This window comes from Xenopus laevis, chromosome 6S, assembly GCF_017654675.1.
Source record: "Xenopus laevis strain J_2021 chromosome 6S, Xenopus_laevis_v10.1, whole genome shotgun sequence".
In the NCBI taxonomy this organism is placed as follows: domain Eukaryota; kingdom Metazoa; phylum Chordata; class Amphibia; order Anura; family Pipidae; genus Xenopus; species Xenopus laevis.
Window position 1 is genome coordinate 100,353,947 of NC_054382.1, and position 288,358 is coordinate 100,642,304.

A 288,358-nucleotide genomic window follows, 5' to 3' on the forward strand; every position below is an offset into this window, starting at 1 on the left:
AACACTTATGACTTGTTAAAAAGACTCCTAGTTATAATCTGTACATGCTTATTTAGGGGCAGACTACGGGTCGAATTTCGAAGTTAAAAAAACTTCGAAATTCGAGCCTCAAATTGAAATCCGAAGTCGAAAGATTTTTCACCGAATTTAGCGTTTAGCGTTTGAACGATTGACGATTTTAGCGTATGATCGAAGGATTTTTCTGCAGTGTACAAAGACTTAGGGACAGATTTATCAAGGGTCGAATTTCAAGGGGTTAAAACCCTCAAAATTCGACCATCGAATTGAAATCCTTCAAATATCGAGTTCGAAGGATTTAGCGCTAAAATAGCATTCGATTGATTAAATAAAAATCGTTTGATCGAAAGATTACATTTTTATCGATCGATCTAAGGATTTTTATTGGATGCCAAAAACTTTAAAAAAATGCACTGGAAGGTCGAACATCGAACATCGAAGTCGAATGATTTTTCACCAAATTTAGCGTTTGAACGATTCGAACGATTTTAGCGTATGATCGAAGGATTTTTCTTTGATGTACAAAGACTTAGGAAGGATTTTTCACAGAATTTAGCATTCGAATGATCGAAGGAAAATCCTTCGATCGAACGATTAAATCCTTCGAATGGAATGATTCAAACGATTTTAGCGTACGATCAAAGGATTTTTCTTTGATGTACAAAGACTTAGGGGCAGATTTATCAAGGGTCAAATTTCAAGGGGTTAAAACCCTCGAAATTCGACCATCGAATTTAAATCCTTAGAATATCGTGTTCGAAGGATTTAGTGCTAAAATAGCATTCGATTGAGCGAATATCGAAGTCGAAGGATTTTTCACAGAATTTAGCATTCGAATGATCGAAGGAAAATCCTTCAATCGAACGATTAAATCTTTCGAATCGAATGATTCGAACGATTTTAGCGTACGATCAAAGGATTTTTCTTTGATGTACAAAGACTTTGGGGCAGATTTATCAAGGGTCAGATTTCGAGGGGTTAAAACCCTCGAAATTCAACCATTGTATTGAAATCCTTCGAATATCGAGTTCGAAGGATTTAGCGCTAAAAAAGCATTCGATTGATTAAATAAAAATCGTTTGATCGAAAGATTACATTTTTATCGATCGATCTAAGGATTTTTATTGGATGCCAAAAACTTTAAAAAAATGCACTGGAAGGTCCCCATAGGCTAATATAGCAATTCGGTAGCATCAATTTGGCGAAGTATTGAAATCGAAGGATTTTTAAAGAGACAGTACTTCGACTATGGAATAGTCAAATATTCAAACGATTTTTACTTCGAATCGAAGTCTAAGTAAGTTCGAAGTCGTAGTATCCTATTCGATGGTCGAAGTATCCAAAAAATTACTAAGAAATTCGAACTTTTTGGACTTCGAAAATTCACTCGAGCTTAGTAAATCTGCCCCTTAGAAAATGGTTGTAGAAGGTCCCCATAGGCTAACATAGCACTTCGGCAGGTTTAATTTGGCGAAGTATTGAAATTTTCTTTTAAAGAGACAGTACTTCGATTATCGAATGGTCAAATATTCAAACGATTTTTACTTCAAATTCGAAGTCGTAGTATCCTATTCGATGGTCGAATCATTAAAAAAATTACTTAGAAATTCGAACTTTTTTAACTTTTTCACTCAAACCTTAGTAAGTCTGCCCCTTAGCGTCTGGGAAGGCTAGCTGGGGCCAAGAGTGACACAACTATAATCAGTGGACTGACTGAAACTGGAAGCTCTGTATTTTTATAGTAACTTTGCATTCTACTTTGCATTATTTGATTGGTACAAGTAGGCACAATGTCGTATTTATTCAGATTGTGCCTGGCAACACTAAATATTATCCAATATGAAATGAGGTAACACAGGTATGGGACCGGTTATCCAGAATACTCGGGTTTCCGGATAACAGATCTTTCCGTAACTTGGATCTTCATACCTTAAGTCTACTAGAAAATCATGTAAACATTAATAAATAAAAAAAAGCTGGTCTTGCTTCCAATAAGGATTAATTATATCTTAGTTGGGATCAAATACAGGGTACTGATTTATTATCACAGGGAAATCATCTTTAAAAATTTGGAGTATTTCATCATAATGGAGTCTATGGGAGAGATTTTGTAATACGGAGCTTTCTGGATAATGGGCTTCCAGATAACGGATCCCATACCTGTAGTAACAAAAATGAGAATAAAGTAATAAACATTAAATATTTTTAAACTTATTGTTTGGTATCTCCCAGATTATATGAATAATATTGTATATGGCCTATTGGCATATGCATTATGATGGAGTGCTTTAACTTGCTAAAATCTTACATTTCAAAAGACATTCTGGAGATTCTTAAACAATGAATATTCTTTACATACATCAATGTTTTACTATATTTATCAGACAACAAAAAGAAAAAAAAATGCCTAAACACCTTCACCAGGCTGTGATTTACTGCCCCTTAAATTTCTCTCAGCTGCAATGATTTAAATATCGGTAAAAACAAAGGAAAATGCACAATATATAACAATTAAAGATACACTTGATTAAATTACTGCACTTTAGGAAGCAGCAGTCCTTAAGGGTCAGAGCACACAGGCAGATTTGGGGAGATTAGTCGCCCTGCAACAAATCGCCTTTTCTTCGGGGCGACTAATCTCCCCGAACTGCCTCCCCTGCCTTCCCGCCAACTAAAATGTAAATCGCCGGCGGGATGGCACTCGGAGCGATTTGTTTTCCGAAGTCGCCGAAGTTGCCTGACGAGGAAACCGGGCAACTTCAGAAAACGAATCACTCCGAGTAGCACCTGCCGGGGATTTACATTTTAGCCGGCGGGAAGGCTCTACATCCATAGTTTACAAACTACATACAGTCTGAGAGTTTTTTACTTTTACTCTTACTTTCTTAACTCCTTTTTGCAGATTGTAGATGATCCATATGCTTGCTTTTAAAGTCAAAAGCATTTTGCAAACATACATTAATGAGAGGGGACACTATAAAATGAATACCCAATCATGCAATGAAACCAATCTTTTTCATTGTATCTTCATCTCAGTAAGAGGATTATATAGAAAAAAAATCACTTTGATGTATAATAGAATACACACTGCAGCCCAGATACTTAAGCGCCTCCTTTCTCTTCTTGCAAGATAACTTTTGTGTATATTTCTGTTGTGGATCGGCTGTTAGACGTCTCTCCTCCTTTTTATATTCCAACAGAATGGTGTGTTTAGCTTTCAGACACAAAACTTTGTTAGTCCAATTAATACTCAGGTATTGATTAGAATGTTCCCAACAGCAGACAATGGGGTACTAGGTCTTTCCACAAACAGCACACCAATTTTTATTTGGACATATCCCTGCTCCATCATTGTATTCTATTGTTTTACTTGAAACAATGCCCTAAACGACAGCATTGATACATTGTGTATATATGTGTTGCTAGTAAATCTATGATCCTCTTCTGGATTTTTGTCTCACAATCCACAGGATCACTATGGAGAGATTCTCAAGTGCTGTGATAAAGGGAAGCCCCACTTTAGACTGGTGAGATGACATCTGTCCCAACATAAAATATTATTCACATGATCTTTCAATAGAGTTTGGTCATCATTTCTGTAAATTTAAAATCAACTTTTCAAAAGAGCCAACAGATTATTTTATATTTATATTTAATTTTGAAATTTTATGTGGGGGCTAGACTTGTTTTAAGTTTCCCATGTGCCCTCAGTCATGTGACCTGTGCTCTAATAAACTTCAATCACTCTTTAACGTGGCATTGAAAGTTGGAATAATGTCACCCCCCCCCCGAAGTACAATGGGAAGGTAACAATAAAACAGATCCCTGACACCTGCATCACTAAAAATGTTCCAGCTAGTGGTAGATATGATAGTAGCACTCAGTTGTAAAAATCCAAGTTCAAATCACTACACCTCTAGTTACATTGAGTAGGAGAAACAATAGTTTATCTGAAAGCAGTTCCACTGTGAATTGCTGGCTCGGGATCAGGCACAATGACCTTAAGGGGCAGATTTATCAAGGGTCGAAGTAAATTTGAGGAAATTTTCGAAGTTAGAAATTAGAAATTCGAAGTAATTTTTTGGATAATTCGACCATCGAATTGGATACTACGACTTTGACTTCGAATCGAAGTAAAATAAATGAATATTCGACCATTCGATAATCGAAATACTCTCTCTTTAAAAATACGTTCAATTCAATACTTCTGCACGAAGTGCTATGTTAGCCTATGGGGACCTTCTAGAGCAGTTTTCTACGCTTTTTTAAAGTCGAAGAAAAAACGTTCGATCAATCGCTGACAGGGGTGATCCTGGCCCCTCTGTCACCTGAGCTGCTGCCCCCCTCCCCCGGAAATTCACTCTTAAAGTACCAGGAGCAGCATTTTTGCTGCCCCTGGTACCTAGTAGGGCGCTACCACCTGAGGCGACAGCCTCAACTCGCCTCATTGGCGAAGCACCCCTGATCGCTGAAATCCTCAAATTGAATGATTTTACTTTGACCGCAAATGACCAAATTCGATGCAAAAAAAACTTCGACTTCGATATTCGAAGTAATTCAATTCGATGGTCAAAGTATTTTCAACTTCGAAATTCGACCCTTGATAAATCTGCCCCTAAGTGTCTGTCTACACACCAATATTACAACTATAACAAATACAATTGGTTCAAGAATAACATAAATGGTTGAATTATTTGCAATGTGCACATTGTTATTTAGTAATAAATAGGCAAAGCCCAATTTGAGAGATTCGTATTTCTACAAGATATTATGAAAAAACGTAGAGGAGGCGCTGGGTTTCCTGTGTATATATCCAAAATATTTGTGAAATAAATCTAATGACATATGGCTGCAATTATTGGCCTATGTACAGTATAGTCTAAACAGAAGCTTTAACCTATCATTAAAAGTCTTGGCCTATTCATAGAGCATTGCCTTTTGTAGGCTTATGCCACATATAGTTTTACTGCCTGTGTATTTCTCCGCTCATGTGGCTGTTCAAGTCAATGACACGCACTTTGGGCAGTGACAAGTGTTTCTCCATTTGTGCTCTTGGGCCTATAGTTACACACCCTTCACAAAATGCACATTTTACAGAACACAGGGTCTTATTAACCAATGCAAAGCATAACATTTATGTTCTATATTTTATACTGAGCAACTAATATTACAAAATTAACGCAAATGTTTGGCTTATTCAGACTACAATGTGCAAACACAACAAAAGGTTTTCCAATCACTCCCTTGCAGTAGATTCATGAGGTTCGCTCATGAGTACTTCTGTCTATCTAAGTACCATTCCATCATCTTACCTTCTTTTCCCTGGAATCCCTAATACTGTACTGCGCATGCACAAAGTAGTAGTAGTCTAGTGCAGCAGCGAGGAATACCTAGAAAAACAGGGTAAAATGATGGTGATGTGATTAGGACCCAGGGTTTGGAAGAGGAGTTTCTGGCTTATGATTTTAAGGGATTCTCTGGGTTGGTGCTATTGATATCTGATATTAATAACAAAACAATATCCTCAAACTAAGATTGGTATTTGCCCTTAGACTGTGACTTCTGAGAATAGTATAGTAGAGATTTTGTATTTTCTCTACAGTAGGCGCTTAATATAAATTAATATTTCTAAATGTACTATTTATATACAACCATCATGTATTTTAAAGCGCTAGCTATTTACAATAATATAATATAACAATAATATTATAAGTATATATAGGTATATCCTGAAACCCATTATCCAGAAAGCTCTCCCATCTCTGTACAGGTATGGGACCTGTTATCCAGAATGCTCGGGGACCTGGGGGTTTCCGGATAATCGATCTTTCCATAATTTGGATCTTCATACCTTAAGTCTACTAGAAAATCATGTAAACATTAAATAAGCCCAATAGGCTGGTTTTGCTTCCATTAAGGATTAATTATATCTTAGTTTGGATCAAGTATAAGTGACTGTTTTATTATTACAGAGAAAAAGGAAATCATTTTTAAAAATTGGAATTATTTTATTATAATGGAGTCTATGGGAGACGGCCTTTCTGTAATTCAGAACTTTCTGGATAATGGGTTCCTGGATAACGGATCCCATACCTGTACTTATATAATTCATTTTACTTGATATAATTAAACCTTATTAGGGGAAGACAAATCCTATTGAGTTTAATTTACATTTAAATAATTTTTAGTAGACTTAGGGGCCGATTCACTAAGGGTCGAATATCGAGGGTTAATTAACCCTCGATATTCGACTAGGAATTAAAATTCTTCGACTTCGAATATCGAAGTCGCAGGATTTAGCGCAGATAGTTTGATCGAACGATAATTCCTTCGATCGAATGATTAAATCCTTCGAATCGAACGATTCGAAGGATTTTAATCCAACGATCGAAGGAATATCCTTTGATCAAAAAAAGTTAGCCAAGCCTATGGGGACCTTCCCCATAGGCTAACATTGACTTCGGTAGCTTTTAGATGGCGAACTAGGGGGTCGAAGTTTTTTTTAAAGAGACAGTACTTCGACTATCGAATGGTCGAATAGTCGAACGATTTTTACTACGAATCCTTCGATTCGAAGTCGTAGTAGCCCATTTGATGGTCGAAGTAGCCCAAAAAAAACTTCGAAATTCGAAGTTTTTTTACTTCGAATCCTTCACTCGAAGTTAGTGAATCAGCCCCTTAAGGTATGGATTCTAATTACAGAAGGACTCCTTGTCCAGAAACACTCAGGTCCCAAGTACTCAGATAACAGGTGCCATACTTGTACTTTTCTCCAGCAAGGGATACAGAAAAATATAGAATTGGAAGGCTTACAGAGAGTTTACAATCTAAATGGAGAGGGAAATCATAATCTAAATCTATCATCTATTTATCATGTTACATTTCCTGTTGAAAGATGCAATCCTGCCAATGATTTAGAATAGATGAATAGGCAAAAAGCACTTGAAAAACCACACTTTTTTCATCATGTCAGAAACAGCATGTACCCTCAAGGACACACGCAGTTCGTCAGTAGAAAAGACATTGATTCGAGCTGTCCCAGAAAATAGGCTTCTATCATTTTTGCTTCCGTGTTGAAACAAACACCTTGATATCTCTCAGTTATGTGCAAGTGACATTTCCCACTGCAGTTTTTAACCCCACCATTGTAACCATTCTTAATAGACCAAAAAAAAGAAAATAGAAAAAAGGGTGCACAACAAAGAAGAAGAGACGTGTTCTTCCTTAGATGAATGCTTCCCACATATGCTTTATAGATTTTTCTTCCCACTCTGATAGGAAGTCTGATCTTGCCTCGAGGCACATGTATACAAGTTGAACAAGTGGAATAGCAGTTTACACAAATGACTGACACTCAGTTCATATTCTGTAACATTTATTATAGATTTGGTACAACAAAGCAACACAATTCTCAGCATTTTTACTGAATCAATGAAGGGTAGGAAGGGGCACACAAGCCACAGTCTCAGCTGCAAATCTTTTATTTAACACAACATGTTTCGGGCCGCATGGATACTGTTTCAAGTGCATTTTTAGTCTGTCTGTGTGGATGCTATACAATTTGTCTTCCATAACCATGGCACTAAAGAAAAGAAGACTATTAGTATAATGATGCCAGTCAGTTGTCATGGATCTTTGCATATTCAGTAATATAACATCCCATATCAACCAATTTCTTTCCATTTCCCTCGCAGCAAGGATTCTTTCCTGCATAGGTACATATTAAGTTAGGTTGAAGAAATACAAACATCCATCAAGTTCAACCTTTTAACTCTATATATAATCTGCCTAACTGCTAGTTGAGTAGAAGAAGGCAAAAAAAAACATTTGCCTCAGAGGGGAAAAAATTCATTCCTGACTCCAAGATGGCAATTGAACTAGTCCCTGGATCAACTTGTACTATGAGCTATCTCCCATAACCCTGTATTCCTTCACTTGCTAAACACCATCCAACCCCTTCTTAAAGCTATCTAATGTATCAGCCTGTACAACTGATTCAGGGAGAGGATTCCACATCTTCACAGCTCTCACTGTAAAAAACCCCTTCCGAATATTTAGACGGAACCTCTTTTCTTCTAAACGGAATGGGTGACCTTGTGTCAGCTGGAAAGAACTACTGGTAAATAAAGTATTAGAGAGATTACTATATGATCCCCTTATATATTTATACATAGTTATATCACCCTTTAAGCGCCTCTTCTCCAGCGTGAACATCCCCAACCTGGCCAGTCTTTCCATACCTTTTACCAGCTTAGTTTTCTCTGCACTCTAATTCAATAATGTCCTGTTTGAGTGCTGGAGACAAAAACTGTACGGCATATTCTAGATGGGGACTAACTAGTGCTCTGTGCAGAGAAAGAATGACCCCCCGCTCATGAATCTATGCTCCTTTTAATACAGCTCAAGACTTTATTTGCCATTGGTGCTGCTGACTGGCATTGCTTGCTACAGCCAAGTTTATTATATACACTTATATACACATATATACTGAATAGATTGAGCTGGGCCAACAGTGCCACTATGAAGTAATTCCTGTATTGTATTCACTGAAGAAAAGAACTGATTTAGCAAATTTGCCTTTTCTGTATCTGTTACAACCATACTGGTATAATTATTTAAAGGAGCAACACTCGCAATGAGCATCTTTTAACTATTAATATACTTAAAAAACCTTTTGGGTTTAGTTTTAGCCTCTGCTGCAATGCAATCCTCATTTCCTATCTTTGCCTTCTGGATTGCAGTTTTACAACATTTATTATAATGTTTATGTTCATTAAATGCAGTTTCTGTCCCCACAGACTTGTAGTTTTTAAATGCCTTCCTTTTCTTTCTATTAAGGGCAGAGACCCACGCTGCTATTTCGGGAGATTAGTCGCCCAGCGACAAATTGCTTCTTCTTCGGGCGACTAATCTCCCCAAACTGCCTTCACACCGGCTAAAATCGCCGGTGGGGTGCACTCGGATTGCTTGGGCTTTCCGAAGACGCCCATAGTTTCTTCATGAGATAACCGCCCGCAACATCAGAAAACAAATCGTTCCAAGATCTCCCATTTTACCAGTCAGACTCCTTGCATTTGCAAACGTATATTTAAGACTGGTACCATCTTGCATATATGACATGTGGTTCAGCTTATCTGAAGCTCAGTCTCTCAAATTTTAACTCTTTAAAACTTCCATTTTTGTATAAAGCTTCTTAAAAGGATACTTTCCTTGAGATTAGAAGCAATCTGTCTCATTTCTATCTTAAAAGCTAGCTGGAATAACCACCGGGCTGGAGCTCAGCAGAAAACTGCACCGGCCCAGGGGTTATTCCAGTGAGCACCATGGATCAATCTTCTGGCTTCTTCTTTTTTCAAAGTTCCCAGGGCAGACACATGCGCAGTAGAACAAAATAGCTGTCTTTTTTTCAGGTAAGTAAATACAATCACTTGGGTACCTAACATTTGGCACCCCCAAGTGGGATACGACTTTCCTTCACCTTTAAAATGTTTTGCACAAGGCCAATTCATTATTTAAATAATTACATAGGAAATTTCTTTGGAAATGCAGATAATTTGAATGACATTGTTTTCATCCTTAAAGCAATAAAATCCAAATGCTGGGCGCTTTCCATTTTCCCTTGGTCAATATTTGAATAAACTCAAATGCTTTCTTTTATACATTTACAGCTATGCTGATTTTTATTGAATGCATTTTTTATTACTAAAAGCATATTTGGTAACAATTCATGTGACAAGTGAAATCAGCAGAATGAAATTGAATAAAGGCTACAAAGAAAAACGCACACAGCAACAGGGACAAAAACAAAACCCTGAACTACTCAGCCAAGGAAAGCAGCTATATCCATAGTGTACTGTAAGTGCAAAGCACCACTGGAATGGCTTAAACCAAGAACATGAATGTCAAAGCCCAGCTGGAATTAAGGTCAACCATGGTTATACCAAATATTGTTGGGGGGGGGGAGCATTGAAATACATATAAAACCATAATTACAATGGGTGGGAAACCCCACGGAGCATTTATAGATATGTAAGGCATTAAACTTATAAAGAAAAGGTACTTAGGATAAACACTATATCAACATCTCTGGCACAGAGAATTTATCTGCTACACTGCTGAGGATGTTTAAGATTCGCATATGTCTCCCTGTGCAGGGTTTAACATTTTACTTATGTCTCTCTTAGAGCATCACTTATGCTTCTCTGTAGGAGGGCATGTTTTGCTTGTGCTTCTATTTGATATGTCTGAGAAATATACTGTAGTCTGCATGCTTTATTAGTGTGCAGTGTTCTGCACGTCTTTCTCTGACAGATCTGTTTTCTTATGTTCGAAACCATTTTTATGTTCCTGACTGATATTCCCAGGAATACTATTGGAGCACTTTAATTAGCTGTGCACTATTCCAAGAGACAGGCCACTAAACAGGACTGCTCTGGAAACAAGCCATTTGTCCTGCCTTTTTTTTTAAAGAAGGTACTGTACATGGCTAATGGATACCCCATGCACTTCACCTGGGCATGAGATCTAGAATAACACAAAAAAACCTATTAGATTAGACTATCAGTGATCCTAAAATTCAACAATAACAATATCCTTCTGCCGTAAGTCTGACTATTGCTAATGTGTTGGATTGGGCATTGTATGCTGCACATTATGCCATGCACTGTACCAGCCTTTACCATGGACTAAATTACACAGGAGATTTTAATCAGATTTTGTGGGTTCGATTTTATCTGAAACACCACGCAACCGCACAAGATTTTGTTGGATCCTACAAAATCTGATCACCATAGAAATAATGTAAGTGGGATTAGTTATAGTCGCATGGTGTGGTTTGTGCATTGATCTATAGTTGTGTTCACAATAATAGCAGTGTGTTTAAAAATGTAAATAAGTTAAAAATCCTTATAATAGCTTATATTTCCATGCACGCAAATGCATTGGAAACACTGCACATTCTACACAAAAGAATGTGTTCAAATTTGTATTATTCCTTTACAGAAGGTGAAGTAAAGGGAATATTAGGCTGTTTCAAGATTTTGCTTTCCTTTCCATCACTGAACTAATATTTAGTTGTATAATCAGTGTTTCTAAGAACTGCTGCACATCTGTGTTACATGGAGTCCACCAACTTTTGCCACCTGTTACATTCCCCAAATCTTCTGCATTCCTTGGTTTTGCCTCAGAATCAGTATTTTTTATGTCACCCTGCAAGTTTTCTATTGCATGAAGAGATTGGGCTGGCCACTTTTGTTGGTCTGGAAACAAGATGCTGCTTGTTTACTGGTGTGTTTGGGGTCTGTGTTTTGTTCAGACGCGCATTTCAAGGATATTTCCTCTTTGGCATAAGGCAACATGACCTCTTCAACTATTTTGATGTATTGAAATTGATCAACAATCCCTAGTATGTGATTAATAGGCCCAACATCCCCATATCATGATGCTTGCACCACCATGCTTGACTGTCTTCCCAGTGTAATTCAGTGTTTGTGGGCTGTCTGACAAACTGTCTGTGGCCCCTAGACCCAAAAAGAAAACTCGTTTTCATCAGTCCACAAAATGTTGTGCTATTTCTCTTTAGGCCAGACAATGTGTTCTTTGGCAAATTGTAACCTCTTTAGCACGTAGTTTTTTCATCAATAATGGGACTTTGCTAGGTCTTCTTGCCGATCGCTTGGCTTCACAAAGGCGTCTTCTAATTGTAACTGTACGCACAAGTATCTTTAGACCTTCTTTGATCTTCCTGGAGCTGATCATTGGCTGAGTTTTGCCATTTTGGCTATTCCTCTATTCATTCGAATGGTAGTTTTTTCTGGTTTCTTTCAGGTTTTGATTGCCATTTTAAAGCATTTGAGATCATTTAATCTGAGCAGCCTATCCTTTTCTGCACTTCTTTACATGTTTCCCCTCTTCAATCAACTTTTTAATCAAAGTACGCTGTTCTTCTTAAAACTGACCCATTTTACTCAGATTTTCAGAGAGAAATGCACTATAACCAGCATGCACAACTTTTGCTTCTTCCTTCCTTAAATAAGCTGTAATGGACACCTTTCTTTTCACAGAATGAATGACCTCACTAACTGAACTCCACACTGCTTTTATTTGGAACAAGCCTCAATTAATGACTCAGTTACACATAATCAATCAGCAGCATGCATGTCATGACAGTTGCATCTGTTGGTTTCTATTACTCTACTACACTTACTAGTAATTTATTGGTCATGTAGAAATATAATTTCTACCAAAAACAATGTTTTATAAAGCTTTGATTAGATGGGAAGGAAAAGGATGCTGATGAGGCTCAGTGATCTAAAAGAACAGGTAAAGGAGGATGGTAAGTGACACAAACTTCGCTAATGTTTGTGAGAAGTTGATAAATGTTATGCAGAGTTTGCCGGACAGAGAAGTGACAGGTAGAGAAAGTCAGTGAAAATCCTGTTACCAGAGTTTAATGTAAGTGGAATTTACAGACCAATGATTTCCAGTTATAAATATATCTCAAGCAGCCATCCTGACAAAAGTCATGGGTGCTCAGATATCATATAGCAAATCATGGCTTCTCACAAATGTACCTTTTTTTTAGACCTCTCAGAATCATTCATGTTCATACTCAGTAAGAAAATTAAGTTGCCCTTTAAACAACATTTTTTTACCTTGTTTTTATTGTGTTTGTGTTATTTAGTTTTTGCTAGAAAACTGTGCTGTAACTTTAACACTACTGCTCAACCAAACTGGAAATACTTACAAGCAACCAGATATTTCATCATCTTCACTCCGAGTTCAGATTTTGTTTTATCTCGAAATCTAAAAAATGATGTTCCCATCATACCACTGTACAGTAAACTCTACAGTGAGTAAGTATGGCATGAATACACCTGCAAATGTCACTTCCACTGTGAATATCACAGTCAATTTAAATTATGTTAGTAATTTTGAGAAATAAAAAATGGTTCCTTCTAAAGAGGAAAATATTCTATTGGTAATGGAAAATAAATTGTTCTAAAATGATGTCTGGATATGGCAGTAAAAGCTCTGACCAAATAGAAGGATTATTAAGCTACAGCTGGTCATTACTTGGAAATTGAAACATCTGTTATGGGACTTCTAAAGTATCCCAAATGAGTACGAATATGCTTTATGTGATATTAGAGATTCTAACAACACTGTTTCACTGCCACATAGGGATAATTTCTAATTTTTTTACAAGGAAGAAAAGATTTTTGCTGATATACTGTATGGTTAAACAACTCTTGAAGAACTGTGTACAATCCCAAGGCCTCTAGTTCCCTTAGAACTAGAGTTAAAAATGGAAACCAACAAGCATCCGAATAAGGTGGCAGTGTCTCATGATAACATCTCACTTTGGAGTTTCAAAACATTGAAATTAAGAAAGTCATCTTTGTTTGGCCAAATTACCAGAAAATAGATCACATGATGATCCATAAGGCTCCATCAGAAGGAGACCTTATCCACAGCCCAAAAAATCCTTGGATTGGATTTTTCCAAGGCTAGAAATGTTACACATTTGTTCTACCAATTCTAAGTCACTGTGTCATAAATAAGAGAAAGCTAGAGCCCAAGATATCTGGTAAGGAATGTATTTCATTTTTCCATTAACAATAAATTACAGACAACACAGTCTTGATCACATCTTTTTAGAACACACTAAATTCAAGTTATTCTCCTTTCCACCCCATTCCCTGGTGTTGACACGGAGTTATAGTTTTACATTGACCAAGCAATGAACTGTTTTAATGGGGGGGGGGGATAAAACAAATACTTCACAAATGACAAGTTGATAACATTTATATGAAGGGCAGAAATGGTAGTCACTTGTGCAAAATGAACAAATTGCGATTTAACTTCTTGTGGTAACTGCAGGCGCTTGTTCTGACTGAAGCTGCTTTCCAAGATATTCCCTGAAAGACACAACAGGTATTATTAGAAGTATAGTTAGGAAAAGAATACCAGTCTGCAAAAACAAACAAAAAATAGCCCCCAGCATGATTTGACAAAGAACAAGTGCCTCACAGTAACACAAAAATGTAACATTATTTATAACTACTGGTTTGTAGTAATGTAGAAAATGCTTTACACCAATTTGGAAATTCCCCCAGAGAAGAACATTGCCTTAAATAAAACACAATGATTGTTCTGGAGGAATATCTGAATCAGTAGATTTTCAGCACTCTCTTTGCTATCTCCAGCTAAATGAACTCTAAAATCTTGAATCCCCATGTTAAAAAAATACTCGATGGAAGATTATTACTATAAATCTTCGAATGTATGCTTGACTAAACATACAGCATTTGCAGTGTCAGCATTTTGTTAAGACAGATACTGACTTTCATTCAAAAGTACCTACACCTAAGTATAGGAACAGAACAGCATCCTCTATACATACAGTTGTGATCAAAATAATAGCAGTGTGTTTAAAAAGGTGCATAAAGCGCAAAATCCTTATAATATCTTTTAATTCCATATTCACAAATGCATTGGGGACACTGCACATTTTATTCCTAATCAAAAGATGAAGAAACCCTGTGTATCTGTAGTATTATGTATATACAGTACATGTAACCATAATGCAGATTTTCCAAACTACATGTGTATGGTTGCAATTTTCCCTTTTAACCATTTATGATTCATAAGCAGGACAATGCTGCTGTTGCAAGGGCAGTAGTCACTACCAGTCAGATTGGCAATGATTAAGCAAACAACCCTCCCACCAAGAACATAAATAATATTACAGTTATTATGAATTTGTAGGTTTTGACATATATACCCTACTGTACAGCTTTTGGGAATATGTTGGCACTTTAAATATATGTTCATATTAATATAATCTTCCTACTGATTTTCAATTTCAACATTTCAGATGGAGAAAAGGGGGTTACATTTGACATAACCAAACTAGGATTGAATGTTTCCATATGTATACATTGTCCATCTCATTGTTCACTTGAAAAAGGATCCATGCAGATCCGAATAAAATTTATTTCAACAGAGTCTGCCTACTGTGTGCTCCATCCTACACTATTTTGAATGATTACATTGTCCATATCAGAGTACAGAATGTTCCATTTACTGTATTCTGTTCCTGTGACACTAGTATCCCCATTATTTTTCCTGTTTAAAGGGTACTGGTTGCATATTCAGTTCTCAAAGTTAAACCTATCTGTTCACCAAACAAAATGATGCCAATTGTTCAACTAGGTGCCAATCAGTGTTGTGTTTGGATCTCATTTTGGGGGTAAATGGTTAGATGTGGTTTCCTTTGGTGTAACAATGCAACGTCTCCTTTTAAGGAGGAAAATGTTGATTAGATCTATCACTCACTGATGCTCCTCTAGTTGGGTGACCTTTGGAAAGAGTGAGCACAAAGGACTCCTTTTATCCATAGATCATCTCCCCAGTTAAGCAAATGCTTGTCTTTAATCAAAAATCCATTCTGAAAACTGTCCTTTTGATTACTCTCTAGATAAGAAAATCAAATAACCACTTATCCCATGGGCACTGTATGGTTTACTAAACCAGTGATCCCCAACCAGTGGCTTGCAAGCAACATGTTGCTCTCCAACCCCTTGGAAGTTGCTCTCAGTGGCCTCAAAGCAGGTGCTTATTTATTGAATTCCTGTCTTGGAGGCAAGTTTTTGTTGAATAAAAAACATATGTACTGCCAAACATAGCCTCTGGTAGCCTGCCAGTTAAGATAGGGGCTGCCAAATAGCCAATAGCCCTTATTTGGCAGCCCAGTGGCAATTAATTATGCCCATCCCCAACTCTTTTTGCATTTGAATATGGATCTTTGGTAAAAAAGGGTTGGGGACCCCTGCTCTAAACAAATCGAACACTCACAGTTTGAAATTAACAATAAAGAGAAACTAGTGGGAGGGAGAAAAATAAATAGTAAAAAGTTAATTTAGAGAAAGCATTGACTGGCACGCAGACTCAATGGACTTGGACAATGGATTAAATTCAATCTCGTCAAAGATAACAGTAATTTATTGTATATGTAAAACATTACAATATTGTTCTACATTATTGTCATTGTCATTATTCTGCCTGATAACCACCTCATATGGCAATTCAGTGAATGTATCCATCATGGTAGAGCAAGGATGTTGTAATTTGGAATTAAATCAAAATGCCAAATTTGTGTTGCCAAATCTGTTCTACATATTTAGCTAAGACTCATCAGAGCAACTCAACAATATATTCTCCGCATTCATCCCTTTTCAATTCAAGTTATCTGTGATGCCACATGAAAAGAAGAAATTTGTAATAAGATCTAACAGATACATCAAGTGTGAAAGTCCTTGAAACCTGTTATCTAATAAGCTCCAATTATGGGAAGGCCATCTCCCATAGACTCCATTTTAATGAAATAATTACATTTTAATAAAATTATTTCCCTATTCTCTGTAATAATAAAACAGTACCTTTTAATCCCAACTAAGACTAAAGGTGGCCATAGATGCACCAATAATATCGCACAAAACAACGTTTTGTATGATTAATGTGTCTGCATTAATAATGAATGTTTAAAGCTGGCCATAGATGTTGAGATTTTTAAAAGATCAGATCCTCATCGTGAGACCACGATCTTCTCGGAAAGATCGTACGATCGTACAAGTTTACCATCAACTAAAAAGACCAATTTGCCAGGAAAACAAAGGGGAGCTGCCTGCTTGGCCCTGCAAACATAGATAGATTGCAATGGGGCCGACAAAGATTTTTTGACCTGGCCGATCAATTTCCTGACAGATGTCGGCCGAAAAACCGTAAGATGTACGATCGTTCGAATCCCACTAACCGCACGATAATTTCGAAGGATTGGTCGGACTTCCCTAAAATCGGTCGTTTAGCAAGAAGAATTGTCGCGTCTATGGGGAGCTTACGTTTGTAAAGAAGAAAGCAGGCACTACTATTTTTGATATTCCCTTTTCTTCACTTTCTGTAAAGGAATAACACAAATGTGATACAGTTTTCTTCATGTTTTGATTTGGAATAGAATGTGCAGTGTTCCCAATGAATTTGTGTGTATGGAAATAAAAGCTATTATAAGGATTTGGAGCTTTATTCACTTCACTGCTATTATTCTGAACACAACTGTATATATGTGTATATATATACCAAAGAGCTTAAGATTTGATATCATAACCCAAGAAGAGATTTAGTAGATGCTAAACTGAATTCTAAATATGAATGCTAGACTGAAATTCCTTTATAATCAAATGGAAAATGATTACAATATTTTTAAAAGCAGTATTTGAATGGCATTATGGGAAAATATACATTCTGGCTGCTGAGAGATAATAATGGAATAAACTTAAATGGAAAACATTATAATGAAAAAGAGAATGATCCTATCGCATCCTCCAAATGACAGTCTATTATGCAATTATCTCTGCTTCATATCAAGAAGCTTTTGTGACAGTTCCATCTTGGCAACTACAAGAGCACCCAACGGCATGTGATTGAAAGAAAAAATTACATCTAAAAACACATTAGGAGCCTTCTTTCTGATCAATGGAAATGTTCTGTACTTTACATATAGGAACTGAACATAGCAAAGCTTTTTTCAGCTTTGTAATAAATGAAATAGACTACTAACAAGCGGAAATGATGTTTATAAAGCAATGGGGACAGGTCCAATTTTCATACAACAGAGTAGAATTCATCAGTGCTTGCAAATCCCAAATTCAGCTTTGTCTGTATTGCTATTACAGCAATAGGGGGTGCAAAAGCATGTCTTATAGAATTAACTCTGTGACCTACAATGTGGCAAAATACCTAGCCAACATCCTAGCCCCTTTGGTTGGAAATACAGAGCATCACATCCAGAACTCCCAGGAATTTACAAACAAAATCCAAGGGTTGGTACTGGGCACAGAAGAAACCATGGTATCCTATGATGTTACGCCTCTTTTTACAGGCATTCCAATTGCAGAGGCAGTTAAAATAGTGAGAAAACGGTTGCTAAAAGACAACACCCTTGACAACAGAACAAAGCTTAACCCAGAGCAAGTATGTTCCTTACTGGACCTATGCCTAAGTACCACCTATTTCAAGTACAAGAATAAGTTCAACAGGCAGAAGTATGGCTGCACCATGGGATCACCAGTTTCTCCCATTGTGGCAAACCTGTACATGGAGGAAGAGGAAAGAATGGCCCTGGATAGTTTCAGAGGAATCACTCCCAGTCATTGGTTCTGATATGTGGATGACACCTGGGTTAAACTACACATACAAGAGGTACAGACTTTCCCTAAACACATCAACACAGTTGACCATGTAAAATCTGACCATGTGAAAGATGTGCAAGATAACACACTGGCTGTTTTGCTTGGTAAGAGTAAGGGTGGAAAGCTGGGAATAGAGGTCTATAGGAAACCAACCTACACAGACCAGAACCTGCTGTTTGACTCCCACCATCCATTAGATCACTGTAATAACTTACCCTGGTATTCAAGTGGGGGGAAAGCAGGGACGTTCTATGGCGCCGGCTCTCTAGTGCGCGCGCCGTGCGCCTCTTCCTTAATTATAGGCGCGCTGATTGACTTCCTGGTTTAACCCTTGCCTGCCTGACTACGTTTATTCTCTGCCTGCCCCGACCCGATCTGACTACTCTATTGCCTAACGCCTTGTACTACGACCTTCTGCCCAAAGACTCTCGCTAACTGTCGTGCCCCTCTGCCTATCCAAAACATCTGGACTTGCACCTCTCGTTTAAGTCCTGGTGGCATCCAAGTAGCTGAGGGCTCCTCTCGAGGCCAAAGGCGGTCACACTACAGGTGAAGCACGAGCCGAGACCAGGGTGCTTGGCATTTGTTCTGGTGTTGGGTGCCGACCGTGACAATCACAAACTGGGGGTTATCAGAACCTTACATCACAGAGTAGACAACATCCCCACCAGCACAGAGGAAGTTGAAAGAGTTGGAATATCTCAGAAGACATGTGGGTGTCCAGATTGGGCCTTTGTTAAAACCGGTAGAAAGAGAAGCCATAACACCATGACTACTGGTGAAGGTGTTAAACAGGACAGGAGTCATCCCATATGTAGGTGGGGTGTCGGAAAAACTTAGAAGGATTTTTAATAAACACTGCATTCCTGTCTGCTTTAAACCCAGCAACACACTGAGGCAACAACTAGTTCACACAAAAGACCCAACCCCAAAGTACAAAAAGGCTAACATTGTGTATGCAGTGCAGTGAGGTGTGTTCTGATTTGTATTTGGGAGAAACCGTTACACACGTCTGGCGCAGTATACACCATATATTATACAAAGAACAGTGACAATAGATTATTTTGTTACTAAAAAAAAAAACGAAGGAGCTACCCGGATGGTAAATTACCACAGTGGAGAACTATAACTCACACCGTAATACTCCCAAGTTTGAGAACTATAACTCACGCCAATTTTGCTCTACATAATTGTTGTTGCAAGACTGGGGGAATCATTCAATACAATCTAGGAGATTTGGAAAATTCCTATTACTGTGATTTTAAGTGACCACCTACCTGAATCATTTTGAAAAATGTATGTATTTATATTGTTATATGTTGGGATCCTGGCCGGCCAGGTTTTAAATGAACCTCTAATAGGGACAACACTCCTTTTTTTTCCCACCATTTTATTCAGTTTTCTGAATCAAGAAATGGCAGCATTAAAGGGCAAGTAAAGGCAAAAAATAAAATCCCATTTTTACTTTCTTTAATGAAAAAGAAACCTATCTCCAATATACTTTGTGTACCGTTTTTATAAGAAACCTGACTGTATGCAGTGAAATTCTCCCTTCATTTACTGCTGTGGATAGGAATTGTCAGATGTTCCCTAACTGCTGAGCAGGGAATCAATCATACTTATGAACAGCAGGGGGAGCCCCGCCTTACTTTCCAGTCATGCAGAACTCAAGCAGCTTTGTTTATGACGATCCCTAAGCAGCCCAGACCACACTGAGCATGTGCACAGTCTTAGTCTTGCAAAGATGTTTAACAAAGTCACAAGATGGTGACCCCCTGTAGCCAACTTTGAAAGCATAAATTATTTGTTTGATTAGGCTTGTGGGCAGTAAGTTCATGTTTATATTTAGTATACAAAATACAGCATTTCTAGCCTTATTCTATTTTAGACTTTACATGCCCTTTAAAAATAAAACAGCACTAAAACTCTAAATGACTACCGCAAACTTTTAAGAGCATGGGAACTAAAAGAAAAAAACTAAATTGTTATTAATTCTTAAATGGGATCCAAATATTGGTTTGCATGATCATAATAATATGGTGAGATATTTTAGCTATTACCGTTACATTTCACATGGGGTTTTTGTATAACATTCATAAATGCACACATTCAATTTTACTTTGATGTCTAAAATAGTGGCTATTAATTATAAACTATTGAAGAATATTTGGCATTGGAAGGCTGCTTCTTACCAGTTATGGACCATCAACTTCTGGACAGCCAGCAATGCGTTATAGCGGACCTGCTGGTCTTCATGGTGCATGTGGTTCATTACCAGCTGCTTCCCATCCAACTGTTCAATCACCCTGCAAGACAAGAAGATATATAGCTGGTGTCTTTGGTGCACTCAGAGTTAAACCCAAATATGGTATCTGTTTTAATGGAGTACAGTCATAATTGCAGAGTGCAAGTACACTGCCCTGAGCCTTCATTTGGAGGAAAGGATAAACCAAATGTAATAAGCAGGCACTCAATGAAGGCAGGCCTAAACCAGGCTTATGACATCAAACATTAAACAAAATGGAAGTCATAAGCGCAGCATGAAATTATGCTATTCTTTTTATTATAAGCATTATTGTATTTCATACAAGTCTAACATAACTTCCTGCTTTTCAGCTCTCTAACTCTGAGTTAGTCAGTGACTATAAGGGGGGCCACATGGGACATAACTGTTCAGTGAGTTTGCAATTGATCCTTAGCATTCAGCTCAGATTCAAAAGCAACAGTTATGACCCATGTGCCCCCCACCTCATGTCACTGATTGGTTATTGCCTGGTATCCAATCAGTGGAAACCAAGAGAGCTGCAAAGCAGGAAGTAGTGTTCTGTGTTAGACATCCAGTCACTCCAGCCTTTATATATTACATTTTTGGCTAACTAACTATATTAGAAAATGTTTTATTTTATTATATCTATTTACCCAGTTTTTATTTTTACACTTAACTGTTCTTTTAATAAACAAGTACTCCATATCTTTAAATGTGATAATACGCAATGACCATGCATATACATTATGTCCGCTTTAAGTTATTATCCAAATTTTTCTGATGCCAGTGAGGGTTGTTGTTGTTTTTTTTTTTCACAAAGTTATAATTTTCACAATTGTATGTGCAATATAATTGCATGCATAAGGCCATGCTTTTAATCTACTACACATGTCAAAAATGTATTTTCTAAGAACAAAATGTATTTGTAAATGATATTGCAGTAAAAATCACAAATACTAGGAAGGGGGCAAGTGGGACATTTACACAACGATCTGGGACTATGGGTTTGGTAGTTTGACTTTTTCATAACAAAATAAGTAGGGATGCACTGATTGCACTATTTTGGGAATTGGGCAAATCTCGAAACCTTAGTGAAAGGTTCAGCGAATACTGAACCGAATTTGTATATGTAAATTAGGGCAAGGAAGGATTAAAGAGAAACGCATTCTGCTTGCACAGTTACAAATGTTTTTTCTTCTTTTTGTGTGATGAAAAGTCACATGATTTTTAAGTATTTGGATTTGGTTCTGCTAAGAACATGGATTCGGCCAATCCTACTCAAAAAGCTGAATCCTGGATTCGGTGCATCCTAAATATATATATATATAAAAAAAAGTATACATGACTCAAATGCCTAATGGCAAACAAATATTGTATATAATCAAATACCTTTATAATGGATAAATTTTCACCCTAAAATTTAAAAGGTTTATAATTTTTCCTAACTGTAACAGTTTGTGCAATGGTGGGATCTAACAAGTTTGTCTGTACGCTGAGTTACATAGCGAAGAATTTCTTCGATTGTTCCCAAAAAGGTCAATAGAATACATCCCACATGCTATTAAATCATATTGACTGTAATGTGAATCAGTCAGATAATTCTCTGTAGTATGATTCAAAGCCATTTCCTAAGAAAAATCCATGCCAAGAAACACTCTCTCTCCTATGTCAGGAAGTAATGATAAAGGTAAGTGGCAACATCTCCAAATCCTATTGATTCTGTCAGTTGACCTTGTTTTGATGCAGAGTCTTTTCTTGAATATAGCAGTGGGACCACAATGCAGACAAATCACATATGTGACATTAACCTACATGGAAGTATTCTACTAAATGTGGCTGGAAGCTCAATGATCATATATTGTACATGGTATGGCTGCCATTCTATAATTCTTCTGTGATAGTCCCTAACAATCAAAAACAGAGGGGCATTGGCTCCTTCTTACTTCCTCATCTGCCAGCATTCATATACCGAAAATTATACAACACTATAGGCACATATAAAGCTAATCTAAAAATGATAAGGGCAAGCAAATTAACCATGATATTGGATCACAATTAAGCTTTTCCACTGTCTCCCGTTGATTCTTAATAAAGGTAATAAAACTCTCAATTGGATGCACCCTCTTCCCACCCCATGCCTCCCCAAGTTATACAGATGCTTGCATAAATAAATAAGCAATGCAGAAAAGACAAAAATATGAACCAAACAGACATGGAACCCGAGTAGCATGAACAGACCCCCTACTGCAGAACATTCATACATTCACATTCAAAAGTTGTCTTCTCTGAAAAGAGAGAGATCACAAAGAGCATTTGTTTATGGGGAAAAAAAGTCTCATATTGAAACAGTTCCTAGAAGCTCTCATTTCTATGAATGGAATGTTTCTGAAAAAATTCTTAGAAAGCTCTCAGTGACTGATTCTATTAGTTCTCCCTTTCAATGCATTTAAACAGATGATTCAGAAGCTGTCTGCAATCAAATATTACAGCAAACATGCGGAAAGATCTTTAAAAAGGAAAAGAGCAAGTGCTCTTCTAGTCTATTTCAAAACATATTTGTAATAAAAGACAGTTCAAAATCTTTAATCATGGAGACCGGCGATCCTGCTTGAGCAATGTTCAGCCTCTATAAACAAGGGATGCACCGAATCCAGTATTCGGTTCGGGGGTCGGCCAGGATTCTGCCTTTTTCAGCAGGATTCGGCCCGAATCCTTCTGCCCGGCCAACCCGAATCCAAATTTGCATATGCAAATTAGGGATGGGGAGGGAAATTGCGACACTTTTTGTCACAAAACAAGGAAGTAAAAAATGTTTTCCCCTTCAGCCAAATAATTTTGCGAAGGATTTGGGGGTTGGGCCGAATCCAAAATAGTGGATTTGGTGCATCCCAACTATAAGCTCACTCCTGTACACTCACTCCCCTATCAAATAATGTATTCGAGCAGGCGATTGTCTAAAAATGTGCAACAATATCAAGAGTACTGAATACTCTGCAGAATTATCACTGCTGAAATCTCCGTAAACACCAAAAATGGTCCCATATTGGGCAGCCTACATAGCCAGTGTAAGCACAGACTGAAAGCGTAGTGACAGTATGGAATCTATTATCTGCAAACTTGTTATCAAGAATGCTCAAAAATAAGGGACAGACTTTAAAGAATTTTGAATAATGTCATCTTTCTATGTAATAATAAAACAGTACCTTGTACTTGATGTTAAGCTAGCATAAAGCCATTTTGATATCAAAATAATCCTATTGTATTTTTTTAATATTGAAATGTTTTTAGTAGCCTTAGGGCATAGTACTCTGAATTATGGAAATATTTCTTATCTGGATCACCTCATGTGCCAAACACTCTGAATAATACCCTATCTGTAATTGCTTCCACATAAATGTAATCCTTTTTATAATGTAAATTATAATGTCACTACAAATTAAAGCTCCTAGCAGCATTAATAGAGAGGAGATATAAAATAGTAATGGTTCTAATTTGTATTGGTTTGTTATTTTTGAAGGATGTGTGTAAACAACTGATCTCATTGTATTAGTGGGAAAGTTTAATAAATAATAAATACTATTGCGGTAAACAAGCTTCCAAACATTCCTTATTTTCCTGTTTTGAACAAAACCAGCAGAGGAGGCATGGAGGTTTAGGGGCTGATTCACTAAATTCGAGTGAAGGATTCGAAGTAAAAAAACTTCGAATTTCGAAAGGTTTTTTTGGGCTACTTCGACCATCGAATGGGCTACTTCGACCTTCGACTACGAATCGAAGGATTCGAACTAAAAATCGTTCGACTATTCAACCATTCGATAGTCGAAGTACCGTCTCTTTAAAAAAAACTTCAACCCCCTAGTTCGGCAGATAAAAGCTACCGAAGTCAATGTTAGCCTATGGGGAAGGTCCCCATAGGCTTGCCTAAGTTTTTTTGATCGAAGGATATTTCTTCGATCGTTGGATTAAAATCCTTCGAATCGTTCGATTCGAAGGATTTAATCGTTCGATTCGAAGGATTTAATCCTTCGATCGAAGGAATAATCCTTCGATCGAAGGAATAATCCTTCGATCGTTCGATCGAATTTTCTGTGCTAAATCCTTCGACTTCGATATTCGAAGTCGAAGGATTTCAATTCCTAGTCGAATATCGAGGGTTAATTAACCCTCGATATTCGACCCATAGTGAATCAGCCCCTTAATTTGAATTGGTTTGGTACGTCTGCTTGGGACCATACTAGAGTTAAAAAGACAAACAATACAGTGCTTAACTACAAGTAACCATAGCAATACTAAGAAGTGATCTTAAGATCAAAAGATTTTGAGAAGTTGTTTATGCAAATGAAAAAAGAATGGGCGGAAGAGTGTTCCAGGTAAAGCATTTTAGGCAAGAGAGTAGAAATGTGAATCACTACTAAATACCAATCATTCAGAGAGCTTATACCATTATAATAATTAGAAAATAATCTTGATCGCCATTAAAATAAATATTCAACTTCAATAAAATCATACTATCAAAAATCATACATTTTTATTTTGCCCACTCCCACACCTTGTGTCTCATTCCCTTCCCCCTTTAGATTGTAAGCTCTTCAGCACAGGGCCTTCCTCGCCTTTTGTACCGGTACTGGTTGTTATGTATGGAACTCCGTATGTTATATGTATGTAATTCATGTGATTTCTTTGTATAAGCACATTCATCTTACAGTGCTACACCATATGTTGGCTCTAAAAATACTTGTTAATAATAGTAATAATAATAATCGTAACAAGTAAAGCATTAACAAGGTCTTTGTTCTGAACAGTTAAGAGTACTTGCCTCTTCCCTCTGGGGTAATGGCGTACATATTCCCCTACATCATGAGAAGCTACAGCCAGGACTTGAGGGTCATCGGAGACTTCCAGAAGTTTGGTTAGAATTCTGAAATGTAAGACAAAACATTAGTTAAAATGTGCAAACAGTGAATAGAAAGATGAATTTCCCTGAACCCTTTACCTATGTTCGAAAAGGGAAAACAAGTTAAAACCATAAAACTGTACATTCTAGAATAAGAAACTTTATGTTTCAAGAGAGACAAAAACCACTGGGAGGACTCCCTCGGTTTTCCAGAACCACATGTCTCCCCACTCATATCCTAAGAGAGTTGCACAGCGGGGTCAAATAGCACCATCACTGTGATGAATCTTCTATAAGGGATCACAGACACTGAAACTGGTCTGGACTTGGTTTCAACAGAGCATGACCTGTGCCTATGATACCTCAGTGACAACAACATGCAGCTCACCAACCTGCTGCGTTAAAAATCTTGCAAGCCAAGCCACAGTCACCTTCTGTTTGTGTGTGCCCACCATACTAATGAGGAGATGCAACTTAGCATCTGAGCCAGGAAAACCTTCTCAGAAACTTGGGAGAAATAAAGGAAATGGAAAATATAAATCAACAATTGTGTCTTAATAATGTGTAGATTCTGGGGCAGCAAAAGGGTTGCTGCATTGTAAGGTATTGTTTGCAAGGAGTTTATAAGTTCTCTCAATGTCTGTGTGCGTTTCCTCCCGCGCTGCAAAAACACAGGCAGATTAATTAGATCCTGATAAAACGGACCCCGTTATGCGTGTATGTGATAGGGACCTTAGACTGTAAAAACTCCACTGGGGCAGGGACTGATGTGAATGATGTACAATCTTTGTATAGCACTGCAGAATATGTTGGTGCTATATAAATAAAACATAACAATGACGACTTGTAATCTCAAAAAAAGAGTGATGTGGATAAGCCTTGAAGATATCAATGAATGAACACCAACAGAACGAAGGAGTCTTTCATTAAGTGTCTGTTCAGTTCCAAAAGGTCATCCATAAGACTTTTTTGTGCACAGATGGATCTATCTTCAGAGCCCAAGATGCAGGTTTGTAAACTGAGACTTATTTATTTCAATGGGACACTGGAAATCACACTGGAATCCGTGCACTTTATACAGATTGCCTCAATTACATAGTTCAACACCATCTTCCCTTTAACAATGTTTAAACATTGAAATAAATCAGTTTCTTTAATCTCTGCTAACCCATGTGATAACTCTCCAACGATTGATTGAGGGTTCTATTATCAAAAAGAGCCTTTCTCTGTTTTATCACACATTTAATTTTCTTCTTTTAATGGAGTCTTCTTTGCCAACGCAGTTGAATTCTTGTGATTTAACTCTTCAGCAAGAAGTGAAGAGTAAGGACTTGTAATCAACATTAAGGGGCCGATTCACTAACTTCGAGTGAAGGATTCGAAGTAAATTCGATAGTCGAAGTACTGTCTCTTTGAAAAAAACGTTGACCCCCTAGTTCGGCATCTAAAAGCTACCAAAGTCAATGTTAGCCTATGGGGAAGGTCCCCATAGGCTTGGCTAACTTTTTTTGATCGAAGGATATTCCTTCGATCGTTGGATTTAAATCCTTCGAATCGTTCGATTCACAGGATTTAATCGTTCGATCGAAGGAATAATCCTTCGATCGAACTATCTGCGCTACATCTTTCGACTTCGATATTCGAAGTCGAAGGATTTCAATTCCTAGTCGAATATCGAGGGTTAATTAACCCTCGATATTCGACCCATAGTGAATCGGCCCCTTAATCTCTGCAGAGACAATAGTTGTGAAGATGCTCTGCACGGATACAGAAGGGAACTGTCAAGTTCTGTGCAATACTTAGGGGAAGGTACAACAACAATTTACCAACATAAAATATAATAAAAAAAACCTGATCAACTATAAGAAAGGCACACCACAAGCATCATTATTCCCAACCTAACCAATTACATATTCCGAATTAATTTTAATAGATGTACATAATGCGGTATTGGAGCGCACAAAATAAAACCAATTCAGGCTGACAATTTCATCTGCTGTATTTCAATTCTATTCACACAGCTTAGCTACCCATTAATCTCACAGAGGAACATTTGTGAATATTCTAATAATGCACAACAGGTTCCTTGGTTCTAAAGGCAAAGCACAGGCAGCAAATGAAGATAACTAGGAATTATTAAATCTAGAAAAACTTTCAAAGTACAGAGTTTACAGCATCATCTAATTTAAGAGAGGAGAAATGATGGGGAAAAAGATTTTATAAGATTAAGGCAAACTTTTCTTTTGTAAAAGATCTTTTTGTTTTTTTAGTCACTGCAGATATCTGTTCACATTTGTACAAAAAGAAAAATCTTATTTCATTAGCATTTAGACCTTTTCCTCATACAAGGACAATAATTCAAATAATGACTATAGTTGCTATTGCTACGCTAGATGAACTACTCTGTTAATCATAATGACTCACGGTCCTTGTTGTATTTTGCATTGTTTTCTCACTTTTCTTGTCATAAGCCTCTTTTTTTGACTAACAATCGAATTGTGATTTTTTTTTTCCATGAATCTCAAAATTTGTGGTTTTCCTATATTTCTTAAAAGCTCTAAAAATTTGAGATTTATTAGGGGTAAAAACCACTAAAACCTCTAATGCAAAAATTTGTAAAAGTTGTCGAGGTCCTATAGAAGTCAGTGGGAGCTGTGCTGATAGGACCACTTTTAATTAATTAGGACTTTTTCAGATTTTTTTCTCGCTAGGAATTGTCAAAAAAACGACATTTTTTAGAGGTTTTTGAAGTATTTGTATTTTTTGCAGTATCATTCAGCGCTTTTTTCATCTCAGTTTTTATATGCAGATCTTTTAATAAAATTAATGACATTTGTGGTTTTTGAGTTTAGTTTAGAATTTAGTCGTGGTTTCAAAAACCTCTAAAACCACTAAAATCCGACCTTCAATAAATAAGTTGGGGGCATAACACACAGACCTTTCTTCAGATTGTGCTCATCAAAAGTGAGAATTTCCACCAACTGCTTCCCACGTTACATGTTGCAAAATAGTGGAGGACTATATTTTTAAGGGATTTTGCCGTGATTTTTATCACTAAATTACATTGTGTACATTTCAATAATTAGGCAGATTTACTAAGCTCGAGCCAATGGTTAGAATTTCAAAAAGTTTGAATTTCTAAGTAAATTTTTGGGCACTTCTGACCATCTAATAGGCTATATTCGACCATTCGACTTCGATTCGAACTAAAAATCGTTCGACTATTCAACCATTCCATAATCGAAGTACTGTCTCTTTAAAAAAGACCGACTTCATACTTCGCCAAATTAAAGCTACCGAAGTGCAATGTTAGCCTATGGGGACCTTCCAGAGCACTTTTCTAAGTTTTTTTATGGTAGAATAGAAAACCTTCGAACGATCGCTAAAAATCGTTCGATCGAACGATTTTTATTCAACAGCAGGATTGCCGAATTTGTTGAAAAAACTTCAAATTCATATTCATATTCCAGTCTCTTATTCAAATCATTGCATGGTTTTCCCTAATTTGACATCTTTTTGTGGTGTTATATTGCATAATGGATTCCCCTGATTTTGCACCATTTTTTTCTGCTCTCGTGAAAAAAACGTAAAATTGGGTTCTGTGCAGTACTGTAAGAAATGTATAAAAGTCTTTATATTTATACTACAGTCAAATGAAAAAGTTTGGGAACCCCTCTCAGCCTGCACAATAATTTACTCTACGTTCAACAAAAAAGATAACAGTGGTATGTCTTTCATTTCCCAGGAACTGGGGTGTTTTCTGAACAAATATTTTTAGTGAAGCAGTATTCAGTTGTAAATCAAATGTGAAAAACTGGCTGTGCAAAAATTTTGCAAATTTGAATGCATGTAACTGCTCAATACTGATTACTGGCAACACCAAATTGGTTGGATTGGCTCGTTAAGCCTTAAACTTCATAGGCAGGTGTGTCCAATCATGAGAAAAGGTATTCAAGGTGGCCAATTGCAAGTTGTGCTTCTGTTTGACTTTCCTCTGAAGAGTGACAGCATGGGATCCTCAAAGTAACTCAAAGTAACTCTCAAAAGATCTCAAAACAAAGATTGTTCAGTATCATGGTTTAGGGAAAGCTATAAAAAGCTATCTCAGAGGTTTAAACTGTCAGTTTCAGCTGTAAGGAATGTAATCAGGAAATGGAAGGCCACAGGCACAGTTGCTGTAAAACCCAGGTCTGGCAGGCCAAGAAAAATACAGGAGCGGCATATGCGGAGGATTGTGAGAATGGTTACAGACAACCCAAAGATCACCTCCAAAGACCAGCAAGAACATCTTGCTGCAGGTGGTCTATCTGTACATCGTTCTATAATTCAGTGCAATTTGCACAAAGAACATCTGTATGGCAGGGTGATGAGAAAGAAGCCTTGTTGTATTCAAAGGCTCATTTAGACTAGCCACAGTCATATTGGAATGCTTCGGACTGATGAGACAAAAATTTAGTTATTTGGTCATAACAAAAAGTGCTTTGCATGGCAGAAAAATAACACTGCATTCCAAGAAAAACACCTGCTACCTACTGTCAAATTTGGTGGAGGTCCCATCATGCTGTGGGGCTGTGTGGCTAGTTAAGGCACTGGGGCCCTTGTTAATGTTGAGGGTCGGATGAATTCAACCCAATATCAACAAATTCTTCAGGATAATGTTAAAGCATCAGTCACAAAGTTGAAGTTACGCATGGGTTGGATATTCCAACAAGACAAATCTACAAAGGCATTTATGCAGAGGGAGAAGTACAATATTCTGGAATGGCCGTCCCAGTCCCCCGAATTGAATATCATTGAAAATATATGGGATGATTTGAAGCAGGCTGTCCATGCTCGACAGTCATCAAATTCAACTGAACTGGAGAGATTTTGTATAGACGAATGGTCAAAAATACCTCCATCCAGAATCCTGACACTCATCAAAGGCTATAGGAGGCGTCTAGAGGCTGTTACATTTGCAAAAAGAAGGCTCAACTAAGTATTGATGTAATATCTCTGTTGGGGTGCCCAAATTTATGCACCGGTCTAATTTTGTTATGATGCATATTGCATATTTTCTGTTAATCCAATAAACTTTATGTCACTGCTGAAATACTACTGTTTCCATAAGGCATGTTATATATTAAAATGAAGTTGCTACTTTGAAAGCTCAGCCAATGATAAACAAAACTCCCAAGAATTTAGAAGGGTACCCACATATGACGGTTTACGTAACAGATTTATGAAGTGAAGTTTTCCCTTTAAGAAGCCAATAAACGGTGAAAAAGTATACAGCGTTTTAAAAAGCAAATCCATTTGAAAAATGTGAGCATACTTTAGAAGTTCATAGTTCTTCTCATTTAACCGAGCTGCATTTTCCCTCCAAAATTTCTCCGATTTGTGAACTGGGCTCCATTCCAGTCTACCGGATTTCAACTCAGAGCTGTATTCGTCAAATGAACTGCAAATGTAAAAAATCAAAATAGACTGTATGTGAGATCAGATAGGTGCAGAGAGGGTATTTTATATCTACTGCATTACACGTTCACACAACACACAGACACCAACTAGCCTGTCTCTAGGGTTTTTTCTTTGAGAGTGGAAGAAAATAACAAGAAGTCCTGCTAATCTGAAAACATTTCAAATAATTCAAATGTTTTCAAAATCCTTTCCTTTATCTTTGTAATAAAACATATCTTGTAAAGTATGGTAACTAAGCTGCATGAATTAATATAGGTGGCAAAAAAATCATACTGGGTTAATTACTGAAAGATCCCTTATCTGGAAACCCCATGTCCAAAGCATTGGACCGTTTTGTTGATCAACAGCAACAGATACATTAGCAAGCCAAACTCATTCCTTACTGTTTAAGTAAATTCAAAGAGCAAAAGACTAAATTAACTATAATTCCTCTGCTACTCAAGTTCGCCATTTCAGCATGTGCTGAAGCTGGAGATCTCTAGTAAAGAGCATATGTGTGCAATGAATACAAAGAGGCTATTTAATAAAGTACTATAAAGTCTCAAATGAAAGCAACAGATCAATTCATTCCCACTGCAAACAACCACATGACTATTTATAGATTTTATTCAATAAGCACTTAAAAGAATCTGCTAGGTAAGTTCAGGCAACATTCAGTATATTCTGCTGGATATTTCCATTAGTTGTCTACATTAAAAAAAAAATATCCAGCAGCCCTTTGCACTAGAATTTCAAGTTGTAAAACAAGTATATAGATAGAATAGGTTAACCTTTAGCTGGTAATCATCAGACCCCCAAACAGAGTTTATGGTCTCACTTCAGCATGATTAAATTCTATGGGGTTAATTTAGTAAACGGCAAAAAATCGCCAGAGACGGATGATGTAAGTAACTGAAGATTGAGGAAGATCTATGTACTCCATTGTACTTTGCCTGGTCTGAGCTGGCGAAGGCAAGTCTGGCGAAAGAGGCAACGTTCCGTAAAATCTGCATTGAATTTGCGGAGTAACGTCCATTCATTCGTCTGGCGAAAATTCGCCTGGCGATAGAGTGCGGATGAGCGATAGCGTCTGTCTCTTTCGCTAGCGAAGTTACGCCCGGCCCATTAGTAAATCGGCAAAGTGTCTAAAAATGGTTAGCGTTGAATCGTTGCCAGCATTAGTCACTTCGCCCTTTAGTAAATTTACCCCCATGGGTTCCCCACAGATTAGTAGAAAAGAAACCAATAGCACACAGGACTGGTGAAAACTTCCAATTATTTTATTGTGCAAGCGGAGTGCAATGCAACGTTTCGGGGAACAATACCCCTTTGTCAAGCATACGAAAGTGTGCAAAAAATGCATTTAAATACACAGGTGAGTGTGTTCGATTAACATATCGAATTGTGATTGGTGTACACCATAGATGTTAAATAGCAAAAGTCACCTCCTTAATTTAAAGGGTAAATGAACCATATATCCGATTCAAATTCAATGTGTTTAAAACATGGAAAGTTAAATTTTTACCACAAACATTAAAATACATTGTGTATAAAACGTAAGAATTGAGCAATAATTAATACAAGTGTAATGGTGTGAGATAAAAACGCACCTACAAAAATATCAACAGAGGATAAATCGGTGGAAACAACAAACAAACAGCTGTAACATGATTACTAGCTTACCCTACCACATGTGTGCAGGGCAGGACACTGATTGGTCATATAAGGTAAGTTCATTCCCACCCCAAGTAATCATCTGTGAAGAAAAACATTAAAAGAACAATCTTTATTCAAAAGTATCACAAATCAGATGTTAATCTCTATAAAAAACAAGACATGTTAAAATCCTCATTCAACCCTTTGGGAAAACGCGTTTGCAAGAGCCAAATCCAATAAGCTTCACGTTGGAGCAAAGTCCTTTTTATATCCTGTCCCTGTCTCCTGTTCACCTTCTCAATAATCTGCCATCTCACCTGTGACACCTGGTGACCCTGTGTAAAGAAATGTTTAGCTAGGAGTGTTTCCTTCCGTATTGACCCTTTATCTTTTTCTTTTCCTTCTTTACTCAACTCGCCTTTGTAATTGCGTATCACTGATTTGTGCTCATTTAGTCGTGTTTTAATTGGTCTCGAAGTCTGTCCTACATAGGCTTTGCCACACGGACACTTGATACAGTATATCACATTAGCGATCTTGGTGGATTCATATTTACAGGAGGTATTACCTAGGTTGAAGCCGTGTCTGTCTGACACCAGCGAATTTTTGAACAGGTTGGGCACCACACCAATACCTGGTGATTCGTTTCTTTTATGTTCACTGGATGTGAAGGACCTATACACCTCGATTCCCCATGATGAGGGAATCGAGTGTGTACGGGAATATTTGTCTCAAGGATCATTACCTACCCACACAATTAATTTTGTATGTACACTGTTGGAAAATGTGCTAACCAATAATTATTTTGAATTCAAAGGGGAATATTTTTTACAGACGCAAGGCTGCGCAATGGGGGCCAATATGGCTCCCGCGTACGCCAACATATTTATGGACCACTTTGAAAAAACATACATATTTTCCCATACTGAGTTTTCATACCACATACACTCTTTCATGAGGTTTGTGGATGATACGTTTTTTTTGTGGACTAGTGACATCCAGAATTTAACCAAATTTGTGGACTATCTGAACGGTACACATAGGTCCATTAAATTTACCTTTGAAGCACATGCCAGTGAACTTCATTTTTTGGATGTGAATATCCAATTACAAGGAGGTAGGTTCGTGACATCTCTTTTCACCAAACCCACTGACAGGAATAACTTGGTACGCCCCACCAGCCACCACCCTCCGGGGGTGTTTAAGGGTCTTCCTAAAAGCCAGTTTTTGAGGGTTAGACGAATCACCTCGGCGGACGAGTTATATGATAGAGAAGCTGGGAAGGTGGTTAAGAAATTTGCAGAGAAAGGCTATAATGAAAGGGACCTCCTCAGAATTAAAGATGAAGTGGCAGAAATTCCTCGGATAGAAACCCTAAAGAAAAAGCAAAAAGCTAATGCGAATAACACACGGATCCCTTTTGTTTCTACTTTCGATGCTAATTCAGCAGTTTGTAAGAAAATCATTTTAAAATACTGGAGTATATTACAAGCAGATCATAAATATGGGCATCTTTTTTCTCTTCCGCCTGTTTTTTCGTATCGTAGAGGTAGAAACATTGGGGATCTGATTAAGTCACAACCTAATCGCAACATGGATTTGCATTTAACCACCCAGGTTAAGGGTACTTTTCCCTGTAGACAGTGTGGCCACTGCAATGGGATCATTGCAGGTGAAGTAATAATGCATCCTCTTTTAGGCACTAGACACCAGCTTAACAGCTTCTCAACGTGTGACAGCCACAATGTGATATACTGTATCAAGTGTCCGTGTGGCAAAGCCTATGTAGGACAGACTTCGAGACCAATTAAAACACGACTAAATGAGCACAAATCAGTGATACGCAATTACAAAGGCGAGTTGAGTAAAGAAGGAAAAGAAAAAGATAAAGGGTCAATACGGAAGGAAACACTCCTAGCTAAACATTTCTTTACACAGGGTCACCAGGTGTCACAGGTGAGATGGCAGATTATTGAGAAGGTGAACAGGAGACAGGGACAGGATATAAAAAGGACTTTGCTCCAACGTGAAGCTTATTGGATTTGGCTCTTGCAAACGCGTTTTCCCAAAGGGTTGAATGAGGATTTTAACATGTCTTGTTTTTTATAGAGATTAACATCTGATTTGTGATACTTTTGAATAAAGATTGTTCTTTTAATGTTTTTCTTCACAGATGATTACTTGGGTGGGAATGAACTTACCTTATATGACCAATCAGTGTCCTGCCCTGCACACATGTGGTAGGGTAAGCTAGTAATCATGTTACAGCTGTTTGTTTGTTGTTTCCACCGATTTATCCTCTGTTGATATTTTTGTAGGTGCGTTTTTATCTCACACCATTACACTTGTATTAATTATTGCTCAATTCTTACGTTTTATACACAATGTATTTTAATGTTTGTGGTAAAAATTTAACTTTCCATGTTTTAAACACATTGAATTTGAATCGGATATATGGTTCATTTACCCTTTAAATTAAGGAGGTGACTTTTGCTATTTAACATCTATGGTGTACACCAATCACAATTCGATATGTTAATCGAACACACTCACCTGTGTATTTAAATGCATTTTTTGCACACTTTCGTATGCTTGACAAAGGGGTATTGTTCCCCGAAACGTTGCATTGCACTCCGCTTGCACAATAAAATAATTGGAAGTTTTCACCAGTCCTGTGTGCTATTGGTTTCTTTTCTACTAAGAAGATTGTGAGGTTGCCGAGCCTCTACCTTTGTGCACCAGGCATCTCTGTTGGAATCGAAGGGTGTGCGCAGTCCTGCATTGTTGTATCCAGTCAATATTCCCCACAGATTGCCATAAAGTATATAGTGCAATCCTATACAAATAAAGAGAAAGCTAGGAAACTTTGCTCTGGGAAACTGTGGTGAGCTCCCCTAAATATCAGACATGAAGAATCCTCAAAACACCCTTCACAATAATGGTTATCTTTCCTAAATCTTCTTCACAAGTACAATACATGCTGCCCAATTTAAAACAAAAGGCCTGCATAAAGAAGATTGGAATCACAAATGATAAACAGAGATCTGAAAAAAACCAACCTCAAATCCTGAACACTTTCACCAAGCTTTTCCAAAAGGAATTTAATATCATCAACAATGTCCTCATCATCATACTTCTGCTGCTCCAAGTTCTCCAGCTGTTTGAGTACTTTGCATTGGATCATGGCGAGAGCATACTCCTGGCGGGTTTCTCTTTCTGTAGATTTCTCTAACAGATTCTGCAGATATATTAATGGAACATTCCATTCACAAATTTTGTGGAGCTCAGATATTTTGAAAGTGAAAGTTGTATTTAGTTAAAGGCACAATACTTCAGACAATGGCATGCAGGACAATTTCAGGTACTGCTGCCACCATGGTTTCTCCTTGCTAAAAATGCATGGTCAAAACACCTAAAAGGACTCTCTGAAATTGCTTCCAATAAAAAATGGCATCAGAGAGGATTGTCACACAATCCTCTCACAAAAATGTACATATGCCTGCAGTCGAATAGTATGTCGTAAGCATATGGAGACACAAGCTAGATTTAGCACATCTTTTCTGCACATTTTAATGTAAAAAAAATTAAGGTATTAAGATACTTTTTATTCATACAGGTATGGGATCCATTATCTGGAAACCCGTTATCTAGAAATAGCTGAAGTATGGAAAGAACATCTCCATTTTAATTCAATTATTAGCATTTTGTAAAACAATTTCCTATTTCTCTGTAATAAATAAACAGTACCTTGTACTTGAACCCACCTAAAATATAATGACTTGTTATTCAGGGCCAAAAAAACCTTCTGGGTTTAATTAATGTTATAATATTTTTTTAGTAGACTTAAGGTATGGAGATTCAAATAAAGGAAAGATCCGTTATCTGGAAAACCCAAGGTCCCGAGCGTTTTGGATAACAGATCCCATATCTGTATATGATTCCTACATTAGCTCTATGCCTATAGGACATGTGGTATTGAGCACGGTCCTTCTCTTAGGAAATGCTCTGTCAATGGCAGAAGCTGGGCATTGTTCAGTTCCCAAGTGCCATAAGCAGAGCAATTCCTAAGTAAAGTCGTTATAGAAAATCAAGGTAGTTTTGACCCCTGGTTCTGACAAACATTTTGTTTCCTACAACCCCAAGCATGCAATGTTTTGTATGTGCCATATTCCTCTTTGCCTTATCAAACCTGTAAAAAATGCAAATAAATCATTTGCTTAAAGCTACAGCATCTAACATACGTAGCTAGCAGGAAGCCGATTATGTTCTTTGATCCAAGATATCAGCTGACTGAAATCTTAGATCTTTGTCTACAAAATTAAGTTTACAAATATTGAGATAAAAAGACCAATTAACTTGTTCCCTCAGAATAATAAGATTCATTATTATATCATATTCTTATCTTTGGCAGCTTCCCTATCCCACAGTCTGTTGGATGCCCAAAGCATTTTACTTTGTGTACTTAGAACATGTTTTAGCAATAGTTTCTTGTGGTCTTAAATTTGAACTAGGCTTTCACCTTGCCAGTAATGGAGGTTGTAGGAAAACATAAAAATGTGTTTACAGTACTCAATGAGTGGCCTAGAGAGTGCTACTTTGTTCACATTATAAATGGAGGCTTTCATGCTGCATTTCTCATTCACTCATAAATCTATTGTTAGCACATCTTGCAACGTTTGTGAAATAGCCTTGGTATGAATTTTATGCCAGCATAATGAAAAAAAAATTTTTTTTCACTGTTTCAAGGTAAGAAAATGATAGCAGTTGAATCAGTCTTTGTACTCTTTAGAATCATGCCACCATGTGGAAGGGTTGACATAATGCTTTAAAGTACAAAAAAGTCAGGAAGCTTGGCACGGCTTGTCCCAAAGTTTAGGAAGATATCTTGGAAAACAGAAAAGTGTACCTCCCATTCTACTGGAAAAATACACTGGCTGGCCACTATTTTGGTTTTGGCCTTGTCATGACAAGCTGAAATTTAAAATTTCTGATGATGATCATAACCTCCGTATTTGGTTAAAATGTTTGGCTTGTTCAAATAAGCCACAACAACTGAATTTACACAGATCAGTCTCACATGTTCCCATTAAGCAAATCCTTGAATCTCAAGAGGGCGAGTCAAACTCTCACATACAAAAATGTATATGGAAAAAAGCATCTTGGAAATCCAAAAAACCACACGACATGTTTACATCTATCTGAAGACTAACCACAGCAGAAGGAACAAAATACTCTTTCACTAACCATCACCTGAATGGAATTCTTGATGCAACTGATAGGTATCATGTCTAGAGACTATTGACTTATATCCCACCAAGACAACGCTTAACATGACTTATGACTGTCACAGAACAGCATCTATGCTGTATCATGTGAGACCTAAGACCCCAAATTGAATCTAATGAAGGAATGCTCCCTGCTCCACTGATCTTGTCTATAAGTCATCCAGTTGTTCAGAAATCTCCCCACCCTGGCAATCCTTTTGTGACTAAGCTGCTCTATGTCGAAGAAAATATAGTATTGGCAATATACTTCTAAGAGGACTTTTAAGGGGAAAAACTAGCTATAGGTCTAACAATGACACAGTTTTTATGCCAGGCACTGCATGGCTGAATGTTCACTTCATACTTAATACAGCTGAAGTTAATTGTTAACTCACCTTGAAAGCAGCAAGAATGATCCTTGTAACTTTTTCCTTCACAGATTCTTGGAGAATATCAGACAACACCGGTACAATATTATAACGACGCAGATATTCACACATTTGTGGACTGAACGCTAAAAGCCACAGGCAAAAAATCATTTGGTACTGAAGTTGGAATCCACATTTGTTACTTAGTACTGCCATTATGCTGAAATGAAGTAAGAATGAAAATGTGCCAATTACTATTATAGAATGTAAGGAGAAAATATTGTTAAATATATTTGCTAAGGCTAGATCTTCAATCATGAATGATCCCTATTAAGGCTAACACCCACTACAAAGAAGTCTTCTGGAAGGGAAATATATTCTACCCAATCTGCAAAACAGCAATCACCATACTCCCTGGATCAACTGCCTACTTTTAGTTCTAATTCTGAAAAAGTATCCAGCCACGTCTGTAATCTATCTGCCTGCATTTTACCTTACATGGCTCACATGTATCTAAAAACTCTTCAAAGATCATATACCGTATATCCTCGTGTATAAGCCGAGTTTTTCAGCACCCAAAATGTGCTGAAAAAATTGACCTCGGCTTATACGCGGGTAAGTATACGCGAGGGGCTCCTGCCTAATGTGACACTTCCCTCCCCGGGGCTCGACGTGTCCGCGCTGCCTGCAGGGGGCTCCCTCTGTCCGTAGCACCCGCCCAGCACCGGGAGGGGACAGGATCCGGAAAGAGCAGGCGCAAAGGGCGGAAGAACTGGCTGTGAGCCGGGGGTCTGTGTTGGGCTAATAAGGAATTAGCGAACCCCGGGCACAAGCGGCTCCTCTAACCGGAACTGACCGCCAGTCCCTCCAACCTGTGGGGAATCCGCTCCCCGGGAGTCTTCCCTCTACCCGACCTTCCTCCCTCGGACACATGGACTCTCCCTTTATCCACAGTCCGCTCCTTCCCCCGCCCGATCAGCCCATTCCTCCCCCGGGGGAGCCGCTCGTGCTGCGGATGATCGAGTGTGGCATTGGGCGGAAGGAGCGATGAATCATCAGCCGATCCAGCCAGGGAATTCGCCTCGTTATTTGCTCACACCGAGTCCCTTGTGTCTAATCCGGGGACGAGTCTTTCCTTCCCCAGTGACCCAGCCTCCTCCTCCCGTCTACTCCCCTGGAAGTCCACAGCTCGAGCAGCAGCCGGACACCCCTCGCGTTTCCCCGCAATTTCATTATTGTGTGGTGAGTGTATATAGTGTATGATGGTGTGGGTAGAGAGTTTGTGTGTGTATATAGTATATGTGTGGGGAGTTTGTGTGTATAGTATGTGTGTGTGATTATTTTGTGGGAAGAGTGTGTGTGTAAAGTATATGTGTGTCTGTGTGTATAATTGCTAGTGGAAAGTATATTTTGTCTCAGCTGAAAAATATCTGTAATATAAATCCACTGGGGGGGGGACAAATTTTCAGTGATTTAGTTTGCGCTGTAGTGATTGTAGCATAAAGGGTCTTAGTTGTGTCTAGGCTTATACGCGAGTCAATAAGTTTTCCCAGTTTTTGTAGGTAAAATTAGGTACCTCGGCTTATACACGGGTCGGCTTATACACGAGTATATACGGTACTTCAGGGTCATTTATGTATTATAAGAATTGATCAAACTCCCTTAATTTTCTAAAAAATCTGAACAAACAAAAAGCATGTGTGAGAAAATCCAAAAAAAAAAAAAATCAAAATTGTGCAACTTTTTCAAATTGTCACTTGAAAAGAACAGCTTTATAAAATTGTCGCACAAAAATCAGTGTCAAAATCTCGAAAACCCATGAAAATCATGAAGGCAAGAAACATCTTCCAATTGTAAAAGAGATATCTGCCACTGACTTCTACATGACTTTGGCAGGTTTTAGCTGGAGTATTTTCGGATTTTTAGCGCATAATAAATTTAGGAGCAGAATACGTTTTTTTTCCCCTCTAAGAACTTAACCAGAACAATTGGAGGCTTAAAGGAACAGTTCAGTGTAAAAATAAAAACTGGGTAAATAGATAGGCTGTGCAAAATAAAAAATGTTTCTAATATAGTTAGTTAGGCAAAAATGTAATGTATAAAGGCTGGAGTGACTGGATGCCTAACATAATAGCCAGAACACTACTTCCTGTTTTGCAGCTCTCTTGGTTCCCACTGATTGGTTACCAGGCATTAACCAATCAGAGACTTGAGGGGGGACCACATGGGTCATAACTGTTTGCTTTTGAATCTGAGGTGACATTACATTTTTGGCTAACTAGCTATATTAGAATTTTATTTATTTTGCACATCCTATATATTTAACCCGTTTTTTATTTTTACACTGAACTGCTCAGTTTGCTCCTCTCTACTTCTCCCCCTCCATTTTCCCCCTCCCTCCTCCCCTCCCTGCATAATCTGAGCCCAGAGCTATGAGTGAGTAGGGAAGTGAGATCACAGCAAGCTAAAATGGCAGCTGCCATCCTAAACAAACAGAGACAGTGTCTAGAGCTGTTTACTTAGGTATGGAAAAGCATTCTAACAAATAAAAATGGTGTTCTAGCTTGCACTGTTGTGGCTAATCTATTGGCAATAAACTGCCTTGGTAGCTTTCCTTCTCCTTTAAAATACTCATTTCAATAACCTTGATATTGTTTTGGTAATGCCCCACACAAATGTGCCTAAAACCAGGGCTATAGCATAAATCATTCCACTCATTAGATGCCTTACCAATTAACACCATCTGCTTCCACCCATGCAAAACGGTACTCATTAACCCTCAACATCAGCTGAAGGCATCCAGCAACACACTGTACATACTGGGAACTCTGCAAATGAAAAAAGAATCCATAAGGTATACGTCAGGGACATTTCAACATATAGCAGCACTTGATGCAGCAAGATGGATGCCAAGGGCTATATGGAGAAGAGAGATATAGCACAAAACACAATATTATCATAATAGAGCTAGCATACAACCATGATCTAACTGAGCCCAGACAATATATAGTGTAATATAGAATGCACACATGTGAGTATTTTTAACATAATGTTGCAACTAGGCAACAGGGAACTTCTCAACCATTGAGCGTATAATTATATTTCCTGTGAGTATCCACCTATAGGGCGGACAGTTCACAGACATATACACAGTGCTGTAGATTGACAGTCCTGCAGTTACATTTTCTCAGACCTCATGATGAGATGCCACATGCCAATTTCTGGTTTTGAACCCAAAACAACAAGTATAAACAGGATATAAGAATGTTATTTTCATGTTTGGTGTCATCCAGAAATGATACATTTTAGGATAATATTCACCTTGATGGTATATAACTATGACTAGTACCTTATTAACTGTAAAGAAGAGAATCTGTTGCAGTAATCAAGATGGGAACCCCTGGTTTAGAGGACACACCTGCTGCTTAGTGCAGCTCTCTCTTGACTGAAGAACTCAAAAGCACTGAACTAGTCAGAACATAAATGGCCTCAAAGCAAACAGTTAATTTCCCAGTTATGACTCAGTATCATGCAGCTGTACTGCCCAATAAAAGTTTTCCATTTCTGCTTACATCACTTGGCGACACTGTTCCCGTTTCCACTGCACTGACGCCTCCACGTAATTTCTGTTGTAGGAAAGAAACATTAATGTATAGTTAGCAATAAGAAGTTATATCAAGACTAAACAGTTGACTTGTTGCCATGCAGTGCTGTCCTGCCACACAGCAAAATATGAGTTTACTTGTTCAGTTCTCTTATGAGGGTCTGTGCCTATGGGAAAGAGATCAGAGCTCAATGCAGAAAAATGGGCATAGACTTTTCTTTTCTCGCATGTAGCATTGGCCTCCCTTCAGCTAAAGGACAAGGAAAGGCTAATTCAATGGGGGATGTCAAAATGTTAGGCAACCCATCCCACCCAGAATCGGTGCTCCTTTTGAGAATAAACTCACCATTCATTGTATCTTTCTAAATAAGCACCACACAGCCATCTTATTTCTAATTCCCATTGACCCTATCCGTAGGCTTGGAAGCCTACTCAATATCGGAAAATGTTATTATACTACATATATGTAAGTAAATACATTTTTTTTCCAGGAAAGGAGAACTGGCCCAGGGGAAAGAAAGTTAGCAATTTTATTCACTAGGGGGCACCTAACATTTTGGTACACCCACTGAATTGGCCTTTCCTTTTCTCATGTGTAGCCATGCAATGAACTGTAAAGAAACTCCGCTAGGTACGTACCCTTATACGATATGTATAAATGGCAGCATGCTTCATCACACAGCACTTTATACAATGACATTTTAAGTTACATTTAATCATATATAGCAAGAAACATACAGGTCCTGCTTGAACAAGCTGATATTTCAAGTTATTTTAAATCAACCAAAACTGCTTTTTCATATTGAAAGAAAAAGAAATTCTAAGCAACATAGTCTAGAGAGCGCATCAGAATTATTATGGATCATGGATACTGCTCTGTGTTAAGTGAAAAAAGCAGGATAAAGATACAGATATAGGACCTGTTATTTGGAATGATAAAGACCTGGGATTTTCTCGATAAGGGATATTTCCATAATTTGTATCTCCATACCTTAAATCTACTAAATTTGAACATTAATTAAACACAATAGGACTGTTCTGCCTCCTATAAGGATTAATTATATTTCAGCTGGGATTAAGTACAAGGTACTGTTTTATGACTACATAGTTTAATTGAATTATTTGATTACAATGGAGTCTATGGGAGATGGCATTCCTGTAATTTGGAACTTTCTGGATAATGGGTTTCTGTGTTACAGATCCCATACCTGTATTATGTTATTCAGCATTTTCCTTCAATAAAGTATAATATGTATAGTGACATCGTAGAAACAGATATCTGGCTCATGAACATTTGCTATGCTAACCAGAGACATGGGAAAAAAACTGGACAGAACTACCCTAAACAATGGCTATGCCAGAGCCCTCCTTGGCACAGAACATTGACAGAGTACATTTAATAAATAGTATCAAACCACCTGGGAGCTCAGCTGAGTTTTAATCCAGTTGAAGTAGTAGTTCAAATCACTGCCTTCCATCAGTTCTCTTCCCCAGGCAGCCAATTTAGCAATTATACGTGCAGCCTGAAACAGAAAAAGACATATATATACATTTAATTTTTTTTAATTCACAAAAGCAGCAATAAAGTATTTAGGGAAAAACTTCCTCATGAATAAATCTTTGACTTATCTATCTAGTGCAGAGGTTTTGTTTAGAAGCAAATAGATTTTTATGAATGCTGATTTTTTTATATATTTTTTTTTTAAGACCTCAAGTGAACCTCTAAAAAATAAAGGAAATAGCTCCCATTTAAAATATTATTTATTAGACAAAGGGATAGTCAGTTAACTCAACTCGGGTACATTTCATGATGTTTTTTTTTCAGTTTCAATCCTACTATAAGGGCAGGACTCCACGGACGATTCCGGGGCGATTCGACACGATGCGCAAAAAACGCAGGCGTCATGTTGGATGCGACGGAAATAAGGTAAGTAATGCAATTCTCGGATTGTGTAGCAGCGTTGATGTGACACGACTATCAGATGCAGACGGTTTTTGACTATCTGATTTTTTCGTGCATTTTGGAATGATAAATAAGGGTAAATAGTATATTCTAGTTTGGTCTGATTTTTTTTATTTAATAAATGATATTTTGATAAATAACCAACCAAGTATACCATTAGTCTTAAATCCTGATAAGCCACCAAGGAAAGAGGGAAAGATCCACAAAAGTGCATGAAAAGATTCCCCAGTATAATCTCTATTATTATTAGTATTATTCATAAGCCGCATACTAAAATATTACTATTTTCTTACCATGTGGACAGTGAAAAGATCCTGACGGTTTAGCATGGGTAAGAAATAGGACCAAGCTGTGTTTTTCCCACGCCGAGCATAGTCAAAAAATATACTCACACGCTGGTGATTCTCCTGAAAGTTTAATAAAAATATATATTATTTTAGAACTCTTTATCTTTAGCGGGTCTGCTCGATCAAGCAAGGTTTTCACAAGGGAGGAGGCCACTCCCTCAAATGTTTATTTTTTGTATTATTTGCATCTAAATAATCAACAAATTTACCATTAATATAGATAAAAAATGCCATGCCTTTACAAACCTATCTATCAAGCACAGAAAGCTTAATGCAGGTGTTAGACTAAGAGCTCCCTGCATTGGCCCCCCTCACACCAAAACACCAAACGCCCTGCTATCCCTTAATGATGCTGCAAATGCAGAACTGCCCAGCAAGGTTGGCAAGGGCCATGTTTGGTCACTTGTCTTCCAGATTTTTTCTCACCTATGTGAGATGCCGAGAATGAAAGTGTTGATCACTCCCTGTTTTTAAACAACACCTACTTCAAACCACACCCATGTTACCACAAGAACTTTCAAGATCATGACCACATTAATGGTGGTAGCACACCAAAAAACCCAATGGTTGGTGCTCACTGCAGGGATATCACTCAACACTCATATGCATATGTGAAAATTTAAATCATATTAAAATATACTCTTAAATCCATATGCTTCCTCCTCCTGCCCTGTGGATAACACTGTATGTATGTAAAATGTATATATGTAGAATGTATAGTATGTATAAGCATTCGTTTCTAAACTACTCTGGAATGTAATTCGAAATCTATCGTGTTGGATGATCTGTGACTTCTATATACATATACATGTATATACATAACAATGCTATGCACACATGGCAATTATGCCAACATTAACGTCTCCCAAGGTCAAATCATTATGACATGTCATCACCCAAAGGCTAGGGCCAGACGGAGACAAAGAGGATTCTGCTAGTGGTCAGGGGCTGAAATCGGCCTGCAGATTTCAGCAGGCTGATTCTGGCCCTGTTTGGCCTTGGCCTGAATAGGGAAAATGTATCGTCCTTGCTATGACTAAAGAGACAATAATGCACAACGAAAAAATGTCAGTGTAAGTAAACATTAGTTCTGTTCTTATATCTATTTATTCTCATTTGGAAAGGTATGACAATTGTAGAATAGCTGATACTGATGCAGCAGTCACTGCTATTTATTGATACAGCTGTCACATTACACAGAAAATCAATTGCTCTAATAAAAGTATCTTACTATAAAACATAATGAAAGAGGATAACATACCTGAAGCATATCATCCACCATGGTTAAAATATATTGCACTGTTTGCTCCTTGGAAACATGGGTCATCAAATTTATGAAGGTTTTAGCACACTAAAATGTAAATTAATATATCAGCAAAACAAAAGAGGTTAAGGTAAAAGTAAAAGCAGTTCACTTGTAAATAGATTTGTATTAAAAAACTGTCATAACGTAATACTTATAGCATACATCAAAAGGTGAAGCTCAAAAAATCAAAACTGCTCACAACATGGCATCTTTAAACACCAGCACTGACAGACAAAGCTAAAACATGGGTAGACTAAAAGAAAAACAAATAAAATACAGTGCTCGGGAGCTGGGGATTCCAGATAAAGGACCTTTCTGTAATTTCTATTTCCATGCTAAAAATCAGTTAAGCATTAAATATACCCAATAAGCTAGTTTTGCATACAATAAGGATTAATATCGTAATGGAATCAAGTACAATGCACAGTTTTATTATTACAGAGAAAAAGGAAACCATTTATATACATTTGAATTATATGTTTAAAATGCACTATATGAAAGATAACTTTCTGTAACATCCCATAGCTTTCTAGATAACATGTTTCTAGATAACGGATTCCTTACTTCTAGAGCAGTGGTCCCCTCGTGAGCAACATGTTGCTCTCTGACACCTTGGATGTTGCTCCCCATGGCCCGAAAGCAGGTGCTTATTTTTGTATTCCAGGCTTGGAGGCAAGTTTTGGTTGCCTAAAAAACAGCTGTACTGCCAAACCGAACCTCCTGTAGGCTGCCAATCTTCATATAGGTTACCAAATGGCCAATCACAACCCTTATTTGGTACCTTCAGGAACATTTTTCATGCTTGTGTTGCTCCCCAAATCCTTTTACATCCTTTTACTCCTTTTACATCACTGGTAAAAAAGGTTGGGACCCCTGTTCTAGAGTAAGACTTCAATTTGTCTGCAATTTGGCTACTTATCCATGCTTTTTTAAGAGCTCTCATCACTCCCCATATGTGCTCCTGGTGTGCACACTATTTATGAAAGCCACAGACACAGCTGCTACATCACCTCCTTCAGAATCCCTTGAAAAACAGCCTGAAACAGAGCCCTTTCCTTGCTTTTTGCTAAAGTTTGATTTTGACCCTAGACCTGATTAAAGGACTTGCAATTGCTTGTCGCCTGCTCTGACCTTTGGCATAATCATGGCTCTGCTTTTCACAGCATGCCACCTGCATCAACCTTTGGCCTGATTACTGACCGCTTATCCAACTGCAGCCTTCCCGGACCACTGGTCAGTTATATAGATTTGCTTTTCAGTCTGTTATCTTTATTTATCATTTTTATTAAACTATTTGTTTGCTCCATAATGCTATTATATGTTGTCATAAAGCACACAAAATGTTTACACCAGGTTAAAAAGAACATAGGTTCCAATCTAAAAGTCCTACACTTGTGGTATACCCTTATCCTTGAAGGGTCATTTCGCACTGAAGTTAATTCTAGGTGAAACCTTTAAAGAGGATGTATTTCTTTTTATTTGACCATAAATTACCCTAGGACAGAAACTGACTCAAATGATTAATATTTGTCTGTTACACAGACAAAAGATGAAAATGCTAACAGCGCTATTGCCTGGGACAATCCAAACAATACAGAGGCTCCACTACATATTCAAAAATGAAAACATAAAAAAAAAAAAAATAATAATCTGTGTGCACAACAAACCATACCATGAATATAATTATATTATGACAGTTAAAAAACATGATATAAAAGATCAGATTAGAATAATAGTATACAGATATATACTTTGTTTTAGAAAGTACTATATGTCCAGGCTCCTGAAACAATGTCAGCTCACATAAAGCTGACTGAAAGTCCTATAAGAGACCGGACTCTTGTTATACTGTTTTAAAAATAAAAACTTTAAAATCATGGACTTTTTATCATGGATATGTTTTGGAAAATTGCTTGGAATTATATTTTCTTTCATCATGGAAACAAATGTTACCTGATTTCCCTCATTGGTTAGAATGATTTGCTTATCCTCAGGGAGAGATTTTTCAAACCGCTGAATAAATTCACAGTCTTCACCAGAAATCATCTGTCCCCTATTAAAAAATAATAAAGAAATGGGAGGTCCCAGTTCACCCACATTCTAATACAGCAGCATACTTTGCATGGCAAACAATGTCAAAAAATCCCTGCCATGTTCTCAAGGAGTCTTACAGGATCAGATTTGTAACCATATTCAAGGCAGACAGCTGTGTCTAAGCCTCCGCCTAAAAGGAAAGTGCATTTCAATAGGGGGGAGCTAATTGGAACAACCAGTAATATAATTCCTTTTTATAAATGGCCAACGTAAAAAATGTACCAGCCTGTGGTACTTTACCTTTGAATATCACATCAACAACCAAAATCTTTAATGCTTTCCTAGGAGTCCCTTATAGCTGCCTAAGAACTATAGTAACATTTCCAATTTTACTAAAATTTGCATTCGTATATTTCCTGTTTTACTACACTAAACATGTGCATGTCTTTGACGGCCACAAGGGATCTCTGGGAAACAGCAAAATTAGCAAAATGGCACCCAAAGATAGACCACCCTGGGTTGGGGTATATTTTACAGAAGAGGAAGGCTGACGCAGAATGAAACATAGTGCAGTTTTTTATTGAATGTGTTTATTTAGCAATACAATTACAATAAGCTTTTACAAGGCAGAATACTTATAATCAATACTGGGCCTGTACCTTGAAATCTAAGGGATGATCCCAAACTGTCAAATACAGGGAAGCTAAGGTAGTTAGAGTACTGGTTATAATCAGCAGGCCCGGACTGGCAATCTGTGGGTTCTGGCAAATGCCAGAGGGGCTGATATAAGGTGCCATAGAAAGTCAGTATTTAGTGGGCTGTCGGGGGCTGTTTGGGCCTCTGTGTACCTGAAATGCCAGGGCCTATTTTAATTCTCAGTCCGGACCTAATAATCAGCATTGCAGAATGAATGTTAAAGGAGAAGGAAAGGCAACACATAAATAGCTTTCTATCATAAGTCTGGTGGATTTACAACTTACTGAACATTTTGTAAGTTGTCTCCCTGGTGTCATTTAGAAGCAAGACCGATCTGCGAAGACTGCAGCGTGTGACTCCGGTGACGTCACACATTATGCAGGCATCTGCCTCCCTGCTGCCCGAGGCAGCCTTGAGGCGTGTTGGGCACAATTACAGTCTAATGCGCATCCCTATGATGATGACACGCATGCAAATATGGCTATGCACGCGTCATCATTGGCCCCTATGAACACGACCCCAGCCAATCAGAATAGAAGCATCTCTGTGCTAAGGAGACGCACTGGGGACAGCAAACAGGCAGCATCTAGCGCTTGCGGTGCTTAGCGAGGGGACAAGACTTTATAGATAAATACTTACTTTAGCAGCGCTACTCTTTTTTGCGCGCACGTGATGCTCGTGCTGCCAGTAATGAGCTGCTTAATAATGTGCACTATGTCATTAGTGACACGCTCCTGGGGGTCAAGGTTTTTTTCCCACGCATGTGCAAGAGGCAGAGTAAGCATCAGTTACATTACAATGGCGGCTGTGTGACTGCAGATGCGAGCAGAACAGGAACACAGATATTATGCGATAGGCTAGGCATTGGTGAGTTAGAACTATATCGATTTAGGAGAACTTGAGTACATTAGAGGGAGATAGGTTATGATTTTTGCCTTTCCTTCTCCTTTAATACTTTTTAAAATGTTTTTTTATAACTTTAAATGAGCTAAGTGGGAACCCAAGAACATGCTGAACCACAAAATAGAGCCTGAACCCAACAATTAGAACTTAGAACTACATTATATTGCCAACAAGCTGTAAATGAATCACCTTAGGGTTGCATCCAGCTAGAGCACTGAAACTTACAGCACTGTATTTTTTCTACAGTATCTCCTTTTTAGGACAGATTGAAAGAGCTTGTTTTCTTCAAGCGCGGCAAAAAAACTATTTGCAACAAAACCCCTGGAGCTAATCCAAATTACAGTAACAGCATTTGTTTTAAGGTGGCCATATACGGCCCGATAAAAACTGGCGACAGACCGAGTCGGCAGCTTATTGGCCAGTGTATCGGGCTTCCCCAATCGAGATCTGGCCAAAAGTCGGCCAGATCTCGACCGGATGGGACTAGAAATCCCGTCGGATCGCGGCCGCATCTGTTCGTTGATGCGTTCCCGCGATCCGACCACCCATTACTATTCGTTAGGATCCGATCATTGGGGCCCTATCGGGGAAAGATCCGCTCATTTGGCGACATCGCCAAACGAGCGGATCTCTCCGTGTATGGCCACATTTACACAGAAAAAGAAAAACTATTGCAGGATGGCAACTACTGTCTGAACAAAGTTGACCAATTGTACTCTCTTTCCTTATCATACAGTTTTACCTGACAGGCAATCGAATATAAAAAATGAAAATTTCAGATAAGGTTAAGTAGATGATCCTCTAGAACGAAAGGTTCTATATGGGACCAGGTAAGATCTTACATGCAGTCTTTGTGTTCTTTTGACATGCATCCATGCTTAGTAACTGAACTGAAAGAGAACTTGGATTCTGTTTTTTCAACTTGGAATAATGAAATTGCATGGGGATTTCATTTCCAGCAATAAATGTACACATCATTTCAATACATTTAAACAATAGTGGAACTGGGATGTCATTTTGACTATCTGCACTTTATTTAGTTTTCATGATTATTTCAATGTGATACTTGGCTCTACAAAAGAAGCAGAAAAGCCACACACTTATCTTATCAAAACTAAGCACAAAATTATGATAAGGCAGTGTCAATGAGATATCTGTGTGACTGCATGCAAGCAGGGACTCTAATGCTTGGGGTTCCAACATAACTGCCCCCAGTATATATGGCTTATATATGGATCTGCTTTAAACACATAATCTGGCAATTCCAAAATATCCAAAAAGTAGTCCTTGAAAGTTTGTGAACTTACAATATAAATATGACGTAAAACCTTTTTTGGAACTAGATAATGAGCACCCAATTAAATAAATGAATCAAAAACATTATACTTGTTCATTTATTCATTGAGGAAAATGATCCAAAGCTACATATTTGTGTGTGTCAAAAGTATGTGAACCACTAGGATTCTTCGTTCATTTGAAGGGGAATTTGATTATTTAAAGAACAGAAATCTATCTTAAAGGATATGTAAACCCTATATAATCCTACCATGCATATAAGTTGGGCACTTCTCCCCCACCCCAACCACCTCATTTGTACTCCATATATCCCCTCTGTTTGAGTCATCACATTTTCATGAAACAAATAGCAGTCTTCATCCAGCGGCCATTTTCCCTGTGACACATCATCAGTGACATTTACATCTGCCAACAACACGTGTGCTGTAGCCTTACTATTAACCTTTGAACAACCAGAGTGGTGGGTATTTAAATAATTTAAAGAGGTTGTTAACGGATTCAAATTTTTGTGGGGGGGGGTTTATAGGTCCTTAATAACACAGTTTTTGTGGAAGTATGTCATGACACAAACAAAGGAGATAAAACACTTATTAATGCTGATGCATATTGATGTTTATTGATTCCACCAGGCTGAAAAGAGTTACGAAACTAAGAAAACTCCTCTAGTCCACTGTCAGGCAGATCATGTACAAATGGAGGTACATGTATGAGACCTGTTATCCAGAATGCTCGGGACCTGGGTTTTTTTTCAGATAACGGATCTTTCTGTAATTTGGGTCTTCATACCTTATGTCTACTATAAATTCATTTAAACATTAAATAAACCAAATAGTCTGGTTTTGCTTTCAATAAGGATTAATTATATCTTAGTTGGGATCAAGTACAAGCTACTGTTTTACAGAGAAAAGGAAAATAATTTTATGGGAGACAGCCATTCAGTAATTCGGAGCTTTCTGGATATCGGGTTTCCTGATAAGGGATCCTATACCTGTAGTTGAAAACCATTTTTAACCACCTCAGAAGTGGTTGACCAGCAAGATGTGGTAAAAAGATTTTAAAGAACTCCATGTTAATTTCTAAGGAGCTAAAGCCCTCCCTTGTATTAGCAAATGTCAATGTTCTTGGGTCCACCATCAGCAGAACAATGAACAATAATGGATTACATAACAATGAAAAATAATGGATTGCATAGAAGAATTGCAAGGAGAAAGACTCTACTATCCAGAAAGAGCAGTATTTATCTGTTTGCCTACTTTGCATGCATGTGGATAAGTCAGAAGATAACTTTTTTACTTGAATGAAAAGCATTATGTTTGGCAAAAAGCAAACAACTACATTCAAGCATAAGGACCTTTTGCCATCTGTGAAACATGGTGGTGGCAGTACATTCATTGCCACTGGACTAGGACAACTTGGCAATATTGATGGACCTATGAATGCTGGCAGGAATATGTCAAACTATCTGTGTATTGAAACTGAAGAGAAAGTGGGTCATGCAGCAAGACAACAATCCTAAACACTCAAGTTGATCTACCAAAGAATAGCTTAAGTAGAAGAGAGTTAACGTTTTAGAATACCCTAGCCATGACCCTCATCCCAGAGAAATGTTGTGGAAAGAGCAGTGTGTGCAAGGAAGCCCACTATTATCACTGGGTTGAAGCTGGTAAAAATGTCTGCTAAACAGTTACTGGAAATGTTTTGTTGCAGTTTTAGGGAGGTTTGTGGAAATATATGAAGAAAAATCCCCCCTCCCCCCGATACATCTAGGGCAGTGATCCCCAACCAGTAGCTCGTGAGCAACATGTTGCTCTCCAACCCCTTGGATGTTGCTCCCAGTGGCCTCAAAGCAGGTGCTTATTTTCGAATTCCTGGCTTGGAGGCAAGCTTTGGTTGTATAAAAACAAGATGTACTGTCAAACAGAGCCTCAGTGTAGGTCAGTGATCCCCAACCAGTAGCTCGTGAGCAACATGTTGCTCTCCAACCCCTTGGATGTTGCTCCTGGTGGCCTCAAAGCAGGTGTTTATTTTTTTATTTCTAGGCTTGGAGGCAAGCTTTGGTTGCATAAAAGCCAGGTGTACTGCCAAACAGAGCCTCAATGTAGGGTGATAATCCACATAGGGGCTGCCAAATGGCCAATCACAGCACTTATTTGGCACCCCAAGAACATTTTTCTCGCTTGTGTTGCTCCCCAACTCCTTTTACTTCTGAATGTTGCTCACTGGTTCAAAAGGTTGGGGATCCCTGGTGTAGGTTGACAATCCTCAAAGGGGGTACTAAATGGCCAATCACAGCACTTTTGGCACCCCTGGAAAATTTTTCACATATATATATATATATATATATATATATATATATATATATATATATATATATATATATATATATATATATATATCGAATGATGAAAGATAGTCACACTCACAGGTCTTACATTGTAGAAAGTGTGATTTACTAGACGCCACAATTTTTTGTGCCGTATAATGAATCACACTTTCCATAATGCAAGACCTGTGAGTGTGACTATCTTTCATCATTCGGTATTATTTGCCGTTTATGGACAGCACCCAGGCACCAGGGAGTACCCTTTAGTTGGCTATGATAGCAAACACACCAAATATATCTGATACTCACTGGAGATATGATTGCCAGTTTACTTTATTTGCCCAAACCTCTGCAGCTTTTGCTGCAATTATATTTGTTGGAACAGCAGCATCAACAGCACCTCGAATATCCATTTTAATTTTCACTAAAAAAAAAAAAAAAAAGAGAGAGAGAGAGAACAACATTAATAATGTATTGATAATGTATTGTACTATTGTTTAGTTAAATATTCTCTTACTTGCTACTTTTCATTTGAACGCAGAAAACGAATTATGGACTTGTTTACGTTTATGAAACTCCACACATATAAACTAAACCTGACCGGTTTGCATGTAATTTGGCAAAAAACATGTAAGCAAAAAATTGAACCTGATCAGTCTTAGAATATTTGATCTGGGCTCTTTGAGGTATTGAATATTAAGGATTTGAATCAGCCATGCAATCTATCCGTTATACCAAGGATCAAACATTTGGATCTACCTTATTTGGCTCACTAGCATGATAAAAAAAACAAGAAAAAGTCCTCGCATTCCACAATCTTGACAAATGATCAGATCAACTGTATACGTGAATGGCCATTTTAAGCTTAAAGACGTTAATCTGCAGACAGAGTCCCAAATTTAAAGAGACGTTGTCCGCAACCTGGTCAATGCTTTCCATGGAAAAACGCTACTTGAGTTGCTGATGAGTAGCTTCCACAGAGCAGCATTTTTCCCTTTTTTCTAAAAATATTCATAGTACCTCTAGGTGGCAGATAGTGAACTGTACATGGGTGGCAAATGGGTGGGACAAGAGCATGCAGATACACATTCTGCAACTGTATATAAATCAACGTGTGCAATGTACAGTGGGAGCCGTGTACTTACCACCAGTACAAGGCAAGTATTTAGTATAGGACTTAAGAGCTGTGCTTTCAGCCTGACCCACAAAGCATGTTAAAATGGCAAGTAAGCATAAGCAATCTTTGCACAAAGAGAAATTGAGCTACAAAGTTTCCATTTTTATTTTTTTGTACAAGGTTAACTGGATAGAAACTCAATAGACATTACATGCAAATTTCACATTTTTATTTGCATTAAAGGACAAAAAACCTCCACCTCTATGGGTCACTATGGTCAACTTGTGATTGGGACGATACATGATCAGTAGAGGTATACTGTGCAATTTTACTTTACTATACATTTGTGAGTAGCGCTTAGCTTTTTCCAACAAGGAACACCAGCATGGAATAGAAACTTAAAGGGATCCTGTCATCAGTTAATAGTGCTACTCCAGAAGAATTCTGCACTGATATCCATTTCTCAAAAGAGCAAACAGATTTTTTTTATATTCAATTTTGAGATCTGACATGGGGCTAGACATTTTGTCAATTTCCCAGCTGCCCCTGGTCATGTGAATTGTGCCTGCACTTTAGGAGAGAAATGCTTTCTGGCAGGCTGCTGTTTTTCCTTCTCAATGTAACTGAATGTGTCTCAGGGGGACATGGGTTTTTACTATTGAGTGCTGTTCTTAGATCTACCAGGCAGCTGTTATCTTGTGTTAGGGAGCTGCTATCTGGTTACCTTCCCATTGTTCTTTTGTTTAGCTGCTCGGGGGGAGGGAGGGGGGTGATATCACTCCAACTTGCAATGCAGCATGTAAAGAGTGATTGAAGTTTATCAGAGCACAAGTCACATGACTTGGGGCAGCTGGGAAATTGACAATATGTCTAGCCCCATGTCAGACTTCAAAATCGAATATAAAAAAATCTGTTTGCTCTTTTGAGAAATGGATTTCAGTGCAGAGCAGCACTATTAACTGATTAATTTTGAAAAAAAAATTTTTTCCCATGACAGTATCCCTTTAACGATTTATTTTGATGGCTAGCTAACATTCTAGTTAACATTCTGGCACCCATCAGTGAAATAGTGATTACATAGCCACAAAACTAGCTACGCTAAGCAAATTGGAAGAATGCGCAAACAGATCACCAAAGTTTGACTTTCACTCTGCTGTGTCCTTCATTTCTGGTGCCATGGTCTGAATTTGATGGCAAAACACGAACTTTGTTTTTCCATAAACACACTCTGAAAGGTGCGGCCAGATTTATCAACACTGTACCGAGTTCTCACTAGTATTTAGCCTTACCTTCAGCAGGTAATAAGCAGAACTCGCTGGTTAACGTCAGGAAGACAAGCAGTAGAAGTAAATCTGTGTATTCTGTAATAGAATAAAGAACATAATTCAGATACTGGACTATGTATCCTATATTGTGCATAAAGATAAGCATGATTGGTTTGGTGCAAAGTCTTTGTTTAACATTTCGGCATCAGTATTTTATAAAGATACTAAATGTGTATAGATCTACTGACTAAAAAGCACTAAAAGTCTATAATTAAAATATGATTTGAGCATTTAAATAGGGAAAAAAACAGGTTTGTATCTGCTCAGCACACGTTGGGGTGCATTTATGAAAGCACAGGATGCAAGTGCTAAAGCACTACGACGTGCAATATCACACCCATTAGTTCTTAATGCATAACTATTTTCTGCGTAATAACCTACAGGGTTCAAAGCAGTGTACTGCACTCTATTTTAGAGCACAAGACCTACACTTACTAGTGCTCTGCACAGGGCAGGTTACAAAAACAAAGAGCCCTGTCAATTTAAATGACAGCCATTAAAAAGGTGGTTCACCTTTCAATGAACTTTTAGTATGCTATAAAAAAGCCTGTTCTTAGCAACTTTTCTATTGGTCTTCATTTTTTTTTATTTTATATAGTCTTTCCAGAAAGTGGTCACTTAGATACTTATATTTCTATTTAGCCCCTGGCCTAGTCTTCTTCAAGTCCTTTATTCACACCACTGCCTGATTGCTAAGGTAAACTGTACCCTAGCAACCAGATATCTGATAAAACTTCAAACTGGAAATCTGCCGAACAGAAAGCTAAATAATTCAAATAACATACAAAATGAAGACCCGTTGCAAACTGACTCAGAGTATCATGCTCTACATCATACCAAAACTTGATTTAAAGTTGAACTACAACTTTAAGTTCAAAGGGCATTAAATACATGACACACTTAAAATCTACAAAGTGTTACAGAAAAAATACAATACTATCTGTATTTCAATACTGAACACTACTGAAGTACGCTCCTAAACACAAGAGTGTCCTGATATTAATGATGTTGCATTTACTTAGAGTAAGGTTATCCTGTTAGGTTTTACACTGCCTTATTAAATTAGGCTATAAAGGCACAAAAAGCACTTCTAAAGACACTGGTTTAAAGGACATGTAAAGTCTCAAATAGAATAAGGCTAGAAATGCTGTATTTTGTATACTAGATATAAACATGAACTTACTGCACCACAAGCCTAATCAAACAAATAATTTATGCTTTCAAAGTTGGCTACAGGGGGTCACCATCTTGTGACTTTGTTAAACATCTTTGCAAGACTAAGACTGTGCACATGCTCAGTGTGGTCTGAGCTGCTTAGGGATCATCATAAACAAAGCTGCTTGAGTTCTGCATGGCTGGGAAGTTAGGCGGGGCTCCCCCTGCTGTTCATAAGTATGATTGTTTCCCTGCTCAGCAGTTAAGGACCATCTGACAATTCCTATCCACAGCAGTAAATGAAGGGAGAATTTCACTGCATAAGTCAGGTTTCTTATAAAAACAGTACACATTTTTTAATTAATGTATATTGGAAATAGGTTTCTTTTTCGTTAAAGAAAATAAAAATGGGATTTTATTCATTTGCCTTTACATGCCCTTTAAATACTAAAGATTAAATTATATAACTGAATATTAAGATTAAATAATGGGAAGTACGTCGATGGGTGACGTAATGAAGCATTTTTTGAACAAGGCTAATGGGATCAGATCTGCTGGTAGACATGGACTCACTTTTAGGCACTGTTGCCCTCCCTGAAGAAAGTCATTAGATTTGCAGTTTAGCAACACCTTAAAGGGCACAGTTGGTAGTGCCTTTATAGCTCTAATATTCAAATTCAGCATAATGTAATTTAAGAATGTGACCCCATTTTTTAAGCATTATTTAAAATATATATATATATATATATATATATATATATATATATATATATATATATATATATATATATATATATATATATAGCCAAAAAGAGATGCACTCCAAGGACTTTTATAGTGTAAAAAATCTATTTTTTATTTCCACGTTTCGGCGCCGCAACTCGGGCTGCCCCTTGGAGTGCGGTCTGTTTTTGGCATTTTGGATGTGATTATTTTGACCAGCACCCAGGCAGCTGATGCGGTGGTTGTGAGTGCACCAGTATATGTGTGTGTATATATATATATATATATATGCCCCTACATTTTCTGCAGTGCTGTGGAACACATGGGTGTATCCAGCAAACCTACAGATGACATAAAAATACTGAGCAATACACAGGAGATACAGAGGGTCCTGCTCAACAGAGCTTACTATCTAACAGTGATAAGTGATCATTACAGTCCCTGCAATGTCCTGTTTCCAGCTTTAATATGGATTACTGTTGCTTTGTTATCTGGTCATAACCAAAATGACATTATAGCAAGCGAAAGCCTTTAGTTTATTGCTGCATGGAATGAAAGTGCAAATATCTAGTGACAATTAGTCAATAAATAAACTTGTACCAAAGGACAGGCCGCAACTTTACTCCCAAATGCAACGGGGGACAATAATAAAGGACTCACCCGCGTTTCCGGAGCCCGGTTTCAAGGCCTGCCCCGCTCAACCGGAGCTCCCGACACTCCCGTATGTGACCTCTCTAAGCTGCTGCTGGACAGCGGACTGGGTAAAAGCGGAGTCATGTGATGGCAGTGTGATCATGTGACTTACAAACCCGGAACAAGCTGGCTTGGAACTTGTGACAGCGAACGTCACTTCATCTCGCGTGAGGACTGGGAAAAGGAGTATTACACAATCCTTTCACTTCTGCCTTCTGCCTGGATCCTGTCGCACAGAGGAAGTTGAGTTATTGGTAGTATTTAGGACCTTACCTGAACAAAATACATTTTTGTTTCATGCTGATAAATAGTTTTTTTATTTGTATTTATACCTGATGCCTTTATTTACTCCTTTAGTCTAGAATCTTGACTTTGTATTGGTTGCTCTATTCACATCAAGGCAACTTCACCTTAAAGGGCATGTAGATGCAATAAAATAAAATCCTTTTTTTACTTTCTTTAATGAAAAAGAAACCTATCTCCAATATACTTCAATTAAAAAAATGTGTACCGTTTTTATAAAAAACCTGACTGTATGCAGTGAAATTCTCCCTTCATTTACTGCTGTGGATAGGAATTGTCAGACGGTCCCTAACTGCTGAGCAGGGAAACAATCATACTTATGAACAGCAGGGGGAGCCCCCGCCTTACTTCCCAGCCATGCAGAACTCAAGCAGCTTTGTTTGTTTCCCTGTAGAGCAGTCGGAGACTCTAGAGATTTCTACAAAAATGATTTCATTGTCTGCAGAAATTATTTCATTGTCTGCAGGCCACAAAAATGATTTCACTCTGCAGAAATTATTTCACTGTCTGCAGGCTACAAAAATTATTGTCTGCATGCTGCACATTTTCTCTGGCTGCAGTGCAGTACAGCAAAAATTACTTCACAGACAGAGACTGTTTCAGGCGCAGGCTGGCTGTGCCTCTAGAGCTGTTTCTGGGCCGGCCGGGTTCCCCCCTGCACCCTGCTCTGCCCGGTGCCCACTGGCACTAACTGCTGCAGCCTGCAGGACCCTCGACCTGGGTATTGCGACCCCCACTCTGGCTGGCCCCGTGGCCCGTTCTTGTGCCTTGTTTTCTAGCTAGGCTAACTGCCTGGGACTGAGACAAATTCCAGCACAGTGCAGCCAGTAATAGGCAGCAGCTTCTTGGTAAAAAAAAAAAAAAAGGCAAGACTCAGAGGAGTGACGATGGTGGTGACAGTGACTGCGTGTCTGCTCTGCCTGCGTCTGACCGAGTGTGCGCGAGAGTGCGCCGCGCTCAACCCACTTAAGTAGCAGCGGGTTTTCGTCGTCGCACACCAATGTCGTCAATGGTGAGCACCTGCCCTTCCACATTCATATAGTCAGCCCAGCGAGTCTACAGATTTGTTGCACTTGCACACTGTGACGCAGAGAGATGCTGTGAGCCTGTGACGCTGCCGCACATCTTCATCATGGCATCAGTATCTTGTCTCCCAGAGTCCCAGTCAGCAAGCCTGGAGGGGGGGCCCCGGACCCCGGTGAATTTTTTTTAAACAAAATTGAAAGAAAAAAATATTAAAAACCCATGGGCCCCTACCACTAATGGGCTAGTAGGCTATAGCCTAGGGTAGCCTAAGCATTAATCCGCCCCTGGCAGTTTCAATCATTACTACATAATGTATTAAACATCAGCTTTAAGGTAACCTGCCCCTTTAAGTCCACATACGCATCTCTAGTAGGGTTGCCACCTTCCCGGTTTTGACTTGGACAGCCCGGTTTTTTGAAGGGCTGCCTGGGTCAAACCTGCCTGCCCGGTTTTACAAATTAGGAAAACCAGGCAGGATTTCCTATGATTGACTCGGCGACCGTCCAATCGTCGGTCGCTGCATCATAGCCCTGTCCCTGACATCCTGGCCCTGCCCCTTGTCCAGATTGCACTGGGTGAAAAGGTGGCAACCCTAATTTCTAGTTCCCCAGTTGTTACCACAGTCAAGCAGTGTGTTGTTTTATAATCTATTAAAATATGAAGTTATGAATATGAAGTTATGGTCAGTGACATTAATAACCCTGGGTCCTGAGCATTCTGTATAACAGGTTCCATACCAGTACCAATGTCAAAGCTGCTTGACCTGTCAGTAAGTAGTGAGGTGGAGTTGCTGCAGTTATAATGAGCTCCATCAGTTCCAGACCAGTAACACATTTCATAAACATCCTTGTCTCACCTATAATGAGAGAAAACAGTGTACTTCTGCTACATATTTTGTAAATAGTAGAACAATAAACTAAAGAATGTCCAGAAAGATGGCAGCCTGCAAAACCAATACAAACACATATTTGGTTTGTTTGCTAATTTGTTTAGAATGTATACAGTTTTTTATTATCTGTAAATATGAATATGCTGTACATTGGCATATACATATAGTAAATCTTTCCCTTGCACATTTTTTGCCTACAGCCACTGTTTTGTGAGGTTATGTTTGTTTGCTACTACTGATGTTGACAAAGTCTCACCCATGCAGATGTAATCCAGCATGCACGTATAGTAAATTAGATTATATGAGCACCTGTAGCAGCAGCACTGGACTAGCTACTGATGTAATAGGAAGTAATATGGTGAATATGGACATGCCCACATAGGAGAGCACATGTTAAGAGAAACGCTGTAATAAAACTAAGTTCTGCTCAGTCTTGTGTTTGGCTCTGGTAACTTGGCCCGCAGTCCCATTTTTCTTTGATCTCCTGCACTGACATCAGAAAAATATACAACGTTTCTGAAACCTAATTAAAAGAAGAGTCTTTTTGGCATAGAGCCCAAAACACTAAAAACCTGCTCATTTGTAACTATTTTTTACTCAAAGAAGCTTTATTGAACAATCGCATATGATAACAGAGAAAATAGACTGTCAAGGTCGCAGACACAAATTGTTTGCTCAAAAGTACGCACACCCCAATACATTTCAAAGTAACAATGTAATCCAGTACCACTCCGGAATACGCTTAACATAACAGCATAGATCAGCCTAAACATCAGGTTCATTGCCCTCCCAACCCAGACCAGTCCAATGCCGCCAAAGAACTATATATTTCAATAGTTGACCCCTTTTGTCCAGAATGGTGCGTTCCAGTTTGGCTAAACCATCCATAGCTTTTATCCATTCTAAGTGTGTCGGGGGTAAAGGGTCTTTCCAATGCAGTGTGATAAGCCTCCTGGCCTGGAACAAGGCTTTCGTAACAAAGTGCAGAGTACTAGTGTCCAAAGAATCCCCCAAGTCAATGGAAAGTAGACAATTCCGTGCATCACCCCTACCCCAGCCAGGTATTTTAGTTGACAACCAAGTAGTTATACTGACCCAGTACGGCTGGACTTTAGGGCAGTCCCACAGCGTGTGTAGTAACGTAGCAACATTCACTTTACACCTTATGCAGTTGGGAGTCGGGGATAGGTTCATGACAAACAAACGATGTACAGTATAATATGCTCTATGTATTAAATACAATTGCAATAACGAATGCTTATACGAGTGTGCCACTATCTTGGGGGTTGTCAGCACCCACTCCCATTGATCATCATGTATGGTACCCAGGTCAGCCTCCCTAGCATCCCTCGCCTTGAGGTCTGTGTCAACATATACTGGTTTGCTTAGCTGTTTATATAATGTAGATATTCTCTTTTTATGATTAGTGTCCAAGAGTGCATCGACTATTGGGGAATTTGCAACCACAATACCCTTGTCCTGAAACTGCCTAGTCAAAAATACATTTAGCCTATGGTGAGTCAGCCATTGTGTGCTAGGGAGATCCCTTTCCTCCATCAAGCGTGGCATAGGTATAACTTGGTCATCAGCCCAAATGTCTTCTAGGGTATTTATATTAAGTTCCAGCCAAATTCTAGGGGGGCTTACCAAGGCAAGTGCAGGGAATACCGCATTATGCCATATAGGGGTCTGCGGGAGGTAGGCCACATGATTCACCATCCTATGTGCCAAATTCAGCATGGTACCCTGAAGCTCCAGTAGTGGTGAACGGGCCTTCCGTGGCTTCCTAATCAGTACCATGGGCCAGACTGTAGTAGGGTGCTGCAATACCGTTGACCATAGGTGATGAAGCGGGGGAGATAGGTCCTGGTGTATCATAGGTAAGATATGTGTAAGTTGGGAGGCTACATAATAGATATACAAGTCTGGCAGTGCCATACCCCCGCAATCCCTGGGCCGCATTAGGGTAGTTAGTCGCAGCCTGGGCCTAGAGGTTCCCCAAATAAACGTACCGCAGAGGCTGTGTACTCTCTTAAACACTTTTTTGGGAAGAAGGACCGGAGCGTGCCACAATACATACAACCATTTCGCAAAATGAACATTTTAATAAGTTGAATTCTCCCCGCAGGACCTATCGGGAGGGACTCCCATTGCCTAAGTTTAAGTTGGGTCCATTGGACCAGAGGGTCCACGTTAAGCTCAATAAACTGCGACATGGGTAGTGCAACCTGAATGCCCAGATATGTAATCGAGTCAGCAACTTCCAAAGGGCAGTCAGTAAGGTTCTCACCCTCCCCTTGCTTATCCACCAGGAGCAGCACTGACTTGGTGGTATTGGTCTTAAGGCCAATTTGTAACTATTTAAGATAAGCAGGTCTCTTGGGAGAACTGAGACTCACAGCTTAAAGGGAAATTCACTTTCAGTAGCAAAACTGTTATAATACATAAGACATTGCACTATAATTGACAGAAATATGTGCAAATTTTCATAACCTGCCTAATTTTGTAAAATGGACATGTAATTAAGAGGTGTGGTCATAAAGTGGGTGTGGTCAAAAATGTGTCAAACGCCACAACTTTTTGTCCTTCTTTCCATTTTTTAAACATTGGGAGGTATAGTTTTCCTTTAGCCATAAAGCATGACAGAAATGTTGCATTCCGAGAGCAAATAAACTTAAATACTTTGTTATATAACTCAATCAAACAAAACAATGTAAACACAAATCATTTCTCCTCTTATATATATGTAAACATGACACTTTGGGACAAATTTACTAAAGAGTGAAGCGGGTTATTAAGTGAAAATTCAGCAAAATGACAATTCGCAGATACATCAGCAATCAACTAAACGGTGAAGAAGAAAATTCCGTAGAGAAAAAGCTCAGCGCAAGAGAGGTTTTGCACTGTCTCGCCAGACGAATATACTTGGCATCATTATCAGCAATCACACTGCTCTGTTCACCCAAATTGATGAAAATGAAAAAAGACTTTGGGCAGCACTCCATAGTTTCCTTAAAAAGCCTTTATTCTCATTAGCAGGGCAAAATTCACAGCAAAGTTTCGAGCCCATCACTGCTGTTTATCAAACTTTACTTTCCCCTTTCTTCTGGAACCAAGAATGCTAAAACTGACACTCTTTCCCCCTTATATTTAGCCCAGAAGCTTTCTTCTGTTGCATACAGCCTTTGCAGCCATTTCTTCTCCTGACTTTGCGAACCCCTTTGGTTCTGTGAGGGGTAGAAGGGGGAGGGTTACTAATAAAATTCCTCCTGACCTGCTGAACTTGCTGTTTAGCCTCTCTCTCTCCTGGAAACTGTGTTGAATTTAGGGTGATAGAAGCTGAACTATAACTATCAAATATAGGTGCCATTGATTCTTAACCATCAGTAGGATTACACCAGCAAAGGTATTTCCTTGAGTACAAAGGTGAGGCACTATTATATGGGTGATATAAAGCAGTTAAGCAAGTACAGAATATCAAGCACCGTTACGCATAAGAGACATAGCTTGCAAGAGGTATTGTCAACAGCAGAGAGACACCTTTACTGAAATGGACCCTCTCCAGTAGAGGCCACTTTGTGATTCGAAATTGCATGAAACTCTTTCCAGTTGATAGGCCCTACACTTGGGACGGTTATCCTACCTCCACACTATTTCTCCTCGGTGGAGCTAGCTGGCTTATCTAACTAGTAACTACTGTGAGTGTGCTAAAACCATGTAATTTATATGTAAAATCATGTAATCTTCCGGAGTTGCTTTAGATTATACAATTAGTATGTTTTACCTGCAGTAATGTACAGTAATGCCATTACAGAGGTGTTTAGATGCTTTGTCACCCAACGGAGAGGAGATTTTCTATGGGCAGTAAAGCTCCCTTTGTGTTGTCACCCCAAGTAGTGTTTTGTTATTCATTTTAAATAGCATTGATATATAGAACATTTTAGACAATAAAAATGTATTTAACTTCACACACAGTTCTGAATTATTCAAAAGAGAAGGAATATTGTTCAACCTGTTGTTTTTTTTTGGTGGATTCTACCCCCAAGAGCTAAAATGATGAAATTACTGGCAGTGATGACTGTTTGATACCAATGAAATCCTGCTGATTAGTCTAAAGTTAAAAGGCATAGCAGCCTATTTCTGAGACCCCATCTGCAGCTTATAGCTGAAAGTACCTGATGATAAATATTTTCCGAAGTTGCATCTGCTGTTTCTGTTTATTTTTCTTTTCATGTACAGAATGTCAGAATTTGAATCAAAATACATTTCCTGGGACGACAACAGACCTTTCTACTGCTTATTTTTATGTCCCTTTATTGCTTTTGGTGTGTTTTTCTTTTCTTAATGGCTCTGCTTTTTTGTAGAGATACACCTGAGTTTATCAAACAGATTTTATTCAACATTTTTTACCCAGCTGTGCACTTCAAACATGATGGGAAATGTATAGCATTTTTTGAATAAGTACATTTTCACGAATATTCCTTAGTTATTAATAAGATTGTTGAAATACATGGTCTAGTATAGCTTTACTGAAGATTTACAGGCACAGTTACAAGTACAGGCACAGAAAGTAATTTCCCACCAGCCAAATCTGAGAGGCTGAGAGATCACCTCTCAACGATCTTGCCATTTCGGCATCTATTTAAAGTGACTGCACATGTGTTGTAGAGATGCAATAACGTCATGAGGCATATGCACCTTGATGCCCGGAGGTAATTGGACCTGCGTAGAGGATCGCATAATGGCTCCAGGTTTCTCAGGAAGGGATATGTGAAAACCAAATGAGGGGCATGGATGTCAGAAGCAGGTTCCCAAGAGTTCGCTCCTGGAGGAAAACCTTTTAAGATAATAAGATTTTTCCGATGACCCCTAACAATCCTAGAGTCCAAAATGGCTTGAACCTCAAACTCTTCAGAGCCAAAAATTACTATAGATTTAGGAGGAGAAGGAACCCAACCTGGAAAGGTGTTGGGGAACACAGGTTTTTACTGGATGTATCTTGAGACTTAGAGGAAGCTTGAGCTGGAAAATAACAGGATTGATCTTCCTAACAATAGGAAATGGACTCCAAAACCTTTGGTCAAATTTGATGTGCCAAGTGGTAAACCGTACTGAATTGCCAACAGCAAAATGTGGGTCTTTGCTACATCTACATCAGCCTGAGCTGAGCTTGCTGAACGATCTGCTGAAATAACTTAAAATTACATTTTGGAAAGGAAAGTATATCAGTGACTGCATATACATGAATCTCTCTAGGAAAATCTGGTAGAGTGGTATGATGAAAACCGCAACTGGAGAAAAAAGGACTTTGCTTGGTAGTAGAATGAAACAAATTGTTGTAAGAAAAATTCTGCTAAAGGTAAAATTGTGCTCCAATTATATTGCAAATGAGTAGAAAAAATCTTAAATATTGTTCTAAACTCTGATTAATTCTCTCTGTTTGGCCATTAGTCTGGGTATGAATAACATTTAACAAAGTCAACATTTAATCCATGACAAAGAGACTTCTAGAACTTAGAGGTATATTGTGTTCCTCGGTCAGAACTTATTTCCCTAGACAAACCATGAAGATGGAAAATCTCTTTGATGAAAGTGTCAGCAGAAGCAGAAGGAACATATGGTGTTAAATCCAAAGGATACAAATAAGTCCACAATAAAATCCATGGACATTGATTCATTGGAAGTGGTCTCAACAGGATGACTATTAAAGTCTTTATTCCTAGCACACACTATAGTGAAGTGCTCAACTTCTGTGTCTTATCCCTTCGGACCAGGTGCTTAGCAGTCAATTACCCACTCTGCCATGGGTTGAAGTCATACAGTATATAGCATCCATAAGACCGCAGCACACTGACAATACGAATCCGTTTTGCTTTGTGTGTTTATTAGCTCATTTTTAGTAGACAAAAAAGGTTGCCCCTTTTTTGTCTACTTAAAATGAGCTAAAAAAAACATAAAGCAAAACGGAATCGTATTGTCAGTGTGCTGTGGTCTTATGGATGCTATTCATTCATAGCACAGACCTCACATGACTTCACGAAGGATGCACAATCCTGAGAAAGTTTGGGCCAAAAGTTTTAGAGATCCCAGAAAGACTGGCCAGAACATAATAATAACTTTCAAAAACGGAATACAGATGGACTCTGGAACAAAGATCCTGTCTTGATAAAGAAGCCCATCTTAGGAAATTGTATCTTTAAGTTGGGTATATCTGGAAGCATTTTTAACCTTTGTTAATAGTCCAGAATGAGAAGAATTGTTCCATCCGGTTCCACATATTTTCAGACAGGCCCGGACTGGCAATCTGTGGGTTCTGGCAAATGCCACAGGGGCTGCTGTATGGTTCCATAGAAAGTTACCATATAGTGGGCTGGTAGGGGGATGTTTGGGCCTCTGTGTACTTGGAATGGCAGAACCTATTTTGACTCCCAGTCCAGGCCTGTTTTCAGATTGCTCAAACATACGAGAAAGAGGCCTGAAGGTTACGTGAAAATTAAATCTGGAAATGAATAAAGGCCAACTTGCTTGCCTGGAACCAGGCCTTTTAGCAGATATTTAGAAATATTCCAGTTCTTTATGATCAGAACACAAGCTCCTTCCAGAAAATGACACCATTCGTCAAAAGCACATTTGATTGCTAAGAGTTCTCGGCCACCCATGTCATCATTTCTTTCAGAAGAGGAAAATTTCTTGGAGAAAAAGGCCACTGGATGAAGAAGAGCACGAGAACCAATTCTCGGAGAAAGAATTGCTCCAATGGCAATTTTGAATCCTCCTCAACAATAAATGGAAGAGAGGCAACTGGATGAATTAAATAGGATATGAAGTTAATTGTCTTTTAAGATCTTTAAATGCAGTCTGAGCCTCATAAGACCAAGAAAATTTATTTAAAGGGATACTGTCATGGGAAAAAATTATTTTTCAAAATGAACCAGTTAATAGTGCTGCTCCAGCAGAATTCTGCACTGAAATCCATTTCTCATAAGAGCAAACAGATTTTTTTATATTCAATTTTGAAATCTGATATGGGGCTAGACATTTTGACAATTTCCCAGCTGCCCCAAGTCATGTGACTTGTGCTCTGATAAACTTCAATCACTCTTTACTGCTGTACTGCAAGTTGGAGTGATATCACCCCCCTCCCTCCCCCCCAGCAGCCAAACAAAAGAACAAAGGGAAGGTAACCAGATAGCAGCTCCCAACACAAGATAACAGCTGCCTGGTAGATCTAAGAACAATACTCAATAGTAAAAACCCATGTCTCACTGAGACACATTCAGTTACATTGAGATGGAAAAACAGCAGCCGTAGGAACTGTCATAAAAAGCAACAAAAATTGTAAAATATAGAACAGGAGTGTGTAAAATCAGGGTTTGACTGTATATATACAATATGCCTTCTAAAACTAACTACAGATCTTGAGATCACAGCCTTGCATCCTATGCCTGTATAAGAAGTCGTCAAAGCTGCTCTGAAAAGCATAAACGAATCTGCCATGGCAACTATATTAGTGTGATGTAATGCGCTATTCTCTTTGTAAGCTGTGTTAACATTTTGTTAAAATATGCTACACTTGATTTATTGTTCACATATTATGAAAAAGCTGTTCTGGGTGAATTGCAAGTGTCTTCTGTTTTACCTGTTTACATTAGACTGCCCATCTAATGCACTTTTCATTTTTCTGTTTCAGTCTGGCAGCACAATGCATTGAAATAGCTTAAAGAAGCAACCTGAAATGTGTTTTGTGTTAAATAAAAGTTTATCAGGTAAATGGAAATGCAGCATATTTGTTTAACTATAGTGCTGCGAAGGTTTTAAAACACAATTACTAGCACAATTAGTATGCACACGCCTGGGTTTTAGACCAACATCTATTTCTGATTTTCTCAGATTTGCTTTTCATCTGGTATGGTGCCTATGGATTGGAGAAAAGCTGATGTCCTTCCAATATTTAAAAAGGGATTACGATCTCAGCCTGGCAATTATAGGCCTGTAAATTTGACATCTGTGTTGGGAAAATTATTTGAAGGCTTGTTAAGGGATCAGATTCAAATTTTTGTCCTAGTGAATGGTATTATGAGCAGCAATCAGCATGGCTTTATGAAGGATAGGTCATATTAGACAAATTGGATTTCTTTTTATGATGAGGTAATTATAGGAGAAGGAAACCCCCTGGGCGCAAAACCCCTCCCCCCTCCTCTGTGTTGCCCCTCCTCCCCACTGGCCTACCTGTCCCCCCGGGCAAATGCCCCTAAATTTTTACTCACCCCTCTGCGCAGGTCCTGTCCAGGGAGTTCACAGGCGCCATCTTCTCCCACGCGGTCTTCTTCCTGCTTTGACCGGCGTCTTCTGGCGCATGTGCAGTAGGAGCATTTTCAGGTACGGATGTACTGCGCATGCGCCGAATGTCACAAAGTGACAGGGGTGAGTAAAAAGTTAGGGGCTTTTGCCCGGGGGGACAGGTAGGCCAGGGGGGAGGAGGGAGGGGGTGCAACACAGGGGAGGGGGAGGGGTTTTGCGCACAGGGGGTTTCCTTCTCCTTTAAGAGGCTGGACAGAGGGGGAGCAGTAGGCATGATCTATTTTAATTTTACCCAAGGGTTTGATATAGTGCCCCACAGGCGACTGCTTTCTAAACTAAGGTCTATTGAGCTTAAAGGAACAGTAACACCAACAAAATTAAAGTGTTTTAAAGGAATGGCAATATAATTTACTGTTGCCCTGCAATGGTAAGATGTGTGTGTTTGCTTCAGAAAGACTACTATAGTTTATATAAACAAGTTGCTGTGTAGCCATGGGGGCAGCCATTTAAGTAATGATACACAGTTTATAACAGATAAGTTCTGAAGAATCCCATTGTATACTTCAGAATTTATCTGTTATCTGGTGTGTACCCTGTGCCTTTTCTCCCATTTAAGCTTTGAATGGTTGCCCCCATGGCTACACAGCAGCTTGTTTATATAAACTATTGTAGAGTTTCCGAAGCAAATACACCAGTTTTACTAGTACAGGGAAACACTATTTAATTGTCGTTCTTTTAAAACCCTACATTTTTTGGTGTTACTGTTCCTTTAATTAAGTAATTTGCACATGGATAGGAAACTGGCTACAGGATTGGGTACAGAGGGTGGTTGTTAATGGTACCTTCTCAACTTGGAGTAAGGTTCTTAGTGGGGTCCCTCGTGACTCTGTATTGGCTCCACTTTTATTTAACTTGTTCATTAATGTCTTAGGGGACACAACATGGAAGGTGTAAGACTCGCATTATACTATACTACATTATGAATTATACATATCCTGTGTGGGGAGTACGAGCAGATTAAACCGGCCTCGGAACTTAAGCAAGGGGTCCGGGGCAGCAGGCACCCGGACCAAAAGTTTTTAAGGGTGACACAGGCTTTAACACCCCTTTCAATATTAGAGTCGGACCACATTGATTGATTTAACAATTTTGAAACCCTGGAGTAGCGCTGGATGTATGCAGCTGGTGGTTTGGCAGTTATATATAAATAATTACTAAGAAACTAGCGCTCGGGACATATTTGCAAATACTAATAGGTGGTGTGTGTTACGGATTTTATGAATAATACAATGTCAGAAACATATAGTGATCGAGTGGCGGGAATGGTGAAAAAGAGCCGAAGTTAGACCTCAGACGCTACTGTTTGTAAATTGAATGTTATAATAAAGATTGTTACTTTTTATGCTTAATCTGCAAGTGTGCAATTCTTCAAGGAGACCCCGAAGTGCGATGTTACAATGTGTACAACATTTCTAGCCTACTCCTTTAGTTAAGGTTTAGTTCTCCTTTAAGATGCTGGCACTGCAGTGAGGTACATTTACTGCCAGTAAATGTAGCAGCACTATTGTGCCAGTTATACTGCAGTAGTGAAGTCTGTCACGTGACACTGAAAATTTGTATGATCGGTTATGTCAGAGAGGCCCCAATGTTACACCTGCGAAGTATGATTTGGTCTAATAAATCACAGTAGCCAGGCAGCAGTTTACTGGTATAGTTTGAATAAATTAATTAAGATGTTTATGGTAAAGGCAAAGTAAAAATATTCCTGATTCCTAATTATATATTATTATGATTTAAACTGGGGTTTGGGAGATGCGTATTTAGTTTTTAAGTTACTGCATTTTTCAAGTCAAATATTTGTATGAATCCTATCCATATGTGGGGGAGGGCACTGTCCCTCTGCTAACTATAAAAGCATATTTTTAAATTTATGTTTCAGTACATTTATTAGTAGATTTTAGACATGGGGCCCCTAACTAGGAGAACCCGAGCATTCTAGATAATAAATCTGATAAAAGAAAACAAAACTTTTTTCTCAATAATGTGCATACTACAAATGCTGCTGTATGCCCAAAAATAAATAGTGGAAATGAAATAATTTAAAAAACAATTATTTCATATTGTATAGAGGCGAAAATAACTAACTCCCATTTCATGCAGCCTGTTAATGATTTCTACCCACAGCCCAATCCTCAGCTAATTCAGTTAAAATGTTATTTTGCAAAAGACTGAGAAGATTAAATTGGGGACTCAGCCATCTGCTTACCGGAAAGCCGTTAAAGATAACACTGCTTTACTTTATTGAGATACCTGTAGGAAAGGAATATTTGAAGTAGAAAATAACACAGAAATTCTATGTCTTATGAATTAATTTCCTTGGTTACATTCTCATTTATTTGCCCCTAAGACTATTCAGCCATGCTAGACCAGAGCATTCAATGTGATAGCTTAATCTGTAAGCCGGAACACTTTACTAATGCTCACAGGGTAAGTAAGGCACAGGAAGATAATCCCTTATACCTTCATTATGTCTGTAAACACGGAAACAAAAGAACTGGCAACATGTGAACATCCCTCCTGGCAATAATTAATTAACAGAAGGAGAACCTGTTACAGTGGTCCTTGATGTCTAAACTGTATTTTAACATCCTGGCCAAAGGAAAAGAGGACAAACGATCTGGATTTTACTGAAGTAAGGCCTTGTGCCTTCCAAGCTATATAGCACCAATGTGGAGGCAGCTGCTGCTTCCCCTTCGAACACGGAGATATGCTGATAGCTTCCATTTGGAAAAAACTCAGAAATATGGATACAAAGGAGAAAGAAAGGGGATCCTCCTGTTTTTTAAGGTAAAAATCATGTTGCCATTTTTCTTCTTTATGATATTTTTATACTTTAAAGCAACACCCAGAACTGGGAAATTGCTATGTGATAATGGTAAGAATATAATATAATATTATCTTTGTCGGTGATAAAGTTTTGTCTAGTCACTCCCTATTTTGATAGGAAATGTTAATTATTTATTCCATGTATTTATTTGCTTTACATTTAGGTCTGTTTAGTCTTTCTAACTGCAATATATAGTTCTGAAATATGCTATCAATTTAATGTACATTAATGATTTGATTAATCCACTCTCTTTCTGTATGCCAAATGTGTGTATTTTGTTCAGAACTGTGTACAAGTATGGGACCCGTCATCCAGAATGCTCGGGACCTGGGGTTTTCGGATCTTTCTGTAATTTGGATCTCCATACCTTATGTCCACTAGAAAATCATGTAAATATTAAATAGACCCAGTAGGCTGGTTTTGTTTCAAATAAGGATTCATTATATCATTATATATGCCGCCAGGTCTTAATATGAGAGGAGCAAGGCAAAGAGTTCTGTACAAGCAAAGAGGCATGTTGGTAATGCAAGTTTTAGGACAGAAGGCAACCCCATCTTCTCAAGGAGTAGGCAATATAGCGTGGTCAGACAGGTCGGTCAGTACACTGTGTTTAAGTTGCAAAAGTGCACCAAAAATTTATTAAGCCCACATCATACAATTAGGCAACGTTTCGGGCCCACCTGGCCCTTTATCAAGCTTGATAAAGGGCCAGGTGGGCCCGAAACATTGCCTAATTGTATGATGTGGGCTTAATAAATTTTTGGTGCACTTTTGCAACTTAAACACAGTGTGCTTCTGGTTCCTTTCTACATGCTATTATGACCCAGTAACAGGAGTGGGTCCTCCAGTTCAGCACCTGACACTACAAGAAGTGTGTATCAGTAAGGTGAGCGCTCCACGTTTACAGGTCGGTCAGTACAGGCAGAGATCAAGCAAGGTCAGACAGGCAAAGGTCGGTACTGGTGAGGTTCAAGTAATGTCAGGCAGGCGGAGGTCGGTACAGGCACCGTTCAAGAATAGTCAGGCAGGCAAGGGTCACTATTGCAGAGTTCAAGAATAGTCAGGCAGGCAGGGATCAAAAACCAGGGAAATCACAGACAAATCGCACCCAAGAACTAATCAGATTAGACCTAACAACGGGCAATGATTTTGGGCTCAGCCCCTTTAAATATATGAATTTTCATGCCAAAGACGTGATGAATTTATGCATAGTTAGTTACATAGTTAAATCGGGTTGAAAAAAGACCATCAAGTTCAACTCCTCCAAATGAAACCCCGCATCTATACACACACCCCTCCATACCTTAACATGAATTATATATATCCATATCTACACTAACTATAGAGTTTAGTATCACAATAGCCTTTGATATTATGTCTGTCCAAAAAATCATCCAAGCCATTCTTAAAGGCATTAACTGAATCAGCCATCACAACATCACCCGGCAGTGCATTCCACAACCTCACTGTCCTGACTGTGAAGAACCCCCTACGTTGCTTCAAATGAAAGTTCATACTTTTAGTCTAAAGGGGTGGCCTCTGGTACGGTGATCCACTTTATGGGTAAAAAGGTCCCCTGCTATTTGTCTATAATATCCTCTAATGTACTTGTAAAGTGTAATCATGTCCACTCGCAAGCGCCTTTTTTCCAGAGAAAACAACCCCAACCTTGACAGTCTACCCTCATAATTTAAGTCTTCCACACCTCTAACCAGTTTAGTTGCACGTCTCTGCACTCTCTCCAGCTCATTTATATTCCTCTTTAGCACTAGAGCCCAAAACTGCACTGCATACTCCAGATGAAGCCTCACCAGGGACCAGATGGGGTGGGTGCCATCCCCAGGAAATTAGAGTCATTGTCCCTTAATATACCATTTAGTAGCTCTAACTATTAACAGAGATAAAACAGAAGTCTCTTTCCCACAGATGTTCCAGTCCCCAATTTTTATGTTACATTTGCTGACCAATTGTTGTCCTGTAAAGTCAGTCAAGCATTGTACTACTTACCATGACAGCTCGGCCATTGGATGCTCTGTCTCAATATTAAACAAGACTCAAAATGCAGAATATAAAGACTACTCATAAATATTATGTATTTCTTTTTATTAGTTCACATTAAAATAAACTTTTTCTGTTCTATACATATAAAATCTATAACTCCCTAATCTATACTTTCTGGATGCTGGTCCACTGATCCCATTAGCCAGACAATCAACTGTATAGTAATTAAAACAAAACAGTTAAATAAAACATAATAATAAGACTGCCGATTGTCAACATCATGCTTAACATACATTGCAAAGCATTAAGTAGAGTTTTCAGCATGCTTGAAGGCACCTTTTCTGTAGTGAGGCTGTAGAACTGGGTTTTGTAGTAGTTCATTATGAGGGCCATAAATGTGTTTGTTTATTGTTAAAGAAACTCTATAAGGCCATAACTTGGGGCTTCTGGTAACTGTACTTGTCTGTCTATTAGAATGCTATATTTTGGCAGAACACGATGGCACTGTATCTCTTTATTTTACATGAAAAGAAAACCAGACATTGATATTTTCTTACATTTAACCCAATTTACAAAAATGCCTGAAATGTGTCAGGATTTCGTTTTCTGGAATCTCACACGTGGCTTATCTGACTGGCTCAGAGATTAGAGTTTGACAGGAGTTTTGTTATGGCACTGTACAATTAATCGTCAATCTGTACTGTTCAGATAAGCTTTTGACAAATTATCCTCGTTAGAATGAAAAATACCAACCAATATAAACAAGAAATTGTCCTTTGGCTAGAGTACGATATTGGTACTGAAATAAATCAATAAACTGCAAACCAATGTGTGTTTGTATTTTGATTTTTGACTTGCTGATTTTACACATTCTTTTCAGCTGGGAACATTTCTGGATAATTGCTTTAAAGATAATCTAAGTAATATTAATGGCATGTGCCACGGCCTTCTAGTGGCCTCTTTTGTCACACACCAGTCCTAAGTATTGACAAACGACAGAGCATCATGTCTGCTTGGGTTAAACAAAACAACAACTTTTATAAAGTTATTATATATTATAATATATTTTAACCATTTGAAAGTCATACAATTATACTCCCAGTCCCAGCTTGAATGCACAATCTGTTTGTAAGTAGAGGTGTATTTATAGCTTGTGTTGCTTTAGGCCAATATTAATGATGGTGCCACCATCCTTCATAAAAATGGCTTACATTTTTTAGAATCTCATTCTAGCCCTATGGATAAACTTTCAGACCCCATGATTGTGCAGAGAGTGGTGGCCATGGGAAGAGGAGACCCGAACCATTTGAGGTGTCATCTGGATATCTTCTATTCTGAGCTTGGCTTTTCAATAGCGACCCCAGACCACCCTAACTCACTTACCTGCTCAATGGAGTATATAATTAAGCTTTTTATGATTGCACACCCCTATCTGTTGAATCCTAAGCTGCTGCCTCTTCTAGGCCCGGACTGGCAATCTGTAGGTTCTGGCAAATGCCAGAGGGGCTGCAATAAGATGCCGTAGAAAGTCCAATATTTAGTGGGCTGGTGGGGAGCTGATTGGGCCTCTCTGTACTCGGAATGTCAGGGCCTATTTTGACTCCCAGTCCAGACCTGCCCTCTTTTGCCGACCACTAGTTCTAGTCCTGAATATTTGCTGTCTTTCCAATACTAAGTGCATGAGTACACTGGTGCTAGTAGGGCAGTGAATATGCAGGAGACAGCTTATGTTATGGAATGAGGCAAATTTTTGTTCAGAGGGTGCCAGCAGAGGCACGTTATACCACTATTCCCTAAGTTAATGAAACAATAACAAAATACTATAGTATGTTAAAACTACTGTATTACAGCTATATATTTTTTTTATTACTGAGCACTAACTAAGCAACCACCATACACTGTTATAACAACTGCTCCCCTAACACCAAATAAATTCCAAGGAACTCTAAGAATGAACCATTGATCCTAAAACTCACAGATTACGGGAACAAAACTGCACCTAGAGGACTAGAAGTCAAGTCCAGGTGAGGCACTCACTGTCCTAGGCTTCAGGACCATCTCTAATTTGGAAACTAGATATCAAGGGCTACATTTTGTATATTTTGTTCAGAGACTGAATTCTTAGAAGAATATTTTGCCCTGCTCTGCCTGTGTGTGACATACTCTGTCTGTGTGTGTCCTGCTCAGCCTGTGTGTAACATACTGCTCTGCTCTGCCTTTGTGTATGTGCTGTGCTCTGTCTGTGTGTGCCCTGATCTGCCTGCGTGTGCTGTGTGCCATACTCTGCCTGCATGTGCCCTACTCTGCCTGTGTGTGCCCTGCTCTGCCTGTGTGTCTCATGCTCTGCCTGTGTGTGCCATTCGCTGCCTGTGTGTGCCCTGCTCTGCCTGTATGTGCCCTGCCTGTGTGTGCCATGCTCTACTTGTGTGTGCCATGCTATGCCTGTGTATGCCATGCTCTGCCTGTGTGTGCCCTGCTCTGCCTGTGGAACATAAGCCTGGTATTTGTTCTGGGGGTTTGTTAGCATTTTTAAAATAAATTATTGTGAGGGGGCCCTAAGGTGTTTAATCATGTGCTGGGGGTGCTGTGTTATCCAAGGGGAAGAGAAGGTATATGGATTGAAGGGTATGTCTTAATATGATTAATGTGGACATGATCTTGTGGTAACATGGGTGTGGTTTAATGTGGGTGTGGTTTAAAAACAGGGAGTAGTCAACACTGGCTTCCATTATCAGCCCTCCACTATGTAGGCCAGAAAAAAAATCAGCCCTCGGTACCACAGAAGTTGGACAGCACTGCTCTATGAAGTAGTTTTTGCTGATAATTTGCAGCACTTTTTTTTTTTTTACTAGGCTCATTGTTTCCTGTATATGTATATGATAGTAATAATACCTTAGTATTAATAGTAAAAAGACACAGACAGTCGCATCTGTATGCCTTCTCTAAAAGTTTATTATTTTTAATTACACCCAAATGCAAACATATGTACAGTGTCCAGTAGGGATAAATTAGCTTTCTCAGCAAAATTTACAGCCTTTTTATTTCTATGCAGAGGAATTATAGCATGGTGGATGTATATGCTATTGCAGAGCTAAAAATTCCTTAAAGGGTTTGTTCAACTTTTAATGTGATGTAGAGATAATTTGCAACTGCTTTTTATTTTTTATTATTTGTGGTTTTTTAAAGGTTCTAAATAGAGAGATACTTAATAAAAAGTCTCAATAACAATACATCTATAGTCTTACAGAGCATTGTTTTTGTAGAGGGTGTCAGTGATCCCCATTTAAATGCTGAAAAGTGTCGGAAGGAGAAGGCAAATAATTCACTATAAAAAAGAAAATGGAAATGGAGAGAAAAGGAGAAAAGGAAATGTAGGCCATTTGAAAATTTGCTTAGAATTATCCATTTTATAACATACTAAAATTTAGCTTAAAGACGAACCACCTCTTTAACTGCAGTGCAATTTCACCTCCCCATTAAATTAAATACATCTTGTGGTTTTGCAAACTTTTACATGAAGGGAAATGTCTAAGTATGCTCAACTAATGTCAACTTTTCATTGCACTCCCACTGAATTGTGGGTATAACAGGGCTCACTTACATAAGTGGAAAAAATAAAGGTTTAACAATGCCTCTGCAAACATAGGTCATTTGTCAAAGACTGTATAAGTAAGTGATTTAAAGCGTTATTTTTGGTAGCTGGGCAGAGTATTAAGGGGTAAATATATTTGCATATTTGCTCTTATGATCTTTATTTAAGATTTCATGATGTTAGCAGTTTTTGCACTGCTAATAGCAAGAATGTACAAAAATCAGAGACATGTTTTAAAGAAATTGGCAACATGGGAGTGTAGGGTTTAATATGCCCCCATGGCTTTAAATTCTCTTGCATTTCCTGATCTCCCTAGTTGCTGGGCAGATGCCCATGTAGCTAGATGTAATTTGCATAGTTATATTATTGGCCAGGAGGCGCTGTGACCACATCCTGTAACACTTTGGGATAGTGGGTGAAAAGGGGTGGATCTTCCTCTTTGGATGCTGATCCAGCTGGGTGTGCCCAGGGGAGCCTGGGGTACAGCAAGGCCCAGAAAAGCCATGTGCTCTAGAGGAACCAGTACCTCTAGAGAGATAAGTTGGGGAGCAGGGACCCCGAGAATGAGGCTAGTGAGTGGCAGGAATATAATTGTTATAGACTCTCTAGGAGAGTAAGACAGCGAGGGAAGATAGAAAGAGCAGGTTTCAAGGAGGTGTAGCAGGGAGTAGCCTCTGTACTGATGTAAGTAACCTGTGGATCATTTGTCTCTGACAAATAAAAGTTTATTCTGTTTGACTGCCTTCTGAAGCCCATTTCTTTAATGGTTAAAGCACAGTAGCCTGTGGGAGTTGTAGTTGCACTACACCACACCTTCATTTCTTTCACTTTGCAAAGGCCCTGCCTTAAGTGTTAGAGTCTAGTGTAACACATGCTCTAGTATACTAGCTGGTGATTAACCCCATTGGTGTAAATAGCCCAAGTTAGCGTTACAGGAGCCTAGTGGATAGGAGGTCCTCTAACAATGTAGGGGTGTGTAGCAGTGAAATATGCATGTGATTTTGCCTTCACAATTTTTATTGGTAACCCCAAAGCAGAAACAAGGTGCCAAGGAAAAAACACCCATAGAGGGGAATGTAATATTGGTCGCTAGCTCAAAAATCATTCACAATTCATCCACAATGTGAATAAATATTAAAATGGTGCCTCCGCGAACACTTTGCCCCTTACACGACAGTAAAATAGTGATTGAGAATTGTATCGTTTGTGAACATTCGCAGACAAAATAATTAACGAAGCAGAGCAGGTGTTAAAGGTTTGCAATGTTCAATTAAGATTTGCAAATGCAATAAAAACTTAATGAAGAATATTATATTGCGACATTCGAATTTTTATTCAAAAAATGTTGCTCTTTGTGAATTTTATTACATTTTCCACATAGACTCTAATGTAGTTTGCTACCAAAATGACACGCAACAAGACAAAACCGTTTCGTACATTTTTCACCGTTTCACAAATTGATTCTAGCTTGCTGTGCTCTTCCATGTCACTAAGACCTTTAGTCTAGACAACTGGGTATATAAGAAGACTAAGTTCAGACAGATTACACTTTGTTCCATTCTGTTCTACTAGTAGGAAAGACAGCAAATTTGGATCACACGTGGATTTGTCTCAGCAAAGAGCAGTCTTTTAAGCCAATTTATCACAACTTACCATGCAGCTCAAATAAAGGTAGTGTAGACATAGAGCAGACAGAAATACAAAAAGATGTGGCCCCGTCCTATGCGAATATATTTATGAATAGATTTGAGGAACAGTATGTATACACCAACAAATGGTTTCGAAAGCATTGCACTTTGTGGTTCCGTTTTATAGATGATGTATTCGCTTTATGGATGGGGCCATATTGGACCCTTGATAATTTTGTGAGTGATATTAACTCGGCACTACAATGCATTAAGTTCACAACTCATGTAAGTCAAGAATATGTTTCCTTCCTTGACACCAAGATAATGAACTCGGGGGTTCCTTGTTTGTGGATTTGTATGTCAAGCCCACAGACAGGGACACCCTCCTCCATTTCGACTCCTTCCATCCGGCACAGGTGAAAAAGTCACTGCCAAAATCTCAATTCAGCAGAGTAAAACGAATTGTTACTGACTAAAGAGTGCTGGATGGTAGGTTAGACGAAATGGAGGAGAAATTCAGAGAGAGAGGGTACCCGAATAGACTTTTGGAAAGGCAGTGGAGGGAAATTGACAAAACTGAAAGGGAAAATATGATACAAGGTCGGAATAACAGACAGATGGATCGTATTCCCTTTGTCTCGAGATACAATATCCTGAGTCATCAGATTGCTGACATTATAAGAAAGCATTGGGTAGTTTTGAGAGACGATATTCCAGGGGTTGGTTGTTTCCAACAACCTCCAGTAATAAAACTATAGGATCCATGCTAGTAAAATCGGATTTGGGAAGTGTAAAGAAAACACAGAGTGTGCTGTACCCAGTAAAACATGACACTTTTCCCTGTCTGGGTGGAACTATTGCTAGAACTGCCAGAAAGGCAGTGTAATACACCATCCGCAAAAAGGAATCCCAATTAAAATACAGGGATACTACACTTGTGCCACTTCTTAGTCTGTATATGTAATTAATTGTCCCTGCAGACTACTTTATGTAGGTAAGACAAGCCGCACTGTAAGAGAGCGAATCAGGGAACCCAAATCAGAACTAAAAAAATGGAGCAAGCTGTGGCGGCACATTTTGCAGAAATGTGCCATGGGGTACAACAACTCAAATACCAAATTGTGGATCATGTTCCCAAAATACGAAGAGGGGTGATCGCATAAAAATATTATTAAAAAAGGAGGCTCAATGGATAAGGAAACTCAAGACCCTTGTACCCTATGAGTTAAATAGGGAATACGATCTTCAGGCAATTTTTCGTAACTGATTGTTTTTAATGTGCTTTTAAATATTTATGTCTTGCACATATCTAACTGCTCTTGAAGGGATTATGGAAAGGATTTGAAACAGGATGTAAAACAACAAGATATTCTGTGACATTGTGCATGAATGCATTATCTGTAAGATTGTAATGTTTTTTTGTTTTTATTAGTGAGAAGTATTGTAACAAAGTTATAAGTAAAGATAAGGCCAGTAGATGGCGTATTGCCTTCTCTGTATTAAAAGGAAGTAACTTTGTAGCAGCTGGTAAACTTGAGAAAAGGCCACAGGGCCTGAAACGTCGCGGTACCCGGATCGTTGCCAAATGTGCATAATAAAGGCTTTTTAGTCTCAAACATAAACCGGTGCTGTGCTTCAAGTCTTCTATAGCATATGAATGGATGGTGGCTATTAACCGCACCTGCACTGGGCCCTTTGAACGAAAAGGTGAAAACGGAGGTCACTGGAACAAGTTTACAAAAAATACAAAAAGATGCCATGCTAAAAATACAGATAATAACATTTATTATATTAAGCTATTATCACAATTAATAAAGCCTCATTGACTAAATAGCTGACTGGCTGTACAGTGTAAGTGAGTAGGTAATTAACATAGGTAAATACCTTTGCATCAAAGTATTTAAATTAGGTACTGGTTGGTGCTGGGATTTGAAAATAATTATTAGGGATGCACCAAATCCTGGATTCGGTTTCGGTATTCGGCCTTTTTAAGCAGGATTCCGATTCGGCCGAATCCTTCTGCCAGTCCGAACCAAATCTGAATCTTAATTTGCATATGCAAATTAGGGGCGGGGAGGGAAATCTCATGACTTTTTGTCACAAAACAAGGAAGTAAAATTTTCCCCCTTCCCACCCCTAATTTGCATATGCAAATTAGGTTTCAGATTTGGTTCGGTATTCGGCCGAATCTTTTGCAAAGGATTCGGGGGTTCCACCGAATCCAAAATAGTGGATTCGGTGCATCCCTAATAATGGACTCTTGTGCCAATAACTAGATAAAAAGAAAAGAACAGTAGTGATGGACGAATTTGCGCCGCTTCAATTCACCGAAAAATTTGAGAATTTCCTGCAACATTTGCGAAACGGCGAAAAATTTGTGAAACTGCACCGGCGTCTCTTTTTTGACGCCGGGGTCCGTTTTTTACGCCGGCGTCTGTTTTTAACGCTGGCGTACATTTTTTTTTACGCAGGCAAATTTTCGCAAGCAAATTTTCATGGTAATTAATTTTCCATTACTACATCCAACCTAGCTTTCTTTAAGTATAATTTTGTCTACACGCCCAGTCATGGTCTATGAAAGACAATTAATACATTGTACAGAATGTAATGTTCTGTGGTACTTGTCTTAGCTGATATATTTAGCATTTCAGTTTTGTTAAGAGTTAAAAAGCTGCCTTTGCAGAATAGCCAAGGTGTGTCTTTTCAAGTTTACACACACACAGTTAACAAGATACAGTTACAGATTTCTGGGTGAGCATTCTGGCAAGTAGGATTTAGAAATAAAGCTGTACTACTGTTAAAACGTGTTACACTTAGGTGTTTACCCATTTTCATGTGTCTAACACACTTTAGCAATTATGTTTAGGATTAGAGATAGTGTTTTTGTTCCATGATCTTCTACAGCTTCTTTGTTACAACGCAGAGAAGCAATCAGTTGGGAGTCTGTATACTGGTTAACCCAGGGTACACCCATAAGGGTGGTGGCACGCATAGCGTTTTGGGGAGATTAGTCGTCCAGCAACAAATCTCCTCTTCTTTGGGTGACTAATCTCCCTGAAATGCCTTCCTGCTGGCTAGAATGTGAATCATCTGCGGGATGGCACTCGGATCGCTTTGGTTTTCCGAAGTTGCCCGTAGTTGCCTCACGAGGAAACAAGGAGGGGACAGTAGTGCAGGAACAATGCTGGGGGTCATGGACTAGGAACCAGATGGGGGTCTCAGGAACAGGAATTTAATTACATGATGATCTATACATGGACCTAATAAGGTTGGCAGAGTAAAGATCAGACAGAAAGAATACAAGTGATGTACAAGGAGAACTAGTCAGGCCCTGCCCTAAAATCCTCCAATGGTCCCAGAAATACAAACACTAAAGTTCGAGTCCTGACACTATACTCTGTGTCTTTGCCTAATGATCTTCCCAAATTCAGCACTTTGATTTCTGCATGCCCAACAAACTTCTCTGATCCCTAGAATAATCATGTTTCATGCAATCAAAATATAGTCTATGCCCATGCAGCTATTTTGGAGCAGCAAAGCAGCATATTTTACTATATCATCGCTAATGATTGAAACTAATTTCTTCTACTTAAATGTAGTAACTAGTGCTGGGCGAATTTTCCCACAATATTCGCAAAATGGCGAAAAATTTGCAAAACACATTGAAGTCAATGGGCGTCAAAATTATTTTGACGCGCGTCAATTTCGACGCGCCTATTTTGTCCAAATGCATTAAAATCAATGGGGGACAAATAATTTTGACGCACAACCATTTTTATGCACGCCACTATTCTGCCACGCGCCCAAATCTTTTTGATGTGGATGATATTTCTAAACAGTTGAGTGCATTTATTCGCTGGTGGCAAAATGCGGGAATTTTGCGCCTGGTGAATTTATTCGCCATCACTAGTAGTAGCCTCTTTTGTGTCTTTAAGGAATTTCCCCATATATTTTACCAACGAATGGAAAACATCTATATGCGGTAAATACGTGAGTTTTGATTCACTGAGGGCAAGCTTCCACCTATCTACACCTGTGTATTTCTTTCCCATAAAAGTCCGACTTTTAGGAGTGTTTTGTTTCACAGCTGAAAGACCATAGGTTGATCATCCCTTAATGAAAGCATTCTAAATCCACTGGTTGTGTTAAATGACAACATACCCTAAAACAGAGCAAATCAATAATTGATTTATGCAGGTATCTTGACAAACGACATTGTCAGCGAGCAGTCCCTTATTGGAAATCTATCAAAAATTATTTTTGAGCAAGCATGTTATTTAATGATTGTGTTTGTAAAATGGAAAGTCAGATTTGTGTTTGTAAAATGGAAAGTCAGATACTGCGCTATTTTATTGATCTGGGAAAATTGTCAGTAGACTTGGATAGGGTCACTGCTCATTAGTGAACTGAAAGATTTAATTATATCCCCTTTAATATGTTACATAAAGTCATATTTGCTTTAGTAGCCACTGAATGTCATTGCCTAGAGTTACACAGTTTGTTAACCCATAAAAATAGGGGTTTTTTTTAATCTATTAATGCTCTGCAGAATCCTGCACTGAAATCCATTTTTCAAAAGATTTATGTTTAATTTTGAAATCTGACATGGGGCTAGACATGTCAGTTTCCCAGGTTCCCTCATGTCATGTGACTTGTGCTCTGATAAACTTCAATAACTCTTTACTGCTGTGCTGCAAGTTGGAGTGCTATCACACCCGCCCCAACAGCCCATCAGCAGCCTATCAACAGAACAATGAGGGTAACAAGATAGCAATTCCCTGATGTCTGCATTGCTAAAAATGACAGATATGGTAGATTTGAGAATAGAATTCAGTAGTAGAAATCGAAGTGGCTAACCCAAGCTACGACTCCTCCAGTTACACAGAGTAGGAGAAACAATAGGCTATCTGAAAGTAGTTCTATTGCAAATTACTGGCACTTTCTGAAAGCACATGACCAGGCACAATGACCTGAGATGGAAGATAGCTCATAGAACATGTTGATCCACTGACTGGTCCATCTTGGAGTTGTTTACCCCTCTGAGGCAAATTGGAGAGGCTTCAAATGGATTGTTTTGCCTTCCTTTGGATCAACTGGCAGTTCGGCAGGTTATATATAGGTGGACATGTGTCTTTTTTTAACCTAACTTACTATGTTAGACATCATTCGGCAAACTAGGAATAACCAGGATCTGCAAGGCATTGGGGGCCATTTACTTAAAGGAGAAACTAACCCCTAAAAATGAACATGGCCAAAAATACCATATTTTATATACCGAGCATATTACTCCAGCCTAAAGTTTCAGCTTCTCAACAGCAGCAGTAATCCAAACTTGTCACATGGGGGGTCACCATCCTGGAATGACACTCACATGTGGGCTTTGAGCAACTGTTGAGAAGCTAAGCTTAGGGGTCGTCACAAATGATCAAGCAGAAAATGAGGTTGGTCTGTAATATAATGCTACAGGGACGATTATTAAATTCTAATGCTAGTAATTATCTGTATTAATTACTAATCAGCCTTATATTGTGACATTTCTATTCTGTGTGTACTGTAGATTGTGAGTGGGTCCCTAAGCTCAGTAAGTGACAGCAGCACAGAGCATGTGCAGTGAATCAGCAGAAAAGAAGATGGGGAGCTACTGGGGCATCTTTGGAGACACAGATCTTTACTGCTAAAGGGCTGTGGTTGCCTTGGGCTGGTACAGAAGCCCAAAACATAATGTACAACATTTCTAGCTACTTCTTTAGTTAAGCTTTAGTTCTCCTTTAAAGCTTGACAGTGCTACACAATGCTACTTGGGGATCTAGCACTTATAACCATGGTAACGGTAAATGAGCCATTACATGTTTTCTTAGACTCTGTTCTGTGAAAATTATAAACAAACACCTTTATTATCGTATTTCGATTTGTGGGCATATCATATTTAGGCTTAGGTGGAAGAGCAAATACTGTAGCACAATAAAACAATTAAGAAAGTGAAACATTTGCTAAAGCATCTGCTTGGCTTATGTAACATATAATATGTAGGCTCTGAGCTTGAGCTCAAGTAGGGAAATTAACATGCACAAGGCTTTCTCCCTTAGCATAAATAAATCACACCTCTTTCCACTGTTTGGTGCAATTAGGTATACAGATATAGAATACACTGATAGGGGAAAACATCACATTAGCACGTCAAGTTACGTCTTGCAATGTTTACTGAAAGGCAGGGGAGTGACGCAAGACACTGTGTTTTCTTCCATAACTAGTGATAATTTGTACAGAGTAAATTGGCTGTGTAATGGCAACAACATATGTACATCCACACTCAGCACCAGGAGGCAGAATAGCTGATTCCTACTAATGACTACATTTTATAAAGCAGCCCAATCTGTCGGAGGAAATTTTCTTTTTTTCTTTTTTTTGTAAATTTTCCAGAGATTGCTGAAGGGTGTTAAAATGCATTCGGCTGCTTTATGAAATGTATCTGATTTTGTCAATAATTCCTTTAAAAATTTTTTGGCAGTGTGCAATCCTTCCTATTACCAAATCTTGGCTTGAATGAAGTATAAAACTGTGTTCTGTATGTATGTACTTCAAAAATGAAATCAATACTGTCAGCATGTTCTAGCTGCTTACTGGTAGGAGTTACTGCATTTAATAGCTGTCATTATAGGAGATGTAAAAGTCAAGTTCAACCCCTCCAAATGAAACCCAGAGCACATAACTACACAGGCCCACTGAAACGATATATACCAATATCTATATTAATTGTGGATTTTAGTGTCTCTGTAGCCTTGGATATTTTTCTTGTCCAAGAAATCATCTAAATCTAAAGGGGTATCCTCTGGTCCAATGATCCATTTTATGGAAAAACTGATCTCCCATTAGCAGTCTATAATGCCCTCTAATGTACCGATAAAGTGTAATCATGTCCCCTCACAAGAATCTTTGGAGTATATTTATCAAAGAGTGAAGTTAGAGATAACCACAGTCCGATAGAGTGAAATACCACCTCTCTCCATTCATTTCTATGGGTTTTTTAAAGGCGAATTTATTAAATAGTGAACTTTCACTTTTACCCTTAAATACTCGTTTAAAAATTCCATAGAAATGAATGGAGAGAGGCGGTATTACACTCTAGCGGACTGTGGTTATCTCTAACTTCACTCTTTGATAAATAAACTTTTTTTTCCAGAGAAAACAACCCAAACCTCGACATTATATACTCATTATTTGTCTTCCATCCCCTTAAAGGAGCAGGAAACCCTTTTGGCGCAAAAACCCTCCCCCCCCCTCCTCCTACCCGGCCTACCTCCCCCCCCCAGGCAAATGCCCCTAAGTTGCTACTTACCCCTCGGCGCAGGTACTCTCCCGTGGAGTTCGCAGGCGCCATCTTCTCTCATGCGGTCTTCTTCCTGCATTTACCCGAGGGGGGGATGGTAGGCCGGAGGGAGGGGGGAGGGGTTTTGCGCCAAAAGGGTTTCCTTCTCCTTTAACCAGTTTAGTTGCACTTCTCTGCACTCTCTCCAGCTCATTTATATCCCCTTTAAGTACTGGAACCCAAGGGCTGGACTTCACAAGCGTTTTTCATCGGATAGGCGATCGGTGACAAAATGCTGGCGACAAGTCGGACGGAGTCGCAGGCGTCAAGATATAATTGAATTAAAATGAAAAGTCTAAGGTAAAAAATATACGGTCACACTGTCGGATGAAGACACTACTTTCTGCGTTCACATCCGACAGTCGTGTCCCGTCGGATGTAATGTCGTTTTTAACTGCAACTTTTCATTCAGTCCATTTATATCTTGACGTCTGCTGCTCCGTCACCTGCGTTTTGTCGCTGGCTGCTGATCGGATGAAAAAAGCTTGTCCAGCCCCAAAACTGCGCTGCGGTGAACAACCCCTTTAATACTTCGCTTTAACCTGTGACATTTCTGCCACAAGGCAAGTTGAGAAACAGACACTTTACTAGGTATAAATTAGGCTCTGGCAGCGCAGAGAATGCAGCTGTGGCCCTTTTGACTCCTGAAAAACAGGCTTGTGGCATGCTCACCCGTTGACGTCCTTCTCATGAAACCAGCTCTGGGAACGTTTTGTCTTTTATTTTATTATTTCTTTTTGTTGCACATTAGTAAACAGATGCACAAATACCCATGGTACCTTAAACTGGTTAAAAGTAGCCCAACACTATTCATCTAAAAAAAACTAAACAGTACAAAGAGGAAAAATACCAATGGGATGAGCACATTACCCCTGTATACCTGCAGTCTGTGCAATCATTCAGAGTTGTCTGCACAACAGGCCTTTCTAATTAACCACTTGTCTGCTTGAAACAAGTAAGAACTTTAGTGGTTCCAAGATTTGAATAAAAAATGTTTATATCTACCTTTGGAATGGAACCAGAGGCATTTGTGTATGTTACACTGCTCAAACCTGCAAGATCATTTACACTTATTTAAAATACAAACATTGATTTTTCACAGCCTTCCAAATTCATTGATGTACGTCATTATTTTTGCCAATAATATGGTCTAAAGCTGAACTGTGCAGTGTCAATGATTAAAATCTTTTATGCTTTGTCTTCTAATTAAATGTGATAGGTGGGCTGACACTGACACCTGCCTGACACCATCAGTACTACAGCTCAGTGAGGCTGGCTCCGCTTGCTAAAATATATCTGTCTAGTTTATATCTAAAGCATTTATCTGAGGGTGTCTCAAATTAATGGTGATGAATTAATGAGGACTATGAAAATGACAGTAACACATGAACACTACTAATGTTAACACAGAATGGCAGCACCCAAGTGGTTCTGTAGCTGACTTAGCCCCTTGACTAATTCCTATGCTGATATAGGTATAGGATCTATTATCCAGAATGCTTGGGACCAGGGTTTTTTTTTCCTGTAATACGGATTACCCTATTGGAAGTCTACTAAAATCTTTAAACCATTGCATAAACCCCAAAAAATTAGTATTACCACAAATAGGGATCCATGCATCATAGTTACCATCAAGGACAAGGTACTGTTTTATTATTACAGATAAAAAGGAATTAATTTAAAAAAAAATAGACTTGAATACTTGAAATGGGTTCTGTGGGAGATGACCTTCACATCATTCTGAGCTTTCTGGATAACGGGTTTCTGGATAAGGGGTGCAGTAATACTTTCTCTATCATAGTACTTTTGGCACTTTGAATATATTTCATAGATGGTTCTTAAATCATCTGTTATCCTCCATTGCCAGAGTTGACATCTGTCTAGTTTTGAACATAATGGATTGTTTTTGCATAGACTGCCCGATTCAAATCTGGTTGCCTGGTTTTCACAAGTCTGATATCCAGACAAGCCTTTGCACTGAGTGAGGCAGCAAACAGCTGACTGTCATATGACAGCCCCACCCCCTGATATCACAAGCCTGCCCTAAATGCCACAAGTCCACCCCTGGAGTCATCAGCTCCACCCCTGATGTCACTAGCCCCCATCCAGGTTCTCAACAACAAACAGGTGGCAATCCCATCCAATGTTTTCTGCAACCCCTGTATACATTCTTTCCACCCCTTCTCTTTGAGAAGATCTTATTCTACCGGCTGAGCTATTGGCATCAGCCCCCTATATAGTCATTTCTGTTATAAATGCCATTCTGGGCAGATCACATTACCAATGTCCAACTTTAACACTGACTATGATGCCATTAACTGGTGCCTGTAGTCGCCCACGCAGCACTGACATAATACCCAACACTTCATTTCTGTTACTGTTTTTATTCAGAAACAACAGAAAATAAAGCAGTACTCTAAGACACAGGCAAGGAAAGGTGTATTTTATAGAAAGCAGACTGACATGATAGAACTGAATGTTCCTCTCTAATATGTAAAATGTGTAGGTGGTGACAGAGTTCATAATAGAAGAAATAATTGTGTTTTCCGCTGCAGTTCTTTTTGCTGCTTCTCTGTCCCAGTACCGATATACAGACCAAGAAGGGAGATGGGAAATACATACTGTAAAGACACCATCATTTCTAAAATAATAAGCCATAAACTCTGCATGTTTTCTTATATCCCTCCACCAGCTGAGTCAGAGAGAGAGAGAGAGAGAGTGTTGGGATAATGTAGCCAACTGCTCTTGTATTGTATTTGTGCTCACCCAAAAATATGAGTCACTTATGAGTGCAGTTCACAGGGCAAAATGCAATTTTTGGACACAAATTGCCATGCTTTTTACCCACTATGCAATATTTTCCCCCAAACTCCAGTTTAATTGCAGCCACACAGGGAGTTGCGCCCACATGCAATTGTGCCCAATGCATCAAAACAAGTGCAACTTGTGGCTAACATTTTCAGAGTAGGGATTACATTACTTCTGGCACGTGATGTTAAAACCGTATTGGTGCAGAACAAGTCTGTTGTGAATATGACACAACCTGCCGTGAGAACCCTGAAATTACCACCATGTTCAGTTTGGCAGGAGCTCCAGGCTTCCACAGCATCAGTAGACTCCCTTGCATACGATTCAGCAAAAAAAAAGACACAGCCCAACTATATGGAAGTACCTTTAATGAATGGTCAATGCATGCAACATTTGCGGCAATTTTAGCAATTCCTCCTGCACATTAGCACACTGATTCCATTATATCCTGCCTGGTTGTGCCCATGAGCATTCAGACTTGCATTTTATTCCGTTTGGATTTCATTGCTTTTTTTTTTATAGACGCAACATGCTGCATTTTCTTGCGTCTGCTGGGCGTTCAGAAATCGATAGAATAGAGGGTTGAACTCAGAATGTAGTCACCCGTTTGGGAGAATATAAGTAATACTTCTTCTAAATACTCTTCTAAAAATCCCATAGGAATGAATAGAAAGTGGGTGAGTTTTTATGCGGTGAGGTCTAATGTCACATTTTGAAAAATCTGCACCGTAATGAATCCTCGGTCACTAATACATTTTAGATGCCATTTTCTGTTAATACAATTAGGGATGCACCGAATCCACTATTCTAGATGCGGCCGAACCCCCAAATCCTTTGCGAAAGATTCGGCGCAACTTTTTTGGTTGGGAAGGGGAAAACATTTTTTACTTCCTTGTTTTGTGACAAAAAGTCACGTGATTTCACTCCCCACCCCTAATTTGAATATGCAAATTAGGATTCGGATCGGGCGGGCAGAAGGATTCGATTGAATCTGAATCCTGCTGAAAAAAGACGGATCCTGGATTCGGTGCATCCCTAAATACAATGCCTTATAGGATAGGAGTGCACCAGGCTCTTCTCAATATTTTTTTGCAGGGGGGCCTGGCACACTCTAGTTACGCCACTGTTTTTGACTATGTTGTGATCATACCTCATTACACCCCCAGCCCTGTCTCTCGCTCAACCCTGCCTACATTATTTACATTTTCACCAATTTTCTACTGGAATGTAATGAGCTCTGTACATTCATATTTAATGATAATGTCCAAGAGAAACAATTAGAAAAATGCCCTAACTAGAAGCTAGCTAGGGGGTTGGAGGGTCTTGCATGTCCTGGCTTAATTTCACTAGGGAAGAACCCAGTAACACTATATATATATATCAGTATATATGGAATCTTCTAAGCATCATAAGGGCTCTTACTGACGAGCGGTTGTAGCTGCGCTCCCCTGCGTTCCGTTTTTCTGCATTCAGCCGCAGGGGAGCGCAGGAATAGACACATTACATTTTTTCCAATGGGGCTGTACTCACACGGTGTAGGCGCCGATTGAAGGAAAAATGCAGCATGTTGCGTCAAAAAAAAATGCATCTAATCCTGTGCTCACCTGCGGCTGAACACAGAAAAACGGAACGCAGGGGAGCGCAGCTACAATCGCTCGTCAGTAAAAGCCCTAAGAGTGCCCATATATTATAAAATACTTATTAGCAGCTCTACAGCTTAATGATAGGTTAAAAGAGTCATTGCAGGGTAGTCTGAAGGTTCTTTAACAATCAGATAATAAAAGAAGAGGGACCCTATACTATATATCTGATCAATGGTCAATTATGTATCAATAACAACTGATAGTTTACCATAGAAAATTCTGCCAAAGGCTCAGGATACTGACATAGCAGTAAGGCAGGGCTGACTAACTAAAGACAAGCTGCATGTTGCCCAGCAACTGTTTTTTATGGCCCACAGTCATCATTTTAATAAGGCTCCCTTTTTGAACATGTCAATATGAAGGCTAATAAGGCAGCTGCATTTAAGAAAAGGAAAAGCACTGCAGTAAGTTACCTTACCAGGCAGTGCCACTACTGAAAAACAGAGGACAGTATACTAGTGCAATCCCAGGGCAAGAGTTTGCTCCATGTGTATTTATATAACATGCACTATTGATGGTAAATACAGTATACCTTCTCTTTTACTCTGTGTGGTAGAAACATGATTCATGAAAAACATGAATGATGCACCCAACCTTGTGCTGGACAATACATTGGGTCCCTTTCACATATATAACTGCAGATGAACAGAGAAAAAACCTACGTTGGGGGTCATTTATAAACACTGGGCAAATTTGCACCTGGGCAGTAACCTATAGCAATCAATCAGTTAATTGGTTTCAGTCTTTAACCTGCTGCTGGCTGAAATGGCTAATTAATCGAGTTGCACTCGCACACCCTGGCCTTCAAATTAGGATAGTCCCTGGTGCACAGCAATGGTGGAATCGGCGTCCCACCTTGTAATGACGGATCAGAAGAAAATTCAGAAGAATCAGGTAATTTTCTTCTGAAATGGCTAATTACTAATTGATTGCTATGGGTTACTGCCCAGGTGCAAACTTGCCCAGTGTTTATAAAGGAGACCTGATGTTGTGTGCACTCTATAAGTAATGTCATTATACTGTACTGGAAAACTGGAATCCAGTAATAAATTTTGTAGAATTCTGGGTTTTATATTTTGTATGTATTCCCCTAATGGACCAAGAGATCACATGCAGAAAAAGATTTGACTTATTGTAAAAAAAAAAAGTGGAAATGTGATGCACTTTAATTGATGCAGTCTGCCTACTGTATTTCTAATCGTGTGTCCATCAAATGCCATTTAGTGAGGTCACTTTGATACCTGTTAAGCATTAGACATCCTAAACCAAAAAGACCTTCAGAAAATGTGGAACATAATAATACAGTAAAGGGATACATTGCAATGGAATGTTATAGTGGTGCACACAGGGAAAGCAAAAGGTTAAAGGTATGACCTGTCATTGGCTTGCAGATCCATTAGTGGGAAGGCACAAGCAGAAAACAACACTTCAACAGTCAATACAAGGTATCAGGTTTATGCTTTAGTGAGGCTGCAAACCCTTTACAAATTTAACACTTTTAGTCCATGTTATCTCTTGTGCCAAAGGCAATGAATAGGATCAGTCTGAGTGCATCAAGTGCACAATAAACATTGCTTTTCTATTAGGTACACACAAAGTGTGTCTCTTTCTTCGTCTACATTGATGTCATTAAGTCTATGTTAAATGATCAATTTTTTGTAAATAAATCATGTTGTATCATAAAAACAGCAAACATAATAAAAAAAAACAACAATTGTATCTTTGATTATTTTTCTAGTGGGTATCTGGTAGCATGCTATTTGTAGGAAACGGTGTTATATACTGTATATATACTGTGGATATACTGTATTTCCAAAAGGACCATCATCAATCACTATTGGCTAGGTTGGGGTGTTTTCTTGACGTGCCCGTAAAGTTCTAGCTGTATTCCTGTCATAGGTCAGTGGGTTTCCCCAATAGCTTGTATGGGGCCCAAATAGCCAGAAATGTAGGGGTTCTGTTTGTATATATTAAATAGTGCTTTCAAAATGCATATTTGCGGCAAGTTTTTTATGGACCTCCACTATTGAGGGTATGATGGCTGATCCATTTAGACGCTATTAATATGCGTGCTACCGTTAATATATGGTTCACTAATTTCTGGGAAGAGTTCGAGATTTCCTCCATATGTTTTCCAAGTAAGTAAGTTAATGGGCTTTTTACTAAGTCCTTACATGTGGACACTGATTTTCTATGCTGTTAGGATAATGGCACACGTATTAAAGACTGGCTTAATGCCAACAAACTTATTCACATCCATTTCAATATTTGGCAGTGTTTCAGGCTTTAACTTGGGTGACAAAATGCCCATCTGAGACATTAGTAACAAATTCCTTAACCTCAGCCCTACTAAGTATGCTCCATGAGGTTTGCTAAAGCCAATCATTACAACTGATACATTAACCAGTGTGATGCAATAACCATCATGGTTCCACTGTTGATAATTTCCAGGGCATGCTGAGTATTGTGTCAGTATCAAGCTGCATTTTGATTGGTCACATTAGCCATTAAACATGTTCTCTCTCTCTCTCTCTCTCTCTCTCTCACTCTCTCACTCACTGAGGAAGTCACTAGGCACACACTGCCCTTTCACAACCTATGCAAATATTATGCAAGCAAGCAACAAAGTAATTACATTTTACAATTTTTAATTTTGTTTATTAGAATGTGTTTAGAGTTGTGATAGAATGAAAGCATGCAACATTTTAAAGCTACAACCCCGGACGTAGGCTTGGTGTGGTGGTGGTATGGTCACTAACATGACTGCAGTGCTCACATTTCTATTAGTTTTGTATATAGGGGTCTTCATGACCTCCCACAGCCAAGCAATACTGATAGTATCCCAACTCAGACCCTCCTAGTGTCCATTGATCAATGCTCTGGTAGGATGCAGTACTGTTTCGTATTTCTATTGAAGACTATCAGAACATACATCCCACAGCTCAACGTGACAGGGGGACACGCAGCTCTACACTGGGGTATAACACTAAGCAGTTGGGAAACAGGAAGTGAAAGTTTAAACAAAATAACACTGATTGCTTTGGTTTTAGAAATACTTTCATTTATTCATTTTCACATTTTGTGATAATTTAAATAAAACCACAAAAAAATTGTGGTCGCACTTGTTACCAATTTTTTTGTAATTGCATTTTTTTCCTACATTTTGCCACATAAATTATTAGAATGTGCTATAACATATAAAATAATTTGTTACAGTTACAGTTTTCAATTTGACAGCCATTGGCTACTGGAGGATTCTGGAATTTTTAGTTTAATAACAGCCAGAGGCAGACTGATACTGATTGGATACCACTGATATACAGGCTCATTTATTAACACACGGGCAAACTTAGCACCTGGGCGAATCAGCTGCTAGAACAACAAAAGCAGGGATTTCATGGTTTGCAATAAATATATATATATATATATATATAGACAAATACAAGATTCCTCTGCACTCAACCCATTATCAATATATTTAAGACAGAGACATTTTGTGCATACTGCTACTGAAAAATGCCTTACCCTTTAAACAAAACAGGGATTGTTTGTCCATATATTGCAATATATTTAAGCTGGCCAACTACGTCAAAGTCATCCCATATCTGGCCAGTCCTATGCTCAATTTTCATTTGATTCATTAAGAATTCTATGGTTTCATTATACATTTTATAAAAGGGACGAATACGTTTTACCTGCAACTTACTAGCTGCTTTCAAAGTAAAACTCCCAAACTTGGCTGCCCTTTTATTAGACACCAGTGGGATCACCTGACTATAGTTGGAGGGGGTGGGAGCTACAACATAGAGCTGGTCACTGCTCTTGTAGAACTATAACAAACAAGGGAAAGTTGTGCTCACCACTAGTTTTTAAAATCATTAGGCGGGGGTGCAATGAGGGTGTGACCACAAAATACATATAGACAAATACAAGATTCCTCTGCACTCAACCCATTATCAATATATTTAAGACAGAGACATTTTGTGCATACTGCTACTGAAAAATGCCTTACCCTTTAAACAAAACAGGGATTGTTTGTCCATATATTGCCAGCTTAAATATATTGCAATATATGGACAAACAATCCCTTGTATTTGTCTATATGTATTTTGTGTTCACACCCTTATTGCACCCCCGCCTAATGATTTTAAAAACTAGTGGTGAGCACAACTTTCCCTTGTTTATATATATATATATATATATATAGGTGATGTAAGGATCAGCACACTCATTTGTAGAAAAGCAAAGTGTATTTTATTTCAACACAGCATTGTGTCCAACGTTTCGGTTCCTCCTGGGAACCTTTATCAAGGATCCTTGATAAAGGTTCCCAGGAGGAACCGAAACGTTGGACACAATGCTGTGTTGAAATAAAATACACTTTGCTTTTCTACAAATGAGTGTGCTGATCCTTACATCACCTGTATCATTAATTTGATCCTGCACCTCAAACTCATACAAGTATCGAGTGCTGATACCCACAGGACGCATATATATATATATATATATATATATATATATATATATATATATATATATATATATATATAGTTCGATAAAGAAACAGCACTCGCCATAAATGCTCAATATGTTGTATTAAATAGTAAAACAATTACATCACCATATATGTGCACATACATAGAAGCGACGTTTCGAGCCGGAAAGGCTCTTTCTCAAGCCATGTGAAACAATGGTGTAAAAGTGCATACAAAGTCCATAGCGTCCTTTATAGTCCAGCAGGGGAAGTGACATAGTGCATTCTTGTTCATACTCTCTATAGGCATTTATGGCGAGTGCTGTTTCTTTATCGAACTATATATTTTATGGAGGACTGACCGGAGACCTCATGGGACGTGCACCGCAAAGATACTGCAAAGCGTGAGTGCTGTTACTAGCATTTGTATTATATATATATATATATATATACAAACTAGCCAGCAAAAGGGCAACTTGCATATCCATGCATAGGCTGTAAAGGTCAGTGGTTTGGTGGTATTTTGTTGAGGCAAAGAAAAAAAAAAGAGGATGTGCTGATATACCCCATGAAACTATGGTAGTAAGTTGAATATAAAAAAACATATGGAGGCTGGAAGCATTTTAAAGGCAGGGGGTGATGACTGCATGCCATTTTCATTATAAAGACATTCTCAGGCCAAGCCCTAGTGTCAGCACAAATGAACCTTTGTTATGTTGTTATCATGGGCTGGGAAGCACTTGCCAAACATTGGTTGCCCTGTCCATGGTGCTGAACATGAAGTTACTGGTAGAGCACAACCAGCTCTGGGTTCTCTGCAATCACTATTATCTCCCTCTGGCTTATTTATTAACATAAATGCAAATGAGAACAAGCGCAGTAAACCATAATAACCAACAAGCCATTAACTTTTATCACTCTACAGGCAGCTCAACGTATAGATGCTAATGAATCCCTGCTGTAGGTTACTGGACATACTGTATTTAGTGCGGCGGTTGCCAATTGAAATATCTGTGAACTGATAGATACCAAGGCTGTCAATTTTTGAACTTGTTCATTCTCCGTCATTAACTGCACTTCCCAGCATCCTCAGCCAGATTTCTCCCATTATCAATAAATAGTTATGTGATATATTTCTGAACCATTATAAAACTCTATTCAAATTATTGGATCCCTTATCTGAAAAGGAGATGTGCCAACCATAGACAAATACTTATTTTGATTTAATGATTTAAAGGTCATTTTTTTTGCTGCAGGAAATATTGCAGCTCCACTTGATTTGGTACTTTACCTCTGGATGGACCCTTTTTTCCACTGTTTGGTGCTCTCATATCCACACTTGGGTATAATGGCCATAAGGAAGCATGTTGGGCCCCAATATCCCCACAACCAGTCATTACAATAAGCTTCAGCTACATAGACCCCGGCCCTCCCCCAGGGATGGAGGGAATCCTGAGGGGAAGTTACCTATGTTTGCTCCAAAAGTGTTCACCTGGTTTTCCTGCAGATAAACATAGTCCCAGGTAGGTTGGGCCACCATCTTTCTAAACCGTTTTTTGGTTTTCCAATGCCTCGAGCAAAGAAGAGTCTCCCCTTTCTGTGCTCACCATGACCCACCTTGCCCAACGCTCTTAAACTTTTCCAGATGCGTAAAACAAATTATTAGTATTTTTATTATAATGAAACAGTTATTGACAACCTCAGCAAGTCAAACTCCATTGCTCCTACAAAGGCCTTGGATTAAATTTTACATTTACATATCCTTATATTTAAAATGTCAAATACTTCATTGGATTTCCATCCATCTACTAAAAGAGTGGGTGATATTTCTTACCTGGGATAACATTTTTGTAAAGCAAATATTTGTTTTATTGTCGAGAGGATCAAATGGGCATAAAAACTTTAGCCGCTTTTACTGGGCAGTTGGCCGCATCTTTTGCTTTCAGGTTACCCATGATGCCATAACACTTTCCCTGTTTGTTCAGTTTTGGAATTTCTGGTTATACAAAGAATTACATTATCTGACACCTTAACATATGAAAGTTGTAAGTTTGAAGTAGATTGCCGTTTACATTTGGATATTTTAAATGCTGCTGTTGGTTCTCTGAATATTATGTCTGCAACAGGGTAGGAGGTCCCTGGTAAGGAAAACTTGTATAATTAAAGTGATAATGCGTTCAAATTTCATTTGAAGCAACATAGGTGATATTTCACAGTCAGGACAGTGAGGTTGTGGAATGCACTGCTGGGTGATGTTGTGATGGCTGATTCTGTTATGGCTTGGATGATTTTTTGGACAGACATAATATCAAAGGCTATTGTGATACCAGACTCTATAGTTAGTATAGATATTGGTATATATAATTTATGTGAAAGTAGGGAGGGGTGTGTGTATGGATCCTGGATTTTTATTTGGAGGGATTGAACTTGATGGACTTTGTCTTTTTTCAACCCAATTTAACTATGTAACTATGTGTTGATGCTGCTGATTATTAATAGCCTGCATTACACTAACATTATCAGACTAAAACGAGATGTTTTTCATCGAATTGCCCTAAGGTGCTGTAGCTACAAGAAACTGAAAAAGGTTTATTGGAATTCAATCCTTTGTTAGACCTTTACCCATTAATAGGAGCAGATGTGAGTACACCATTTATGTTGTAAAGCCATAGTTACCTGTTGCATCTGTGAACAACTGCATTTCTTGACTTGGCCCTGTCCTTCCAGATAGTTGTGCCATTAACGGTTGACAAAAACATTATTTTATCACCATACCTTTAGGTTCTTCCTTTATTTTCTTGGCAATTTCTGGTCCAGCTGTGTTTTTTGTTATTTCCTGCAGTGGCTCGTTCTTGCCTGCGGTAAATGCTCATCCCATGTAGATTATTCTAGAGGCAAAGTCTCAGTAGAAACAGGGAGGCACATTTATCAATATTCAAATTTTGAATTCATGTGAGTTTTTTTAACTCACACAAATTCGATTTTACTCGAAATTCAAATATTCGATTATTTATTATAAAAATCGAATATCTTAAACGCAGATGAATTATACTGGGTCGAAAACTCGAATCTAATGCGATCAAACTCGATTCAAGTTGTTTCTACGAATAAAACCTGAATGTCAGGAAGGATGCAAACATCTCCAAATTGCTCTCCCATTGACTTATATAGCAATTCAGCAGGTTTTAGGTGGCGAATAGTTTCATTCGAAATTCCTCAAGAGTCAGAGTATGATAAATCTTGAAAATCAAATTAGAATTTTTTAAAAAAACTTGAATCCAGTTTGGATAACTCCCTAGTTGAATTCGAGAGTTTTGACCATAAAAAAATTTGAATTTGAATTTCAATTTGACCCTTACTAAATCTGCCCCTGCTTGTTTAATAATTTTCCATTAGCATTTTAATAAACTTCTTCTGCATTGTCTGGCCTGGGTGCTAATGTACAGTAACTACACAGTTTTTTTCATGTCCGTCATCAGCATACATTGTAGAATAGGCCATCTATTTTTACAACCAATAAAATAAAAGCTATGTGTGTGTAGCGGCAACAAACTAAACTAAATTAACAAACTAAATTAAGATTCTACTACTGTTTTTGCCATGAATTACCCTGTGCTTGTTTGTTCAAATCTTCCAAATCTACATTAAGGGGCCGATTCACTAACTTCGAGTGAAGGATTCGAAGTAAAAAAACTTCGAATTTCGAAGTGTTTTTTGGGCTACTTCGACCATCGAATGGGCTACTACGACCTTCGACTACGACTTTGAATCGAACTATTCGAACTAAAAATCGTTCGACCATTCGATAGTCGTAGTACTGTCTCTTTAAGAAAAAACTTCGACCCCCTAGTTCGCCATCTAAAAGCTACCGAACTCAATGTTAGCCTATGGGGAAGGTCCCCATAGGCTTTCCTAAGTTTTTTTGATCGAAGGATATTCCTTCAATCGTTGGATTAAAATCCTTCGAATTGTTCGATTCGAAGGATTTTATCGTTCGATCGAAGGAATAATCCTTCGATCCTTCGATCGCACTATTTGCGCTAAAATCCTTCGACTTAATTAATTAACCCTCGATATTCGACCCTTTGTGAATCGGCCCGTTAATGTCTAAAAAGACAATGAACATTATTCTTCGTTGAGAGCATCATTATTTTTATTTCCCTATAGATATGGCAGGTGTTGAATCATTCTAAATGTACCCTGTTTTTTCTTTTGATCAAACCCAAAGGGGAACAAACTGGTATGACTTGGGGGGGAGGGGGTCTGATAAGAACCCTTACATACTACCAGCTTCTTTATTTCATTTTTCCTTAAGGATTGCATAATTTCATATACTCTAACACTGTCACAAAAAGATATATTTTTCATGGTGTAACAGTGTTGGCCACAATATCAATATCGACGCCTTGAGATGATGCTGGAAAGCTGTATAGTGCTGCATGTTCAAATTCTACCATCTGTAAGGAAAGAGAGGGGTGGGAGGGAATAAACACTTCCAAGACCCAGTGACATTACCAGGTTGACTATGGACCAGTACCCACTGAAAAATGAAGTTTTCTTCCAAGGTAACATGGTGGAGACCAAATGTCTAAGGGGCATTGGCATGTAGTGGAATGTGAGCTCCCTGGTTACTTGTACTGCCAGTTTGTTCCTTACTCATTTTTGCTGGCTGATTTGGCATTTTTTATGAATTAATTTTTGGTCAATTTTGACTGCTCTTTTGCTGCCGTTGCCCTTCTGGTTCTCTGCTTCACTCTTCCCTGATTAGCCTGTTGAACACTGAGCCTGGATGCAGTGGTGGAAGGTAATTATCCATCTCCAGAGCTGCATGCCATGTTTTCAGATATTTACACTGCCTATTTCATCTCTACCACTTATTGCTGATGGAGAAGAAGAAAGCACCCCCTTTTATAACCCCGGGTTTCCTATTTCCTGCGTGGTTGTCCATGCAAAGTGCTCTGCTTTCTGTACTTTACAGACAGGGGCCGCAGCATTTCCCGCCAGCACCTACAAATTGCCCCGGCATGGGGATTAGAAACGGAACGGCCCCATACTGATGATCAGGACCATTGGAAGGGGTTTGTTCTGCAGATTAAACTGGGCAGTGAAGGGTTGTGCCTGTGGGAGGGGGACCTGCTGTGTGCACTGTACATTCAGCTGAGCAGGAAAGGATTGTGCCTGCAATACTGTCTGGGGAAGCGCTGGAGGGGAAGGAGAGGATTTTTTTTTCTTACCCTTCCTTGTTAATTGCTTCGGTGATCCTTTCTCCAGCTCCCTGATTCTTAAAGGCCACACTACCTTCTTCCTTCTGCTGAGTGTCAGTCTAATTCTCTGCTGCACAGCCATTTCTTTTCTCTGGTCCTGGAACAAACAAATTCAGGTTAGTAATGATAAAAAAAATCACAGTGCTTTTCTTTTATCAGCATTAGGACCCTTCACCCTCCCCATTTTTTCACCCTGCCTCGGCTCTATTGTTCTTCTCTCGTCCCTGCACCTTCCCCCCCACCCTTCCCAACCCCCCCTCCCTCATTTGCTGACTTGCCAAACAAAAGACCAGTAAATTTCTAGGCTCGTCCTATTTTATACCCTAATCTCCCATGTTCTGTTGAAATTAGAAGCATATTTCTCCTTTCATCATCTCATTGCTTTGGAATTAGGGCTAAGCCAAAACGTTGCTCCTGAATGATCTGCAACCTGTGGCTTTCTAGGTGAACTACAACTCTCAGCATCCTGAGATCCCCTTCCAATGTGACTGGGAGTTGTAGTTCAGCATTAGCTGGAGAGCCAGAGGCTGCAGATGACTCTGGATGAGAGAGAGGCAGACACACAATGCTAGCCATCCCACTGTACACAGACTCCTGTGCGCTGCCTTAATGTCAAGGGATTCCATGTGAAAGGAAGGCAGTTGCTGTATCTCCCAGAGAGAACTGCCTATTTAATCGGTCTCTGTGGCATTCACGGTTCACTTGTCCTTTACTTCCAGCATAATCACTAACAGCCCCGCTGCTCTTGGCACCGTCCAAACTGCTTCAGAACAACAAGCTGCAGCCCCAACTTCCCACACTTATCAGGGACTCGTAAAGGGGTGCAACTGTTTTGGGGATTTTTTTTTTTTTTTTTTTACCTAAGAAGTCAGAGTCGATAGAGCGGAATAATAATCAGAATAATAGGAGGAAGCACAGGCGCATGTGCATGGAGGATGATGAGCAGCCGGCCTTGGGTGAGCAGCCCAGCTTCAACGGATGTGATCAGGGCAAAGATTTGCAGCTGCCTCCCGGCATTGATGGTGAAACTGTAAGTAGTGAAAGGGACTGGGCTGATTCCAGGACACCAGTGCTCTGCTGCTTCTGCCTGTTATGTCTTCTCTGCATTTGCCACTTAAAAGCTGACACTTAGTGAGGATGGGTTCCATTTTTTTTTATAAGATTTCTGCTCAGATACAGGATTTTTTCACTTTTAGAGCATGGTCCTATGAGCAAGACATTGGGCTTTATCTTGTTCTGTATATTAAGATGGGTACTTGCCCCATCACCTTTACTAGCGGGTACCAGTATATACACACTGCTAGCAGCTGCATTCCTGCATAGATCACAAGCAATTCATGTTTTCCATCTGAATAACCTGCTGGGCTACAACATGCCCATTAATGTGCAATGTTTGTAAGATGCCTATTTACTGCCCAGTGCTTGTGTGGCAGAGGCCTGTGTATAGCATTCTCGGTGAGGACACAGTGTCTGTATAGTAGCATTCTATAAGTGCTCATTTACACAGTGTATAGTATTATCCTTCATCTCTTTTATAGTGCTGATGTATTTTACAGTTCATTACCCAGTAGAGCTTACGATCTAAGGTCCCTAATACATACACACTAAAGTCACTTTTAGGAACCAATTAAGCTGCATATGGGAAAGAGGACATGCAAATTCTTGCTGGCATCAAACCTAGGAGCTTCATACTTCAGCATCGCTATCCACTGCACCACCAGGTTGGCCATATTAGTAGGCAGCCTGTAGGCTTCCCAATTACTACACATCTTACTACATGTTCATATGCTAGGCAGAAGTCTGTAGGATGCCTGTATGGCTTTATGATACTGGTCATTCTATTGAAAGCTCATTTACTTGATAGTGCTTCAAAAGAGTCTGTAGGATCTCCATTCACTATATATTTACTGCAGGATACACATTTACTATATATCTACTGCAGGATACACATTTACTATATATATATACAGTATCTACTGCAGGATGCACATTTACTATATATCTACTGCAGGATGCACATTTACTATATATATCTACTGCAGGATGCACATTTACTATATATCTACTGCAGGATGCACATTTACTATATATCTACTGCAGGATACACATTTACTATATATCTACTGCAGGATACACATTTACTATATATATATATATATACAGTATCTACTGCAGGATGCACATTTACTATATATCTACTGCAGGATACACATTTACTATATATCTACTGCAGGATGCACATTTACTATATATCTACTGCAGGATACACATTTACTATATATCTACTGCAGGATACACATTTACTATATATATCTACTGCAGGATGCACATTTACTATATATCTACTGCAGGATGCACATTTACTATATATCTACTGCAGGATACACATTTACTATATATCTACTGCAGGATACACATTTACTATATATATCTACTGCAGGATGCACATTTACTATATATCTACTGCACGGTGTACATTTTGGGGCCGATTCATCAAGGGTCGAATATCGAGGGTTAATTAACCCTCGATATTCGACTAGGAACTAAAATCGACTAGGAACTAAAATTTAGCGCAAATCCTACGATCGAACGGTCGAAGGATTATTCGTTCGATCGAACGATTAAATCCTTCGAATTGAACGATTCGAAGGATTTTAATCCAACGATCGAAGGAATATCCTTCGATCAAAAAAACTCAGGCAAGCCTATGGGGACCTTCCCCATAGGCTAACATTGAGTTCGGTAGCTTTTAGCTGCCGAACTAGGGGGTCGTAGTTTTTCTTAAAGAGACAGTACTTCGACTATCGAATGGTCGAGTAGTCGAACGATTTTTAGTTTGAATCGTTCGATTCGTAGTCGAAGTCGTAGTCGAAGGTCGAAGTAGCCCATTCGATGGTCGAAGTAGCCCAAAAAACACTTCGAAATTCGAAGTTTTTTTAATTCGAATCCTTCACTCGAGCTTTGTAAATGTGCCCCTTACTATATATATACTGCACGGTGCACATTTACTATATATCTACTGCACGGTGCACATTTACTATATATCTACTGCAAGAAGCACATTTAGGGGCCGATTCATCAAGGGTCGAATATCGAGGGTTAATTAACCCTCGATATTCGACTAGGAATTGAAATCCTTCGACTTCGAATATCGAAGTCGAAGGATTTAGCGCAAATGCTACGATCGAACGATTAAATCCTTCGAATCGAACGATTCGAAGGATTTTAATCCAACGATCGAAGGAATATCCTTCGATCAAAAAAACTTAGGCAAGCCTATGGGGACCTTCCCCATAGGCTAACATTGACTTCGGTAGCTTTTATCTGCCGAACTAGGGGGTCGAAGTTTTTTTTAAAGAGACAGTACTTCGACTATCGAATGGTCGAATAGTCGAACGATTTTTAGTTCGAATCCTTCGATAGTCGTAGTCGAAGGTCGAAGTAGCCCATTCGATGGTCGAAGTAGCCAAAAAAACACTTCGAAATTCAAAGTTTTTTTACTTCGAATCCTTCACTCGAGCTTGATGAATCGGCCCCTTACTATATATCTACTGCAGGATGCACATTTAGGTGCACATTTACTATATATCTACTGCACGGTGCACATGTACTATATATCTACTGCAGGATACACATTTACTATATATCTACTGCACATTTACTATATATCTACTGCACGGTGCACATTTACTATATATCTACTGCAGGACGCACATTTACCATATATCTACTGCACGGTGCACATGTACTATATATCTACTGCAGGATACACATTTACTATATATCTACTGCACATTTACTATATATCTACTGCACGGTGCACATTTACTATATATCTACTGCACGATGCACATTTACTATATATCTACTGCATGGTGCACATTTACTATATATCTACTGCACGGTGCACATTTACTATATATCTACTGAACGGTGCACATTTACTATATATCTACTGCATGGTGCACATTTACTATATATCTACTGCACGGTGCACATTTACTATATATCTACTGAACGGTGCACATTTACTATATATCTACTGCACGGTGCACATTTACTATATATCTACTGAACGGTGCACATTTACTATATATCTACTGCAGGATGCACATTTACTTTATAGTATCTGTACATTAGAGGCAATCCTTGCTCAGTAACTATACAGTGTGGGTAAATTAGAGGCCATTCTACAGGATGCTTTGTTTCTATATAGTATCTGCATGTTGAAACTCATTCTACTGGATGCCCATTTACTATATAGTGTCTGTATGTTAGAGGTCATTCTATATGTAACTATGTACTGGATTTAATTTTCTAAACTGCTAGGATGCTTATTTACTGTATAGGGTTTGTATGTCAGAGGCAATTCTTGCTCATTTACTATATAGTGTGGGTATGTTAAAGGCCATTCTATAGGATGGTTAAGTGATTCTATTGGATGCCCATTTACTATATAGTGTTTGTTAGAGGCAATTATATGGTATGCTCATTTAATATAGTGTCTATATATGAAATCTCATACTATAGGATGCCCCTTTACTATATAGTATCTGTATATTAAAGCTCATTATATAGAATGTTTTTTTTTACAATACAGTAGAATTCAGATTTGAACCTGGGATCAGGGCCGCCATCAGGGGGGCCTGACCACTACTGTTTTGTTTTTTTTAACTTGTAGGGGGGCCCTGACCACCAATGGCTTTTTATAACTTGTGGGGGTAACCTGGCCACCAATGTTTCTTTTTTATCTTGGGGGGGGGCTTTTTTTTACCAAGAGACTAAACTAAATGTACATTAGAAATACAGACATATTCTAAAACTTAGAGTCTACTTTGAAGTGGTGACTGGTTTAAAGGAGAACTAAAGCCTAACTAAAGAAGTAGACTAGAATGTGTTGGGATTCTGTACCAGCCCAAGGCAACCACAGCCATTTAGCAGTAAAGATCTGTGTCTCCAAAGATGCCCCAGTAGCTCCCCATCTTCTTTTCTGCTGATTCACTGCACATACTCTGTGCTGCTGTCACTTACTGAGCTTAGGGACCCACTCACAATATACAGTACACATAGAATAGAAATGCCACAATATACGACTGATTAGTTATTAATACAGATAATTACTACATGGCAGCACAGAAACCAGTGCATCTAACATCAGAATTTAATAATCAGCCCTGTAGCATCAGCTTATATTACAGACAAACCTCATTTTCTGCTTGAGGATTTGCGACGACCCCTAAGCTTAGCTTCTCAACAGCTGCTCAGAGCCCACTGAGCATGTGAGTGTCACAGACACTTTCCAAGATGGTGACCCCCTGTGACAAGTTAGAAGTCCTGGATCATTGCTGCTATTTAGAAGCTGAAACTTTAGGCTGGTGCAATAAATTCAGTATATTGAATACAGCATTTTTAGCTACATTCATTTTTAGGATTTAGTTCTCCTTTAACAATACTTTAGCCAAAGTTATTACAACTGTATTAGGGCTGTTGCCTGTGGCCTTTTTACTGTGGTGTGGGCGGAATCTGGGGTGGGTCTTGGGGCTGGGCTAGGTGGGGCCAGGGGCCCCAAACATTTTGTTGTACAGGGCCCTATGGTTTCTGATGGTGGCCCTGACCTGGCAACCAATCAGATGTTTGCTTTCATTATTCTACCTGCCACTGGCAGAAAAAAAGTTATCCGCTTATTGGTTGCTGTAGGTTACTGCCCAGGTGCAAATTTGTCAATTGTTTATAAATGAGCCCCAGTGTATGTATGTTAGAGGCCATTCCATAGAATGCTTATTTAATATAGAGTGTCTGTGTATTAGATGTTTTTCTGTTGGATGTTTATTTACTGTAAATGCCAGCAAAGGGTACAGAGCAGAGTCTGCACCGATTGTTAGGGGTGCACGTTCTGTGCATTGACCCTAAGGGGTACAAATTTGCTTAGTTCTGTTGCCCTTGTTCCCAAAGGAAAAGAAAAGAGGCCTGATACAGCAATGGTACATTATGTTTTTTTCTCTGCTGATTAAAAATGGCTGAAAAACATATTGTGTGCACTTATATGGGGGTGCCATTTTTGTCAGTTACTGCACACACAGGGCAATATCGACATTTGCTTTGTGGGCGGAGAAAACGCAAGGGTCTGTGCCTGGGCAGCATCTTTTTGGGGCCCTCGGGAGCCTTTACGATTGAAAAACATTTTTAAAGAAAAATTTAAAAAATCTGCCACAGGAGACTTGGCATACCTCCCAACATTTGAAAAAGGGAAAGAGGGACAAAAAGATCTGTTGTTCGTAGCATGGTGGAAAATTATTTTGACCACACCCCCTAATTTCCATGTCAATTTCACAAAATCTGGCAGGTAATGAAAGTTTGAACACATTTCTGGGAGTTTTAGGGCCATGTTTTATGTGTTATAACAGTTTTGCTAATGAAGGTGAAATTGCCCTTTAAGCTGTCTCAGTTCTTCCAAGAGACTTGCTTATCTTACATTGCACCTTTGCTTATCTTAAACGGTTACAAATATATTTCAGTACAGGTGCTAAGTATTCTGGGCTAGTGATGTGCGGGCCGGCCCGATACCAGCGGGATCTTTAAGTCAGTCGGGTTCGGGCCGACCTCACACCCCCCTTTGCGGGTGGCTGGCGGATCCTGGTCAAGCTATTGCTCCGGCTCACCCCGCCCGCCACACTCAACTGCTGGCTTGCGGCTTTATAGCCGTGTTCCTGCTCGCCCTGCCCCTTTTGTGATATCATTGGCGGGGCAGGTCGGCACAGGTCTATAAAGGGAAGTCGCCTCGGGTGGGTGTGGGTGGAGGGAGGGCAGGTTCGGGTCGGGAAATACCTGACCCACACATCGCTATTCTGGGCTTTCTGCCAAAAGCCACTTTTTTAATTAAGTTTCAGAAACTTTGTATCTTTTTCTAGTGTCAGTGCAGGAGATCAAAGAGAAACTCTGGAATTTTTTGTAAAAATCTAGGACTGCAGTCTGAGCTGTCAAAATCGGGACTGGCCTGCAGAAAATGGGACCGTTGGGAGGCAGGGACTTAGTGCTCAAATCTGGAGGCAGACTGGGGGGTGAATTGCAGTGAAATGCGGAAGTGATGTTTTGTGGATGTGATGTCATGTACACCAATGCTTTGTGAGGGTTCTGTTAGGTCTGTGCCTAATGTGACACTGGACATAGATACAGCCCTGACTTTCCTTTCCTTTCTGGCAGACGTCGGTGCTTTCTATTGTTCATGTACTATCTCACAATTAGAGACTCTTGCACTGTGCAACAGTAATAGCTATGACTAAAGGACATTCAGACCAGGGGAACTGCTATTATTCCAACATTCCACTAGTTTGTAGCACAGACGTTATTCCTTTATGAATATGATGATTAGAAATGAGCACATTTGCAGCAGTTGCTTCAGATAAAAGTTTGGAAAATATGCGAAATTTAGTTGAAATACATTATAGTGGATAGGAAGGGGAAATGACATTGCAGTTAAAGAAATACTAACATCAAAAAATAACTTTTTTTATTATCTATCATAATATTGTCTTTGAATGCTATTTATAATTTTGCCATAAAAGTATTTGCCTGATGCTTTTACATGACTTTTCTTCCCCCCCATATTCCTCTATGAGGGGGCTGCCATATTTATTCAGCTGTAGTCTGTTATCATTAGAAAATCTAACTGACAGGTTAAGGGCAGAGACACACGCTCAGATTCGGGGAGATTAGTCGCCCAGCGACAAATCTCCTCTTGTTCGAGGCAGCTAATCTCCCCAAACTGCCTTCCGCCGGCTAGAATTTAAATGGCCGGCAGGATGACAATTAATGCGCTTTATTTTCCAAAGTCGCCAGAAGTTGCTTTTCACGAGGAAACTTCGGGTGACTTCGAAAATGAAGCACTCCAAGTGCTAGAATTTACATTCTAGCGGGAGGCAGTTTGGGGAGAACAACTAAATTTCCCTGAAACTGAGCGTGTGTCTCTGCCCTAAGAAGGGTGATTTGTAACATGGACTATGATGGACGCTTTGAACACAATTGGACACAATGAACACAACTGATGGTTATGAATGATTTTTAATTCACTTGCAAAAAAATTTTTTTGTGAACAATTCACCTTGCACAGGTTTAGCAATGTTTAACATGATAGCCCTTTTCACAATGTCACAGGAAGGGGAGTGGCTGTTGTTTCCACACCTCCTCCTCCCTCTTTAAATATGTTTGTGGGACTGTAACACTAGGCTTGATAAAGGGCTCAGGAGGCCCGAAACTTTGCCTGTTTTTAAATGACACAATAAATTACACATTTTCTTCAAATCGACAGTGTGCTGCTGATATCTGTCTTAATTGGATTGTTTGACCCCGGAAGGAAGCAGGCGTGGGTCCTTCAGCTTAGCACCTGATACCACAAAAGGTATTTAATCAGGGTTTTAAGCTCTCTGCCTTGGATACTGCATATGACACCCTGCTTGGATGAGCTTCCCCTGTTTTTCACTATTATCAAAGCTTTCAAATGTCACTTTTGAGTCCGATATCACAGGACATCTCTACCTTTGCCTATACAGAGGCAGATGCATTACTTATTATTGGGACTGAACAAGGGAACAGTGCCTTCCTAACAATGCCATCTTGAAAAAGAAAAGGAAAGATTGGTGGGATTGGAGCTGCACTCGATCACACTAGTGGAATACTACAGAAATAAACGTATTCCCCGTGGACTAAGGGTTAAACTAAGACCCACAATCTTTGCTGATGACACTGCGTTCACAAAACGCTATGAACAAATTATTAACAAATGTTCCTTTGATATATTCTTATTGAATTTTTGCAATCTAAAACTGCTGAAGTGAGAACAAGTATCAAAGATATTGAGCACAAACAAAAAGACTCTCTGAGGCCAGAGGCATTGAAAGAGTTAATCACGTAGACTGATGACATCATCGCTAAGCACCGCAGAGCAATTGAGGATCGTAAGCGGTCAAAGTTTCAGCGAGATACAGAAGACTATTGCTCCGGCAACATCTATCAGTGGAGTAGCACCAGCAAGGTGTATACGGAACGGAGCTCAAGGAGATATGCGGATGGTCTGACTGGGGACACACAGCGACGGACACAATCCGGAAGAACAACCACATCTCGTCAAACCTCGCGGGACTATGAGGAGGAGCAGGAGAGACGCCGGTATCGCCCACGCGTTGATTTCGCAGAGGATAGCCCAGCAGAGAACACGGCTTCAACGTCCTCCTCATCGTCTTCTTTTTTAGATATAAGAACTTCAAGCCCCGCAAAATCAGGAGAGGCATCAAGGGTCAAAGCAAAAGGGGACTCACATCACAACAAGAGCACCCGTTACTCTACCACTCAAGGGGAGCGGAGACAATTGCCACAGAGATCAGCACGGCCGGAGACACAGACAACATTAGTATATAATATTTCTAACTCTATTCTTTCTGCACAACAAATGTCTGTTTTACAAAGAGGTCTGTCATTTTGCCCCACTTTCTTATGTGATACTTTTGACCTGGATATAGATTTACAAAGGTTTTTTCGTAATTTAAGATTAAAAAGTTACTTTTCAAAAATGCCGGTTACAGTAAAACCAGGTTCACATAGTAATATGGGGCATGGTCACTCCCAATTATCACTTAAACCAACAGACTTACGTAATAAGAGTACTTATATTCCCCCAGCAACTGACAATGTAGTTGAGGCGTACGTTAAGCTTGTAGGCTATTGAGAAACTTAAGCGTACAGCTTTACGGAACCCTATGTTGGGACATGAATCAAATCTGAATTACAATGAAAGAGCATGCTTAACTGATCTGGTGCAGAATAAAAGTATTGTCATTAAAGCCAGCCAATAAGGGAGGGGCACTGGTGGTCCTGGACAAACAATACTATACTGATAAGATTTTTTCCCAATTATCACAGATTGATGTATACAAAAAGGTAAATGCAAACCCTTTAACTTCGATTCAGCAATGTAGAATGACTAGAGTGTTTAAAGCCTTTGATGATGACATTATTGATGAGATTATTTGATCAAAAGTGATCCAGTTACCCCTGTGCTATACACTCTACCCAAGATATATAAGAATTTAGAGAAGCCCCCGGGACGCCCTATTGTGGCGGGTGCTTGAGTCCACTTGCCATCTATCTTGATGCTCTGTTATAGCCTCTGGTGACACATACTAAATCTTATGTAAAAGACACAACATATCTTCTCAACATACTTAATAGTATTACTCTTCCTAAACATGAAGTTCTTTTAGTGAGATGTAGCCAGCCTACATACATCTATTTCACATGAGTCTGGTCTTAATTCTGTCTGTTACTATTTGAATACGACAGACTACACTGTGCCACAAAAAACCTTCCTGTTAGACTTGTTGGAGATTGTACTTCATCAGAATTACTTCCTATTCGAGGATTTTTACTATATGCAACAAAGGGGGACTGCAATGGGCAGTAATGTCGCTCCAACTTATGCAAATTTATATATGGCTCACCTGGAGGAAACTGTAATATATACAAACCCATTGTACCAACAACATTGTAAGTTATACTTACGCTACATAGATGATCTGTTGATCATTTGGGATGGTACAATTGAAAGTTTAGATGAGTTCCATAATTTTCTCAATAATATTGAGCCTACACTAAAATTTACCTGTGTGTCTGTCAGAGTAACCCTTAATGTCAGACTAAAGCTGGCCATACACGGAGAGATCCGCTCGTTTGGCGATGTCACCAAATGAGCGGATCTCTCCCAGGTATGCCCACCTTGAGGTGGGCAATATCGAGCTGATCCGATTGTGGGCCCTAGGGCCCAACAATCGGATCCTAATGAATGGGAACGGGCAGTCAGATCGCGGGACTGCATCAACGAACAGATACGGCCGCAATCCAAAGGGATTTTTAGTCCCATCTGATCGAGATCTGGCCGACTTTCGGCCAGATCTCGATCGGGGAAGCCCCTCGGGGGGCCCCATACACGGGCCAATAAGCTGCTGACTCGGCCTGTCGGCAGCTTTTATCGGCCCGTGTATGGCCACCTTAACTCGCAAAGGCCACAAATTGGATACAAACCTGTTTAGAAAAGAAACAGATAGGAATAATCTCTTGCACTACAGCAGTTTCCACCCGGAACCTCTAAAAAGCCTCACTAACCCTAACACAATTTACAAGATTGAAGTGTATTGTAAATAACGAGGTGGATTACCAACTGTGTGTGGGTGAAATGACAGAGAGATTCCAACAGAGAGGGTATTCAGAGGAAGTACTTAAAACCAATTTGGATAAAGCACAGAGAAAAAGTAGGGGTGAGTTACTTGCTCCAGCCAAAAAGGATGATAACAAGAAGAGGGAGAGGTTGGCCTTTGTAACCAGTTACACTACTGCTGGCAGAAAAGTAGGCAACATCATTCTCAAACACTGGCATATACGTATTACAGTCATGCCATCCAGACGTGGTGGCCTTTCAAGAGGTACCTCTATTGTCATACAAAAGAGGCAAAAGTCTGAAGGATCAGTTGGTGAAGGCAGATATTGGAAGCAGAAAAGGCCCAAAACAAAGATTTCTACAAAATCCTAAATTGGAACTTTTCCTTGCTTAAATTGTACACAATGTAACTCAGCCATAAAGGGCAACTGTTTTTTCCACCCACATTCAGGTAGAAAATATATGATCAAAAATGGCTACACTTCTGAATCTACAATTGTAATTTACTTACTCAAATGTCCGTGTGGTTTAGTATATGTGGGGGAGACTACACAAAAGATCCGTGATCGTATATCTAAGCACAAATCAACAATCCGTAGGGGTTTAACGGCATTGCCTCTCATTTCCACACAGCAAGACACTCCATAAGCCAACTTAAGTTTCAGGTAATCAATTCAGTGGAGGAGCCAAGGAGGGGTGGAAACAGACTATTAATAGTGATGGGCGAATTTGCGGCGTTTCGCTTCGCCGGAAAATTCGCGAAATTCGCGAAACGGCGAAAAATTCGCGAAATCGCGCCGGCGTCTCGTTTTTGACGCGAATTTTCGCGGGCGTTTCGCGAATTTATTCGCTGGCGGCAAATCGCGCAAATTCGCCGCGAATTTGCGCCTGGCGAATAAATTCGCCCATCACTAACTATTAATGCTTAAGAAACTTGAGATGATGTGGATCCATAGATTGGACACTATTTGACCCAGAGGCCTCAACAGAGAATACACACCTGCAATGTTCTTTTTTAGGTAGATGATTGACTCCTGTGTATATTTTGTATATTGAATATAAGAGTGTGATTATATACCACAAAACCTTAATTTTTTCTTCTAATTTTTTTCATTTCTTTTTCCCCCTTTTTTCTCTAAGGTCACTAGTATCAAACACCCTGAGTGCCGACATCATTTCCAGCATATCACTCTATGTCTCAGGAAAGAACTGAGAGGTATGCGGAATGAGTCATGTGAGTGCCTCAGGTAACATATATTATAGATTTTTTGAAATATATTGCAAATAAGTTACAAAATAGGTCAAGTAATACCGTTTTCAAAATGGGTTGCGGTTAACTTAAAAAAGTGTTGATTAATATCGAATATGTGACCTGTTGCATGAAGTAATGACTTTTCTTTTGGAGTAAAAAATTTTCTTGCAATTGGTCTTCGTTTTTAATTTTTTAGACTTTTTCAATTTGATCAATTTTTCACTTTTTCACTCATTTTAATAGGTGATTTGTAACATGGACTATGATGGACACTTTGAACACAATTGGACACAATGAACACAACTGATGGTTATGAACGATTTTTAATTCACTTGCAAAAACATTTTTTTGTGAACAATTCACCTTGCACAGGTCTAGCAATGGTTAACATGATAGCCCTTTTCACAATGTCGCAGGAAGGGGAGTGGCTGTTGTTTCCACACCTCCTCCTCCCTCTTTAAATATGTTTGGGACTGTAACACTAGGCTTGATAAAGGGCTCAGGAGGCCCGAAACGTTGCCCGTTTTTGAATGACACAATAAATGACATGTTTTCTTCAAATCGACAGTGTGCTGCTGATATCTGTCTTAATTCTATCTGCCCTAAGAAGGGACAGCCAGGTTGGCAAAACAGTCAGGTTTAGGAACTTCAAGTGACAATTAGCAGATCTATCAACGAAAAATGATCAACATGACCTATAGGTAGCTTTTAATGTAGATTAATATTTTGAAAAGAATTTTTTTAGTGTCAGTATCACTTTAAGGCAATTTTCGTTCTGCAATAGTACATTGCCCTACATTAGATAATCTCCTTTCCATTTTACTACAGCTGTTATTCATAGAAAAAACACTCCCATGTTATCAGTTTCTTCCAAACATGGCACCTGGACAGCTCCTTAGATAGACAGGGCTTTGATCCTATTGGTTAATGTTGTTGGCAAGGCACAGACAATAACAATTTCTGTGATATTTTCCCAGAGTAACTGGCTGCATTTTATTTTTTGGCAATACAGACTGTATTCTAGCGCAGATGCATGGTGGCAAAACCTTGAATTTTACTGCAAAACCGTATCAGGCAAAAGGTTTGCTCTTCCCTTATACTGATTTATTTGAGAGTTGCTCAACTTAACGTCACCAGAGAATGAGGCTCTCCAAATAGACACCTGGTAGGTCAGATGTAGACCTGCGAGTGCGATCTCTATCATTTCCATAACATTCATCTTCACTGAGGACTGCACCCAGGCATACGTGACTCAATTATCGTGAGTGCCGGTTTTCCCTACTACTGTGTATATATATATATATATATATATATATATATATATATATATATATATATATATATATATATATATATATATATAATTTATATATATATATTTATATATATTTATATATATATATATATAAATCAAAGGAGAGGATAAGCACTCACAGGTCTAAAAAAATCAATCAATTAATAATTCATTTATTAAGGAACTATGGAGTAACGTTTTGGCACCCCTAGGGCCTTTCTTAAAGTTTGTAGTTTGACAGCAGTAATTAAAGATGCGTACATCCCCAATATAAATTGCCAGTGCTAAAAGGTATGTAACAATCCATGTCAGGTATCATGATTTCCTTTTACTGAAACTGGAATAATTTAGCTGTAAACTAGTACTTAGAGTATCAGTATATGAGCAGGAGTGATAACAGCTCGAGGCTCAGTTTCTACAGTTTTGACAGACCATCTTGTGGAAATTGCATTTGTTGGTGCATCTTGTCAGTTGCAATTCCAGTCCTTTGGGCACTCAACTTGAACCAAGCAAACCCATCGCTAATCATTGAGATACTCTAAACCAGTGATCCCCAACCAGTAGCTCATAAGCAACATGTTGCTCTCCAACCCCTTGGATGTTGCTCCCAGTGGCCTCGAAGCAGGTGCTTATTTTTGAATTTCAGGTTTGTAGGCAAGTTTTGGTTGTTTAAAAACCATATGTACTGCCAAACAGATCCTATATGTAGGTTGACTATCCCAAACTTCTTTAATTCTGAATATTGCTCACAGGTTCAAAAGGCTGGGGATCCCTGCTCTAAAGGGTGAGCGAGAGATAAGTGAAAATATGATGCAGACAAATGACACTTGCTAATTGATCCTTGATACTGTGGTGTGTGTGCTACTGTAGAGCTGCCTGCTGTTGAGAAATATGGCAATATTTCCAAAGGGCCAGACGTGAGTCAGGATGAGCTAGACTGTCTAGTGAGTCAGTCGTTTCTACTGCACAAGTTCAACTGCTTTATATCCACCACATTCTCAGTGCAAAACCTAGAAATGTGAGTCAGACCTGAACTTTAGGAAGTTACAGCACAGAATATGAATGCATTAGTCATTAGCAAGTGTAGTACTTTGTGACTCAGAATTTAATGGTACAATTCTGTACTGAGAGGGTTTGCAGCAAAAGCAGCACAAATCACTTTCTTTCTTTGTTTTCATTCATAATGAATGTTGTGGGAGAACTCCCAAGGTGGAGTTATATCTATAGTAAGGAATAAGGTGACTGGTACCTTCCCTTTCACGCAAGAGGCATTTCACAAGCAGTTTATATAAGGGGTTCCTCCTAGCTAGATGTATCTTACTTTACCCTGAAAGAATGATGCGTATGTGGGTGTAGCTGGTTTTCTAAGAACTGAAAGGCATTTGGAGTGAGGAAGTGCTCTAGGTGGTTTGAGAGTTTGGCAAACACACGTTAATCAGTAGCACTGCATAGGAACAAAGTATGCCCAGATTCAAGCATTTGAAGAAAACGTCTCTACAAGCCTTGGTTCATACTACTGATTTGTATTCAGTGTTGGAGGATGAATCTTCAGTAGCATCAATGGTAAGGAGATAATGTCTCTGGAACTGCCTAGACATTGTTTGTAAGGTGGAAACTAAGTTTTGAGTGATTAACATTAGCTTCAAACTATCAATAATGATGTTTTGAGTTGGTTGTTATATAGTTATGTCATAATTGATGCCATGGCCAGCAGGGGTGTAAATACAGAGGAAGCAAACCCGGCGGCTGCAGGGGGGCCCAGGAGTTATAGGCCCTAATTAATGAGCAATTTCAACATATAATATTAATTTGCTGTGAGGCTCAATAACATCTAGTTACACCACTGATGGCCAGGTTTTCTGCACTAAATTTCATTCACAGTTGCAGTTTTCATGTCCTGCTCGGTCTAGAATTGCTAGTTTGTTTGTGCTGGCTGGACTGGAAATGGATCACTTCTATTGCCTTAATAGTTCTTAATAATAATCATAATTAATAGTTCTCATACTCCTACAGTATATTTAAAGGAGAAGGAACAGCATAATTACTCATGATGCAAATTTGTTATGCACCCTAGTGATTATAATCACTTACCTGCGACCCTGGGGGCTGGTGCTCCAGTTTGCAGAAAAGTGCAGCAACCTATGGTAGGGTGCGCATGTGCAGTTCAGCAAAAAGTTGTCTTCTTGCTTCTAAGTTCGGGTTTCTCTTTATTGAGCATGTGCACATCAAACACTATGAAACAGAAGAAGATGGTGCTCCTACAGTAGAACCCTGGCCAGTTTTCAATAGGAGCACAAGCCAGTGGTCTCAAGTAAATGATTATAATTACTGGAGGGGTGTCTAACAAATTGGCACCCCTTGGTAATTATGTCTTTGCTTCTCCTTTAACTGGTTTCATGAAAAGAGAAAATGATTGAGCCACCATGTCTAGGATGAAAGGGAAGCAAGTAGGCAGCTGTGTGAGCCACTATAATGAGAGTATAGCAAGAATCAACAGTATGCCTACTGTGCACCTTGAACTCTTATTATTTCCTTCTAAATTTCCTTCTAGGAATTTATAAAGAATGCTGGTATGTCCTCAAGCTCCATAGGATCAATACTTTGCTTTGTTCAGTGGGTTCTGTTGGATCCACCAGCCACTTAGGAACAGTCTCGGTTACCCAGTGCCTTGTGATTTTAAGAGCTTAAAATCTGTCAACTTCTAGATAAATTGTATGCATATTTATCCAAACAACATTGTTTCTATAAATATTAATTCATACTGAGAGTCGATAACTTGATGGAATCCTGTTAAGGACCATCTTCGATAACTTCTTCTTTCCTTAGTGGATTATCCCTGCATAGATTCTGAAGTGTTCCATCCAAACACCCAGCTGTTGTGTTCTTTACACAAATACATCCTGAACTGTGGTTAGGCTGTTAAATATTCCAGAGTCAGTTTTTTTGCCACACCTGAGGCTCATAGATGAAAACCACCACCATAGTATTGACTTTTTCGGCACAGTCCCTACCCTACTCCTGTGGGTGGACGACCTGACTTACCCGTGTGGGTATTGTTTTTGCATTTTTAAAGTCTGAGAAAGAGATTCTAGAATTGTGGCTTGTGAAGATTAGATACAAGATATGTGATAGGCTTGCAGTAGAGGGTTTTGGGGCTCCATTTAGGCCACCTCATTCTAGACTTTTTGGTTATTATATTGTGTGATTTTTTTATTGATGCAGTTCTGAAAAATCTAAATTCCCAATAGTTTGCAAAAATAGTGTACATCTCTCCGATAGAGCTTTTCTTATGGTGAAGTATATTTGCTATATTTGCAAATTGATTAGGGTGAACAGACCACATTAATCAGAGGATTGGGCATTACACTGGTTGGGGAGTACTCGTGTGGTTGGACAGTATTTGGCTTGTTGAACTGTCAGTGTTCTACACTACACTGGGTAAAGCTGATGCATGATTAATATTGACCCTTATAAAGTTTACACTCAACCTTTCCTGTATTTGTTAAACACTCCTTCAATCTGTAGACTGGGGGCCACTGAGCCTCTAAAAAGGTGCTATAAGTTTTCTAAGTCACAGCATTACACTCTGACTTAGTGTTGACTTCACAATAGTTGCATAGCCTTTAGTAAAAGAAATAACACAAAGGAATTTTTTTTTGGAATGCAATCACAATGTACTTGCCCTTTTATTCATTCACGCTAATCAAGTCAAGCCTGCGTCACCAATAACTGCCAATTCTACCCATTATACTTTTCAGTTAGGTAACTATAGTGGTATCAGACCTTATGACTGCTGTGGAGCTCAGGAGATAGAGGGGCCCAGTGGGGAATTGACATAACTAGTCTCATGTAAAATGTTGTATTCCAAAGGTTTCCAATGCTTTAAACTCTCTCATTTAGCCCTAGGCTAGTGCATTTGGGTTAGTATAGTACCACATGTGCTCCACTTGCATCCAGTCATGCACTGCGCTGGCCTGGGTGGAGACACATGGAGCAGATTTGGTGTGATGTGCATTCTCTTGCTGAAATCGAATCTGTGTCTACTCCCAGGTCAACACAATGGCTATCTGTGCAGAGAGAAGCACAAATGGATGCAAGTTAATAGCCTGGTTAAACGCAGGCCAAGAAACAGTCACATCTGGCACTACCCTTAGGGTTAATGATAGGGTTAACAAGGGAAAGAACTAGCTTTCCATTCCCCAACTCAAGCCGGTAGCACTTTCTTCTTATTGATCCTTTTTATGCCAAAAACAAAATACTGAAACATCCACTAAGTGCACGGCACCTGTCCCTAAGGAGAATACGTTACACTTACAGCATATATTGATGGGGGTGGCCATTCATTTGATTGATGATCAATATGCAGGGCCGCCATCAGGGGGGGACAGGGGGGACAAGTGTCCCAGGCCGGGCATGAAGGGGGGCCCGGAAGTGCTGCAGTTTAGAAAGAGCCAGGGCCAGCGCCGAAGATCTGCAGCCAGCCGAACAGCTGAAAATGCGAAAGTGCCGAACAGCCGAACTCCTGAAGCAGCGAAAAGACCCGAAGCCACGAAAATAGCCGGAATTGAATTCCTGAAGCGGCGAAAAGACCCAAAGCCACTAAAGGAGGCGAACTTGAAGTCCTGAAGCCATGAGTTCAATTCTACTGAACACCAATGTTCTTTTAATATTCTATAGGCCCCTGCCACCAATGTTTTTTTTTTTTTAAATGTTTTTTGGGGCCCCAATTTTTTTAACTTGTAAGGGGGTCCCTGGCACCAATGTTTTTTTAAAAAAAAATTTGGGGGGGCACCAATTTTTTTTTAACTTGTAAGGGGGCCCTGGCACCAATGTTTTTTTTTAAACTTATAAGGGGGCCCTGACCATCAATAGCTTTTTATAACTTGTGTGTGGGGGGGGGTTACTTTTTTAGCGCTGATATCTGTGTGGTCTTTTAACTGTGATGGAACAAAGAGACTTGTGGCAATTCAGAAAAGTACAGAGCAGGGTGCAAATGTGCCAAATATATGCAACTAGTGATGTGCGGGCCGGCCCCATAACCGCGGGACCGACGGGTTTACCCGTGGGTAGGGTGGGTTCGGGCCAACCTAGCACTCCTCTTCGTGGGTGGCTCTTCTGCTCTCCCCGCCCACCACGTTGCAGTGCCAACTTCCGGGTTCTTCTTTTATAGACGCTGCACCTGCTCACCCTGCCCCTTTTGTGACGTCATTGACGGGACGGGTCGGGCACGGGTCTATGAAAGGAACCCAGAAGTCGGGCGTGGGTGGGTGCTTACTGAGGGAGGGCAGGTTAGGGCCAGGTCATCATTATATGCAACACTGTGCTACCCATTGTAAATCAACCCTTAAAATTGCCAGACGTACATGTGTAATATTGGCTTTGATATTGATTCGATTGTGATTGCCAAGTGCAGACTACAGAAATAAGGAGAGAGATGGATGCACAAGAAGAAATAAGAGAGAGAGATTATGGATAAGGCTGTATCTGAACTACAATACAGAGTTCATCTCTCTCTATTCACTTGTGGTGACTGCAGTGAAAGTATTGAGGAAATCTAATTTATGTTTTGTAAGGTCAATGCATATAGTTTTTCATCCTGCCTTTTGATAACAAATAACAATTATATCTATTTGGCCACGTATTTTAATTGGGATATTTAACATTTTGCAGACAGAGCGCCGGGAATGACTAGAGATGAGATCAGCCATCAGTAACTGATTCTCCCAGGCATTACCAGTAATGTTATCAAATGATATCAGTGACTATGAAGATTTTCATTCATCCAGGTCATGGTATATCTAGCATAGGTAAATCTAAAAACAACTGGACGGATGAGTAGTGAAACGTCTTCATTGATTACTCAGCAAGTCCAGTTGTTTTTAGATTTAACTATACTAGATAAATGATATCAGTGTATTACATAAATGTTTGGCCTCATACACACCCAGACTCTCATAGACCTTGGAAAGTTGGAATTCAGATCAGACTCATTTGCATGAATTCAACTGTCTCCTCTTCTGAATAGCACACAAGTGTGTCTATAGATACAAAGGAATCTTGGAACTCTCAACAACTTAATTCCAGAGTTCTCACTCTGGCCTGCAACAGGCACAGTAGACTTGCATCTAAATAATCCCATGTGGCAAAGTGCAATACTTGGAAGCAAATCACCATACTTTAACAGATTATGGCTTTAAATTTGGTCACGGCTGGCTAGGGAAACTCTAGAATTACCACCAGATCCAGACGGCTGGTAATTCCCAATTTCTGCTGAACCAATGACTATAGTTACAGAGCTCATCAGATCAAGCCAAAGGGGCACATTGGCATTCATTGCAAGTTGCTTTGCAGTTACGCTTGTGTTCATAAATGAGCCCTAAGGAAAGGTAATATAAATAATTAGTCCACAGCTCACTGGGAAACAAAAGGCCTACAGTTTTTGTTTTGATTCACAGAGAGCCCTATGTTTCAAATCAATATTTAATAGTCTGTAGAGGGAACAGACTGTTGGGTATTTGTCTGACTTGTTTCTTGACTTTTGATTCCCAAAATCCTAAATATCAGCTCTCATGGGGTTATTTATTATTTATTTATAAGTCCGATTTTTTCTGGTTGGACTTTTAAAGAAGAAAAACACCTGTTTTTTCATTGGAAAAAAAAAAAACTTGAATGGTGTTAAAAGTCTGAATAAAAAAGTACTCCAACCTGACTATGTCTTCATATAGAAGTCAATTGCAAATGTCCCATTGATATCCTGATCTGTGCTGGATTTCGTTCAATAATTCGAAGATTTTGTGGTTTTCATCAAATCTGAAAAAGTCACAGTTTTCGTTGTAAAATCCGAAAAAAAGTTGCAGTTTTTGGAGACAAATGTGAAAAATTTGTACGATTTAGATTTTATTCGCGATTTTATTGAGTTTTTTTCCCCGCACAAGAATTTGCGGATTTGGTCTGAGTATTTTTCAGAAAATAGTGGATTTTGATAAATAACCCCCTTAATGTGTGAGATTGAGCTCTCCTAATGAGACAGAAGAGAAAGGGGGTAAATGGGGAGTAAAGATAGCATGTAAATATAGATAATTACAGTCCCGCATTGCATTCATATATTTTACATCTAGGTTAGCTTATAGTGATGGGCGAATTTATTCGCCGCCAGCGAATAAATTCGTGAAATGCCCGTGAAAATTTGCCCGAAATTCGTTTTGCGAAATGCGCTAATTTTTCGGCGAAGCGAAACGGCGCAAATTCGCCCATCACTATTAGCTTACAATAACCATACAAAACCGATGGAAAGGAACTTTTAGAGCTGAACTTGTTGGATCAGCCCTTATGTAATATCTAGTAGTGGTAATTGTTAAACTGGTTATACTTTTTCAACATTACGCAGCAATTCCAGATGCTTAACACATTATCCTTTTTTTTCTCTAATAATAAATCAGTAGATTGTACTTGATTACGATATAATTAATCCTTATTGAAAGCAGAACCTGCCTATTGGGATTATTTGGGGGCGGATTCACTAACTTCGATCTGCGGGGCCGATTCACTAACTTCACTAACTTCGATACTGCGATTGAACGATCCAAGGAATAATCGTTCGATCGATAAGTTTTTTTGGTCGAAGGATAATCCTTCGATCGTTGGATTAAAATCGATTCGAAGGATTTTAATCCAACGATCGAAGGATTATCCTTCGACCAAAAAAAAGTTAGCCAAGCCTATGGGGACCCTCCCCATAGGCTAACATTGGGTTCGGTAGCTTTTAGGTGGCGAACTAGGGGGTCGAAGTTTTTTATTAAAGAGACAGTACTTCGACTATCGAATGGTCGAATAGTCGAACGATTTTTAGTTCGAATCATACGATTCGAAGTCGAAGTCGTTGTCGAAGGTCGAAGTAGCCCATTCGATGGTCAAAGTAGCCAAAAAAACACTTCGAAATTCGAAGTTTTTTTACTTCAAATCCTTCAATCGAAGTTAATGAATTGGCCTCTTAATCTACTTTTCAATGGGACTACTAATTCTCAAAAACATATGAAAAATGCAAAAAACCTGAATTGAACTAATTGTTTAAATTTTGCCTAGCACAACTTCCATTGACATCTACACGAACTCGCAAGATTTTGAATTGTAATTTTTTTGCAATAATAAATATTGAACACTTGATTATTGGAAACTATAATTTGAATTCCTGAGTTTGAAAATTTGGAGTATTGTTTTTTTTTGTTTCAAACATTTTTATTGTTTTACAAAGTTTGTTGTTGTAAAACAATAAAAGCTGAACTTGAGTTGGTGCAGACATAAAGGGGGTTATTTACTAAACTCTGAATGCAAAATTCATGAAAAATTCTTTTTTTTTTTTTAAATAAAATCCCAACCCCAAGGATGGAAAAGTCCGGATCTAAAAATCCGGCATCTCAGACCTGTCGAGGTTGCATATAAGTCAATGGGAGAAATCCCAATGATTTTGTTATGTGTGCTGGGTCTCGTGCAATACCCAGAAGTTTTCTGAGTTTCCAGGCAAAAAACTTAAGAGATCTGAGTTTTCGAGTGAAAAATCTGAAAAAATCGTGAACATCGGATGACAAAATCCCAAAAAATCGTGAAAATCTGATTTTTTTTTCCCGCTTAGCAAATTTTTGGGAAAAAGTAATAATAAATAAGCGTAAAAAACCAGAGCGGATTTGATCGAAGTTTGTAGCAGAAAATATTGAGATAAATTTGGACATTGATAAATAACCCCCAAAGTATATTGTTTACAGTTCTTCAGATAACAAGATATCTTTGGTTACATAGTCTCATACAAGTTACGGGTGTCATTGAGCATAGATTGTCATAGTAATTTTACACCTTTACACATGCTCATACATATTGCAATTTTGAGTAAATATACAGGCAGCACCGCCATCAGAAATCGCAGGGCCCCATACGACAACATTTCCTGGGCCCCCTGGGCTGCACCCACCGCAAGCCCCACCTACAGGTCCGCCCTCCCCACCCCACAGGTCTGCACCACATAGTAAAAAAACAAAAAAAATATTGGTGGCTAGGGTTCCCACATGTTAATAAAAAATAAAAAGATATTGGTGGTCAGGGCCCCCCATAGAAAAACATTTGTGGCCAAGGCCCCCCCCATTAAAAAATATTGGTGGCTAGGACCCCACATGAGAAAAAAAAATTGGTGGCCAGGGCCTCCCCCCTCCACATTATGAGAAAATTGGTGGCCAGGGCCCCTTAAACGTCCATGATATCCCAAAGTCAGCAGCTCGATGGGGGGCCTGGCTAATCAAGTAAGTGTGGTGTGGCCAGGCCCCCATTACCTTCGGGCCCCCTACAACTCTCCCCCCTGTCCCCCCCTGATGGCTGCCCTGGATACAGGATACCATGGTCATGCAGAGGTGTATATTTTGTAAGTTCTATTGTATGGGGGGCACTAACCTTGACGTGTTATGGTTTGGGGGTTCTCTAGCCAAGGGTTCCATATCCGATCATAATTATCTGGGCATCCCCTGTTTCTATAAGTGATTTCCCTATGTGGGAGTGCTTGGTTCACTAGGGTGATCAGCCATTCAGCATTGGGTACTGTGGTGACAGCCACTTACTGGTCATGTGTTTCCTTGCACAATAAAGTAGTTCTGCCACTGCTGTTCGAAAATATGTGTTGGGGTACAGGTCCTCTATAATTGCCAATAGGCAGACTTTGCGGTCCAGAAGGACTGGAGATCCCATGACATTGTGTATAAACTTAATCACTTGTTCCCAGTATCTGGCAATCGCTGGGCAGGCACATATTAGGTGGAAAAAATTAGGGCATTCAGAATAACATTTAGGGCATTGTGGGTTTGTGTTTCTGCGAAAGTGCCTAAGGGCCAGAGGAGTAAGAAAGTCTCTATGTAAGACATAGGTATGTATAGTACGTTCACGTACATGTAGGGGCCTCCAAGACTTCTTCCCACTCTTCTTGGTCTAATTGGCCCACATTGTCCTGCCATGCTTTTTTGAAGTGCTCAGAATGTGTGTTAGAAGCAGGTGTTAATAGAATACTGTATAATTTAGATATCAAACCCTTAGAGTATCCAGTTTAGAAACAGCGAATATACACGCTAGTTTCCAGGGTGGGGTACCCATGAGGGTATTGTGTGGCTAGAGCATGACAGAGTTGTAGGTATGTGAGTAAGTAGTGATTGGGGAGGCTATATTCTAGTTTTAGTTGTTCAAATGACTTAATTTTACTGTTGTCTAGTACTTGTCCTAGGCACCATATGCCTTTCTCTTTCCAGAGCATCGTATCCTGTATTGTACAGCATTCAGGTAGTGAATTGTTGTCCCATAATGGTGGGAGTATTGTTTATGTTTGTAGATCAAACTATGACAGAATGACACAAATCAGATTGCAGCCTTTGCATTACTTGGGCTGCTAATTCACAAGATACATAATAGAGTAACTACAAAGTTTATGTTAGTGCAAGATGTAAAGTCTCCTTATTAATTTAGCAGCCACATATATAATATTATTATTATTGTTGTTGTTGTCTAATAATAACAACAACAATAGTAATAATAATAATAATGACTATTAGCATGTATCTAGCATTGTGTTGGGAAGGTGCGTGTATTTCATGTTCAAGCCAGACCTTGGCAGCAGAACAGAAAAAAAACAAAGTTCGCTGGGGAATTGCTAACAACATGATAGGAACTAGGAAGTCTCAGAGGTGCAATTTTCCAATCAGGTTCTCATCTTTTGCATTTAATAAATAGCAATGAAGAAGCTGTGCTAACCATATGCAGAGGGTCATTATAACAGCAGCACCTGGTGCGTGTAGGAGACCAAAAAGTCTTGTACTCGAGGCATTTGTTATCATTTCTCCATCTACTTTAACTGTTGCTCTGCACAATCAAATCAAAAGTATAAAATATACTCATAATTAAAATAAAATATTCTACCATGTCTGCTTTAAGCACTGCTAATAAGGGATGTCTATCCTGAATGCCACTGCTCTGGATCTACAGTCCCAATAATGTGCTCCCTGTTGTCTCTGAAATTCAAAGTACATTTCTAATATTAATGTTTGGCATCCTCAGCAAACTCATGGATGCATGTCTAGCACAGATGGGTAACTCTAACAGCAACACCATATATTACACTGATATCAACTAACCCCATGTCATGTCAGGGAGATGATCCATAATTAAATATTCCTCTCCAAAATCTCTACATTTCTAGAGTTCATCTAAAGGTTTAAACTGCTAATTCTGCCTCTTCAGACAGAGTCGGCAGCCTAACTGCCCAGTATGGGGCCTTTCTATGGGCCTGTCTGACCTAAATCTTGCCACAATAGCTTCCAGATATTGGCAGATTTAAATGTCCTGTTGAGGAGAGGGCCACGTTTGGTGATGTGGTCCTTGCCCTGATGTCCCGCATTCAAGTCATTGTGATTCCATCCCTTGGCCCAAGGGCCAAACAATTGAATCAGCCCACTATTGCCCAGTGCAATCTTTGAGACTCATATGGCGACCTTGTCAAAAGAGCAGTTTTACCATTTTTGGCCATCTTAAAGGGGAACTAAAGTCTTAAATAGAATAATGCTAGAAATGCTGTATTTTGTATACTAAATATAAATATGAACTTACTGCACCAGAACCCTAATTAAACAAATGATTTATGCTTCCAAAGTAGGCCGCAGGGGGTCATCATCTTGTAACTTTGTTAAACGTCTCTGCAAGACCAAGACTACGCACATGCTCAGTGTGGCCTGGGCTTCAGTTGGGAGGTTAAGCTTAGGGATCATTATAAATTCTCAAAACAGCACAAGTCAAATAATATCTGCCATAGAAACCGATACAGCAAGACTATCAGAATATGCAGACTGCACTGGGTCTGTGGATACTAATCTCTACACAGTCACTGGCTGCTTTATAGGGAAACAAACAAAGCTTTTTGAGTTCTGGGAAGTAAAGATGAAAGTATGATTGTTTCCCTGCAGAGCAGTTAGGGACCATGTGAAGTTTCCTATCTGCAGCTGTCAGAGCAAGTAAAACAAAGGGGGAATTTCACTGCATACAGTTTCTTATAAAAAGGGTACACATTTTTTAATTAAAGTATATTGGAGATAGATTTCTTCTTCATTAAAGAAAGTAAAAATGGGATTTTACTTGTTTGCCTTTACATCCCCTTTAACGCTTTAGGACCTCTGCTGAATTTGTTTCATTGAGTGCCCCTATCTGTGCATTTATTGTAAAGCTGCTAATACCAGGGTACAGCACTAGATACCTCGCAGTTCTGTAAATATATCATAAAATCTTCATTATTTACTGCTTTCAAAATATAAGAAAAAACATTTTGCATATCAGCTGAGCTGGGCTGAGCTGAGCTGGACAAAGAGGTATTTTAAGAACTTAGACTAAGGTGCTGGAAGCTCACCCAAGGCAGCTGTCTGTAATACCTACAGTACATCTAATTGTTGTGAGAGTGAGCCCTGGATTACAGGTTCTTTGGTGGGTTCTTCAGGGCCCTTTACATACTGAATATCACTACAAGATGCCAAGCTGCTAATTATTTGCTTGTCCTCTGCTTAATCCAAAGGGCCCTGTAACCTGGGAGAATCACCTTTACCCGGAGCTCTTGGCTATGCTGTGTACAACTCTTCTCATGTAGTAATTGCTACATAATTTCTCATGACACTATGTTTTTTTCATTGTTCTCACGCAGATGTTTGTTTCCTTTGCAGCCCATGGGATCAGAGCGGATGGAGATGCGCAAGCGGCAGATGTCGGTGCATCAGGAGGCAGTGAGTGGCACGCAAGCGCAGCAAGGTGTCGGGAATAGGGGGTCTAATGCCTGTTGCTTCTGTTGGTGCTGCTGTTGCAGCTGTTCATGGTAAGACAGTCCTACGTTATTAGTTCTACTGCTTCAGTTTTTGTTTTTGCAGTAAATCAAGTGTTAGTTATGTGTGTGTCTGTGCTTGTGTCCCATAAAGTGCTATGGAAAGAGACACACACAGTGTTCAAGGAATGGTTAACTTTCTCCTCAACGGAATACTTTTTACAAATCTTTATTATTTAGTGCTGTATAGGAAAAAGTCTCCTCCATATTTGTCAGTGCACATACATCATGCACCAGCACAACTCTCTATGTATAGTAGGTTATAACCTGCATATTAAGGATGTACATTAGATGGCTTTACTATATTGATTAGCATGAAGGGGTATCAAAGCTGTTCTGTGGCCAGAATACCAGCCCCTCTGGAGCATCACAGTATTTGATAGAAAGGAGCATTTAGTAACTTAGCCACAGAGTTTAAAGGGGTGCAAGTCTTTGCCTCCAATAATAAATAACATAATACTATCACCTCCCTTTTAGACCAATGATTAAGCCAGCAGTATGCTGATTTGTCGGATCATATAGTTTGGATGTCTGCATGTGTTACCAATGGGCCAGTCACAATGAGCCATCTTACCAAATTATGTTTAATCTTAGGGCTCAATTACAAAATAAAAAGCTAAATGCTTAGTGGAAAATAGGGCTTATTAATAACATAGGTGATAAGTTGTTTGGTTGTTAGTAGCAACAAATCAGAACTTTGCTTTAATTTCCTAAACACAGAGATTGCACCTGCTTGAACTATAAATGCAACCCCTAAGACATTAGTTCAACCATAGTGGTTTCTTTTATAGTCTAAAACAGTAAAAATTTAATTTGATCTTTAGCTCTGTCTGCTCCCAATCCATCAGCATCTTCCATGCTGTGTCCCCTCACCCCATGCCATGAAAATCTTCTTTCTATCCACCTACCAGATCTTTCTACACTCCACTCCATCAGCACCTCTCCTCTGTGCCTCTCCTAGTCCATCAGTATCACCCCTTGCCTTGCTATGTCCCTGGATCCTCCCTATTGTATGTCCTTCCACACTCCCAGTTCAACCAAATAGGCAAAATTATTCTTTGATTAGCACAGATAGTTGTGTATTCTCTAAATATCTAAAGTAATGTACAGTTGGTTAGGGAAAACATATTTGGATAAGGTTTAACATATTAGCCAAAATCTGCCCCCACTATTTCTTTTCCATCTTAATTTGTTACATAACTGTGGGTTAGACTCCATTCTTTCTGGTCCTATCCTACCTACACTTATTATATTAATATAAGCAGCACTAATAACCTGCTTGATTGCACACTAGGAAGATACATGGAAACATAATCTGAACAGCTGTATTTAATCCCAGGAAGCTTTTCAATAATGCAAGAGACTGGGGTCTATATAAAGCCAGTAGGCCACCAACTGGGTCCTGTCCATCTTCCTTGGCTGCAGATGCATAAACAGTGAAAGAGATTCTCGGTGAATGACAAGCTCAACCGATTCTATAAAAGAACCAATAATTTTAACTGCCTAGATCCCAGGGAATGGAACATTCCCATTTTTTCTGATCAGGCGCTAAATAGTGAATGCAAATTGACAAGACATGAAGGTAAGGATTGGCAGATTCTGGTGTCCCACTTCATTGCCAATCAGCTTCTTGGGCATAATAAAGTATGAGGATGATCTTTTAATAACTTTCATGGCTTTCATTTTGTGGTTTTCGAGAAAGTGAGTTTTATCATGGTTTCAAAAACCCCAAATACCACTAAAATCTGACCTTTAATAAATGGGCCTCATGAAAGCCTATTTAGCAACATTCTCATTTTAGTGGTTTTAGAGGTATTGGAAACCACCACTAAACTCACTTTCTCTAAAACCATGAATGTTTTAAAAGATCCAAAATGAAAACACACAAGACTTGTCGCAGTATAACTACGGCTTTTTAGTAGCGCCAAAAACACCGGAAAACCTCTAAAACCATGAATCAAGAATCAAAGTTATAAAAGGGATGTCTGCCATTGACTTCTACAAGATTTGGACAGGTTTTATCTGGAGCATTTTTGGATTTGAAATTGTGGTGTAAAAGATCAAAGAAAAGTCATGCCTTTTTTCCTTGACTTTTTTCTGATTTTTGGTGTCAAAAATAAGTTAAAAAAGTCGGCCTCTTAGAGTTCACAGTGGTTGGTGTAATTGTGGATCTGGGTAGATCAGAAGCTTGGTCCAAACATTCCAATTTGATATGGGAATATCCATTGCATTTATTAGAATTAATACACATGCAATGGAGAAGATATTTATCTTAGCTAACATATCCATTTTGTTAAAATAAACATTAAATGTATTGGACTCTTGGTAGGGTACCACAATTGCATAGTCTCCATCAAACAAGCTCATCTCTGCTGCATATACTCTATATAAGGCCTGGAAAGTTGGACCATTTGTCTCATCTATGGAATTATTTTAAAGGTGCCTGCGATAGTGACAGGTCTGCCTGAACTACAGTTTCCTTCACTGTCCTTACAATGTTATTGAATGCACTCGGTTGGTTAAATAAGTCTGAGCTCAGACAACTAAGAATTAAGAAAGACGTGGATAAAGTCTGCCCTTGTCCAATTACCCATAACAATCAGTTATCAGTTTGCTTTTATTGGTCAAGTGCAATTGGAATAATGTACGTCACTAGAAGTATAAACATTCATCATATAAATCACATACACCAATTGAGAAGCTTAATGATTATTAGAGTGCAATTCTGGCTGCCAAGCTGCAACAGGTTGAGTAACCTTGATACTAAAAGGCTTTGATTACTTTGTAATTTTCTCTTCTAATATCGGCAACTCTATTCTCATTATAATATATAGGGCCTAAAATAAATATGTAATAGCACAGTCAAGGGGGTTATATATTAGTAGGTACAAACATTCTCCAGTCCAACAACCCCTATCTGCCAATCATCAGGTGGCATTTACTAGTATGAAGCTGAAAAACAAACATCCAAATGCTTATTGTTGTATTTAAAAGTGGTATATACCAGCCTTGAATACACATGCAATTCTCAACCTAAACCATAGACTAAGGGATTCCCAGAGTGTTAATGAGTGTCCAAAATGCAGTTTTAGTCTTCAAATATCTTGGGAAATCGTCTATGAAGGTTTCATTCATCCGGGTCATGATATGACAGAATCTGGTGGAGATAAGTCTAAAGCAACTGGACTCTCTAAGGATTCTAGAAGACATTTCAGAAAGTCCAGTTGCTTTAGACATATCTCCACTAGATGCTGTATGTTTTAAATATGAAAACATTAAAAACAGGTGCTGGCACTGGAGGGTAAATATGATGTGATTGGTGGTGCCGAAACATGGCTGAATGAGTCGCATGACTGGGCAGTTAATATAAGTGGCTATACTTTGTTTCGGAAGCAATAGAAAAGGAGGAGGGGTATGTCTGTTTGTTAGGCAGGATTTAAAAGCTTATATAAAGAAGGAGATTATGTTAGCAAATGAGGGGGCAGAAGTCTTATGGGTGGAGTTCTTCACTGATTGCAAAGAGTCAAAATTAATTGTAGGCGTATGCTATAGACCCCCCTCATGTAGGTGGAGAGGAGGAGGCTGCGCTCCTGTTGAAAACAGAAAAGGCTGCAAGTTTGAGGAAAGTAATAATAATGGGGGATTTTAATTACCCAGATATTGACTGGAGCAACATTACTTCCAGGACAGTTAATGAGAACAAGTTTATAAACATGTTGCATGACAATTTTATGACACAGGTGGTTGAGGAGCCAACCAGACAAAATGCTATTCTGGATCTAGTGATCTAGAATGTATAGCAAATGTGCAAGTAATTGAACCCTGGGTAATATTGACCATAATGGGATCCCATTTAATGTCTGGTGCAAAAAACAAATATATACTAGGACAACAAAACCCAATCATTTTAGAAAAGCAAACTTAAGCTCCTTGAGGGCTGTCCTGCAGAGTATGGATTGGGGTATTGTGTTTTCTGCAAAAAACACAGAACAGCCATGTTTGGCATTTAAAATGATATTAAATCATTACTGCTTTCAATTTATTTCCATAAGAAGCAAATGTAGAAGCACCAAGAAACACCTAATGTGGCTTAATATAGGGGTAAAAAAGGTAATCTGAATAAAGAGAAAGACATTTAAAAACTACAAGTCTGTGGTGACAGAATCTGTATTTTTTTATAACATGTTTTTATTTAGTTTTATATCACATAATAAAGTATGTTTCCATTATGCAGTTTCGTACAGAATAATAATAATGAATATAGGTTCTTAACAGTTTTTCAACAATATATAGTAACAGTATAAGAACTTCAGCTGAAAATTTAGTATATGCCCCTATGCAGAATTTAATGGATATATAGCAACAATCTATTTCCGGGGGATGTGAATTCCAGTCTTCCTTGTTCTTGTTGCAATGTTTCTAAGTATTGGGATGACTCCATTACAAGTGTGTGTTCTCTTAGGGTTTCTTCATCATACCATGTTGTTTGTCTAAAGGTGTAAATCATCAGGTTTCTAATGTGTTGTGGTAGTGATGTTAGACAGAAGCTGTATTTAACTTATATAAACACTATAATAAATGTTGTAAAACAGCAATTTGTAAAGCAAAACTAGGAAATAAGGAATGCATTTCGACAGAGGCTATGTCTAACCCTAAAACATATTTTCAGTATATTAATAGTAAAAAGATTCAGGTTGAGAGTGTTGCCTCTTTAAATAATGGTACCAGTATGGCAGTAGCAGATACAGAAAATGCAAATGTGCTTAATCAGTTCTTTTTTTCAGTGTTTACAACAGTGGAGTCAGAGTTCCCAGATCCAAGTCATAACTGCACTATTGGCTCAGCTCTAATCAGTGGCTGACTCAGGATATGGTTCATAAAGCTTTAGTAAAAATGAATGTGAACACAGAACAAGGCACCAGGGCCAGGGGGAGCAGTAGATGTGATCTACAGTAGAACCCCCATTTTACATTTTTCAGGGGACCTGAAAAAAATGGTGTAAAATCCAGGAAAATGTAAAATGAGGGAAACGTATTACGCATAATATATAGGTGGGACCATATAACAACAGTGGAAAACTTAAAATTAGTGGATGTAAAATTTAGGTTTCACTGTATTTGGATTTTGCCAAAGTATTTGATACAGTGCCCCACAAACGACTGCTTTCTAAACTAAGGGATGTTGGGCTTAAGGAAGTTGTTTGCACATGGATAGGAAACTGGCTACAGAATAGGGTACAGAGGGGGGTTGTTAATGGTACATTCTCTACTTGGAGTAAGGTTCTTATTTTGGGTCCTTTAGGGCTTGGCATTGGGTCCACTTTTATTAACTTGCTCATTAATGACTTAGGGGAGGATATTGTAAGTAATGTATCAGTGTTTGCAGATGACACAAATCTATCCAGCCCAATTAATTCCATCCAGGATGTGGCATCCTTGTAACAGGATCTTGATAAACTGGCAATCTGGGCAGCTAAGTGGCAGATGAGATTCAATGTTGATAAAAATGTCATGCACCTGAGATGTAAAAATATGCAAGCCACGGATACCCTAAATGGGACTGCACTAGGCAAATCCATAATGGAAAAGGACCTTCAGTACTTGTAGATAATAAACTTGGCTGTTACAAGCAATGACAGTCGGCAGCATCAAGGGCAAATAAGGTCTTGAGCTGTATTAAAAGGGGCATCGATTTATCGGAGGAGGGGGTCAATCTTCCACTGTACAGAGTGCTGGTAAGGCCCCATCTGGATTATGCCACACAATTTTGGTCTCCAGCACTCAAACGAGACATTACTGAATTAGAGAGATGACAGAGAAGGACAACTAAGCTGGTAAAAGGTATGGGAAATCTCAGCTATGAGGAAAGACTGGGGTTGTTTACTCTGGAGAAGAGGCGCTTAAGGGGTGATATTATAACTATGTATAAATATATAAGGGGTTGGATGGCTTTTTAGCAAGTGAGGGAATACAGGATTATGGAAGATAGCTTATGGTGCAAGTTGATCCACGGACTAGTCCGATCATCTTGTCATCTTGGAGTCAGGAATTTTTCCCCCTCTGAGGCAAATTGGAGAGGCTTTATATGGGGTTTTTGCCTTCCTCTGGATCAACTGGCAGTTAGGCAGGTTATATACAGACTTAAGGTTGAACTTGATGGATGTGTCTCCTTTTTCAACCTAACTTACTATGTTACTATGTATAAGGAATGAGCAGTGATGGAAGCTATAGGAGTGCTATATATAATAGGCAGTGCTAGATAGACATAGTTCCGCTTAAAGTTATAATTAGTGACTTTGTTGGTATCTTACAGTCTTACAGTCCGGAATCAAGATGATGAAAGAACAAGAAGGTCTTCTAATGAAATCAGAGGTCACGGCATACCAAAATGGGAGGACAGGTAAGCATCACACAAATTATGTATTTCATAAAGTCATACATGCCACGACCCAAACAATGATTGTCTATTGTTTCTCCTTTATCCATTAGTCCATCCCCTACACTAGAAGATGTGTACTCCTGGGGGCAGTCATTTGACACACTGATGACAACGCCGGCTGGAAGAAACGCTTTCCGGGAATTCCTACGTACAGAATTCAGTGAGGAGAACATGCTCTTCTGGATGGCGTGTGAAGAACTTAAAAAGGAAGCCAATAAAAATGTAGTAGAAGAAAAGGCCAGGCTAATATACGAGGACTACATCTCAATTCTGTCTCCCAAAGAGGTAATCTGGTCCCAGCAAAGTGAATGTTACGTTCCACAGCAGAAAATCTATATGTGATAATGGTGTTGTTACTGGTTTGCTTACAGGGGTTGTTCACCTTTAAATTATCTTTCAGTATGACATTGACACTTGGGGGCAGATTTATCAAGGGTCGAATTTCGAAGTGGAAAATACTTCGAAATTCGACCATCGAATAGAATCCTCCGATGTTCGAATTCAAAGTCGGAGGATTTTATTCATGGTACGTTCGTATTCCGATTGTAGTACGATCGTACTTGGAATCGTACGATTCGAAGGATTTTATTGTACGATTTTCCTTTGAATATAAAGAACTTAGAAAATTAAAAACGATTTTTACTTCGAATCGAAGTTAAAGTAAATTCAAAGTCGTAGTATCCTATTCGATGGTCGAAGTATTCAAAAAATTACTTTGAATTTTGAATTTTTTAACTTCGAAAATTCCCTCGAATTCACTTTGAACCTTGATAAATCTGCCCCTTAGACAATTTGCAGTTGGTTTTTATTTTTTTATATTTCTCAGCAGCCCTCCAGTTGGGAATTTCAGCAGCTATCTGGTTGCTAGGAATGCGTTTACCTTAGCAGTGGTTTGAATGAAAGACTGGAATATGAATAGGAGAGGGCCTGAATAGAAAGATTAGTCATAAAAGTAACAATAATAATCCTAAAATTGCTTATAAAACAACAGTGTTTTGGCTGCCAGTGAAATTTGAAAGCTGGAAAGATATAGAAGAGGAATGCAAATCATTCAAAAACTATAAAAAAATGAATAAATGAAAACCAAAGTGACTAGGGATAGGGCATTCAATAGCATACTAAAAGTTTACTTAAAGGTGAACCCACCTTTAAAGGCAAGGCAGAATCGAAAGAAGGAGAAGATAGTGCAAAAGGGTCTCAAAAACAGATATCTGTGATGCACAGTTTGGGGGCAAATTCACTAACGGGTGAATTTTCGCCAACGAAGGTACTGCCAAACTTCGCAAGGCGCAAATTCGCTTACCACTACACTAAATAAACAAAAATGCAAAGTTGCATCTCGGCTGCCAAATGCTGGCAAAGTTTCACTAGTGTTAATTCGTCAGTGCGAGCATTTTATAGTGAACTTTCGCTAGCGTTCAATTCTGTACACTTACGCTTAGGTCAATTTGAATAGGGCAGTTACATAAAGGTCATATAGACGTCTTTATTAGAGATGTTGCTGCAAAAGTTTGAAGTGGCCAATTATTATTACAAATGTCCAAGGAAGCAAAATAAAGACAAAAGAGATCCTCTAATGTCCTAGACATGAGCCCACCCTAAAACAAATATGGCATGCCCCTCAAATGGTTAAAAAAAGTTAACACAAAAATCTTTAACAGTTACGACTTTTAAAGACAATCCCACTTTAAAATATGAAAAAACGCCAGCATTTTTTCTTTTATGAATTCCGGCATACAGGATATGATGTCACTGACATAAGATTGAGGAGGATGAAGCCTTATCTTATCAGTTCGGCAGGTCTAAGCTGGCGAAGGAAACTCTGCCGAAAGGGGAAAATTTGCACTTTTGTGAATTTGCGGAGTAACGATCATTCACCTGAGCAAAATTTCATCCGGCGGTAGGGCACAAAACTATGCTAGCGATGGTCTCTTTCGCTAGCGAATTGTCCTCTACGCCTGTTAGTAAATTGGCAATGTCCCTGTGGATGAGATTTCTGCTTATTTTGGCTAAGTGGGAAGTTATACCTGTACGGAAAGTATTTTAGGACATCCTCAGGGGAATTCGCTCTCCTGCATGCAATCTCCTAAGGTAGAGGAATACAGCATCACCTGCTTTTTCTCTCACCCACCCTGAAAGGCTGCAGTCGCACCTCCGTCCTGGGTCCTCCCTACTCAGCCTTCAGCCGTCAGCTCTTCCTCCTCAGTCCTCCCTCTTCAGGCATCAGCCTTCAGCCCTCCCTCCTGGGTACTCGGTACAAACACTGTCCGTCCTCAACCCTCCCTCCTCAGCCATCAGCCTGGCTTAGGAGCTGAGGTCTGAGAAGGGAGGGCTGAGGACGGAGAGCGTTTGTAGTGAGGGCTGAGGAGGGAGGGCTGAGGAATGAGTCACGAGGGGGAAGATTGCTACAGGATATGTGGGCAGCACGGAGGTGTGACTGCAACCTCTTCGGATCAGCGAGTAAAATAAGAAGCGAGTCTGCATACTTCTTCGTTAGGAGATCGCACACAGGAGCATGTGTTCTCCTGATGATGTCATAAAATGCGTTCCGTACACCTGGTGCAATTGTGTCTGATGTATCGAGTCTGCACTTGTAATTAACCCTTCCAAATACACAATTTCCCACAAGACTGAAAGATGATTGCAAAGAATTGTGTGAAATTGAGTATTGGCCATAAGTAGGGTTGCCACCTGGCCGGTAAAAATTATGATTGATCCCAATGTTATCAATAGGGAAAAAAGATAAATATATAGGAAGGCCGGTATTTTTTTCCAGAAAAGGTGGCAACCCTAGCCATAAGAGAGCTGACTACTGCTAAATTGCTACAGTGGCAAAAATAGTCAGAACCAGCAGTTTTAGGGCAGAGACACACGGTCAGATTCGGGGAGATTAGTCGGCTGGGGACAAAGCTCCTCTTCTTCAGGGCGACTAATCTCCCCAAACTGCCTTCCCGCCGGGTTGAATGAAATCAGAACGCTTCATTTTCCTAAGTCGCCTGAAGTTTCCTCGTGAGGCAAATTCGGGAGACTTCAGAAAATGAAGCAATCTGAGTGTGAGATTAGTCACCCCGAAAAAGAGGAGATTTGTCACCGGGCGAATAATCTCCCCGAATCTGACCGCGTGTCTCTGCCCTAAGGAACAGTAAGGAACAAATACTGCTTCCAGCAACAATCACATGTACAAATAACTGTCTGAAAATGTGTAATTAATGTAAAAAATGTATTTCGACTTTAAGTTTACAACTCCTTTAAATCATAAAAGAAAAAAATGTTTAGTTTCTATGTATCTTTGATTTCTTTTGTTTGTACACCACCTAAGCCTGTAATGTGAGATCCCATCAGTCATAACATAATCACATCTACTCACCTATGAGCCCAACCTCTCATCTGTATAAGGAATAATGGTAGAAGCAAATTACATTTTCATGACATCATACTGAGCATTTTGGAAGGTAACAATATAAAGAAAGAATGCATGGAAAGTCATTTAGGTGACACAGCAAGCCACATGCCCCTGGGGGCCTTTCTTGTAGCCCAGTCAGTGGGAAAATAATTATTGTGAAACGGTTTGACCTTTTGAGGCCTCTATTATATACTGCAACAATTAATGGTGGTTGGAGATTTTAAAGTGCAGTGAAACTGCCAGTCAATTGAGAAGGTAACCTTTAATATCTTATCTAATAGTAAGTGTAAACAATGAAGTGTTCTTATTAGAGCGCAGCATGCACTTGGGGCTGTTAGGGGGGGACCAGTCGGCATTCTCTTTACTCGGTTTAACAATGAACGCACCATAAACTGTCATAAATGTGTCTGAACTTTATTGGATCCTTCATAAATGTGTTTCTTTTCTTTGCTGTAAACTCTCATGAGGCTGATTTGTTAATGTTCATATTTGTTCACAATTTGAACTCTTTAGCGCAAAAAATGTACATGAAGAGTACAAGATTTTGCATTATGGGGGTGATTTTTTTTTTTTTTTTTTTTTTTTTTTTTAGAAAATAGGACTTTTAAAAAAATCACCAATTTTTTGGAATTTATTAAACCCTGAGAGCTAAAAAGCCCGAATATAAAAACACGGCATCTCAAACCTGTCGAGGTTGCATAAAAGTCAATGGGAACAGTCCAATTGATTTTTGGTTGTGTCGGTTGTTTCGGGCAATTTCACAATGTTTTCAGAGCTTTCGGGTGAAAACTCTTGAAAATCTGAGCTTTTCCCGCAAAGCAAATTTTAGGGAAAATGTAATAATAAATAAGTGTTAAAAATCCGAGCGGGTTAGATCGGAGTTTGTAGCAGCCGATATTGAGATAAATTCGGACCTTGATAAATAACCCCCTAAGTGTAACAAAACTCTAAAGTAAAAGAATTCCACGTAAAAGCTGTTGAGGTCATGACGAAGTGAATGGGCGTTGCCCTTAGCAAATTTGACAATATTAAGTTACTTCAAGGTTCTATAAATTAAAAAAACACAACATTTTGTATGTAAACGCAGAAAAATCTGGCGTAAACAAGAATTTCTAGGTTTTTCTATTCTTATTCAGATTTGTTTTGCATTTTTATTTGTTCACGCTTTTAATAAGTAGTCATTTGTACTTTTTTTTAAAAGTGGGTTTAGTAGTGGTTGAAACAAAACCTCTAAAACTACACAGATTTGAATTTTGATGAATAGGCAACTCATGTGTCAATGGATGTAACGCCAAAAGATAAAAATTGTACCTAAAGAAAGAAAATAGAATTCTTTGCAACTTTCTAATATACAATAATGAAACATGGCTTGCTGGCAGCTTGGCAAGGAAAAGTCTAAGGGTAGGACTACACGGACGTTTTCAGCGCGACACGACTGTCGCAGCATCTCTAAACAAAATACAAAGTCCACAATCTAAGCAATTGTTTAGGAAAGTCAGCATACAGGCAGCATGGACTGGCCAAGGTCAATAACAAGTTAACAGGATCAGATACAAGAATTGCGGAAGAGCTACAGGCAGCAAGGTTGGTCCTAACAAACTGGCAAAGTTCATTGGTGACAGTGGTGCTTTAAAGAGAGTCCCCCCTCTCTGCTCCCCTCCGAACAGGTGTTCACACAAGTAAATGCCCCAAAGCTGGTATTTACCCCTGCAGAGTCAGCGCAGCGGAGCTCAACGATTCGGGAACCTTCAGTAAGTAAGCAGAGTATCAGCACATGCGCAGTTGTAGCAATATTCCGTTCCCGAACAACTGTGCATGCGCCAAGGAAATTGCTGAAGGGACCCGAAGATTACCGAAGCACCGGAAAGTGGCGTCCGTGAGCTCCGTTGACTCTGCAATGAGGGGTAATTACCAGCTTAGGAGCATTAACTTGTGTTTACACCTGTGAGGGGGGAAACAGGGAAGGGGGACTATGGAGGGTAGGGGCTTTTATTAGCAAGGGGGTTTAGTTCTCCTTTAAAGGCTATTTGTGCCACTAAAGAGCAACTACTGTCACCTCTAGAGTTCCTTGGTGTCTTGTAGGCATGTGCTGAGTCTTGGTGAGTCAAGCTAGTGTCATCAATCCACACTGGCTCAGTGTCTTCTTCACTAAGTTCCAGATCAGTGCAACCACTACAGGGCAAGAACAAGTGACAGGTGTTAATACTTAGTGCTGCTCAGCAGCAGCAGTGGGCACGAACACCTATTGAAAATAATTGTGTTGCATTCTGCATTGGCAAATGTGTCAGCTCATGTTTGAACCTGCCTCTTAAAGGACATGTAAAGTCTAAAATAGAATAAGGCTAGAAATGCTGTATTTTGTATACTAAATATAAACATGAACTGACTGCACCACAAGCCTAATCAAACAAATAATTTATGCTTTCAAAGTTGGCTACAGGGGGTCACCATCTTGTAACTTTGTTAAACATCTTTGCAAGACTAAGACTGTGCACATGCTCAGTGTGGTCTGGGCTGCTTAGGGATCGTCATAAACAAAGCTGCTTGAGTTCTGCATGGCTGGGAAGTAAGGTGGGGGCTCCCCCTGCTGTTCATAAGTATGATTGTTTCCCTGCTCAGCAGCTGGAGACCGTCTGACAATTCCTATCCACAGCATTAAATGAAGAGAGAATTTCACTGCATACAGTCAGGTTTCTTATAAAAACCGTACACATTTTTTAATTAAAGTATATTGGAGATAGATTTCTTTTTCATTAAAGAAAGTAAAAATTTAATTTTATTTGACTGCATTTACATGCCCTTTAAGTATACAATTTGGTGAATGTTTTTATTTTGAGACAGTATCACTGATTGTCCATGTCTTGCAGGTTAGCTTGGACTCCAGAGTAAGGGAAGTCATTAACAGGAACATGCTGGAACCTTCCCAACGCACTTTCGACGATGCCCAGCTTCAGATCTATACCTTAATGCACAGAGACTCTTATCCACGATTTATGAACTCTGCTGTCTACAAGAACCTCCACCAGTCCTTATCGGAGAGCCTGGCCGAGTCTTAGTCTTGTTCTATGTGTTTTATTTGATTTTTTTTTTACATAACTGTTGTTTTTATTTATTTAAGATACAGGAGAAATGTGGTACTGCCCTTGGCAGGGATGTTCAACCTACTACCCTACGTCTCATGTGGAACTGCAGCCCCGGCTCTGTAGCCAAAGGACACTGGGTGGTGTTGTCATTGTTAGTCATCCCTGGTTAATAGATATCGAGGCTACGCCTGAAATTTATACTCAATCATATTTTAATATGGACAATACACCTTTAATTCTATGGAGTGCTCTTCATTGCTATGCTTGAATTTGGCAGCTAGCGATCAACTGTCATTGTTTTGTTTTTTTTCCCCATAACAAGTTGGAGAAATGTTTTAACTAATATTAACGGAGTAGTTGTATTTTTACAACAGTAATTAGCTTGTACTCAAAGGCAAGATTTATTCTGGTGGAAGTGCCTTGATGTCTTCTGATGATTTCCTACGGCACGCGTTTCACTCACGTCCACGGGAAAATATTCTTAGAAACCAGTTCTAGGGATGGTACTTCCACTTGTCTTAACTAGAGTACAGAGTATTTATAAATATATATATATTTATGTACAATAAAATAGCAATGGGCGTACAGCCCTGCTGCTGATCAAACTCACATTTACAGAAGCCAATGGTCTGGGAAAAAAAATATCTATGAAAATAATGCATTTTTTGCTTGTAAACCAGTCACAGAAATTATTTTAATATGAAAATTCTCATAAAAAGGATTTTTATGTTGTGTATGTTTCTAAAAGTTAGATTTAAATAATTACTTTTTTTATTTCTGTTCTTTTGCAAAGGGAGAAATAAAAAAAAATATATTCTTTAGCAGAAGAAAATATACTGAAAAAACTGTAATAAAGCACAAGAGTTTGAACTTAGTAGTCATTTTTTTTAGTGCCTATATATTGTTATTTATTATGCCAAATAGGGAGCATTTTCTTTCATGGATTTATCAGACTATCAGCACCAAGAAAAGAAAATTATTTTTGTTTATTATATAATACTGAAATAAGAAACTAAATACAATTAAATATTCTGCATCGTTTCTGAAAGAATCAAGTTTATCTTCACTATCCCTCTCTCAGTATCTATTTCTCTTCATTCTCTCTTCATGCAATGAATGATATTCATTGACAGTTAGATCCAATATATCTAAAGGTGGCCATAGACGCAAAGATTCTATAGTACGAATCGAGGATTCGTACGATTTTCGGACCGTGTGTGGAAAGTCCCGACATTTTTAGTCCGGCGGAGATCGTCGTTTGGTCGATAGGACAGGTTTGATTTTGTCCCGACCGATCCCACCGGAGCCCATTGTGCTCTCATCGTAATCTGATCGTTCTGCCATACAGCCGAACGTTCAGATTACTCCTGATATAGCCATGCCCGTTAGTGGCATATCGGGGAAAGATTGGCTCGTTTGGCGATGTCGCCAAACGAGCGGATCTTTTCGTCAATGGCCACCTTTATAGGGAGGGCTTCATTACTAGCAGATGAATTAGAGCTCACTAAAATAACTGATTCCAGTACTTACAAAATCTAACAAAATAACTGCCTTTTGCACAAATTCTGCATGTAGAGAGACAGGATTTCTGGTGATTTTAATAGAGTGAGCTCTAATACATCTTCTAGGGAAAAGGAGCCCCTATAACATATATTGGATCATTCATCTGACACCCAACTCCTGAATGAAGACAGAATGAAGAGAAACAGATGCTGAGAGAGGAATAGAAGAGAAACGTGATTATTTCAGAAATGATACATAATTTTTAATTGATTATATTTAGAAAACGTCTTATTTCGGTATGCTGAAGCTTATATTACATTTTAAGGTTTGTGATAGTTCCCCTTTAAGGTCACAAATACTGTAGCTGTTTCCCATTTAGTTGCCACCTGTCCAGTTTTCACCCAGACAGCCTGGTTTTCGGAAAGGCTATCCAGGTGAAAACTGCCTGTTTCCAGTTCTAGGATTTCCAAGTAGGTAATCTGGACAGGACTTCAATGACAAAGTGAATGACGTGGTGATCAGCCATTCATTGATGGCCACATCATAGAACCATCCTCTGATTGCCCCGACATGACGCACCACCTAACGTCACCCACTACGCCCCCTGCGGGGGGTTCCCTGCTTGGCCCGGGTAAACATTCGTTTCTTGGCCCGTGTATAAAGAGAGGCCGATAAACAGACAAACCGCTGGCCTCCACTTGCTTGTGCTTTTTTTTGCTTAAAGGAACAATAACACCAAAAAATAAAAACTTTAAAAATACTTAAAATATAATGTACTGTTTCCCTGCACTGGTACAATTGTATTTGCTTTAGAAACACTACTATAGTTTATATAAACAAGCTGCTGTGGAGCCATGAAGGCACAGGATACACAGTAGATAATAGATAAGCTCTGTAATATAATACAATGTTATTCTACAGAATGCATCCGTTATCTGCTGTAACCTGTGATTTGAACGGCTGCTAAATTAATATTCCTGTCCATTGAAGATTATTCTCTGCTGCTTCCAAATTACCTTCCCCTAAACTCCTGCACGGACGTGGCCCCGCTACCTTTAGTCAATCTTCTCATCTTATTTTTCCCTACAAATAACCCTTTTTACCAAGCAACTCACAAAGTATCCATATTTTTCAGGCTACCAAAAAGTTCTAGCTTCTTCCCAGTTTCCTTTGATACTCCGCTCTGTTTCAAAATACAAGCAGACAAATCTGCTCTTGCTGGGGATCAATCTTCCCTTCACAACCCAATAACTGGTTTAGATTTAACTGTAGATAGCTGCTCCTGCTATTGTAAAAGGATACTCCATTAAAGAGGATAGAGACCCATCCTAAGCAATATTTTAGTCGTTAAGCACCACCCAATTATTCTAGTTGAATCAAACATTTCCAATCTCTCAAATGCACAATGAAACAAATCAAACAAATTACTTGCCATACACACCAACATTCTCAACCCTTCTTACTCCTCACAGTCCTCCCTAGGTGCAAACTGTTTAATGGCCACAATCCTCATATTCATAGTACTGAACATGTGCAAAAAATGGCTAATTCTAAGCAATCTAATTATTTTTAATTGAATTATTTGCCTTCTTATTTGAGATAGGGGTCACTGACCCCATATAAAACAAATGCTCTGTAAGGATACAAATGTATTGCTACTTTTTATTACTCATCTTTCTGTTCAACCCCTCCTCTATTCATATACCAGTTTCTTATTCTAATCAGTGCATGGTAGCTAGTAGTGATCTGTGGGTTGATAAAAAAAAAATCGACCCGCACCTGACCCTAATCCAAGCCCTCCCAACCCAAACTAGCGCAGCAGAAGAAGCTGCTCAACCTAAGCCCACAACCCTGCAATCTTCCTCGAAAGTCGGTCCAAACCTGCCTGAACCGTGGGTTTAGGCTGGCCCACACATCACTAGTAGCTACAGTGACTGGGACCCTTGCAACCAGACTGAGACCATAAAGGTGGCCATACACAGAGATATCTCCTAGATATTCCCACCTTGAGGTGGGCAATATCGGGCTGATCCGATCGTGGGCCACCTGCCGCGGTCTGTCGGCAGCTTTTATCGGCCCGTGTATGGCCACCTTAACTAAGTAACTCAAAAACTACAACTAACAAAACATGAAAACCTACGGCAAATTGTCTTAGAATCTCACTCTGTACATCATACTAAGTTAATTTAAAGGTGAACAATCCCTTTACAGGATGAGAGGTAGGGTTGCCACCTTTCCTGGAAAGAAAAAAAAAACTGGCCTTTCTGTATTTTAATTTATAATTTCCCATTAATAACATTGGCATCATAAATCACTTTTACCAGCCAAGCCAGTAAAATATCTGCCAGGTGAAAACCCTTATGGGATGGAAATAAAGGGGAAGTTTGGCATAAATATATAATTGCTCTCCTAGATATCCCTAGAAGATTCATCTAAAAGCCATTTGGATTATGTTAGGAAGGCCAAGTGCCTATGTGTTGTCGTAAATATGGACCTACACCAGGAAGAGTATTGTTTTGATGTGTGTAACCTTGTATTGGGGTTTGTGGGGACACTGCACACAAAACAAGATTCCGGTACATTATGGCAGGAACGATGCTGGAACTGTACAGTCATCAGAAATCCCCAGTGTAACAGGCTAAACGTCAAGAGCAGAACTAAATACATTAGGGAAGGGTTATACCTGCTCATTTATCTAATTGTTCAGTAGCATCGAAACAGAATGTTTTCCATCGTCTGAGACAAGTCCAGTTTCACGCAAACATTTTTAGCAGCTGGTTAGGGACGCGCCAAATCATTCATGTTTAGATGCAGCCAAATACTGAACCAAATCCAAACCTTAATTTGTATATTTTGATTTGAGCAAAACGCACAAAAATACATCAGGAACTGGCAGAACCAGAACCCTGCAAAAACTGCCCGATCCTGAAGATCGAACATCCATAGCTTCAGATTTGCTCATATCTAATTTGGGTTGAGATACCTTGGAACTGAATTTTGTTATGACCCATTTAGGAAGAGTTTTAGGACATGGAATGGAATGTGATCATACCACTAATATATATTTTGTAGATTTCACAGTACAGTAGGCACATAATGCTGGTGAACTATCCCAACCCCTCGCCAAGTGTTTATCAAATGCAGCAGTGACGGCAACATGTAGCTAAAAAAAAATTTTTCCTGCCCACCAGGAGCGACCATTAGAAACAACTGAAGTACATTACAAGCCATGCTCATGAATAGGATTACGGTCAACAAAATCCAAATGGTTTGTGTTGCCTTAAAACAATGTATTATTGCTTCAAGTTTGTGAGAAAGTGTGTTTCATGTTTGCATGAGGGAATCTATTTCTTGGCACCGGCGAGTATTTCTGTTTGTTTCTGCCACACAACAGCAGTCTTATGTTGGGGATTCTAGATATACTCTCAGGCTCGGTGCCAGTGTTCCACAAGAGAACCCAGGATTAAACACACCCTTTATCCGTATAAAAGTAAATAAAGCTCAAAATCCTTAGAATAGCTTTTATTTCCATACACACACACAAATACATTGGGAACACTGCACATTCTATTCCAAATCGAAACATGAAAAAAAAAATGTATTTCATTTGTGTTGTTCCTTTACAGAAAGTGACGAAAAGGGAATATTGGGCTGTTTCAAAAAATAGTGTCTGCATTTGTCTTTACAAACTCAAACATTCACTGTATAAACTGAAAGATGTTTCAAGATCTTGCTTTCCTTTGAATCACTGGGACCCGTTATCCGGAAACCTGTTATCCAGAAAGTTCAAATAACAGAAAGCCAATCTCCCGTAGAGACCATTTTATTCAAATGTTTAAAAATGATTACTTTATTCTCTGTAATAATAAAACAGTAGCTTGTATTTGATCCAAGCTAAGATATAATTAATCCTTATTGGAAGCAGAACCCGACTATTGAGTCTTTGTAACGTTTCTATAATTTGGATCGCAAGTCTATTCGAAAATAATGTAAAGATCCATTATCTGGAAAACCCCAGGTCCTCGGCATTCTGGATAACCGATCCCATACCTTTAATATTTAGTTGTATATCAGTGTTTCTGAGAACTGCTGCACATCTGTGTTGTATGGAGTCCACCAACTTCTGGCACCTGTTACACTCCACAATTCTTCTGCATTTCTTGGTTTTGCCTCAGAAACAGCATTTTTGATGTCACCCCACAAGTTTTCTATTGGATTAAGGTCCAGGGATTGGTCTGGCCACTCCATAATGTCAATCTTGTTGGTCTGGAACCAAGATGTTGCTCATTTACTGCTGTGTTTGGGGTCGTTGTCTTGTTGAAACTCCATTTTAAGGGCATTTCCTCTTCAGCATAAGGCAACATGACCTCTTCAAGTATTTTGATGTATTGAAACTGATCCATGATCCCGGGTATGAGATAAATAAGCCCAACACCATAGTATGAGAAACATCTCCATATCATGATGCTTGTGCCACCATACTTCACTGTCTTCACACTGTACTGTGGCTTGAATTCAGTGTTTCAGTCTGAAAAACTGTTTGTGGCCCCTAGAGCCAAAAAGAACAATCGTGCCTTCATTAGTCCACAAAATGTTTCTCTTTTGGCCAGTCAATGTGTTCTTTGGCAAACTTACCTCTTATCAGGTCTCTTCGACAAAGGGTCTTCTAATTGTAACAGTATCACAGGTAACTTTAGACCTTCTTCCTGGAGCTGATCATTGCCCGACTCTTTTCCATTTTGGTTATTCTTCTATCAATTTAAAATGATGTTTTTCGGTATTCTTCCATGTCTTTCAGGTTTTGGTTACCATTTTAAAGGTTGTTCACCTTTAAATTAACTTTTAGTATGATGTAGAGGGTGATATTCTGAGACAATTTGCTATTGGTTTGATTTTTTTTTTTATTATTTGTGGTTTTTGAGTAATTTAGCTTTTTCTTCAGCAGCTCTTCAATTTGCATCTTTACCAATCTGGTAACTAGGGTCCAAATTACCCTAGCAACCATGCATTGATTTGAATAAGAGACTGGGATATGAGTAGGAGAGGCCTGAATAGAACGATCAGTGATAAAGTAACAATAAAAATACATTTGTAGCCTTACAGCGCATTACAGAGGGATTCAGCGATGCCCATTTGAAAGACTCAGAAGAAAAAGGCAAATAACTATATAACAATGAAAAACAGTTGAAAAGTTTCTTAGAATTGGCCGTTCTATTATATTATAAAAGTTACCTTAAAGGAGAAGGAAAGCTACCAAAGCAGTTTATTGCCTAAAAAGTTCACAATGAGTTAGGCCATCTTCCACTTTAATCAAATAATACAGATTTATGAAAATGATTTCCTTTTACTATGTAATATTAAAACAGTATCTTGTACTTGACTGGACTAAAACCCCGGCTCCTGAGCATTCTGGAGAACAGGTCACATACCTCTATATTAAAACTCATGCAGTCAGGACAGGATAGAATTAATCCTTATGGGAGGCAATATTATCCTATTGTGTGCATCTAAAGTTTAAATTATTTTTTAGTAAACTTAGAGAGATACTGAATCAGTTAATAGTGCTGCTCCAGCAGAATTCTGCACTGAAATACATTTCTCAAAAGAGCAAACAGATTTTTTTATATTCAACTTTAAAATCGGACATGGGGCTAGACATATTGTCAATTTCCCAGCTGCCCCAGGTCATGTGACTTGTGCTCTGATAAACTTCAATCACTCTTTACTGCAAGTTGGAGTGATATCACCCCCCTCCCTTTTCCCCCCAGCAGCCTAACAAAAGAACAATGGGGAGGTAACCAGATAGCAGCTCCCTAACACAAGATAACAGCTGCCTGGTAGATTTAAGAACAACACTCAATGTTAAAAACCCATGTCCCACTGAGACACATTCAGTTACATTGAGAAGGAAAAACAGCAGCCTGCCAGAAAGCATTTCTCTCCTAAAGTGCAGGCACAAGTCACATGACTTGGGGCAGCTGGGAAATTGACAATATGTCTAGCCCCATGTCAGATTTCAAAATTGAATATAAAAAAAATCTGTTTGCTCTTTTGAGAAATGGATTTCAGTGCAGAATTCTGCTGGAGTAGCGCTATTAACTGATGCGTTTTGAAATATAACAGGATCCCTTTAAGGGCTCTAGCACACAGCCAGATTTAGTCACCTGCCAACTAATAGCCTCTTCTTCGGGGCGACAATCTCCCCGAACTGCCTTCCACTGCTAAAATGAAAAATCGCCTGTGCCAATGAACTTGCGTCGCTTCGATTTCCGAAGTTGCCCGAAGTTTCCTGGGCGACTTCGGAAATCGAATCGGCGTGTGTTGATTGCTGCAGGTGATTTTTCATTTTAGCAGGCGGAAGGCAGTTTGGGGAGATTGTCGCCCCGAAGAAAAGGCGATTAGTCGGCAGGCGACTAAATCTCCCCAAATCTGCCCATGTGCTAGAGCTCTAAGAGATCTTTCTATAATTTGGATCTCCATAACTTATCTGGAAAACCCCGGGTTGCAAGCATTCTGGATAATAGGTTCTATACCTGTATATTACCAATCTTATTGGCTTACATATCTGTTTTGATAATAAGTGGGGTTTAAGAGTTCTGCCTACTGAAGAGCACACCTATGCCGATTTTGAAGCCATTTATTCCTCTAGTGTACATAGAATAGAAATCCTTGGCTTTTCAGCAACATACAAACAAACTAAAATAAAGTCATCAAAAGTCATTTACTTATAGACAAGATTACAGAGTACAGGAATGAACATAAACATATGGTTTGGACACCGTACAGTAAAATGACATTTAATTTTAGGGTGCATTTATAGGTTTAGAACATTTTTCTATATAACCTGGATTGCGCACGCCAATTAATCATGGAACTAGCCAATGCGAAGGGGAAAAAAACGCCAATGTATGTTCTACTAGCAGCCGTGATACACAGGGATCTAGTGCACACAGTGCCTAGAAGAGACATTTCAACTAAACCTTAGAGATGTCAGATTTAACATCTGGCATAAAACAGCATATTAGTGAGAATCTACTTCCAATGTTTCAGGATAACACTTTATTTATTAAATGCCTGTTAAACCCCGGGTGAGTTAACACAGCAATTTGGTAAGCGCAGCCCACCATTACATCAAATGGACACACACACACACATCGGGCAGCATTGTCAGGGCACAGTAATGCCACAAACTACATCAAGCACTAAACTCAGCTTTCCATTTGCTGTTGAAGACAATCATGGCAGCGAAAGAAAAACCTGACAGTTAGCAATGAATGTTTTCTGAAACACAGGGGGGGAAAAAAGGGGTAACCAACACTACTTAGAACCAAGTATAAAAATAATCTTACAATTGTACTCCCCAAAGAGATGTGAGCTACATGAAATAACATCATAGGGCTTAAAATTCACAGGAAAAGCGCAGCAGAAAATGTGCAATTTGCCTGGAAATTGGACCGCAGAGTATTTATTCAGCAGACTCGCTCATTATAACTGTGAGCAGGCACTGGCGTATTAATTAGGGATGCACCGAATCCACTATTTTGGATTTAGCCAAACCCCCGAATCCTTCACGAAAGAAAGATTCATCTGAATACCGAACCAAATCCTAATTTGCATATGCAAATTAGGGGTGGGAAGGGGAAAACATTTTTACTTCCTTGTTTTGTGACAAAAAGTCACATGATTTCCCTCCCCACCCCTAATTTGCATATGCAAATTAGGATTTGGATTCGGTTCGGCCAGAAAGAAGGATTCGGCCGAATCTGAATCCTGCTGAAAAAGGCCAAATCCTGGATTCGGTGCATCACTAGTATTATTGCCATTTTATCATGAACACAAAGTATTTATAACCGCTACAGAGGAGCTTGCCATTATCAGGAGCAGTTCTACTGAAACGCCAACACCAAAAGAGCAAGGGAACAAATGGCACAACTGTATCAATAAAATTTTAATGCTGCCTTAGTTATAAAAACATGTTTTTTTTCTTTTTCTTGTTTTAACATGCACCATAAAAATTGGTGCATACTCTCCCTGCTGTGAAAGAAACAGTTTCATAAAGTGATTGAACTTAAAAACCCAGCGAGTCCTATGGATGAATCCGGATCGGGAACTTCTCTGCAGAAATCTACAAGATTTGTTTAAATTACAAAATGGTCTCTTCCTCACTTTTTTTTTCCTCTGGATGTAGTGGTATCTTTTCCCATTAGCAAAACTGGAAGAGAAGAAGAATAAGAAGTAACATGCAGGAAATCTATTAATAATCTATGCATTGAAGAGTTAAATGAGAACTAAACCCTAAAAATTATTATGCTTAAAAATGTCATATTTTATATACTAAACGTATTGCACCAGCCTAAAGTGTCTGCTTCATAACAGCAGCAATGATCCAGGACTTCAATCTCGTCACAGGGGGTGACCATCTTGGAAAGTGTCTGTGACACTCACACATGCTCAGTGGGCTCTGAGCAGCTGTTGAGAAGCTAAGCTTAGGGGTCGTTCTAAATTATCAAGCAGAAAATTAGGTTTGTATGTAGCTGATGCTACAAGGTGGATTATTAAATTCTGATGTTAGATGCACTGGTTTCTGTGCTGCCATGTAGTAATTATCTGTATTAATTACTAATCAGCCTTATATTGTGACATTTCTATTATATGTGCACTGTATATTGCATGTCAGTCCCTAAGCTCAGTAAGTGACAGCAGCACAGAGCATGTGCAGTGAATCAGCAGAAAAGAAGATGGAGAGCTACTGGGGCATCTTTGGAGACACAGATCTTTACTGCTCAAGGGCTGTGGTTGCCTTGGGCTGGTACAGAAGCCTAAAACATAATGTATAACATTTCTAGCTACTTCTTTAGTTAAGTCTTAGTTCTCCTTTAACAACAGGGAGGCAAACTGCCACATCTCTGCGTGTAGCATTACACATATGGGAATAAATGTCCAGTTGATCCGACAGCACCAAACGTTCTGACACAGATAAGACTCTCCCCGGGGGCAAGCCTTACCTGGTTTTGTGTATTCCATGTGACAATTATTTGCAGCGCACTGAATATTGTTGCACGCTACAAAATAGTCTTACAATTTTAGCAAAGAAAGGCACAGACAAGTCTCTACATGTGTCTCCAAAATTTATGATGTGTTTAGCTACACTGGCAAATTAGAGTCGAGCTCCACTAACTGCTATGTTGAAAGCATTTTCACACAAAGCACAAATAAATGCTTATTTGTATATGAACAGTTGGGAAGTTATTGAATTAAAACAAATTGGCAATGTGTAAATAAGGATATACACAAAGTCTTAGCCGGTTTGATAAATGTTTTACAAAATAAACCTGAGTATGAAGAGATTATTCTTATGACAGTACAAATAACTAAAGAAATAACCATATATTCATCAGAAAGGACATGGATATAACTAGGGGAAAGATTTAAAGTTAAACCAGTATAAAACATAGCAAATAAGAACAAGAGAGCTTACCTTCCATCTGTTTCCACACTCGTTACAAAAGACAAATGTTGTCATTGGTTCATCAGCACTTCGGGTCTGAACCTATAACATCAAGTAGACAATAAAAATCCTCAATGATCAGTAATCAACCTTCAGCTGTAGTTACTACAAAACTGGAAACTCAAACTTTTAACCAAAGGCCTATATAACATAGTAAGTTGGGTTGAAAAAAAAGACACATGCATGAAGTTCAAACTTTTAACTCTATATATAACCTGCCTAACTGCCAGTTGATCCAGAGGAAGGAAAAAACCCATCTGAAGCCTCTCCAATTTGCCTCAGAGGGGGAAAAATTCCTTCCTGACTACAAAATGGCAATTGGACTAGTCCCTGGATCAACTTGTACTATGAGCTATCTCCCATAACCCTGTATTCCCTCACTTGTTAAAAAGCTATCCAACCGATTCTTAAATTTATCTAATGTATCAGCCTGTACCCAGAAGAGTAACTAGAGGGGGGCGGGCCCTGGTGCAGGACGCGCAGCCGGGCCCCCGCCCTCCTCCGTACACCCGGAAACTGTCCGGGATATGCGCAGCGGAGCGCGGACTGCCGGGGGGCCCTGAGGGGGTGCGGGCCCTGGCCCGCTCGCACCCCCTGCTCCCCCGGTAGTTCCGCCACTGCCTGTACCACTGATTCAGGTAGAGAATTCCACATCTTTACGGCTCTCAGTATAAAAAAACCCTTCCGAATATTCCTGTGAAACATAATAACCAATACTTAATTAAAGGCTGATCACAGAATAATAGTTGGATATAGTATTCTAAAACACGGATGGGCAGACTGGGGGCCCCAGGTTCTTCTTGACCAAATCTCAAGTCTATCTTGAGAGCAACTTGCTTTAAGTGGGATGCAGGTAGATGTAGTGAACATCATGTAGAGGGCTAAAAATTGCCCTGTCCTCGCTTACAACAAGCCTGTACAGCTAGAGGACAATACATCAGAGGTGGCCCTCCAATGGGTTCTGATATTTCCTGGAGATTATTATTTTTTTTTTGTTAATTATACAATTAATTCATTTGAATATACTCTGGCCTGCCAATGTGTGGTGCATTAGATCGACTCAGTCAATGTGAAAACCCTGCTGTAGAGCAACAACATAAACACAGAAAAATTGATTTTAGATGGATATTGAAACTTGAAAGTGGTTCATATCTACTGGCTGACTTACCTGAGTATAGGTGCAGTTCTTCTTTTTGCATTTCCCACAAGAGAACAGGTCAGTTTCTGTGCCTCCTGTCTTGGCCATCTGATGCTCTCGGATAGCCTCTTTGGTCAGGTTTTTCCGCATCTCTTTCAGTTCATCGCTAGCCATTTCCTACAAAACCAAAGAAGACAAATAATAGTAAACATGCAGCTTTTTTTAAAAAAAAAAAAAAAAAAAAAAAACACTTTTAGCCAATGCAGTGGATCTTGAGGTTATCTTTTGTATGTGTAAAGCTGACTGTTTTAAGGAAACCTTTAAAATAAGTGAATGTAAAAACTGATGAGCGCTATTCTAAGCACTTTAGTAATTTACATTCATTTTTTTTTAATTCAGGATATTAAATGATACATGCACTGTTAAATGGGTTGTTCACCATCCAAACACTTTTTCAGTTCAGTTGTTTTCAGGTTATTCGCCAAAAACAAGAACTTTCTTCAAATGCTTTCCATCTTTTACGGTTTTCCCAAAATTGAAGTTTAATGTTCCTTTGTCTCAGTGATCCAGGAGCATCTGAACTGTTAAATTTGCTACATTTAGTTGATACAATTAGTGGATACATTTCTCAGCAGTAACTGAGGAGTATTAGCAACTATTGTATCAATTCTAACAGCTGACTTTAATGGAACTCTGTGATTCTGTTCAGCAGGGACAAGGATAACAAGAGTCAGCATCCCCCCCCCCGTGAAAAAAAGTGTTTTAAGGTTAACAACCCCTTTGATATAAATGAATCCCGTTACAACAGCTCCACCTGCTGGTCAGTACAGTTCTACAGTCAGTGCTGGTAGAACATCAGAGCAGCCTCTTTCTATTTTCTGACAACTTCCTTGACTACTTGTTGGTCAGAAAGGCTGTACACTTACCAGGAGGTGGAGTTATTGTAACAAAATTCATTCATATTAAGAGAGCATGTATCCCTTAAAGGGGTTGTTTGTCTTCCAACACTTTTTTCAGTTCAGTTGGTTTCAGATTGTTCACCAGAATTAAAGACTTTTTCCAATTACTTTCTATTTTCTATGTGTGACAGTTTTTCTAATACTGAAGTGTAAAGTGTATTTTCATACCTTCTAAAGCAGCTCTGGAGGGAGGGGGTCGTCAACCCTGTAAACCAGGGGTGTCCAAACTACGGCCCGCGGGCCAAATGCGGCCCGTGATCCAATTTTAATTGGCCCGCAGAAGAGGAGCCGAAGTCACAGCAGCACGTCGCAGTGATTTTTTTAAACATTCTGTCACTCCCCCTCCCTCCCAGAAACCAGGCATGAAAAAAAGCTACAATGCTAAAAAAAAACCCGTTCTATCCTCTGGCTCAACTCCCCCTTCGATAGTTTTACAACTACGGTCTCCGTTACATACCAGCTCTCCTTCTGCAGCTGCCGGCTCCACCCTCCCTGCCAGAAACTAAAGGTGGACAGTAGGGCAGTAGGGCACTAACATACCATAATGGCTTCACATTTAATTTTGCCTGGATCCAGCAGCTTCATGAATATATACTTAATGGTTCGAATGAAACAATGTCAGGCTGATTGGTCGGCCCCCACACATTTTCATCTCACCAAATCTGGCCCTCGTTGTAAAAAATTTGGACACCCCTGCTGTAAACTGTTCTAAATTGATACATTTAGTTGATACATTTCTTATCTTTGTCCCTGCTGAGCAGAATCCCTAGGTTTCATTAAAGGCAGTTGTTAGAATTGATACAATGGTTATTACGGTAATACTTCAGTGATGCTGCTGAGAAATGTATCAATTATATGTTGCAAAATTGTAACAATTCAGAATCTGCGCCTGAATTACTGAGCTGCCAGTCTGAAACAACAGAGACACGAACATTAAACTTTAAAGGAAAACTATATCCCCAAAATGAACACTTAAGCAAAATATCATATTAAGCGGCATATTAAAGAATCTTACCAAACTGGAATATATATTTAAGTAAATATTACCCGTTTACATCTCTTGCCTTGAACCACCATTTTGTGATGGTCTGTGTGCTGCCTCAGAGATCACCTGACCAGAAATACTACAACTCTAACTGTAACAGGAAGAAGTGTGGAAGCAAAAGACACAACTCTGTCTGTTAATTGGCTCATGTGACCTAACATGTATAGTTTGTTTGGCATGTTTGTGTGCACAGTGAATTGTACGATCCCAGGGGGCTGTCCTTATTTTTTTAAAATGACATTTACGATTACCCAATGGCACATACTACTAGAAAAGTATATTATTATGAAAATGGTTTATTTACATGAAACAGGGCTTTACATGTGAACTGTTTTATGCAATATCTTTTTAGAGAGACCTACATTGTTTGGGGGGTATATTTTCAGATTTTGGAAAAATGGTAACAAATAAAAAATAGAAAGCAATTGGTAAAAGTCTTTATTTCTGGTGAAATCAACTGGAAAAAGTGTTGGAAGGTGAACAATCCCTTTAAAGGGATTATGTCATGATTTTTTATGGTGTAGTTTTTATTTCTTAATTACACTGCAAATAATTCACTCTCATGTAAAATTTAATTCCTAATCCAACAAGTGTATTTTTTTTTAGTTCTAATATTGGTGTGAAGGCAGCAATCTCAGGTCATTTTGCCTGGTCATGTGCTTTCAGAAAGAGCCAGCACTTCAGGATAGAACTGTTTTCTGGCAGGCTGTTTCTCCTACTCAATGTAACAATGTGTTGCAGTGGGACTTAGATTTTTACTATTGAGTGCTGCTCTTATATTTACCAGGGAGCGGTTATCTGGTTTCCTTCCCACTGTTCTGCTGATGGCGGGGAGGTGATATCACTACGACTTACAGTGCAGCAGTAAAGAGTGACTAAAGTTTATCAGAATACAAGTCACATTACTGGGGGCACCTGGGAAACTTGCAATATGTCTAGCCCCATGTCGGATTTCAAAATTAAGTTAAAAAAAAAAAAGTTTGCTCTTTTGAAAAACGGTGCATTTCAGTGCAGAAGTCTGCTGGAGCAGCACTATTAATTTTCCCATTACAGTATCCCTTTAATATCTCAGAATTAAAAAAAATGTAAATTGCAAAAGTTATATTGTAAAAATTTCTTAGAATGGCACCCATATCAATTTTACATTCATTTATTTTAAAAGGTTACTTATCCTTTGATGGACAGGTGCTTAACATTCAGAATTATGTGCAGCTCTCCCTATCGAGTGAATGGAGGCGTGTGGTAGATAATCAGTCTGAACACGGGGTTATGCTGTTATAGAGTAGCCTGGGACAGAGACAGACAGACAAATAAATGTGGCCTCTTTACAAAAGTTAAGCCTCTAGCTGGCTACAGGATGGGAGTAGAAAACCTATTTGCTGACCTAGATTTTCTTGCCAATTTTTATTGAATGGATGATATAGCAATGTTTTTGTTAGGAACTAAACAGGGCCTGCAAAAATATTGCACCTCAATGGGGAACTTGAATCTAAAGATTAATCACTCTGCAATAGAATTAAAGAACAGCAAGAAGGTAAAAATGCAGGAAGCCACTATCCCCACATACAAACCAACAGAGAATAACATGTAGAGACCCAAAGAACCCAGCTGCACGTTTACCAGTCCCTCATTATTGTAGTCCCTTATTATTGCTTTTTACATCATGGGAACATTTGTATCTAATCCCTGCTGGAAACAAAGCTCAAGGGACAACGCTGCTCAGTGTTCTACCACACAGGGACCAAAGTGGCCAGATTTCTTTATTAAAGGAACAGTTCAGTGTAAAAATAAAAACTGGGTAAATAGATAAGCTGTGCAAAATAAAAAAATGTTTCTAATATAGTTAGCCAAAAATGTAATGTATAAAGGCTGGTGTGACTGGATGTGTAACATAACAGAACACTACTTGCTGCTTTTCAGCTCTCTAACTCTGAGTTAGTCAGCAACTTTAAGGGGGACCAACGGGGACATAACTGTTCAGTGAGTTTGCAATTGATCCTTACATGCAGCACAGATTTAAAAGCAACAGTAATGACCCATGTGCCCCCCTCAAGTCTCTTAATTGGTTACTGCCTGGTAACCAATCAATGGAAACCAAGAGAGCTGAAAAGCAGGAAGTCGTGTTTTGGCTATTATGTTAGACATTCAGTCACTTCAGCCTTTACACATTACATTTTTGACTATCTATATTAGAAACATTATTTATTTAGTAAATCCTATTTACCAAGTTTTTATTTTTACACTGAACAATTCCTTTAACAAAAGGATTACAGTGTGCAGCATGTGTTTTCTTCTTTCTGCAGCTTCACTCATAGATCTGACGAATCGCAATACGTACCTCGGCCGTCATCCTTGCAAAAAAGTCAGGAGCAATGTTGCCACAAAGGACATTTCTTCTCAGGTTGGGATTTTTTGCATCCTTGAGGTTTGCAATTCTGCTCCGGATTCTGTTTTTGTATTTTGCTTCTGTGTTTTTGAATTCTTGGAAAACTGGTGCAAGGGATGTAAGGAATATCGCTGCATAGGTCTACATAGCAGCCAAGTGATGAAATTCATGGATCATTATGTCAAGTCCCTGTTGGCTTCTAGTTAGACGGATTGTGGTAAAACAGGAGGTTATTGGTCAAGCTGTGGACAGCCTTAGAATATAGCAGCTACTGCTAGGCTAAAAGTACAAGGTATACACTGGAAGCCAGTAAAGGGTTAAAATGAGGAGTATATTCAGGGGCAGATCTTTCTAGGGTCGAATTGAAAATTGGAATTTGAGTTTTTTATGGTCAAACTGTCAAATTCTACTAGGAAGATATTCAAATTCGATTCAAGTTTTTCAAAAACAAATTCGAATTTCAAAATGTATCATACACTGGCCCTTTAAGAACTCGAATTGGACTATTCGCCACCTAAAACCTGCCGAATTGTTGTTTACGTCAATGGGAGACATCCAGGGATCAATTTGGAGTTCTTTGCAGCCTTCCTGACATTCAAGTTTATTTTAGAGAAGAAACTCGAATCGAGTTTTCGGGTCGATTTTATTTGATTTTTGAAAAATTAGATTTTTATAATAAATTTCATTAAAAAAAAAAAACACATGAATTCGAAATTCGACCCTTGATAAATGTGCCTCTATCAATGTGAACCTTGTATGTAAAATCAATATTATAGGCAACACACTGTACTAGGAATAGCAGGCATAGCTCTTATAGCAGCTTATGACATAGCCTTTCAAAACCCTTCCTGTAATAAAATAAGGTAGTGCTGTGAAGTACAATGGCTGTAATTTGAATTGAAAATGAAATAAAGGATATCATCCTCGATCTGAGCACCAAGTTCATCAACATTAGCACCAATGGCAATGTGGTCATCTGAAAATACAAACGGCAAAGGTTAATCAAGCATGGGGCAAATTCTGCTTTATAGTGCAGGGGAATTAGAGCACAAGTGCTGTACTGCATGGTTCATAAAGTCAGTCAGAATAATGAAGCACAAATCCACCACACAGAACAGCACAGACGGGATACCGTCATGGGAAAACGTTTTTTTCAAAATGCATCAGTTAATAGTGTTGCTCCATCAGAATTCTGCACTGAAATCTGTTTCTCAAAAGAGCAAACAGATTTTTTTATAGTTAATTTTGAAATCTGACATAGGGCTAGACATATTGTCAGTTTCCCAGCTGCCCCCAGTCATCTGACCTGTCACTCTTTACTGCCCCCCTCCCCAGCAGCCTAACAACAGAACAATGGGAAGGTACAGATGGCAGCTCCCTAACAAAAGATAGCAGCTGTCTGGTAGATCTAAGAACAGCACTCAATAGTAAAATCCAGGTCCCACTGTGACACATTCACAGTTATATTGAGTAGGAGAAACAACAGCCTGCTAGAAAGCAGTTCCATCCTAAAGTGCTGGATCATTCTGAAAGCACACTTGCTGGTTCAGGGATGAAATGTTATATTGTAGAGTGATTTGCAGTGTAAATGGTGTAGTTCTGAGTGGGTCCCTAAGCTCAGTACATGACAGCACAGAGCATGTGCAGTGAATTAGCAGAAATTAAAATGGGGAGCTACTGGGGTATCTTTGGAGGCACCGATCTTTGCTGATAAAAGGCTGTGGTTGCCTTGGGCTGGTACAGAAGTCCAAAAAATAATGTACAACAATTCTAGCTACTTCTTTAGCTAAGCTTTAGTTCTCCTTTAAGAATAAATAATTAAATATGACAAAAACAAACTTTAATATTGGAAGTACACAACTCACATCACAAAATTCATGATCATTTTTGTTGTGCCTAAACTCACCTCCTGTTTTTAGTGCTGCAGCCAGTAGCTCTCGACATTTAATTCTTACTGAATCTGAAGTAATGGGTGCTTTGGGAAAAGAAGTAATGAAACCATCGGAAGGAGCAGGAAATTCATCCTTCTGGGCAGCAAAATTTGTGCTGGAACTGCTGGAAATTAAACAATGTCAATTCCCATAGTATTCTAGAACATGGATTTGGAACAGGACATAAGATATCTAGAACAGAGAAGAACAGCAGATTACCAAGGTTCGTGTGGGAAAACTGGACAAACAAATAGCATATTGGTCAATGCTGCATATGGACGGGAGAAGGAAAAGAAACAATTTTACTAAAAAAGCTGGAAGCCCATTTCTTGTTTTTCAAGAGTCAGATAATGTGAACACTGGCTATCCCAAAGGATTTCTCAAGATATCCCCAGCAGTTACATTTTCCAAGCTTGATTCATAAACTTTAATTCCATTAAAGGGATACTGTCGTGGGAAAAATTTTTTTTTACAAAATGTATCAGTTAATAGTGCTACTACAGCAGAATCCTGCATTGAAATCAGTTTTTCAAAATAAGAAATGGATTTTTTTATATCTAATTTTAAAATTTGCTATGGGGCTAGACATTTTGACATTTCCCAGCTGCCCTCAGGTCATGTGACTTGTGCTCTGATAAACTTCAGTCACACTTTACTGCTGCACTGCAAGTTGGAGTGATGTCATTACCCCTCCCTCCTACAAGCTGCTGTAATGTAAATAGAGCCTTGTCTGCTGAGCCTGTCAATTGAACAATAGGCAGGAATCAAGATAAGCTCCCACTGACACCACTTCAGAAGGACTGAAATAAGATAGTCCTGTGATCACTGCCCCCACTTACGTTTCAAAAATAAATATATATATATACACACACACACACACACTTCATTTTGGGCACTGGAAAAAATATTTTATATAGATAGTTTATTTATATTTGTTTACACAAAAATGAAACACAGGAGTACACTCCCAGGACTGATGACAGGGAATAGAAAAAAGGATAAAATAAGGACATTGACTTGAAAATCAGGAAAACTTAAGAGGAAGTCTAGGAAGGGTTAAAATAGCTCAGGAGAAAGGAGGCAGTAAGTAGTTAATGAAAAAAGAAGTATTGCAGGTAGGAAAGGAGCGCAGTGTGTGTGAGGTGGATAGCAGAGGGAACTCACAGCTCCTTTACCTCATCTAGTAACCAGTAAAACTAACTAGGAAGGCAGCAAGGAGAGAAAGTTCCCCTCCAAAGGAAAGCAGAGAACAAACTTACAGAATGGCAGGAGCTTTGATAGTGTCTGTGGGAGGAGGGGCTGTTAGTGCAGCTGTAGAGCAGGACGTAGGAAAGTGAAAGTAATTGGTTCCCTGCAACCATGTGACCTCTCTCCTCCAGACATCACAGGCATGGGCAGAGAGGGGAGGGGGAGTGTACAGCTGGATTCTCATGTCGTAGTGCGACTTGGCTTTTCATTACAGAGTGGCTGCCTCCAAGCACACAGGTAATGCTGTGCCTGCTGTTAGAGCAGCACAGGATGAATGTGTAATGAGCAGAAATGGAAGCCCCCATGACAAAATACAAACTAAAATAACTTATGCATGGATTTGTGGATTAACATTTTATTTGCCAGACAGTGTTTATGGATGTGTGTTTTTTATAAAAATGCAAAAAAAAAAAAAAAGTTTAAAATGACGACAGATTCCCTTTAAGATGACCAAAAACAATAGAAGGGGACATTGCAACTGGCATGACTGACAAAGTGAAGAAAATGTCATCAATTCATAAAACCTCCCACACTTGCACTGTGTTAAATGCAATTCTGGTTCTTTTTCTGCAACTTTGTTAATTGGCTCCCTAACATCTTGTTGCTTCAACTAAAAGTGCTCCTGCCACATAATCCTATAGAGAAATCTGCACTTTAAAAGACCCATTTATCAAAGGTCCAATTTCGAATTCACGTGATTTTTTTTTACTCTAACAAATTGGAATATACTCGAAATACGATTGGGAGGTTATTTCAGATAAAAAAAATCTAATATCTATAACTCGAAAGAATATTACTGACCCAAAAACTCAAATCGAATTAGACTAAACTCAAAGAATTTTTTCTCCGAAAAAAACTTGAATGTCAGGAAGGCTATTAACATCTTCAAATGGGTCATGGACCTCTCCCATCAACTTATACATGAACTTTAAGGTGACAACCTATCGAATTTGAATTATTCAGAGGGTAAAGGCTGGATAAATCTCAAAATTCTAATAGAGTTTGGATTATTCCCAAGGCGAATTAGTGAGTTTTGAACAAAAATACAATTCAAAATCCGAATTTCCTTTAATACGATATCTTTCCTTACTGCTAACTTCAAATTCATGTCAAATGGAATTGAACAGAATCTCATCATAAGAGCTCTGACACCTTTCCTGAAGAATTCAGCTGACTGAAAGGACATATGACATATGAGCACCGGAAAAGGTAAGATGGAAAAGCGGTGCTACTTTTTTTTTATATCGGGGTCAGTGGATTTTATTTTTTTATCTAAAATGACCATAAACCTGGGGAATAAAATTTAGCAAATTAAATTATTCAGGGCTTGGGGGGGGGGGTAAGATATTGGTACCCCCTATTGAATAAGGCTTTTGTTGTTCTAGAACAGTTAAGGCTGAGGAATTATCCACAGACAAACACTTGTAAAAACAAACAATAAAATATTTGAATATGATATTATACTTCTCTTCTTTGGGTTCTGGGCTATTTTGTGCAGGAGCTGGTTGATCTTTTTTCTTTTCCTCCATGTCAGCAGATGGTCCATCTGAAGACAGAAGTAAATTAATAATTTAGAAATGAGTTGGGAGAGATGATACACTAAACAGCTTGCCTGAGCCAACTAGGTGGTTAAAATGTTGTCGTGGATAGAGTTGTAGTAACCAGTTCTTATTACAACTCGATGTTCCTTGTTATCCACTACTTGGATCAGCTACCGGCAAGCTATCACTAAGGCAGATTCAAACATGAGGCTAACTAGTCCCAAAAAAGTGGAGGTAGGTGGTCTCAGTGGAGTTACCAGCAAGCTTGCAATGAGGTTGGATAACTTGGAAAAGCATGGTGCATACCACCAGCCCATCAATCTCTTACTAACCCTTAGTAATTTGGGTCCACACTAGTTAAGATACGACTACGGGGAGAATCATACGGAATCAGCCAGGATGAATATCCGAGACTAGAAAGGGATAGATGGGCTGGTTAAATCTTTTTGATCTGGGAATCCACCAGGTAATTTGCAGCAAAGTACCTAGGTGAATTTTACAGAATCTATACCAGGAAGTAGCAGTGGCTGAGTGGCCTAGGAAAGGTTGGGAAAGCCTGGAGTTTTCCCTGCAGTTTGCAACAATCAAATAAAGAAGGCATAACAGTAAGGGGGAAGATAAAAAATAAAAAGGGCAGGAGTTGGGCAAAACAGAATACTTGGGCGGAAAGCTATAGAAAAGAGCAAATCAAAAAGGGGCAAGTAGAGAAGGGGGATAGGTAAGGTTATAGGGAAGAGTAGAGTTATGTTACAAAGGGAACACAGCAAAAACAAAAACCTTCATTTTCTGCATAAACAGGCTCCACAGATTAAAAAGAAACCAGATAACTCTGATAAACCATTTTCCAAGGCTCACCCAGTCATGCAACCCCCATTGTGGGGAGATGGATTCCGAGACTTGAAGTCCTTTTGCTTTCCATAGTGGGTGGTGTGCAGAAATGCAGAGGACTTAAGTAGAATGCCACACAGAGGATTCTGGACTGCGGGCAGTACCTCTCTAGACCAATACCTAGATTATCATAATTCTATCCTGACTCAGACTAAGGAGCTGGGGAACTGGTACCTGGCAGCCTATCAATCTGTGTATCCAAGTATGTCTGTGTAAAAAAAATAATAATACACCCAACGGAATGTCAAAAAGGGGGCATATTTTCCCATTTAAATTGGAAAATAAATTTTATTCCACGACCTGGATGCTTTACCAAACTTTGCTTGGGTGTAGATAGTGTCAAGAAGTGACATTTATTTGTTTTCAGGCTGATATAACACACTACGTATACCCAAAGGTTAACTCAACTTGTGTATTCACTATGACAAGCACATTTACTTTACAAACCAAAAAAGTCTTCACAGTAAAAGAAATTAAATCAGAGTAGTGTCAATCTAAGTTATATTACAACACTTCTTCTGCAAGCAGATTAAAAACTTTACATGTGAAAACTTCCCAGTTTGGCTATACAAGTGGGACAAAAATTTCTCTTACTCTAGTTGTACTTCAGATTGCTTATTCAATGTTGAAAAACAATAATTAGACTCCGGTTTATTTGGAATATCTTTCATTCCTACTGCAGGCTGGGAATGTCGAGGAGGTGCACATGATTCATAAAAATAGAAACTTTACATGCATACATAAAAGCATTTTTTCCCACTTAGCATTTAAAAAACATAACAATAAGTACATACACTCCCCTATTTCCCTAGACCATTACATATTCTTTTACCTAACAGTTTTTTCCAGGACTTGATGAGAGCCTTGGCTAGTGAAGTCACGTCTTCTTCCCCACTTTGCTTACGGATGGCATTCACAGACATTCCAATTCGGGTGGACTGAATAGAAAACCAGAAATGTTAATACAGGTGCAGATGTATCATTGGTATTTACTAGAGGTTTCTCAGAAACAAACTGGACCATTACTAAACTGTAAGAATGGGAAAAGAAAGTGAAACTGTTAAATCAACTCATGAAACAGCCTCTGTTATTGCTCTGCCTGTCCACAACATACAAAGCAGCTGATTGCAATGCACTAGAAATAAATCCTTGCTTCTTCATATTCACACCAGCATATTTTAAATATCTGTGCAAACCCTTACTATTTGCATTACATCCATGCCATACATTGATGCATGATCCAGCCTAAATTTAAAAAAAAAAAATCATAAGCCTGCAAAGCCTCACAAATCTGGATTCCTATCAACCTGGTATTTTATTTTGACTGATCTATCACATATAAATATGCAGGTATGAAATCTATTATTCAGAATGCTCGGGACCTGGGGCTTTCCAGATAATGGATCTTTCCGTTATTTAAATGTTCATACTTTGTCTACTAGAAAATAGGGATGCACCAAATCCAGGATTCGGTTCAGGATTAGGGCAGGATTTGTCTTTTTTTTAGCAGAATTCTGATTCGGCTGAATCCTTCTGGACAGCCGAACTGAACCCAAATTTGCATATGCAAATTAGGGTAGGGAGGGAAACCGCGTGACTTTTTGTCACAAAACAAGGAAGTAAAAAATTTTCCCCTTCCCACCCCTAATTTGCATAAGCAAATTAGGATTCTGATTCAGTTTGGTATTTGGCTGAATCTTAAAATCCAAAATAGTGGATTCGGTGCATCCCTACTAGAAAATCATGTAAACATTAAATAAACCCAATAGATTTGTTTTGCATCAAACACAAGGTACTGTTTTATTATTACAGAGAAAAAGGAAATTATTTTAAAAATTTGGGTTATTTAGATACAATGGAGTCTATGGTAGACTGCCTTTTGGATAATGGATTTCCAGCTAACAGATCCCATACCTATACTAGTGTGCCTCTGAATAGAACTCACAATGTTATATAAAAAGTCATTACAATGAACAAAAATGGCAACCAGACAGAAATAAATACAAGGTAGTATTATAATAGAAATACAAAGACCACTGAAAAGTTTCTTAGATTCGGCATGTAAGAAAGGGATTATATGCCCTAAGGGCAAACCTATAGTTTATCACTAAACAGCTGAATTTACAATTTGTAACCTGAAAAAATACCCCAAACAACTTCTTCTTCAATTTAAGTATAAGGTTTGCCACAAACTTAACCTAGAAGAACTGATTTTGTAGAGTATTCTTGAACTGTTAGTTACAGGCAGATTCTTTGCTTTGATTTGTACTAGTTATTTATATTGTTTCTCAAAAGCACCTGTTTTTACAAAGAAAACACTTGACTCCCAAATGCAGCCCTGTTGTCATACAAAGAAGCAGCTGTTGTAGGCATCAGAAGAAAAATCAACATCAGTGTGCGATCCTTCCTCATGTGTAACAGGTGCCAATCTACTACACTGTCGAGACCTTCCTTGCATTTTGCGGGAAAAGAAGAAAATCTAATGAAATATTCTCCTGTCACTGGAGTGAGACATTACAACAGCTCTGTTTTTGGAAGTGCGAAAGGTATGGGACCTGTTATCCAGAATGCTCAGGACCTGGGGCTTTCCGGATAACGGTTCTTTCTGTAGTTTGAATCTTCATACCTTAAAGGGATACTGTCACGGGAAAACTTGTTTTTTTCAAAACGCATAAGTTAATAGTGCTACTCCAGCAGACTTCTGAACTGAAATCCAATTTGGCTTTCCTTTTACTATTGAGTGTTGTTCTACCAGGCAGCTGTTATCTTGTGTAAGATGTTATCTGGTTACCTTCCCATTGTTCTGTTGTTAGGCTGCTGGGGGGAAAGGGAAGGGGGTTGATATCGGTCCAACTTGCAGTATAGCAGTAAAGAGTGACTGAAGAAGTTTATCGGAGCACAAGTCACATGACTGGGGCAGCTGGGAAACAAAAAAAACCTGTTTGCTCTTTTGAAAAATGGATTTCAGTGCAGAATTTTGCTGGAGTAGCACTATTAACTGATGCTTTTTGAAAAAAAAATTTTTTCCCACGACAGTATCCCTTTAAGTCTACTAGAAAATCATGTAAACATTAAATAAACCCAATTGGCTGGTTTTGCTTCCAATATGGATTAATTATATCTTAGTTGGATCAAGTACAAGGCACTGTTTTATTAATACAGAGAGAAATCATTTAAAAAATTTCGATTATTTGCACAAAAAGTGGGAGAAGGACGGGTTTCCAGATAAAGAATCCCATACCTGTACTTATTTGAAGCTAATCCAGATCTGGGTGCAACTGTACATGCTCCCTGTGCTTGTTAAAGAATAGTCAGCTTCACACCATGGAGTATATTTATCAAAAAGTGAAGTTAGATATCACCACAGTCCACTAGAGTGAAATATCGCCCACTCCATTAAAGGCGTATTTATCAAAGGGTGAACTTTCAACCTTTGATAAATACGCCTCTAAAAATCCCAACAACAAATAGGTTTATTTGTGTACCTGAAGCAGCTCCAATGTCATCGGAAGGTTTTTAAGTTCTTTCAATAAATCCAGAGCTCCTACCTGCAAAAAAGAGCAGAATCCATAATGAGTGACAATTATTAAGGACAGGATTGTCTATGATATGCAAAGGAGTTTCCATATACACAAACTATTAACGTTTCACTTGCATAAACCAATGCACCATATAGTAATTTAGTTTTCTGAAAAACTCTTGTCCTACTATATTCAACTGAAATGTAACGAACGGCTCCACTCTATATTGTGGTTTTCTGTTCTACTTGCAACTGCAAGAACATCCTAGAGTAAGAACGAAGCTGCAGGGTACCGGTTATTCCCAAAAAACAAGAGTTCTGGGGATGGAATGTTTGTAAAAGTGAGCTTCTCATTCTTGAACTGAAGGATCTCGCTCCAACATCTTTATATTACCGGCCAGAACACATAGAACAGGGAGCTTATATCAACCCTTTATTTAGGACATTGATCGGAGACACGGAACGTATATTTTTGCTTCTTTAATAGGGAAGAATACGCCTAACAATACCTTTACTAAAAAAAATAACATAATAATAGAACAAAAAGCTGTTCCGCCAAGAAGCAGCTCATTATACAGAGGTCTTATTCATTTGCCCTGACTTGCTTCATCAGTTTCTGTTCCCCAAAAGTGAAACACTGAAGTGACGGTGGTTTCATTATGTTCAGTGCAAGGAATAAAACAAAATATTCATGAGGATGAAGAGAGCAGGTTTTCAGGCCCTAAGTTCCTACATTTCCATTGTATGGGGGCGTGTGCTTCGGAGGCCATTGGTTTTTAAAGCTACAGGGGAATATTATCTAGTGGGAAAAGAAAGACTTGCACGAAAGGACGCTGGGAATTGTAGTTCCCGGTCACACTTGCAGCCCGAGTATTAGCAGTTACACACACACGCGAGATGGGTGCATAACAATGGTGACACCCCTTTCCAGCTTCCACGCACCGTGTTTTTCTTCTGCACCATCCGATCCATCTTCTTGGCGATACGAATGATCTCATCCCCGGTCGAACTCATATTTCCGATGACTCGCGGTACCGATAATGCCCACACTCAGCCTCAGTCAGTGAAGCAAAAAAAATAGGCGGAGGAACCGCGCTAACACCGCCCCAACCCTAATAATTTCCCGCTTGCCGCTCAGCACAGCACCATCTAAAAGCTTTTGCCAGAACCGGAAGCTGAGTGAGAACAGACGGAAGTAGTGTTGTGTCTACTGTCGCTACACCTCTGGCGTGACTTCCAGACCGGAAGTGACGCTTCGACACGCATATGGCGTCCAACACAGTTACAGAAGCTCTGTTCAAGCCACATCATTTTATCTGAATAGAATTGCCTATGATATAAAAGCCTGCATTCATTTGTGTATTTGAATATGTGTCAGGGGGTGCATGACTGTACCGTGAAAGAGGAAGGCAAAGCGTGTGTTTTGAAGAGGTTTCCAAATACTAATACTGTAATTAGAAACGTGAGCTGATTGAGCAGCAGCACTTTCACCTCCAACCATTAGGTGGCGCTACATTGCTCATATGACACTATGAAAAACCCCCTTGCACTATGTTAAATATATACGGACATCACCAAAAATAACCCTTTTAATTATCTATCATAACATTGTACTTGAATGCTAGTTGTAATTTTGCCATAAAAGAATTTGCCGGACGCTTTTACATTACCTTTCTTACCCCCATGTTCCTCTATGAGAGGGCTGCCATATTTGTGCAGCAGGAGTCCGTTAGCATTAGAAACTCTTAACGGACAGGTTAAAGGAGAAGGAAACCTTGTTGAAAAAAAAAAAAACTGTACCCCCCACCCCACGTAAGGTTGCCACCTGGCTAGTATTTTATTTATAAATATATAGGAAGGCAGGTATTTTTTTCCAGAAAAGGTGGTAACCTTAGCTAACCCCACGTAGAACCCCCCCCCCCCCCGGGGAAATGCCCCATACTTTATATTCTGGCAGCGTGGTATCTGGATTTTTTTATTTTTGGATCGTTCAGTGCTCTTTTTGGTTTGTACTCTTTATAATCAGAACTTTAAATATATTCAATGTCATAGTTTTAGAGTTTGTGAATTTAATTGTTGTTTCAAAAACCTCTAAAATCTGACCTATAATAAATAAGCCTCCGAGTTATCTAATTTGCCATGTACTGTACATCAGAGGTCAGCTCCAGTGCTTGAGGTGGGATGATGACGTGAGCCTAAGATATGCAATTTCAGAAATAAAAAAAAAAAAAATAGTACTGAATGAAAAAGTATGGTTACGCTGCTAGCAAGCACTTGTCTGATTGAAGGTGTAGTAAGGATGCACTGAATCCCAGACTTTGCATCGGAATTGGCCAAAACCAGATGTGCATCGGCTATTTTCCCACACGCAGCAGCACTGAGGGTTAGGATTCGATTCTGTATGTGGCTGAATGCATTAATTGGGGAAAATACAAAACGGGTAGTTTTGGTGCAGCACCCCTATAGTTTTCAATGATGAATTTAGAGCTTTACATTTCCCCAATGATCACTGCTAGACATTTAAGACAAAATACAACCTTTTTAATGATAACATTGCTTTATAAAATCAAGTGTTTTGTATAGTAGTATAATACACAAAAGCCATGAATATCCTGTAAATTATATCCTTATAAACGGTGAGTTCTGATGTCATCAGTTATAAACGGTGAGTTCTGATGTCATTTCTGTCACGACTCACCGAAACTTGTGTATTATAATAAATAAAGTACCCCCAGTTGTAAAATATGAGGATATTAGAAGTTACCTCGGAGTTTCCTGACCTGTATAAAAACACTCGGCCTTCGGCCTCGTGTTTTTATATGGTCATGAAACTCCTCGGTAACTTATAATATCCTTATATTTTACAAAAGGGGGTACTTTATTCACTATATATATTACAGTATGATGTATGACTTTTTTTCATACATATATAACTTCCCAAGATGCCCTACTTTGCACAGAACACATTTACTACAGGTATGGGATCCATTATCTGGAAACCCATTATCCATAAAAGCTCTGAATTACGTAAAGGCCATCTCCCATAGACTCCATTTTATCAAAAAGAATCCAGATTTTTAAAAATGATTACCTTTTTCTCTGTAATAATAAAACAGTACCTTGTACTTGATCCAAACTAATATACAATTAATCCTTATTGGAAGCAGAACCAGTCTATTGGGTTTATTTAATGTTGACATGATTTGCTAGTAGACGTAAGATATGAATATCCAAATTGCAGAAAGATCCATTATCCAGAAAGCCCCAGGTCCCGACCATTCTGGATAATAAATCCCATACCTGTACAACAAAGTTGCATGCAAACAGTGAAATATTTTCTCAGTAACAGCACTACTTGACAAACCGGTTTATTGTGTTGGCTCTAGCAGTAAGGGTGACAGGTTTACACTGTTTACTATGAAAATAGAAGGTACTGTTAGCAAGCACTGAACAACATCGGAATACATGTCCTTTAACAAACATAAATGAAAGGATTAACATTTTACTGTAACCAAATCAATGGCTAGATTACATAAACCTTATCCGGTCTGGATCATGAGTCAACCAGTGCTACCCATGAGGCACCTGGAAAGGCCATCTAAGCATGTTGTCAATCATCTCAAGGATGCCACAAATGACATCAGGATACTCTAATATTAGCACAAATGGAAAATGAACCATAATCACCAAAGATGTTTCAACCATTGGTTAAAACAAGATCATATTTAAGAACATTCAGACAAGAACATTAACACGGATGTCACTACTTCAGAGCTGACTGAGCCACTACAGGAGTTTTAAATATGCTCCTATGGCTTTGCTCCCATTACCATACTCGACAAAAAATATTTTCGCTTCCTCATCCCCAGACCATCTGGAGCCTCAATGGGGCGGATCAGCCCTGAAACGATCCCTTTCTTGACATATTTGCATCGAAGGCCCAAAACTGAAGCACATAAGTATCTTCCAAGAAAGCATGCTATATCTCATATTAGAATTTCTGTAGCAAAGACACTTCATTATAGAAAAAAACATTTTAAAGACTAATTATTTTTGACATTTATGAAGCCCTTTCAGTTTTTATAATGTTACTAGCACTTTGAATTTAAAGTGTGGCGATGAGATGTAGTGCTTTTTAAGCAACAATGCTCAACAGTGTATTATGTTACTTCTTACATTAAAAAGCCATTCCACAAGCATTTTTTCATTTGGATTTGTGTAATGGAAACAAGAATATACAAATTTGTAATGCGTTATTTTCCCTAGTTTCTATGATGTTGTTAGTGGCTCGGTTTATATTTTAAAATTACATAAGCTGTTTTAGAGTGGTACAGCCTTCCTTATCCCATTCTATAGACCTTTCAAGAAAGCAGCAAAGGAATATGGCTTTGTGGATAAGGGAAAGGGGAGTGTGACCACCTGAGTTATACTGTATATTCACAATTGCTCATAGCCTGACCAAATGGATACCATTAAGCTAAGCAATATATTTGTCTGACTTGAACACAATTCTGCAGAAAAGTATAGTGGTCCTTTGAGGAAAATCTAAAGCTTAAAAAAAGTAAAAAATGCTACAGATTATGCTTTGGGTTTTACTAGCCCATAGTGACCCTTTAGACATGTGCCTCTGGTGTTCATATCAATTTTTGATATGTAAATGTTCAAATGCCTAGGTGCAGGATATATAATAACGTTGGAATAAACATCACTTAGATAGACCTAGAGTGCGGTTTGTTTGTTATTTTTGTTTATATATATATATACACACACACACACACACACACACACATACATACAAGAGGTCCTCTGCACTCATTAGCAATATATTTCAGACATTGAGACATTTTGTGCATACCCTTTAAAACAAAGCAGGGATTGTTTGTCCATATATTGCAATATATTTAAACTGGCCAACTACATTAGTTATCCCATATCTGGCCAGTCCTAAACTCAGAGTGTATCTGATTCATTAAGAATTCTATTGCTTCATTCTACATTTTACACAGGGACTAAGTTTTATCTGCAACTTACTTGCTGCTTTCAAAGTAAAACTCCCAAACTTGGCTGCCCTTTTATTAGACACCAGTGGGATCACCTGACTATAGCTGGGAAGGGTGGGAGCTACAACATTGAGGTGGCCACCGCTCCTGTATAAAATAACAAACAAGGAAAACAATTTGGGGCAGGCCTAGCTGCTCAGTATTTTTGATAACATGGTTAGTGACACAGACTAGGGACATATGAGAATGAAAGACTATTCCCCTCTTATATCTTTGACAAATAAACAAGCAGCTCAAAATCGGTTACATGCAAATTAGACTAAGTTGCATTAGCAAGAATTGAAAAGCCAACTGAAACACTCTCATTAGACTGGTCACACAATTTATTTCAATTGAGTATGTAAATGCTTTCTTGCAATCACAATTCCTTGCATTATGTTTTGCCATGCTGTACTTCTCATTCAACAAAGCCTCATCGTCTTGTGTTTAATGGTGCCTTAGGTACTATAGATTCATGGCCTGCCCCGAAAAGACCTCCCCCCCCCCCGGGGGAATGCCCCTAACTTCTTACTTACCCCTCGGTGCAGATTCAGGGATCGCAGTTCACTGCAGTCATCTTCCGGGTCTTCGGTATTCTGTGACCGAGACCGGCGCATGTGCAGTTGCTGCAATTTCCCAGTTTGCGACAACTGTGCATGAGCCGAAATGGACGGAAATCGCCAAACGCCGGAAGAAGACACAAAGACCCGGAAGATGGCTGCCTTGAACTGCAATCCCTGAATCTGCACCAATAAGTAAAAAGTTAGAGGCATTTCTCTAAGGAGGGCAGCTAGGCTGGTTAACGGTTGAATTCTCCTTTAACAGATCTGGGCAGGAGGACAAAGCAAAGGTTGTACTGCATTTGTATTTTTTATAGTACCTCAATACTTTTGTTTTGGTAGTTGTGTACATCCTCATTTAGTTTCAGTTAATAGCAAGTGTTTTTTTTCTTTCCTGTTTTATTGCTTTGTGAAAAGGAATTTCAAAGCTTTCATACATGGTACTTTAAAAATACTTCCCCTTTATAGATTTAAACATTTAACATTGCTGTTTGGAGACTGACCGTTCCAGACATTCTTATATTCACACAAATCATATTCCCGTAGCATTTTGGCATGTCTATTGTGAACTCTAGTTGGGAAACTAGGGGCCCTCCAGATATCAATACCTGGAGGGCTGCCAATTGCCCTTTAATAATCTACACACAGCAAACAATAGAAAGAAGTTAGCGTGACCAACCAAAATTTTTTTTTTTAACAAGTTGTAATATCCCTCAGTGCTACACTGGGTGATTTTGGCTCAAGGCTCTTAAAGTAAGGTTAATTAGCCCTTACTTTTTTTAGGAAGCTTACAGCAAACAGTTTGCTAGATTTGTAATTTTTATTCTGCAGTATATTCTGCAACTATGAATCCTCTATCCAATGGGGTCTGCAGTTTCTTTGTACAAAGTTTTTATTTTCAGTTATCGACAAGGTTCCTTTTATATTAGTAACCGTTGCTGGTATCAGGTTCTACGACGATTCAAGATGTCAATTAACCAGAGGTAATTGTTTGTCAATAAACTGCTTCATGTCTGTCATCTCCTGTTGCAATTAAAGAACAAAAACAGGCATTACATTAAAAAAAAAAAGAAAAAAAAAAAGACATACATAAAATTTAAAGGAAATTTCCAGGATTTCTCAGCTGCTTTATACACTGTAATTTTGATTTTGGCATTTTTAGCTTTATAAGTTATACATTGTTACTCGTTATTCTCCATTAACACTTAGGGGGTTATTTATCAAAGTCCAATTTTATCTAAAAATTTCTGCTTAAAACTCCGATCAAATCTACTTGCGTTTTTTACACTTATTTATTATTACATTTTCCTGAAAATTTGCTTTGCGGTAAAAAAATCAGATTTCCAAGATTTTTTTGGATTTTTCACCCGCAAACTCAGATTTCTTATGCTTTTTTGCCCGAAAACTTCGGGTTATTGCACGAAACCCAGCACACATCAAAAAATCATTGGGACTTCTCCCTAGGGATGCACCGAATCCACTATTTTGGATTCGGCCGAACCCCCGAATCCTTCTCGAAAGATTCGGCCAAATACCGAACCGATAACATTTTTTACTTCCTTGTTTTGTGACAAAAAGTCAAGTGATTTCCCTCCCCACCCTAATTTGCATATGCAAATTAGGATTCAGATTCAGTTTGGCTGGGCAGAAGGATTCAGCCGAACTGAATCCTGCTGAAAAAGGCCGAATCCTGAACCGAATCCTGGATTCAGTGCATCCTTACTTTCCCCATTGACTTATATTAAACCTCCACAGGTCTGGGATGACGGATTTTCTAATTCAGACTTTTCCATCCTCTGGGTTTAATAAATTCAGAAAAAAATTTTTTAAACGTTTATATAAAAAAAATCAAAAAAAAAATCACAAATTTTCTGGATTTTTGCATTCGGAGTTTAGTAACCCCCTTATAGTTGTAGATCAGAAAACATGCAGTCTAAATTAACTGGCATGAAAAGTGTTTAAAACACAAAAAGCACACAGAAGGGCTGGCTCATTTACAAACATAGGTGCAGTTGCCACTAATAAGTAATTAGCTATAAGCTTTCAAGATTGAATCACAGCAAACCTTGTATATGTTGCTACTGGTTACTGCACTTGAGCAATTTAGCAACTATACTTGTAAATCAGCCCCAAAACTGCACTATGGTATTTTTATAGAGACAGTTGCCAACACAGTTGACACAGTTTTATGGGAAGCTGCTATGGACAGGTCCATTTATACCCCTATTCAGATGACCATAAAACCATTGAGGCTTGTTGTAACATGGCTAAAAAATGTTAGGTTGGGAAAATTTATTAGTAAAGCATTGTTGAAAGTTTTGTAGCATCAGTTGTTTTAGTTACGGCTGATCCAGTACCCAACCAGTCACTTGTGTTTATTATGTTGACAGCAACTGACTAGTAAAGGTTAACAGCTCTAATGTTGCTATGAGTTAAAGAACCAGGTCAAAATTTGCTATTGTTACTTTCATAAAAGTTAAAAGGGCTGCAAACCTTAAATCCTTCTGGAGCATATCCCCCTCATCATGATCAGTATACCCAGCTAAATGATGGCAGCTTCAATAGTACTACAACGATCTGAACAATATTATTGGACACTCACCTGGTTACATGAGCTATGCATTAGTCCTGAATATGTCTTGAAATTGACATTTGCTGGGCTTATTATAGTCTTTAATTTCTCAGAGGTTAAAGTGCCGAACATTAGCGGAACCAGGGGATCACTTTCTCCATGACATTGAAGAACAGCTACATCTTTGTTGGCACTATTAGCAGCAGCCTAGATAGAACAGAACGGTTTAAAAAAGCCCGAACCAGTTTATTTGCAACATTTTAATAAATGCATTTGATTGTCCCTTTTAACAGATGATTTTCATTAATAATTAAAAGGGGTCTGGAAGAAACTACCTCTTACCAGTGTCGGACTGGGACACCAGGGGCCCACCAAAAACCCTTAGACCAGGGGCCCACCCAAACACCTTTAGACCAGGGGCCCACTCTAAGTATTATTTTCTTCCTTTCCTTAGTCAACCTCTATTCTCCTATTCTCTTTTCTTCCCATACTATAACATATTATTCCATCTATTTAGCCTCTTTATTCTCATAGAAATAGGGAATGGACATGAAATATGCCAAATGTTTAGAAGCAGGAGGGCTCACTGACACCTTGGCCCACCGGGAGTTTTCCTGGTATCCCCGTGGGCCAGTCCGACACTGGGTAACAACCAAGAATTACAGACACATTTCCATCAAACATTTATACAGTGTAGAGCACTGATTCCTAACCAGTGGTTCACAACATGTTGCTCACCAGCACCTTGGATGTTGCTCCCAATTGTCTCAAAGCAGGTGCTTATTTTTGAATTCCTGGCTTGGAGGCATCTTTGGTTGCATAAAACCAGATGTACTGGCAAACAGAGCCTCTTGTAGGCTGCCAACCCAAATAGGGGCTACCAAATAGCCAATCACAGTCCTTATTTGGCACCCCCATGAACAATTTTTATGCTGTGGTGCTCCCCAACTGTTTTTAAAATTGAATATGGCTCATGGGTGTTGAGTAACCAATTCCTCTATAGATTCCTCTATAGAGAATGGACATTGCTGGGGTTGGATAGGCGTTAAAGGCTTGTCACTATAACAATACATTAGAACCCAGATTTTACATTTTTCCGGAATTTACATCTTTTATTAATATTCATCTGATTTTTATATATATAACATAAAAAGAATAACTTATGTTACATATTATTTTTATAATGGGCACCATGAAAATGTGCTAAATCTGCAAATATGTTTTTTTAAGCAGAAAACCAAAAAACAGAACTAATAAGATGAGAACCCATACCGGAGGAAAGGAAGATCTCAGTGGAAGCCAACAGCTTAATGCCACGACACCCGCTAATTTCTGTTGTGTAGTCAGGGCAGTGTACAATGATAAGGCTCCGCCCTACAAAGATAAAATTAATTGCCAGGGTCAATGCATCAATGAAGTTTGTCACACTATAAATTCACTGTTCTTGCCAGTGTGAAAATGTCCTACAGGAACTTCTAAATAATATCATGAGCTCTTAAAATGATGCACAGTTTCTGTAAGCTGCAGGCTAAATAAACAAAATGCAGCATACGTAATGAAGAGTGAAAGACAGCTATAGTCCTCCGTAGGAAACTGCACATTATTAATTTCAGTGGGATATTGCAGGGCATATTTACGAATGAAGTTAACCATTTAATATGTATGTGAAAAATCAATGGAAGACTGTGGAATTTCCCCAGAATATACTAGTGATTAACTACACAATACTGCGTTCTTGTCTGCACATAAACAACTTTAAGGGGCATATTTATAAAACATTTTACTTCATTTTATTACATCCCCTTCAATAAAGATGTTTTCTCAAGAGCATTTAGTTCAGATACATTACCTGAGAAAAGCCTCCCAAGATGATTCTGTTGGAAGGAATTCCATTCTTTACTTCTTGGTCTATTAATGCCTTCACTGAAAAAAAAAAATACTTTTTGTTAGACACTAAAAATCCTTTGAGGTGGCTCATAGGTAAAAAAAAAAAAAAGGTTGGGGACCCCTGCTCTAGATGGTACATTTTAAACAAATATTGTAGCTGAATAGAAATCCAAAAAGGGCTCATAATTCCTCAAGCAGATGTTGGATTTGGTGTATCCCTAGTTCTATACAGAAAGTATCATCTATATGAAGTTGTGTCTGTAACCAGTCTCTCCTTTCAACAGAAATGGAGCTTCATTCAGTTTAGTTTGGCTCAGGTCTACAACGCGCCCCCCCCCCCAAAAAAAATTTCTGGTAGTTTACAGAAAAAGTTTGCAAAGTGTTGACAAAGGTCTATTGATTGAATTCCCTGCCATTAATTTGTCTCACTTGCTCACTGCAACAATGAATTGTTTGATTGGGACATCTTGTACTTGGAAGAATGTTGTAAGGGAGCTTGAACTGATCTTTTAATTGCACGAATGATGAGAGATTATCTGCACAAAGATCTTTTAAATGCTTCATTCCACATATAGCACATAGCTCCAGGTCTGGAATAGTACTGAACTGGAAAATTGGTTTAGAACACTGAACTTAGAGAGAGAGTTTAGCAAGGACTGGGGGTAGTTTATATTGGATTTGCCGTTGCTAGAGAAATAAGAACCAAAAGTTCCTCCACAACCCAAGCCTCAAGAATTATGGAGGGGATGCCTGGTGATTGGTTCCTTTACGAATGAGTTGAAACATGTATACAATAGTATCCAAGTAATAAATATCAGCAGTGGAGCTGTCATATGCTTCAGTTTTTATGTTTGGCTATGAGATTATGAAACCCAAGATAATTTACAAAAATTCAAGTCAGTAAAACAAAAAAATGTAAAAGGAAAACCTAATGATGTGTTGTGAAATATAATACAATATCTTTGTGAAGATTCTCATTCATCCAGGTCATGGTATATCTATAGAAAAAAGTCAAATCAATTGGACTGGACTGTTTTTTTCCTTTAAGACTTTTCACCAGTCATCCAACTGGCCTTTTTTTCCTCTGTCACACATCTAACCAGTACATGCAAGTTAAATAAAGTCAGTTGTTTTCTTTGCACAGAGCTGTACTGTGTACCAGTGCATATAATTAAAGGATAACAAGCTCAACAAAGAATTAGACTAGATATGCTACTCATTATATCTAGAGCTTCTTTACCACCCTTCTGTACCATCTTCTTTTCTGCTGATTCAAAGCACATGCTCTGGTCTGCTGTAAGTTGCCTGAGCTGAGAGACCATCTCATAATATATAAAATATATACAGATTTCACAATTTTAGATTCACAGTAACAGACAGCACAGAAACCAGTAGGTTGTGAATCAGATGATTATTCTCAACAACCCCATTAGCTTAGCTTCTCAAAAGCAGCCCAGAGAATAATGAGCACAAGCAGTGTCACTTACAATCAAAGGATGGTCTAAAGCTGGCCATAGATGTTGAGATTTTTAAAAGATCAGATCCTGATCGTGAGACCACGATCTTCTCAGAACGATCGTACGATCGTACTAATTTACCATCAACTAAAAAGACCAATTTGCCAGGAAAACAAATGCTTGGCCCTGCAAACATAGATAGATTGCACTGGGACCGACAAAGATTTTTTGACCTGGCCGATCAATTTCCTGACAGATGTCGGCCGAAAAATCGTAAGATGTACGATCGCTCAAATCCCACTAACCGCACAATAATTTCGAACGATTGGTCGGGCTTCCCTAAAATCGGTCGTTCGGCAAGAAGAATCGTCGCGTCCATGGGGAGCTTAACACAATCAGGGGATGGGAAGCTTTTATGTAAAACTCTGAAGACGGGGATCATTACTATTATAGGACTGCTGAACCTTTGGGCTGGTACAGGGAGTTCCACATAAATATAGCATTTCTAGGCAAATTCTTTTTTAAGTTATGCTTTAAGACAAAGAAATAGTTCTTCCAAAAGTAATTTGCAAACAATCTCAAAGGAATTTTTTATAGGCCAAACATAAAAATGTTTGCATTTGTAACATGAAAAATGTCATTTTTAATTCAATATAAACAATATTGTAATGCTTTAAAAACTTAAAAAGGAGAATACCATTTTCTGCAGCTTGCTTGATGCCGACCTCATCCTCTTGAGCATCCGGAGACAAACCAATAATATCAAACCTAAAGATGATAAAGAACTACAGTATTAATAAAAAGGACACTTTAGCATTTTACTAATAATGTTCCTTAATGCAGATGGCAAGTCTCTCAATTGAAGCCTTCTCCTTTGCAATGTAGTTCTACTTTCCAGCTCCTAATGAGTCATAAAGTTTACACCACACTGTTTCTAGACAACAGTATGTTTCCTAGGCCCTGTGGACAACTTTAATTTTTAATCACAAGCCAATTAAATGTTAATTAGGAGATATTCAAAAAAAACTATATTGAATTCTCCTCTTCTCTTCAGCGTACACCAGTACAAAAAGAGAAGTAATATTCATGAAAGAATAAGCGATACCACCCAAATAATGTAGGTCTCTAAAAAAATATATTGCATAAAACAGCTCATATTTAAAACCCAGCTTCATGTAAATAAACCATTTTATAAGAAATATACTTTTTTAGTAGCATGTGCCATTGGGTAATCATAAATAGAAAACTGCCATTTTAAAAAATAAGAGCCGCCCCCTGGGATCTTATGATTCACGGGTGCATAAAAAGAAACCATACATGTTAGGTCAGATGAGACAATTAACAGACAAAATTCTGTCTTTTGCTTCCACACTTCTTCCGGTTACAGTTAGGGGCACATTTACTTAGGGTCGAATATCGAGGGTTAATTAACCCTCGATATTCGACTGTCGAAGTTAAATCCTTCGACTTCGAATATCGAAGTTGAAGGATTTACCGCAATTCGTTCGATCGAATGATTCGAAGAATTTTAATCCATCGATCGAACGATTTTCCTTTGACCAGAAATTTGTTAGAAAGCCTATGGGGACCTTCCCCATAGGATAACATTGATGTTCGGTAGGTTTTACTTGGCGAAGAAGGGGCTCGAAGATTTTTTTAAAGAGATAGTACTTCGACTATCGAATGGTCGAATAGTCAAACGATGTTTAATTCGAATTCCTAGTCAAAGTAGCCAATTCGATGGTTGAAGTAGCCAAAGAAAACGTTCAAAATTCAAAGTATTTTTTCTTCTATTCGTTCACTCGAGCTAAGTAAATGTGCCCCTTAGAGTTGTAGTATTTCTGGTCAGGTGATCTCTGAGGCAGCACGAAATGGTGGTTCAAGGGCAATATTTACTTAAATATATAGTAAATACCAGGTTGGTAAGACTATTTAATATCTCACTTAATTTGATATAAACTATCTGTTGCTTAAAGGAGAATTCAACCCCCTAGGCTCAAAAATCCCTCCCCTGCGTAGGCCCCCCTCCCTCTCACCAGGCAAATGCCCCTAACTTGTTACTTACCCCTCCTTCTAGGTCCTCTCCAGTGGAGTTTGCGGCAGCCATCTTCTCCCGAGCCCTCTTCTTCCTTTAGTTATTGGCATTTGGTGACGCATGCGCAGTTGGAGGCATTTGCCGGTACGGAGCTACTGCGCATGCGACCGAAAGTCGCAACGTTTCCGACTTTTTTTGGAAATTTTTTGACTTTCGGCACATACCTCCTACTGCCCATGCGCCACCAAATGCCGATGACTACAGGAAGAAAAGCGCTTGGGAGAAGGTGGCTGCCATGAACTCTGGAGAGGACCTAGAAGGAGGGGTAACAAGTTAAGGGCATTTGCCCAGGGGGGGGGCCTATGCAGGGATGGGGGGGGGATTTTGCTCCTAGGGGGTTGAATTCTCCTTTAAGCAACAGATAGTTTATATCAAATTAATATATGTAAGTAGTAATTCAAGTAGTAAGCTGCAACTAAATGGAGATCTACGGAGCCTGACACCAGTGGGGTGGTCAGTGTGTCTTGTAACGGAAATTGATGCCCTGAAGTTTTCTATGTGTACAATGTGTTAGGTGCAAAAAAACTAAAAATCTGAGTCTGTAAAAATGCCATACAGAAAGCATTTGCGCCATGCCACTTTTAAGGGAACCTAAAATGCCTATACCTTAGTATTTATTCATTGTGATTGAGGCCTAAGTGCATTGGTTCAGGAAAACTGGTGCTACATGTTTTTTCTTTTACTCCAGCTGAATAGAAACCACACAAACAGATGTCATGGGTAAGCCATTTACAGAAGAACACCATTTTCTGATGCTGGAATTCTAGGAAAATTTATTGACTGTGTGTGTAATGGTGAATTGCACCATTTATTTTGCGCTTAGCCTGCAGTAAATAAACAAGACCTTCAGTGTTTCATACAGTGAATACTTGCTCTGTCTGTCTGTAGATGAATTTCATTAGCAAAATTGAATTATTTGTATCAGCCAACGCTGATTAGAACATGCTCACGTGAGAATCTCCAGTTGGCTTTGTTGTGTGCAGATAGCGGGAAATTATTTTATCAAATGTAAATATGCAATAAGATAAATTACACTGTCATTGTCAGGGGGCCTATCGGCTCCCAGCGGGGGTAGTAAGGACTAAGGAATAAGCACCAGGGGTCAAAGTCCAAGTTTATAGTACAGGCTAGGGTTCAAGAATGAGGCGAAGTCAAATACAGGGAGAAGTTCACAAGGCAGACAGAAAGTATCGAAAACACGGTTCAGGCAGGGTCAAGTCCAGGAATCAGTAATTTAGCAAATAACAGAGCACCCAGGAATGTTAGAAAACAGAAGCTATCATCGGGCCTTGAACCCGTGACCTGGAAGGGTTTTTATCTTTGAATTTTGCACCAAGCATGTGACGTCATCTCGCCGGCATCAGCCCACGTGGGTCATGGGCGCCGCCATCTTGGACGTGGCGCCGAAGAGGAGCGGAGCGACATCGGGCTTAGTCTTAGTGACAGTCATAGGCTCTGAAGGGTGTACATGGAGTAGGTGTATGCATCTGTACTACTTCAAGTGGATATGGACATGAGAGTGCTTCAGCACAAAATATTATATTCTCTTCTGCAATTCAAATATTGTATCCATATTTTTTGTGTGTCCATTTGTGAAGAGTGTGTATATTAACTCGAAATTTGAAGAAAAAAAAAACCGACCAAACAAAATTTATTAAAAAATTTGATTGTTTTTTAAATTCGGGTAACTAGCATCGAACTGCAAACTCAAATCATATTTGAATTGTTTTAAAAAAAAAAATTTTTTATTGAAAAGTCCACCAAACTACTCCAAATTCATCGTAGGAGGTCCCCCATAGCCTAAAACACTAATTTGGCAGGTTTTAAATAGCGAAATAGTCAAATTCCAATTCTTAAAAGGACAGTATATGATAAATTTAAAAATTCGAATTTCAAATTTTTTTTTAAATTTAAATCAAATTTGGAATATTCCCTAGTCGAATTACACTAAAATAAACTTGGAACTCTAATTTAAAAATTCGAATTTTCAATTCAACCCTTAATAAATCTGCCCCTAAGTGTGTGCTTCATCATCATGCATGTCAGAGAAGCTAAACAGTTCCCCGATCTCCATTTTCTCTATGGCTTCCTAGATCCACCTAAGTACTGCTTACTTATCTGCCCTTTCAGCAACACTCTAAAGGCCACTCTGTTCAGTTTGACAACTTCCTTCAATAATGAGATCTACTAATTTAGCTTAAACATTTTTATATCCTGTATAAACTCAGGTTCTATTGCCACAAGAGAGATTAGCATTACATATTTTCCCCCAAACAATCTCAATTGAACAGATTTAATCTATTCTGTCCATGCTAACTTCCCACCAGATTCAAAGGTCCCTTCATGGAATACGGGGATGATCTGGCCAGCCCATATTCACCTAAAGATACCAACCCAGGCCTGGCTCTTACTGATATATAGGTGTGGGACCTGTTATCCAGAATGCTCTGGACCTGCGGTTTTTCAGATAAAGGACCTTTCCATAATTTGGATCTTCGTACCTTAAAAGGAGAAGGAAAGCTACCGAAGCAGTTTATTGCCAACAGATTATCTACATTAGTGCAAGCTATAAGAATATATTTATTCTGCATAATGCTTTACCACAGCTGAGTAAACAGCTCTAGAAACTCTCTGTTTGTTTAGGATAGCAGCTGCCATATTAGCTTGGCGTGACATCACTTCCTGCCCGAGTTTCTACCAGCTCACTCATAGCTCTGGGCTCAGATTATGGCAGGGAGGGGAGGGAGAGAGGAGCAAACTGAGCATGCTCAAGCCCAAGCACTGGAGGTTTAAGATGAAAACAGGAAGTCTGATATAGAAGCCTATGTGTGCACAATAGAATGAAAGAAATGCTGTGTTTCTTTTGACAGAAGACTCAGATCAGCATTACTTTGAGGATTTACTGGTGTATTTGTATAGACCTTTCTGACAAAGCTTACTTACTTTCTACTTACTAACAAGAAAGATACTTAAAAAAAATAAATGAATTAAATACAACAGTAAAGCCTTTGCCATAAAATTCTTCATACACTGACATAAAAGGTAAAAGGGGGTATTTACTAAAATACTATTTCACTATAATAAAAAAAAAAAAAAAAAAAATTTGACCAAACTCCCCAACCCAAATCCTAATAATTTACCAATAAATCTGATAGAAAAAGTCAGTGCAGGAAAGCGTTGTGACAAAATTGTGCATTAAATGGAATGGTCTGGCTTTTTTGAGTTGCCCCCAAAAAACTTGACTTTTTCAAGCCCAAAACCCTTAAAGATCATGAAAGCAAGAAACATCTTCAAATTGTTAAAGGGACATCTGCCATTGATTTTTTTCCCTCTAAAACAAAAAAAATCATGGTTTAATAAATTGGCTCCGGAAAGGTTTATGGAAAGGTAGTCTCCCATAGACTCCATTTGATCCAAATAATCTAAATTTTAAATAATGATTTTTTTTCCTCTGTAATAATAAAACAGTAACTTGTACCTGATCCCAACTAATTGATCCCTATTGGAAGCAAAACCAGCCTATTGGATTTAAAAAATGTTTACATGATTTTCTAGGCAGACTTAAAGTGGTTGTTCACCTTCAAGTTAACTTTTAGTATGATGCAGACAGAGAGTGATATTCTGAGACAATTTGCAATTGGTTTTAATTTTTTATTATTTGTGGTATTTGAGTTATTTAGCTTTTTAATCAGCAGATCTCCAGTAATGGTTGCTAGGGTCCAAATTAACTTCGCAAACATGCGCTGACTTGAATAAGAGACTGGAATATGAATAGGAGAGGCCTGAATAGCAAGAGAAATAATAAAAAGTAGCAAAAACAATACATTTGTAGCCTTACAGAGAATTTGTGGTTTAGATGGGGTCAGTGACCCCTCATTGAAAGTTGGAAAGAGTCAGAAGAAGGCAAATTATTCATAAAAAAATAAAACCAATTTAAAAGTTGTTTATAATTGTCCATTCTAGAACATACTAAACATTAACTTTAAGGTGAACCACCCTTTAAGGTACGAAGATCCAAATTACTAAAAGATCCTTTATTCAGAACACCATAAAAAAAAAAAAACACAGGCTTGAGAATTCTGGATAGCAGGTCCCATACCTGTACCAGCAAAGTAAACTTCTAATGATTAGTGACCCTTGACAATATACAAGGATGAAATACGTTTTAACAGCATACAGGAGTACTCACCAGGAAGGCATAGCCATATTCATGTTCAATGAAACTGGCATTATGGGTCTGAAATTACAATAATAGAGGTGAATATACTGACTGGTAAATACCACAAGATAATGTAGCATTATTAAAAGACAAAAAATATTATAACAGATTTAAAGGCAAGTCTTTCCTTGCTGTATGCATTAGAGCAGATACTAGTAATTACTGTATACTAGTGGTACAGCTGGCCATACAAGTACCAAATAAAATTGGTGCATGTATGGTGCCCTAACAATCCTGGTCTCAATACTAGAGTCAGGCAGGTTTGTAATTCTCATAAATCAATGGACCTTATCTGCCAATGTTTATTACAGTGGCAAATGAGGAAGTAAAATGGAGCTGCAGCTCCTAATTAGTAAGGGCAAGCTCTATAGTTTTTTTTAAAAAAAAAAATTTAAGCTAAATATAGCAAATAGGGAAACTGAAGTGACTCCATCTTTGGTTTATGAAGAAGATAATAAGAGTCGAATGCATAAAAAATTGCCCTGCTTCAATGGACTTTGTTTTACAAAACAGTCACAACAAATAATAGAAAAAACAGATTTTTTTTAAATTAAACTACAGACAAAAATAATAGAAAAAAATGTTTTTTTTTAAATTAAACTACAGATAAAAAGTGCAAGCCATATTTACGGGCTGCGGTTTTTTCACTTCCTCATCTGCACAAAAATAAGCAAAAAGTAAGTTCACTATAAGTCCTATTCAATAAACTCATTTTGAACAAGGTATACTGCAATCACCATCCTCTTAATACCATGTAAATTCTAACACAATCTTAATAGTGCTGCATAATTAGTTTTTTCCAAAAAGGAAATACAAATGGTCACATAAGTACTAAAGAAATACATTTGTATCCTTTACTTAAAGTAGAAGGAAAGTATTCTTCCACTTGGGGGTGCAAAATGTTAAGCACCCCCAAGTGATTGTATTTACTTACCTGAAACCCCAGGCCAGTGCTCCTAAGCAGAAAACTGTACCAGCCTGGGGTTATTCCAGCGAGCACCACGGAGTGATCCTCTTCCATCTTCCTCTTTCTTCAAATTTCCCGGGGCATGCGCAGTAGAACGAAATAGCCCACTTTTTAGTTAAAGTTTTGCTTTTCACTCTATAGCGAATGCGCAGCCGCAAGAAGAAAGAAGTAGAGGAAAGAGGATCACTTTTTGGTGCTCCCTGGAAGAACCCCTGGCCGGTGCAGTTTTCAGCTGATAGGAGCACTGGCCCTGGGTTTCAGGAAAGTCAATACATTTGGCACCCCCAAGTGGAAGACTTTCCTTCTCCTTTAAAGGAGAAGGAAAGCTCCAAGACAGTTTATTGCCAACAGATTAGCCACAATAGTGCAAGCTAGAATGCTATATTTATTCTGCAGAATGCTTTACCATACCTGAGTAAACAGCTCTAGACACTGTCTCTGTTTAGGATAGAAGCTGCAATATAACCTTGGTGTGAGATCAGTTCCTGCCCGAGTCTCTCCCTACTCACTTACAGCTCTGAGCTCAGATTACAGCAGGGATGGGAGGAGGGAGGGGGAGAGGAGCAAACTGAGCATGCTCAAGCCCTGTCCTGGAGGTTTCAGCTGAAAACAGGAAGTCTGATACAGAAGCCCATGTGTACACAATAGAAGGAAAGAAATGTGGTGTTTCTTTTGACAGAGGACTCAGAGCAGCATTACTCTGAGGGGTTACTGGTGTATTTATATAGACCTTTCTGATAAAGCTTACTTAATTGTAGCCTTTCCTTCTCCTTTAACATTGTATTCTATTTTCAGGAAGAAGTAAATGCTTTTTATTTTGACAGTAGTAATCCCATAACAGGCCTTCAGTATAGGCAGAAAAACAAAACAAACTTACGCATGTGGACAGATGTACTTCACATGTGGACTCTTGATACTTGCCATTGCTTCAGCCCAGCCATGCCTGTTTGGTATTAAAGAACATTTATAACATTATAATACACACAGACTTCACATCAAACGTTTTTTAACAAGGGCATTGTTCATTTGGTACACAAATTGGCATCTGCTGCACATTTCACAGTATTCATTTCAAAGGGTAAGGATGTGCAAATGTATGCCATGGGCTTTAAAGTCAACTTATTCTTATTCTGTTATTGTTTGACTAGATTCAGCTCTAAGATGTGGGTGGTTGACAGAACCATTATCATTAGGTTAGTTGAAAACTCCATCAGACTGGTCAGAAAGTTGAATTTGTTTAACTTAGCCCATCAGAAGTGAGGTGAAACTACATAAAGGGCAAAAAAGATTTGGTAAAGGGATACTAATTGATGATTGCTCCCGCACATCTGTCTGTGCAGATAAATCCAAATCCTCTTGGTGCTCAGTGATAGAGGTAACCGGCAACCTCAAATCAGATACTGAAAAAAGGCACACTGGCACACAAGGTGTGACTGCAGGTGAAAACCTTGCAAAATATTTATTACCGGAAGTGCAACGTTTTGGGGCAAGCCCCTTTGTCAAGCATAATGGATCTGTTTAAGATGGTACATTTATAGGTGCATCAATCAATTAATTCACAAGTGCATACAATTAGTGAAACTGAGCCTTTTTAAAAAAAAAAAAATCATTAGTAACTGTGAAAAAATAACGAAAAAATTATAAAAAAACCAATATGCATAAGTCTTTGATTAGTTTCCCAAATAATAAAGTTCATAGTCCAGAGGGAAAAGATATAAGTGCAATGCTTCAAATGTAGCAAACAATTCAAACAACGTTGCAGTACCTATAAACCAAACATGGACATAAAAATGGTTACAATGTGTAACTTAATAGTCTTACCCTGTCCCTGAAGGAAAAAATAGAAGAATACATGTCCCTGCATCAGGAACTATGTACAAAATCCTGATGCAGGGACAGGTATTCTTCTATTTTTTCCTTCAGAGACAGGGTAAGACTATATAGTTACACATTGTAACCATTTTTATGTCCATGTTTGTTTTATAGGTACTGCAACATTGTTTGAATTGTTTGCTACATTTGAAGCATTGCACTTATATCTTTTCCCTCTGGACTATGAACTTTATTATTTGGGAAACTAATCAAAGACTGCAGGCACAAGTCACATGACCTTGGGCAGCTGGGAAATTGACAAAATGTCTAGCCCCATGTGAGATTTCAAAATTGAATATAAAAAAATCTGTTTGCTCTTTTGAGAAATGGATTTCAGTGCAGAACTCTGCTGGAGTAGCACTATTAACTGATGCGTTTTGAAAAAAAACATGTTTTCTGTTGACAGAATCCCTTTAAAAATAACTTTTATTATGTTATAGTATGGCTAATTCTAATAAACTTTTACATTTTTTGTCATTATAGTTTTAAAATTATTTGCCTGACCCCATCTTGTTATTGCTCCTTTATATTCCTCATCTTTCTATTCAGGCCTATCCTATTCTTATTCCAGTCTCTTATTCCAATCAGTGCATGGTTGCTAGGGCAATTTAGACCATAGCAACCAGATGGCTGAGTCCGCAAACTGGAGCTGCTGAATAAAAAGCTAAATAATGCAAAAACAACAAATGATAAAAAAATGAAAACCAAATGCAAATGGTTACGGAATATACATCATACTAACAGTTAATATAAAGGTGAACAATCCCTTTAAAGTAAAATTGCACTCCAGCTTATGCATAATGCTACTGGGCTATTGCTACAGTACCAGCCTAGGGGTAAAGGAATCTCCTTACAGCAGTAACATATGCCTCCAAAAGTTGCAGATCCCCCCTGGAGCCCCTTTTCTCCATTTGATGTCAGTGTCAATCAGCCCCACTCCTAATTCTGTAACATTAGCTTTAGCAGTACTCCGTATTTGTCCACTCTGTATAACAACACTGCCAATGCTGTATTTACATATTGTTTTATATTAAAAGCAGAGAACACCAAAAGTTGATTCTGGTAACAAATCAAGTGTGAAGCATACATACCCTGTATCTCCAAGTCCATGTAGGAATATAACCTAAATATAAATGAAACAAAATCTGAGTTAATGGAAATGTTATAGACAGAAACGTCACTATTAAATAATGTGATTCAACAATCATGTTTATCGAACAGGCAAGTGAGAGCTGGTTTCATTGTTAGGTAATTATATGACAAAATACAAGGGTATGGGTACAAGTTTTGGGGTGCAAAGAGGCACAAAATTGCACCCCAGGCCCAAAACTGCATCTGTTTTTTGCATTTTGAGTATTGCCCCATTATTTGTAAATGAAGCCAATTTCTCCAATACCCATTGGACACATATAAACAATACCCAATGCTCATGTATCAGAAATATTTTATTAAATTCAGTTATGCTCACACAATCTAGCATGTATTCCGACAGGGAAAAAATGGATCAGTAACAGCTATTCCTGTATTTATTAAACAGCATAAGCTAGTTATTGGAAAAATGCAGTTTCATGTTCACATTTGGATATACAAGACTGATATGCATTTGGTTCAAATAAACCTTTTTGGGAAGATTTCTATAGTCAAAGAATTATGGATTCAGTGCTTCCCTAAGATTCCGTTACCGGGACTCTGCTGCTGTATAAGCTGAATATTTCATGAGAGGGTTATGTTCGAAATGCTCTGCATGCCAATGACCCTTTTACACATGGATGAAAGCACTCCTATGGTACGATGATGCCCACAAGTAGGCTTATTAGTTAAAAGAAATGGTTACGTTAGAAATTCTGGCAAATTAGCAGTCTCAAAGGAATCTCCAACAACTGCGTCATGCACACACACATCTTGTTCTATTTTGGGCATCTGGCATGTACCAGGGTTCATGCTGTGGTTTCCTGCAGTTATACCATAAAAATATCATAAGCCTTGGGCTTGTTAGTTATTTAACAACCAATCAATGCACTGCAGCACAAACAGTCCACTTAATATCTGTGTTTATGCCACGATAAATTAGGCCAGCAGGTATTATCGCATATTTATAAAGCACCAACATATTCCGTAGTGCTGTACAACAGAAGAGTGTATATGTATACATCAACGTATTAATTACATTCAAATACTGACAAATACAGGAGGTAGAGAGGCCCTACTCAATAAAGCTGTATGCACTGAATAATGAAGGGATGATCAAAATAGAGGCTATAATACAATATGATGCTGGAGATCAATAACTGTGCAGGACAGACAATGTTATTTCGACAATATAAAACTCAGCTCTAAGAATTCATACATCAAGCTTTTTTAGCCCACTGGATGTTTTATGCACTTTTACTGACTGAATGTGGAATTGTAGCCAGAGAGCTCTCCTACACACCAATAAACCCATCTATGACACAAAAACTATTATGGTTGCACTTCCTCTGGAGCTGACACTTCAATTTTACAGAACGCATGGGAGTGGGTTTTTTTTTTTTGTTGCTGTATGCATTGAATTCAACAAGGATATTACAGAAAAGCCATTCAGTTGATTGTTGAACATAACTGCCACACCTTTAACCCTGTCTCTTGTATAACTATTGCACTATTGAAGACAAGAGATTCTAACAAATAAGGTCACACTGGAACATTTTTTTTTTTTTTTTAGAACAAGCCATTTGCAATGGATGCCCACTTATTTCCATTAATGGATATTCTCATCTGCTTTCATATACAACTTTAGCCTAACCTAAGTAATATTTACTGCTCAGCTACTCTCTAAAGTAGGGTTTAAACGTACCAATAAAATTGTAGGAAATGTTTTATACAATGTTCTGCACTGGTCCTTTCCAACTGTTTACCAAGCATATTGGTCATAATATAATTGGCCAGGTACTAAAATGTCATCTGCCATTAAAGAAGTGAAGAGGAGCCACAGCCCCATACACACGTCAATAAGCTGTGGCACGTGTATGGCCATCTTAACTGGTCTTTAGTCTTAGGCCCCCAGCCACCACAAAAAAATAAATAATGAATAATAAATGAAAACACAGAAGAATGCTTCATCCACCAGCTGTTTAAATAGCTGTTTACATTTCTGTAGTATCCTAAAAAACACAGATTTAGTCATTTTTCATGCTATTAAATATTACATTTGAGTTTCAGTAAAAAAAGGTTTACACTATAAAGTGCTAGAAAATAAGATAATTTGCCTACTGCAAACCAGATTTCCTGCCACTGGGTGGCCCAGTTGGGACAACCTGACCATTTTGCCTTTGGGCCTACAAATAAAACATAGTAGGGACCTATGAAGATCTGCCAAGAAAGGAAGACATTTCTGATGGGAACTTTAAACCTGCCAGACAGATACTAAGGATAACACAACAAATGAGCGGGCTCTGTGGCATATGCCCAGCTTTCAATTTGGCATTATCTATGTGGCTATGGAGATAGGTACCTTGGATTGCCCAAACACTAATATTTTAGAATGAAAGAAGTCATAACCAGACAAAAAACAGATGCAGAACACTGTAGGATTAGGTTAAAAGGGGAACTTAATCCCAGATTGGGTATGGAAAAGCATGTATACAATACATTGGAAGCCAAGAAGAGAATTTACAAAGTTGTCGCCCCACAAATCTGACAGTCAAGATTTGTGTTCACAATTGAGGCCTTATAAATGCTTATAAATACACGGGCTAATAAAAGCTACAGACCGACCGAGTCAGCAGTTTATTGGCCCCTGTGTGGGGCCATCTGACGGGCTTCCCCGATTGATCTCGATTGGGCAGGTTAAAAAATCCAGTCGGATCACGGCCGCATACATGCATAGATCCGACTGCCTGTATTGGATCCAACAATCGGATTAGCCCAATATCGCCCACTTCACTGTGGCATATCGGGGAAAGATCTGCTCATTTTGGCTACGTCTTACCTTAAATTATTTAATGTAATAGTAAAAACCTTTAGGGTAGGGACACACTGGGCGATTTGGGGATATTTAGTCGCCTGGCGACTAATCGCAGCGACTTTTCTCCCTGAATGCCTCCCCTCACTCTGCGCCTGGATAAAATGAAAAGTCGCCCGCGCTAATCACACACGGCGATTCGTTTTCCGAAGTCGCCTCACGAGAAAACTTCGGGCGACTTCGTAAAATGAACCGCCGCGTGTGATTAGCGCAGGCGATTTTTCATTTTAGCCAGGCGCAGAGCGAGGGGAAGCATTCGGGGAAGATTGGTCGTGGAAAGTCGCGGCGCTTAGTCGCCAGGCGACTAAATCTCCCCAAATCGCCCAGTGTGTCCCAGCCCTTATACACATTAGGACCCTTTAACATGGCCCCTTCCTTTCTTACATTCTTTGTCATAACCTGCAACATTAAATGCAAATTTTAATTCTGTACCCATAAAAAAGTTATATATTTTACTTTATGTCAAATTTTTTGGCAAACAAAAAACTCTTCTGCTTCTACCTACTTCTACTCCAGACAATTTTCTGTAAATCAATAATACTGTTATTTGGGGATTGTGACAGTTTCGACTTTAAAGGGGAACTATTGTGAAAATGAAAATTTAATATAAGCTTCATCATTCCAAAATAAGAAACTCTTCATTCTGTCTTCATGCAGGAGTTGTGTGTCAGATGAATGATCCAATATATCTTCCCTGGCGGGAAGTCATTTCGGGAAAATTAGTTGCCCGAAGTAGAGAAGATTTGTTGCTGGGCGACTAATCACCCAGTCTGCCACCACCCTTAGGGTGAAGGCACACAGGCACACATCAGTAGCAGCTACTTGTCACAGCTACAAAACCCTAGAAAATACCCTGCCATAGACAATGCTGAGAATTGCCTTGGCTAAAACACATGTAGAATCAGCTATCAGTAAATTATCAGCATGGTCTATTTTTTAGCTGTGACAAGTTGCTGCTACTAGTAGCTCTGTGTGTCTTCACCCGTACCTCAATGCTCAACGCTTGTTTTTGCTGCTGCTAAGGGCAGGGGCACACGGGCAGATTGGGGGAGATTTAGTCGCCTGGCGACTAATTGCCTCTTCTTTGGGGCGGCAATCTCCCCGAACTGCCTTCGCCCTTCGTGTCGCTTCGATTTCTAAAGTCGCCCGAAGTTTCCTTGTGAGGCACATCGGGCGACTTTGAAAATCGAAGCGCCGCGAGTGCCATTGCACTGTCGTTCTCATTATAGCAAGTGGAAGACAGTTTGATCGTCGCCCGAATAAGAGGAAATTAGTTGCCAGGCGACTAAATCTCCCCGAATTTGTCCCTGACCAAATGCAGGAGATTTCTGACAAGAACAGATACATATCTTTGCGTGCTGCCTCCAGGCTGACTCCCTTGATAACCTTTTACACAGATTCATAAACACTTTGGGTGAACAATTACAGTGCACACATGATTCTGCGTAAGGAGTGATCAAGATAGGCAGCTTGTATGCAGCTAATGTGGACCTTTTTATGTTAGTAAACTCCTGCATTATCAGCAACACAGACAAGTCAGTAGAGTAGAATAGAGGAGAGTAAACTGAAAGGCACATATGTTGTTATAATAAGCTTCTGGAAATGATTCAAAGGATACACCCCATGCCTATTTGTCTTTTTCAGACAGTAAGCCGGGGCAGCAGTATAACTGCCCCAAGGTTAGAGCTATTATTACTGTAAACATGTTTTCCTAAAAAGTTTCAATCAGCAATAAACTTGTATATGTGAATACTGCACTATTTGGCTCTCAGGATGATGCTTCCCCTTTAAAAATGAATAACATGCAGTAAATAATACCATACTGGTGGAGCCAGTGTCGGACTGGCCCACCGGGATACCAGGAAAACTCCCGGTGGGCAAAGGTGTCAGTGGGCCCTCATGCTGCTAAACATTTGGACTATTTCATGGTTATTCCTTATTTCTATGAGAAAAAAAGGCTCAATAGATGGAATAATAGATTATAGTATGTAAAGAAAAGAGACTAGGAGAATAGAGGTTGAGTGAGGAGAGGAAGAATAATAGTACTGAGAGTGGGCCCCTGGTCTGAAGTTTTTTGGTGGGCCCCTGGTCTGAAGTTTTTTGGTGGGCCCCTGGTCTAAGGTTTTTTGGTGGGCCCCTGGTGTCCCAGTCCGACACTGGGTGGAGCAAAGCAACATAAAGTGCCCCCAGCTATAAAATAGCAGCAGTCTTTTACTTGTGACCTTGGGAACAGTTTTTAGTGGCTTTACTTGCAAAGTACAAACTCTGCACTGCAGACACTGGGAACCTGACACGCACCAGGCACAGCCCTAAGTGCACCGCTAGCAGCTATACAGGGAATCGAGGAGTCCTGAGAACACAGATCAAGATTTCTACATTATATATAACAATGGCTATGAAGGATCTTATACTGTGAATAGTGCTTCTTGCAATTCCCAATTTTCTATTAACCCTAACTTTCTATTAAACATATCTGCCTCATACTTCCTGATCATCAGCTGACATGAAACCCAAAAACACTACTTTTTTTTTGTGACCCTTCCCCAATCTCACCTACAAATCCTACATTTTCCTTCTGCTTGTAGATCGCGAGCTCTGAGGACCAAACCATCTTTGCCTTTGGATTATTATATTCTGTACCTCTCATGCTGAAGTTTCACAATGGCACCTAATCCATTCATTCTAGTACTGCTGTTATGTATTCCTTCAGGAATTATAGTGCAAGGTGGTATGGCTCTAAATGGGTGGGGATATCCTGCAGGGGAATCCGATCTGCAGCCCCCAACCTTTTCTATTTAACCTACAAACCAGACAGACAGACAAACAGAGTCCTACAACAACCCGGGGAGATGCTGGTCACAGAATTCTAACAACTGGAAGGCTACAGGATGGACACCCCTGGAATCCCCCCTCCGCAGCCGCAATGGATGAATCATAGGAGTTGGTGATTTCTCCCCCTCCCCAACTGCGAGCAGCAGGGACTTCCCAGTAGGAGCAGTGAGTGCACATGGCACAGACATCCAGGATATACACATGGGAGAGTTCAAATGACTCACCGCGGCCGTGGCTTTCCTGGCGGCGGGCACGATAGCAGGCAGTGGTGCAGACATGGTGTTCCCGCACATACACCAGATAGACCCAGTTTATTCCTATTGGGGCTCCGGCCGGGAACGCGCAGCGTTACAACCCCTTCAGCGCGCGTCCACGAGAACGTCACAACCTGAAAAGCCTGCAGCCAATCATTTACCGGGGAAAGCAAGATTAAAGGGCGTAGAGGTGACGCCACTGAAAACTTGCTCACTGATTGAAGAAGAAAGCACGTGGGCGGGGCGTCAGCGAGACCGGATTCTTTCTGTTTGTTTTGGGAGGCGGATCGTTGTCTGCGTCACGAGGAATGCACAGCTGGAGGCAGAGGGTTGTGCTCGGACAGGTGCTAGTGTGGGGCTGCTGTACATCTGCTGTCCCCGTTGTAGTGTGCTGATTTTAATTTATAACGTAACTGCCTCGTCGTTACCAACCCCCCCCACCAGTACTTGGTAGTGCCCAGTCATGCTGCGCGGAACTTTCCATATAATTAGGAGTCTTCACTGAGGGAGCAGCAGATCAATGAGCTTTACAGAGTGTTCCAGGCCTGGTCTCTTGACCTTCCCTCAGTCACTACCTCAGCTGTTTAATCGCTGCTCCGTTAGTTTAAATGTGTCCCTTGCTTGGTTGCTCAGTCACCTTATCAGACCCCCTAAAGGCATCTCTGCTTTATCGTCACGGCAGAAGTAATTTGTTATGCACTCGCTGAGGTTGTAAAAACACACACCATCATCACACTGAGCTTCTTGCTGAGCTAGAAGAAGGCAAAAAAAAAAAACCTTTCTCTGTCTATCAAACTCTTGTGTCTGTCACTTTCTCCATCTCAATGACTTTTCTCTCTTTATATCCCTCTGCCTTAGTATGAAGGCAATGTCCCCTGTAAGAAATGCTCATTCCCAAAGCCATCCTGCTATGCCTTCTGGGTTATTTATATATGAAGCATTATTTAGCATTTCCACAGTGTCAATAACCTGAAATTCAAGTTGACTAATGGAGTGTCGTGCAGTATGGAAGTGTGCCGGGACCGGTAATGCAGTAAATTCTCTCCGTATTGTCGATTTGTGCTTAGAGAAACTATCCCGTATCTTTTGTGTGGTTTCTCCCACATACAGTAGGCCACAGGGACACTTGAGCAGATATACTACATAAGATGAATCACGAGTGAAATGTTTGTTGATAGTGTATTTATTCCCCCAATGCGGGTGATGTAAACCGTTACCCTTTATCACTGAATTACATTGGGTGCAGTGTAAGCAAGGGAATGTCCCAAACTTTGGGTTTTGTAAAAAAAAGTTGTTTAGACCCAATCTTGCCCCCAGTAGTTGATCTCCCACGTTTATAGACTAATAGGGCTACCTGTTGGAAAGATGGAATATGTACAAGGCAAGATCGTAGTATGTGCCAATGTCGGCGTATGATATTGCCCACATGTCTGCTAGCTGTGGTATATTTACTCACAAACGCTAGTCTGTCTCCCTTTTGGGTCTCCTTTTTATTGGGGGATAACAACTCGCTTCTGCTACTCTCCTGTATCTTAATACAATTTGCACCTAACACATCTTGTGGATAACCTCTGTCCCTGAACTGTGATGTCATCTCCAAGGCTTGTCTATCAAAATCGGTCTCATCACTCACTATGGGGCAAATTCACTAAGATTCGTAGTTACGCCAGCGTCCGCTTTGCCGCAATTCGCCAGGCGTATTTTCGCCAGCGCTATGCAAATACCCTAAAATCCGAAGTTGCGCTCAAGGGAAGCATAAGGTTGCGAAGTTGCACTAGCGTTAATTCTCCAAGCAAAGCAAAGTTACCCTAGCGATGCTTAATTTGCATACGGCGCCAAGTTGAAGTTACAATGGAGGTATATGTAGCATCATTACACAAGCCTGGGAAACCTTCAAAACAGCAAATAAAATTGTTATTTTGCCCTACACATGTGCCCACTGTATAGTTAAGGTGCCATGAGTTAGGAAATGTAGGGGGGAAGGAGGGTAGCCCCAAAAATTTTTTCGATCTTTTTCAGCTTATCACCAAATTTGTCCTTTAGTGAATTTGCCCCTATGCTTTTCAGTCTTGTGTATTGAGTCAGTGGTAGCGAATCTATCAATGTTTTAGGATGGAAACTGGTATAGTGTAACAAACTGTTTTTATCAGTCCGTTTTGAGCTTGGTCACCACGCTTGCAGTTGTACATCAAGGAAACTTATGGTGTTCCAATCATGGGTTTGTAAATTTCTATGTCTCCTCCATGTTATTGAGGAACGTATGGAATTTAGTTAAGGTGTCAGGTGTGCCATTCCATAAGACCAACAGATCATCTATATAGCGTACATATAGAATACAGTGTTCCTGAAATATTGGGTTCCCATATGCCATTGTCTATTTGTATGCTATGGGCTAAATAAACTTTACACTTGAGCACTTTTTGCAAATCTAACAGTGTGCTGCTGGGGCTTTTTCGATGTACTGATGTGACCCTAGGACAGGATAGCGTCTTCCGGTTCAGCACCTGACACAGCAACAGTGGTCTACTCTGGGAGGTGAGCGCTCCATATTTGTGACTGTGGCTCAAGTTCTTCATGGCATCAATTTCAGTTTTGACACAAGGTAGATCATCTTTAAAAAATACATTGTTCGATAGCATCAGCGATACACTGCTCTTAAACATCAGAATAACATTGCAGTTGAACAGATTTAAACTGGAGGTTGTATCTTAATACAGTGTATTGGCAGGCTGGGATTAAAAGCTTCAATGCATTGCTTGTTGCTACTTGCATACTTAATGGTACAGGATAGAAATGAGATTCTTAACTATACAAACAATAAAAAGGGTCATTTGCTGCAAGATTGAGATTATTTAACACTGTAATGCTTTCTGGCACTTCAAATATGTGCAGTGTACTTGCTTTAAGTATCATAATGAAATCAATGCAGCTTTTCCTCATTCTCAGTCTCACTGCAACTGCTATGTATTTTGGTAGTGGAAGTTATATATCCGCGATATAGAAAATACCAAACGTTTGGAGCGCAAAGTAAACTCCTTGTACATCATTTTTATCACTACTTTTGGCTGGCAAGTTTGATTTTAGCAAATCCACCTAGAAGAAGGACAGATAATATGTAAAACTATTAAACATGATAGATACAAGCATGTATGCATGTCAATAACAAATTACCAATCTAAGTTTCTTAAAATTAAAAAATTATATCTATATTTTTCTTGCAATCACTGCACTTCAATTTAAAGTAGGCAGAACATGAAATGCTCTGCAAGGTAGCAGAAAACATTCCTACTTGCCTGTCCATAGTTGTCAAAATGCACTATGCTATTCCTACAACACTTAAAGGGTTGGTTCACCTTTCAGTTCACTTTTAGTAGATGCTAGAATGGACAATTCTAAGCAACTTTTAAATTGTACTTCATTTTTTTATAGTTTTTGAATTATTTGTATTTTTCTTCTGACTCTTTCTAGCTTTCAAATTTATTGTTACTGCAACTTTGTTTATTACTCTTCTTTCTATTCAGGCCTCTCTTACTCTTATTCCAGTCTCTCATTGATATCATTGATTGACTGCTAGGGTAATTTGGACCCTATCAACATGGGCATCCACAGAACATTTTCCAGGGGGGGCAAGGAAGAAAACATATTGCACAAATTACTTGTACCCACATTTTGGTTTCCACACAAACCTAACAACAGCTTTTCTATAAATTTATAGATCCATATGTAATAATAGGCACGAAGTTTGCCCAGTAGCAGTAACCCATAGCAACCAATAAGATGTTTGCTTTTAAACAGGTGACCGGTAAATGCTACCTGCTGATTGGTTGCTATAGGTTACTGCTCATGGGCAAATTTAGTGCCTTTTATTACATTACCCCAATAGAGTAGTAACTGTTGCACATGTATAGCATTGCCATTCTATTAGTGACACAAACTCCTTGTTACTTTCTTAACAAACTTAATAGACAGAGGTTTGTAAAATGTTATTCCCTCTAGAGTTCTACTTACAACTAGATACATACAGTGAAGCCTCCATTTTACATACCCTCATTTTAAGTATTTCCATATGTTATACAACTTTTTGTGGTCCCACCAATATTTAATGCATAATACATTTGTGTGTGTGTGTGTGTGTGTGAGACAGAGAGTGTGAGTGTGAGAGAGAGGGAGTGTGTGTGTGAGAGAGTGTGTGTGTGGCAGGGCCACTATCAGGGGGGGACAAGTATACCGGGCATGAAGGGGGGTCCAGCAGTGCTGAACTTTTGAAAGAGCTGGGCCCCCCTTGAGAGCACCCGAGCCGTCCGGCCATTTTTCAAGTCCCGAACAGCCAAAATATGAAAGTGCCGAAAAGCCAAAGGACCCAAGTCACGGAAACAGCCGAAGCTGAACTCCCGAAGCAGCGAAAAGACCCGAAGCTACGAAAATAGCCAAAGTCCCAAAGTGCCGAAAAGACCCAAAGTCACGGAAGGAGGCGAAGTTGAAGTCCTGAAGCCATGACTTTAATCCCCTGGCCACCAATGTATTATTTTAATATTCTATAGGCCCCTGCCACCAATGTTTTTTTTTTTTTTTATAGTTTTTGGGGCCCCAATTTTTTTTTACTTGTAAATGGGGCCCTGGAACCAATGCTTTTTTTAAAAAAAAAAAAAACTTTTATGGGGGGCTCTGGCACCAATGTTTTTTTTTTTTAAATTTATAAGGGGGCCCTGACCATCAATAGCTTTTTACAACTTGTGTGTGGGGGGGGTTACGTTTTTAGCGCTGATGTCTGTGTGGTCTTTTAACTGTGATGTGGAGTGGGTGGGATCTATTGTATGGGGCCCCCTGATTTCTAATGGCGGCCCTGTTCCCATCTGTAATATGTATTACACAGTAGATAAGGCTGAAAAAAGACACACGTCCATTAAGGTCTACCTTTTTGTGTAACTGCTGATCCAGAGGAAAGTAGGGCCCTGACAGAAATAATGGGCTGATTTGTGGACCAAATAAAATGGGATGGTATTGTCTTAAAATGGGGAGCTGGCGGGGAGGGGAATTCTATATACATAAGTAAGCATTTGTTTCTAATTTGAACCATATTAAAACCATAGTTTCTGAATGAAAAGGGTTCTTATTAAATAAGGTGTAAATATGCTGCTGTTTTTACCTGTGCTCTTAATTGTGTTTATTTCGGGGTCTTATTCTTTACATTAACTCTAACCTTCCCAAATCTCTATTTTATTTAACAGGAACATCAAAGATGGGCATGAGTGCAAGTAGCAGGCTTTACTACCAGTGGCGCTATGAAAAGGTAAAGGTGCTCACAGCTAATTTCCTCATTTTATTTTCTGACTGCTGAGAAAGGTATTCAAGGGGTTAAAGGAGGGGCTAACCCAATGCTAAACATGGCATATCTTCTGTGTAAATACAATGAAACAGAAATTTGACAGGGTTTAGCATAGTTTGTGCCCTGACCTCAATGTTTTCTTGCTTCTTACATTTTTCTAGGACTCACGGGGGATCTCGCCTGATATGGGCATCTTTGAGATCAGGGATTTTGAGGATCCACTCGCGGGCCCTTATCTCGAGTGCATCAGGGACAAGATCACCAATGACATCGGGTTTGCACTCTACAATCTGTGGATGACCAAGGACTGTGTGAAGATTACAAAATGGTGGAAATTACACCTTAAGAACGAGTTCTGGCAGGACTACAGATAAATCAAGGCCCTGAAACACCTCTACAAAGACCTAGCGAAGATCAACAAGGCCATACTGATTAAGAACAATGAAAGATATTCAGGTGCAGTATATAATCCATCCTTTTCTTTCCCACACTTGGTCAATCATTTAATTTCGCTTAATTGCCTAATTTGTGCTCAATGTGCTCCTAAATATTACAGGTGTGGGATCCATTATCTGGAAACCCATTATCCAAGAAGCTTCGAATTACGAAAAGTCCATCTCCCATAGACTTCATTTTATTTAACTAATCCAATTTTTTTAAAAATGATTTCCTTTTTCTCTATAATAATAAAACAGTTTTGTGTACTTGATTCAAACTAAGATATAGTTATCGGAAGCAAACCCATCCTATTGGGTTTATTTAATGTTTACATGATTTTCTAGTAGACTTATGGTATGAAGATCCAAATTAGAGAAAGATCCGTTATCCAGAAAACCCTAGGTCCCAAGCATTCTGGATAACAGGTCCCATTCTGGGATTTTACAGGGATATCACTTGCTAAGGTAAAAAAATACATAGTCTGAGTTATCTTGTTTGGTTTTACAGATGGTCCTCGGAACAACTCACAAACGGCACATGATACCAGCACCACCAGAAGTTTCCTCAGTACCAAATACCGATGCACCTCAGTCTAGGCACCACATCCTCAGGAAACAGCAGTAAGTACGGGCATCTCAATTCCACCAGTGATGCCCCCTTTCATCCACTGCATTTTCACCAGCAGTGCTTTCAGCCACCGTAGTTCCACCAGTGGTTCCTACCCTTTATCCAAAATATGGTGGTATACCCAGGAACTCCTTTAAGCCACTTGGTAGAATCTGCATTCCTTTTCATTCCATCCCTCAGACTGCAAATGCCGGGGTCTGCAGGCTGCCCGGGCTCCAATGGAATTGAAAGGAATGCAGCATTCATCGTGCGGCTTAAATGTGCCCATGTTTATGCTGCCATATTCCCTTCTCTTTCTCATCTTTTCACCGCAGTCCCTTACCTTACCATATACCCCCCCTCCGCTTCCCTTGATTTAATGTGGCGCATTGATCGTGGGAGCAAATCTGATCGCCTTTAAGGGGTCAGGAAGGAATTTTTCCCTCTAGTGAAGGAAATTCACTTTTCAGAGGTTTTTTGCCTTCCTTGCGATCAAAAAGCGCAGTTTATCTAATTATTAAAAAAAACTGTGCATTACACAGATTAACCACAAAGTCATTATGTGTATCTTTATTGTGGGTATTGGGCTAGGGATTTGGGAGGGAGAGCAGTTAGAATAAGGCTCTTATAGAGCAGGAAATAGTAGCATTTATTATGTTTCTCCTTGCTTCCTAATAATGAAACTGAAACAACATATAACTGCTGTGTCAGTCCTACTATCTTCCATAGGACTTATAGTAACCTATGTAATACTCAGAGCCAATAAACATCCTTCCCAAATCTCACCCTAACTGGCCCTTGGACAACTCTTCCCTTTGGGCCTTTGGCAAAGGTCGGGCCCCACAGTTTAGAAGGGCCCTGATGGTCTGTGTTGGTTTAAGGAAGCCATGGAAATTGAATATTTAGAGAGAAAACCAGTTACATGCAGATTTGCAACCAAATTCTGTTTTAGAATCATGATCTCATGCTCTTTTGCCTTAGTTGTCTAAAATTCCCTGGAATTAGGAAGGAATCTACTAATTTAGCCTCTTTAGTAGATGATAACAAAGGCAAATTATACTGGGTTGCAGCTGGATTAGGTGGGATATTTATATAGACTTGACACTGCCCAGCCTTTATCTCACCCAATTATTAGTGTAAGAAGGTATAATCTATAGAGGTTTTATGAAACAGATGTTGAGAATCAGACTCCTGGAATGAACACAGGGTTGAACATAGCTAGCTGTACTGTATGGAGGAAGGTTATACAAGCTAAAAATGCATTACAGAATTCCCTCTGTAAAAAGCTGATAAAGCAACAGGGTAATACTGAGACTGTGGGTGGTTAAATGACAGCAAGACCAGTATTTTAGACATACAGTATGAATGTGGGTATTACAGATAAAGGGATCATGCAGGCAATTGGTTGGCGGAAGTGATGTCATGTGCACAGTGTAGTGGGCGTGTTTAAGTCAGATGCCTAGGGTGGCATCAGACTTAAATACAGCCCTAGAAAAGAAACAAATTATCTGAAATTAAATGTTAGTACCTTAAAATATTCAATATCATGAAATCTTTACGAGTAGTAAAGGGAACCAACAGCACTGCTTGTGGTATTTATTTCAGAACATTGAATAGTACATTAGCTCTGATCCCTGTTTGCAAGTGATATCTATTGTCGTGGCTACACTTTCGAACAAGTTAAGCCTATTGTGTGTATGTCAGAGCACTGGAATGAGATACCTGTACTTGGATTCTTTCTGGCACATCTAGATAAGTACACCAGGCCCAGGTGTCAGTGGACCCTCATGCTGCTAAACATTTGGCATATGCCATGGTCATTCTTTATTTCTATGAGAACAAAAAGACTAAATAGATGGAATAATAGATGATAGTATTATATTATGTAAAGAAAAGAGACTAGGAGAATAGCGGTTGAGCGAGGAGAGTAAGAATAATAGTACTGAGAGTGGGCCCCTGGTTTTTGGGTGGGCCCCTGGTGTCCCAGTCTGACACTGATGATCGTGTGGCGGGGTAAGTGCCTTCTCCCTCAGGGTCCCGGGCTGTGCCATTACAGATGCACATGGGCAAGAAAGGCATGAAGTACAAATCCATATGCCCCTATATGTGGACGTCCATGCCTATCAACCAGATTGCTGAAGCTGCAAGCTGGAGAACTGCTGAATAAAAAGATAAATAACTCAAAACCTATTGCAAATTGTATAAGAATATCACTCTCTACATCATACTAAAAGTTAGCTCAAATGTGAACAATCCCTTTCAGTGTAAATCTGATAAACCGTCAAGGGGAAGTGAAGTGAGGGGCTCATTTACACATAGATTAATATGGCTTTTTGCACTAACTCCTCTGTTTTTTGAAGGTGAGAAGAGGTAAGTGATTTTATAAACAACAGTGATCGTATATTCTATGGGAAAATAATAGCTGTAAGGTGGGAAGTTGTGCTCCTTGATGATTGGTAGAGGTTGCTGCCAATATGGCTTGCATGGGCAGCTGGTGAAATACTCTAGTTCTTTTACTGGAAGGAGATACAGAGGATGAAAGTACCGTATATACTCGCGTATAAGCCGAGTTTTTCAGCACCCAAAATGTGCTGAAAAACTCAAACTCGGCTTATACGCGGGTCATACCTCCTTCCGCGGCCCCAGCAGGACTGTCTGTGACTGACTGTGTCGCCGCCCGGAGCAGGTCCAGGAGCTCCGGGCGGCGCGTCCTTCCCTGCCGGCGTTCGCTCCCAAAATGGCGGCGCCCATGGCCGCCACGTGGGTAGCGGCGCCGGCCGCTACCCACGTGGAGAGCAGCAGACGTGAGGGCCGGGGTGGGGAGAGCGACAGATGGGGAGGGCAGGGGGGGAAGTGGCACATGAAATAGGGGTAGACAGAGGACCCTTTAACAGGTACCTGCCCAGTGTCCCCCAATTGTTGCGGCCGGGTCACATTCACATTTTGAAATCTGACATGGGGCCCCTAGGCTTATACACGAGTCAATACATTTTTCCAGTTTTCTTAGGTAAATTAGGTACCTCGGCTTATACACGGGTCGGCTTATACACGAGTATATACGGTAAGTGCCTATTAAAGCAGCAAAAGGACAGAATGCCATAATGCAAGTATTTAACCTTTATTTGAGCCTTATGACATGGATTCAGGATAGCTGAAACCTCATTGATCTGAGTCGAATAGACCCCACTCAACCCATTGACTTAACACAGCTGGTCAATGCCAGGGGAGTTACAATACAGCCACTCAAAAGGGATTATGGTGTATAACTTGTTGAAGAGGTAGGATTTATGTTTACGGTTTTATCTCTCCATTACTCCTGCTCCCCTAATCACCTTAATTAACTAAGTGTTCTACAGATTGAATGTATTTATTTACTTTATTTATTTACTTTATTACATTTATTTACTTTATGCTGTGACATATAAATGCATCATATTTCAGTACTGAACACGATCTACTATTAACTTTAACTCATTAGCTTCTATTAATGCAAACGGGCACTGCTGTCTTAATTCAACTGGGTAACACTTTTTTACGGTTTTAGAACCAGTGCCAGCTTTAATCATAAGGAATTCTGTTCTGTAGATACCTCTGAATAATACACACTGGGGATTGTTAATAACATTCAGCAAATATGTACCAGTTCATTAACTCATACAAACCAATCAATTATTTTTGATCACTCACTGTGTGGGTAATGCTTGTACCAGTTCTTGCAACTCACCTCAACAACGGAAATGTTAGCTTTTCACATGACTAGTCATTGCCACCTTCTGATTGGTTGGTAAATTCACAAGAACTTGTGCAATCTTTGCCATCACAATCCCCCTTTTCCATATGCCTTTTAAACTTGGTTTTGTGAACTGAAAGAAATTTGCTTACTCTTAATAAATGACCACCCATACATTTTAATACTTTTCTGGGTATTTTAAAAATTGCAGTCTCAAGTGCATTTTCTGGCGTTTAAACGACTCACAAAATTTACCTCTGGTGATTCGTACTCATCATAAACTCCTGCACAATTTAAAGCTATTTTTTTTATTAGACATACAGTAAAAGCTATATTAACCCTGTACAAATAACCTGTTTCACGCTTACCCAGCAATCCGTCATAATCATCATTCATTCACTGCCTGAAAGACCGAAAGCCCTATCATTTGTTATTTTTTTTTTATAAAATTGTGCTGTCCTATTATACACATAAACAAGTACTATATCCGAACTACAGTCTGATAAATAGAATATTTGTAACACTGTCACAATGACAAAGTTAGAGGAGGTGGTGAAGTCCTCAAAAATGATTTTAAAAAACTAGGTTCAAAGCTGAGGGCGAGGACTTCCAAGGTAATTTTCTCAGAGATATTACCTGAGCCACGAGCAACGCTAAGGAGACAGCGGGAGCGTAGGGAGATTAATGCGTGGCTGAAAGATTGGTGTAGGGAGGAGGGTTTTGGGTTTTTGGAGAACTGGGCTGATTTTTCAGTCGGCTACAGGCTCTTTGCTAGGGATGGGCTGCACCTCAATGATGATGGGGCAGCTGTTTTGGGAGAGAAGATGGCTAGAGGGTTGGAGGAGATTTTAAACTAGGTGTTGGGGGGGAGGGTTCAGTAAAAGATTCAGTGGTAGACAGGTTAGATGAGATAGTGGGCAAAGAAAGGGAAAATGGGGGAGGAGATTTGGCTGGGGATACTGTTAAGGATAGGGAGGACCACATGTCATATGTTCAATATGGTGCCAGTATTAAATGTGTGTTTACAAATGCAAGAAGTCTGACTGGTAAAATGGGAGAGCTGGAGCTGCTGGTGATGGAAGGAAAATATGATGTGATTGGTGTGGCCGAAACATGGCTGAATGAGTCGCATGACTGGGCAGTAAATATCAGTGGCTATACTTTGTTTTGGAGGGACAGAGGCAATAGAAAGGGAGGAGGGGTATGTCTGTATGTTAGGCAGGATTTTTCACCAATTGTAAAGAATCCAGCAAATTAATTGTAGGCGTATGCTATAGACCCCCTAATGTAAGTGAGGAGGAAGAGACAAAGCTCCTAATGCAAATAGAAAAGGCTGCTAGTTTAGGTAAAGTAATGATAATGGGGGATTTTAATTACCCAGATATTGACTGGAGCAACGGTACTGCTAGATCAGTTAATGGGAACAAGTTTATAAACTTATTGCACGACAATTTTTTAGCACAGGTTGTTGAGGAGCCTACCAGAAAAAATGCTATTCTTGATTTAGTGATCTCAAATGACCCAGAACTTATAGCAAATGTGCAAGTCATTGAACCCCATTGAACCCATAATGTTATATCTTTTAATGTCTGGTGCAAAAAACAAAAATATACTGGGGCAACAAAAACCATGAATTTTGCAAAAGCTAATTTTAGTGCCTTGAGGGCTGCCCTACAGAGCATTGATTGGGGCATTAGGTTTTCAGCTAAAAACACAGAACAGAAATGGTTGTCCTTTAAAATGATATTAAATCATTACTGTTCTCAATTTATTCCCTTAAGGACTAAACGTAGAAGCTCTAAGAATCATCCTGTGTGGCTTAATACAGAAGTAAAGAGGTTAATGGGAAAGAAGAGAAAGGCATTTAAAAACTACAAATCTGTAGGGACAGAAGCTGCATTTAATGAATATAAACACTGTAATAAATGTTGTAAATCAGCAATCCGGAAGGCTAAGAAAAGAAATGAAGAGTTAATTGCGGTGGAGGTGAAAACTAACCCTAAAAAGTTTTTTAAATATATTAATAGTAAAAAGATGCAGGTTGAGAGTGTTGCTCCATTAAATAATGGTACCAGTATGGTTGTAACAGATACAGATAAGGCAAATGTGTTAAATCAGTTCATTTCTTCAGTGTATACAATAGAGGAGTCTGGGTTCACAGGCTCACTTAATAACTGCACGAATGGTTCAGCTCAATATAGTCAGTGGCTGACTCAGGATATGATTCAAAAAGCTTTAATACAAATTAATGTAAACAAGGCTCCAGGGCCTGATGGCATACACCCCCGGGTTCTAAGAGAGCTTAGTTCAGTTTTAGACCAGCCCTTATTTCTGATTTTCTCAGATTCACTGTCATCTGGTATGGTGCCTATGGATTGGAGAAAAGCTGATGTTATTCCAATATTTAAAAAGGGATTACGATCTCAGCCTGGCAATTATAGGCCAGTAAGCTTGACATCTGTGGTGGGCAAATTATTTGAAGGCTTGTTAAGGGATCACATTCAAATTTTTGTCCTAATGAATGGCATTATGAGCAATAATCAGCATGGCTTTATGAAGGATAGGTCATGTCAGACGAATTTGATTGCATTTTATAATGTGGTAAGTAAGATTCTGGATAGTGGGGGGGCAGTAGATGTGATCTATTTGGATTTTGCCAAAGCGTTTGATACTGTGCCCCACAAACGGCTGCTTTCTAAACTAAGGTCTGTTGGGCTTAATGAAGTCGTTTGCACGTGGATAGGAAACTGGCTACAGGATCGGGTACAGAGGGTGGTTGTTAATGGGACATTCTCTACTTGGAGTAAAGTTCTTAGTGGGGTCCCCCAGGGCTCAGTATTGGGTCCACTTTTATTTAACTTGTTCATTAATGACTTAGGGGAGGGTGTTGTAAGTAATGTATTAGTGTTTGCAGATGACACAAAATTATCCAGCCCAATTAATTCCATCCAGGATGTGGCATCCTTGCAACATGATCTTGACAAACTGGCAATCTGGGCAGCTAAGTGGCAAATGAGATTCAATGTTGATAAATGTAAAGTCATGCACCTGGGATGTAAAAATATCCAAGCCACTTATACCCTTAATGGGACTGCACTAGGCAAATCCATTATGGAAAAGGACCTTGGAGTCCTTGTAGATGATAAACTTGGCTGTAGCAAGCAATGTCAGTCAGCAGCATCAAGGGCAAATAAGGTCTTGAGCTGTATTAAAAGGGGCATAGAGTCAAGGGAGGAGGGAGTCATTCTTCCACTGTATAGAGCACTTGTAAGGCCCCATCTAGAATATGCCGTACAGTTTGGGTCTCCATCACTCAAACAGGACATTATTGTATTAGAGAGGGTACAGAGAAGGGCAACTAAGCTGGTAAAAGGTATTGAAAATCTTAGCTATGAGGGAAGACTGGCCAAATTGGAGATGTTCACGCTGGAGAAGAGGCGCTTAAGGGGTGATATGATGACTATGTATAAATATATAAGGGGATCATATAATAATCTCTCTAATGCTTTATTTACCAGTAGGTCTTTCCAGCTGACACGAGGTCACCCATTCCGATTAGAAGAAAAGAGGTTCCGCCTAAATATTCGGAAGGGGGTTTTTACAGTGAGAGCTGTGAAGATGTGGAATTCTCTCCCTGAATCAGTTGTACAGGCTGATACATTAGATAGCTTTAGGAAGGGGTTGGATGGCTTATTAGCAAGTAAGGGAATACAGGGTTATGGGAAATAGCTCATAGTCCAAGTTGATCCAGGGACTAGTCCGATTGCCATTTTGGAGTCAGGAAGGAATTTTTCCCCCTCTAAGGCAAATTGGAGAGGCTTCAGATGGGGTTTTTTTGCCTTCCTCTGGATCAACTGGCAGATAGGTAGTTAATAAAAAAAAAAAGTTGAACTCGATGGACATGTGTCTTTTTTCAACCTTACTTACTATGTTACTATGTTACTATGTTACAAGCAGATAGCTCTGAAGTGATCAGAAATTGTACCAATGTTCTGTATTACTTAGTTAAATTTGCTTATAGGATCCTGACTTTCTCCTGCATTCACATTTAGAACATATTATAAAGTCTGAAAGCAATTTGTAGATATCTAACAAGACTATACATTTTTTAACATATTTGTGAATGATTAAACTTTGGCTTTTACATATATTTATTTACATATATGTATTTATAATCAATAGATAAGGGACCCAGATTTCATCTTATATGGTGGCTCCAAACTATATACAGGTTCTAGTTGAAGGATTGCCAAGGGGGTATGAATAATCAATTATTTGTTATAGTAATACTGACTACCTGTTTATTGTTCCAAGCTGATATAATGACCTTGCTGGTGGGTCCACATGCAGATCCAGAAATAACCACTAGGCTGCAGCATCTGCTGCTTAAATATTTAGTTTCCTGCTGCATTCAAAGCTGCCTTTGTTGTGGCTATTACAGTTTACTATTACAATTACTATTAAGAGGGTCTGGGGTAACAAAAGTGCAGTAGATCCTGTATATCAGTAGGCTTTAGATTCACTTTAGTGATTTGCAGATATTCTGAAAGGTGTATTACCATTGGTTAGTCTGCAGAGTTCGATTTATTTGTGTTTCTTTTCATGACTTGAATCATCTGTGGTTGCACTTTTCATGAGTTATCAAATAAATATAAAAAAAAACTTGTTTGGCTATGGACACGTGCTGCCCAATTTACACAATGTTTAACTGTAAGTGATAGTAGCAGTTGGATAATAGTCTCTGGGAAGGAAGTGTGACTTTGGGATAGCAAGTATAGTAAGGAGAGATGGTGCCTTTAATAACAGTGGGATAATAGTCTCTGGGAAGGAAGTGTGACTTTGGGATAGCAGGTATGGTAAGGAGAGATGGTGCCTTTAATAACCGTGGGATAATAGTCTCTGGGAAGGGATTGTGAATTTGGGATAGCAGGTATAAGGGAGAGATGGTGCCTATAGTAGTAGCGGTGATAATAGTCTCTGGGAAGAGAGTGTGACTGTGGGATAGCATAGTGGGCGCCCCTAGGCCTGCTGTCATTTGTTGCCCCCCATGCCCTCCCCTTTATTTGCACAAATCTTTGGATCAATGGGGATTGGTGCACAGGAAGTTTAAAAAACTATTGTGTCTCCTGTGCAACCCCGGTGTTTCTGAACTAATGTGGATGTGGTTGGGCAGCATGCCGCCCCCTAAAATCCTGCTACCCTAGGCCCGGGCCTTGGTGGCCTTACCACAAATTCGGGCCTGTAAGTTTATATGCATATTTTTGATTTTTATAGCACCATCTAGTTTTGTTTAATAAAAAAGGTTAGGGTAACTGCTGTGAAAGCCAAAGTTAAATATTTTGGCGTCCCCGTTGATATCTGATATTTCCAAGCAAATTCTTCTTTTAAGTACAGGCAATGCAGACATTCAGACATTTTGGAATCACATTGATTAACCAGACCCTTTTGATCATATTATGTTGATGCTTTTATAGGGTTCTGACATATGTTTAGCTAAAGTTAACATTGAAGTCCAGTGGGCCTCACAGCTGGCCATTGCAGCAATAGAGAAAAATGGTGGTGATTTCTATAATCCACGTAGTCTTGGTAAGTGTGCAGAACATTTTCATTATTTTAATAGAATGAAATGTAAAAATTACAGATGAGCATTTAGTGCACCTAGAGCAGATTCCTATTGAACATACTTATGAATAAGCATTGGGAATCGCCATATGTTACTTTTTCTTGACTAAAATGAGAAGTTCATGAATATCCTTTGTCTCACTATTTTTGCTGGCATTGGCACCCATCTATATTTTCTGACATAAATTGTGAGTTGCTCGTTACGTTTCTATATTATACTAAAAGTTAACTAAAAGGTGAACCACCCATTTAACTTCACTGATTGAAGAAACCTATAGCAACTAGCACTATTTTTGTGATTGTGATCTTGTGTATCTTATGATCTGTTTCTTTGTGTGTAGCAGCACATAACTTCCATCATACATTCATTTTTTAAAATCATAAGTTTATCAAAAATAAGTTACTTATTTGAAGCAGTCGCTGCAATACAAAATCCTTTGATCTATAACAAGAACTTAAATGATTGATACCTGTGTCCATTCACATTCTGTATAATCCAAAGACATTTTTATACATGTACATGTACCATGCTGTCATTTATAGGATTAATTGTAACACACCTTTATACACAAAATTATTTTTTTTTGTATTGTTCCTACTACATAGGTTAATTTCCCCCTACTACATAGGTTAATTTCATTTGTAGGTTAGATTTCTCAGTCAGCACCTGTAACCTCCCAATTCTTAAGACCTGATGCACGTCCAACGGTTTCCACCATGTATCCGTTCACTCACAATTTATAGATGTTGACAGCACCAGCCATGGATTACTTTGTTTAAAATGCCTTTATTGAGACATGGGTTTCAGACCCCAATACACTTGGCAACGTTTCAGACCGCCATCGGTCTTTTATCAAGCCACCAAGTCGCTATGTATACATAATTTCATTTGTATACAGAGCGACTTACTTTATCAAACACCTTGCTACAGTATTTGTTGGGTAAATGCCATAACTTCTTGGTTCTGAAACAGTAGTGGGACCAGTTCAAAGACACTGGCAAGTTTGCCAGTCAAGCTGATTTGTAACCTCTGAATTATTTCTCCTGCTAACATTGCGTGTAATTAATACCTGTAACCAGATTGTATAGCTAGATTTATATTGTTGTTCTATGCTTGCTGTTCAATCTTGTTTGCAGTTCCAGCCATTACATGTTGAAAATGTCACATTGCTTTGTGAACCAGCTCAACTACTTTTATCAGTAGGTCAGCAATTTGACAATTCTTATTAAACTTTCTTGTTTACCCCTTTGTTCAGAGGTTTTGTAGAAACCAGTCCCTTTTTTTTTTTTTTTTTTTTTTTTACACATGGCCAACCTATCCCAAAATGAATGCTCCCTCCTCAGGATTTAGTAAGGTATTACATTGATGCTGTAAACCGTGGATATCTGGCTGATCCAGGAAACGTATTGGAAGCTAGGAAGCAATTGGCAAAGAAATATGGGTATATTCTAACAGACATTACCAAAGATGAACTGTACCAGATGCGGAGTACCCACAAGGATCCCTGACAGATATTTTTTGGCCTTGCCCCAGGCTGGGTAGTGAACAAGTATAAAAAGAAGAGCCTAAAGTGATTACTTGCATATTATATAGCTCATGATCCCTGCCACTAAACAGTTAGTAATAGGTTTGCTCAAAAGCTGACAGCACTTGCATGTAGTGTAGTAGTCTAGTTTCTGTAGGCTCTATAAAAATCATATGTCTTTACATGCTGAGATCCATTTTATGGTGACGTTCCATAGCACTTCTAGGGACCTCAGACATGTACATTTTGAGAAAATTTCTGAAATTTTTGTGATCAAAATAAATATTATTGGAAACATTACCTTGAGTATGCTTTGTGGAAATTCATTTGTCTTTTCATATGATTATGGGCACAGCTGACCTGACTGTATAAAGCTTGTGGGATCCTCAACAGACATTTTCTTAAATTATACAAGCATACAAACAAAACATAAATCACAAAAATATCTCCTGCCTGGTAACTCCACACGCGTTCTCTCACTGCACTGGATTCCTTGTGGGCTCCCAACTAAAGCAAACAACTATGTTTTGGGTCACCCCTGTACTTGCTTCACTTGACGAATGGTTAGTGGCTTCACTCTTCTATTTATCAAGTAGGTCTATTTCTCAAAATGTAAATTTGTGAATTTTAGAGTTGTTTTCAAACTTCAAAATTGTACTAAACTTGAATGTTTGCTTATTAATTAAATAATGTGAATCAAAGTTTTTGCTCAAAATAAATATCATTTTCATAACATTCGATTCTTGGAAACCCGAATTTGATTTCCTGAATTTTAGAGCAAAAAACATTTTTTAATTGAGCTGGACCAGTGGAATGTAGTGTCTGGCCTGTCCATTCCTTTCAAAGCACTCCAGCTTCCAAGTATCAAGACCATGATTCTCTGATGAGACAAAGCTTATTCACTTTTTAGCAACACCTTCCCTGGAGATTACATCTGCCAATATGGAGAAATTAATGTTACAAACTCACCTTTGGTCCCTGTGCCACAAGTCTTCGCATTCAGCACCCTGACCTAAAGCCAGAGCTGATTGCTACATATTGGGGCCCATTCACTAAACTCGAATGAAGGAATAGAGGAAAATAGAGGGGAAAAAAAATCGATTTTCAAATGTTTTTTTTGGCTACTTCGACCATCGATTTGGCTACTTCAACCTTCGACTTCAAATCGAACGATTCGAACTAAAAATCGTTCGAATAGTCGACCATTCGATAATCGAAGTACTGTCTCTTTAAAAAAAACTTCGACCCCCTAGTTCGGCACCTAAAACCTACCAAGGCCAATGTTAGCTTATGGGGAAGGTCCCCATAGGCTTTCCAAGGTTTTTCTGATCGAAGGATAATCCTTCGATCGATGGATTAAAATCCTTCGAATCGTTCGATTTGAATGATGTAATCGTTCGATCGAACGAATTGCGCAAAATCCTTCGACTTCGATATTCGAAGTCGAAGGATTTTAATTCGGCAGTCGAATATCGATATTCGACCCTAAGTAAATTTGCCCCATAGGGTTACATTGGGTGACTAAGTCACCTGTGGCCTTAAAGCTGTTGTTCAACTTTAAATTAACTATTAGTATTCTGTAGAAAATGGTATTCTGAGACAATTTACAATTGGTCTTCATTTTTTAGTTGTGATTTGTTTCAATTTTTTGTTCAGCAGCTCTCCAGTTTGGGATTCTGGTAGTTATCTGGTTGCTAAGGTCCAATAGGAATAGAGGAGGTCCTAAATAGAAAGATAATAATAAAAAGTAACAATAAACCTTTATCCTAGATCAGATTTTTAGCTGTAGGGGTTAGTGATCCCCATTTAAAAGCTGGAAAGAATCAGAAGAGGAAACCAAATATTTCAAAAACAATTAAAATTTGGCCATACTACAACATACTAAAAGTTAACCTGAAGATGAACCACCCCTTTAAAGGGGTAAGACAAAGATCAGAACTATCTTCTTAACTTTTCAGTTGTTTTACTAAATAAGCTCTATGTACTCTGGACCATTTTGTCTGCGTGTGTCGTAGTTATAAATGTATTTGTTCTTGTTACATGTCTGGTTCTAGATTTAGCTGGGCCACTAACCTCTTCTGTAAAGAATGCAACAATCTTACATCTCGCTTCCAGTAGCAATCTGGCTTCCTTAAACAAATATAAATAGGGTTCAAAGGAATTCGTTTTGAAAGGAGTTATGTTTACGCAGAAGTGGAATGTGCATTTTTTAAAAGTGATATCACTGGTTAGTGCAGAATGATAATAAGCGTAAAGGTTACAAAGAGAAACAGCTTGAAAATGGAACGTCCAGGTTTCAGCACTGTTGGATACATATTAATGATTATCATGGTGTCCTTTTATATGTACCTGGTCCTTAATGGCAGCAGCATGTGAGACAGGGAGTGTTTAAGTCTCTACAATAATCAATTCCTAAACGCTCCCTCTATCTAGAAATATGATTTGCAGTGGGATTGCTGCAAGGTCACTTTTTGGATCAAAGGACAGGTTGAAATAAACATGCTTGGTAAAGTTTAAATTCCATTCATACAGTATATGGGAACATATAATGTAGAGAATTATTTTGACCCTCTAAAAGGGAATATAGGTACTGTATATGTAGGGTGTATGCTTCATTTAATCTTATTAAAGGGATACTGTCATGGGAAAAAAAAAATTTTCCAACATGAATCTGTTAATAGTGCCGCTCCAGCAGAATTCTGTACTGAAATCCATTTCTCAAAAGAGCAAACAGATTTTTTTATATTCAATTTTAAAATCTGACATGGGGCTAGACATTTTGTCAATTTCCCAGCTGCCCCTGGTCATGTGACTTGTGCCTGCACTTTAGGAGAGAAATGCTTTTTGGCAGGCTGCTGTTTTTCATTCTCAATGTAACTGAATGTGTCTCAGGGGGACATGGGTTTTTACTATTGAGTGTTGTTCTTAGATCTACCAGGCAGCTGTTATCTTGTGTTAGGGAGCTGCTATCTGGTTACCTTACCATTGTTCTTTTGTTTGGCTGCTGTGGGGGAAAAAGGGGGGGGTGATATCACTCTAACTTGCAGTACAGCAGTAAAGAGTGATTGAAGTTTATCAGAGCACAAGTCACATCACTTGGGGCAGCTGGGAAATTGACAAAATGTCTAGCCCCATGTCAGATTTCAAAATTGAATATAAAAAATCTGTTTGCTCTTTTGAGAAATGGATTTCAGTGCAGAATTCTGCTGGAGCAGCACTATTAACTGATTCAGTTAACTGATGACAGTATCCCTTTAATATTACCTGTATAGTATTATGTTATAGTTTATTGTATGCATAATATTACTGCATATCTGCATTGACATATATGGGAGTTATCATATTTCTTTCCTGTGCTAGGACATTCTGCATAGTCAACAATGGCAACAGCAATCTTAACATTGTAACATAGTAAGTTAGGTTAAAAAAAAACACACGTCCATCAAGTTCAACTTTTTTAATTCTATACATAACCTTCCTAACTGCTAGTTGATCCAGAGGAAGGCAAAAAAAAAACCCCATTTGAAGTCTCTCCAATTTACCTCAGAGGGGAAAAAATTCCTTCCTGACTCCGAGATGTTAATCGGACTAGATCAACTTGTCCTAGAGGTTATAGACTATGTAGTTGTTCATTACTAGAGAAAACTACTGAAATCATTGTATGTATTGTCTAAAGTTGTCCATACTATTGTATATTATTTTGGTTTTTTTTGTATATATTATATTTTTTATTGTATCCCATGTATGTGTGACTGTATGCCTCTCTCTACAAAATAAGAGGCCCATTTATCAAAGGTCAAATATTATTATTAATATGAATATATAGATATATATATATATATATGCTGTATATGTATATAGTGCCAACATATTTTGCAGTGCTGTAAAGTAAATGTGTTTATAAACTAAATCAAATGAATTACATACATAGAACATATGGAGTTACATACATCACAACCAATACCAATATAGGTGAGGAAGGCCCCTGTGGAAAAGAGCTTACAGTCTAAAAGGAAGAGAATAAGACACAAGGTGTGGGAATGAGCAAAATAAGAATGAAGTGGGTGAGAGATGTGGTACTGTGTGTGGTATTGCATTTGGTATTTAAGCAGAGTGAGGGTAGGCTTCTCTAAATAAGTGCGTTTTAAGAGATCCTTTGAAAGCAGAAAGGTTGGGAGAACAGACAGACCATGGGAGAGCATTCCAGAGGAGGGGTGCAGCCCTTGCAAAGTCTTGAATGCGAGCATGTGAGGAGGCAATGAGAGAAGAATTGAGTAGCAGGTCAGTAGAGGAGCGTAGTAAGCGGTTGGGTGAGTATATATAGATGAGTTCAGAGATGTAGGGTGGGGCAGAGTCATGAAGTGCTTTAAATATCAAGGTCATTAATTTGAATTTTATTCTGAAAGGTAGCGGAAGCCAGTGCAGGGAGTGGCATGGCAGAGGAGGAGCGGTTGCTGAGGTGCATAAGCCTGGCAGTGGTGTTCATTATGGACTGGAGAGCTCACAGTCTCTGGCAGGGAAGGCCAAATAAAAGAGAGTTACAGTAGTCTAGACATGATATGACAAGAGAGTGACTAAGAATTATGGCGGCATCTTGGGTGATAAATGACCTAATTTTGGATATGTTCCTTAGGTGGAAGTGACATGATTTAACAAGTGACTGGATATGAGGAGTGAAGGACATGGCAGAATCTAGGATAACCCCAAGGCACCGGGTGTCAGGGGCCTATTGGCTCCTAGCAGAGAAGTCCGGACTAAGGAGGACGCTTAGTGGTTAAAGTCCAAGTTTGCGGTATCCAAAGGGGTCAGGCGTAAGCGTAGTCAAGTTCATGAAAAAGTTCAATAAGGCAGGCAGCAAGAGTTAGGGTCTAGCAGAGGGTCAGGAATCCAGGAAACAGCAATTTAGGAAACCCAGGAACACAATTCAGCCATTCCTATAATCGGGCATTGAACACGTGACCTGGAAGTCCTTTTATTTTCACGTCATCCAGCCTTCGACAAGACGTGTGGTTCATGGGCACCGCCATCTTGGACTGGATGCCGCCGGAGACGGGAGTGCCATCTGGTACTCCTGACACGGTGCCTGGGGAGACGGTGGTGATTGGAATTGTTAGCTATGATAGATACTTCTGGGATGTTACGGGTGTTGTAGGAAAGAGAACCATTTCCGTTTTAGAGAAGTTTAATTTGAAGTAGCATTGTGACATCCAAGTAGAGATAGTGGACAGGCAGGAGGAGACCCGAGTTAGGAGTTCTGGGTTCAGATCAGGAGAAGAGAGATACATCCGAGTATTGACAGCATAGAGGTGGTAGTGAAAACCAAATGCTGCGAATTTTTGACGAAACCGGTCAAATTCACCCATCCCTAGTTCCTTGTACTGTATCCATTTGTTTAGCCAGCAGGCCAGTTGGTCTGATACCTAATGAGAATTTTATATTTTTGTAAGGCTCTATAAACTGAGAGAACGCATGGCGCATATCCTCGTACTTTGCTCTCTAGTATTGTTTTAAAGCATCATATCAAACATATTCCCTTTATACTTTCTTAGCTATAACTAGCTGATCTTCTATTGGTTAAGGAATGATGTTCTTAGGAATGAAATATCCCCCTCTATATACAGTAAGTGCAAAAAGTATGTTTATGTAGGGGATCAGACAAATCCTTCTCCAGTTTTTCTGTCTGTGACATCATCCAGCCCAATTACAGGCTGGAGAGCCATCCGATTGTTTGGGCACCCCAGTGCATCCTTGGGGTAGAGGGAGTGCCTGACTTTGGAGCCATTTGTACAGGGTCTCTGACAGAGTTTAACAGGGGCTATTGTACTTAGACTGTGAGTCTGTCCCTAAGATGGAAATAGTGACACAGTTATGCTAAAACAAGAATGATGATTGGATGCCTCTGGATCAGCCCCATGGAAGAAGAAATGGTTAAATAGTCATCTGTTGTATTGCTTATTGTCCCCCAACGTCCTCACGAGCTTTCAGGGCGTGTGAGCTATTATTTAATACTCTGTATTGTAATAATCTGTATTAATGTATACCTCATATAAAGCTGTCTGGTTAATATCCTGAGTGAATCTGAATGGTTCAAGTCAGGCCCAGGGGGAACTTCGGGGCCAGGCTCGATTTGAGTAAGTATTTATTTAAATCCAAGAGAGACTTACTCATTGTGGGTGAGAATCATATATCCCAAGTGGAGAATCATATCGATAGACGAGCGTCAAAATATACAAAAATATATTCTATAGATATATATATATTATCCGTAAATTTGAATACAACATTTCTCGTACGACAGAACCCCCCTGAGGTTTGCTCCTCAGTGTTCCATAGGTGGAGGCACTGCACTGTAAATCCCAGTTCCCAGTACTTTTCATACACAAAAGGGACTCAGGGCCCCTGGATTGCCAAGGCTAACTTGCTATTTAAAGAGACAGTAACCAAATAAGTTGTGAAAAAATCTACTCACCCTGGTGATCCAGTGGTGCGGCGGGGACGCCGCCACGCCAGTCCATTCTAATTATTGACGCGGACGTGCGATCGTCTGACGCAGACGCGCAATGGCGTGAAAATCTTGGCGCGAAACTGGCGCTATAAAAATCTAAGTTGGGCTGCTAGACCTTGCCCGTGATAGGATCTGATTCGTGTGTTTCCTGAGCTTTAAGCTATCTGTTATTCTGTCTGATTCCTGTTTTGACCCTTGCCTGGCTAATGACTATTCTGAACTCCTGATTCCTGACCATTGCCTGTTATACGACTACCTCTTCCACTGAATCCTTTCTGATTGATTACCCGGTTTGACCCTTGCCTGCCTGACTACACTTGTACTCTGCCTGCCCCGACCCGGCTTAATCTGACTACGATTTTGTCTCACGCCTTGTACTGTGACTTTCAGCCCAAAGACTCTTGCTTTACAGTTGTGCCCCTCTGCTTGTTTAGAACCCCTCGCCTTGCACCTCTCGTTTTAAGACCTGGCGCCAGTAGCTGAGGCCTCCTCCCGAAGCCAAAGGCGGCTGCTATAGGCAGAAGCACGAGCCGAGACCAGGTGCTTGGCATCGGGTGCCAACCGTTACATAAAAGTTACATGTGCTTTACTGCTGCACCTAAATTACAAATGCTGAAACCCTTTTTGGTAGAAGATTAATTGTACAACTATGTAATTTATCTTCAGGGTTTCAGGCAATATGACTGATGTTTATTAACTATATTTTATGAGAAAACAATGCTCTCATTAAGAAGAAAACAAGTCATAAACTTTCTACATTTCACTACATGCTGTTTTGTATCCTGCAAGTTGCACCTCAGGAAATGCACGTGACTGGCGACTTTCTTTTCAATATCACAATGCTTCAAAATCCATCTCTGGAAAATTTATTGCCTTCCCCCATTTGTAATAATTTTTTTTATGAACTAATTCACTATTGTGCTCAGAGTCTGCATCAGTTCCTAGAGCTCTCTCAGGAAAGGGTAACCAAAATTCAGGCTAGGGAGGAAGTCAGCTTCTCTCAAGAGAGATGAGACGATAAAGGAGAAATGTGTTGTTTTGTCCAGGCATGTACACAAAGCACCCCTACTCAGGGAATAGGGTTATTTTTTGTGGTGCGACTTGCAAAGTTACTACGACATTACAGTTGTGTTTAGTTTCCAGTATCCTGTTTAGAGAATGAACAAGCAAAATTATTATTTAATTGGATATTTAACTATCAGTAATATAACTGTAACAACCTCTTGGTGAGCCCCCTGGTGCCAAGTTTGTACCATCTTACCAACTCGGGTCCTGAGTCCCCTTTGCAAGGTGAAAGGGTACTGGGAATTCTTCTCATGGCAGTGCCTCCACCTATTGGGATCCGGTAATACACCTGCGAGTGGCCCCATTAGGAAAACATTCAACACACACTTTGCTTTATAATAATATTTTTAAACTTTATACAAAGAAAGTGCAGATTAAAGGGTAAGTAAAACTGGCATAATACAAATATGCATTTAAAAGCATGACCCACTACCCCGGGGAACCTGTGACAGTCCTATCCTAGTAATTCCCTGCCAGTCAAAGTCCTGCACTACTCCTTTTTTGAAGAGTCTCTGTCCCTTTTTTCTCTGTCCCTTTTCCCAACAAGATGGTCCCAGGTAGCGATATTGCCCAAATACCTTTCCCTCCGGACTAGGTACTTGCTCCCACGTGGCAGGCACACAAAAAGCCTGTGTCACATTAGGAGGCACATCAAATCCTCTTCCTCTACCCTGCCCAGGCAGACTCACCCAGGGCTCACACAGAGCTGAAGCAGGCATCCAAGTGATGGCATCCCCATAGGCTCTAAGCTCTCCTAACTGAGCATCCACTTGCTTGATCCATTGCTGAACTAGAGCTCCCAGCACTGTCTATAGCGCAAGCACACACAATCAAGTTTGAAAAATCCGGAGCTTCTAACCCTCCTGGTCTAACTCCCAGTCATGGGGCTGCCACCCCAGCCTAAGAGGCCTCCTGCCTCTATATCTTGCCGGCTCGAATCACTATCTCCTCTGTGAAGTAGTATCCAGCAGTAACATGGCACAAATCTGTAATCGCTGTGTGTGCACCTGGCTCTCCCTTTTATGGTAACATGGTGCAGCAGCGACACCTAGTGACATCCTCTGGTATCTGCCATGCTGCACCAGCACAAGGGCTCTGGCCCCTGCCAAGCCCCTCGGAAACCCTGTAGCTCAAGTCCAAACAGGGGTTTCAACACCATGTGACTCAGACCGGAAGAGAATTAACCCTATGGGTCCCTACATAACTAATCTAGTGTTAATAATTTTATAGCACACCAACTGCCACAGTAGAGAGAACAGATAATCTAAAAATGCAAGGCTTGACAAAATGAGTTTGTTCTCCCTAACAGAGATATGCATAAAAGGGGATATGAGTAACATTCAAATATATACCAGAGGTGGCTTAAGGGTGTAAGGGTGCTGGAGGAAGCATGCATCTCCGCCGCCCACTAGACCACCAGGTATCATTACACATACATTTATATATCATATAATTTTTGCGTTAAAATAATAGGTAAAATGTATGTTTAGCACAAGCCCTATACTGTAATTTAATCTAGCGAGTGCCTCTGTGCAGAAATGTTGGGTCATTTTAGAATTTGTATCTAATGTATCTAGCCCTGCTCTTAAGGAACAATGGCACAGATTAAACTCAATGAGAAATCATTTTTTATGGTTTCTCATGTGGGCGAGATTTAACTCGAGGAGAACTTTTCTGGAATTGTATCTAGTATAGGTAAATCTAAAAACAACTGGACTTGCTGAATAATCAATGAAGACGTTTCACTACTCATCCGAGCAGCTTCTTTAGTTCAATTGACAGGTGTGGAAAGTTCTCGGCATATAAACTATTCCACTAATCCAATCACAATGGCAGGTGACATTTGAAGAAATTCACAGAGGTGTTGATTCTGTGTAGTTACTGTGATATGATTATCAAATGTGTCATGCAACCCCTAGAAACAGGTGTTAATTGTGAGAGTTGCATGAATGGATGTGTGAAGTGTTCTGAAACCGCCGGGGTACAGATGTTAGAACAGCATTGTATGTAGCAGACAGGTGGTGTCTCCAATTTGAATACAACATTTCTCGTACGACAGAACCCCCCTGAGGTTTGCTCCTCAGTGTTCCATAGGTGGAGGCACTGCACTGTAAATCCCAGTTCCCAGTACTTTTCATACACAAAAGGGACTCAGGGCCCCTGGATTGCCAAGGCTAACTTGCTATTTAAAGAGACAGTAACCAAATAAGTTGTGATAAAATCTACTCACCCTGGTGATCCAGTGGTGCGGCGGGGACGCCGCCACGCCAGTCCATTCTAATTATTGACGCGGACGTGCGATCGTCTGACGCAGACGCGCAATGGCGTGAAAATCTTGGCGCGAAACTGGCGCTATAAAAATCTAAGTTGGGCTGCTAGACCTTGCCCGTGATAGGATCTGATTCGTGTGGTTCCTGAGCTTTAAGCTATCTGTTATTCTTTCTGATTCCTGTTTTGACCCTTGCCTGGCTAATGACTATTCTGAACTCCTGATTCCTGACCATTGCCTGTTATACGACTACCTCTTCCACTGAATCCTTTCTGATTGATTACCCGGTTTGACCCTTGCCTGCCTGACTACACTTGTACTCTGCCTGCCCCGACCCGGCTTAATCTGACTACGATTTTGTCTCACGCCTTGTACTGTGACTTTCAGCCCAAAGACTCTTGCTTTACAGTTGTGCCCCTCTGCTTGTTTAGAACCCCTCGCCTTGCACCTCTCGTTTTAAGACCTGGCGCCAGTAGCTGAGGCCTCCTCCCGAAGCCAAAGGCGGCTGCTATAGGCAGAAGCACGAGCCGAGACCAGGTGCTTGGCATCGGGTGCCAACCGTTACATAAAAGTTACATGTGCTTTACTGCTGCACCTAAATTACAAATGCTGAAACCCTTTTTGGTAGAAGATTAATTGTACAACTATGTAATTTATCTTCAGGGTTTCAGGCAATATGACTGATGTTTATTAACTATATTTTATGAGAAAACAATGCTCTCATTAAGAAGAAAACAAGTCATAAACTTTCTACATTTCACTACATGCTGTTTTGTATCCTGCAAGTTGCACCTCAGGAAATGCACGTGACTGGCGACTTTCTTTTCAATATCACAATGCTTCAAAATCCATCTCTGGAAAATTTATTGCCTTCCCCCATTTGTAATAATTTTTTTTATGAACTAATTCACTATTGTGCTCAGAGTCTGCATCAGTTCCTAGAGCTCTCTCAGGAAAGGGTAACCAAAATTCAGGCTAGGGAGGAAGTCAGCTTCTCTCAAGAGAGATGAGACGATAAAGGAGAAATGTGTTGTTTTGTCCAGGCATGTACACAAAGCACCCCTACTCAGGGAATAGGGTTATTTTTTGTGGTGCGACTTGCAAAGTTACTACGACATTACAGTTGTGTTTAGTTTCCAGTATCCTGTTTAGAGAATGAACAAGCAAAATTATTATTTAATTGGATATTTAACTATCAGTAATATAACTGTAACAACCTCTTGGTGAGCCCCCTGGTGCCAAGTTTGTACCATCTTACCAACTCGGGTCCTGAGTCCCCTTTGCAAGGTGAAAGGGTACTGGGAATTCTTCTCATGGCAGTGCCTCCACCTATTGGGATCCGGTAATACACCTGCGAGTGGCCCCATTAGGAAAACATTCAACACACACTTTGCTTTATAATAATATTTTTAAACTTTATACAAAGAAAGTGCAGATTAAAGGGTAAGTAAAACTGGCATAATACAAATATGCATTTAAAAGCATGACCCACTACCCCGGGGAACCTGTGACAGTCCTATCCTAGTAATTCCCTGCCAGTCAAAGTCCTGCACTACTCCTTTTTTGAAGAGTCTCTGTCCCTTTTTTCTCTGTCCCTTTTCCCAACAAGATGGTCCCAGGTAGCGATATTGCCCAAATACCTTTCCCTCCGGACTAGGTACTTGCTCCCACGTGGCAGGCACACAAAAAGCCTGTGTCACATTAGGAGGCACATCAAATCCTCTTCCTCTACCCTGCCCAGGCAGACTCACCCGGGGCTCACACAGAGCTGAAGCAGGCATCCAAGTGATGGCATCCCCATAGGCTCTAAGCTCTCCTAACTGAGCATCCACTTGCTTGATCCATTGCTGAACTAGAGCTCCCAGCACTGTCTATAGCGCAAGCACACACAATCAAGTTTGAAAAATCCGGAGCTTCTAACCCTCCTGGTCTAACTCCCAGTCATGGGGCTGCCACCCCAGCCTAAGAGGCCTCCTGCCTCTATATCTTGCCGGCTCGAATCACTATCTCCTCTGTGAAGTAGTATCCAGCAGTAACATGGCACAAATCTGTAATCGCTGTGTGTGCACCTGGCTCTCCCTTTTATGGTAACATGGTGCAGCAGCGACACCTAGTGACATCCTCTGGTATCTGCCATGCTGCACCAGCACAAGGGCTCTGGCCCCTGCCAAGCCCCTCGGAAACCCTGTAGCTCAAGTCCAAACAGGGGTTTCAACACCATGTGACTCAGACCGGAAGAGAATTAACCCTATGGGTCCCTACATAACTAATCTAGTGTTAATAATTTTATAGCACACCAACTGCCACAGTAGAGAGAACAGATAATCTAAAAATGCAAGGCTTGACAAAATGAGTTTGTTCTCCCTAACAGAGATATGCATAAAAGGGGATATGAGTAACATTCAAATATATACCAGAGGTGGCTTAAGGGTGTAAGGGTGCTGGAGGAAGCATGCATCTCCGCCGCCCACTAGACCACCAGGTATCATTACACATACATTTATATATCATATAATTTTTGCGTTAAAATAATAGGTAAAATGTATGTTTAGCACAAGCCCTATACTGTAATTTAATCTAGCGAGTGCCTCTGTGCAGAAATGTTGGGTCATTTTAGAATTTGTATCTAATGTATCTAGCCCTGCTCTTAAGGAACAATGGCACAGATTAAACTCAATGAGAAATCATTTTTTATGGTTTCTCATGTGGGCGAGATTTAACTCGAGGAGAACTTTTCTGGAATTGTATCTAGTATAGGTAAATCTAAAAACAACTGGACTTGCTGAATAATCAATGAAGACGTTTCACTACTCATCCGAGCAGCTTCTTTAGTTCAACTGACAGGTGTGGAAAGTTCTCGGCATATAAACTATTCCACTAATCCAATCACAATGGCAGGTGACATTTGAAGAAATTCACAGAGGTGTTGATTCTGTGTAGTTACTGTGATATGATTATCCAATGTGTCATGCAACCCCTAGAAACAGGTGTTAATTGTGAGAGTTGCATGAATGGATGTGTGAAGTGTTCTGAAACCGCCGGGGTACAGATGTTAGAACAGCATTGTATGTAGCAGACAGGTGGTGTCGAAGGCCTCCACCTCTATTCAGGGATGGTTTCTCCACCTTGACTTGAATCGCCTCTTTCACGCCTCGTTCAAACCAGTGGTCTTCTTTATCCAAGATTTGGACCTTGCCATCTTCAAACAAGTGTCCCTTGTCTTTTAGATGACTTTTAGCTGTCTTTCTATACCTAAAAGACAAGGGACACTACTTTGAAGATAGCAAGGTCCAAATCTTGGATAAAGAAGACCGCTGGTTTGAACGAGACGTGAAAGAGGCGATTCATGTCAAGGTGGAGAAACCATCCCTGAACAGAGGCAGGGGCCTCGACACCACCTGTCTGCTACATACAATGCTGCTCTAACATCTGTACCCCGGCAGTTTCAGAACACTTCACACATCCATTCATGCAACTCTCACAATTAACACCTGTTTCTAGGGGTTGCATGACACATTGGTTACCTATCACAGTAACTACACAGAATCAACACCTCTGTGAATTTCTTCAGATGTCACCTTTTTGAAGAGTTGCAATGTGCCATTGTGATTGGATTAGTGGAAGAGTTTATATGCCGAGAACTTCCCACACCAGTCAGTTGAACTGAAGAAGCTGCTCGGATGAGTAGTGAAACGTCTTCATTGATTACTCAGCAAGTCCAGTTGTTTTTAGATTTACCTATACTAGATATACCATGACCTGGATGAATGAAAATCTTCATAGTTATTTTCTGGAATTGAATAAGGAGATTAGTCTTTCTCATCAAATTGAATCTGGTCCAATGCATTTTATAAGTGACTAATGCATTAAAAAATGCAAAGGGAATTTTAGATATTTGTGACTTCCTTCCACAGATTTGTTGTAGAGAGATCTGCTAATTTTAAGAGGAGAGTTTCTTATCGTACAGTTTGGCAGGTAACAGGGCTATATATTAAGGGTTTGGTGCAAGTGCAGGAGTGCAAAGGGGTGCAAAATCACAGCCCTTATGGCATATGCACAAAGTTTAGCCCTTGAGCAGTGTGATCTGTGCCCTGTACTACATGGAAAAGCTAGAGCAGGGCCAGAACTAGGGGTAAGCAGAAGAGGCACCTGCCAAAGGCACAACGATAGGGGGGCGTTGAGCAGGTAACAATTAAAGTTTCTTCTGCCCACTCCTAGTCCATGTCGCAGTCTCTTCCCCCTCTGTTGCTCCTCCTTCCCTATCACCACTCTCACATCCCTCCCCTCTGCCACTCTCCCATCCCTCCCTGTCCTCCCCTCTGCTACAGTGTATGTGCGGGCACGTTCACGTTCTGCCGCGCATGGGGGGGAGCAAGGGTGACTGGTCGAGATGCACCCGGCTTTGCCTGCCAACCATACAAAGGCATGACCATATAAAGGCATGAGGATAAAGGCTGAATGCTTTTATACAGGTAATGGAACTCCAAGGTGGCTTTTAATAGCCTCATATTTTACAACAGGGGGTACTTTTTTATTATAATACATCATTTTCACTGTCATATGATGGAAATACCATCACTGAGCACCATCATGGCTCCAAAAAGGCTTTTTACACTGATTAGCGTTAATTCAAAGACAGTTCTTGTGGTGGTTCCTTGGGTGCTCCGCCTCTGGCATCCCTTATACATTCGATTTGTAGTAACAGTTGGAAACACTCACAAACGCAGCATAACTGCAATTAGGCTTTTTATTCCATTACCACACAACATGTTTCGGGCACCTGGCCCTTTCTCAAGTGTGCTGTTGTGTATTATCTATAGTGAATAATGTACACCATTTTAAAATATAAGGATATTATAAATCACCTAGAAGTTCTATGGCCATAAAAAGGCCAATTACTTTTATACAGGTCATTGAATTTTAATATCCTCATATATTACAACAGGGTTTACGTGGCACACTATATAATACACAAGCATCAGTGAGTCAAGTGATACAAATGATATCACTAAGCAATGATTATAACTGATGACATCACTAAGCACTGTTTATAAGGATATAATTTACAAGATATTGATGACTCTTGTGTATTACAAAGAGATATTCACTCGCTAATGAATATTATTATATATTTTAATATTCCCAACAACAGGTTATATGTTCCTCATGCATTTCTTTGACTTTTATGGAAATTGTTAAGGTATGAGAGGTGCATCAGTGCAATAACACATTCCAAAGGCAGAGCAAGTATTTGCCTTCAAGCCTCCTAGAGTCCCTACAGGTGAAAGGGAAACACGATAGTAGGATAACAGAGAGGGAATGAAAACAGGAAACAGATGTCTGGTGACGTGTTGCGATTGGGTAGGATTTGCTCACTTAACGTACATTTAGGCGAAAGGCAGCTGTATCCTGGTCCTGATATTATAATGTTGTCCATAGCTCCTGAGCCAAAACAGCCACGTTCCTCAAGATCCGGTCATTCTCATTTGACAGAACAATCTTAAAGGTGATTTTGCATAGCTTTAGTGTAGCTTCCACTTATAAATTGGAACATTTGATTGTTCTTTCATCACCTTTGCTTTCCACTGTACATGACATTCAAGACTCGAAAACAGTGTGAAAAACAACTATATGTAAAAATATACACACACACACACATATATACAATAAAGATACTTGTTTGTGCCTGCATTTTTGACAATGCCAAGAAACTATTAATCAGTCGTAAACAGCTATGCCAAAAGGAGTTTTAATACAGCTAGTGATGGACAAATCTGTCCCATTTTGCTTTGCAGAAAAATTCAGTAAACTGAAAAAATTCGCGAAATGGCAAAAGATTGCCAAACACATTTTTTACGCATTCAACAATCGTTTCTTACTCTAAATTCATTAAAGTCAATGGGTGTTTTTTTCTTATGGTTCCTTTTTTGTCAGCGACATTTTTGTCTTGGCGACTTTTTTGTTTAGTGACTTTTTTGTCCAAATGCTTTAAAGCTAATGCCCTTTTTTATTATGATGACTTTTTTGTGTCAGCGGAAATTTTGTTTTGGTGACTTTTTGTCCAAATGCGAATGCATGCCTGGCGGGTAAATTTGCTCATCACTAAATACAGCTGATTCTAGAATGCTTTTTAATAAGAGAACTGTGGTACACAGCTAGAACATTATCTTCATTTAGCTACACTATTCTAAAAATGTGTACATCTAACCTCATTACTCATTACATTATTCTAAATAAACCCAAATATATTCTTGCACCATATGTTCCAGTTTGGCAAGGTATCTACTATCCTCAGAATGCTCAGGAACTGGGGTTTTCTGAATAAGGGATCTCTCCATAACGTGAAGCACCTTTTCTTTAAAGGAGAACTAAACCCTAAAGTTAAAATACTCCTACTCCCCTACCCTACATAGGTCCCCCTCCCTCCTCCCCCCCAGCCTAAGTGTTACCCCGTGCAAATGCCCTATAGTCTTTACTTACCCCTCCGTGCAGATTCTGTCCAGCGGAGTTCACAAGCACCATCTTCAGCCTCTTTGGTAATCATTGGAATGAGACCGGCGCTTCTGCAACTTTCGTGAGTTTCGGTGCATGCGCAGTTGTCGCAAGACAGAAAATTGCTCCAACTACGTATACGCCAATACAGCACTTACTTCCCAGAAGATTACCGAAGAGAAGAAGATGGCTCCCGTGAACTGGACAGAATCTGCACGGAGGGGCAAGTAAAGATTTAGGGGCATTGTCCCGGGGTAGCAGCTAGGATGGGGGGGCCTATGTAGGGTAGTAGGGGTTGTTTAACTTTAGGGTTGAATTCTTCTTTAAGGCTGGTGAAAAACTGATTTGGATTTAAGCAGAATAATTTCAAATGCAAAATACTACTTTATCATTATAGAGAAAACGCAAATCAGTCAAACATTAAAATGTTTTGTTTAAAAAGGACACTGTTATTCTTTATTTATATAGTGCTGATATATTCCGCAGTGCATTAGAGAGATTGTTCATCATTCACATCAGTCCCTGCCCCAGTGGAGCTTACAATCTAACAATATCATATTCACACACACTGTGGTCATTTTTATCAGGAGCAAATTAATCTGCCTGTAAGTTTCTGGAGCATGGCAGGAAAACTATAAACTTTTTGCAAATAGCGTCCTGACTATAGAGCTACAGGCTCTTTGCTAGGGATGGGCTGCACCTCAATGATGATGGGGCAGCTGTTTTGGGAGAGAAGATGGCTAGAGGGTTGGAGGAGATTTTAAACTAGGTGTGGGGGGGAGGGTTCAGTAAAAGATTCAGTGGTAGACAGGTTAGATGAGATAGTGGGCAAAGAAAGGGAAAATGGGGGAGGAGATTTGGCTAGGGATACTGTTAAGGATAGGGACGACCACATGTCATATGTTCAATATGGTGCCAGTATTAAATGTATGTTTACAAATGCAAGAAGTCTGACTGGTAAAATGGGAGAGCTGGAGCTGCTGGTGATGGAAGGAAAATATGATGTGATTGGTGTGGCCGAAACATGGCTGAATGAGTCGCATGACTGGGCAGTAAATATCAGTGGCTATACTTTGTTTCGGAGGGACAGAGGCAATAGAAAAGGAGGAGGGGTATGTCTGTATGTTAGGCAGGATTTAAAAGCTCATATAAAGGAGGAGGTTATGTTAGAAAATGAGGGGCCAGAAGTCGTATGGGTGGAGTTCTTCACCAATTGTAAAGAATCCAGCAAATTAATTGTAGGAGTATGCTATAGACCCCCTAATGTAAGTGAGGAGGAAGAGACAAAGCTCCTAATGCAAATAGAAAAGGCTGCTAGTTTAGGTAAAGTAATGATAATGGGGGATTTTAATTACCCAGATATTGACTGGAGCAACGGTACTGCTAGATCAGTTAATGGGAACAAGTTTATAAACTTATTGCACGACAATTTTTTAGCACAGGTTGTTGAGGAGCCTACCAGAAAAAATGCTATTCTTGATTTAGTGATCTCAAATGACCCAGAACTTATAGCAAATGTGCAAGTCATTGAACCCCTGGGTAATAGTGACCATAATGTTATATCTTTTAATGTCTGGTGCAAAAAACAAAAATATACTGGGGCAACAAAAACCATGAATTTTGCCAAAGCTAATTTTAGTGCCTTGAGGGCTGCCCTACAGAGCATTGATTGGGGCATTAGGTTTTCAGCTAAAAACACAGAACAGAAATGGTTGTCCTTTAAAATGATATTAAATCATTACTGTTCTCAATTTATTCCCTTAAGGACTAAACGTAGAAGCTCTAAGAATCATCCTGTGTGGCTTAATACAGAGGTAAAGATGTTAATGGGAAAGAAGAGAAAGGCATTTAAAAACTACAAATCTGTAGGGACAGAAGCTGCATTTAATGAATATAAACACTGTAATAAATGTTGTAAATCAGCAATCCGGAAGGCTAAGAAAAGAAATGAAGAGTTAATTGCGGTGGAGGTGAAAATTAACCCTAAAAAGTTTTTTAAATATATTAATAGTAAAAAGATGCAGGTTGAGAGTGTTGCTCCATTAAATAATGGTACCAGTATGGTTGTAACAGATACAGATAAGGCAAATGTGTTAAATCAGTTCTTTTCTTCAGTGTATACAATAGAGGAGTCTGGGTTCACAGGCTCACTTAATAACTGCACGGATGGTTCAGCTCAATCTAGTCAGTGGCTGACTCAGGATATGATTCAAAAAGCTTTAATACAAATTAATGTAAACAAGGCTCCAGGGCCTGATGGCATACACCCCCGGGTTCTAAGAGAGCTTAGTTCAGTTTTAGACCAGCCCTTATTTCTGATTTTCTCAGATTCACTGTCATCTGGTATGGTGCCTATGGATTGGAGAAAAGCTGATGTTATTCCAATATTTAAAAAGGGATTACGATCTCAGCCTGGCAATTATAGGCCAGTAAGCTTGACATCTGTGGTGGGCAAATTATTTGAAGGCTTGTTAAGGGATCACATACAAAATTTTGTCCTAATGAATGGCATTATGAGCAACAATCAGCATGGCTTTATGAAGGATAGGTCATGTCAGACGAATTTGATTGCATTTTATGATGTGGTAAGTAAGATTCTGGATAGTGGGGGGGCAGTAGATGCGATCTATTTGGATTTTGCCAAAGCGTTTGATACTGTGCCCCACAAACGGCTGCTTTCTAAACTAAGGTCTGTTGGGCTTAATGAAGTCGTTTGCACATGGATAGGAAACTGGCTACAGGATCGGGTACAGAGAGTGGTTGTTAATGGGACATTCTCTACTTGGAGTAAGGTTCTTAGTGGGGTCCCCCAGGGCTCAGTATTGGGTCCACTTTTATTTAACTTGTTCATTAATGACTTAGGGGAGGGTGTTGTAAGTAATGTATCAGTGTTTGCAGATGACACAAAACTATCCAGCCCAATTAATTCCATCCAGGATGTGGCATCCTTGCAACAGGATCTTGACAAACTGGCAATCTGGGCAGCTAAGTGGCAAATGAGATTCAATGTTGATAAATGTAAAGTCATGCACCTGGGATGTAAAAATATCCAAACCACTTATACCCTTAATGGGACTGCACTAGGCAAATCCATTATGGAAAAGGACCTTGGAGTCCTTGTAGATGATAAACTTGGCTGTAGCAAGCAATGCCAGTCAGCAGCATCAAGGGCAAATAAGGTCTTGAGCTGTATTAAAAGGGGCATAGAGTCACGGGAGGAGGGGGTCATTCTTCCACTGTATAGAGCACTTGTAAGGCCCCATCTAGAATATGCCGTACAGTTTTGGTCTCCATCACTCAAACAGGACATTATTGTATTAGAGAGGGTACAGAGAAGGGCAACTAAGCTGGTAAAAGGTATTGAAAATCTTAGCTATGAGGAAAGACTGGCCAAATTGGGGATGTTCACGCTGGAGAAGAGGCGCTTAAGGGGTGATATGATGACTATGTATAAATATATAAGGGGATCATATAACAATCTCTCTAATGCTTTATTTACCAGTAGGTCTTTCCAGCTGACATGAGGTCACCCATTCCGATTAGAAGAAAAGAGGTTCTGCCTAAATATTCGGAAGGGGTTTTTTACAGTGAGAGCTGTGAAGATGTGGAATTCTCTCCCTGAATCAGTTGTACAGGCTGATACATTAGATAGATTTAAGAAGGGGTTGGATGGCTTTTTAGCAAGTAAGGGAATACAGGGTTATGGGAAATAGCTCATAGTCCAAGTTGATCCAGGGACTAGTCCGATTGCCATTTTGGAGTCAGGAAGGAATTTTTCCCCCTCTATGGCAAATTGGAGAGGTTTCAGATGGGTTTTTTGCCTTCCTCTGGATCAACTGGCAGATAGTTAGTTAATAAACAAAAAAAAAAAAAAAAAGGTTGAACTCGATGGACATGTGTCTTTTTTCAACCTTACTTACTATGTTACTATGTATAATGAAACCTAAGATCTCAGTGTTGCAAGGCAGCAGAAATCATCCTAAGGTATTGTTGTTGCTGAGATTTCTGGGTAATGGGCTTTAGGATAGTTGATCACCAATAAAGGTAAGACTGTTGGGGGAATGAACAATGTGGTGATTTATATCACCTTTGTACCTGCCATATGGTGGGTGGGGCTATGAATTACTTTTTTCGGTAATTGTCTGCAATTGTCCTGTGATTTGCATGAAATCGTATATAAGGGAAGGGAACAAGGGGAATTGGCTCCAGTTTATAGGTCACGAACTGAGAAGACCTGTGTTTGGAAAACAGGTTGGTGTTGGAAGGCTAAATACTTAACCAGAAATATTCCTTCACTGGGTTCACATTGGCTCACTTGTATCTGCTTATGATCAATATTCATTAAAGGGCATGTAAAGGCAAAAAAATAAAATCCCATTTTTACTTTCTTTAATGAAAAAGAAACCTATCTCCAATATACTTTAATGAAAAATGTGTACTGTTTTTAATAAGAAACCTGACTTTATGCAGTGAAATTCTCCCTTCATTTACTGCTATGGATAGGAATTGTCAGATGGTCCTTAACTGCTGAGCAGGGAAACAATCATACTTATGAACAGCAGGGGGAGCCCCCGCTTTACTTCCCAGCCATGCAGAACTCAAGCAGCTTTGTTTATGACGATCCCTAAGCAGCCAAGACCACACTGAGCATGTGCACAGTCTTAGTCTTGCAAAGATGTTTAACAAAGTTACAAGATGGTGACCCCCTGTAGCCAACTTTGAAAGCATAACTTATTTGTTTGATTAGGCTTGTGGTGCAGTAAGTTCATGTTTATATTTAGTGTACAAAATACAGCATTTCTAGCCTTATTCTATTTTAGACTTTGCATGCCCTTTAAGTTTTCCTTGTTACAGGTACTCAAGTGGCATCAATAAAAACCATGTCACAAGGCAGTGACAAAGTCAGGTCTTACAACCTTTATGTTTCTGCATATAAATCCAATGGACTTAAAAAATGTCACTGAGAGGCCTTTTAAATGGAAAATAAACTATGATTTGTATTACCTGGTGAATCTGTAAATTGTATCCTGAATATGTGTATTCTCTTTTGCTGTGTCATTTTAATACCACACTCCCCTTGTTTGATCTTTCTGAACGTATTCCAATTTCTACAGCTGCTCAAATCATATTAGAATCTACTGTATTCAACAATTCCTAATACATGACGTGTAGCAATATTTCATTTCCCCAGGGGACCGGCCATACTGACAGACTTGAGTTCTTTGCTTCCTGTTTGTTATTTGTTCGGCTTTAGAGCCTTTGCACAATGTATTTCAAAGCAAGAAGAATTACACTGCCATAACAGGAAAGAGATTTGTCAGGAACAAACAGGATAAAGCTATTCAAATATATTTACAGTATATACGCAACTATTTATTGGGAGTGAGGCGCCTGGAGAAAGCATGCATTTTATTCAATGAATGCCTTCCGATCATTTAGTCATAATGAAATAAATTTGGGTATTACCCAAAGGTCACCTGAACTTGTGTATCCAGAGTGTCAATATTGCTTCATTTTGGCAAAGTGACAAGAAATGTCAGGGACCCTGTACAAAACTGTATTTGTGTTTTTCTAAGTGCTAGATACCAGAGACTACACTGTACTGTAATAATCTGGGCTGATTATAAATCCTTTTTTTATAGAGATTGCACTGGTGTCTATGCTGCAATAGTATGTGATTGGGAATCACCAATTATTTTAAAGGGGTTGTTCACTCTCAAACAACTAGTCTAGTTGTCGACTTTTTCCAATTACTTTCTATTTTTTGTTGTGACTGTTTTTCTAATATTGAAGTGTAAAGTGTCATTTTTCACCTTCTAAAGCAGCTCTGGGTGGGGGTCGCCGACCCCCAAAACTGTTTTAAATTGATACATTTAATGGATACATTTCTTTGTCCCTGCTGAGCAGAATCCCTGGGTTTCATAAGAGGCAGCTGTTAGAATTGATACAATAGTTACTAATACTCCAGAGATGCTGCTAAAAATGTATCAAATAAATGTTGCAAATTTATAACAGTTCAGAGTCTGCACCTGAATTATTGAGCTGCCACACTCAAACACCAGAGACAGGGACATTCAACTTTAAACTTAGATTTTGGAAAAACAGTAAAAAAAAATAATGAAAAGTAATTGAAAAAAGTCTTTATTTCTGGGGAACAATCTGAAAACAACTGAACTGAAAAAAGTGTTTGGAAGGCGAACGACCCCTTTAAGAAGGTGAACAACCCCTTTAAGAAACATTTATATTGTATGTGTATTTTATACATATATATATATATATATATATATATATACACACAACTGGTGGTCAACCCACTGGTCACCACAGGTTTCAGGTCAAACCCGCCGATCATTAGTCAGGAGAGTTTCAGCAGCTAGTACAGTGGCCAGAACTCCTCTCTATAGACTAAATAATGACAAACACATCAAACCCATCACATTATAGCTAATAAAACTGAAATGACCTAGTAATAGGGAAATTATTCAAATATAAGCAAGGTTAACCAATACTTAAAAACTAAATAAAAAATAAAATATAATTAACTAAAGAGCTGTCCATTACATCTACATTATGAAAAGATTTAAAGATTTGCATCATAGAATTGCATCATAGAAACATAGTTCATAGTGTCATAGGGGCAAATTTACTAACCTCCGAAAATTCGCCAGCGATGGCTTTGCTCACAGCGCAACACTTTGCCAGGCATAGATCCGCCAGGACAATGCTAATTCACTAAAATCTGAAGTTGCGTCCAGGGCACCAAACGCTGGCGAAGTTGCGCTAGCATTACTGAGCCAAACAAATCGAAGTTGCACTAGCGTTGCCTAATTTGCATACGGCGGGAAGTTAAAGTTCAATGGATGTATTTGTTGCAGCAAATACATTACACTACACAAGCCCGGGAAACCTTAATAAAATAAAATAAAGTTGTTATATTGCCCTATACATGTGCCCAGTGTATAGTTTATGTGCCATATGTTAGGAAATGTCGAGGGAAAGCGAGTTACCCCCAAAAAATTGTACGCTATTTTTCAGCCTATCACCCTGAAAAAGGAAAAGACGCCAGCGTTTTTTGGGACTTAAAAAATGTTTCAACTGTTTTTTGAGGAACTCCTAGCTAATCTATTGCACTTCGCCTGGTCTAAGGTGGCGAGGGCAAGTCTGGCGCAAGAGGTAACGTTCAGTAAAATCCACATCTTACTGAATTTGCGTAGTTACATCCATTCGCCAGAGAGCAAATTCAGGCGTTAGGGAGCGAAGTACCACTAGACTCTATCTTCTTCGCTAGCGAAGTTACGCCATTGTCTGTTAGTAAATCGGCGAAGTACCAAAATGACGTCATGCTGTCAAATTTTCGCCCGCGTTAGTCACTTCGCCCTTTAGCAAATTTGCCCCATAGTGTTCATAGTGTGTATGTGTATGAGATGTATCATTGATTGTAAGCTCTACTGGGGCAGGAATGATGTATATTGTTTGCCAAGTGCAGCAAAATATGTCAGTGCTGTAACTAAAGAATAATATTGTGTACAATACACAGACAGGGTCTACAAACCTTTGCTCTTCAATTACTGTGATACAAGACCTTCAGTAGGAGAACATAGTGGCATTTTCACCAACCCTACAAATGATTAATGAACCCATGTCTGTGCCCTGTTAAACTAGACTTGCACTAGTCACTGGACGGCCACACTTTCTTTGTTGCGCATATTGCATTGTTGTCAAAAAGCCCTCAGTGCTAAAAATGGTGTGGGAATAAGTTCACTTGGGTGGGAGACATGCTTGACAGCATTTGTATCACCTAAACAATGTGCAAATGGTTAAAAGAAAATGTAAAGCAGTGGCTTCCTCCTTCTGACAAGATGTTAAATTGCTTTTGTCTGTCTGAGGTCTGTGCCTGACTATCCAAAGGCAGTACTCAAGTACACAATGTTTAGAAAGGGAACTCTAGTCATGTGAAGTCACCACAGCATTCTGATATTGTATCACAGGAAATTCCTAGTGGTCCAGGAAAACAGTGGTGGGAATTGCAGCTGCCAAGGACTGCAGTTAGGACCTGAAGATCTTGGTTGCATTCAGTGGAGTGGAGGAGAGAACACCTGGGCTCTATGTAAGGGTGGATGGGGAAAGTCCTTTGAGGGGACTGATAAGAAAGGACTAAAGTTCAAATATTGTTATTGTGTACTATCTGATTTAGTAAATAATGGGAGCCAGGATGTGCTTTCAATGAGAAGGACATCTAGCAACATGACATATGAGAGTTGGACCAATAATTCTCTCTCTGCATCTTGTACCCTAGAGAGATGTTGGAGTTGAACAGTTATCTTCTGGTTAAGTGAGGTCTGATAATCTCACAATGGTATGGTAAGTGGCTTGAAATGCAAATTGTTAAAATAGGAACAGACATGTGTAGGTTAGGGTGCTATTCACAAAAGTACAGTACTTACAGGCTTTAACAAGTCTCAAAATAATTCTTATAACTTGTGCATGGTGTGCACAAATTGCCCTCAAGTGCAAAATACAGGGCATATGGATGCAAAAGAAACCTTGATTTAAACAACTCCCTTGATGAGGGTTTCCAGGGTTCTCTTTGCAGATAGTGCCAAACACACACAACTGACTTTCGTCCAATGAATCATACACTATGCCTTTTGCCAGCTAAAGCAAGAGGAGCTTGGTTTACCCAAGGAAATTCCAAATTGTATTTGTATTGGTGAATCATGTGCAAGTTATAATACATTGAATCAGCTGGAAAAACAGAGCATTTAGGTTTAAAAAAATGAACAATAGAATTCTTAATGAATCAGATGCATGTTGAGTGTAGGACTGGCCAGATATGGGATGACTTTGACGTAGTTGGCCAGCTTAAATATATTGCTATATATGGACAAACAATCCCAAACAAACTTGGTTGCCCTTTTATTGGCCAATATATGGACAAACAATCCCTGTTTTGTTTAAAGGGTCCCACTGCGACACGTTCAGTTACATTGAGTAGGAGAAACAACAGCCTGCCAGAAAGTTGTTCCATCCTGAAGTGCTGTCTCTTTCTGAAAGCACATGTAGGGATACAGAGGGTTAATTACCCAGGAGCCCTTGTCCCTGTGCAGTGTGTCTGGCAGATACAGAGGGTGTGACAAGGTGTCGCTGCGGTGCAAGTGAGTTGATATATGCAGATAGTTATGTCCTTTGTACTTTTATTTGCTTTTCCCCTCAGCACCCCTATGACGTTGGGGCACCAGGGACCTACCCTTTCTGATCTAGCTAAAAGCAGCCATAGCTGATCATCCCTGCAGAATAATCGTTTGCCTACGGGTCCTTCTGATCGGTCCAATACGGACTTTGTCACATACTATGTTATGTTTTCATTACTACCTTATCAGGGATTACAGGAAAAATACATTTTAGGGCAGAGACAGATGAGAAGATTCGGGGAGATCAGTCGGCCAGGTGACAAATTGCCTCTTCCTCCAGAACTGCCTCCCCGCCCGATTTAGATTCTAGCCAGCGGGGAGGCAGTTCGGGGAGTTAAGTCGCCTGAAGAAGAGGCGATTAGTCGCCAGGGGGACAAAATCTCCCTGAATCTTCTCGTCTGTCTCTGCCCTTACAGTGTAAACAATTTAAGCAACATGTTTGACCCTTGTATATCAGAGAGGTAAATGTATTAAGTTAATCCTGTAGGTCACTTGAATGCCAGACTCACCATATCTTAACAGGAAGGAAGGAACCTATTGGGCCCAATGGCAAGATTTTTTTGGAATGTTTAGTATGCCTGGCATTTCCCAGAATAGCATCTAAGCCTTGCCAATTGATTTGTGGCAACTCTATAAAAAATCCATGCAAGCAACTATGAAACAAATCAATTTCCATGAAAAACTTTTGCTTGCAACTTTATAATACATACGAGAGAAAAGCCTAATTAGCTCACAGTATATTTAGGCATATGCATTTAGAATATCCATGCCATGTCACTGATTTGAATATGGATATATCGTCACTGGTTATAATATAGTGCTGATGCAGTTACACTGCCCTTGGTAGTAAGGGTTCATTATTCACCTAAGCACAAAAACAGCTTGCAGTTTAAGGTCCCTATATCATTTTATGAGATTACATGTAAAATATGTGTAGTGTTAGAGGAATTCCATGCAGACATGGAAAAAACGTTTTGTTTTGTGCAAACAGGGCCCAGTTTGGAACTTAAAAAAATAGTGGTGAGCACAACTTTCCCTTGTTTGTTATAGTTATACAGGAGCAGTGACCAGCTCCATGTTGTAGCTCCCACCCTTCCCAACTATAGTCAGGTGATCCCACTGGTGTCTAATAAAAGGGCAGCCAAGTATGGAGGTTTACTTTGAAAGCAGCAAGTTAAGTTGCAGGTAAAACCAAGTCCCTTTGTAAAATGTATAATGAAGCAATAGAATTCTTAATGAATCAGATAAAATTGAGCATAGGACTGGCCAGATATGGGATGACTTTGACGTAGTTGGCCAGCTTAAATATATTGCAATATATGGACAAACAATCCCTGTTTTGTTTAAAGGGTAAGGCATTTTTTAGTAGCAATATGCACAAAATGTCGCTGTCTTAAATATATTGATAATGGGTTGAGTGCAGAGGACTCTTGTATTTGACAGTTTGGAACTTAAATTGGATGTCAACCCAAAAAAAAAAAGAATACATCATTCTAAGCAACTTTGTAATCTACATTCATAGCAAATTTTTGTATATATGGTTTTTAAGTTATTTGTATAGGTATTGCTATTGAAAGCAGTGTTTGTCCCTGTCTATTCTTTGCCCTGTTGGCTCAGACTGCTGATACAATGTAAGACAAGGCAGCTGATTAACAGACCTGTCGTTGCTGAGGAACTAAAGGGTATATTTATCAAAGAGTGAAGTTAGAGATCTCCACAGTCCACTAGAGTGAAATTCTGCCACTCTCCATTAATTTATATGATATTTTTAAAAGAGTATTTATCAGCGGTTGAAAGTGCAAAATACACATAATGGCTATGGCACATACACCGTTTTCATAACTTCTTATTGTGGTATCAACCAAAACACTACTACTTATTATGCCATGATTGGGGGAAAGAGGGCAGTGGGGATGACAATATTGCAGGTGAGGATTGGGTTTGGGTTGCCGAGACCCGCCAGGTTTTTTCCTGGTGTCCTGTTTGCCCAATCTGACCCTGTCTGATTATCAGACAGATAAATCATGGTTATTTCATTCACAAAAATGTCCACAGTATCTCATAGGTTTTGACTCATTGCTTCATGTTTCCATGTAATTACAAAACTGTTTCTTTTATGTGGTCCAGTATTGATGTGCTCCTAATGTGCTTTCTATAAAGCCCAGCCCTCTCACAGTGAATGGGGTTAATTTCAGGCTGGCAGCAGTCTGTTCAGATGAATGTTCTTTGGCAAAACACTGTATATCAGGAAAGATTTATTCTGTCATGTGCCGGCCTCTAGTACATGATGTACCAAGCCACATGGGGTATATGTATGGCTTCTACAAACACCACTTATCTGATTGTATTGACTTCAATAACATAAATCTGAACCAATATCACAGACTTTGCCAGAGAAACATAATGATTTGTTGGCTTTGTATTACTAAGCTATTGACTTTCATGTCTTAATGTCTCACCACTGTGCTTTTTCCATCAGTACATCAGAGGTAGTTCTACGTGTGCTCTTGTGCCAAGCAAAGTGGTAGTTAAAATATTAACTGCATATGTTTTTAGCACAGCAGACACACAGCAGAAAGGCAATCTTACACTGCAGAGTTCAGGAAAGTTCTGTGTGTCCAGTAAGCAAAGCCCCCATAGGAAACATTCTGCATTATGCCATTTTAATAGCTGTTTAGCAATTATTTGGATGTACTGTAGTAATGGAAGTATGTAGAACAAATAAAGCCATGCAGGGCGTTTCTCCTTTCTGCCCAAAGTGATGATTGGGGGTTTGTGAGATTTGGTATAGATGCTGATACTGTATATGTTTTAGGTCATCCAACCTGTAGTAGGTCTTAGAAAGTACTCTTTGTGTTATTTCAGTGCAATATATATTGTCAAATAGACTTTCATAATATATTTGCCCCAAAATGCAACACCCAGTAGCCACATGTTGCAATTGTTTACTGAGCTATTATCTCTGTTCTAAAGTATATAAACTAATACACATGTGATCAGGTCCTTTCTGAAAGGGAACCAGCAGTGGCGTACCCCCCTGCAGCCGCAGGGTCTGCTTCCTCTATAGTTACGCCCCTGGGAACCAGATTGGAACCTAGGTTTAGTCATGCCTAGTAAGTTGTAAGGATATACTCTGTTATAGATCACACTAAGTGCAAAAGATAGGAGTAGGGTAACTAATGAGCAGCCTGAGCTCCACCGAGGAGATTTAGTAATTAGAGTCAGGGCCGGATTTACCCTTCTTTTACTGTGAGTCACACAGCTGTTAAATGACTGATCCCTTTGTGAGTATATGCTGAGCAAGTGTATGCTTTTTTTGATCATATTTCATGTGCCTAGTTCTCTGGAAGGCTCCTATGCGAATCCAATTAATAACGCCTTTATTGTTATTGAATTAAGCAGTAAGTGTTTAGTTCAGTAATACCCTGCCTCCAACGAATGCAAGGGCCCACGCCTGCAGATTAAAAGTCGCATGCAAAATATTGTTTGTTGGTCTCTGGGGCATCAGGTGCCTCCATTAACTATTGCCTAGTATTGTGTAGCGTTGTGTAAGTGGCATAATGAGAATATTAATAATTGAAACCATGCATGATATAGGAAAGATTTGTCCTGAGAATCCTTCTCCCTCAGAGGAATGTGGCAGTTCCTGGAAGTCTTTAGACTCAGATGCAAAAATGTTACTGGAACAATGTGACAGACTTCTCAGGAATGTGGATGCTTTAAATTCCACATATTCTTTAGTATAACCTGCATGCAAAGATTACACCATATCTCTATTTTAACATTCATATCTGCTCTCTGTCCTCCTGCCAAATTTGTTTGCTCAGCAGTAGTGAAAAGGGTTATCCTAGTCTACAAATACTTCCTTGTGTTTCAATGACATTGTTTTAGGTATAGCATCTCTCTCCTCTCATACACAGCAATGTACGCAATAAGAAGAACAGTTCTGCATTTTCACTTTTAGATCTCTAAATAAACTCCTTATCCTTCATTATAAGGCATTTTAAAGGGAATTTAATTTCTTTTTTTCTACAGGAAATTTCCTTTTCGCTCTTTCGTTTTCTGTAATCTCTTCTTGCTTTACCTCCCAACTGTCCCGTTTTCTGTGTGACCGTCCAGATTCCCGACAGCTCAGCCCGCAGTCCCAGGTACTGAAATGTCCCGGGTTTATATTTGATCTCCTGAACTGACTCCAGAAAAAGATCGAAAGTTTCTGAGACGTAATTAAAATAAGAGGCTTTTTGGCAGAGAGCCAAGAACGCAGAGAAGCTGCACTTCAATTCATTTGTAACAATTTAATATAAGCAAAGATACAATTGTAACTATTTAAGATAAGCAGGTCTCTTGGGGAAACTGCCTTACAGCTTAAAGTGCAATTTTAGCTTAATGAGCAAAACTATTATAACTCACAAAAGATGGCCCTAAAACTTTTAGATATATATTCAAAGTTTCATAACTTTCAAAACTCCAAAAGCCCCCAAAGCCGCTCCCAGCCCTCAGCAAAGCCGACCCTCCAACACAGCTAAGGGATCTTCTGCATTGTTTCAGTCACGCTGGGCTGGTCCTTCCAAAGGCTGAAGTCCTGTTTTCATTTGTAATTAGCCTATGGAAGTATTGTGCTGCCCCCAGCCCAGTGTGTCTGAAACAACCGCAGAAGATCCGTTAGCAGTGTCGGAGGGTCGGCTTCACAAAGGTTTGCGGGGCTGGGATTGGCTTTGGGCGTTTTTTGGATGTTAATATGTAGCGTGCAGCATCTCTTTGATATGGACATGTTCCTTTGATTTTTTTTAGTATCGCTTTAAGAAGAAATCTATAGACTGATACTGTTTAGGTTCATGGCCAGACAATTATATTATAGTAAGCAGAGCAACAACAGGAAAAAAACTATTAGGTTTCTTAGGTTACACTTCCTGCCCCCCTTTTTGGTTTAAAAGGTTCACCTACTATTTAGACTTAGAAACACCACACACACGTCTTATACCACAGTGATCACTAGGGGGCAGTGCCTATTAATTTTAGGAAAAGAAAATTCTTCACAGTTCACAATTAGATTAAAATGGGCTTTTTGTTCATGCTCAGCCTTCTCTGTGCGATATGGTGTCAACTCTTTGAGGACACGAATAAATATATGATAAACAAGTTTAAGCTAAACTAATCATGAACAATGGCAATCTACTTTATTTAAACAGCTTTATTACATGGACAATGCATGACAAGCAATAATAACATCAGATGTTGATGAACAAGCTGATCCCGTATTGCTTGAGCCTACAGACCTAATGTATTGCTGATGTGGTGCAGCGCCACATTACATTTTTCAACATGTCCATTCAACAAAGAGCCCAATATACACGGTACAGTTTCAGAGCCCTGTCTCAAAGCTATAACATGAGTAATAGACATTAAATTCATTATCAAAAGGAAAATATATTCTGTCTACCCTCAAGTGCATGTAACTATATAAGCTGCTTGCATCTGAACTAAAGCTTTTTTATAGGAATAATAATAATAGATGAGTCGTACGTCTTTAACGTCTATGCTGAGAAAAAAAAAACAATTAAAACTATTAATTCAGGGCAGGAAATAGATGTTGACTTTCCTTAAGGAGGAAACAGGTTAAAATAGAATATGCTTGGGTTTCTTTGTTTTTTTTTAAGTTAAAAAAAATATTTTGATGATGATTAATATTACAATAAAAAAATGTTGAGCAGGCATGCATTCAACTAAGATATACCTAAACGATTTTATTCCTAAGCATTACTGTGTATTGTAATAATGCAAACCATTTTTTTAAATAACAAAAATAGTGTATTTCATGAAGAATTTAATGAAGATGTTTATATGGGGTACAGAATTATAATAACCCTGAATCTCACCATCGTTGGCCTCACTATAAATATATACACATACACTCATGTAAATGGTTGTTCAATAAAATCAGCACAAAAGGTCTAGGGCAGTGGTCCCCAACCAGTGGTTTGTGAGCAATATGTTCCGCTTCAACTCCTTGGATGTTGCTTCCAGTGGCCTCAAAGCAGGTGCCTCTATTTGAATTCCTGGCTTGAAGGCAAGTTTTGGTTGCATAAAATTATGTGAACTTCAAAACAGAGCCATATGCAGGCTGCAAGTCCACGTAGGGTTGCTAATAACCAATCACAGACCTTATTTGCCCCCCCAGGAAGATTTTGCATGCTTAGGTTGCGCTCCAACTTTTTTACATTTGAATGTGTCTCATGGGTTAAAAAAGTTGGGGACCCCTGGTTTAGGATACTTACCATAGTCCAGTTCACCACAGTGCTAACAAGCAGGTTGTTTTATCATTATTTTTTTGTTATGTACTTGTCGCCTCAAACATTGTGAAGTCATAAATTACGCACATATTTTGTGCGATAAAAAATGTTGCAGGACCGGATAAATAATAAATTGTGCAATACTACAGAATACATTTGCCTTTTACAGCTTCCTTTTTTATTTCATGGATTTGAATACAGGTATTGGATCCGTTACCCGGAAACCCGTTATCCAAAAAGCTCCAAAATACGGAAAGGCCGTCTCCCATAGACTCCATTTTATCCAAATAATCCAAAGTATTAAAAATGTTTCCTTTTTCTCTGTAATAATAAAACAGTAGCTTGTACTTGATCCCAAGTAAGATTTAATTAATTCTTATTTAAAGCAAAACCAGCCTACTGGGTTTATTTAATGTTTACATGATTTTCTAGCAGACTAAAAGTATGAAGATCCAAATTATGGAAAGATCTGTTATCTGGAAAACCCCTGGTCCAGAGCATTCTGGATAACAGGTCCCATACCTATACAACAGAGCTGGGACAGTCAAGGCAGCTATTTGGAAGGAGACACAGAGTTGCAAGTGCTTGTGTTTTACAGACACAATTCAGTCCCCATATCCATTCTGTTTGCAATATGCATGATATTCCCATATTTTCTTTCTTTCTTTCTTTCTTTCTTTCTTTCTTTCTTTCTTTCTTTCTTTCTTTCTTTCTTTCTTTCTTTCTTTCTTTCTTTCTTTTTTTCTCTCTCTCTTTTCTCTTTCTTTCTTTTTCTCATGTGGATTATAAATGCATAGTAGAGTCTTGTACATGGAAAGTGGAGGCCCACTGTATTTGTTACACACATTTAACCTAACATGCAGGAGCGAAGATCTGTGTAACCTCTTCACTGACCCGAAGGCACTCTTAAAGGAACCCCCCTTCACTTTCCTTTGAAGGCATGTCTATATTCAGTGAGAGTTCAGGGTTATAACGTAGAGCTGGTGCTGGCTCTCACAAAGATGGGTGTGGTGCGCTGATAGCATTCATGATTAAGTGCTTTCCTGTGTCAAATTTAGACTCTAATATACTGCAAACAGGCAGTCAGATTTTATACAAACTGATCTGGCTGCCATTGGTTTCTCTGACATTTCATACTTCTACTTAAAATAAATTGAGAAACAGGAAAGAAAGCACAAAATTATTGTTTTAGGCCAACTGTGAGGTCTTATCTTCAAAGCGGCAGAGCCCCCATTGTATTTTGAGAAACTGCTCAGGCAACTCGCTCACATTAAACTTTTACTAAGACATCAGACTGCCGCAGAGAAACATTTTAACTCTGTGACCTTCCCACTTTCTAGGAGAACGTGCAGGTAAATAAACAAAGAAGTACTTTCTCGATTATTCCTGCTGTCGTCATTTAATGGTGCCACAAAACCTCTTTATCGACTTTCTTACTCATAAAACTAATACAAGCTGTACAATATGTAGCCATGTCGTGCTTCATACAGTATGTTCTTCATACATACAAAGAGGTTACTCTACAATGTGTATTTCATTTACAATCCAAAAATGTAATGTAAAGTAAAATATTACAGATGTAATATTCTAGGGACAATTCGTCTGCAGTTTCTGAGACCTGCAAATAACATGTATGCAGCTAACATTGATTGTAAATGTTATGGGGCAGGAATCTTCTTTCTCTTGTGTCTTTTGGCATATACCACATGTTCTTTGTTTTGGTTTATAATTATTTGTATTTATTGCAATGTTTGACCCCAATTATAGTATCACTATTGTAAAATGTATGTGTGTGTGTATATGTGTATGTAATGACTGATTGATCAAAATGGATATTCACATTGGTCATCTCTTCCCATGCACAAGTAGGGGAAAGACACTACTAAGACAATCAGCAGTGAATTCAGAAGGGTATTGAGCCATATCATTTTGACAGAATTAGTGTGTTAGCAGACATTCATTTACAATTCATTTGCAATAAATTAGCAGTATTTACATTGAATTTAGTTTGTATATGTGACTTTGAGATATAAGATATGACACAAAATCAGTGGTAACAAAAAATATGCCTTTACTACAACAGGGCCAAAACGGTGAAGCTTTATAAGTGAAGGTAAAAAAAGGTGTGAGTATATTTGCTTTACATTATTGCTGGTACGGAGACATTGCCCTAGCAATTCAGATTTGTCACCCATAAATGCAATTTCAAAATTTGCAACCAGCAACCCTTGAGCTCCCATCATTTCCTAACAATTATTGTGCTTTTCTCTATGTTCCCCCCAAGGGCCCATTTTGTTCTGTCCCATCCTGAAAACATCTAAGGAGCCACCCAGAACTTTCAGTCTCTGATGCCAGTTTGAAGTATCCTTAGAGTGTTTTTTTTAGATGTGAAAGGGCCTGATGAAAACAGACTTTTAAAGGTCCCATTGTTTATGAAAAACTGGGCTCTCCAACCTCTAGGCCTCTAAAATGTTTTTGCAGTGAAATCATTCAGGTCTATAGTATTTTAGTCATATAAATATGTCCCTGGGGAGCTTCCATCTTGTGAAAGATTAGATTAGATTAGATTAGAAAACACCATTTTGGTGAGACTGGCGGATTCCCTTAAACCTTGTACTTTATTCCTGCTCTTTGAAATGAGTATGGGGGAAACAATCCATGTACAGGTAAATAATAAGAAGCCGTCTTCCCTCCCCAATCTCACACACACTCATAGTTACAAAGGAACACAAGTTGTATTTATACAGCAGTTTAAAGTCTTTATTAGCAAATACAGCTGTAAGTTTACTGCAACTTCAGGCAAAACCCCTTTTTTCACCTTTCAAGAGGCTCAGGTAGCAATGAATGTAAATTGTGTAAAACACAACATCCACACACACGACAGCTAAATGACAGCTATTGGATTGATTGGCATTATGTTGATTGATGGAATAACTATGTAAACCTAGTGCTGCCATGTCCCAAAATGGGCCCTCGGACTAGAAATGTATTAAATGTTTGTGGTTCATTTTAGGAAAATGTTCAGCAAAATAATGGAAAATATTTTGTAGTCTAAGCACTGCCTGCACTTTCGAAACTCTAGCACTTCAATATTTCTTATGAGCTGTTTTCACTATGGCCATATCTGATGACGTTAGCTCCATAGAGGAACTACATACGACTGCAGTGTGAACTGATTTGCTCACGCTGCAGTTGGTGCTTTCATTATTTTTTTGCTGATCATAAAATAAAGATAGCTATACCTATATCTTGAACTGCAAAGGCAACATATCTGGAGTATTTATAATACCTATCTACTTCTCCATTTTGGTTTCCTATTGCCTGAATGAAAGCAGAATACATTTCCAAATTTCTCTTTGCCCCTCTGCCTCTTGGTTGCATCCTCCTAGGTTTTCCGATGTGTCACTCTAACCCCATAACCAATTTACATATTGCACACAGTGAGGCCCATTTATCAAAGTCCAAATTTATCTCAATATTTTCTGAAGAAAACTTAGATCAAATCCATTTTTATCTGCTTATTTCTTAATACATTTTCCCGAAAATGTTGTTTGTGGGAAAAGATTTCACGTATTTTTCAGATTTTCCACCTGAAAACTTTTTTCTGACTTTTGCCCAAAAACCTTGAAATCTTCGGGTTATTGCATGAAACCCAGCGCAGATCAGAAAATCTTTGGAACTTCTCCAATTGACTTATATGCATTCTCGGTAGGTCTGAGATGCCAGATTTTCGCATTCTGACTTTTTCCATCCTCAGGGTATAATAAATTCCGAAAGATTTGTGTTTTTTTAAATTCCCATTTTATACAAAAAAAAACACAAATTTATCAGATTTTTTTTAGTAAATAAACCCCAGTGTGTGTACGCAGCAAACCATAGAAATTGTAAACCATAGTCATGTAAAGTTTATCTCTCCCACTAGGTATGTGCATAAAAGCACAAACTATACTGAATTAATTAGTCCCTCCTATGTCTTCCTTTTGGGGGAAAACAGTTTTACCCTAAGATAAAGTTTATGGAATTCAACTAATTACATCACAGATCCTATAACTACTTTACCTGGCTGGGTAATGCTAAAAGGGAATGATTTATCTCAAATCTGAAGATAATTTGGGATTACATTTGTTTTAAAGCAAGCATACAATGCTACAATGCAAACTGGGACTGTAAGAGCATTAAGAAAATGGGTAATCTCATTAAATAAAAGAATGCCAACAGTAAATTGAGTCTAGGACACTGGAAAGTTTCCCTTGGGGTCCATCATATTTCTAGTAGCATGCTGTGCTTGATATACTTAACCCAGGCACATTAAACCTTATACAATGGCTGTGAGGTGCAGATACTGGAAGTTCTTCTTTCAGTTGACCTAATTTTATGCTAAAATGAAGTCTAACAACTTCATTGTCTTCTAATCATGTAATCTCATCAGCAAAACAAAAGACATCAAAGAACTATTTACCTTTCCCAATAAAATGGAAGCGTATCTCTCAGTGAGGCATTACAATTACATTGTAAGCAAATATGATGTCAGGTCCTCATTTTGAAAAGGGACCCTAATGGTGTGACCAAGTCACAGGTTTACAGAAGCACGGGGAACAAGGTATTAAGTGACTAAGTGGGCCGGCAAATGAGACGGTACCTGTGGTGCGATGACAATACATTATAATCTTATGAGTTTATGCCTTCCACCTTACACACTGGCTACCCACACAGTCTAACAATGCTGTCAGGAGAGAACCCCTAACTTGATTTACATCTCACCTTTTTTAAAACAATGTAGTGACATTGCTACAGATTAGAAAATGCAAATGTGTTGATTAAATTGATTACCACGGTATTCCTTTTCAATTGTATGTTTTTAATAATGTATTGTTCTAGTGTCTAGGGGCCTGTAGGTAGAGATAAAGTTCAAATTAGATCCATTACTTTGTTTCACGGGACAATGGATTACAATCTAAACTGGTGGCAAGAAGATACATAATGCTAATGGAGGTCCTTTGCACAGAATAATGGGCATGTTTATTAAACCATTAGGTGGGAATAGTCCTAAAAAATCAAACATATCCCTATAAGAAGCATCTTTTCCTACATATTCTGTAGACATTTTACTTTTATTGTTAAGAAATATGATAGAAAAAGAAAGTTGTGTCACCAGGTTCCTTAAATAAAGCCAAAATATAAATCTGAGGTCTATTTATTCCGAGGCAAGATACAACTGGAATTCTCCTAGTGTCACCCATATGCATTGCTGTGTGTGTTCCTTTAAACATGGTAACATTTGATTCCACACTTAGAAAAATATGATAAAATAATATAAATAGTGAGACTCTTTTACTAAAAGCTTCATAGCATGTAACAGGAATGCCCTATTAAGTTAAATATATAAGGGTAAAATCACCTAGTAACTGATGTCTAGTACAGTGTAGATAGTAAAAGTCAAAATAACTATACTGCAGTTGCTGTTTTTTTTTATATTAAACTGACTTTTATAGGAATATTAACTATAACCAGGTAGATGTCTGACTGTGAGGGGCAGATTTATCAAGGGTCGAATTTCGAAGTAATGGGAGTTTTTTTGAACTCCCATAACTTTGAAATTCAAATTAAAAAAAGAGCAATTGAAATGTATCAAAAAAAATCTAAGTTTTTTTTTTGGCCGTATAGGTTCGTTTTCGATCGAATTCGAATCGTACGAATCGAAGTAACAGCGCATTCGATCAAATTCAATTCAAAGTTTTTCCAAAAAAACCTTAGATTTTATAAAGTCCACTAACTAACTCCAAATGGGTTCTAGGAGTTCCCCCATAGTCAAAAACTGCAATTCTGCAGGTTTTAGATGAGGAATGGTTAAAGTCAAATTTTTAAAGAAGAAGTACATGATACATTTCGATATTCGAATTTTGGATTTCTTTTCAAGTTCGAATCGAAATTTGGACTATTCCCTAGTCGAAGTACACAAAAGTTAGCTCGAAATTTAAATTTTTATAATTCGAATTTTCACTTCGACCTTTGATAAATCTGCCCCATAAAATGTATAAGAGAAAATAATGTAAATAACATAAAATAGAAAACTCACAGATAATGGAAAAAATAAGACTGCAATTTTATACAATAAAATAAAAATAAAACAAAGGCAGGGGGAAACTAACTTGTTATCCAAAGCCTAAATGATCACTATGGTGAGGGGAGGCAACCAGAAAATATTTGAAAGGACAGTTGTGGACAGGGGTACAACAAAACAAAAAATAAAATCTGATGTTACTATAATCTACAAGGTACCTAAATAGATTAAAGATGAAGTATTAAACGAAGAGGATGGCTGAAAGAGACTTAGAACCCGACTGCTTTTTCACTGTTTTCGAAAAAGTTGCTTTTTATAGAAGGGAATAAACACTGTGCATATCTGAGCATGTAATGATATTGATACAACACAGTTCAGTGTTTGACATTATAGGACATACAGTATATCTATAGCAACAGGAAGGTTAATGGAGTAGCCGCTTCTGTTGTGAGTTAGGATGGAGCAAAATAAATGTAAATAAAACTAGAGTTGCCTTATTTTTAATCTATAGCTTTTGCCAACGCCACTATAAACAGTACTCAGATGTTCTTTGTGTTAGAATACTATACCAGTAATGACAAATATTAATTTTCTGTCATGGAATATCTTTTTCTTTTTTTTGTATAGTAGATATATTGCATAGATAAATAATATATATTGTAGGGTGCAGCTATTTTGGAAATGGGAGGTGCTTTGCAGCCTAACAATAGGTAGAGGGCTATTATCCCTGTTAGTGATAGTGTTTGCTATCTCTATAATTAATTTATGTCCCACAATAACAAAATAAGCATATAAAGCAATATAAATGAGTGAACTAATGAACTATCCTTGGTTTCACATTTCAATTGAATTTTATGTATATTCCATACTAATGACAGACAGACAAATCAGCTTCAGGGCATCTCACACTTTCATAAAAATCAGTTCATCTGATATAGAAAGTATGATATTGTTACATCATTTCCAAAGGCACAAGCAGAGGCCTGGCCTAGGTATCCAGTTCAGGGCAGTTCTGTTACTTCTTCCAGTTACTTTGGATCCCCCTTAAGGTTGAACAGAAAGAAAAATAAACCTGTTTGGTATGGTCTAATAATCCACATAGAGTACATCCACCATTTATAGATCCATAAGGCACATCCTTTTGTAATCAAGCTCCTTTAAGGCATCTTGGTTCCAGTATATCCCATGGTCTTGTAGTCCTAGAGCCATACTGAAGTAGACTGAATGTTGAAGCCAACAGGTGTACAGCAGGTAAATCCTAGTGTGCTCACAGGTAAAAATTTAAGAAAATGATGAAGGCTCTGGAAAACTGGCATTTTATGCCCTGATCTTTGTATTCTTTCACAATGAGGTATTGTTAGGTATAAGATCTGTCAAACAATGAGCTCTTGATAGAACATAATACCTATTCAATAGCTCAGCTTTAAACACACAAAGCTCAAACTAAATTTGCCTTGTGTGCCACACAATGAGCACCTCACATAATACCTTTCTTAATGGCCTTAAAAATCACCTGTTGTGCACAATAGCTGGGTTTCACATTCACTTTGCTGTAAAATGTTTATTCTCCTCTGCAGCAAATCTTAAACAGTAAGAGCATGCTAAAAATGATTATACTAATTATCATTATAGATTGTTTATTTTTTCATTAACAAACTCCAGATCTGCTTATACTGCTTGTCACCTCAATGATCTCAGTATTGATCATAGAGCATTCCCACACTGATAAAACTGGAAAGGGCGGTATTTTCTAGCAGCTGGACCATTTAAACAACCGGCGGCACTAGGGGGGAATAGAGAGGATTAAATAATGCCATTCTCTGGTTGGGAAGCAGCTCATCTGGCCTTGTGCCCTGTGTAAAGGCTAGTTCCCCACAAGGAGCAGCTATGACCCTGTAGTTACCAGATCACACTGTTTGAGGTCTGTAGTTAAATAACCAATGAGCCCATCATATCTTCAGCTATTTACAACTGTGTTATACAATGGGATATAAAACCCTGGTCCTTCTACTCCTGTCATCCAGAGGGCCAAGGGGGTTAAGTCAGTTGCACTCATACTTCAGTAAAGCGAGGTCTACTTTTAGTGATGTTGTCCTATTATGATCTTCATCCATAAAAGCATAGTTAGCATTCTACATAATAAATATCTGAATAAAATAGGGATGCACTGAATCCACTATTTGGGATTCGGGCGAATCCCTGAATCCTTTGTGAAAGATTTGGCCACAAACCAATTCGAATCCAAATCATAATTTGCATATGCTAATTAGAGACAGGAAAGGAAAACGTGCGAAAATAATGTTTTGAGTCGAAAAGCCACGTGATTTCCCTTCCCACCCGGGCCGGAACTAGGGGTAGGCAGAAGAGGCACGTGCCTAGGGAGCAAACGTGGACGTCAGGCACAAACCTCTTCTGCTGCATTCCCCTAGCTCAGACCCTTGCATCCTCCACCACTGGCAGCTCCTTCTCTTCCGTGCACAAGCCAGCAGCAACTCTAAAATCCTCGGCGAGCTCATGCTTCTGTGCATACGCACGCACTTGCTCGCACGCACACTTGAGGAGGGGTCGACATAGCCGGCCGGGTTGCCTAGGGCGCCCGGCCAGCTTGGCCCGGTACTGCTTCCCACAACTAATTTACATATGCAAATTAGGATTTGGATTCAGTTCGGCCACACACAAGCATTCAGACAAATCCGAATCCTGCTGAAAAAGACAGAATCCCAAACCGAATCCTGGATTCGGTGCATCCCTAGAATAAAAACTATGAATCAGGAGGGTACCGGTAATTTAGTGAAACTTGTTGGCAGTGTTATAAGATCTACTGATCACCAGCTAAACATCTACTGGTAGATCCCAATCTACTTTTTGGGCACCCCTGGGTTAAGTATCAACATGAGCAAAAGTGTAGTTATACAGGTATGGGATTTGCTATCTGAAAACCTGTTATCCAACAGAGACTACCCCATTACATCTAAATACAGGACAATGAGCCACCTTCTGCATAATGTAAGAATATTAAACATTAAAAGGCACATTTATCAAGGGTCGAATTTAGAATGCATGTGAGTTTTTTAAAACTCCCATAAACTCGAAATTCAAAATTTATTAATAAGATTGAATTTTCTCAGCTCGGACAAAGTGAATTGACTCGAAAACTCATAACGAATTTGATTCGAATTAGAAAAACTCCAATCGAATTTCTCAGAAAAAATGTCAGGAAGGCTGCAAACATCACTAAATTGATCCCTGGACCTCTACCATTGACTTATACAACAATTAGTCAGGTTTAAGGTGGCGAATAGTTGAATTTGAGGGCCAGAGTATAATAAATCTCAAAATTTGAATTCGAATTCGAATTTTCACTTCAACTCTTAATAAATCTGCCCCTAAGTGTACTCTCCATATAAATGTGTCAGGGCACTTTTCAAACATGTTTTCCTTGTTAAGTAAAGTAAACACCTGAGTGAAACTTTGGACAGTGTTTGAAGTTTACTCTCCCCAAAATGAAGCGTTTGATTAGTTGCTCCACAAGAGGGCAGGCAAATGTCTTTTAACCTAATGAAAGTATGAAAGAGAATACTGTATATCTAAACAAAAATGTTTTGTCTTTTATCAACATTTACTTAAAGTCACATTTTTGATTGGGGCTTTTCTTTATTATTATGTTTATTTATTAACATGTATTTATATAGCGCCAACATATTTCACATTTTCTAACCTTTTCTTGGAAGCAGGGAAGTGCTGCAGTAAGTTCCCTTAAAAAATCCCAGCCAATATAATTTGGTACAACATGGCTACATTTATGGATCGATATACTCAAGTGACTAATCGGCTATGATCAGTATGGTCACTGTGCATGGGTTTGGGGCCATACAGTTTTTGTTTGCTTGATGATCCCATACAGAAGCCAATGGGGGTCATTAGCCAATTAATTTTATGTTTTGACCACCTAAATGGATTGTACTGTCGCAGATTTATTCTGCTGGAATTTTAGCAATTATTCTGCAGGCCAAGCTTCCATGTGGTTGTAGCACCCCCTCACTAATCTCTGTAAATGGTGGTCTTGTACTTTTAAAAATGGGTGTTGTTCTGGCTGTCTTTCTTTCTTAAAAGACACAAGCGAAGGAGGATTGAGTTTATGGAACCAATACTGTGGATTAAAGGCCCCCATACACGGGCCGATAAAATCTGGCAACAGACAGAGTTAGGAGTTTATTGGCCCATGTGTGGGGCCATCCGATGGGCTTCCATGATCGATATCTGGCTAAAAGTCAGGCAGATCTCGATCAGGCAGGTTAAAAAATCTCATCGGATCCTAGGGCCCACGATTGGATCAGCTTGATATCGGCTACTTCAATGTGGGCATATTTGGGAGAGATCCGGTTGTTTGGCGACATTGCCAAATGAGCAGATCTCTAAGTCTATGGCCACCTTAAGCCCTCTGATTGAAACAATGCTCAGGTCAGGAAACGCTTATTGCAAGAAATGCTACCATGCAGGGAGATGCCAGACTTTGTCTGTATGACTGGAGGTTAATAGTTAGTTAATATGGAGCTTACCTTGACATGGTGGCTTATCAATTTTATGATCATAACTTTGTAACTAAAACCCCCTGTTTTTGTAAATAGATGCACTTGCATAGAGACTAAATAACTTGTGAAACAGGGGGCCAGGGAACATGTATTGATCAATCCCTCTCTTTTTCAACTGGATTTTTAAGGTGCCCATACACAGAATGCAGTTTGGTATGATGTGAGTTTAATACATGAATCAACCCAAGTGTGGTCAGAGTTATGTCTATACTCAAATTTAATCAGACCCTATAATAACGAAAATGAACATTTCCCGAAGGTTGGGTTGGCTAAATTTGTTGGGGGCAAATTGCACGTTTATCACTAAACCTTTTCTTTGTGGGGCCATCACAAAATATATTTTGTGTATGAAATTAAAATGAGTGTAACAACAGGACAAGTGGTGGGTCAGTTCTCATTGATTGCGAAGACTAAACTAAACTAAACTGAAAATCTGATCAGCTGGATGCCATTTGTGGGCTGAGGGTTACCTACAATGACTTACATTGAAAACTGCTTTGTTTTGTTTTCTTCTACTCAACGGCAGTAATCAAAACGTATATAATGTACCGACAGCTACTAGTCACATAACTCTGAACTGAGATATCATATTCTCTATAATGTTCTGTAGGGGATACATTATTTCTTCTTGCCACATTGTGTTGAATACTGGAAGACGCTGCACAACAATAACTGGATGGATACAGGCTGTACATGCCTGTTTTATTATATCCCTATGTAATTTAGCCAGGGGCACATAATGCAGCCTGTTATAAATGCAGTAAGTTATAATTGTTGACAGGGGAAGGAATTTATTTGATTCATGCTAATTTGTGGAATTAGTTTGTTGTGTGAAAAATGAGTACAGGTATGGGACCTGTTATCTCAGCACAATGGTTTGGTCTTTCTGTAACTTGGATCTCCAGACCTTAAACTTAAAAAATCATCTAAACATTATGGGGCGCATTTTGGTCAAAGTGAATTCAAAAACGTAGAATTTCAAAGTAATTTTTGGGTACTTCGACCATCGAATAGGCCAAAATTTGATTTGAATTAAAAAAACGCTAAATATTCGACCATTCGAGAATCAAAGTACTGTCTCAATTCGATGCTCGAATTTCTAAGTTTTACCACTTCGAAATTTGACCCTTAGTAAATGTGCCCCTAAATAAACCCAATAGAATTGTTTGCCACAAATATGGATCCATGCAGCTTAATTATCATCAAGTACAAGGTACTGTTTTATTATTATAGTGAAATTGTAAACACTTTTTCAAAATGTGAATTATTGGATTAAATGGAATTTATGTCTGATGATCTTCCTGTAATTCAGGGCTGTCTGGCTGACAAGTTTCTGGATAATGTTAGCCTACCAGTACTGTGCATGAAATGAATCAGTTAGGGGCACATTTACTTAGGGTCGAATATCGAGGGTTAATTAACCCTCGATATTAGACCGTTTAAGTAAAATCCTTCGACTTCGAATATCGAAGTCGAAGGATTTACCGCTATTCATTCGTTCGAACGATCGTAGGAAAACGATTCGAAGGATTTTAATCCATCGATCGAACGTTTTTCCTTCGATCAGAAATTTGTTAGAAAGCCTATGGGGACCTTCTCCATAGGCTAACATTGATGCTCGGTAGGTTTTAGGTTTGCGAAGTAGTTGGTCAAAGTTGGACAGTACCTCGACTATTGAATGGTCGAATAGTCTAACAATTTTTAGGTCGAATCATTTGATTTGAAGTTGTAGTCGAAGGTCGAAGTAGCCAATTCGATGGTCAAAGTATTTTTTATTCTATTCCTTCACTCGAGCTAAGTAAATGGGCCCCTTAGAATAAATGATCTCTGTGCCAAACAAGAAGCATGTTGTATCAATTCAGTCTATGTACCTACTCCTAATAAATGCCAAGGGAGGTGGCGAGCGCATGTATTAGTAATTTACATTCCTCTGAGTGTCAGGGCAAAAAGTTAAGGTTTATTTTTATGCCTCTGTTTTTAGAGCATGTCTGTATAGCTGAATATTAGTGGAAGCCCCTGTGTGAGAAACATCCCCTGCAATATTAGTCTCCTGAGCATTGTGCTTGCCAGTGGATCTTTCCTGGTCGCTCGCTTGATAGTCGAAGTTGAGGAAACATCTTGCTAAAACGGAGCAATATGTCATTCTAGAGAAAGTATGTTGTTGTTGCTAGTAAACGACACATTAGGGATACTATAGGAGACCAGTGCCAAAATAACTTTGCTCACCTGTTCATCAGCCTGTTTTTCATTGCCTCTAATTATCCTACTGTGTGTCATTGGCTGCCATATTTTCTACAGCACTTACGCAATGGTATGTGCCAACGACGTCAATACCCTTCCTGTCTGACCTATGAGGCTGGCCTGACATGGTTGTGAGCCTGGAGATTAAACTGAGGACGCTGCCTTAATTATTTTAACATTCCTATTGCATTTCTTATCAGCCAATCAAGAGGAAATACTTTTCACACAGTAGCTTGTAATTGTTTGCTAGATAGTAAGAGAATGTTTCTCTGGATCACAATGTTTTCTAGAAGTAACAGAAAGAGAAAGTTTTATTATACAATATATAGTAATTACAGAATCTGTAAAGAATATACCTTACATTTCAACGCACATAATGCAGAATAATGCTAAATAAATGGCACCAGTATTCCCTTCAGTTCCACCAAGCACAGGCTGTAGCTGTACAACCCAGTGTATAAATATGAAAATAGATGCTGAAATAACTAAGCATTTATATATCGGCCCCTCAGGGTAATAATGTTGTGACCGAAAATTGCCGTCTCACACCTATTATTATTATTATTAACATGTATTTATATAGCGCCAACATATTGCGTAGCACTGTACCTATAACATGTAGTGATTTTAATGTATTTGGGGATAGTATCATACACTGTAGTTACAAAGACTTCATCATACTGTATTCTAATGTGTTAATTATGAATCCTGTGGGTTGACTCACATGAAAGTAAACATACCTATTTTATTTAATGCTGTGTACGGTATGTGTAAGATACTGTCCACTGGAGTTTACCTTCTCTACACTTGGCACAGCTGGATGAAAATCTTTATAAATCAGTTTTATGTATATCTACATATGTAGCAGCACAGGTGCTAAACTTTCACTTTTCCCCTTTTCTGCGATGTGCATGACCATAAAATATTCCAAATGACCATGTTTAAATGTTATTTAGGCCAAGATAACACCAGCACTTTTTTTGTTTAAAAGCAATTTTACCAATAATTTGGGCTGAAATTCATTTGGCAGGGCCTGTCAAATTTTTCTGTCTAACTTTTACAGTGGTTGACAACTGACATTAAAGGGGAACTATCGCGAAAATGAAAATTAATATAAGCTTCCTCATACTCATGTTCCAAATATTGTAAGTACTAATAGAAAAACATGACATTTAGGGGGATATTTATCAAAATCTGAAAAGTTCTGATAAAACTACTCTGATCAAATCCACATGGATTTTATCCCCCTACTTATCAATAAATTTTCCCGAAAATTTCTTGAGCGGGAAAAAAACTTTTCAGATTTGACGCCTGAATAATGCAATTTTTTTGGATTTGACGCCCAATTTCCTTTTTCAGAAACCCAGCACAAATCAGGATATCATCGGGACATCTGGCATTGACTTCTAGAACTCGGCAGGTCTGAGTTGGCGTACTTATTTATTCAGACTTTTAACACCATCGGGGTTTGATAAGTCACAAAATTTTTTTTCCATGAAAATGTTTTTCCCCTTTAAAGGACCAGTAACATTATAACATATATAACAACATAAATATATATATATATATATATATCTATATATATATATATATATATATATATATATATATATATATTTTTATAATTCGTTTGTACATAACGAAAAAAAAAAAACCACCAAGACACCATACTGGAACCTTCCATTAACCTAGTAAAAAAAATTAAGCTGTTCTTATTGAGTGAAAACATCATTGTCATCATTTATGCTCTTCTATGCAGTTTACCTAAAGTTTCTAGAAGGATTATTATGGTGCCAAACAGGAAGAGGGAGGTTTCCCTAGAGTGCTCTACCTTTACGTACTTCTTTCTGCTTAGACGACAGCCTCAGTGAAAGTCAGCTGTAAAAGGTAATCCTAATTACAGGTTTATGGCTCCTCATGAAATATTCCCAAATTCACTGCTATTGTGCACATTATCTCATTATCACGGCTATCTGATCTGAGCAGCTTATTTCATTGTTGGGTTATGGCAGGAGCCTGAGAGGACACACTCTCAAACAATGGTGGTGGTGTCTAGTGTTAGGTTTACATTTCCATTGAATCTGGCTCTGTTTAGACATGCAGGCCTTTGATTGTGACTTGCCAGATACAGTACAGAATGATGTAAATCAAATTACAGCAATTATTGTAACACTCTGCTTTTTGCTCGTGGGAAACTTCCTGCTAATGAAGCTCAGATTCCTCTATTAAGCTGGCCACAGACGCAAAGATCCGATCGTAAGAATCAACGTACGATCGGACTTCCCCATCTCCCGACCTGCCGCTAACCATTCCGATCAAGTTAAAAGAACAGATCAGCCGATGTTCTGCCCCTGACAGCAATCATACGAAGGTTATATCCGACCAAAGCTAGTGACAGTCTCCCTCTGAAAATCGTACGATCGGCAATACACGCAGAGATATTACCCACAGCCGACAGAAATCTTTTAACCTGTCCGATCGACCAAACGACCGATCGGATGAAAAATGACGGCACTCTCCACACACGGCCCGAAAATCGTACGAATCCTCGATTCGTATGATCAGATCTTTGCATCTATGGCCAGCTTTAGTTTCTTAGCAATAATCCATTTAATGCCACTGCTATTAATAATTAATTTGTTTATTCTGTAACTTAAACCCCAGTGCTGATAAACTGCTACTGCATATGCATATACTATGCATCGATCTATCCACATATCATATTAATTATATATAGTTCTACTAGGATACCCAATCCTTCCTGAAGCATTTCATTAATAAGGTAGCTAACTTCAGAGAAATTTGATTTGTGTATACTCTATAAATACACCCAAAATATTCTTGGACTGGGCTAACAAACATACAAAGAGAGATGAATGATCAATTCACATTCCCTAGTTTTCTGTTTCATTAGTAATTTAGTATCTATGCAAGTGTGTCTACTGTATCTTCAGTTCTATCAGTTACAAAGTTATGATCATAAAATTGGAAAGCCACCATACCACGTCAAGGTAACCTCCTGGGCCTGGGCTTTTTGACTGTCTAGTGCATTTTTATTGTGTTTTTAATAAAACTTTAAAACACATTTTCACAAATTGATTACACCCTCTGTGTTTTGACTTGAACTAAAGATGTATCTTAAAAGAAATGTGTGGCTATATGGTTCCATATAGAAGGTCCCATATGCAGTAATCAGAAGCCTACAGACCAATTGGTTGGACACTATCCAACCTGACAATACATTGCACTATGGGTTTTTTAGCCAACTGCTTGTGATTTGCCAGAAACTACTGGCTATATAGTCAATTTTGCAGCTGGATAGTGCTGGGTGAATTTGTCCTGTTTCAATTCAATGGAAAATTTGTGAATTTCCTCTGAAATTTGCGAAACGGCGAAAAATTTGCGAAACACGAATTTTGACACCCGCATTGATTGTGACTGCAAATTTTTGCGGCAGTTTCACAAATTTATTCCCCCGGTGAAAAGCGGAAATGCGTAATTAATTTGCACCTGCCAAATTTATTGACCCATAACTACAGCTGGACTGAAATTTCCATGAACTTTGATTTGATAAAATGTATGTGTGAATAAAAACAAAATAATAACAATTGTCCCCCCCCTAAATGTTTGTTGTTTATTAACTACATTTAAAAATAAAATGAAGCATTTTTGAACCATGAAGCCATTGCAACCTTCTCTCCATCTCCAGTGTGGTACAGTATAAATAACAAGAGCATGATCTGTGCACACAATGATAGTCCTCTATATTTTAACGCAACCTGTGAATGATAAATGTAATAGTTATTGAATATTTCATCTTTAAAGTCTACATGAAATCCCCTGGTTCTTTTTTCCAGGATTATACATTTTTAATTACTGCTACTTTAGATTCTATGGGGCAAATTTACTAAAGGGCAAAGTGACTAACGCGGGCAAAAATTAGCCAGCGTGACGTCATTTCGGTACTTTGCTGGCGTAACTTCGCTCCCTAACGGCAGGCGATTTACGATCTGGCGAATGAACATAACTATGCAAATTCAGTAAAATGCGGATTTTACTAAACATTACCTCTTGCGCCAGACTTGCCTTCGCCACCTCAGACCAGGCGAAGTGCAATTGAGTTCTCAAAATGTATTTGAAAAATGCTAGCGTCTTTTCCTTTTTTCAGGATAATAGGCTGCAAAACAGCGTAAAGCCAGTGTAACTGGCTTATCCCCTACATTCCTAACATATGGCACATAAACTATACACTGGGCTCATGTGTAGGGTAATATAACAACTTTATTTTCTTTTATTAGGGTTTCCCGGGCTTGTGTAGTGTAATGTATTTGCTGCAACATATACGTCCATTGAACTTTAACATTCCACCTTATGCAAATTAGGCTATGCTTGCGTAACTTCGTTTTGTGCAGTAATGCTAGCGCAACTTTGCCAGCGTTTAGCACCCTGGACGCAACTTCAGATTTTAGTGAATTAGCGTTGTCCTGGCGAATTTACGCCTGGCGAAGTGTTGCGCTGTGAACGAAGCCGTCGCTGGCGAATTTTCGGAGGTTAGTGAATTTGCCCCTATGTGTGTGTCAGGGGCGGAACTACCGGGGGAGCAGGGGGTGTGAGCGGGCCAGGGCCCGCACCCCCTCAGGGCCCCCGGCAGTCTGCGCGCCGTGCATGTCCCGGCCAGTTTCGGTTTTACAGAGGGGGGCCGGCTGCGCGTCCTGCGCCAGGGCCCGCCCCCCTCTAGTTCCATTTCTGGTGTGTGTGTATATAGGGAATAATGATTATTAATATCCTCATAATACACAATTTAATTTGGGTAAAAAATATGTGGATTGCTCCTTTTATTTGCACTTGATATCCTTCTTTACACTCCATAAATAACCCCTCATGTTTGGCATTTAAATACATACGGTAGTATAGTTTTGTTAATGAATCATCTAACAGTAGCAGTTTCATACAAGGAAGATCAAACACATTGCCTATACACAGAGTTGATAGCAAATATGCTCATGTCTTTGTAGTGTACAAGAAAGGAGGCTACACATTGTTTCCAGGCAAGTGCAAATAAAACATGTCTTTTTGGTGAGTAGATCATAGCTTTGATTTGCATTTAAAGATCTCTTGTATATGATTAACTTGTGTGAGTACTTAGATCTTTTATTTCCTTTAATTCTGTCTCTGAGAAAAAAGAATACAAAAAGTATTCCACAGCAATCTAAAAACTACAGGCAATCAGTTTGGCCAAATGCACAGATCAGTAGACTTGGCCAGTAACTATAGTATTTGCAGCACTTTATAATAATACTATAAGAAACCTTTAGATTATTTTTCAGAAAATATTGGTATTTAGGTATTTTGACATGACAATCAAATAAGGTGGGTCCTTCGGAAACATTTCAGCCTGTTCTGAATCACAGAGACAATCGGAAGTTCAAAGGAACTATTATAACTAGCAAAGGCCTGAGAATATCGGAAAATAAGTAAGGTGAAAGTCAGAAACACAGCATATGGGTTATACATAGGAGGGATTTCATTATTCAGGGCCTTGAATACCATTGTTGAGTTCAGATTTAATATTATAGGAATTTGAGAACCAGTGAAGGAATTTTTATTGGGGATGCAGCTGCTTTGAAACAGTAAGATAAGTGGATGAGTCTAGAGCAGTGGGCTAGGCGGCATAGGTGGAGGATGGTGAGACAAGCTCCTAATACTCCCAACGTAGACAGGCAGGTGTTCTGTGTGGGACTGGAAGGGAGGGGGGCATCCATTGTGAATAGCTACTCTCTTAATTATTAATTTTGGAGCCAATTCAGCCACTGTTTTGGAATTGGATGTAGGTCCTACCATCCATCCACCTTTGCGACGTTTTAATTGATTGTTTTTTAAGGACATGGTCCGGCACTGCATGATTACATGCAGTGAATTTGTCAGTGTGGTTGTGGGGTGTTACGTGGTTCACGTGTTATGAGTTTATAATTTTAATGGTAAAATTAAAAGTAAAATTTTAGCAAGCTTCATTAGTACTGATGACTGGAGCAGGAGTTCTGAACTGGGTTGCAGAGGGGCGGGGCCTGATGCTCCTGAATTAGCTGGGGGCACGACTCCACTCCTATTGTTTTCCATTTAATTGTTTATTTGTATACAACCTTGCGGAACATACCTAGCTTATACTATTTGTTACATTGGTGATGCAGTTTTTTCACTAGAGCAGTGATCCCCAACATGTTGCTCACCAACCCCTTGGATGTTGCTCTCAGTGGCCTCAAAGCAGATGCTTATTTTTAAATTCCTAAATTGAAGGCAGGTTTTGGTTGCATAAAAAACAGATACACTGTGATTGAAGCACAATTGTTCTTCTTTGGAATCCTGGAGGATTTTTTAGCTCTTTAAATGAGATAGACAAGGTAACCAAGAGACCACAGTCCCCAGTGTTCTACTTTCTCCCCGTGTGGGGTCCCAGGGCATAGTAAATAAATAGGTAGTAGTTTTTGGGACTTCTCCACCTCTATACTTTTTTCCTTTTCCTACTTAATTTCCTTAAATGACGGTTCTGGATCTTTTTTAATTAATTTTTTTTTGAATGAATTACCTCTTGAATATATTATATTAGCACTAGCACTTGTAAAATATTATTAACTTTGAACCACAAGCTGCCAGGTACTGCAATCAATTCAGCACTAGCACTTTATAAGTTATAAGGATTCTGAATTAATTGTCAATGAACACCAGATAATCCTTTATAACGTTAGCAATAGCAATCTTAATATACACTTAGAAGGTTTATGCAGTCTGAGACTGCAAGCAGTGTGAGATTAATACAATTTTTTTATCCTTTTACTTGATTATCCCAATGATGGATGCTTTATAGTCCTTTGCTTTTGAATGATTTTTTTTTTAACATCCAATTAACTTATTATAAGTATTTACAAGCTAATTTATTTCTATTCTAGCACATGCACTTTTCTTTCAATACATAGTCATTAGAATAATAAATTCATTCATCAGTTGATTGGTTCATGGTATATTATATAAATTTTACACAATTAATTAATATTTATAATTGATTTAATTTGAGATTGTGGGGGTTTACTATCTTTCTCTCTTTTTCTCTAATAATTGATACTAGTAATCCATGCCTCCCCCTCTCTGCGAGGTAAAAATATTGTAAACCTAAAAGACTGCCTTCCTTTCTTTGTTTTCTTTGAAAATGGAATGCCTATAAGGAGAAATAAATCTAAAGGATATAATTTAAAGAGTGGAGAAATAATTTTGCTTCTTGCGTTTGGATGTGGGTTTTTTTACTGAGTTTTTTAAAAAGGCATACACACCTTTTTTACAATAGTATTACAGCAGACAGATGGACATAACATTAGTGATGGGAGTTTCTGATTAGTGTTTTAGGTCTAAGCAGTGCTTCAGTAGGCCAAACATATTGTTAAATGTAAGATCCTTGACTTGGTGATTATATACAAAACTTGACAGTCTTGGAAGTTGAGCAACTGGATAGTAGAACTTGAAGTAGAGCTGGGATCAAGGCTGATTTTTTGAGTATGGGTCGAATTGCAATAAGTGATTTATTGTAAGGATGGAAAAATACCAGAAGAAAGCAAAAGGTTAAACAGCTTCTTTCTGCTTTCAACCAATTTAAGTGCAATCCGACAAATCCATCAAATTATTGTGAAGTTAGTGGGCACCGAACAATTATCTAATGATTTTTCAACCTACATCAGTCAGAAGATCGGTCAGTTAGGTTAGACATTTTTCATCGTTCACAGTGAAATGTATCCATTGTCCAATTGTTTGCTGGGTCAAGCAGGCAGCTAGCCACAGTTTTCCTAGCTTTAACTAGACAATATGCTTTTTAGTTGATGGACAAATTGTACATTTAAAGATAATCTTAAAAATCTTAGTCTATGGCCACCTTTAGAGCATGGAAAAATGAAGTAGGCACAAGTTATAAGAAACTATGGTGCTCACGGGAGCATAATTTTATAGTGAGCCAAAAGGAGATAAAAAGGATGGTATATTGTGCATTGGCAGATGAGGAAGTGAAGAGGAGACTCATCTACTCTTCTCTTTCTGCCATTTCAGTCATTCATGCACTCAATTGATTGGAACAAAGAAATAGAGGCTATACTATGTGTTTCCCCTTGTAGATTCTCTGTCTGATCAGACTGTGGGCAAATCAGTGGGAAAGTGTATGAGATTAGCCCATGTTTGTCTGCCTTTAGACAAACAGAAACAATTCTAAATAATACTGCACCTGTACAAATCAGAAATATAAGATATGATCCACTTCTTACGTGTATGGAACATATTTGGAACCAGATATTATCAGCATGTATAATAAACTCAATACTTGAATTGCTGGCAGTAGTTTCTTAGACAAAATTAAGTCCAGCAGCTGAGCTACATTGTTCTAACTAATCCTACTGGAACCCATTAAAATAGCTATCAATTTAATACAGCAGCAGATTAGACACTGGACCACATGGGGAGAGCAAGCCTACATTACTACTTATCTCTGCAGGGGACACAATGCTTGTCTAATTTAGTGTCAATCAACAGAATCCTCATCTGAGGATAGTTTGGTGTCAGGTGGGTTTTATATAGTTGGCCACATCACAAAGACAAAGTTGCAATAATTGAAGGTTCGTACAATTTTCAGACCGGATTGTCCCAACATTTTTCGTACCACGGAGGTTGGTTTTTTATTTGATCTGACATGTTAGAAGATTTCTGTCGGCAAATAGTGATGGGCAAATTCACGAAACCGGTGATTCGTTTTTGACGCCGGCGTCCGTTTTTTTGATGCTGGCGATTCGTTTTTGACGCCGGCTAATTTTTTCGGGTGAATTTTCACGGGCGTTTCGCAAATTTATTCGCTGCCGGCGAATCCCGCAAATTTGCTGCAAATTCGCGCCTGCCGAATAAATTCGCCCATCACTATCGGCAAACAATAATATCTCTGCATGTATTGTCTATCTGACTATCAGTGGGTGACTGTCACTACAATTTAATGGCCGGAACTCATCGGATTTGTTCTATTTACTACTTTATTCAATATGAATTGTTAGTGGTAGGTCACTAGATCGTTTGTCGTAGACGAGAATAAAATCTGCACATCTATGGCCAGTTAAAATCCATGGGAATTTTTAACCTCGTGCTAGAAAAACAAAAAATTGTCTTCTCTTCTGTGTTGTAATGAAGTGTAAAATCCATTCATCATAGCAGTCTTAAATTGATAGTCTGGCTCTTTCAGCATATGCCACAATCAGTAAAACTGGACTTCTGGGAATTCCTTCTTACAAACATTATATAAAGCAAATAGCACTTTTATGCTGAAAACTAGCACGGCTGAGTTGCAGTATACCTTTAAATGCTGGTGAATGACAGAAATGGCCAAATATGGCCAAGTTGTCAGTCTTACATACCATAACCCTGAGATAGATCCTGTCATTCTTCTGGCCACAGATGAACTTAAATCATGACACCATAATAATGTAATGGTTATGAATGAGGATTGGATGTGTGTTAAGGCATGACACCAAATTAAACTCGTCATGCCAACTCAGAAATTGTAATTACTGAGCCACCATTTTGCCACTGCAGCCACTGCCCCAGATTAGCTAATGATGAATTAGGGGGTATACTACTCCTATAATTTAGTTCCATAAAGAAGGGCCAGACTTGGTGACCTTCTGCCCTTTGTGGCTTGAATTCACATATAGTCATAATGGCACATGTGTTAGAATTGTGACCTCTCAGTACTTGGGTATTGGCTTTATTTCCTATTGTGCATTTATGTAGACTTCTATTCATAGTCAGAAAACAAATGGGTGGTCATTGATTAATTAACTGGTTTTTGATGGAACTGACCCTAGTGTGTGTGTGTGTGTCTGTACTAGAAAAAAAATAAAATGATAAGCTCCATTGGGGATGAGATTAACGTTGTAGCACCCATCTATTCCAACTACACTCAGGTGATCCCAGTGGTGACCAATAAAAAGCAAGTTGCAGGTAAAATGTATTCCCTTTGTAAAATGTATAATGAAGCAGTAGAATTCTTAATTAAGTAGATGAAAGCGAGTTTAGAACTAGCCAGGCAATGATGACATAGTTGGGCAGCTTAAATAAATTGCAATATATGGACAACAATCCCTGTTAAAGGCATACTGTCATGGGAAAATTTTTTTTTAATAGTGCTGCTCCAGCAGAATTCTGCACTGAAATCCATTTCTCAAAAGAGCAAACAGATTTTTTTATATTCAATTTTGAAATGTGTCATGGAGCTAGACATATTGTCAATTTCCCAGCTGTCCAAAGTCATGTGACTTGTGCTCTGAAAAACGTCAATCACTCTTTACTGCTGTACTGCAAGTTGGAGTGATATCACCCCCCTCCCTTTCTCGCCCCAGCAGCCAAACAAAAGAACAATGGGAAGGTAACCAGATAACAGCTCCATAACAAAAGATAACAGTTGCCTGGTAGCTCTAAGAACAACACTCAATAGTAAAAACCCATGTCCCACTGAGACACATTCAGTTACATTGAGAAGGAAAAACAGCAGCCTGCCAAAAAGCATTTCTCTCCTAAAGTGCAGGCAAAAATCACATGACCAGGGGCAGCTGGGAAATTAACAAAATGTCTAGCCCCATGTCAGATTTCAAAATTGAATATAAAAAAATCTGTTTGCTCTTTTGAGAAATGGATTCAGTGCAGAATTCTGCTGATATAGCACTATTAACTGATGTGTTTTGAGAAAAACATGTTTTCCGATGACAGGATTCCTTTAAGCTTGAACGGGAGGGCATTTTTAGTAGGTTAATGTACGAAATATGTCAATGTCCTTAATACATTGATAATGGATTGAGTCCATTTGAATCAACTAATGGTCTTAATGGCACAGTGGTTAGAACTGTGACCCCTCAGTACTAGGGCCTTGACTTTAATTCCCATTATGTATCTATGTGGACTTTTGTTCACAGTTACAGAACACACTGGTGGTCATTGGTCACACTGTTAGTTAGTTTATTGTTTAGAACTGACCCTAGTGTGTACGTGTCTGTACTAAAATGAAAATAAAATGAAATTAAAGCTCCTTTGGGGATGGGACTAATGAAAAGGTGATGGAGTACAACATACAAGAGCTATATAAGTAAAGAATTATAATTACATGTCTATGTTTGCAGCAAATGTTTTCTTCCTCTGTTTAAATGAAAGTATGAACATGTCTTGTAAAAAAATTGTTACAGGAGTCTTATGGGTAGGAAATAAAAAAAACTAGCAATTATGATTGCAAGCGCTAACCTGGGACCAGTAACTCCAATCTGTACATCTGCTATACATGACATCACTGATCACTGATACCTTCCAGCGGCTTATTAATTTGAGCTCTGGCCCCCGGTCTGAGAGTATAACTGTGCTTAGTATATACAACATTTTATTGTACATTTGTAATGGAAAAGTATGTCTTCTGGGCATGTCAGGTGTTTCTACAAGTGATGGTTCCCCATGTTTATGTTCTTTAACCCCGACAGTAACCTTTAAACTTCTCTTTAGCCAAGTAGTGTGGGTTCAGCTGACTTAGAGATGTCCCATATGCTCCTGCCTCTATTAAATGATTATATTACAGCACTTCTGTAACCATATCACAGGGAATTGCAAAACAGCATCACTTGTTTTTCATCCTTAGCATTATACAGTGCAGATAGGAAATAGAATATTATTATTGGCACTGAAGAACTCCAAGCCTTGTTTTGTGCATGTACACAAATTGTTTCCATGTTTAATTAGCCTCCAAGAGTATTCTGTTTCTTTCCTTTCCACAGGGACAACAGTCTAACCTTCAGCTTGCACTTTGTAACCAGACGTTCTCTATGGTAATTCAATCTGTTCTTATTGGGACTCATATGAGTCCCCTACTATGTTTTAGTGCTGTGTAGACCTTATTTAGGTAAATAAATGCACCTTATACACTAATGAAAATGTTACTTAAAAATATCAGATTTGCTTCTCAAAGAATATTAAAGATCATTTGAAGAAATTCAGATATGAAATTTGTTTACTCTCTCTTTCTTTTTAATTGTATGTGTATTTATATATATATATTTCAACAGAAGGTACATACCATATGACATCACTGGACACTTATTATAATTGATGACATCACTAAGCAAGAATCGATTTTATAGGATATTTATCGCCCTTTGTAACTAAGCAAACTAAGCCTTCATCATACTTTCAGCCAATGACAAGGATGGAAGCACTTTATGTAGTCTACAACCATTGCACAGAGTACAGAAAAGAGGACATTAAGATCAAATTTAAATAATTAAGAGATTAGGACCAGGGTTCCCAAGGACCCCACAATACATATATTAATCCCATACGCACCAGATAAATAACATGTCACAAAGATAACAAAACTGTGGTACTTCCAATCCCTTTGTCGGCCCAAAAACATTAATGGGCCTAGTATTTAGGTCAGCTGAAGTGAAAATTTAAATGCTGTCGTGGATATTGGAAAATGTGCTACAGGGTGATTGCTACATTTTCTTTTCATGTATATGAAACCTTTTTTAATCCAAATGAGTGTTAATGAGGTGAGGGTGAAGATTATTGAAGAGTTTAGCCCCATGATATTGCCAGATCCTACCTTTGAGTGTCTTCTGTTCCATGTGACAGACAGGACTATGACCCATTTGGTGGATTAAAAGACATGGTCCTGATCTATATTGTGAAACCCTCTAAAGGGTTCACTGCAATAATAATAATTGGTTTGTGGACCCCATGACTGTGGAATAGACAGTGGGGCTCATTTATCAACACTGGGCAAATTTGCCCATGGGCAGTTACCTATAGCAACCAATCAGTGATTAGCTTTTTAAAGACAGCTGCAAGTAGAACAATGAAAGCAGCAATCTGATTGGTTGCTATGGGTTACTGCCCATGGGCAAATTTGCCCAGTGTTGATAAATGACCCTCAGTGAGTGCAGTGCTGGATTGGAAGGATATTACCCTAGATCAGGGGTCCCCCACCTTTTTTATTTGTGAGACACATTTAAATGTAATGTGAGTTGGAAAGTAGTGATGGGCGAATTTGCGCAACGGTTGGAAATTAGTGATGGGCAAATTTGCGAAACGGCGTTTTTGACGCCGGCAGCTGGTTTTTTCGACAGCCGCGAAAATTTTTTTTGACAGTGGTGAATTTTCACGGGCGTTTCACGAATTTATTCGCTGGCGGCGAATCGCGCAAATTCGCAGTGAATTCGCGCCTGGCGAATAAATTCGCCCATCACTATTGGAAAGCAACACAAGCATGAAAAAGTCCATGGGGATGTCAAATAAGGGCTGTGATTAGCTGTTTGGTAGCCCTTATAGGAACTGGCAGCCTACAGGAGAGTCTGCTTAGCAATACATCGCGTGACTTTTTGTCACAAAACAAGGAAGTAAAAACAGTTTTCCCCCTCCCACCCCTAATTTGCATATGCAAATTAGGATTCGTATTTAGTTCGGTATTTGGCCGAATCTTTCTCGAAGGATTCGGGGGTTCAGCCGAATCCAAAATAGTGGATTCGGTGCATCCCTGCTGGTTACTCAGTGTATGTGTATTGCTTGTTTTCTCAATAAACTGTTTACTGTTTTGGAGCCACTAGAGCTCAGGGTATCCTTATCCTGAGAGTAATTAAAGCAATGCATATTCGTATTATACTATTCTCTATATCAGGGGTCCACAATCTTTTTTTTTTTTTTTTTTACACTTGAGCCACACTAGAATGTAAAAACTGGAAAAAATTCCTTGGGGATACCAAATATGTGCTGTGATAGGTTAATTGATAGCACCATGTGGACCGCTAGCCTGCAGGATGCTCTGTTAGAGTAAACTTGTGTCTTCATGCCTCTAAAACTTGAATTTAAGCCAAATATTTCAAGATGGGCACCTACTTTGAGACCACTGTGAGCAACATCAGTGGGAGTGGAGAGCAACATGTTTCTCACAAGTCACTGATTCGTGATCACTGATCTATGTGAAAGAGGATTGAATAAAGAGTCTAACTCCGATTCTATTTTGAATTCCCTTATTAATGGGAGTTATCCCCATTGATATATATAACATTTGAATGTGTTGGGAAGTCTGCTTTTTAATCTGAAATGCATGGCCTCATACATTTCAAGCCAGTTTTACTGTGTAATCTCAGTAATGCGCTTTAATAAGTGGGTAAAAGGGGCATACCGATTGCTATAGATGGATACTTACGTTCTGTCCACTGGCAATTTTAAGATGAAACGAACATGATCAAAACATGGAGCAGTGCAAACAGGTTTCAGCCCGTTGGTGAGTGGATCATTGTGACTGCACCCACAGTGCTGGATAACGCAGAGGAAAATAATTTTTCCATTACTGGTCCAATAGTCAAAAGAAGTGAGCATAGGTGAAATGTGTCATGTTTCTAAGAATCTTCTAAGCTAAATATAAGTTCTAGATAATGTCTGTGTGCCATCAAGTCAGTGGATTGTTGTGTCTAAAAAATGTAATATTCAAAATACAGAGTCTTATTTTGAGCCTAGGCCATGACGCTGACCTTTGAAAAAGGCCACTCTGGCAGTATGTCTTTAATCTCCCTGTACCCAGCTGGCCAGAAGATTTTTCTCACTACAAGGCATGAAACCAGCACGGTTCCAGTATCAGGCCTGCACAAGTTTTGTTATTTTTCCTGTCATGTTTGTTGTGACGCTGATCTAGTTTATTTTCCTTACAGAAAGGCAGGAAGACAGATTTGGAAAAAAACATACAGCTTGCATGTCATCGGCAATTACTTGGCCGTGGTGCCCAACACTGGCTCGCTGACAGTTTATAGGTAGGGAGTGGGTAAGGCGTTATTGCAGCCAGAAGCATATAGCAGGGAAAATGGAAAGATCTTAATCTACTGCAGCCTTCAGCAAGCTTCCCACCTCCCCTGTTCCCTTGGATTCCTCTCTAGGGAATACTGGATAATGCTTTGCACAATTGGCTGTATTTCACCCTCCATTCTCTAAGTGCCATTCCATTCTATGCTTTCTGTCCACCTTCTTCCTTTGCAGTCCATGTGAAGGAAACCACCCACCCTTAACTGCATCAGACTCCCTGAAGAATACAATAACCTTCCCGTGTTGAGAATAGGGACAGTGTGCCCACACCATGCACTGCACACGGCGGAGATTTCTCCTACTGATATGTAAATAGTTATTAGTTAGAGGGTGGTAATTATTACCTGAACGTATTACCAACATTTCAGATTAACCTCTCATGGCTGGTGCTGGTGGCAGGCGCTAGGACCGCGTGGCCTAGGGGCACCCACAATCCAAAAACAGCCCTGCAAACATGGAGAGCAACAACTCTGGGTCCCCAGAACTGCAATTGGTCCTTTTTTGTTTTCTGAGCTAGAAGCGTTTTCCTCAGAGGGACACACAATAAACAGAGCTTTTTTTGGGCACTAGTAATAAGAATTGCATGATATATTTACTCAGCTTCTACATCCTTTTTCAAATAATGTGTTCACAACTAAAGACAACCATATTGACTGTTGATTTTGCCCTACCTAAGACCTAAGGGTGGTGGCACATAGGGAGATTAGTCACCAAGCGACTAATCTCCCCGAAATGCCTTCTCGCCGGCAATAATGCAAATCTCTGGCAGGATGCATACGTATCGCTTTGGTTTTCCAAAGTCACCCGAACATTCCTTGTGAGGCAACTTCGAGTGACTTCAGAAAACAAAGCGATACGTATGCCATCCCTCCAGCGATTCACATTCTTGCAGGCGGAAAGGCATTTGGGGAGATTAGCCGCACGCAGTAAAGAAGATTTGTCACCATCCTGAATTTTATTATGGTTTATTTAAATGGTGCTTAGAATGGTATAAAGTTGGACACACAGTTGCAGATCTTTTTGAAATCTGCATTTCTCAGTGTATAAAGATTGCACCTCCGGGGACCTGCATTAGACCTTAAACTCCAGGACCCATTTTAAGTACTGTTTTATGCATAACATGGCTATTGGGCAATAAAAGTACTAAACTATAGTGGAGCCCACCAGGAAATTCTTGATACCCTTGCAAGCCACTGACCTCCCCACAGTCTAATTTATTATATTCTGGACCCTGTATTAGTACAGAAGAGGTTCACGTTCAATACATAACATAACTGATTGTTATGGATCAAGATCAGTAGCTAAAGTTGACTGTGACGCAAAAAAAAAAATGTAACCAGTTAATAACCTTAGACAAATTGTTGGCATCAGTTGAGTTTGTGATTCATATTTTTTAGGTTAGCCAATGGCCGCCACCTTTAGATTAAATAGAATAATGGGTCACGAATCATACATTTTTTTAAAGATTTTTATTCCTAGGTTAAAGATCCTATTTTTAGTTCTCACAAGGATATAAAAAAGGTCAGTCAGTTATAGGAGAGGGAAAAAAGAACAGAAATATGGTGATTTTAGTTGTGGCCCCACATGTTCTAGTGGCCCTTAAGTTCCTTAAAATTGTAACCCTTTTAAATAGCTTTCCCCTGCAATATCATTGATATACTGGCAGCTTATCTGCCTTGCCCACCCCTGGTTCCTTTACTTTCCCCATAACACAACTGCTCACCTTTTAAACAAGATGCCTCATAAGGGGTAACACGTTGCAACTAAACATACTGTAGTACTTGGTGAAAAAATGAATATTGATATAGTATGCAGTATATCGTAGGCTAAATTATTTTCACTGCAAGATCTGTACCAAATGACAAACGCTTGCCTGAATTTACTGTATCTTAGGAGAAGTTCTGATTTTTGGAAACCACAGAAAATGACTTTATCTCAGCTGTATGCTCTTAAAGAAAACAGGGATATCCTCCATGATAAATAACATGTGGCAGTAACAAATGTGCTGTGTGTGCTTATCATGAACAGTGATGTGGACTTTGCTGGGTATGAATACAGGTTTGGAAAGACATTAATTCTTGCATAATTTTGACCTATATAAAATGGCATTAGATATACTGTAGAATGTCTGTGTATTAGATCACAATACGTAGGGTAATTGATATAGAAACCTATTTTTTTAACCTTGAATTTCTCCACAAAATCTTGAAACTGATTCTTAATCTTATGATATGAAGTCACATGATATGCTGACAAGAGTTTTTCTAGTAGGAAATGAATGGCTTGTAGGTCTCACAGCCCATGAAATGTTTGTTATTTCACACCAAAGCTGAATGTTTTGAGTACATCTGTAGCAATCCCTTAGTGCATATGGGGCCACTCAGACCCCAGGAAGCCTTATTGGTCATGACCTCTGTACCACTTGTAATTACAGGTATGGGGCCTATTATGCGGATAATGGGTCTTTCTGTAATTTAGATCTTCAGTCTTTAAGTCTACTAGAAAAAAACATAAACATTAAATAAACCTAATAGGCTGGTTTTGCTTCCAATAAGGATTAATTATATCTTAGTTGGGATCCAGTACAAGACACTATTTTATTATTATAGAGAAAAAGGTAATCATTTTTAAAAATTTGGATTATTTGATTATAATGGAGTCTATGGGAGACGACCTTTCCGTATTTTCCATCAAACTTTCCGGATAAGGGGTTTCCGGATAACGGATCCCATACCTGTACTATGTTTTGTTTAAGATAGCTTCTGTATGTTCTTTGGCACAATGCAAGTTTTGGGCCAATGACTCAAGAGACATCATGTCCACTGCTGTCATCTCGCCAAAACAGTGATGGATGAAACCTCCATGTTAGTCTCGTTGGCTGATGCACATTAAGTGGTCAGTGGTGGACCTGTATGCAATAACGCTAATATAAATGTCCCCTTGTCTAAGTCAGCATTGGGAGGAAGTGGTAAAATTATAAGGTTACAGTCCAGTAGCTCATAGCAGCCAATAATATTTCTGATTGGTTGACCAGTAGTATCACCAGTGTTGGACTGGGACACCAGGGGCCCACCCAAAAACCTTTGACCAGGGGCCCACCAATTAATCTTAGACCAGGGGCCCACTCTCAGTGCTATTTTTCTTCCTCTCCTCACTCAACCTCTATTCTCCTAGTCTCTTTTCTTTACATACTATAATCTATTTTTCCATCTATTTGGTCTCTTTGTTCTCATAGAAATAGGGAATGGCCATGAAATAGGCCAACTGACACCTGGGCCCACCGGGACTTTTCCTGGTATCCCTGTGGGCCAATCCGACACTGAGTATCACTTTGCAAATGAGGCAGACAAACTGCTCTCTGGATAAAAAACATTCACCATTGCTGAATGCTTTAGCACACAGCAGTATACATACTGTAAAAATGAATAGGAAATTCTCTTATGGGAGACATATGTCTTCTTCAGCCTTGGATTCTCAACTAGAAGCTTGGGAGTTTGAGGGTTCTGTGCAGTATCTTGGCTGTTGCTACCACTACATTGTACAGAACATATGTTAACTTCTATAATATATGTGTGTATATACTGTATACACAATTGAAGAAGTGCTACACTTTTCATGTACAAGTGAATCCTTCAACTTCAATGTTTGCAGTAACTGACCCACACATTGTGCCGAGCGCTGTGCACCTGGAGGATCATTCACATACTGTACATGACCCAAACAGTATCATTGTGTACAGTGTATATAATCCATTTAATACTCTCTGGGCAGTTGTCAATCCAGATGTCCAGTTTACATACAAAGTAAGTATTGTTGGGCTGGGTGCACCCCCTTCCCTCACTTTTTCTATTCAACGTAAAGCATTCATGGAAAGTGAGTGTGAAATAGTAAATTAGGAACTTGCAATGTCGTGTGCTATCACAACTCGGGCAGCAGGTGACTGCAAATAATTCTTGGCTGCTCTGCATGGTACAATGGCACTTTGTATGGAGTCTGCTAAACTGTTGACAGAGGTGGTTTGTTAACACTTCATAGTTAGGATTAATGTCAACGGCACTTAGTACAATGCAAATCTGCATACTTCTCTGGGGAGAAATTACCCTGGTGGCTCCCTGTCTAATCAATGACAGCCAATGGTCCTTTACTAAATTAGTTTTCCTTTCATCTGCATAGGTTGTTTATTTAGACAACAAGCTAACGAGGAAACACAATGGAACTCTGTTAGTAATTAAGGCTTCCTGTGGAATGCACCTTGCAGTTTCACTTACATTTCAGCAATTAATGATTATATTATGTATACAAGTCTGGGATCCTTTATCCGGAAACCCTTTTATTCCGATAGGTCTGAATTACAGAAAGGTTATCTCCCACAGACACCATTTTGATCAAATCATTTACATTTTTAAAAATGATTTAATGTTTTCTGTAATAATAAAACAGTAGTTAGTACTTGAACTAAAATATAATTAATTCTTATTGGAGGCAAAACATTGCTAGTGGGTTTATTTAATGTTTACTGTTTTTTTTTTAGTAGACTTTTGGTATAATGATTCAGTTGGAAAAGACCCCTTATCCAGGTCCTCAGCATTCTGGATAACAGATTTCAAACCTATATTATGCAACACTGTATATATACCATTTGTATATATACAGGTATGGGGCCTGTTATCCAGAATGCATGGGACCTGGGGGTTTCCGGATAACGGATCTTTCTATAATTTGGATCTTCATACTTTAAAGGGATACTGTATTGGGAAAAAATGTTTTTTTTTTCAAAACACATCAGTTAATAGTGCTGCTCCAGCAGACTTCTGCACTGCAATCCGTTTCTCAAAAGAGCAAACCGATTTTTTTATATTTAATTTTGAAATCTGTTTCAAAAAATAATTTTCTCAGCTGCCCCCAGTCATGTGACTTGTGTTCTGAATAAACTTCAGTCACTCTTTACTGCTGTACTGCAAGTTGGAGTGATATCACACGCCTTCCTTCTCCCCCAGCAGCCTAACAACAGAACAATGGGAAGGTAACCAGATAGCATCTCCCTAACACAAGACAACAGCTGCCTGGTAGTTCTAAGAACAGCACTCAAATGTCCCACTGTGACACATTCAGTTACATTGAGTAGGAGAAACAACAGCCTGCCAGAAAGCAGTTCCATCCTAAGTGCTGGCTCTTTCTGAAAGCCCAGGCAAAATGACCTAAGATGGCTCATACACACCAATATTACAACTAAAATAAAAATACACTTGCTGGTTCAGGAATTACATTTTATATTGTAGAGTGAATTATTTCAATATGTTGATAAGTGATCAGTAAGAATATAAGTTTTATTCCATTTTAGAATAAGAGGCTAAAGGCTACAGGGGAGTAGAGGGCCTAAAAAGCCTTGAATATTTATATAAAAAAGTTATATATGAAAGGGAATATATATATATATATATATATATATATATATATATATATATATATATATATATATATATATATATGTATATGTATATATGTATACAGGTATAGGATCCCTTATCCGGAAACCCGATATCCAGAATGCTCCGAATTACGGAATGGCTGTCTCCCATAGACTCCATTCCATCCAAATAATCCAAATTTTTAAAAATGATTTCCTTTTTCTCTGTAATAATAAAACAGTACCTTGTACTTGATCCCAACTAAGATATAATTAATCCTTATTGAAAGAAGAACCAGCCTATTGGGTTTATTTAATGTTTAAATGAATTTCTAGTAGACTTAAGGCATGAAGACCCAAATTACGGAAAGATCCATTATCCGAAAAACCCCAGGTCCCGAGCATTCTGGATACCTGTATATATATATATATATATACACACATATATATATATATATACACACATATATATATAATTGTTATAACTTTTGTTATATTATGCTTTTGATACTAAAAGATCTTAGCCTTACTATTCCCACATCCTTTCTTTTTATCTGATACATTTTATATTCTACCATATTGGTAATTTTATTTCTCTAAAAAGATTTAAAATTTTATTGTGTTTTTATTTTTAAACATATTGGCATCATTTTATCTAGGTATTTGCATTTTTTCAGTAGAACACAAGGAGCCATATAGAAAGTGCTCTATTGAGCATAGCCTAATGCGCCCTTATCTAAAGGTATTTTCAGGACATTTGTAGGCTAATGGCACATGGTTATTTTCTCCCTGAATTCTGGCCATGTATGTGTGTGTTCTGATGGACACAGGATCAGCCTGTAAGTATATACACAGAGCTGATTTCAGCAGAGAAACACTAAGGTATGCATTTTGGCATTGAATTCTGCTCTGTGTATTCGCCTGCAGGCTAACCATGATACATGGGGCGAAATGTAATGGAAATGATCTGTGAACCATTAACCTTATAGGAATCTGATCTTTATGTTGGTCCCATAAATCAGCCAACACGATGGAGACTTGGTAAGAAATTGCAGTCAGTATTGGTCTGTGTATGATTTTATTAACTAAACCCTAAAAATAAATATGGCTAAAAATGCCATATTTTATGTACTGAATTAGCCTAAAGTTTCAGCTTGTCAATAGCAGCAAAGATCCAGAACTTCAAACTTGTCACAGTGGGTCACCATCTTGGAAAGTGTCTGTGACACTCACATGCTCAGTGGGCTCTGAGCAGCTGTTGAGAAACTAAGCTTAGGGGTTGTTGCAAATTATCAAACTGAAAATGAGGTTGGTCTGTAATATAAACTGATGCTACACGGCTGCCATGTAGTAATTATCTGTATTAATTACTAATCAGCCTTATATTGTAACATTTCTAGTGACAGTGACAGCAGCACAGAGCATGTGCAGTGAATAAGCAGAAAAGAAGATGGCGAGCTACTGGGGCATCTTTGGAGGCACATGTCTTTATTGCTAAGGGCTCTTACACACGGGCGTTCCGACCTGCGCTCCCCTGCGTTCCGTTTTTTGGCGTTCAGCCGCAGGGGAGCGCAGGAATAGACGCAAGTCATTATTTGAAATGGGGCTGTACTCACTCAGGCGCGTGTAGGCGCCGAACGCAGGTTCAGACGCAACATGCTGCATTTTTCCTGCGTTCGGCGCCTACACGCGCCTGAGTGAGTACAGCCCCATTTCAAATAATGACTTGCGTCTATTCCTGCGCTCCCCTGCGGCTGAACGCCAAAAAACGGAGCGCAGGTCGGAACACCCGTGTGTAAGAGCCCTTAAGGGCTGTAGTTTCTTTGGGCTGGCACAAAAGCCTTAAACATAATGTACAGCACTTCTAGCCTACTTCTTTAGTTAGGCTTTATTTTTCCTTTAACATACTATGTGCAACTAGGACTTTTTAATTCAGGTGGTGTTGCAATAAACCACCCTTTTCTTTTTAACCGGAGTGCCGCGTTTCCATCTTTTTGCAAGTCTGATTACAATGGGAACGCTGGTGGCTGAGCATCCGACAGAGCAGAATGGAGCTGCACTAATCACACACAGGAGGTGAGTCTGGAGCGGCCAAACCCCCGCCCCTTTTCTACTTTATATGGTTAGAACAGTGCCCAGAGCATTGTACAGATGTATGATCCAGATGCAATTCAGTTACTGTAAGTGCATAACACATTTCTTAGAATCTATAATCCTTGAAAATCATTTAGTGGTTGTAGAAGAGAGAAAAAGAACCTCTGCTTAATGGTAAACACCATTACTAGGATCATTGAGATGTTGGACTTGGAGGTATTCCCACCATCTTTCCCACTGTATGCAAGTACCTTATTGACTGAGCTTACATGCATCATTTATTAAACTTATATATAACTCACCCCTATGTGATTAACAACACTGCAGGTGAAGGACTCCATGACAAAATTACTCTCCATTGGTTTGAATGTTAAATTACTTGGAACTGTGGGTACACTCATGTGCCAGGTGATTGTCATGTGGATGAGTGCCATTACATTTGCATAGAGCCAGTAAATACACAGCTGCTGTTAACCTGCAAGGAAAGGGTTAAAGTTGTTCTGCCTTCCAGATAAGCATCTTATAACTTTCTCAGAAAAATCTCATATCGGAATACTATATGCTCAATGTTCTCCCTGAGCCCTACTGTGCAATTCAGTTCTCATGTACATAATAAATATATTATTTTCCTTTCACTGTATTTCCTTTTTTCGACTAAGCCGCTCATGTAACAAAGCCGTTTTATTGTATTATTCCAGAGCACATGTTGATTATAGGGAAAAGACGTTGGTATATTGTTTCATGTCATTCTTTTTAATGAGCTGAATAGCTACCAGTTCCTCACATGCAGTAATATCCCAACAGACATAAACTTGGCAAAGAGATACATTTGCTTACTATATCGAATAACTGTTGGGATTCACCATACATCCGTCAGTACTTTGTTACTGTGGTATAACCTGTTCACTGCCACATCTGCACGCCAACCATCACTAAGATCACAAGAATAAAATATATCAAATGCTGGATGTCTCTTGGCTACTAATTTCAGAAAAACAATGTAACACAGCTGGATTATAGTGGCAACAGGTATTACTACCTGGTGTAGGGACCCATAGGGTTAATGTGCCCCTATGGCTTTAAATCCCTACACTTCCTTATCTCCCTAGATGTTGGGCAGATGCACATGTAGCTAGTTGTAATTTACATAGCTTAGTTATTGTGAATACTTCCTGTCACACTTTTGTATAGTGAGTGAGAAGGGGTGGATCTTCCTCTTTGGCTTCTGTTTCCTGATGTTTCCAGGGAGCCTGGGTACAGCAAGGCCCAGTAAAACTAAGTTTGCCCTAGAGGGACCTGAACCTCTAGTGTGGAAGTTGGGGAGCAAGGACCCCATGAATGAGGCTAGTGAGTGGCAGGAATATAATGTTATAGACTCTCTAGGAGAGTAAGACCTGAACCTCTAGTGTGGAAGTTGGGGAGCAAGGACCCCATGAATGAGGCTAGTGAGTGGCAGGAATATAATGTTATAGACTCTCTAGGAGAGTAAGACAGTGAGGAAAGAGCGAAAGTGCAGCTTTGTGCTCCATCAAGACGGAGGTGTAGCAGGGAGTAGCTTCCCAGGCTGTAAGATTTGCCTACAGTGAAGGGACCACAGTGGACCACAGTGAATAGGGTGTCAGGCTTTAGACAGTGATGGGCCAAATAAATTTGCCAGGCACAAATTCACGGCAAATTTCCACGTTTCGCCACCGGCGAATAAATTCGCAAAACTGTGGTTGAAAATTCTCTGGTGAAATTAGCTTGCGTTTAAAAAAACATCTAGATCAGAGCCAAGTATAAATGTTGGTGATAGTAAAAAAAGCAGTTATACCTAACTACACTATGGAAATGGTTATACTATGCACAATCCCAGCTCCCTACAAACACCATTATCATATATTTATATAGTGCCATGCAGGGGTGTAACTACAAAGGAAGCAGACCCTGCAGCTGCAGGTGGTCCCCTGAGGTTTAGGGAGACCCATGAGGCCACCATGCACCATGTATAGTTCTAGTGCTAAAGGTTTAGCAAATTTAGTTGTTTGGGGTAACAAGAATTCATAAATAACACGCAAATGTCTATTTCTGCATTCATTCACTAAAGCAGCACTAGGGGGCATAGCACTGTCAAACTGTCATTTAAATTCATGCATAACTTGCAACCAGCAAAAAGACAGAGACAGATAGCTCTGAAAGTGGATGTCATTCAATTTTTAAAAATTTCTGTATGGCCTGTAGTATGGTTGTCTAGGGAGGTGCAAAATTGATAAAGCATATGTAAGGTGATTGCTACAAAACAAAACAGACAGGCAACCTGTTTTAGGTTTTTCTGTACCTTTTTGGCAATAAGAAGGGTCTCTGGCAGGGCAATACACATAGATATAAAAAGTAACCAAGACATCTGTCCCAAAAAAGGCAAAGTAAATCTAAAATATAGATCACTATTAGCACTGTTATTAATCATGTAGTATATGATTATATCACTTGCATTCTATAAGATTTCCCCCATTTGGTGTAAATCAGATGACACTGATCCGGCTCACGTGCTGATTGGTGGGTGTACTTTGGGTAACTGTTTGCGGCTAAAGTTCCCTCAGCAGATGGGATGAATGATATTGTTGGTTTGCCTGGTTTATATGCCCAATCAAAACTGATTTGAAGTATGAACAGTCAAATGTCTTATTGGGAGCCTGCAAAAACAGTGTTTCCTACAGTTTGCAATGAAGTTGAAATGAGCAATGAACAGACATGGTATATCCTAAAAAACTTGTGTTGACTTATATTCATGGATTATAAGAAACAAGATAAAAGCAGCAGTCTATGGGATCAGACTGTAAATTATATCCTTATAAACGCCATGTTCTGACGTAAGAACGCGCCATTTATAACGGGTCCCCGGCCGCCGAATTTGACGACCCACGCCCGAATTTGACGCCGCGCATTCAAATTGAACGCCGGAGCACCCGATTTGGATGCCGGCGACCAGAATTGGACGCAGACCCCTCCACCCCCCTCCTGACATTTCACACAAAATGATTATAATGCATAATGTACCCCCTACTGAAATTTATAAAGATATTAGAAGTCACCTCGGAGTTATGTGACCTGTATAAAAGCACTCAAACATCTAGTATACTGTATCATATAATAATCACAATACAGCAAAAGTTGGTCAGCAATATGTTTCTCCAATGAATAAACAGCTTTATATAAACTTTCTTAGTATCATGCAAAATCAAACCGGTATTTTGCCATCAATATTATATAATCACAACTACATTTTATTTAAAACAAAACAGTCATCAATTCATAATATCTGAGTAAGTAAATTAAAGAAATATAGTCCTGAAACTTGACAGGTTACTAAAAATCCCCAAACACAAACTTTTACAATGAACATGCATTCCATATTATGTTTTACTGAATTCAATAAATATATTGACTATTAGCAGGGAACCCATAGAGAGAATCCCAGTGCTGCAGTAAATAGCAAACACGAGGAATGGTTTCTTGCAGAAATAGGGATCTGGTTTTAAGTATTTGGAGATGTTTGCAGGGAGACGTGCTGTTGTGGAGCAGTGTTACGTTTCCCGTACTTCTCTGAGCAGCAATGTGGAAAGCTGTGGCTTTAGCAAATGAATATGAATGAAATTCTGCCTTGTTTATGATAACAGTTGCCTAACCATTTATTGGTTGAGTTAACATAATTTCACAAGCATTTCTCTTGTTTTACTGGCTTCTGAAATAGCTTTGTATGAAAGTGAATTCAATAACAAATAGTGCAAAACCATTCTGCTCCAGTGTATTTCTTTGATACATTCTTTTTAAATACTCTATCTTAGCCAGATTCACAATAAATTGATATTTTTGAGACCTGAGATCTAGTTCAGAGGGAATCTGTATCCTGCATGTAGGGCCTTATTTCTCAAAATCCAAATTTTAAGTAATATAAAAAAAAGTCAGACCAAACTAGAATCCATGATAGGACTTAATTGGATTGGGATAAACTCAATAAAATCGATCGGATCGGACAATTTTTTTTGGCTTTTACCCGAAAAGCCCACATTTTTCGGATTATAATAATAGTTGGATTTTTGAGCTAATTTCAGCGCAGACCGCAGAAACTTTCAAATAGAATAGGGACCTCTCCCACTGACTTATATACAGCCTCGGCAGGCCTGAGATGCCAGATTTTTGGATTCAGATTTTTCCATCTTCGGGGTATAATATGTCTCGAAAAAATAAAAGATTTTATTTTTGGGATTTAGACTTAAATAAATAACCCCCTCAGTGTGCATAGATCAGATTTGATATATTGGGCCAGATTCAATTCAGTGAGAAAAAGTTAACTCATGGTTTATTATTTGATAAGATTCCTTTTGTTTTCTCCTAAATCTGTTCCAGTTTTCCCATAGACTTTCATCTGAAATTGAATCTCATCCATGACTTTCCATGTGATAATCCTATTTCTCACTGAATTTTGTTGATTGCAAGTGGGTGGGTGCAATCTAGGGGTGGCATCGTAGCAGTGTGACAAGAACTGCTGCCTCTCAGTTCAAATACATATTGGTGAGTTCATTGGTACCTGGTGAAACCAACATAAATGTTTGTGTGCCAAAGAATACTTATGCAAGGGAGAAAAGAGGCAGCCAGAGCCTATTTTTCACATGTTGTGGCAAATACAGGACAACAACAACAACATAAAATACAGAAACCCTATAGGACACATGGCATTTATTAGGGTCATGCCGGGGCCTGAAAAACAGATTGCTCCATGTAGCAAAAGGGGCTCCAGTGTTACATATGCAATGTTTGTGAAAGCCCAGATAGATCAGAGCAGTGGAAAAACAATTGCCAGTATAAATAAGTATATTTATAAAGCAAGAATTCTACCAAATATGGTCACTGACTCTGTTGTTTTATTGGCTTAGCTCATAAAATTCATACTTGATAACAATGCATGTAAAAGGGAAGAATGCTAAGAGTTAAAGGCAGGCCAAGATTTTTCCCTAGGAAAGGTACTAATCCTAGACCAAAATCTCTTACTTGGAAGGGCTTCTGAATGCCAAAGGAAGTTGAAATCTTTCGCCGCAACTGCAAAGAAATGAGTCAGATCATTTTCTGTAAGTAGGTTTTTTTTTACTAACAACTTAAATCTTAGAGAATCTCTACAAAAGTTATTATCTTCTCAAGAAGAGACAATGGGCTAAAGATCTACAGTATATATCTCATTACTATTGTATGTATTGTGGGACCTTGGAGGCTAGTGATTATTTTCTCTTTGTTGAGGGCAAAAAAAAAAAGCTGAGCCATTGATCCTGTGTGCCCATAGCCTTAAGCTACCCACTACCTTGTAGGTCACTGGCTGATATTCGTAAAACTATTCCTTAGGAACAAGCTTTACTAAAATTCCCAAGACTAGGTTCTGAATTTTAGGAAGAGGCAACCTCTCTGCGTTTTTCCTATTGAGATTACCCCCTGGCCAGCACTCATGGCTACTAAAAGAAGCATCGCAGAGCTTACTGAATATATCCAGTGTCAGTGATATGTAATGCAAGATCTGTAATATATAGTATATTTGGGTTGGTACAATAAGGCTTGTACAACAGATTCATTATTTGTCATTCTTCAGCTGCCCTTTAAAAGAAAAGAAAATAACTGGCAAATCTCACTTTCCCCATCGGAGTGATCACGTAGAGAATTGAATCTGTTCTATTGTTAGAAGGCATCATTACACTGTTCCAACTACCGAGCTGCCAGAGCACCAGCCTCTCCCATGGCATAGCCTGTGGTGCCAGTTATTGTAGAAGGCACTGGCTGTCACCCTGCTCTTAATGTGCTCAGACAAAACAAGGATAAACATTTTACCCTCACTTACTTTTGGACTCTCCATTAAATTAGTTTCTCTAGCTTTTCTCACGTAGCAAACATTAAAATGCCTTTGATCCCTTCCTGCCATGTACGTGGTGCGGTCATGGGCACTGCTTGATATCTTTTGTTCTCGTGTGCTATATATTTGAGGGAGCGATTCATCATTATGTTTATAATCTACATAAATGTCTCTTTTGTTGCCAACTACTGCTTTTTCCTGTTAACATTCTCAGAGCAAAAAAAAAAAATAATACTAATAATCGCATCACATCACACAGTCCCTAACTCCAGAAACAGTATATATCTTCTGTTTTGTGATTGCAAAATAGTTGTTTGAATTGTTAGACACCCCCCTTGTATTTTGCTGTGGGATAAACAGTTCAGAGAGGTGTTTGAGCATGGCACTGTTACTGAGCACCAACACCTCATAGAACAGAATATTTGCAGGAATAGTAAATTCAGTAGTGTTGGATTGGGAGTGTCCAGGGCTGACCAAGGGTTCACCACCTCTGTTGCTAATAACACCCCCATTTTAAACTCTCCCATACAGCCTCCCACGCCAATGCCTAAGTCATAAATCCAGCCTTAATACCTGTTGTGGCAGCTCCCAAATGATCGGAGGAGGCTCACAGATCCTAGGCAGGCAGCAATCTTGGGTTGGCAGGGATGCCCCACTGGCGCAGTCCCACCCTGAAGTTGGCCATACCTCAAGGAGCCCCCTGTATATTATCGGTCAGCTTGTCTCATGGTTGGAGATTGTACTTCATCTATTGTCTATTTGTGGTTGCCTTTGCTGGACAAATGTAGTTAGTGTACAGTCAACTCAAATCCCAATTTTATGGCCTCTGGTTTTATGTTTTCCTGGATCTTAAAGGAAAACTATACCCCCAAAATGAATACTTAAGCAACAGATAGTTTATATCAAATTGAATGACATATTAAAGAATCTTACCAAACTGGAATATATATTTACATAAATATTGCCCTTTTACATCTCTTGCCTTGAACCACCATTTCGTGACTCTATCTGTGCTGCCTCAGAGATCACCTGACCAGAAATACTACAACACTAACTGTAACAGGAAGAAGTGAGGAAGCAAAAGGCAGAACTCTGTCTGTTAATTGGCTCATGTGACCTTACATGTGGTTTGTATGTGTACACAGTGAATCTTACGATCTCAGGGGGCGGCCCTTATTTTTTAAAATGGCAATTTTCTATTTATGATTACCCAATGGCACACACTACTAGAAAAGTATATTATTATGATAATGGGTTATTTACATGAGGCAGGATTTTACATATGAGTTGTTTTATGCAATATCTTTTTATAGAGACCTACATTGTTTGGGGGGTATAGTTTTCCTTTAACTTTTTTTTTTTTTTTTTTTACAGTTCTTTCATGTTCTATTAAATTTCAGTTAATGCAATTCCTGTATTTTAAATTTGTTTTCCAGCATTTAAGTCATAATTTTGGCCCATTTTAATTAAAAACCCATGTTTGGGTTGTGAATGTTAGTTGTTCTGCACTTTATGTCTTTTTTTGCCATTTATACCATTGTTAAAGGGAAAACTGATTTTATGTACCCCCATATAAGATTTTGCCCTTTTTTTTGATCCACTAGAAATCATAAAATCTGGATTAGATTGTAATTACAATCCCCTCTCCCCCTCATGGTTTACAAACACACCTGACCTAAGTTTAAAATGTTTCTTATCAGTAGCGATCCTGCGTGACGCGCAGCCGGGCCCCGCCCCCTCCGTATGGCCACATTTGGCCGCATTTGTCAGTGGCGCACGGACTGCCGGGGGGCCCTGAGGGGGTGCGGGCCCTGGCCCGCTCGCACCCCCTGCTCCCCCGGTATTTCCGCCACTGTTTCTCATTAGCAACACTGACAAACATTGGATACTTTGATGATGTTACAGCTTCATCTGTATATTGACTATTGTGTCCATGCCAAAAGAACATAAATGGGGGCAGTAAGAGTAAGAAGATGCTCAATCAGAGTGCTCACTCCTGCACTTTGTCCTGCTTCATTTTGATAGAAGTCACACCTATGCCCTTAGGTCTTCTGTTTCTGATACTCAGCACACATCACTACCAGGGGAAGAGATAATGGTGCAAAAAATTCAAGGAAAGGGCTTCAGAAGCTTCTATTGATTTGCTCTACAAGACGCAACATACATTCCAAACATGTTAAACATCATTTGCACAGTCTCAAATGTAAACAGCACCTAGCAAATATCTGTACTTACATGTATGGAGATTAAAGATTGTTTCGATCAATGTGAGAGCAGACCTGGTCACGTCTCCTCCTACTGTTCAATGGAAATTGTATCCTTTGTATAAAGAATGTCTTACTTTCTTAACAGTGGCTGATTCTCTTTGATGAGTCAAAGAAGAAATTTGCCAAACACAGAAGGCTAGTGTAGCGGGGAATCCCCTGCACGTTTATTTAGTCATATGATGTAACGTTTCGGGGGCGTGCCCCTTCCTCAGACATGGCAAATTTCTTCTTTGATACAGTTGGGAGAGGTGCCGACCCCTCCAGCCAACACGAGGCAATTACAGACAGGAGAGAATCTATGGGAAATAGGAAGTTTTTGCAGTCTCTTTGATGAGTGCCATGGAATATTCTTACTGAAGACTTTGCGTAACCCCATTTCACTTGTTCCATACTATTGCCTTGATCCTTTTGTCTCATTAAAAAACTGCATGAATCCTATGGTGTACAGCAAGCAGGTGTGTACGGAAGTATACTCCTGCCTTGCCCCACTACTTAGACAATCACAATACATAAAGAAAAAGATACATCATATTGAATTCTAGTGGGACATTGTTAAGTCCTTATTGTTAAATCCATAGATATTTATTGATGCTGGATGCATGTAGGTGACCTCTCATCCTGTATAAACTTTTATGCAGGGTTATCATAAAATAGATATCTGTTCTTATAAAAATTCCTTACAGTTAATATCTCTTCACTACCTGCCCTGGAATTGTACCTTTGGTTATGAAGATAAATATGTACCAAGGTCATCTTAGTTGTGGCAGGAATTGTGCTGGTCAAACCTTTCTCAACTTAAGCCAATGGAGAGCACATATAGGGACCTGTGTCATCTGTAGACCTCAAACAACATCCATGGCCCAATGGGATCTGTGGCCACATTTTCTGCTCAAGATCGTCTTTGGCATGTGCCTTTTCTTGAAAATATAAATCATTAGAGCTCTCACTGGTACTGCTAATGCTAATCTAGAAGAGCATTATAAATATTTTAGGTGCCCTCTACTTTTTTGGTCGCTTTAAACCTTATAATTTTAAGGTTGTAAAACAGAAGATGGAGAATCAAAGTTTTTTTTTTATTAAGATAAAGCTAAATATATAAATAAAAATAGGGCATATTCATTAATATAAATTGATGGACTTGCCTTGCTTCTAATTTGAAGTTGTCTTGCAATTACCATTCTAAAAACACAATAAGAAATAGCCTTTCTCTGAACAGAACATTCATGTGTCCTTGCTGGGCTATCATTATTGAGGTCTGCAGTTTGATTGTGATCACTGTTACTCTGTAGAAGTCATCAAAATGCAAGAATCTTTTGGGGCATATTCTTGATGGTTATGAAACCAAATTGGGCAATAAAACTCACTTACTCATACTTTGCATTCATAATAATTGATAGTTGGAGACCAACAGACAGTAGAGCCCAGTACATAACAAATTAAGAAGTTTGGATTTCACACCGAACAAAAGGATTGTAATTTAATATCTGTTTTGACTCATGAGTAGTCTGGCATGGCTGGTCACACCAGTTTTACTATATCAGTTAGTCAGATAGACTTATATTTAAAGCACATATGACCACAGTTCCATACTTTAGCTTAATAAAAAAAATTGTTGGCTCAGAAATCATTCAGCACACGCAATGGTTTTGTCACAAATCATACCAGAGGTGATACAAATATCTGACGAATGGTTTCTGACCTTTGAGGGAACCTCAGATGCACAAGGAAGTATTCGATTGCTTAAGGTGTCAGACTGGTTTGGAGAATGCACAGTTTTCTGTATTGAGTTACAAATATGAGGCTTATTGATTAAACAGTAAAAGAATCAGTGGGGTAAAAACAAAAAGCTCAAAGCGTATTTCAGTCATTCTGTATAATGGTTCATTTTTCATTCACTTCTTTTCACAACTGTTTTATTTATGATTATTGGTCTTCATCTGTGGATTCTGGAAAATGCCAGAGAGGCTACTGTAAGATGCCATAGACCAGTAGTCCCTAACCAGTGCTTGTGTGCAACATGTTGCTTCTCAAGCCCTTTGCTGTTGCTCCCCAGTGACCTAAAAGCAGGTGCTTATTTTTGCATTTCTTATTTGGAGGCAAGTTTTAGTTGCATAAAGACCATGTGTACTGCCAAGCAGAGCCTCCTGTATGCTGCCAGTCCACATAGGGGCTACCAAATAAGCAATTACAGCCCATATTGGGCACTCCCTATGAACTTTTTTCATGCCTGTGTTGCTCCCCAACTTTTTTAATATTCAAATGTGGCTCACAGTAAAAACAAAAGCCTGAGGACCCCTACCTTAGGTGTTGCTCCCTTTAGCCTCAAAGCAGATGCTAATTTTTTAATTTCTGGCTTGGAGACAAGCTTTGGTTGCTTAAAAACCATGTGTACTGTCAAAGAGAGCTTCCTGTAGGCTGCTAGTCCACATAGGTGCTACCAATAGCCAATCACTGTCCATACTTGACACCCCAGTAATGTTTTTGCATGTTTGTATTGTTCTGCAACTTTTTTTTTTTACATTTGAATGTGGCACACAATAAAGGTTGGGGGTCTCTTCCATAGAGAGTCACTATTTAGTGGGACAGTGGGGGGCTGTTTGAGCCTCTGTGTACTTGAAATGCCAGGACATATTTTGAATCTCAGTCTGGACCTGTTGGTCTTTATTTTTACAAAATGTAATATTTGCAGGTATATATGCATGTGTGCTAAATCTATAATCTATTCTACTGTATGATCAAATGAATTAGTGGTGGAGCACCCCTTTCTTTCACACAGTATGGTGGCACAATGGCTACCACTACTGCTTCAAGGTGCTGGGGGTTCCAGGTTAATTTCCATTCAGTGTAATATCTGCAAGGATTTTGTATGTTGTCATTGTGCATGCATGGGTTTTGTCTGAGGACTCGGGTTTTCCTCCCACACTCAAAAACATACAGGCAGGTTAACTGGCTTCTGATAAACTGACCCTCGAGTGTGATTGGGATAGGGGCCTTAGACCAGTGATCCCCAACCAGTGGCTCATGAGCAACATGTTTCTCACCAAAACCTTGGATGTCGCGCCCAGT

The 288,358-nt window shown here is 39.0% G+C and overlaps 4 protein-coding genes and 1 long non-coding RNA gene across 8 annotated transcripts; 1 reads left to right on the plus strand and 4 right to left on the minus strand.

The window, feature by feature from the left end:
- Nucleotides 1-13,600: 13,600 nt before the first annotated feature.
- Nucleotides 13,601-57,763, minus strand: atp6v1h.S (ATPase, H+ transporting, lysosomal 50/57kDa, V1 subunit H S homeolog). Its single transcript, XM_018223703.2, has 15 exons — nt 57,606-57,763; nt 55,032-55,103; nt 52,935-53,049; nt 47,327-47,426; nt 45,329-45,418; nt 44,014-44,127; nt 43,176-43,280; nt 41,726-41,779; nt 40,884-40,981; nt 38,181-38,373; nt 35,581-35,759; nt 30,741-30,866; nt 25,349-25,450; nt 20,459-20,572; nt 13,601-13,937 (listed from the first exon to the last, which is right to left on the minus strand). Exons 3-15 carry the CDS (start codon nt 53,036-53,038, stop codon nt 13,877-13,879), a joined length of 1,440 nt encoding a protein of 479 aa, XP_018079192.1. The 5' UTR covers nt 53,039-53,049; nt 55,032-55,103; nt 57,606-57,763; the 3' UTR covers nt 13,601-13,876.
- Nucleotides 57,764-70,679: 12,916 nt separating this feature from the next.
- Nucleotides 70,680-140,243, plus strand: rgs20.S (regulator of G-protein signaling 20 S homeolog). Of its 4 annotated transcripts, XM_018223705.2 has the most exons (6): nt 99,699-99,936; nt 100,540-100,850; nt 126,295-126,443; nt 132,762-132,848; nt 132,938-133,172; nt 139,158-140,243. In XM_018223705.2, the coding sequence occupies exons 2-6, from the start codon at nt 100,743-100,745 to the stop codon at nt 139,344-139,346; spliced, it is 768 nt and encodes a 255-aa protein (XP_018079194.1). In that variant the 5' UTR covers nt 99,699-99,936; nt 100,540-100,742; the 3' UTR covers nt 139,347-140,243. The 4 variants fall into 4 exon arrangements, with proteins under 4 accessions (XP_018079193.1, XP_018079194.1, XP_018079197.1 ...); XM_018223704.2 differs by lacking the exons at nt 99,699-99,936; nt 100,540-100,850 and adding an exon at nt 70,680-71,004; XM_018223708.2 differs by lacking the exon at nt 100,540-100,850 and having other exon boundaries at nt 99,820-99,936.
- LOC121395159 lies at nt 98,692-99,849 on the minus strand. Its single transcript, XR_005962299.1, has 2 exons — nt 99,791-99,849; nt 98,692-99,013 (listed from the first exon to the last, which is right to left on the minus strand). It is a non-coding gene; the product is annotated as an uncharacterized LOC121395159 (long non-coding RNA).
- Nucleotides 140,244-147,579: 7,336 nt separating the features above from the next.
- Nucleotides 147,580-166,297, minus strand: tcea1.S (transcription elongation factor A (SII), 1 S homeolog; the record flags this gene model as incomplete). The annotated part of the gene is given in 11 exon segments (NM_001088124.1): nt 147,580-148,482; nt 148,574-149,088; nt 150,355-150,426; nt 151,553-151,699; nt 155,865-156,019; nt 156,832-156,888; nt 157,819-157,967; nt 160,556-160,637; nt 162,353-162,458; nt 165,006-165,068; nt 165,983-166,297. Coding segments are annotated over 10 exon segments (912 nt in total). The 3' UTR covers nt 147,580-148,482; nt 148,574-149,079.
- A 4,108-nt stretch (nt 166,298-170,405) lies between these two features.
- lypla1.S (lysophospholipase 1 S homeolog) lies at nt 170,406-193,172 on the minus strand. The gene is made up of 9 exons (XM_018223709.2): nt 192,765-193,172; nt 186,800-186,831; nt 184,714-184,779; nt 182,840-182,887; nt 177,253-177,323; nt 175,061-175,134; nt 174,484-174,585; nt 173,242-173,418; nt 170,406-171,662 (listed from the first exon to the last, which is right to left on the minus strand). The coding sequence occupies exons 1-9, from the start codon at nt 192,831-192,833 to the stop codon at nt 171,609-171,611; spliced, it is 693 nt and encodes a 230-aa protein (XP_018079198.1). The 5' UTR covers nt 192,834-193,172; the 3' UTR covers nt 170,406-171,608.
- Nucleotides 193,173-288,358: the final 95,186 nt, after the last annotated feature.

Coding starts and splice junctions, on each gene's coding strand:
- atp6v1h.S (XM_018223703.2), bottom strand. CDS start 53,038: ATGGATATTCGAGGTGCTGTTGATGCTGCTGTTCCAACAAATATAATT. Junction 47,427..52,934: donor AACTGGCAATCATATCTCCA/GTGAGTATCAGA, acceptor ATTTTTTAATAG/GGGACAGATGATTTCTGGTG. Junction 41,780..43,175: donor AAACTCAGCTGAGCTCCCAG/GTGGTTTGATAC, acceptor TTCCTACAACAG/AAATTACGTGGAGGCGTCAG.
- rgs20.S (XM_018223704.2), top strand. CDS start 70,885: ATGTGGAGGCAGCTGCTGCTTCCCCTTCGAACACGGAGATATGCTGAT. Junction 71,005..126,294: donor GGATCCTCCTGTTTTTTAAG/GTAAAAATCATG, acceptor TTTCCTTTGCAG/CCCATGGGATCAGAGCGGAT. Junction 132,849..132,937: donor ATACCAAAATGGGAGGACAG/GTAAGCATCACA, acceptor TTTATCCATTAG/TCCATCCCCTACACTAGAAG.
- lypla1.S (XM_018223709.2), bottom strand. CDS start 192,833: ATGTGCGGGAACACCATGTCTGCACCACTGCCTGCTATCGTGCCCGCC. Junction 182,888..184,713: donor AAGTACATCTGTCCACATGC/GTAAGTTTGTTT, acceptor TTGTAATTTCAG/ACCCATAATGCCAGTTTCAT. Junction 174,586..175,060: donor TCTTGGGAGGCTTTTCTCAG/GTAATGTATCTG, acceptor TTATCTTTGTAG/GGCGGAGCCTTATCATTGTA.